The sequence below is a fragment of the Corvus kubaryi genome, unplaced genomic scaffold, assembly GCF_017639235.1.
Source record: "Corvus kubaryi isolate FWS band 111438036 unplaced genomic scaffold, C.kubaryi_AGA036_p1.0 65361, whole genome shotgun sequence".
Classification (NCBI taxonomy): domain Eukaryota; kingdom Metazoa; phylum Chordata; class Aves; order Passeriformes; family Corvidae; genus Corvus; species Corvus kubaryi.
The window spans coordinates 73,676-312,088 of record NW_024581942.1 but is presented as its reverse complement, the minus strand read 5'-3'; the positions used below and the strand labels follow the sequence as shown (position 1 = coordinate 312,088).

At 41.2% G+C, this 238,413-nt stretch overlaps 3 protein-coding genes and 1 long non-coding RNA gene across 11 annotated transcripts; 2 read left to right on the top strand and 2 right to left on the bottom strand.

Moving 5' to 3' along the window:
- Nucleotides 1–43,840: 43,840 nt before the first annotated feature.
- On the bottom strand, nucleotides 43,841–48,912 carry LOC121673343. Its single transcript, XR_006019184.1, has 2 exons — nucleotides 46,469–48,912; nucleotides 43,841–45,286 (listed from the first exon to the last, which is right to left on the bottom strand). It is a non-coding gene; the product is annotated as an uncharacterized LOC121673343 (long non-coding RNA).
- Nucleotides 48,913–53,151: 4,239 nt separating this feature from the next.
- LOC121673342 (USP6 N-terminal-like protein) lies at nucleotides 53,152–165,567 on the bottom strand. Of its 7 annotated transcripts, none has more exons than XM_042046568.1 (15): nucleotides 165,463–165,567; nucleotides 160,325–160,414; nucleotides 113,242–113,315; nucleotides 111,096–111,178; nucleotides 94,107–94,146; nucleotides 89,286–89,366; nucleotides 81,059–81,166; nucleotides 79,056–79,165; nucleotides 76,822–76,870; nucleotides 75,057–75,177; nucleotides 71,720–71,814; nucleotides 70,086–70,151; nucleotides 69,899–69,998; nucleotides 67,608–67,760; nucleotides 53,152–56,736 (listed from the first exon to the last, which is right to left on the bottom strand). In XM_042046568.1, exons 2-15 carry the CDS (start codon nucleotides 160,326–160,328, stop codon nucleotides 55,295–55,297), a joined length of 2,526 nt encoding a protein of 841 aa, XP_041902502.1. In that variant the 5' UTR covers nucleotides 160,329–160,414; nucleotides 165,463–165,567; the 3' UTR covers nucleotides 53,152–55,294. The 7 variants fall into 7 exon arrangements, with proteins under 7 accessions (XP_041902502.1, XP_041902504.1, XP_041902506.1 ...); XM_042046570.1 differs by lacking the exon at nucleotides 165,463–165,567 and adding an exon at nucleotides 165,178–165,198; XM_042046572.1 differs by lacking the exon at nucleotides 165,463–165,567 and adding an exon at nucleotides 164,758–164,781.
- A 19,804-nt stretch (nucleotides 165,568–185,371) lies between these two features.
- LOC121673347 (enoyl-CoA hydratase domain-containing protein 3, mitochondrial-like) lies at nucleotides 185,372–191,079 on the top strand. Its single transcript, XM_042046580.1, has 4 exons — nucleotides 185,372–185,737; nucleotides 187,924–188,021; nucleotides 188,876–189,076; nucleotides 190,586–191,079. Exons 1-4 carry the CDS (start codon nucleotides 185,401–185,403, stop codon nucleotides 190,910–190,912), a joined length of 963 nt encoding a protein of 320 aa, XP_041902514.1. The 5' UTR covers nucleotides 185,372–185,400; the 3' UTR covers nucleotides 190,913–191,079.
- An 18,554-nt stretch (nucleotides 191,080–209,633) lies between these two features.
- Nucleotides 209,634–234,056, top strand: LOC121673345 (proline and serine-rich protein 2-like). Of its 2 annotated transcripts, XM_042046577.1 has the most exons (4): nucleotides 209,634–209,771; nucleotides 218,940–219,155; nucleotides 229,144–229,396; nucleotides 230,285–234,056. In XM_042046577.1, the coding sequence occupies exons 2-4, from the start codon at nucleotides 218,976–218,978 to the stop codon at nucleotides 231,268–231,270; spliced, it is 1,419 nt and encodes a 472-aa protein (XP_041902511.1). In that variant the 5' UTR covers nucleotides 209,634–209,771; nucleotides 218,940–218,975; the 3' UTR covers nucleotides 231,271–234,056. The 2 variants fall into 2 exon arrangements, with proteins under 2 accessions (XP_041902511.1, XP_041902512.1); XM_042046578.1 differs by lacking the exons at nucleotides 209,634–209,771; nucleotides 218,940–219,155 and adding an exon at nucleotides 224,376–224,436.
- Nucleotides 234,057–238,413: the final 4,357 nt, after the last annotated feature.

The following is a 238,413-nucleotide window of genomic DNA, read 5'->3' as shown; positions in this document are numbered from 1 at the left end:
AGTAAGTCTTGACTTGCATGATGGATGAATCAGAATTGCTCTTTGGGTTTTTTTAGCTTGCTGTGGATATTTTCTTTTTTACTTTTCTCTTTTTTTTCCTCCAAACTTGGTCTTAGGAAAGAAACTAGAGCTTTGTGAAGGGTCTTTTCTTCCAAAAATACAGCTGAAAAAAAAAGACTTATACTGCAGTTAGGTTTCTTTTAAATACTCAGGGCTGAAAGATACAGGGTTTTCTTTCTTTCTTTTTTTTTTTTAATTTCAACAGTGGGGGAAAAATGAGTTCCTTAAAGCAATGCAGCTGAACAGTTTGTCCTGCTGAAACACATGCTTTTAATTTCAATTATGTAAGGCACCTTGCAGTGTTAGCAAAATGTCTCTTTGTTAGCTATATGTGTATCGCCATGGGAAATTACCAAACTGTCACAAGACTTGCTGATTAAAGAATAGCCTGCCAGAGTGTGTGTGCCTTTGCCCAGTGTGACTCTTAGGTATTAGGCTAAGGAAAACATTTTAACAAAATGTAGTGTGAATCATTCCTGATAAGTGAATAAAGCATTGTGACCAAGCAATCAGATTATTCACTTATCAGGAATCGACTGTACTGATAGTTTGCCTGATCGTTTTTGTTCCTCATCTCTGTTGTAGTTTCACTACTTTGCTGTGTTCTGTTTTTTCTCTCATGCTCTTAGCAAAATCACTGGGAATATCCCTTCGTGTGATCATGAAACGTGCTACTGAGTAACAAATAAAAAAAATTAAATATAAAAATGATATCTTAACAAAATCTATGCACTTGCTATCAGGAACACAATACTGGATGTGTCTTATATATATTGAACTATAATAGTATTCGATTTCTTAAATAAAGCTTAAGAAAGGATTCTGTTGTCTGTAAAATTTTATGAGCATTAAATGGAAAAAAGAAATGTTTCTAGGGTTGGGCACTTTTTGTTATATGAAATCTTCCTGGGTGCATGGTCTTTAACCATGCCCAGGCAAATGTTAACTAATTCGCTTGATATTTAATTAATAATGGAGACTTTGAAAATTAGGCTTTCTGAAATCTGTGGGGAGAAAAAGTCTTGCCATTCAGTGACTTGCAACAAAAGATTCTAAAATGCAGAAATTTTTATCTCTTTCTGTATTGCATAAGCAGATGAGTTTCGTTTTGCACTAAAATCAAAAAATAGCTATGTGAATCAGAAAATGCCATAAAACAATACAATACTGTACTTTTTGGTATTTGACTTTTTTTCCTCCTGATTCTAGATAGGTTTAGAGTAAAAAATTAAAACCCATATGCTCAAAATGCCACAGATTCCACACTGGAGGTCAAAGCATCTTTTTGGGGAAGATGTGTGGCTTACTGTACATTTCCTGTATCTGAGCCTTCTCTTAAAAAAATCGTTTTCACATCAAAACCCATGAACTAAATGGGAATCGAATAGGTAAAACTGTTGAGTATGCTGAAAAAAATTATTCCTTCAATGGCTGTACATTTGCCACAAAATTGTAGATTTTAAACAATCTGATTTTTATGGAAATGCCCATAATTCTTGTATTTATCAAACTTTCAATAATGTCAGCCTTTGGCAGAAAGATCCAGGAGAATGAGGGGAGGGGAGGGAGAGGGGTTGCTTTCTTTTTTTCTTTTGAACTGCATTACTGCCTCACTTTTCATATGCCATTATATTATCTGAAAAAAAAATTAAATTGTGGAAATCTATCTGCTGCTTGTATCATTCTATTCATGCATATTTAGTAAATGTTACTGAGCTCAACATCTAGTGGCCGGGTGCGTCAGCCTTGTAAGCCAAAAATACTGCTCCACCAGAGAGGTCACAGGGAAGATTGGCCTTGGTGGGCAGCAGGATGGTCTTGTCCATCCCACATCAGCACAGAGCTCAGGTGAGAACCCTGCCCTGGTTTTCGAGGGCTGCTGATGTAACACAAATATTAAGTAACCACAGTGATTAGCTCATATTTGTATTCCCTCTGATTTTCCTCATTAGCAGACTTCCTTTTTTTTTCCATTAAAGGGAACTGGAAAGTTGCAGTCATTTTCTGAATCATTTGCCCCTGTTGATAACCTAATTGTTTTACATGAATGCTAATATTTCCCTCTCACACATTTATATCTATCAGCTAAATCAGCAGTAAAGTAAACTCTTCTGGGATACATTCCTATATCAATTAGCAAGGATTTATGCTCCAAAGCACCATTAGCATTAATGGGAATGTGCTCTTTAGCATAAACAATTGGCAATAGGTCTGGTGGACTTTATTTCATAAACAAAGGAGCATTTGAATCTTAGAGATTTGTTTCCTCAAGACGGCACTTCAGGGAGTGATGTCCCAGCCTCCCCGGCTGCTCTGGGGACATCTCACTCACAGGACATGCATAAATTCCTGAGTTGCCAGCAAAAGGAGACAGTGTCAGTTTGAAAAGTGGGCTGACTTCTGGCACAAAGTTTTTCTGGCATTTTCCTTTCTGAAAACCTGCCTGAGAACACATCAGGCAAAATTTTCAGCATTATCTCCTGTCCCTCCGACCAACAACTTGAGAAATTTCACTCAGCGTTGCATAGTGCCTCAGGTTGGAGGCTACAGAGGGGACGGAGGGAGGGAATTTGGAAAGAGGCAGGAGGAAGAACAGAGATGAAGCCCTGTAGGAAAGAAACTGGTGGGTCTGTCATCTCCTTCAACTATCAGCCTCACAGCTCCATGGCTTTCAGTAGAGAGATAGAAGGGACCAGTAAATCACCAAATCTCACACATGTAGGTCAAAGTTCCTCCCTCACCCCATGTTTGATCAACAAATACACAACCAAAATATTTCAATTTTAATCTGAAGGCACTGGGACCTTGGGCAGAAGTCCACCACCTCCCAGAGGTGCACGATCTGCTGAATCCCTGCAGGTGCTTCTGCAGATGTTTTCTCTGTAGGTTTTTATTGAATGAGGGCTCCAGCAGATCAGTGCTGCATTTATTCCTATGGGGTCCCTCGTGGAGCCCTCAGGCGGCGCTGCCAGCACCCACGCGAGCACACGATCTCACCTTCACAGGTGGTCACGAACAGCCGCTCACACCCACCCACAGCCTGGGCACGAACCGGAGACACAGAGGTGAGAGGGGTTCTCTGCCTGCACTGCCGAGGCGCTCAATGGAACCAACACACCCGAAGGGAGCAGGGACAAAGAACCAAGAACAGAACCCACACGTGGTTTTATCCTGAGAGCTCCCAAAGGCAGGCAGAGCATCCAAAACCAATGGTCTGAGGGCTCAGGGGCAGAAGCAAGGATGAGAGACATAACAGGGGCCAATGGGAAAAGGGATGGGAGGAGGGAGAGGGCCAGTGACCAGTGGAATCTAGACAAAGGGAGAACTTTCTAGCACAGTGTTGTAGGGAGAGATCACTCTTAGGGTAACTTGGGGGGTGTAAAGCGGACTTAACCACCGCAGCAGGTTTTGACTCTGCTCAGTTCTGCTACATTAAAGAGCCCTTCTGCATCCGCCATTATGAGGCACTCATAAGCAGGTCTCAAGTTGCTTTTCATCCCTCGTTCATAAAATAAACATATCATGCTCTGGAAGCATCTACACACAATTGTGGTTTTTCACTCCCTGAATAATTCGTGTGCTCTATTTCTGCAACTTTTTCTTTTTTTTTCCAACAGTCTTTATAAATTTGGGTTGGTTACCAGAGCCAGATAACATTATTTCAACATCAAGAGGTGCAACATGCAGAAATTAAAAATTTCATCCCTACTCCACTGCTCTGAATGACACAGTCAGGGATTGCATCAGTCCCTGCAAAAATAACATGCAAAAGCCACAAAACACCATATTGGCAGAATTATTTGGGGCTGCTCCTTTAGGATGCTGAAATCCCTCTGGGATGCATTGCACTCCAGGTTCCTGTGTGTGTGGCCTGCTTGCCTGTTCTTCCACTCAAAAGCTCCCTTACAATCACACTGAGAGCACTTCTGTGCAACTTCTAGTCCTCTCCAACATTTTCCAATGCCATCAGCAGTTTTGATATTTACTTCCAAGTCATTAGTGAAAATACTCAATAGCATTCAGACCCCCTCCAAAAAAAAACACTCTCCTACAGTGAGTCTCCTTTGACAGCTTCTTTGTTGACATGTCAACCCATTCTCAATCCATTTTATGTGCCTTGTATTGATAGGGTAGGATGCTAATTTTTTAATCAGAATGTGTTGTGCTGTCAAATATACAAAAGTCAGAATATATTCCATCTTTGCAATTACTTTTATCAGCCAAAACCTACAATCACATCAAATAATGAAATCCAGTTTGACAACCCTTTCTCCCTTAAAAAACATGTTGATTGGCATTAATTGTTTACCTCATTTTTAATGTCTTTACACCCATATGAATATGTCCATTATTTTGCCAGAGTAATGTCAAACTAGCCAACCATGGGCTGGGCCATGCTTCTTGTCTTTTATCAGTGCATGAGAATGTCACATTTCCCAGCCCATCTGGGATTCTGCTGGTGTGCTTAAATATTCCTGAAGGTCCATGTCAGTGGATCAGAGCTCTCTGTCCTCTTCTCAGCCCCAGCTTTATAAAATGGTAGCTAAGTAGACTGTTACAGAGTTGGGTTACCAGAAACCCTTTTATCCTTCTCTTGGCATGTAGGTATGTGAAAAAGGAGAATTTTAGATATCACCTCTCTTTCTGCAGCATGACTAGAAGTTTTCCCATCTCCAAAAGCCTAAGTTCAATGATAAAATAAACATACCTAAAGAAATTTTTGCAGTTGTCCTGTCCTTCTCACTCAGGTAGAGCTGCCTATTTAGTGTGGAACCACAAGGCAGTGCATGTTTGTTTACATGTGATATATTATTTAAAGGTCAATAGGAAGCATGCGTGAAGGTAAAATACCCTTTCATTACCATCCTCCTCTGAATAGATACAGCTGCTTTCATTGTTGCACATGTGAGTTCAAGCCTTGTGGCTTTGAAGGAGACAGCAGAGAAGAGTCAGTGGCACCTGAGGAGTGGGGGATACCTGGGGCCTATTAGAGAAGACAGGTCATTTGGAAATCAGAATAAACCTTAATCAAACAGACCTGATGCTGCAGCAGCAATAACAGAGGAAGGTGCTGTGCTGAAACGTGCTACATGTTTCAGCCCATGGTGATGCCACATAGGTGTCTTTGACACAGGCCACAGAGCTGTTGAGATACCAATGCATCTGCTCAGGAACCTCAACCTCAGCCCAGGAGACAAGAGCTGCTGCTTTACCCTGTAGCCATCTCCACTACTCAGGGTAACAAAATGCATCCTGCAGAGAATTATTCCCACCTGAAGTAGTGTGCTAAAGACCAGGCAGTGAGGGAGCTGTCTGGAGGTGTTGCTGACATTCCAGTGGCTATAAGAGGACGAGGAGCAAAATGGAGTTTTCTCAGTAGAGATTTCAAGTATTGCCCCCAGTACCCAAGGATACCCTGCTGACTGCTTAGCTGCAGCCACTGCAAAGAAGGGCGGTGGTGGATTGATGGCTGGACTCAATGATCTTAAGGGTCTTTTCAAACCTAAACAATTCTATGATTCCAAGGGCTTGCAGACATGATGCAGGATGAATAGGGCATTTGTGATCTCCAGCTCTCCTAGGCCATTTCAAGGGCTCTAAATAGTACAGGCATAGGAGTCTGGTGCATCCAGATACTCAGCTAAGGATCCCTAAGCTTAGAGGGATGAGTCTGTGAGCTGAATCCCACTTTAAGGCCTATATTCACTTTCCTAAACCTGGGCCATGTTGGATACTCCAGGGGAACTCAAATGGCATTGATTCCTGCATTTATTAAAGAAAAATTGAGCTCTAGGGGTCTAATTTGTAGACAGCTGAAGGTGAAATTCAGTGAATCCTATTGTTAACAAATGAGCCCCAGGTGATGTCCCATAGGCCCTAAGTGGGAATTGTACCACACCAATAAAAACACCAGCTGCACTGCAACTGCTTTTTAGGGGATAGATGTATGCAGAATATCCCTCTGACAGGAAAGCCAGACCCCTGAGGACTTGTTCTTACGTGATCCATAGAGCACCTCTGGCATTAGTTTCATCCTATTCAGCTTTTGGCCTTGAGGATCCCTAGGAAGTGATCGCTTACATTTCTTTTGGATGTGGCAAAAGTATCACGTAATTAGTGATACTTGGGTCTCTGATCCTGGTGTAACCGTGCCACACACTTTAGCATCCCATACCCCCAGACCATGGATCCTTCTGTTCAAACGAATAACAAAATAAAAAGCAGGAAACTTCACAGACTCACTGGGCAAGCTGTTGCACTGTTTGACTGTCCTCATGGTGAACATGTCTTACCTGATATCCAGCCTGAACCTCTCTTGTTGCAACTCATGCCGCTTGCCTCTCACCCCTGCCAGATGCCACTGCAAAAAGCCCTGCTAAAACTTCTTGAGAAGTTCCCCAAAGATACCAGGGTAGTGTGCTGCTCTTAGGTGCCCCCAAGCTGTCTCTGCTCCAGGCTGAACAAGCTCAGCTCCCTCAGCCTCTGCTGGCAGGTGACAGCTTGAGCCTGCCCAGCCATGCTGGTGGCCCTCCCTTGAACTCCCTCCAGCTTGTCCATTATTTGTAGGCACTGGAGGCACCAGAAATTAGATGCAGTATCTAGATGTGGTATAGCACATGACTTAGTAGGTAGGTTTTTTGTGGGGTGGGAGGGTGATCATCACTTCCCTCACTGTCCTGGTTCTGCTGCTCTCCATGCAGCCCAGGATGTTGGCTTGGTTTGCTGCCAGGGCTCACTGCTGGCTTGTGGTGACCTCCCACCAGGACACACACTGACACCTCGTCCCTTCCAGCAGAGCTCCTCCCCAGCCTGCCCATTCACAGCCCCAGCCTGCCCCATTCACAGCCTTTACCACTGCAAGCCCCTCTTCGTTCCTGGGTGCAGGTCTCTGCATTTGTCCTTGAATTTCACACATTTCCTGCTGGCCCTCTCCTCCAGCCTGCTGAGCTTGCTCTGAGTGACAGCCCCATCCTTGGTCATCCCTCATCAATTTTGGGTCCTCTGCAAAATTCCTAGGATGGGACATGGAGTGGTGTGAAATGTGAATGTTGCACTTACCCTTGGTGCACTTCTCTTTCTACATGTGGGTGAATCTAAGGCCAGTCGAGGCTGAGGAGAGCACACTATGGTAGCTCACCCACTCCCCTCTCCCTTCACTTTAAAATGAAAATAAAATAAACAACAAACTCCACAAGGTGCTAATAAAGGAAACTGGTTATTCTCTAGCAGGCACATGTAACTAGTCACACAGGCCATTCTGAGTACCTGTGCATCAGAACTGTGATATCTGCTCACCACCCTGCTGTGAAACACTCTCAGGCAGTGCTTCACTGCTCCAAAGACCTACCAGTGCTTGTGTATGTCCACAATAATGACAAAGCTGTTGCTGCAGCTCTGCCAGGATGGCCAAGATCCTTGTGCTTTCAAGTAACAGGAATCCACACAACCATCCATTTCCTTGTCAGCCACTGTCAGTCTGCTGCAGGCAGCTAAAAACATTCTTCTTTTCCACAGGCATGAGCACAACATGTGGCACAAGGTTTTGGGCCTCCTGCTCTCCTGTCCTGAACCTGGCTTTTCTTGCAGTTCACCTTTCTCCCACACACTCTCAGCAAACCTCGGGTTTCCAGCAAACTTGTGGGTGGGGAAAGGGGGAATAACAGCACCACTCAGTCAGGGACTGAGATCCTGCTGGCTAGAAAGGTGCAAAGACCTTGACCAGTGTATGTGCAAGGAGACAGAGAGGTCATGGAGGACTCTTTCTCCTCCCGTTCCCACATCCCAGGTTCCTGTCCCAAACAGTGGCCATACAAGCCTAGAAAATTAGGTGGCATAGGCAAATCTGCTGATAGTTAATTTTTTTCTTTTTTTTTTTTTTTGCAAACACCATCTTCCCAGCCAGTGGATCCCATGGTCATCTTCATGGGCCTTACACAGTAAATACTATCACAAATTCCCATGTGAGATGTCCCACTTCTCTATCCCGTTCCAAGCACCTTCTTCATGACTGGGAATGCTTGCTTACTAGACATCTTTCCCTTATGCCAAAATATACTTTCCAATAAAAAGAAAACCCTAGCACAGTCCCATCCCAGCCCATGTGTCTCCCTTTTATTGTTCCTGCTTCCAGTTACAGCTGCAGCCAAATTCTGAACATCAGCAGTGGGGCTGGGGGGTGGGCTGGGCAGTGTAAGTGCTACCACAACTACTGAAATTGTATCCGTGATTGTGCCACAGCCTGACTGTTTATATCTTCAACATCTCAGCAAAATGGCTTGTCACTGGGTCAGAATGTAATTTCTTTGCCATGAATCACCTCCTGCGCCTCCTGCAGGAACAGATGCCAGCCATAAATTCGCTCTTGGTGGAACAGAGCTCCTGGATGAGAGGTCATGTTCCCAGGTGTGAATAAATAAAAAGTTCACAACTCATAGAAACATCATCAACCAGCTGGATCGTGGCTTTGCATGGAGAGCAAACAGGATTAGCAGGAGGGTTCAGAGTGCCCCCTTCTCCTCCAGACTCATTTTCTTCAGCTCCTTTAGCCTTACTGTGTTCTGTTAACAGTTGGCCATCCTGTTTGCTGACTGCTCTTCACGTCCTTGTCAAAGTACAGACATGTTCCTACCTACAGTCCCAGGGCTGTGGAGTTCAGCCTGGGTAATTGGTGCCAAAATGCCTACTGCAACATAAGAGCCCTAGCATGGCCAGCCCTCCAGATCAGTTAACTGAAGTTCTTGGTTGTTTGAGCATCCCTGTACACTGGGAATGTTGGAGAGGTATCACCACATGTAGGGCAGACCTCAGCCTGACCGATTATGCACTGGAAGAAACTGCTATTCTCTGCTGAAGGAGGATGAGGAAGGGATCCTGGTGCAGAGACATGGCTTTAGCATCCTGACTGGGATGGACACAGTGCTCTGGGCCATGCCTTCTGCAGATAAGGGGCCCTTGTGCCCTAGGAACGCACTCCAGCGCTTGCCTAGAAATTTGTGATCTTCAGCCTTCAAGGTATAAGGAAATAAATAAATTAAAAAATCAAAACACAACCCTTCAATCTGGATTTTGGGCAGCAAAATCTGCTTATGTCCTTGGGAAAGCAAGTTTGTGAGGAGCATTACCATCAGTGCTGGAAGTTCTCCTGAATTCTGCTTCAGCATAAATGTAGGACTGCATTAACCTGGGCAGTTTTCACTGCTGAAGGCTTTTCAGGCACCCAGATGGCTGCAGGGTTTATGTTCATGGTGCACTCACCACTGTTTCACATTCAGTTGCCCAGCCATGCCTGGGGAACTGCCTGTGCACTGCTGCTGTTTCAAACTGACAGGCATCAAAGGGTACCTTCTTCTGAGCACAGCACTTCAAGACCCCAGGAGGAACTGTGTTATGCCTTTCCAAATTAATATGCAAAAGTAAGCAGCATGAATCAGCCATGGGGCACTGCAGCTCTCCTGTATCCCTTTTACCAGCAGCTTGGATTTTATGCTTGGAGCATTGTTCTTTCTCCATTCCTTGCCTCTCAACTTGTCCTCTCTCATCTAGTTCCCATTCCTTTTCTTCCTACGAGTAATTCCTGGTCTCTGCTCTGTATTCAACAAGTGTTTGAAATGAATGAAGGAGGTGATTAATTATTTAGGATTGTACAAGGGAATATAACTAGGTGCAGTGGGAAGGAATTAAGCAAGTGAGACATAAAGGCTGAAGATCAGGAAAATATTTCCTTAAAGTGAAATGTAATAGAGGGCAAGCCTGCCTCTGAGGCAGCACAGGAAGTTTCTCCTCCCATAGGATTTAAGATTGCAAAGAGCAGAAAATGGTCTTTAAGAGGAATCCCTCTGGGACAAGGTTAGCCAACCCAAAAGACTACATTTGCCTATCCCTTCTAGGCACAATGGTTGGACACAGTGTGTGCAAAAGCACTGAAACGAGAACACAAAGAGATTTATTCATGCTGCAAACTTAAAATGCAGTGGGCAACTTCCTTTAGCACAAACAACTCCTTTTATGACCTGTTTGAAGAGATTTTTTTATATCTCCTTATTACTCGAGTAATTAATTTTCAACAACGAATGTGAGAGGACACTGCATTAACACAGCAGGTAAATTTGGGACAGAAAAGAAAGAGCACTAGCCCTTAAAATGAGATTTATTTGTGAAGACTACATCTAAGTTTCTAATGGCACTCTGAGCAAAATCAAGGTTTTCTGCTTTCATTTGCTGGGCTGTCTCCTTTCATTACAGAGTGTCCTGGCACAAACTGATCTGCCACACTCCTGAATCCTTTTATCTCTCATTAACTCTCCTTTTTTTTTTTCTCATTGATCACTTCCTTCTCATGCAAAGACTTGATATGTTTAACCTTCATAATCTTCCTACTATGCAGTTGTGGGTCTGTAATTACAGGCTGTTTGAGGGTTCAGCTAGCAATAAATCAAGTTGTGCTAATTGAACAAAAACTTGTACAAAAACCTTCTCACTGAAGTGGTCGTTTTGCCCTTTTCTTGGAAAATTTTACAGCTCAGGAATAGCATGCAAACTTATTGTTTATGTGTGTCAGGATTATTTTCATAGAATCATAGAATCATTAAGGTGGGAAAAGACCTCCAAGGTCAAGTCCAACCTTCAACTGAATACCACCTTGCCCACTAAAACATATTGTGAAGGGCACAACTACCCAGTTTTTTAACACTTCCAGGGATGGTGACTCCATCACTTCCCTGGAAAACCCGTTCCAATATTGAGGTGAAGACTTCCTGGTATCCCCAGGCACAGATTGTGTCTTTAAAACTCCAGTGCTCCAAAGAGCTGACAACAACTTCAGATTCCCACAACCACAGGCCAAGGAAGCAAGGAAGACAATTTTACATCAATTTTACAGTACAGAATCCTGATGCTTCAGAGCTGGAAAAGCCCCAAAGAGACCAGGGGGATGCAGAAGTGACACAGGGAGAAGGTTTCTCACCACTTCTACTTTGTCTCAGAGGGTAATGGCTGCATATTGATGCCAAACAATATTGTGTATGTTCTTTAGTTTGGCACAACACCTCCTGCCTTGCTCTTTGTCTCCTGGATAAATCAGTTGACTCCTCTTCCAGATCCTCAGCTGGAATTTCTCAGTGTACCAGCAAGCCACACAAAGCTTCTGTGCATCCCAGTAGTTTCAGAATCCTTCCCTCTCATTTAATTTGTTCTTCTAGTAGTTAATGGCCACCAAGTCTGGTCTCTGTTTTTCCCTGTGTGTTATGAAAGTCTTATTTGGAAATTATTTCAGGAGGCATCCTGTAGAAGCAGAAGGCTTTGCCACACTGACCCTCAAAATTTTATTTATACTTCTGCTGATCCTTCACTTCCAGGCTAAATGTTGCAGCAAAGTGACAGGATCCAGTAGGGGATAACTGAGCCAAAGTTCTTCTTGCACACTGCCATTTTTAGAGAAGCAGTTTGAGACTGCCAGAACACATCACCCAGGTTAACTTCACAAGCTGCCGTCACTAACAAGCTCCTCTTTGGCCATTGCACTGTGCAGCACAAGCTGTTCAATACAGAGGGGCTTGTGGCCAACCTGGGCTTGAACAAACAGCTGTAATCTTCAGCAGCTGCTTATATACCTCAGTGTCCCACGGATGTCTGAATGCCATTTTCCTTCACAGAATATCAAGAAATAACAGTGGGAGAAATTCTTTATCCCTGAAAAACTTCTTATTGGTGGCTGGTGAGTAAATTTCTGGAGAAATTTTTATGCACCCAGAATTAAAGAGAAGCTTTGGCAGGATCTTGGAATGCAGATATTTTGTCCATGTAACATTTCGGTGAGCAAAGTTGTGCCAGGGGAAAGAAGAAGGGGAAGATTAACAGTAAAAAGCAGTGGGTTTCAACTGAATTTTTTAAAAAAACAGAAAAAGTAGATTCTGTGAAAATATTTAATGTCTTTTTACAGTGAGAAACTTAAACTGAGTCTTTCCCATATTTTTTTTTTTGCATTTCTCAATAAGCATATGATTTTTTTTTAATGTTTTTCTCCGTAGGGTGTTAGTGTTAAGTGATGGCGGTTCCTGAGCCTCTATTTGCAAGACCCCACCATGAATGCTTTGCAGCAAAGATGTGCCAAGGCTTGCATTTGACTCTGTAGTGCTCAAAGACTTCAAGGTCTCATTATCACTATGGCAACTATTAATCATTCATTTGTTGTAACATAATAAATACATGCCCTCAACTAGAAGGCATGTTACAAATCACTGGAGTACCCTCAGAGCTGCTCTAGGTCACCCAAAGGAAGGCACAAGTACAGCTCTGAGTATGTCAAAATGTTGCATCAAACCTTGTGGTTTGGGTCATCAGAAGAACAAAGTAATCAAGTAGTCAGTGTGGGCTTACTGTGATTTCTCAAAACAATAAATGCTCATGATGTGGATTGCTCTAAAATGTGGAAGCTCACAGGTTTGGTAGTCACATGTGTCTGCCATGCCCTGAGAGATGGCAAGGTGACCCAGCACACCACCTCCGAGGAGCTGGATCTGTCACACAAGAACAAAATTTGAGGTCTTGGAGACAATATAGGCACATCTACAAGGATCTCCATTCTCCAAAGCAAGGCCGATAAGATTTTTCTTGGGCACAGAGCGACACTGACAGGGCTACACCCTGTCACATTGGAGGTACCGTGGAGGCATCTCTGCTGTGCAACACAGCATGAGCACGTTCCCTGTGTGGTCACAAACCAAGAGCCAGCACAAGGCATCCTCTGCTCTCCTGTCTCCTTTCCTAGCCCCAGCTGGCTCTTCCTAGTCACCAGTACCAATACCAAGAAAAGCTTGAGGACAACATTTGTAAAAACATTTGAGCAGCCACATTAATGAAAATTAAAAGTACCTCTCTTGGCCACTCTACTACACCAGTGCCCACAGCAAAGCCCATCCATTTCCCTTCCCCTTGCCAAGAGCAGCTGATGCAGACTGCTCCATATCCCAACTGCCTGAGCACAGAAGCCAGTGTGAGCATTGGTCAGCAACTTGATTCAGGTTTCCTATGGGATGCCTCATAGCCCTCAAACATTAGTGGGGCAAGGGCCCCCCATTCCTATTTCAGACTGTTCCTATTCTCTCTTTACAACATGATGCTGAGGGTGAGGTCAGAGCCCCAGACCAAGGGATAAGAAGATGCCTGAGGGTGCAAAGCCTGGTAGGAACATGTGGGAGAGCTGGTCCAATACTATTTCCAGAACCTACAGTGAGTCACCATTGCCCAAAAGCCAAGTGACTCTGTTGAGTTACCCTGGCAGCAGCCCCTGCAGCCAACGAGTATGGTCATAGTGACTGTCACCATAGCAGACCAAGAAGTGTCACTGGCAGCTGGAAACTCCCAGCTGCTGGGAGAAACCTTAGCCCTCATCCTGACAGTTCACAGTAAAGAGTAAAAGCCCCCAGATGGTATCACTTAGTCTTTGGATTCTTTTGAAACAATTAATGACTTTTTTTCCTGGATCAGCATGAACTTTATAAAGTGAGAACAGGCCTAAGGCCATCATCTATACAGGTCACTGGCACTGACAGCTGGCAGCAGCTTCAAAAGGCTCTGCAGTATCAGTAGCCCGGAGTATCTCCTTTGCGACATAAGCGGGTCAGGGGAATTGATTATTCACTTTTATTTGGTGCTTGTGAGATCACATCTGGAGCCCTGGGGACAATTGTGGGCCACCAAGAGAGTGATCAGCTGGTTGGAGTGAGTCCAGTTTGGTTACTGTCCGAGATGCTGAGGGAGCCAGAGCACATGATGTGCGTGGTGATACTGGGACAGAGAGTTTGTTCATCCTGGAGGAGAGACAGCTTCAGGGGAAGCAGGGGAAGGTGGGATCTTACAGCTTCATTCAACAGCCTAAAGTAGATAGAGACAGATGTTTCTCAGGAGCCTACAACAAAAGGACAGAAAGCTACATGGACAGGACAGGCATGAGAATTTGCAGGAAGGACAGTTCCAATTAGATACAAGGAAGGAAAAGTTCACTATGAAAGGAGTTAAGCTCTGGAACAGGAGTCATGAGAGGAGGTGAGATCCCTGTCCTTGGAGACTTTCAAAATTCAAGTACGCATGGCCCTGAAGCAAGCTGAGCTAACAGGGAAGCTGGCCCAGCCTTGAGCAGCAGGTTGAACTAGGACCTCACAAGGTCCTTTCCAGTCAGAATTGCACTGTGGTGCTGTGATCTTTTATTTAGGTGATTCCTGCCTCGCTAATCCCCAGCAGCACATCACTGCAAACAGCAGCACATCAGTGCAGAATACATGCTACTTAATCCACCACTCTTTGATCTTTAGGACTGAAGTCAGTGAGGGGATCACTAGATGAATCCAGCTCTGGAGAGATCTTGTCTCCAGAGATTTATGACAGCTAACTACATTCCTCTCTCATTCTACATGTCATTTTATTTTCTTTTATCCTGCCCCCCCCCCACCCAAATCCCTGCGCCCAGTGTAGGAATTCTCCTTTGTGTCGTATAGAATCTGAAATAAAGGATTCAAAGGTGTGTTAGGGCCACCAGGAAAGGCTTTAGAATTAGCTGGTTGCTGTACATCTTATATTCAGATTAATCAGGGAAATAATCACATACAATGTTCATAAATAGATGGATCCTGTGTTCCTAACAGAGGATAAACTTGCAAAAAAAAAAAAAGTCAAAGGGTGGTTTTCATCTGAGAACAGCAGGCTTAGCAGGTGGAGAAGGAAAATCTTCTCATGGTATTTCTATTCAAGTCCAGCCTTAGCATAAGGTGATCACGTTATGTATTTAAAAATTAAAAACTTCCATTTTTCTGAAGGAAGCTTTATCACAAGGATTATCTACAAAGGCTACACAGAAAGGTGTCACAGCAAGGAATAATGTGCCAAACTGGATAGGAGCAGCAGTAAAGGAGCTCCGTGATGCCCAGCACAGCCAAGATCTGGAGATAACAGCCTCTTTATTCCATAAATGTTTTTCCATAATGCTCATAGCTGAACTACCAGAGCACTTTCAAGTCATGAACCAGGCAATATGACTAACATCTGTCATGTTTTTCCTTTCATTCTGTCCCCAGGGGCAGAAGCTTGTGCAGTCGTGAGGACGGGAAGTTAATTCATACATACATCGGTACTCACGCATGTGACCCACACACACACACAAGCTAACAAAATCTTCTTCCTTTAATTTGCTTTTTGTCAGTAAGGTGAAGAGCTAGAAGACATACTTTCCACTAGAAGATGTACTTTCCACAACCATCAGGGTGGAGATTTGCCACACATTTAAAAGCAGAGATGCAATTCTTTGAAGTTCTGAAATCCCAAGGTAGCACACCCAAAATTACATCCTACAAGTAAAAGATGAACATTATCTTAAAAAACATAATCATCTCTCCCCCAGAAGTTCCAGCGCAGAATAACCTTCTCTGTTCTCAAAACAAAAAAAACAAACAAGTTTTGGCTGCAAAAAGCAGTGTGAGACATGGCAAGGCAAGAGATGTAATGGTGTTCTATTCCAAAGCAAACACTCAATGCTTTTATTACAGTGAAAAACAATAATGGGATACAGAGTGTACATGATGTAAACACCTTTAATGCAATTCTAATTTTATTGTTGCTTCAAGATCACAGATTGTTATGGCAACTAAAGAGGGAAGGGGGGGGGAACCTGATCGCAGCATTAATTTGATATCAGATTCATTTGTTCCACATATGTGCTTCAGTGCCTGCATAATAAACAATCCTGGTTAAAGAAAAATAATATTGTAGCTATAACAATGGAATAATGTAGTATCCACTTAACCCCCAAGTCTGGTTAAAAAATAAAAAATAAAAAAAATTTAAATCCATTATGAGTATATTACTGTTCCAGCTGCAATCCAACACATTATAATCAATAACACTTGTAGATCAGGAAGGCAAATTTTCAGAAATACAGTCTATTAAAGCACTGAAAACTGCTAAACTGAAAATTACAACAGTGTCCTGATATCACAACTGTAAACTCCAGGCACAAGACTCAGCAGCAGCAGTAGATCCCACCCCACTCCCTCAAATGGGATGTGGGCCCTGCAGCCCCAAACATTGGATGGATTCTGCAATGCTGATGTGCCTCCTCCCAAGGAAGGACTAGGCAGCTCCTGGGTGCGTGCCCTGCGGCATGCGGGGAGGGGGCATCCCACATGCTTTGTGACCCTGAGCCATGGTGGTTGAGCTGGGATTTGGTTTCTAAGATCAAACTGAGTGTGAGAGAACTCACTGCAGATCAGCAGCTCCCCAGTGCTGTTGGAGCGCTTACCAGGGATGCCATAAAACAGCTCAAAACCTTACACTGGCCATTAAAGCCAGGAACCCAAGCACACAAAGCTCCATCAGGGCTTGGAGCAACCTGGTCCAGCAGCAGGTGTCCCTGCCCGTGGCAGGGGGGTTAGAACTCGGTGATCTTTAAAGTCCGCTCCAACCCAAACCATTCTGTCATTCTATGATCCTTCCTGAGAGTAAAAACTGACTGCAAAACCCTAAAATTTTCCACTAACCAGAGTGCCCATCCTGCCCAGAAGATCAATAGGTGTAAAGTGGAAAAAAGATTGAAGCTACTTAAATGAGGATTCTTAAGGGAACCACATCCATCTCTGATAAAGGGAAAAAAAATAGGTTGCATCAGAGAAATGGAAGATACAAGCTATTGCCCTCCAAGGAATGTGATGTCTACAGTTTACCCAAACATAATTCTGGAGGCTTTGGGGCATGAAGCGTGGCTTCACTTTGAAAGGGACCCATTACTAACAATGTCATGGGTTTCTGGGATTACTGTGTCTCAGAGGTTTATTGTATGTTCATTTGCTCTGTTTACTAGCAAAATGTTTCTCCTCCAGATTCTCATCTTCCAGGGCTGTAAATGCAGCTTAGGATCTGAAAGTCAAGACGAGCTATTCCAGGGTCATCCATCAAGAGTAATAAAGTGTCTCCTGGAGGTTACACATGGGTAAGCAAGAGCACAGCCTGACAGCAGTGGGATTACACCGTGTGTACTACAATTAGAAATTAATGATCACTCCTTTCAGATAATGCAGAAGAGAGAAAAGGCTCCAGTTGCTGAGTTCTGTTAGTACACCAGGGCTGAGGGCAGGAAAAACAGCGTGTGCTTCCCCAGACACACAAAGCATCCAGGCTCACCGAGGTGGGAACTTGCCTTCTCTGTGTCCCCCATTTTCAGAGGAGAGGTAGATTTTACTAGTAACTCCTTTCTTTGAAGAGGTGAAAGTAGTAAGCCAAAATGTGGCCTGAGGGTCAGAAAGATGAACACCCTGCTAATGCAGAGTGAATTAAAACATGAAAAATGGTTTCACACAATTGGCTAATAAATGGCAAAATGAGAAATTAGTTTGTTCTGTTCCCAGAATAGAGTCTCATTCAAATGTGAGCCTGCAGTGCAACTTTCAGAAGCATCGTTCTGTGCGTGGGAGCCAGGTAAAACTGTTTTAGTCCAGCTGTTCAAAATCTATCTGTATTATTCTTTCAGTCACAAAAAAAGCAACAGGTCTCTTTACAAAGGACTCCCAGAGTCAGCAATATTTGCATTTACAAATCACAAATGACCAAACCCAGTTCAACAGAAGCAGTGCCACATAGCTACCAGCCTCTAGTTCAGTGTGATTTAATTATTCATAGCATCACTGCTTCATCTTTTTTTAAGCTATTTTCTGGGTATTCATATATGACAAAGAAAACCAATGTCATAAACTAAACATATGTTGTGTTCGCCCTCATTGGCACTTAGTGCATATGATGCAGCAGTAAATTCTTAATTAGGCAGAGACCCAGACAGATCTTTTTATCTCCTCTATTGACTTGTCATCAGGCACTCCAAAGCAAGGAGACAAAGACTTTCAAAGTTTTTGGTGATCAGGGCTGACTGACCTGCAGCCTTTGAAAAGGCTTCAGTCTTTACAGGACAGGCCACCTCCACCAAGCGGATGGCACAGATCCTGTGCTCAGGCTTACACCCTGCCACACATGATCTTCTAAGTTCTTCTGACCTGCCAGCATAATCTTTAATAACTGATATGTCATGCAGAGTTGTAGGAATTCATTTTCATGGTTGAACCAGCCATGATGGGAAGTGGAAACCTGACAAAACTTCAAGCAGGAAACAGGGTGGAAACAATAGGCTTCCTACAGAGGAGACCAAATTAGATAAGACAATGATCCTTTTGAGGATTGCAGGCCAGGAGTTGCCTTTCTTTTTCATAAATAAACATGAAATCGGTGTGCTTATCCAGGTACTTGGATAATGTGTTTTTCTTCTTTTTTTTTCTTTTTTTGCTCACAGACCATCATCTAGGGCTAGCAAGGACAGGTTGTTTGCGCAGGAATTGAAATATTTGTCCTTCATAGTTCATTTCTCATTTGACATTCTTTATTCCTGATTGTTCTGCTTTAAAAGATAGAAGCATCCAGCCATGGAGAAGCAATAATCCCCAGCAACAGAGGAAGCTGATGACACAGCACAAATGGTGCACTTTGTGCTTGGTGCCTGGCACTCAGCAACACCACGGGAGCTGAATCCAAGGGGGGGTTTTGCACAGGCCCATTTAGCAGATTCTTCCAAATAACAACATATTTAAGCAAGGGGCAGGAAATTAAAAAAAAAAAAAAAAAAGAAAAGGCCACCAAAAAACCACAAACATTGCCCAACTTCTCCCATTGGGATTTTGGCCATGGGGTCTTGAAAGGAGAGCCTCCAGATATTATCCTCAGTTTTCTTCTGGAAAAAGACCCTTCAGATCAGGAGATCCAGTGCTGCCTACAGCCTCCTGATTTCTTAGGAACAATCTGAAAATGACTCCTGTAATAAAAAAAGTCAATGTCCTGGTCAAGTAGATAAATAACAGGCATGACATGTCCCTCTCCTAGGGGCCTTGCAGCATAAAGGCTCTCTTTATGGGTGTTATAAAGGGTATAGTTCCTGTAGTGCTGTTTCCCATTCTCCTATGGCTGGTCTGTTTTCCTCACCATCTGTTGCTGTTCTGGAACTAGAAACCACATCCTGAAGGAGAAGTAAGACCAAGAAAGGATTCTTAGGTAATTTAAGCAAACTCAGATTTCCACCCCCGTTTTGTCTTCAATATGGAAGTGAAACCTCTAAAAGGTCTTTTCCAGACAAAAACTGAGCATCAGGAGGGATCTTCCAAGTCCCATCACCGTGATGTTTTACAGTATTGCTGCCCAGAGCTGAAATGTGAATTCAGATGTAATTTTTGAACTTGGATTTGGTCACTTTTGATTAGAATGCCCCTTTTGATGTCTTTTTGATGGTACATTTTAGATGACATTGGCTTGAGCTGAGAGAGCAATCAAGCAAATGCCATGAGCCCTCAGAGGCTGAGTCTGCTCTTCTTTCCATCCCTAAGTTCTCAGTTACAAGAAGTATAAAATAATTATAACTTTCAATTCTGAAGTTGATTTTTACAGTGATTTTGAGTTTTTCTTGTTGAAATTTGTGATGTTTAGATTGTTTTGCTCTTTCAAGCACTTTCCTGCTTATGATCTCTCAGCAGCTTACAGCGATTAATGAAAGCTCCAGCGCACTCTCATATGACAGAGGAGACACAGAATTACAGCAGTTTCTTCTTCAAGAAATTAAAATTGCACTCTCTAAGCCACTAGAATAAAGTAACTGGTGATGAACGTTGACTTTAATGGCTACTGGGGATCTCTCACTCCCTTACTAAAATCCAGCCACTTGTCAGATGAGAGCACATCTGCCACCCAGCCATCTGCAGCCACAGAGAAAAGCAGCTTGGAGATGGCTGTGCCAGGGTCACAGTGCTACAGAAATGGAAGTTTACATTAAAGAGAAGCAGCTTCCCTAATGTGAAAATTATTTACATGAAATTTTTAAGTAAAATAAAAAATAGACGTTTTAAAAGGACTGACCTCTTCCAGTTAGGAACAGTTCAAAGCAAAATGTTTTCACCAAGTTCAGATTAAATATTTGGAAATGTGGTTTGTTTCTAGATTCAATCCATTTCTGAAAATACTCTTGGACTTGCAGTATTTTCAGTGTAGTGGAAATGCTGCTTATAACACCAACAGCCCAGAGATGAGCCCCAAGACTCTCTGAAGATGGATGGGAAGAGATATCCCATGTGCCAAAGAACCTGAAACCCAAAGAGATGAGTCAGGCAAAGAGTGGAAACAGATGGCAAAGACCAACCAGCTAGTCCAGGTCTCACAAATCCCACTCTGGTGTGTCTCTTACGGAATCCCACCTTCTGATGTTTTTTCCTTGCTTTCAGTTGCAAAGGACTCTCAGCTGGTACCTTGCATGGCCAGGCATGAAGGTAAGGCTCTAATTCCTGATGCTTCATTCTTTTGTATGATTATAATTGGCTCAGACTTAGAATGAAAATAGAATCACAGAATGGTTTGGGTTGGAAGGGACCTTAAAGATCCTCCAGTTCCAACCCCCTGCCATGGGCAGAGACACCTTCCACTAGACCAGGCTGCTCAAAGCCTCATCCAACCTGGATTTGAACACTTCCAGAGATGAGCAAATGATTTGTATTTAATGTGTTTGGCATTCATTCCTTCACCTAAAAGGTAGCTCAGGTGAGTTTCCTGGCAAATACAGCCTATTTTCTTTAGAGAAGTAAAAGCCATTATGCAAGTCTGGGAGCTGGAGGACTTGTTTCTCCCTCAGCCTTGCAGATAGACCTGACTCCACTGAGTGCATGGTTCTGTGGGCTGCCCTGATATCATCCATTCATGCCCTGACAAAACAAAGCCCCGTGGCCATGGTTAACGTGGCACAGATTAAAGACATCCTTTGCTAGGCAGCTTTCAGCCAGCACAGCAGAGCTCCTGCTGCCTGAAAGCAGTTGGGCAAAAACACCTTTAGTGACCCAGGCAATACCCAACCACCCCATGCACCCATTGCCCAGGGAAGAGGCCTCTTATCTGTGAGAAAGTGCATGGCAGGATCAGTTTAAATATGTTAAGTTCCCTCTGAACATAATCAAACATCACAGCTTGAGCCCTTTGGCCAGGATTTCCTGGACCTTTGAACATCCTGCTCTGGGCTCACAAGGAGGTCAGCCAATCCTGAGCCTCTGTGTGTTGCACAAGGGAACCCTCTGGAGAAACAGCACATCACTCTTCAGTGATGAAAGCATCTCCTGCCCTTCCTCTAGCTGTTAATAGATATGCAAAAATTACCTGCTCTGCATAACCAACAAGTAGCAGTTGTTTGGAGGACAGGTCCAAGACGAGACCCCAAGATGCTGGTGGTGGCTGTGGGCTGCCCAGGGTGGCCCCCATCACTGGGAAAGGATGCTCTGTCTTGCCCAGGCTCTCTGCCACATCACCCAGCAAGGAAGCTCTCAGCTACAGAGTACATGAGTGGGAGATATGTTGGGAGGCATCAATTTTTATCCTCTGATGAAGCCTCATGTACAGAATCTCCTGCAAAAGGGAACTAGTCAGAGGTGAAAGAGACTCCTCAACATAAGGGAAAAATAACATTCCCCTCTCCCTCTCCAGCTGAGCCCAAGAAGGTCTGCAGGCACGTTGGGACACCCAGCCTGGCACAGGAGTCAGCCCCACAGTGGTGCAAGGGCCATGGTGAGTGAGACAAGGCACAGGGTGCTGGGCTGCCTGTGAGCCCAAGGTGGGGGGTTCATGCCTGGAAAAAATGCAAATGATTGTTAGAAGAGGTTTTCCATCATTTGCAGTAGACTTCCCCTCGTTGTGACGTTGCCCATTTCCTTTGTTTCAGAAGAGAGGTGGGCTCGGCCCCCAGTTCAGCAAGACTGGGAGAGGAGGACAGAGGGGGGCTTAGTTAAAGTCAAATCATGGATTTAGTTGGCTAAGGCTTTTATACCAGGCTGGCCTTGAGGTACAAAGAGTGGCCTTTAAGGATCTCAGAGGAGAGGCCATCCCGACTGATGGAGGCCAGGAGATGTTGGTTTGTCCTTGTAGCTGTATCAGAGTGAAAATGAAAGGCCAAGATGAACAGCTGGGATGGGTTTCAGCACAAACCAGCCTCCCGTGCCTGTGGGGAACCAGGGTGGCCTTCAGTGCCTGCCCACCCATCCCCAGCCACAATGGATGTAAGGATGGGACATGATTAGCCAGTAAAGATATAAAACATGGTTGTCTGGTGAAAGCTGAGTCAGGATTTGGCAATTCAGGGCTAACCAGGGCCAGTGAAACATCTCAGGAGAAAAGCAGCAGAGGCGGTGGGGGCTGAAAATAATGAATGTGATGACAAGCTGGAGAGGGGGAACTGATGGAGAAGGTGATCTGAAGAACAGCCAACCAACCAGTCAATCTAAAGACAAGAATCCACTGGGAGAAATAAAGGCAGGAGCAGTGGAGGCAGCAGGGCAGCCAGTGTGAGACAGTAGCTGACAGGTAGGGCAGGCGGTCAGAGTCCAACCAGTCAGAGGGAGGCAACTCCAGAGCACCAGTCTGTCATTCCCCTCGTATTTATTCCCCTCCACTTCCCCTTTGATTAAATAATTGCCTTTTCATCCAAAAACCCCTTTTGTCTCTGCTACTGGCAGCCTCACCGTTTATTATCTAACCCAGCCCTCCCTAAAGTCATCGTTCCCATCACTATCCACTCACAGCCTCTCCAGCGTGCCCTGCATTCAAATGTTCATGTCCTTTCTCATCCAAAGCCAGCCCAGTGATCCTGAAACTCAACATGCTCCCATGTTTTCCACTGCTGGGCAACCGAGACACCACTCATCACATCACCAACAAGCTGTGCAAATGTGCCCCTGAATAAGGGACACATTCCTGCAGCTCCCATGTGTTCAGGTAGTCTCAGGCTTTGGGAAAAACATGCCCAACCCTCACAGCTCATCTTGGGTCCCGGGCAATGTGGGTACAGCACCAGATCTTCCTTATCCCTATGCTTATCCTTACAACAGAAAACTGGTGGCAAAAAAAAAGAAAAACCAACAAAGCCTAAGAGCAATTACCTGTGGTATTTGGGATAATGTACTCCCTGACAGTTGAAAAATGTCACAACCAACTCTCTGTACATCGGTGACAGAAGAGCTGGCAACTGCTCCAGGTCACAACCAACCTTTGCTGAACTCACCATGGCCCCACAGAAATTAACCCCCTCCAGCCCCAGATTCCTGCCCACACATCCTCACACCTACCACAAGACCATGGGCTTGGAGAAGGGAACAGTTTGCACCCTCAAAAGGGCAAACAAGATATAACATTTTTGAGTAGAATCCAGTAAAGATTTTGGAATCAGAAGAAGGAGGGGGAAAAAAAAAATAAGAAAAAGAGCACCCCCAAAGCTCACAAGTGTTTAATGTTTCCTTCTCTGAGAGTTACTAATTTTCAGCTGTCATAAAAAATTTGAAGATTCCAAATAGAAGCAATACCATCAGAATGATAAAAAAGCTCCCATGTGATCAGAAACTACTTTTGAGCAGGGACTGAACTAAATAGGAAAGCTTGTTTGTTCTTGGCCAGGACAGTCCTAGAAGGAACATCATTTAGGATTGTTGTTAGCTTTGGCCCCATTAATGAAAACAGAATCATTTTCAGTGTGATTCACAACCAGCTTGTAAGTTTCTTGGAAAACAAGAAGGAAAAGATATGCAAAACTTTTCCTTCTGCCACAGCTGGCTCTTCAGGAGAGTAACCAAGACAAAGGCAGGAGAGAGAAAGAAAACTTTAAACAAACTGAATTTTAAAAAAGTTTTCAAAATCCCTGTTGGAGTTGTTCTTAATGGAAGATGTCATGGCTCCTTTTCCAAAGCGTGTTCTTGAAAATGCTCTAAAGCCACGTATTCAAACACTGGAAATTACTTTCCATGTACTATTTTCAAAATTCAAAAAGATGGAGGCAAAAACCACCCAGTTCAGCCATTTCAAAAGGAATTTTTTTTCATTTTTTGGCACAGAACTTCATGTTTGGGATATTTGCCACAAGACTCTGTGTTTGGAACATTTCACTTGTAGCTCCTGGCAGCTCTGGGAGCCACAAGGTGCTGCTCAGAACAAGATATTCCCATTTCTCAGCTGTGTGAAGATGCAACACCATGAGCCCCTTCTGTTACTGTGCTCCAGCATCTGGAGAAGGAGAGAGGAAAAAAAACTGATTTTGTATAATGATGCACAGGCTCAGCAAAAAGGAGAAGCCAGGACATACATCAGGACCAGGGAAGAAATAATCTTTCAGCTGATGGTTTTCATTGGATAAGGAATATTTTTAATTCTCAGCAACTGAAAAGTACAATTTTTTAATCCAAAGGGGTAAAAAACTCAGCCTTTCTCCTTTTTCTCAGTGAAATTTTTCTGAGAAGGAATATAGAAATTCCAGTGAATGTGTTGGAAATGTTCCATGTGACTTTTTGTTTTTTTAATTGTGGGGGGAGGTGTTGAAATGGAAGTTTAAAAAAATAAACTTACCACCTGTCTTTTCAGCTTGTGGGTGTCAAGCTTACAAAAAAATATTAACAGCAATGTCAAAATCATAGCCAAATTTAGAGCAAACATCACTTTTCATATGAACCAACCACATTATTATGCAACTTTTAAAAATGACAGATGATAGTTATTGAAAGTAAATGATAATGAGTGTTCAGATGGAAGTGCTAGGAAATGCATAGGCAAGCATACAACTTAAGCTTGCAATCTGTATGAGTTGAATGGAGTCTGTAAACTATATATTTTAAGTGAAATGAGAGTGAAATGTTCCCTAGAAGAGCTGAGCCCTACAAGTTAAATTAGCCTTTCACATGCTGAGTTCTTAAATAGATGTCAAATTTCATGTGTATGCACATATTATAGATAATTATAAAAAATTCATATTTAATTTCATTAAACATTTTATTTCACTAAATAATATGAAATATAAATAGATCAGTGTGTGTACATAAATATCTGCATACACACATATCTTTGGATTTATTTTTTTAACGTATTTTGTGGGTGAACATGCACACAAACATCTCTATATGTGTTGGTGGAGGCCTGCATCTTGTGCACATATGACTGATCCTATTTTGACATAATGGATTTGCAAAATAGAGTGGCAAAGACCTATAAAAATGAACTCTGCTGCAAGGACAAATTAGCATGTTGTGAGAGCCCTGCAGAGGATATCAAGCATCCAGACATTTCAGCCTATAGTGTCCTGCAACAAAGAGATTGCTCCAATTGCCTGCAGTCATATTTTTTAAAGATGAGAAACTAATTAGCAGTATTATCAGCATAACTTTATCAAAAAATTCTGTATTTTTCCCAAGTTGGAGAATGAAGCGCAGAGGGGAAACGTTGACTTTAACAACATAATAAGAGGGCCTCAGTGGGTTCTCAGTATAATAATAATAACAAAAGCAACAATAACAGATAAGGTAGGTTTTATCTTTTTCCAAAGTGGTTGGTGGCACATCTCAGGTACCTGTATCAGTCATTCTTCCTCTGGCCAGAAATAGGAAGAACTTAATTTAATCCCACCCCAATTTACTGAAAATATTCAAAATTACCTCAGGGTGCGTTATAGAGGGATGCAAGGGCAGAGAGGACCAATCTCGGTGGAGTCAAGAGAAAAAGTGAGAAGCAGTTCCTGGAGCAAACTACCCTCAGAGCTGTATGTAGGGGGAAACAAGCTGGGGAATGAACCTACACAAATGCAGCTGCACCCATGGGCACAGCACAGATGGCCCAGGGCAACTTGAAAATCAAACCATTGGTGTAGATGCACTTTCAGGCTGAAAAAAAAACCAAAAACAAACCAACAAAAAAAAAGGTGGCTTCTCCTGGTTTCATCTGGGATAGAGTTAATTTTCTTCCTAGTATCTGGTACGGTGCTGTGTTTGGGATTTAGGATGAGAATAATGTTGGTAAGACACTGATGCTCCAGTTGTTGCTAAGTAGAATTTACTCTAAGTCAAGGACTTTTCCGTTTCCCAGGCTCTGCCAGTGAGGAGGTGCACGGCCAGGACAGCTGGCCCAGGCTGGCCAAAGGGATATTCCATACCACAGGACACCATGCTCATTATATAAACTGGGGGAGAGTTGGCCAGGGGTGTCCAACAGCTGTTTGGGGACAGGCTGGACATCAGCCAGTGAGTGGTGAGCAATTGTGTTTTGCATCACTTTTTTATATTTTATTCCTCTCTCTCTCTCCTCTTCATTACTGTTATTATCACTGTCATTATAAATGTTGTTATTATTATGTTTTACTTTGTTTCAATTATTAAACTCTTCTTATTGCAATCCATGAGTTTTACTTTTTTTCCGATTTTTCTCCCCATTGGGGCAGGGGGTGGGAGTGGATGAGCAACTGTGAGGTACTTAGCTGGGGCTAAACCCCAAGAAGCTGGGGATAAACCATGACATCCCCTCTTTTCACCGTGATAAAGATGGAACAACTCCATGAACTGTCCATCGACAACCCTTCACTATAAACCAGGGTCATCAGAGACATCTAAAGTCCAGGGACAAGTAAACTTTCACAGCCAACCAGATATTTCTAAAACATGTCAATATTCAGTCCAGAGAAGTGCAAGCAGTGATAACTTACTCAGAAGAGCAGTTTGTTTTATCTAGCTTTTGTTTGCTGCTTGGTGTTGTCAACTGTCATGATTTTACCAAGAAACTCACAGTAAGTGGTGCTTTTCCCACTGGCCAGCATTCCAGTTTGTTTTTTGTTCCAGAATTGTTTTTGTACTTTGTGTATCACTGAAAGCTTGAAAATTTCAGTCCTGTATGTACCTCTACCCAAAATGAAGGCAAAAGCAGTTTTCATTTTCTTTTTAACCTTCATTTTCAAGCCATTGTTGGAATTCACAGGAATGAAAAGTTGTGCCAGACCTGGTGTCACTGAGCACCCAGTAGCACAGGTTTCCACTGTGGGTTTTAAGGTTTTACGTGAGAAACCCACTCCCAAACTGTGCATACCATGAGCTGCAGAAGTCAACGTAATTGCTGCTGAAGGACCAAATTATCCCTGCTGGCACCTTGTGCAGATTATCAAACCTGAGGCTCCAACAACTGGACTTGGGAAATGTCACAGAAGCCTGAAGAATAATAAAAACATGGAAATATCTCCTGAGGGAATACATGTCACTCAACACTCCTGTCAAGAAAATTGCAGAAAAATTTCAACTGACAAACACACACACCCCAGGAGCAGCACTACCCTGCGTGACAAACCCATCACACTGGGGAGCAATGATTGCTGCACCCCTTCAAACTGCGGCCTCACTGCTCCGGGCCAGAGCATTCATAGGAGACAAACAACCCCCAGGCTGTGCAAACTGCCACACTTCCTCCAAAAACACCCTTCCTCAAATCCCCAAATCAGAAATAGCCCTCACAGGAAAGGAACACCCCACTCTTGCCCTTCGCCTCCCACCCAGTTGCCACCAGGAGAGAAGAATTGGAGAGAGGAACCAAAGCTTCACAAGGAATTTTCCCATTCAGAGAGCAGAAGGCAGCAACATTTATTGGACAGTGCTCTGGACTTCTGGGTGTTGTGTCACCTCTGAATGGAGTCACACCCTGACTGTGCTGCTCTCTAGATCAGCTTCATCTCCACTGAAAATAATGAGAACTAAAGACTTCAGCATATACAGAGAGACCTAATGTAGGTGTCACTCCAAGCTGAAACCCACCCTAAGTTCCTGAACTAAAAGGACAACCCATCCTTTGTTACCCATCTGATTTGTATGAAGGATTTTCATTTGGTCCATCTACCAAGATGGGAGAGCAGCCACAGGATGAAGATGGACATCAGCTGGGATGGCCCCTGGCCAACAAACTGACAGGCATCACAGACAGATGGAAATAGTTCATGGTGATTACCAAACCAGCTCAGTGACTCCTGGGCCTGCCCAGACACTGTGGCCAAAGCTGGGACAAACCTGCAGACTTGCTGATCTAGAATATGACTTTTGGGAAGAGCAAAGGATGTCTGTGTTGTGAAGAACGGGCTCTATCAACCATGCAAGTGTTGTTCACATGGCCAGCAGGCTTTTTGCTAGAGCACTGTAGAGTGCAAGGGATTTAAACTTCACTCTTATCCCTCTACTCACCACAGAGCTCTGGTCTCATGAGCAACAAAGGACCTACCAGGCACCAGCTCGAGGGTTCAAATGCAGCCAGCTGCAGACCCTTCCCACTGGGTCTTTGTGTGAAGCACTTGAACAAAAGCAGAGATAGTGCCATTCCTCCTGGAAAGTCCAGTAGCATACTCCATGTGTCGTGGTCATCTGTGGATGATGCTTGAGAAAACATCTGTGAAAGAGCAGAAGGACAGACAGGCATAGTGTTGCTGAGCTTGAAGGGACAGCAGCAAGGGCTCTGCTGAAACTTCACACAAAATCTTCATCACTCCCAGGAAGGCTGGACCAGGTATAAAGAAGTGAGACACAGTTTTTTTAAAAGATAGACAGATTTTCAGAGGCTGTGTTGGGAAAGCTGGAAAGCCCCAAGAAGCAAGGACGAGCAAGAGGCGATGGCCTTCTGGTACATGAAAAGCATGCTGCAAAAAGGCAAGGGACAGACTGTTTTCCAGGTCCAGGGGATATAGGACAATTAATAGGATTAAGGTAAGAGGGAGATTCAGTTTAAATATGAGGAAAAAAATTTCCAGTGGCTGGGATAATAGAGAACTGGAATAAATTTTTCTAATGTTGAGAGGTTTATGGCCCTATAACTTTTTGGATTTAGAATAACATCATCTATTTACATTACTTACAGTATCATTGTATTTACATGGCTTTATGTATTCTAGTAGTGACTTACCAGCAAGCTGCCTGGTTCTTTTTGAAGCTGTGCAATACTGATACTTATTTATCAAAGTATAGTGAATAAAAATGATGCCCAAGTTTGGAAAAAAGTTTTTGCATGTCCCAAGTGGACAACATTCTGCAAAATTCAGCAAAAAAATTTGCAACTGCTTCTGCATTCCCTGTTCCAGCCCATCATAGCTATGAGTTATGGTAGCTTTGGGAATGTGGGATCTTTCAGCAACCTGCTCACCCTCTCTGATGTGGTTCTTCACCTTGATAAATCTCTTTTCTCTTATGCATACATATAGGCACACACATATGCACAGAGATCTTTAAAGGTCTTTAAAGTCAATCCCAGCAAGTGGAAACAAAGAATATTATTTGAGATGGGCCTAACAGATTGGATTAGAAAAAAATAAACCAGCAACAAACAGTGCTTGAGTGCCCGTGTGCCAACTTTAATCCCCTCGTTAATTAAAAACGGCCGAATTATAACCCCTAAAAAATTAGGTTTATAGTAGAAATGCCAACTGAACAGACCCTTCAGTGTAGCAGCCCTGCTGCCGCCTCCAGAACACAATCGCGGAACGGCAAAACATATTGGCACCTCCTGGATCGGCAATTGGAATATTTGCTCGGTGCGGTCTCTTCCTGTTAATTGCTGTGTGGAAAGCGGTCCCGGCACAACCTCTTTATCTCCGAGCCTCAGAAGCGCTGCCGGCGGCCGCGCACTCCGGGGGCACAGCTTGGCCAAGGCTGCCGGGCTCCGCTGCCAACCCGGCCAAGGCGCCCAGCCCCGCGTCCCCTCCCCGAAAGCGGCAGCTGGATCGCCACGCTTGGCTCCCGGGCTGGCGCTTGGCTCGCTCTGCTCTTGGCTGGCGAGGGGCTGTGCAACAGCTTGCGGCCTCGCTGGGCGGGATGGATGCTGGCTGCCCGGCTGCATCAGCAGCCGCTCCTCGTTTGTCAGGAGAGGAGCGCTCCCGAGCTCCTCGCTTCGACCGCTCTCCTTCGGATACCAGCAGCACAGCGCTGAAAACCTCACCTGCTTGCAAAACCAGACTGCTTTTCCCTTGCATCCTCTGATGTCCATTTGTTCTTGGCTTAAATTAAGAGCTTTATGAAGCAAGGCTGCTCTTAATTATGAGTTTCTACAATACCTTCTATGGTGCAACAGCACCCTGATATCAGCTATTAAAACCTGTCAGGCTGAAGGGAAAATGCAGTTTGTAAAATGGCTTCTGCCTTTGCAGATGGATTCCCTGTACGAATCCAGGACCAGGGGCCAGATCTCCACTGGAGCCGTGCCAGTCCACACCAGCTGTCAGCACAGCCACAGAGGATCAAGTATTTCTGTGCCACCCCATCTCTTCATCACAACTGTCAGCTCAGGCCCCACCACAGAATATTTATTAGTCATGACAACAGGAAAGAATAGAAATATCAACTCTTAGGTTGACTTTTGCAAAGTCAGTAAGTAAAAAATACACAACCTTGTCCTCATAAAGGGATTAAACTTGTTGGAAAAGATATAAGGGGAAAAAACAAATCCTTGGGGTTTAGGGGTAGGTTTGCTTTTTTTGCTTAATTGGCAAAGGACTTACACTACATGAAACCAGATATTGTTCTCGAATTCAGATGCTGAGAAATGAAGCAATCAGTGAAAGCACCGAACCACTGGCATATCCATGGGTCTGACCATGCAAAAGTTATAAACAACAAAGTGCTAAGGGTTGCTCTGTACTGAGAAACCGTCTGAAGTCTTTGCATTTACATACCAGCTGTCATCAAGGCTTAACCAAAGTGTTTCAAATTTCTTTTTATTGTATTTTGTGTTATGTTTATGTGTTGGAAATCAAGGCACAGAGCTTGCAAGTCAGGGTGAAAAAAAGGACAAAGACAAACTAAGTGGGGTGCCAGTGGAATTCAGGTGCTTAAATGCACAGAAAGCAATATTTAAATTCTCTGCTCTGCTGCTGTCTAAACTTAGAGATATCTAAATGCCCACAGTACAATTCTTCACTAATCAAAAATTCCTTTATTTCTCTCCTCTACAGTGAGTTAAATAATTCGCTATCCACACTGACAGCCCTCAGTCCAGGCCCCCCCATCCCACAGCCAAGCCTTGCCATGCTCCAGCACCTCCCCTCCCACCAAACTGGGACCAATCCCAGGGGAAAAGAGCAAAACTCCCTGTGTCCCTGGCTGTGGACTGTGTCTGGTTGGAGGAACTTCCCAGAGACCCCGTGTTTGGGACTAAGCAGGAGTTAAGGTTAATCTGCACAGTTTGCTCTCGGCAGCAACTGATATATGGCATCACCCTGCTCCCACCTGGAGGTCTGACTCCAACCCTCGTTTGGAGCCCCTAAACCCCAACCAGAAATGGAGGAGTAGAAATCTTTGGGTTTCCTGCTGGGGAGACACACTTGCAGGTGCCCCACAGGGACTCCAGCCCCGATCACTCTGCCTACAGCTGCAATGGCACTCGGTGTTGGGGGCTCCTGTCAAATGACTTCCCAGCTGGGCTGCTAATAAGAATTCCCTCGACAAGGAAGACATCACTGAAGAGAACAAAACCATCTCCTGCTGAACTGATTATATTTACTGCAAAACATGGAAGCAAATGAAATCTCTGATTGAGAGAGAAGGAGAAAGCTTTTAATCCTGCTCTGTGACGCTTGCCAGATTGACAAGTCTAGAAATACAAATGGAAGAGTAATTATACAAGGCTCACATTGCTGCTCAGATTTATTTTTCCAAATGTAAGAAAGAGAAAGAGACAGAAAAGGCCTGGCTTGTTATACTGGTTTCCATAGCTGTTAGCGCAAATTGATTAGAAATCAAAGTTCAAGATGTTCCAAACTACTCAAAAAAACTTCTCCTCTGAGCTGTGGCACAATCACAGTGTTATGGATGATACAAGACAAAGGAAAAAATAAAAGGAAGAAAACAGCAACCTGGGGCAAAGTCATGTTTTCATTGTTACAAGTCCTACAACTCTTTGTGGAAGAAGGGGGAAATGTCTGTGCTACCTGGTCCGAACAATTTTAGAGTTATGTGAGTAAACTCCAAAAATATCCATTAAATCTTTGAATTCAGCTGCTAAAGGAAAGTGATAGAGAGGACTAAACAGTGAACTGTCTGTCAAGTTATAGTCACTTAATACTGGGAAAAGATATATCAGGTCTTTGGGTCAGGGTTGAACTCAGAGCAAAGGCATTTCTTCGAGGGCCCTAGAGGACACTATGCTTTTTAATTGAACTTGTACTTCCAATTTGAGACCTGAGCATCCATCACACAAGGCATTTTTTAAAAATACAGCATAAGACAGGATTCATCTTGCCTAATTCAAAACATCCACACTGGAGACATCTGTGCCTCACTGAGCCTCCCATCCTTTGTAACCATGAAGGGAAACAGGCACTTTTACAGCGTGCTCAGCTGACTTATTTTAGATATCAGCTTCAGGGCAGGATGAATCATGCCTTGAATGTGCCAATTTCCCTGTGGTGCCAAAGCAAGACTAGACAACCAGTTTGTTTGCTCAGATGAATCCCACGTGGCTGGGACTGATAGATTTTTGTTATGATCTGGCTGAATGTGGGCTGTCTGTGGTTCCAAGTCTTACATCATCCTATGGAGAGCCCTGTGTAGCTGTGCCTCAGTGGATCCTTAGAGGTGAGTGGGAACACAGCAACTGCCTCCAGATATCATCAGTTCTGACAATTGCCATGCTCTGCTAATGAATCTGGATGGCTTCCCTGGAGAAACAAATCACCTTAAACATTTAAGTTGTCCCCAGAGATTTTAGAAAGTTTGAATCAAGCAGTGGTAGATTCAGACAAATTTCAGCAATGTTGGTATGGATCTGTAGTGGGAATAATTTGCATGCTCAGTTTTTGGTTTTTAGTGGATGTATATTAATGCTCCAGATAGCAATATCAGGACAACAATTTACATTCTAGTCTTTCCTCCTTTGGTGAAGAGCTTTATAGGTAAAGATTTACATTACATAGGGACATTGAATATTGAACAGGAGATTTCCTTCCAAATTTTGTTTCCAGAAGAGCTTAAGAAAGATAACCAGAGTTTTATGCATCTGATTAAAAAGCCAATGCTCCAAACTCTGTGCATGCAGGGTTTTGGCATTATTGCTGTTATGGTCATAATCAGCTGCTTGCCCATTCCAGCTGCTAAAGCACACTAGACAAGACTTGAATTCCAAATATTATTCTCATCACCATGGTATCCTGTGCACAGATCCCCAAAGGTAATTAAAGAAGTTTGAGGCTCTGACTCCAAAGGCCAGGTCCATAAATAATTTCAGCTCTCGCAATTAGGTGACATCGTGTTTTGTTTTGAGACTTTTGTACTTCAGGGAGCAAATCCAGAAGCTGCCTTGCCTCCAGCTGACAGGGAGGGATCAGGGCACCCCCACAAAAAAGCACACACACAGAGCAGAAAGGCAGGTCAGTGCAAGCTCACAGAGGATGCTGCACACTGGGACACATCTGCGAGCTCACCTCTCCTGGAGGCTCCTCACCCAGGCTTGCAGGGAAGCAGCTCCATCTCCTCAGGGCCTTTGGACAGAAACCTCCTTTTCTCCTGGATGTCAGTGTTAAAACCTATGTTAAACACAAACACAACTGGCACACCAACAACAGAAGACATTTTGGTCCCTCCCCCCTTCACCTGCCAAATCCACAGCAAGGGCTTTAACTGTGAGGTGACAAAGCAGAGACCCTTTGCTCTGCCAACTGTTTGGCCCAATATTCCCATGAACACCCCAAGTCCCACATTATTTTCTAGACAGCAGCACAAGCAAAACCAAGTCACTTTCCTGGGAGAGGGCAGTTCTGAACCTTTATCTTTAATCCTCCCTCCCATGATAAACAAAAATAACCAGGATTCAGAGTGTATCTTTTTCTGCTTTTATCTAACATAAAAAGCACAACTGCTGAAGCTGAGCAGCAGCAAACATGTTGATATAGAGGATTCACAAAGTGCAAGGAGAGACATAATCAGAGTCAGACCTTCCAGAACTGGGTGGTAGTTGGAGAAAGGTATTATGTGTTGTTATATTTACTTGAATCAGTGTAAGTTTTAACTGCCAGATCCCTTCTGGACACCACCCTTTCTACCCTGCATGCAAACATTTTCTTTTGGGAGTAGGAAGAGGAGAGAAATTTGTAGAGCTATTAAAAGTGATTAAAAGAAAAACAGCAGAGGGTTGTTTTAAGATAGGAATGGGAAGGACCAGTCCCTTGGAAAGATCCCATCTTCTGCATAAGGGGTAAAGGACTGGCTTTGCCTGGGGAGAAGCAGTGTTTGTCCTGGATTTTCACCCTGCAAAAATTAGCAATTAATGGATTTTAATATGTAATTTTATGCACTTCCAAAGATGGTTCAGGAAGCACAGGATCAGTATTATTCAGTTGCATGTTTACTCCATTTTAGGTCCTGCACCTCCAGGTTTTTTCTTTTTGTCCGTTTTGTCCTTCTGCTCCTTTTCTTTTGCTTCAAAGATGAATTGCTGGCAGCCCACCTCAGGTGTGTTGTCAGACCTAAACACTGTCAATTAAGTGCCTTCTGAGGAAGATTTGGTCAAGCTGCCTTCTCAGTAATGAACATCTTTCTTGAAATTACAACTCTAAATTATACTATTTGCCATAATGTAAAAGCTACGAAGGAAAAGAGAATAAAACCCTTGGGAAGAGACATGTACTTTTCCCTCAAGTCCTGTTCCATCCTTGCCATCTTCCATCAGTCTGACAAAAAAGCTGTTTGTAAGAGCCTCTTGAAATGAGGAATCTAATATTCAATCATGAAAAGATTAGCCTTTGACTGTACTTCACTCCATGCTACACTAATACAATCAGCATGGGAAATGTTATCCAGGAAGAGGTTAGGGGAGAGGATGGAAGACCAGGTGGTGCTGGAGACCTAAATTATAAAGGTTTATTTTTCGTGAAGCATGACTTTTATTTGCTTCTAACTTTAGGAAGTAGCAGTGCTGGAGATGAAACAGCAGGAGCTGTTCAGTCACGTGTGTGAGGGCAGGTGTGCTGCTGAGTCACTGCTGAGCTTGGGCCGACCTGTGGAAAGGAGACAGGAAAACTGGGATTACTTTGGAGAAGTTAATTCAGAACTAAAGCAGCCTGCACACACCATGCCCAAGGTGTCACTGACAGCACGAGGAACCCCAGGATGCCTGGACAAAGTGTGGGCACTCAAATGTGAGAGTGCAATCCACAGAACATTTATCCCCTGAGGCTCCTAAAGGGCCACTAACATATAATTTTTGCCACTGTAATTACCCAGCTATCTGGAGTTTTGCTGCTGCACTCAGAAATGTTGTCATCTCAGCAGGACTGCACAGGTTTGCATCTATGTCATGTACATGCCTGTTGGGATCTGCAAATTAGGTCTTTCTGTGCTTAAGTTCCCTGATCAATCTCAGCTTTTCCTTAGGTATGAAGCACAGGGGAGGATGCTTTGCACAGATTTTCTGTCATGACCCAGGAGCTCAGACACCTCTTTCAGAGCAGGAGATGGGACACATCACCTCCCCTCCCAAAACTGCTGCAGCACAGGAGGAAATCTAAAGCTGGAGAGAGAGAGTGTGAGCACACGATTGTGCAGCCCTGATAAAAGCTCTGCCCCTGCACAAAGGCTTGGGATTTCCAATCTCTGTACAGGCACCACGTCTACATTTTTCATTATTTTCAGTAAGGCATGTACCAATTCTGCACATTTGCTGCCTCAGCAGCAGAAGAGATGCCTGATCCTCACAGAATAAATACGTTGTGTTTCTGTGGCACGTGCTGTCAGATGCTCTGCCAGTGCTAGGATAAACCAGAGTTCATGGAAAACAGAACTGATGACAAGTATCACTAAATCTCCAAGTAACTTTTTTCTCCCCCTGAGATGTCCTTCCTGAAGCCACAGAGAAGGACATTCGATAAATACATGTGTCACCATCACTTACATCAGTAATCTAGCAGACAAGACTGTGGGATTGACATGATGGCCACAGGGGCTGAGTTTAGGTCACCTATGAAATGAATTAAAAGCTTCTTCTTATCTCATTGCCACATCTCCTCCTCACTCACACCCTTGTCAGGCACAAAGATGACGAAAACTAACCCACTGATTGCCAAGTGACTTCTAAACACCACAGCTCCTGAATCAGGGTGCCAGACCACATTAAACTGGTACAGCCACAACAGCAAAGCTCCAGATCGTGCTTGTCCCCATGTAGTTACTGCTACAGATCTCAGTGACCAAGATCTGTATGTGGGCTTGTCTTAAGAAAAAACAAAACCTAAACAAACCACAAACACAAAAATGAAAACAAAACAAAAACTCCAACAACCACAAAAAAACCACCCAACACATTCAAAATTTGGACACAGACTTGCATCAGATCAAATGCCCTTTGGTACCTCTGCTCCTTATTTCACCTCCACTTCTGCAGAGTGAGCTGTGAAGCAGAGATGGCTTTGGGCTGAACGACAGACTGAAGCACAGACTACCACTTAGAAGGGCCAGTCAAGTCCTCTGCTAGAAAAACAGCTCCCTTGTTCCCATTTTAAGTGATTTATGGTTTTATAAAGCACATTAAATGCCCCGCACTGCCCAGATTTGCATGCACTCATTACTGCCGTCCAAACAAACCTGCAGCCAACACAAAGGCATGCCCTCACCTGAAACCAAGGCATGTTTGAGTCTTCTTGAGGATGAAGAACAGCAGATGAAGGTGTTTTCTGGGTGTCTAGGAAGTATTTTTGCAGGACGAGGTGGATAAAACCTGAGCCTGGCAGCTAAGGGAGCCCAAATCCTTCATCACTCAACTCTCAGGTGTGGAAAGGAACCTAGTGTATGAGGTTGGGGTTGCAGTGCTGACAAGAGAGGTCTGGAGTTTTAATCAGGAACATTTCTTGTGTTTGGTTCTGCTTGGGCACCTAGGAACTGACCCTGTACACTTAATATGTAAATACATACTGTGCCAGCAATCTCCAGTGCTTTCTCTCCTGAGTCGGCTTTGCAAAATTCCATAGTTTTGGCTAATGATACTGATGAAAACCAGGAGCAACATGATTTGCTGCTGCTTCAGAAATAAAGTGTGATCCCTGTGTGAAACGTCCTGCTCTTCACAGTGCCCCCTCTTTAGGGGCTGGCCAGCTCAAACCAATGAGGCTTGGCAGAAATTGAACAGAGGTTAAAATTACTGTACAATGGTTTGTATTCGCTCTGATGTATAGTGAGGATGAGATTAAATGAGAGGAAGGGGGACTTCCCTGTTTAGGATTATCTCTTGTATTTTGGGGGTTTTGTCCTTGAAGAGCTTTGTGAAAGGTTGCCAAAAGAGGCAGCATCGTGTAGGTGTGTAGCCAGATTATAAGGCAGCATCCCGTGGGGAGACAGGAGGGTGGGATGTCCTGCCCAAAGCCATCTGCCTGCAAAGGGAGAGGCTGCACAAGAGAAGCAAGTGGGAATTGAAAAGTGTGTGTGTGTGTGTGTGGAGGCAGGAGCAGGTGCTGGACAGCCACAGATGCCAGGAAGGGCAGTGGGCCAAAGTCAAGCCGGAGGAAGAAGAGAATCCTGGGGATAAAAGTCAGGTCAGGGTGCTCATGACATGTGTGCAGATGACACCCAAAAGGATGATTTCTCCTTCCCCCATTCAGAGAGATATTTTAGAGTCTAATAGACCATGGATTAAGACAACCAATTTAGCCATGCCTTGCGTTGTATTTTAGCCTGTTCCATAATCGCTGCAAGATAGAATTTGGCTTTAATCATTTCTCATCCCAGGGACAAAGCCTGTTTTCACCCAGTGTGCCAAGACTTTCTATGAGATTAAAATTATGTCTCTTGCAAGATTGTCCAGATTCTGCCTTCAAGGGTCTCTTTCTAATTGTTTTCAGAAGCTGCCAGCCTTGCAGGGTGTAGCACTAACCTCAGAAGATATGGGGTGGAAAAGTCTTTTTAAAATGATTTTTTAAATCAGAGGAAGAGAGGAGGCTCTTTAATTCCATACAGAAAATCACTTCTTCCTGCCAAGCAGCAGTGGGAGCACAGGCCTTGGAGTTCACGGTTCAAGAGTGCAATCATTTGGCATGCAAGCACTGCCAGGAGGCAAAAGGAGGAGAGGCCAACCTAGGCTGAGACTCTGTGATTGACCTTCCAGGAGAAAATCACCATTTGCAGAACTATTCCTCAAGGACCTGGCTCCACAGACATACATTGCATTCACCTGGGCAATCAGAAAACAATAACAAAGGTATCAAGGTCAAAACGTTTGGATTTAAAATTACAAGGTTGGAAATGAAAAAGGGGTTATAGCCACCCAGCAATAACCCAAAAAGCCCTCATTGTGAATGGCACTTGGACTTTGGAAGAACGTTTAAAACTTTGATTTTTTTGTTCAGTCTCACTGTTTAATCAGGACACTTAAAAATGCAGTGTCAAATCAAAACAACAACAAGCCCAAACACACCCTGCACTGGGATAAGTCTGTCATCTGGCATTGAAAAAGCCACCAAATGACAAAATATACTGTGGTAATTCATATCTGTGACATTACAGTGATTGGCTTTAATGCACTCACCATAAATTACTGAGGGTCAAACAAAGCACTCTGAGGAGACAGACAGACAGAAAAGAACATTCAAGGTTCTTGATTATTTATCAGTTGGCTGAAACACTCAGAGACCAATGAGAGCATTACATATCCTACCAATGAATCACCTCACAGCAAATGATTTTTCATTCATATGAAAGTTTCCACTAAGGGCTGGAGGAAAAGGATGTGCAAACAGCTTGACTTCACCAAGGTAGCATTAAGATGGCATAAAGAGGCCAAAAGCTGTAGAAGCCAAGAATAAACTGCTGATTTCAGACAAGGTCTGTGTGACGCAAAGAGGTTTCAGCAATGTGGACAGTGAACTTGGATCCCCGGAAGCCACACCAAGGATGCTTCTTTAAAGGGAAGTTATCAGGTTAAATACATTTCCAATTTCACTGCTACCATCTTTAATTAAAATTAAGGACATTTAAACCACATAATTTATTCTTCCCTCCTTGCCCTGTGTTTTTTTCAAGACACTTCATACAGCCACCTAAGCAGCTTAAAGACTTTGCCTTTCATGAGTTCACTTTTTGGCTCTCCCACGCCTTACAAATGCTGCACCACGAAAATACCACACTGGAGAACAGCTGAACAGAACTTTGTCTCAGATGACATTTTAAACCATTCAGGAAACACTGATCACAAGCAGATTTTTTTCCAGTACTTTTTTATATAAATAACATTTAAGTTTCTGCCACATATCACTTGTGTTCCTCCATTAGTGGATAACAACTCCAAAGTGGAGCGATTAACTTGTGAGTGCAGTGTGATGGGAAGAACCAGGTTGGTAGCAAGAGGAGCAATAGGAGACAAAGTACTCCGGTAATGTTTCTACGAAACCAACATGAAAGGCTTGTAAACTGCTATCATACCTTTTTTTTCTCTATCATACTTAAATTTCCTTCGCATTACGAATTCATCACTGAAGAGCACTGCAGACTTGGCGCTGGCTTTTTAAAAAGCCATTCTTAAAAACATTTCAATCAAGGTGGAAAAAAACTTCACAAAAATCCTAAGGCCCTGCATGTGATGCCACCCTTCTTGCTGATGCATCCTCTCACACTGGAATCAGTCTGTTCGTGATGACAACATATGCAATAATTTCTGCATGAGCCATGGGAGATAAGGACCCCTGTGGTTCTGAATTGCCATTGTGCCGGACTGCATGTAAGTGATAACTTAGCATTTTGGGATAGAAAATACTGTGCATTTTACTCTCTTGTAACCTTCTCTTCATCTTAAACTGTCTTTCATGTGATAATTCGAAAGATTTTCCCCAGACCTTCTATCTTTAATAGAAGTTAGACAAAGCCTGAATCATCCTGTGTTTGGCAAATGTTTTGCTATGGATGCATTTTTAAATAAACATCTGATTCAAAGACCTGGGCACACAATGTAAGAGTGGGATGTGCTGCTGTAATTCCTCTACCCAAATATCTCAGCACATCTATGATGCCACTGCATCACCTAATGTTAGCATGTGCAATTTATAGGGAAGAAATGGAGAGAGAAAATGTGCTGAAATAACTTGCCTATAGCAATATGCTGAGAGATCTGGTGCCAGGGCTGGGAATTAGAGCTCAATTGATTTCTGGTATGCAGCCCCTTGCATAATTCACTAGGTCACAGTGACAAGATTTAAATATGGGACTAATTGAATGTTCATATAGGAATTGCTGCTCTTTTGGTCTGGCTCGATGCAAAGTTGGAGAGGGAGAAGGATACAGAGGAGACAGTGAAATCTCTGGAGGAAAATCCAGGGAGGGGGGGATAGTTGGAAGAGAAAGCTGCTCCATCCTCCTGTTATCTCAGTGGCAAGTTAATTCTGGATGACAATTTAAATGTCAAACATAGTCAATCTATTTCACCAGGGAAAAAACCCATCTCCTCAAATCCCTGCTGACAGAGCAGGAGCAGAAAGCACCTGGGCCCCCAGTGAGCTGCTCTAGAGATAGCTGAGCTCCCCAAGAACCATAAAGCTGCCTCCAAGAGCAGGAACATCTCCTGAGGGAAGTGACCACAGACCCAGGGGTCTCGCTGGAGTCACCCTTGAGCTGCTGTGAATAATCATAAGCAGAAACATGAGGTGACAGCAAATATAAACATTAGGATGAATGTCTTCAAAGGAAAATCCTCTCAAAGATCTGAAGATCAAATGGGTCAGGGGAATCACAGGTTCTCCCTTTCCTGGGCTGTCCATCACATCCAGTGCCAGATTCTTCCTTCTGTTTGTTGGGCAGGTGGTTTGACTGCTGCATGTCCTCCAGCTTTCCTCCAGCTCCTGGTGGAGTGGTTGTGCTTGCAGGGAAGATGTTTTCCCAAAGCAGCCTGCCTTGGGACCAGCCTGTGGCTCCCAACACGGCTCCACTGAGCCACTCCAGGTTTGCTGCATGCCTAAGCACACACACACTGCAAATACTCCTACTCCTCCTCCCCACTGGCAAGCCAGAACAGCCTTTTTCCTCCTCCTCCATCATTCTGCTGGCACAGGAGAGGACTCACATTGCTGTCCTGACTCTGTGGCTTGTCCTCAGGGACAGAGCCTGAAGAAACCATCCAGGTGTCTTCCCCTTGATGCCATGAAGAGTTTTTGCCTTTTCTTTTATACCCCTGTTATACCTTTTTACAGCTTCTGTATTCTTAGTGCTTTTTGCCTTCATTCTTGGACTTGTTTGTCAAGCTGAGAAATTAAACATTTTAGAAGCTTCGTAGCTAGGGATCAGTGTGCCCCAGACCCCAAGGTCCTCTCCAGAGCACATTCTGTAAACCAAGATAGAACCATCCAGGGGAAGGTTCCTTGGGGAGGGGGGCTCACTTGAGCCTCTCATTGGAGAATCTTTGATAGATCTGCTAATTAGTAAAACCTATAATGTTATACCCGATCTTTGGGGGCATATTCAGCGGGGTGCATTTCGATACACATGACCTGGACGTGTGTATCTAAGGATCCTTAAAATAAATACCAAGGTAAAATCCCTTTTTCCTCTTCTAACCGTGTATGACTCTTGATTTTAAGACCAGGAAAAGGCATCACCCTACCTTTGCAGAATTAAAGCATATTCTTCCCAGGACTTTCTCCTGCAAGACAACAAATACCAGGAGCTTGGGGTAGGAGGAAGCTTTAAATGTTCTGTAGCCTCCAAAGCAAACAATTCTTCCTCACCCACATGGTATTCTTCAACCCCCCATTAATTTATACAGGGTTTCCCTGGGATACTGGAGTACTCCAGGTATGTTTCCCACTCTAAGACCTGCAGCAACACCTGCTTTTCTTCTTATGCCACAAATGCCACAGATTCTCCATCTGCTCCAATCTTCAGGGCCTCTGGGAATGGGGCTGTCAGGTACTTCCAAAGGAGTGCAATGGTCAGCAGGTGATATGTGTGCAGAGGTCAAGTCAGGCAACCAAGTGTGTTCTCCAGAGGTGGGTGCTATCTGATCCTAAAGGTTTTGTATCCCAGTAGCTAAAACATCACCCAGTCTTCCTAAAAGAGCATCTAGACAATTTCTCTCCCCCCTCAAGAAGCCTTTTTTTTGGATTGCCCCATGGAAATATTTACTTTTCAGAGTTCATTTAGGAGCAGGAGCAAACCACAGCTGTTTCCATCAGCAAAGGTGAAGCCTGCTCAGCTGCAGGTCTACAAGCCCCATTTAAATTCTGCAATTCCCACTGAAAAGGTTTTATTGAACTTGGTAATATTTAAGGTTAGTGTTAAAAATTAAAATCCTCCAGCTGTGTGTCTGTGTCCATGTCCTCTGACCCTCCCTTGCCCAAAAAATAGAAAATCCAAAGCCTTCAGTGACTCAGAACAAAAGAAATTTTTAAAGTTCATATTAAAAAAAAAGAGAAAAGCATCTGGTTTGTTTTTTTCAGTTGTTTTTTTGGGCTCTTGTTTTGATTTGAATTCATCCAGTGAAATATATTCAATAATATTTCAGAAAAACTTCTGACCCAAACCCCACAACCTCTTTATAATGCATCACCTAATGCCAGCAGGAGAGAGAGATGTTCTGAAAGAAAGGGAATGCTCTGCGTCCTTTTTATATGTCACCACCCGGGGTGTCTTCCCAGTTCACAGACAGGCTGTACTGATTCCTGTGGTGGAAACTCTGGACACACTGATGGAACAGCCAGTCCTTCCAGATCCCTCATGCTCAGACAGTTTCTGCGGGTGGGATCTGTTTCTGGAAAGGTAAATCCCTTGGCTGGGCTCTGAAATTACTCAGAGCAGCTAAGAAGCCACTGACCAAAATCACTACGAATGTTGCTCATCTCCACAGGGTCATCTGGAGATGAGCAGATACAACTCCCCTTTGGACTGTCACCAAAGCAATATTAATAATTATGAAAAATAACTTGAGCTTTGCACGACATCACAAATCCAGAGTGTCACGTCTGGAATTGGCCTTTCCTCAGTGACAAATTCTAAACAACAAACATTCATAACACAAGTCCATGAAGTATTGGCTGTAAAGGATAATAAATCCTTTGGCAATATGATGAGGGTAGGAAAAGCTTCCTGGCACAACTATTGTTAGCACTGTCTGTGCACTCAAATGGCAACTGCAGGTGGATTCCCAGCTCTGAAGGAAGGTGTAAATAATTATTATGCAAAATGTTATGCAAGACATTCCTTCCAGACAAATGCTAGCTGAGCCATACACCTGAATATTGTCTTTAAAATATTTACACCTGTAATAGGTAAAGAAATAGACAATTTTTTCATGTATCTCATCTATAACATCTCTATATATCTCTACCAGCCAGAAAAGACACCTTCTACCCAGGTGCACAGGAAATGTATTTAATGCTGTTTTCCTCTCAAAATCATGATCAGGTTTTAATTCAGCTCCTCAGGGACAAGTGCCCACCCCATGGCTCAGTCCTCCAGGACATTCTGACTCAGACGCTGAAGTCTTTGAATACTCAGGGTTATAATCAGTAAAACACTGACATCTGAGCACACAACCAGATATGATGAGACAACAGAGTGAAGTACTCTACAAAAATCACTGTATGATGTAGAGAAAGGAAAGTTAATCTATCATGAGCCAGCACTGTGGACATAGCCTGTGGCTACCTAACAGAATACAGAGTTTCTGGGGAAAAAAATTAAGGTCTTTCACCTAACAGCAAAAAAAAAAAAAAAAAAAAAAACCAAACCCAGCAGGCATATGAAAAGTTGTGATCTGCAAAAAATCCATATAGTTAAAAGTACAAATACTTCAGTAAAAATAAAAAAGATTAAAAGCAGAGCAGGAAATGGCAAAGAGTTTCAGTCGGGTTGAAAATACAGACAATAATGGAGAGTACAAAATTCAATGAAAACTTTATAAACTTCAAGAATTCAGCATAATAAAGAAGGCAACTTGAAACAAAGAAATCCCAAGTGTCAGGCACAGCTTTATTGTTGGACATTAATGTTAAAATTGTAAACACTGATATCAAAAGGCAACTTCATGTAATCACATTAGTGGGAGATAGGAACTGGTGGGGCTTTTCCCAGCAGATTTCCCCAGGGATTAACTCTTAGCTCAATATTATTTAATATTTTATCTATGTTCTAGATGCTCATGTGAAAATTTCTGTAGATGACAAACAGATGGAATAGCAGTACATGATCAGAAATTAGTTTTACATAAGAAGCTGGGTTTGGGGATGGGTTTTTTTTGTTGTTGCTTTGGCTTTTGGATTTGGGTTTTTTTGAAAGATCACAATACAGACAAATTGATTCAAGCATAACTAAACACAAAGAAATCCTTCTGGGAACCAAGAAGACTTCAACAAAGAATTGGAAACCAAAGCATTACAAATTCTTGTCTGTCATAGAGGTCTCGATTCCACTGATCTTTGCTTGGGAGCAAAAGCTTAGTTTCATGGGTGCTTCATATTAACACACTTATTGAGCCAAAGTATTTGAATATGGCATTAAAAAATAATTTAAAAACCTGTAAAGACATGTGATATGTAGCATAGTGACCAATCAAACAGCATCAGTTAAATTTTCAATAGTTTGCAAAGACAAGACAGCAAATGCTCTTTGGAAGCCAGTGCCTTTGTAAATCCACTCTATACTGGAAATTTATTCTTCTAGACAATATTTAGGCTCTTCAGCTGTAAGTTTTAAGATTAATCTAGAAGTAGAGAACAGGAAGATGGCTAAGCTCCCTTTATTTGTTCCCATTTTTACAGTCAAATAATAGATGTATTCTTGAAAGTTTCTGTCACTCATAAAACCCACATCAAATACTGCTAAAAAACCCCAAACTCACAGGCAAGGCAGGTCAATAATGTCTCTCTATATATAATGGGCATTCACAGCCTGATCCTGCCTGTCTAGGGACAAGTGATGACCTGAGCCAGCAACCAAAGCCACAAACACAGATTCTACCTCATATGACAACTGTCCTTGACTATGTTTAATTACCTATTGAATAATCCTTTCAGTCTCACAGGACAGAGACTTGTTCAGCCTTTGTGTTCAGAGATGCTGCTGAGTGGCTTTTTATTATTGTTATTATTGTTATTTCTCTGAAAGAATCCCAGGAGAAGTTGTCTCACTTTCATAGGAGGTCTGGGTCCTCCATCTTCCACAAGCCTTTGTTGGCATCTTTGTCCTTGATTTCAGTGCTCCTTTATATCTGAGACCTCTGAACCAAAGATATGAATAACTTTCATAGATATAATAAGTTCCTTGAAGTTTGTTAGAATTAATACAATACACTTCCCTCCTGCTACATCTTTGCATTATGCTGCCACTTCAAACACAGCCCACTTAGCTTCTTCTGGAAGACTTCAGATGTCAAGGCTGTGAGGGTCCTCTTGGAGCAGCTACAATAAAAGCCTCATTTCAAATACATACTTTTAAACAACATCTTTACAGAAAAGACTCCCATAAAAATAATAACAAAAAAATAGGTTTTCATTGTGAATTAATAAATGTATTGCAGAGCGACAGGTTCATCTATATTGAAGAGAGGAAAATATTTGGTATCCTACACAGGAACTCAGAGAGAACCAACTTAGTTCAATACTTCTGAGAAGACATAAAAGCATCATCCCACATCTGTGTATGCAACAAAGAAAACAAACCTCTGAGTGAAATTAAAGATTAAAGAAATGTAATTTAAAAGAAAAATGGAAATCAGACACAGGAAGAGCTGTTTGTACAGTGCCAAGCCAGCATGAAATGTATCAGTAACAGTTATGAAGACCTGCCCAAAATTTTTAATCTCAGGCACCAAACATGCAAAGACTGACGGGTTTTTCACTTTGCTTATAGAAAATTCTCTCACATATAAACATCCCAGTTCTGCTGAGCTCAGTGGGCTTGTGCACTCTGTATTTACAGTCTTATAGGGCTGATCTGCTGTGGAAGGATTTCTTCCCCAGGATAGAAGGAACTCTCCAGCTGCAAGCAAGAAGCAGGGAAGGCTGGGCAGGTACCAGGCAAGACCCATCCTAATCTGCCCCAGCCTTTGCTGTGGTTCTGTGCCAGATGGTTTCTCAGTTCCCATGGTCAAGGAGAGAAAAACTGGGGTGGGCAGGGCTCAGTCAGCAGAGGGTGAAGGTTCCTGGCCTGGCTGTGCCCAAGCCTGCACAGGACAGAGCTCCACGGGCAGAAGGTAGGCTGGCAGCAGAAGGGGCCAAGAGCAGAAACTTGGCAATGAAAGACTCGTCAGAGATTAAAAACCTGCTGAGAGGGGCAGGGAGTGAACATCCCATGGGGACAACACTGTGGATGAGAGGGGCAGCTCAGAGCTTGCAATACTCCCCCCAAAAACATGGCTGGGTTGACTTAAGAATTGAAAGAAAAGATCTGCACACAGGAAGAGACTTAATGGACAAGGGCAGAGAGCGCTTAAATATTTAAGAATGCTCTTCATCGCTTTGAATTCTAATTAAGATAATTAAGTATTCTAGCTGACATTCTAATAAAGCTTTTTGAATTCAAAGAGCCATTCTCATTTTCTTTTGTTAGCTCTCTGCAGTGAGAGGTTCAGGTATACCCACCTCAAAGCACCACCAGCATCCTCCAGGTCTATTCAGCTCCTAGTTAGGAGAGAAAGGAAGCAGACAGTGACTGAAAAAACAATGCCTTGAGCCAAAAATAAGTCCGAAAGGTCAGACTACACTTATCACAAAATGATCAGATGGAAAATATTTGAGAAATTCTGTTCAGCACAACAAAGTGCAGTTACAAAGACACCTCAGGAATTAAATGTTGCAGAGCAGGGGAGGCACTTTAAATCTTGTTAGGCTGACAAGCATTTATTATTTTTTCACAGCAAAGGCGAAAAAGCAGGAGGAATTTCTCCCTAAGCATCCCCATCATTAACACAGGAGATAAAAATAAAAGGGCTGCAGGTTTTTCGTATAAACACCACTATCAATGAAGTGTCAGACAGAAGATGCAGGCTGGGGAGGTTTTATAAAGTAGCTCAGCTATGCTAACAGTAAAACTAAGCATCTGTTAGATGCCAAGGATATAAAGAGAGTTCTTTTCCTTTCTAAGTGACATGGACATTGGCTCCTCAAATTCTGTGAAGAATAGTGAGTACTAAGTCACTTGAGAGGTTGGACACAACTCTTTGGCCTGCTCCAGTAATTTAAAATAATTAAATGCAATTCCCTCACAGGAGCACCATCATGGAGAGTGCTCCTTCAGCACTGCATGAGCATTGTGGGTTTTTTTATGGCCAGAAACAATTCCAACCCCACAGCACTTAACTCCTACTCTATTGCTTAAAGAATTGCAAGACAGAAGTTCAGCCAGCTCACCTTCCTTTTCTGATGATAAACCCCTTAAAAATTACTGATAAACCCCAAATGACCTCCACAGGTTATGGGTTAGGCTCACAGATGGAAACACAGTCCTTGGTTTAGCTCCAGAGACACCTACTGAGGTGGTCAACTTGTCAGCTAAGATTTTGCTGAGCCCTTCCAGCAGACAGTTCACACAAGGGTGAATCCCTCTGCATACAGTACTCAGTGGATATACCCAAGTTATCTTTTAAAAAGGCAAATCCAGTTCAACTCCCTTGTTAGCAGCTGACAAGTCTTTTCAAAGGTACAGCTAACTCTCCATCTTTGGATGGGTAGTTAAGTAATTTTCCTTTATTAATCCGATCCGAGGATAATTAGCAGTCATGAAGTTTGGCTTCCCTCCTACAAGCCCCATTAGTCCAGCTGGAAAGGAAATTTGAGATCTCAGCTTAGGGTCATTTTAATATCAGAACATGATTCACTTCTAAAAGGGGAGGGAGACAAGGGAGTCTGGCCTTCCAGTTAATAATAAAGTAATTATCAGGGTTGCAGAGAACCTTATTCTGGAACTCAAAGCCCTCTGTAAGAAACCACTTAAATGAACAGGGAAAAACATCACCTGACCAACCCTATTGAGTGTTACATGAAGGTTGTAATAAAAGTGATCTGCTTATGTGCCCAAAATCACACGTTCTGAAAGCATTTCAAAGCCTTTCAGACATAACATTTACAATGATAAATGTGTGCCCAGCATGACACCCCACCCAGTCATGGAAATCATGGGGTTTTATAATGGCATTTAAAGAGCAGAACTATTTTGTTCCTTGCCTGAAGTTCGCTACCAGAACTCTTCTCTGTGTGAGGCAGACAGAGCTGCAGAACTTCCAGCAGGTCAAGTCCACAGATGTTTAAGTCCAGAATTCATGATTTTTGCCTCTCCTTTAGTATTTGGCATAATTTGGACAGAGCAGGGAGGACCAGGAGATGTGAAAACTGAATATATTCCTAAGCTTGGTCTCAAACCAAATAAACCCTGCAACCATCACCCAGGAGGGGCCACGAATACTTAAGAGCAGACAAGGGGTTCATTTCTTCCCCTGTCAGACTTGGTATGCCCAACAGAAACTGAGCACAGCAGGAAAGCAATGGGAGCAGGCAGAATGGATGCTCCCCACCTGGATGCACCGGCATGGCAAAGACCACAACAGAGGTAAATGCTGCAGTTTTACAAATTACACAGCAAAATCACAATGTGCAGCATCAAAAAAGTGGAGGTATAGCTCTGCACAACTCCAGCAGCCACAAATTACTTTCTATAGCTGTCAGTGTACTCATGCTATGGCAAGGAGAGACTGTTCCTTCTGTAGTCACTGTATGTGGTGAAATATTTACAAAGTTCTGTGCTCAGCCATCCAATAAAGGCTGGCTTGCTCCTTTGTGCTGACCAGCATCAAATTGTCAAATCATGGACACAACCTCCCACACAAGCCAGGTATCACTGGGGGAAAGAGCTCAGCACAGCCACTGATCATCCCAGCCCTTCCAATTAACGGGGTAATAAAAAAGCACCTCTATCACTTATGATGATACAGGTGCTGCTCACAGCACAACCACCAGACAGGCCTTTCTAAAGTGCTTGTGATTGGCTTTTACACTCGTAATTTCTGTTTTATGATCTCCAAATCATGTACTTGTCCCCTTTTCAGTGTTTTCTCCAAAGCAAAGTGACAGCACTGCAACTTGCAGCCAGCCTTTGAGATGGACTGGAGAATGCAATGAATTGACACAGAGCATGAAGCTCGTGACAGGCTGACATGAGAATTGAAAGAAAACTCATTCACTGGAGAAGCAAACAAGTGGACATCTCTACTGGAACTGAAAAAACTCTGATGGAAAAATCTGACACTGTAAAACCTAGGGAACAAAAAGGGACAGCACAGTGAAGGGTTTCGGGAGTTCCAGACACAAAGTCTGAACAAATGAAGGATATTCAACATCTTGAGCATTATTTGACATCAAAGAAAGATCTTCTAATGCAGTCACTCTGGAGACTGAAAGGTTGATAGGGTGAGTTGGTTCTAAGGAATACTGAGGCCAAGAGGGCTGTTTTAAAACCACTTTAATATAAACACAGTACCCAGTTTGTTTGAGTAACGAATTTCCTTCCATGATCCTGTGAAACTTCAGAAGAAAACCCAGGTGTTGCTAGAAACAGGCTTTGTACTGAACTCCACTCCCAAAGGTTTAAGGCAGTTAAGCATCACCATGTTTGAACTAGCCCTTCTGCTGCAGAGTTGTGTGAGTTTTACAATAAAACACACACTGCTGCTGAGTTCAAGGGGGGCCTTCCACCAGTAAAACTCTTCCACTTACCTGGGCTGCAAAACCCCAGTTTTCAGAGCTGGGTGCCAACATGCCTGAAAATACAGTCCAATCCACCTGATGGTAGGTAGCACTGGAGATGACTACCTAAGGTGTCATTCCCAGATCTGAGTTTTCCTTGGGGAAATATGGGAACAGGGAAGCTTAAAATGAAAGCAAAGATCAGATGAAGTAATCTAACAGACCTTTTGTTACTGAAAAAACCCAAGTGAGATCTGTTTTTTCCTAAGGGACAATAGCACAAATTATTCTAAAAGATACTGTTGAACTTGCAAATACAATTAAAGTGGATGGTTTGAACCAAAAACCAACTTAAGTTCTCCTAATTAAGGAGAGGTGCTCAGGCACCCCCCGTTCTCAGGCCAGGCTTCAATTCTTTGCCTCATTTCCAGCAGAAAAATCTGACAAAAGCAATGTATTGCCAGGAAACAAGGGGTTATTTACTTAACCAAATCAAACATTTTGGAGCTACAGCTGACCTCCTGCCAGTCTAAGCTGGCATGTTTCTGTGGCAGAACACAGCATTTTGCAAAAAAACGCTTCCTTGGCCTGTGTGTAATATGGCTTTTGGTGCTTGACTCCAAGCAGAAGCAACCTCAGCCTTCAGATTGTAGAGGCTTGTAGAAGAGCCTCCACCCTACAGCATCCTCCACCAATGGCCAAATTAAATTGCTTTCCGTCAGGAATAAACCTTACTGGAGAATTTCTGACCAACTGCAATACTGAGAATATAATTTTTTTTTCCCCTTAATTTGCACATAATCTAGAAAGGAAAAGCTGAAGAGGCAAGCAATAACCTCTGATATAAACAGCAGCAAAAAGGCATCACAAAGCCTCTGAAAAACACATTGGCACACTATCAGAGAAAGAAGACAGAAGAATCACATCATGCACAGCTCACCTTGACAAGGCTGACAATAAAATCAGCAAAACAAACAAAAAAAAGGAGGAAAAGTCAGAACAAGATATCTTTGTTTTCTGATTATTCACTCTAAAGGTACCATTGATTTTCTACTAACATATTAACTCCATAAGCACGAAGAAAAGCAGTTGGTGTGAGCAGAGAGAATCAAATCACTCAGGAGAGGGGCCTACGTGTTCCCTGCTGTAGTAAGAAGTTCTCTTGGCATGAAGAACCCAGAAAATGGTGTCTTCCCCCAGATCTGGCAACCACTTACAGGCTAGTCTGAAATGACTGCAATTGTATTTCCAATTTCAATTGTTGGCCTAGGCATCTCCTCATTGCAACTCTGCCACTAAAAGCATTTGGACTGTCTTAATATTACCCAAAAGAAAAAAGAAACTGCAGAAAATTATGCAGTAGCTTCATGCCATCTAAAGAGGAGCCTGAATGATACTTGGTTAAGCAGCTGTTAAACTGTAACTATGCTACGTGTACAGAACTTTACAAAAATGCAGTATTTAAAGGACTACAAAAAAGATTATATTTTCCTCTCACTGAAGTATTGAAAGTGGAATGTTCTCTGTTGGAAATGAAGCGGTGGGCGTTTGATGGCATATTTTAAATAGTATTCTTCTTTGTGCATGCAGTGTAATGCTACCCAAGGGGGAGATTAAAAAAAAAGTCTGCAATTTGCAAGTCCATTTCAAAGTCATATTGAGGATGATGTGAAATTCAGGATAGGATTCTTGAGAGAAATCTCCCTGGAAAACGTGTATGTACCTCAGGGAAGCTTTGGATTTGCTTCCCCACACTGGAAGGCTGTTCTGTCTTTTGACATTTCAATGTTGTTTACTGTTTGCATCTAATTTTGGAATTATTCTGTGGTTTATTACAATGGTGTATCTTTGACTAGCAATAAGATACTTCTCTTCTGCATCCTCCATGATTTCTAAAAATCTTTCACTATTTGTCTTGAAACTTCTACTGGTAGTGAGAACAGAACAGTTACTTTTACAACAAGGGATTCATCCTGCTGACAGATATAACAGAGGTAACTGGCATTTACACATCTTGGCCCTGAGAAAAACAGGCATGTCCACACAAGTCTGATCATTTTGAAGCTTTAAGGCTTTAGGAAGTCGTCAGCAGGATTCGGAGGGAATACTCTCCTTAATAAACTTCTGGCTAAACAGGTTTTCTCTTTCCTCAGTGCTGCCTTCCCTAAAGCATTACAGACTGGCCACAGATGGATCTGGGGAGAAGGAAAGGTAATTTTCCTGAGGTCAGATTCTCTTCCTTAGGTCCCCAAGCAAGTGGGTGTTTAGATTCCGATTCATCACCAAATCTGATGCCAGAATCTTCCTCTGCATCAGCTGAGGAAGAAGGAGCAGGGATGGCTTCTGTCTTCACTTGCAGTGCATGAACATGTCCTGGTTATACAGGTAAGCAAGCAGCTGGATCATGCAATCACATCCCACTCACCAAAACGGTTAAGAGCACCATGATCCTTCCTGTCCTTCTTCCATGGCCACAACAATTTGCACTGCACAAGACTGAAACGCTTCAGTCCAGCACTGAGGTCATTAGATCCAATCTAGCACAGCATCTGAGTGAAAGGAAAAACAACCACAGAAGACCACAACATATACTCAAGGTCCTTTCTTTTCCTCTTAAATCCTAATTAGCTTAATTTCACTAAATTTTTGCCATACAGAAGTTAGACATGTCTCCTTACTTAGTCTTCTGTGTTCTTCTGTGTTAATTCTCCAAATCCCTATGCTGAATTTGTCTCACCAACCACAAGGAAAGCCGTGACAACTAACTTGGACAAGAAACCTACAGTTTATACACCTCAAAGCAGAGATCTTGGAAAATTATGAAACCATATGAAGAAAAAAAAGGTCTCAAGTATTTTATGTTGATACTTACCACTCCACTGTCTTCAGATCAAAGAAAACAGTGACAGCAAAGCTCTTACGAGGATATCTAATCCATGACACTGAGATGATTCCCTCCATCAGCAAGGCACTGGCAGAGCTGTGTCTCACTTCACTCTCCATCAAGTGGGTTTTGTTACTGGTATGAATGACAGACTCAAGTCTGGCTGTACCTTGAGCCTGGTTTGTCCAGTTAAATGAAAATAAAAATAAAAATGTATTTTGCACTACGAACAGATGACACATGGTTGGGCTGTCTTTTTTTAAAAAAAAAACTCAACAGCATCCTCCAAACACGTGAGAGATGGAAGCCACAGTCAGACTATTATTTTGCACCTTGATCAATGCAACTTTGCAAATTCCTCATGCCAGTAATTCTCTTTCAAACTGATATTGGGTGAGATTATTAGAACAAAAAAACCCAGTAAATTATGATCATAGTTTATGCTCCTAGCTTTTGCAAATGATAGGCTAAGGTTTAGCAGTGTAATAAACTACAATCAATGATCTTGCCGCTTCTGCAATAATGCAAAAGCACTATATAGATTGTATCCAGACTGCTCAGTATAAAAATAAACATGTACAAATTAAATAGGCTACATCATATATATACATGATTCATTTATGAAAAGCAATTATTTGTGCTGAGAATAGAAAAAGTCCAGTTTGGAGCTAATCAAATAATTAAGAATAAAGACAAAACAACATAAGCTTAATTATTATTATTTTAACATGTTAAAAATACAGTCACATCAAAATAGGGTACACAGTTATAAAACTGTTGCAGATGAAATAAGAAAATAGTGTGTATATATTTTATATATAAAAATCTACAGTATTTACTAATGCTGATACATATTTTGGAGCCTCATGTTGTTTGCACAAATAAATTGTACAGCCTCGTTATGAATTACAGAACCATCATTAAACACTGAGATTATTACACTTAGCCACAATATTATATACATACATTTCTAAGCTGCTGTAAGCAATCAGAACTAAAGTAAGCCCAAGTCATATTTATCTTCACAATTTTAGTTCAGGATTTCAGTGTAGTGCTTGGCTACAGTTACTTCACTGCCATTTGCAATTTTTAAACCATAAAATTGCCCAGTTATTAAAAATTACATCAGACACGTTATATACATAAAAAAAAAAGTTTTGAAACAAACTAAGTAAATGTTACTTCCACTTGTAAAAATTGTTTTACTTCTGTACCTTAAAACTTACAGAGCCAACCTGCAGCAATAATAGGCACTAAAGCTCATTCTTTAAAGGAAAAAAAAAATAATATCCATTTCTATGTTTTCAGTTAACAAACCTTACAAAACAAAAGGGAACAGGACAACCTTCCAAACCATACCAAACTGGTGTTGATACCAATGTTTAGTACTTCAGTATTAGAGAAATCTCTCAGTTCAGCACTCCAAGGACCTCTTCTGGAGAGACCCTCCTCTGCCTCAGCTCCCCGTGAGAGGTCAGAGCGTCCTGCAGCTCACAGGACTACATCCTACATGTGCCACTTCACCTGCTTTTAATTCCACCCCCAATTCACAGTCAAAGAAAGGACAACGCAAAGTAGAAAAGGCTGCAAACACTAATTAAAATTACTTATATTAGCAGGAGTTTAAGGTTCCTGTTAACAACAGTCAGCGTCATTTTAGTGTAAAACACCGCGCAGTGCGAGCAGCCCGACACCACAGCAGCACAGGGCCCAGCACAGACACGAACCCGCTAGCAATTTGGGGGGGAAAAGGGCAAAAACACAACAGAATCCACTCGACAAAGCTTAAGAGAGGGGACATTGCATACTCACACAGCTTGGGGAATATCAAGCCTGGAGCAAAGCTCAGACTCCTGCATGCACTTCACAGAGGTGCCAAGGAGCTGTGCAATTCTCTGATACCTGTGAGATTTGGCCCTGCAACCAGTTTTAGTCTGACAGCACAGCATGGCAAAAAGTGAAGGGCGCAGCACCATTTCTGTATCTGGCATTAGTCTCACTGTGCTCCAGTATTTTGCATATAGAATGACATTCTGAAGGTAGATTTGGGTGAGAAGGTACAAGTTCTCCACTTTCGATGCACCTAAAAAACCCCTAAACACTGCCCTGAATTTAAGCACCATTTCTTAGCCAGATTAGAGAGACATTTTTGGCTTTCTGCTTTTGCCTGCCTGCTCCTTCCTGCTGTGGAAAATGACAAACAGTAGTCAAAGGAGAGGAAATTAACTCTCACATATGATTAAATTAATAATCCCAAAGCATCTCTCCTGCCCAGAACAGATACTGGGATGCTGAGGCAGCTGTATAAAAATGACAGAAATTCCCATTCAAAATGAATGGCTTCTCAAATAAATTACAAAGAAAAATTAATATGAAATAAAAGTACTTCACGAGCTTTGCCCAAAGTTAAATGCATTTACATTTAAACTCTTTAGCTCTTTTCCATATGAGTTTGTGTACTGTAAGTGCACACTCACACAGGCGCACACACACAATCCATACAGTGCATTAACAATGTCAGTCAAAATAAAACTTTTCAGTGTGTTACAGATTTTAGGCAGAAGGATTGTAACACAAGTTATTTAAACGTAAGGAGCGATGACAGCATGAACCACATGACATATATGAGCTTATTGCTATGTCTATGTGCATTAGATCACTTCCAGTAGCTTCCATGCAAGTCCAAGAACTCCACCAGCCTTCAAGCAAAGTCTGAAACATCTCTGAAATAGTGTCATTATTTTTGAACTGACATGAACCATCCACATTTCAGAGAACTGAGGTGGTAACACAGTACTGTTCAACTGGTTTTGGTTCTTGCCATTTTACTAAGCTCAGCCAGATTCTCAGAGAAGCACAGATTCATGCATAGACAATCCATCAGTTCTGTTCCGATAGTGTTGGGCTTGAGCTGACGGGCTGGAATATTGGTACTGTGGGGAACCATTCTCTTCAAAGGCTGGGGAAGTCCTGTATCTTACTGGACTATCCACAGAAACAGCAGGAAGACTGTGGTCTTGTAAAGGTGTTGACTGAAAATGCTGGTATTTCTGGAAATTATCCAAGTGGCCTTTGTTAAGGTCTTGGCTCCAGGGCTGCCTGTAGAGTTCGTGTCTGTAGACAAAGGTGGCGTCTGGCCACTTTCTCTCCTCTGGTAAATAATCTGCTGGAGGGATTATGAACTTGACACCTGGGGAGGACCTCGAGTTGCTGGTATAAGCATCGACAGGAGCAACTTCTGTCTGAGCAGGGGCTGGTGAAAGAGGATTTTGGCGACTGGCAGGATAGGAATTCATTTGCAGTTTATTTGGGGAATAATCGACTGATATAAAAGGAGGGTATGGCCTTCCAGAGGGGCTGGGTCGATTCCCGTGGTAATGCAGAGGTGCAGAACTTGTACTGCCTATATTGGAAACATGCTTTGGAGAATTCCCATAGTAAGTAGGGGGATTACTATAACCTGGCAGTGGCTGTTTTACATTCAGTCCATGAGGTGGGCCATCAGACTGAGATGCGTATTTTGGAGATCTGGGTTGTGAAGTGAAGGTGTAATTATTGGGTATTTTTAAAGGAGCTGGTATTTTTTCTATTTGCTTTCTTGGACTGTTAGAAAATGCTACCTGCCTAGGACTCTGTGGATGAACTCTCTCAAGCATCTCTTCAACAACATTCTCATTCTCAGTTTCATCATCTGAAACATTGTCGTACTGAGATGCATTAGACCCTCGCTTACCTTCATCAGCATCCAAAACCCTCACCTTTTGCTTTACATTCAAAGGCTGCATTTCTCCAGGACTTGGTGGTGGGCCCAAAACCAAATGGTTTACTGGCTTCCCTTTCACCTCTGCAGTAAGTTGCATTGTCTTTTCCATTATTTTGATATCAGACGGTTTATTCCACTTAGGTACAAACTCCCTTCTTGTATTGGAAGTAGCATTAGAATTTTGATTAGCAGCTGCATTATTGTATAGACTCGAATTGTCTGGCTCTGTTGGTGGAGGCTTTTTTCTGGTATCTACCTCACTCTTAGGCAAACTGTTTTGTGTCTCTATTGGTTGAATCTTTTGCTGTTTTAAGGAAGGTTTCTTTTCCACAGAAATGTTTCTTTTTCGGTCATTTGGTGAACTTTCTGGTGGTTCTTCTGTGGATGGTCTTCTCTCTGTCCTTCTTGCTGCTTGTGTACCAGTACTGTTCTGTCCATTAAGCACTGGAGTGGAGTTAAGCACAGAAGGCTGAGGTCCTGATGGAATCTGCCCCAATGGCTTCTTTGGAAATTCATCTTCTTTACCTAAAACAAGAACAATAATAACATAAATTCACCTTTGCGCAGAAGCCTTCTTTGACCTTTTGGTCATGTAAGCAAAAATAACTACAACTTAACTGGGCCTCTCTCTGGGTCACCATTCTGCTGGACACCTCAAAGGTTCTTCTGTACACTGACATCAAACAGAGATTTTCTTTAACCTCTTATCCCAACCAGTTTTTCCTCCCTACAGCTCATGCAATCTTACCAAGCTTTTGCTCTGTCATGACACTGCTGAAAAAACCCCCATTTTTCTAGATGACATGCTGGTTACAATACCTACTCTGTATGGAAGCCTCCTCACACTGTCACATTAAGCAAACTACTTTGTCCACTTTAAAAATCCTTCCCAATATCCCTCTCCCAACTGACTGTTCTCCATTCATTCATCTTTTCATGTTCACCTCTAGCAAGCTACACTATCAGCTCCTCCCTCACATGCACAAAGCTCCCAGATGACATCTTTGAACTGTCTCTCACTTCCGTTTTTAGGTGGAGCTCCTCATTAACATCTGCACAATTAAGACCTTATTCCTCCTAAAACCCTCCCTGCCTAAAAATTTCATCCTCAGTATTAAAAACCTCCAGTAAAAGGCTCTAGACACAGAATTTTTTTTTCAGTTCAGCTTTTTATCAATACAGAACAACTGAAGCAGCTGACACCAATACCAGCTACGTCATGGTTTCAATTGAGTGTTCCGTGGCCGGGTTTTGCCAAACACAAGGACATCATTTACAGGACAAGGACATGAATGGAAAGTTCTCCCAGACTGGAGCTCAATACATTGTAACAGCCAGTGGTAAACATCAACTGTGTGGGGACCCATAGCAACCCACACTGACATACAGAAACAATAAAGAAGCGTTTCACGGCACTCGATGCTGCTCACAGAACAACTCCCATCAAATCTTCTACTGCAGTCCTTCTCCTTAGCAGTCAACGCCCTTCATAATTGCAGCCAAAGTCTTTTGTCATATCTACTTGCATATAACTTATTTAATTGTGTAATCCATTACTTTCCCATTATAAGAAGAAAAGGTCATGCACTTCCCATTAAATGTATTAATCTAGATTTAATTCATTTGATGTTCAGCATTTAAAAAAAAAAAAAAAAGTTTTAAAGTCAGCATTACCAAACAAATCCTACTTACTGTGTACCTATTTGTACAGCAGAAGCTCTGCTGTAAGGAGGAAAACAGAATGGCTACCCTTACTTAAGTGCTATGCAAAATAAATTACATAAAATGGCTGTTGGTAAAATAATCAGAGTTAGCACCTCACTTTGTAGCTATTTGTAATTTAAATTCTTTTTGTTTGTCTACAAGGGTTCACAGGAGTGAATACACACAAATGTCTCTCCCTGACAAGTGCTGTGGTTACAAGTGAGCTATGTTCATTTATACAGGCATGAGCAGGAGCTCAATCTTTGATGAGTGGCTCATGATACAGATACACTGAGGAAAGCCAGCAGCCAAGGTCACTGTTATTTATTATAACAGCATAACAAACTACCAGCACAGATCAGTTGCTGTATAAACTAAATGAAAACTCAGAGTTTGAGCCAGCCAGGCCATAGCAGGAAGACAGCAGAGAGGAACACAACAGTGCTGTGTGTCACGACAAGGTAACTAAATAAAAGCACTTAATAGAAATAGTCTGGCTTTGCCAAACAATTAAACTATTCTTTTCTTGATTTTTCTGCCTAAGAGCCAAAGATCATATGGAAACCTACCCTTTGCTTCAGAAATAACTTCAGAAACCTCACTTCACATATAGCACATGGTGGGGCCTAACCTCAGCATTAGGCTCCAATGAGCAGCTCTGAAATTTTAAGTCTGATGTTTGGCCTCTTTCCATATGGGCCCCCCCACTATTCCCAGATGAGGCTAAAATCTGGAACAGGGCTCTCAGATCCGCACTCCCCAGCAAGGGAGTGCTCCACCAGTGGAAGAACAGACGAGGGGACAAAGGAAAGAGTTGCATGGATGCTGTAAAAAAGGGTGATTTAACAGCTCCTCAATACACTGACTGCTGCACCAGCCTCTCCAAAATTGTCCTTTAGTCTTTATGAATAGGAGTTCACTTTCTGAACTTGATTCTGTTTGGCAAGAGGCATTTGTATCACTTAATTCCATCTGCATCCTCAAATACAGGGTTAGGCAAAGCTGAAGATCTTGTCTCCTAAATAAAAGTGCATTTTGCACATAATAAATATTCCTGATATTCAAACCATAGATTGCAGTGCTTTCAGTCTTACTAATCTTGAATGTGAAAATAGCATGAAGTCTGAATTAAGAAAAAATACTCTGGTATGTACAAAATATATACCAAAAACCTGCCACCTAAATCATACAAAACTAATCTTTATAGGCTGCTAATCCGTTTATAGCCTCCAGGAGATCCAAAGCAGTTACGCAATAGCACAAGAAAATGGCTCTGCAACATCTCTAAATTATTTAATTTCTGTCCTTGTATGCAAGACATGTTTTAGAAAAAGTGTTTACTTTCTTCCACACTTGAAGTTAAAATATTCTAATCATATATATAAAAATCTGAAGACCAGTTCCTCTGGTAGCTGCAATGCTTCCTTCATTTGCCCAGGGTCATCAAAAGCATGAACTGATTTCTTTTCTCCCAGCTTTTACTCTAAGAAATGCCCACAGAGCAATAGGAGATCCTCTAAATACACTTGGTTGCACAATAAAGGTGGGGTTTGTGTGAGTTTTTGGTTTTTAATTTCACACACTTAAGGTTTCCTAATTACAATTAAGCTCTAATAAACCCAAGTGAGAATACTGCAGCCATTTTTATTGAATTCTACCAAGGCTGCTTTGCACCACCTTTCCTTCTCATTTCAGGGTAAAGGAACACCCTACAAGCAGGCATATGTGGGCTGCATGGTCCAGATGATGTATCCTGTAACACAAATTACAGCTGTAAAATTACCAGAGAAATCTTGCCATGTCTGTAGTGAAATTGTTAGAATTCAACACTAATTCAAATCCTGAGCAACAAGGAAAGTGGTGCAAGACAACAGCTCATTTAGAAGAAAGCCTCTGCATTTTAACAGCATGATACCATGTTTATAGGCTGGTAACACCAGAGCTTAGTGCTTTCAGGGAAAACAAAATACAGAACAATGAGAACGTGTGGAAGGAGGCTCAGTGGGGAAAAGAAGAAATACAGGTTGAACCTTAGCCACAGGGCTACCACAGAACTCGGTTTAACTTGACCTTGGACACAAACAAGTGGCACTGGTTGCTCAGTCACCCACATCTGCTTGTGGAACTAAGCAAGGCCACATTGCTGGAGGTATCAACTTAGGAATTAAGGCTACCAGAACAGGCCTTGTTCTGGTTCAAAGGTGCTCCAGCACTGATCACCTTCTGCCATAAAAAGTGCTGGGAGGGAAAGAATTGTGTAAGGATCTATTACGCTCCACCAAAAAGACATCCTGCAAACCAGTCGCCTTTTAAAGGAAATTTTTTTGAAACTGAAAAATGGCTACTTAATTCTAATTTAAATGTACAAATCATACCTAAATGCCCATACACACACACATGCAAACAGTTGCCAATTCCAGTGAAACTAATAAATACTTAAAAAAAAAATAAGAAGTTCAAAAAAGTTCACAAAATAAACAAGTAGAGGATAACCAAAATTACCACGATGCACATGACTACAATGGGACACTCTTCCAATGCACAAATAGCATGCCAACTGTGTTGGGAATACTTTAAGCCATCCACTATCAGCAGTAACAGCAAGAAACCCATGATGCTGCATGCTGGCAAGAAAGAAAGAAAAAAGGTGGTAAAAGCAAAAAGCTGAGGAAAAGAAACCATAATGCAAATGCAAACAAAAGAAACCAAGTCACAACAAACATCTCTACCTGAAGAGGTGCACAAACAGCTTGCCAGACAAGCATGCAAAAGCACCAATTCCTTCAAGCCACATTTCTTTTATCTACCATTTTTCCACTCCAAATCTGCCTAAAGCCTCACATACAATTCTCAACCATCTCCTTTACTACTTCAACTAAACTCACGGTTCCAACTCCTCAGATCTGAACACGGAGAAATTTTATTTGGGTGTTTTCAAGGAAATTCAATTGAATACCTGTTTGTGTTGTTGATCCAAGATCTGAGTTAATTCACTGTCTGGATATATCTGTCTGACAGAATAATGGAGAAACTGCTGATTTCTACAAGAAGTACTTTTGGGACAAGTGCTTTTCTATACGATCTGTGATGTTTACATACAAGAATCGAAAGCTTTTTAAAACTAGTTGTTAAGACACAGCTGTCTAGTTCAGCTGTGACTGTTTTGACCTCTACAATCACCCAAATGTCCCTTTGTCCTCTGAAGTGATCTGGGCAATGAGATTTTTCCCAAGTTGCCAGTATTCCTGTGAGATATGGATATCTCTACTCTCATCTTCTCTCCTTCCTTCCTTCAACGGAGTAGGTTTCTAGACAGTTTAGTTACTGGCTTTTCCCAAAGACAAGCAATATAATAGCTTGTATCAGAATTTACAGAGCAGGAACTATAGATTTTCTATTTTTCCTTTAAAAGAAAGGCAGTGGTTTAGTTGGCTTCTATGCAGTATAGCATAAAATAAGCAAACAACAAAGGAAATAGGGTGAAAAATGAATGAGGAAGGAGAGTAATGGAAGTGGAGAAAGACAATTTAAGCAAAACAAGAACAATCAAATGCTTGTTTGTTGTTGGCAAACATATTCCCTGACATGAAAAGGAGCAAAGCAAATATGAGCAGATCTGACTGTTCCCCAAAAGGTAAGAAATACAAGTCATATAAAAGAAAGTTTGCCTCCTGACTTCCTCCTGCTCAAACAAGCCTTGGCCACCACCCAGTGGAAGTCGAACTCCACTACAAGACTTTTACAGATAATTGCTTCAGGAGGCACTAACAGCCTCATGCATCGAGTAGCAGACGTGTAATTGGAGTAAAGTGCTTTAAGTGCTCTCTCCGGTGAATAACAGTCTAGTCCTTAATTTCAGCACCAGAATACATGCACTTTGACTGTTCTAACACAATTTTCAAGGATGGTAATGGTCATAAAAACAACTCTTAAAATGACATCTTGAAATTTTGTGTTTATTTTCCACCAGTGACATCCCATCTTCTTCGGTTTACAAGTCCAGGAGAATTTTAAAGAAATTTAAGTGCCTGCACTAGAAGCTCAAGCTGCTGTCTGAAAGTCAACCTCCGGTCCTCCTCTATCACTGGCAAAGGAGTTGCTAAATGAAATACTGCTGGACAACTTGAAGGGAGAACAAAAAGCACTCTTTGCCCCTCTGATGCTGTGTCACTTTTGTAGTACTGACAGTAAGGAGAACTTATTTTATGAACATCTGCATTCAGATAAACAACAGAAATTTCAACAGATTTAGTCATCAGCCAGAAGATATAGGTGACCAGCTGCATGTCTGTAAGGTGCCCTTGCAAAAAAAGAAATTTGTAAAATTAGCCACTGTGCTTTACATTCCTAATTCCACATTTCTTCCAGAAAATATACTTCCTTGAAAAGTCAGTTTTAAACAGCAATACTAGAAATGACCACCAACACAACCATCTGGATCACGTGTTTAAAGATCATGCACGTTTTAAACAGTAAAGATTTTTAAATGATGCAAAGCCAACACCTAAAACTGCTGAGGATACATACAAACTATATTAGTATAATTCCACGTATTATTTTAGTTCACAGTCTTGTAAAATAGCTGCATCACACAAGAAACAAGGCAGAAAAAATAGTTTAGTTGATTAAAACATGAAGTGCATTGTCTGAAATAGCTACTTGTGTATTCTTGAAGTACAAGAGAAAAATCCAAAATTCCTCTGAAACAAAACACAACCAAAAGAAAGACACCATCAGAAACAGGAAAGTCAAGCTGAACTACGTATTTCTATTGTTTTGGCTGTCAAAAGGCTCATTAACAGGAGAGACCAGACGATATTTAATAGATTACTAAGGTAGTATAATACATTTCTCCACTATCACCGAAGACTATGTAAAATAGGTAAGTAAATAAAAGATACTGATAATAAATTTAATAACATTTAACTTCAAAGATAAATATCAGATAAACATTTAAAAATTTATGGCAAATGCAAGATTCAAACTTTACTAGTTTTCCCTGAATACAGAAAAGATTGGGAAAACTACAAGAACTGCAGTTTAAAGCTGGTGTTAATCACAAGGACACACGCAGATTCCAAATTTGCCAATATTGCTTTAAAATTAAGGTACAAGACCTTTATCTCTGTTTTAAGGCTTTCAGCTGCTGTAAAGTCTATTAAACTTCCAGTGCTAAAAATCCAACTCAGGACCCCTCTGCCCTTCCCTTTTCAGGACACCTTATATTAAAACACAGGTGAGAAATTGTCTCAAGAACATACCTGAGGGGCTTCAAGACTTGAAGGTGGCCCTGGCTGTCTTGTTTACAAAGCACTGGATTAATAAACTGTTTTCAGCAACATATTTTTAATATGGAACTTTCACTGGTAAGCACTTCTGTTTATTAAAGTCAGACACTATAAAAATCTATCCATATATAAATATTGTTTATTAAGCATTGCATTATTCATGTAGTCCTACAGGAAAAAATTACAGCAAAGCTGGAAATTCTATCCATATCTTGTGAGCATTTATAGAATTTAGCTGCTGTTTTAAATAACAGACAAGGAAAGAATCTGCATCGAGGAATTTTGGAAATCAGTGGTGTATACCAAGAAAGTTCTTCTCATTATGGTCTTAACATCATCCTTGAATTAAGGAAGAGACTGTTGAATCTACACTGGATCTGGCTCCAGAAGAATATGTAAAGTCACACAGATTTAGGTGAGAGAGCTGTTCAAGAACCAGCCATGATGTGGACACCTTTCATCATGTTCCAGGCAACCCAGAAAATACCAAATGCCTTTTCTTCTTTTTGAGGGTGTGTCAGAGAAGTACCTTCAAGGACAGTTTCTATGTACAGCTGTCACAGCCTCCCTTCTCCAAGGTCTCAACAACCACAGCCTCCCAGTAAGAGGTGTGCTTATCACACAGCCCCCCATCTCCAGAATCACAGGAAGAGAGGGAACCCACCTTGGGTTCCTGTAGGAAAAGCACTGGAGTTCCAAGCCATCCTCTGGAGGTTACAGTTGCGAAGTATGGGCTACCCTACACTGGTCAGCACTCAACTAGAAATCAGCACAGAAAGCAGGAAAAATCCATGGTTTTCTTTATGCTAAACAACCCTGGTATTGACAAAAGCAGCTCACTGACATCCAAAATTAGCAAGATCCCCTTAACACCCATGTTTTCTGGCTGAGCATTTTAGGGGCTTTATCGGTGAGAAAATGTTAAACAAGTCCCTTCCTTCTCTGCTCTGAAGGGAACAAGGAGCTCCTTAATTCAGTGAGAGAAGCCATGGAGGAAGTGAGCCAGAGAAAGCTACATCAGACATAAACAGACATCCACTTTAAAGTAACACGAAAGTTATTACCTCTTTTAATATCCTACTGCAGCTTACCCTACTAGGGCAGGAAAATCTATACAGCCTAACAAAGGATGCCAGATGGAAAATTCCACTGAGCTTAATTAGCTCACTGCTATTCCTGGATGACTGATACTGATGCAATTGCAAGATGAAGATTTTTTTTCTTTTTTCCTAACATGCATTTTTACTTTAGTTCTTAAAGGTATAATTCTTGCTCAGTGAAAAAAATAAAAAACGTACAAGACAGGAAGCAGTGCTTTGATTTTAGCTGAGAAAACTAAAATAAACATTATTTTCTCAGGCTATTAAATGAGCAGGCTAGTGTTTTTTGTGTCTGTACCACATATAATAGTTTCATATGTTTTAGATTAAATTAGGAGAAAAACAGTAAGACTCAAGGTAGTAAAGACAGTAGAGCCAGACATCTCTATGGAGTTTACATGGCCAGGTTTTGGCAGCCTGTGGGAGGGACCCCAAGCTGGAGAAAGGGAAGTGTGAGGGAGTCCTCACCTCGGGAGAAAGAAGCAGCAGAAACGATGAACTGATCACAACTCTAATTCCCTGCCCCTCCCTGTGCTGCTGGGGAGGAGGAGGTAGAAAAAAAAATGGGAGTGAAGTTGAACCCATGAAGAAGGGAAGAGTGGGGGAAGGTTTTTTTAAAGATTTTATTTCTCACTATCCTACTTTGATTTAATTCATGATAAATTCAATTCATTTCCTCAAGTCAAGTCTGTTCTGCCCAGGATGGTAAGTGCTGAGTGATCGATCCCTCCCTATTCTTATCTTGATCCAGAAGTCTTGTTTTGTTTTGTCTCCTCTGCCCAGCTGAGGACAGCACACGGTATCCTACCAGGATCAACCTGCCACAACACATGAGCAAAGCTGAATGTCTAGAGAATGTTCAGAACCTGTAAAAGAATATTGCTTGAAGACAGTGATTAATAAAACCAAGATTAAGAGAGTGCAGAAAATTCTAAAAAATAAAATAAAACCAAAGGCTTATGAAGTTCCTATGAAGAACGAATGAGGCAGCCTCACTCAAGCAGAGATAAGAGCAGACAAATCAGCTAGATTCCCAAGGATTAGGATGAAGGCATTTTATTTTTATTCTGTGTAAGGTTAAGTAATGTTCCCTTCTACCCCTAGCAAAAACATACCACACAGAAAGGCTTGTCCAGGCTAGTTTGAAACCAAAAAGGAAAAAGCTCAATTCCAGCATCAAAATACACTTTATTTTGGCTTTCGTCTTCCTGTTTTTTAAAATTAAACTTCCCTCATTCATGCTGAGGGGAAAAAAAACCAACACACAAAGACATTTTGTTACCAATGTTGCTTTAGCTACCAAAATTAAGAACCAATGTGGCTCAAAACAATTAGCATCCTGTCAGCTCACCATATCAGAAGTTACACCTAAGTGTGCACAGTATGAAATCAAACAACTGTATCCCACTGCCAAAGTGTCTTGGCAAGAAGACACAGTCACCATTCCTTGCTGTTGGTAGCCACAAGAAGACTCCTTGAGTCTCACATTTTCTGTCACAAGGTGGGTGACTTACGTCACCTCAATTGTCCTTGAATTTTCTGTGATAATCCACAGTATTCTCAAACAAACTTCCATCTGAAGGCATTTTATGTTCTACCAAAACAAAGGCCTTAAAACATAAATAAGTTAGGAACACACTTTCTGCCTTCTGAATCAAGAAAATTTCCAGTAAATTCTGTATTTTCCACAGAGAAGCTCAACACAACCTACATGCACATGATTTTCTAGGCTGGAAGATAAACTAACTCTATCAAGTAGCAAACTACAAAAATCTTTCCCAATTCTTCCCCTACCACAGTTTCAAGTGGAACTTTTCACTGATGAACTTTACTTTAAAACATCCATAAAAAAGTCTACGCATCGACAAACAACTGAAGTTGTTGGGATAACCCCCTCACTGCTGAAACACAACCATGGAGAACTCTGTATTTAAGATTTAAGAGACAGGACTCCTGTGATCTATGTAACGTGGTGGTGTGGAGCTGATGTTAAAGGACACAGCTGCTCATATTTGTCACCACTGTGACAAGATGCCTGAGACAGCACGTGGCTGAAGAGCAGTGACAAAGAGCAACTTCTTCTGAAGAGAAAGTCAAGATTGAAACTTAGCTTGGGGAAAAAAAGATGGAGAGAAGGTAGAACAGGAATGCTGTGGTGAGAAAGGGGAAGCAACTGATTAAAAGGTGAAAGACTTACACCTACTGTGGCTGGAAGAAATTCTGCTGGACAGATTGTACAGAAATTCAGGAAGAGGGTAAAACACAGGAATATGGAGCAAGAGAAATGGAAACGCTGACAAGAACCAAAAGAAGAAACAAATATACGGAAAGTGTTTGTACTCCATAGGAACAGATCTGCTAAGAACCAGATGAAACAGGTATTTACTTGTGATGAGTAGTTCTGACACAGGCCAATACTGTGTGCAATAAATAATATCTACAGAAACAGAAAAATTAAGTTCATTAATGAAAGAATAAATTATCACAACAATGCTACACAGGCAATCTTTATTCTGACACTTCTTAACTTCTGAAAGCTAACCATAGCAGCTTTATTAAGTTAATTCAAGGTAAATTCTGCCATGTTTGTAATTTTTAAAAAAACATTTTGTCACATACTTTCCTACAGTTAGCAAGGATAAAGTAAAAGGGCTCTGAGTAATCACAAGAAAAATTCTAATTAAAGACTATGGAGATAGGGATAGAAAAGAGAATAGAATCTTAAGAGGAAGAAGAGATCCCATACACTTCATAAGCAGGGCCACATGAAACAACCATCTCTTATCTGTAACCAAAAAGTACAAACACTAAGAAGAAACAAAGAAAACTATTCAATTAAACACCCAGAAGGTCTATCTCTTACAAGAAATTAAAAATCTGGATTTGACTAACAGAAGAAGCTATTTGACCTGAAGTTTGGTCCATATCTAATCAATCTACAAAACAGTCTGGATTCTCAGGCAATGTAGTGTTTCAGACACTTTGAAACCTTGGTATGTAATCCTGTATCTGAAAGGTTTTATAAATTCAAGTTAATAAAATTACCAGTACATGGTATTTTTCAAAGTGCTTTGCTATTAGCTTAAAACCAGTAAACAAAACACCAAAAGAAGAGGAAATTCATGAAAGGAAAAGTGCTGATTTTACACTGTAAAATATTTTTGGGTAAAAACTCCCCAAATTTATGCAGTGATGGAGAGGAAAATATTTGCGCAGTTTTCAACAGCATGAATTAACATTTAAAAAACTAACAATGTGTGAACAGTTGCAAATATCTAACTCTGCATATGTGCAAGTTTCTTACCAGCTACTGGTAAATCCAGCTTTGCTCGTTTCAATTCTGATATAGAATTTTGGAGCTGCTCTATTACAAAGTCATCTTCATAGAAGAAATCCTTGGCTAAAGACTCCTGCAGAAATTCTACAAGCTCTTCCATTTGTAATTTCATCAGATGCTCTATATAAGGAGAAAATAGTACATAATACATTAAGATATCTTGATAATGAACACTCAAAAATGTACTTTAGTCATTAGGTGCTTTTGTTTTCAAAGCAGAATGAAAAACACTTGTTAATTAGGCAGATAACAGATTTCTACAACCAGAGATCTAAAAATACATTAAAAATTCACTTGCAAGTCACCATGGAAATCCTTTCTACACGTTATTCTCTACTTAGAACAGTGCTTTCCAAAACGGGGCATCTGCAGAAAACTAACTACAAGTCATCCTCCTTCAGCCTTCTCATCTCCAGCAGCTTCAGGTCTTTATTTGTCAGCCTGCATCCTCAACTTACAAACACTGCTGTAGATCAGTACAATATACATCATCTCCCTTATTAGGAGCTCTGAAAAGCAGAAAAACATTTTAAAAATCACTGTTTACAGTACCCTCATTCAGAACTGAATTAACTCCCAATGAAATGATGATGGCAGCTCACTTCAGAACTGTTGCTTCAGGCTCTCTGAAAATTCAGGTCACATTTTGAAAGTCATTTTACAGTTATCAGACTATTTTTCTTTCTCTTACAGCAGTAAGGTCATGTGGATTGCAAGGCTGTAACTGCATACCTATGTCACTTTTTTCATCATTTGTATGTCATCCAAAGTTTCAGAATGTATGATTTTAATATGGAAATCACAAAAAAATGTTTTGGTGCTGTAATAAAAATGCTCTTGGCATGTATTCCACAATGACACTTTGACTGGATAGCTATACCATCCACATTTTTGAGGGTAGACAAGAAACTGGAAAACAAATCAGAATCTGTCTTCTACCAGCTTCTCATCTCCTCTGTTGCCGTGAGGTTCTCTGTGTTTGATCATGGAGGAAGTTGCTGTGTACTTGCTAAGCAAGCAAATCCACACTCAGACTTTTTCCTCAGGCCTTCCCATTAAAAGAGTGGAGAATAACAAAAAACTTCCAGGTAGACGTCTATTTGCAAATAAAGAAAAACCAAAATGCTAAGCCTAATGATTTGCTTCTAAATGTTTAGCTTTCTCAAGGGCAGTAATGTAAAAAGTAACCTTTTCCATTTTTCAAAGCAGTTTGTAAACAAGCTCATGGGAACACCCCAGTGAGACAGTGAGGTAGCATCACCACAGTTCAAGAAGGATAAACTAGCAAGGAAATTACAACATTGATTCTGCAGGCCCCATGAAGACCTCTCTGCATTTACAGAGAGTCAAATGACTTCACTCAGAAAACCAAAATCCCACAGGAAGAGTGTCTCAAACTCGAGCTACAAGTTATCATCCATAGAAATGCTCAAGTCTATTTAGAAGCCAACATCCACCTTCAAAAGCTTTTTGGGTCCTTTGGAACTTAGGATGCTAAGTCACTTTGGTGAACCAAGCATAGATGCTTTAGACAGTTCTATCCAAAATCTCGATTTTTACCTCACCTGAAGTCAAGAGATGAAGGAGAAGGTCACACAGGCAGACTAGAGAAATTCTGGATTTTAATTACATTCTTGGACGAACAATGGTATCACCACATAGACTGGTGATTCCTCGTTGCTGAGGTATTTGCTGGTAGATTTTCAGCATTTAGTGGCACACTCTGGATTCTTTGTGTGCTTTTTTAATTAATTTAAATCCTGTGAGGGCTAACAAGCCATTTCCAGACCATGGAACTACCACACTTCACGCCACTCTTTAGTCAGCAGTACAACTCACTTCAGGTCCAAATAACTTTTTGACACTAATAAATACTTTTCTTTGACAATCACACTGCATTGGACCCAGCTGAGATGGAATTAATTTTCCCCACAGCTGCCCTCACAGTACTGTGCTGCACACTGGTGTCTAGAAAGGTCCATCTTGCTTTCTCCTTACCCCAGTCCTGCTGGAGGAGGGGAGGGATAGAGCAGCTTGGTGGGCACCTGGATCCAGCCAAGGCCAATCCACAACATACATACATTAATAAAGCAAAGATTTTTAACTTTTTGTGCGTAAGGAATGAAAAATATCCCTCAGAAGCAGCATAAGGCAAATGGGAAACTAAGATGTTCACACATTAAGGTCAAACTACACAAAATCAGATCAAAACTAGCTGAACGTCTGTTTAGGTTTCAAATGTTTGAGGAATTTCTTACTTCTGTGCAGTTTCAGAATTGTGTAAGACATAGCAGTGAGAATCCGCTCTCCTTCAAGTATGTAGATATCCCATATCCTGAGGCTTAATGTAAAGGGAGTCTGCAATGACAGAATCAGGCAATGCTGTGAAAACAGTCTGCCCCAAGTCACAATTAAAAACTGCAACACAAGGAAAAACATACTCACACGATCAAGAAAACACTGGAAAAACCACTTGGTTGTGTAAAAGCTGGTGGGCATATCCTGGGAGTCCTGCAAACAACACAACAAAGAAGTTGAAAAATATTTTCAAAAATTCAAGTAATGAATTGAACTGACCATGAAAAAACATTTTCCCCGTGAGGCCAATGTAGGCAATAGTCAATAAAGAATTAATTAAACTATATAAGACATTGTTACTTCAATCCAACAGATGCAATTCTGGTTTTTATAGCTTTTCTTCATCAATTTCACCACCTGAAGAACATGCACTTGGAAATGCAGAAGTATTAATACATCCTAGACTTTTATCATGTTCTTGGGACAGAGGTAGCAGAGGATAAAATCCTCTCTCAAGAAAATAAATCAATATTCTGGAGCAACCCAAGTTCAGGCACTAGGTCCATTAAGTCTTTCACCTCTCTGTAGCAAGGCTGCCAATTTATGCCAAAGGCTGAAAGAACTTTGTTACAAAAATATATATATGCACCAGAAATGATTGTAAAACAACCAAATTCTTTGACCACTGGGCCTCAAAAACAGGACGTAGGCTGATATGGAATTTTATTTCTGAATTAAGGGGCCTAATTTCCCCTAGAGCACTGATAATCCACGTGGTATGACACCCATTCAAAGATTGGTAAAGCTTCTCTGCAGCTTCATGGAGCTCTTCAAAGTCCTTTGCACAGTTAGAGGAAAAGTTGAAGGAAAAGCTGAGAAATTAAGAAATCCTGAATTTAACTGTGGGATAACATCATATTCTATGCTTGCCAGATTCAGCTTTTCCAAAAATTATGGACCAAATTTAAGAACTTAGTTATACAAACACTGAATAAGCAACGGGCCAAATCCCTTTGGTTTATGTGCAGGCTTTACTTTTGTCTTTCAGGAGTTAACACTGACTCATTTTAGTGACACACAAAGAGATGAGGAAAAAGATGTTGCAAGTGAGCATCTCTAACACTACCTTTTAAGAACTGGAGATGAATTCTGGCAGTACCAATGTAGTGTGAAAGGAAATTCTTAATGACTACTGGAAGGACATTTTTCTCCCATGAGAAAAATAATTTACATCTTAGAATAAATATAGCCAATATTAGGAAAAAAAAATGCATATTATTTTCTATTTAACAGTATTAGAAAAGATAAAACTCTACATTTAGCTTCATGAAAATAGAAGTATTTTAAAAGAACCACTAACCCCTCTTATAAAGGCTCTTTTTTAAACAGAGATTAAAACTGGTTGTTCATAAAAGTCACCTCTGTCCAGAGATGAACCACAAAGCTAAACACACAAAAAGCCCTTGATAAAATGTTCTAGCATCAGCTCGCTTACAGCAGCTCACACAAGGCCAAATAGAAGAACCACACACTGTCCTTAACTCAGAGGTCCAGAGTGAGACAGACATCCAAACTACTCACTCTTAGGATCCAGTTTTACCATAATTCTGCCAAGGTGCACCATAACTTTGTCTATAATGAAAACAACAGCATATCTGCTTCTTAAAGCTTTTCATTTTTTCCTGAGGTTTGAGTATTCTTGATCTAGTGGGTTCACCTGAACTGAAACAAGGCAGAAAGCTGTAAAGCAGCGTTGCTTGTATAGTGAAATAAGTACTTACCAAATGCTGCTTAAGTTTGGACAAAAACTTCTTCAGTATTTTGTCATGATGTTCCTGAAACCTCAACAGTTTTGGAAAACCAGGAATAAAAAAACCTAAGAAAAGAAGTTGACCATTTAACAAGCATTTGTACTATAAAAATTACATTAAAAAAGGCATTAAGACTCCAAGAACATTATCCTTCTATAAGACCACTAAATCTGAACAGATATTCATAACAATATTTTGATGTTTCCATACAGATATGCACATCCTCCTGCCTAAATAGCTACAATCAATAGTGGTAACTATTACTAGATGTGTGACTTAGTGACTATTATCAGATCAGAATGACAAGTGACAGCAGATCCATCAGTGCTACATTAGCCAACCCAACATAAGATCATGTGAAAACCGTATTTATAATTATTCTTTAAAAGAAAACAAAACAAAGAATCACAACCCACACCCACTAAAATTGAAATTATAGGCCAGAAAATTCATGATAGAAGGGCAAACAGCATAGGTATCTAGTAGAACTGTCTGCATTGAAGAAAAGACCACAAAAAAAAGACAAGAGGGATATTCCAGCAAGACATCATGATTATGTAAGTAAAGACTGTAAACTCATACAACTGAAACAATGGGCATAAAAAACCCTATCTAATAGGTTTAGTGATCATACATGGAAAAGGAAAGCTCTAAGATCCCCTTCCAACTGAGGTATCAGCAGAGTTAAAAAATGGCCCAGAGCAAACACATAACACAAGGCAAGAATCACAGACAGACACTGGGTTATATAGATCTAGTATGGCAGTTCCCTATTCTTAGGATGAAAAAGGCTATTAAAAAAACCCAAATATCTTTTAAGCAGTATGAAAACTGGAAGAACAAGTATAGATCCATAGCAGCCATGCCACTTAAAAAAAAAAAAATGACTAAAGAAGTTCCAAACCCAAAAGCAAAGTCTTTCTAGTTACCAATTGTGTAACTCAGTGCATAGTCACTAAAACACAAGATTTACTACCTCAGAATCACACAGGTTTAGTATTTTATAGATACAAATGCAAATTCTACAATACTTAAATGTCAGGTTGCATGTTAGGAAATTTCAATAACACAGGCAAGGCATTTGGTTTCTTTCTTACTGTAAACAGTGAATGACTACATCAAAGCTAATTAGCCATCAACAGTAACAATAAAGGTTCTTTTTCCATGGAAGGTTGCTCTTTCACGTTTATATACACCAACTCGTTATGCTGAATTTCTAAGACTGTAGAAAAGATCAATGGAAAGAGCTTCCAAAAAAACCAGGTAATTTTCAGGGTCAGGTGTCTGTATTTTTATCATTTAGAGACTTCACATACAATATGAAATACCCCAGAGACCAAATTCATCTCTTGATTTCAAGTGGTGTTATATTAGAAATTAGTCTGGCTAATGGGCTGCACCCAAAAAGTATTCCAGGTTGCCATATCACAGGTAAAAGTGAAAAACACATGAAAAACCTTGTCTGTGGGGAGGAGCTTTCAACCATCCTAATCTTGCCAATATGATTCTAATTGAATTACTCAGCCCACTCCCATGATTTCCATAGGGAGATGCCCATTTCAAAGAACCATCTGATGGTCTGTGGCATCAAGTGCAATTAGAAAAGTTTTTCTTCACAGATATTGGCAAATTGGAATTGAAATTACTTAAGCTTTAAAGAGTTGACCAACAGTGCTTTAAGCTAGTTTCTCCAAAGAACACAGAAAGCGCAAACTGTAATATGACATCAGTTAACTCAGTTTTAAAGTTTTCTTTCCACAATCTGCAGTGATATTTACAGCTGCACAGTGACATAAACTGATTTAAAACAGATACATTCTAAGAATCACAGGAAATCCAGGTTGCATGGGACTTCTGGAGATTATCTGGTCCAACATGTTGAAGGCAGAACCTTAGACTACTTGGCAACATTTAATAAATGATAAATTGGCAACACATGAGTTATAATTAAAGTTTTATCAGCATATCTATAAATGCAAACTTGCCTAACAGGAGCTGCCAAGACAGTTTCAATGTGTATAATAAAGCTGTGGCATGATGGTTCATATGCCCTGTGGAGGAGCTCATCAAGCCTTGGGCTAACTCAAAGCTCCCTCCTTCCCTCTCAAGTCACTTGGCAGGTGTGTGATAGGAATGAAGGAGGGAAAGAGAGAGGTTTGCAATATCTCAAGCAACAAATCTGCCTGTGTTCACCCTCTTGTTCATCACATCTTTGTTTACCATGCACACGATTTGGTAAATAGGGAGCTGATTTTGACTTACTTCCCCCAAAACACCTAGAATTTTCTGTGAGCTTTGAGAAGCTCAATATTCTACACTGTTGCAGTTGCACAGGTTTGGATTATTATGAAATCTATAGATTTTTTGCAAGATGCTTTTAGTCTGTGTTTATTGTGTAAAGCTCTAAGAAAATATTTTGACATTTGACGAATTCAAAATTTCATTTATGACACTCCCATCAGATAACACTTTTTTTCCTTCCCCAGTGCTCATAGCTTTGCAGAACTGTAAACAGCAAACTAACAAACCATCCCTTTGTTTTGGGGGTGGAGAACATTCAGGAACACTGAAAAGCCTGGGAAGGAAGATATCACAGAATGAGAAATTCTTCAGCAGGGAAAAGCAGCTAGAGCTTGCTGGAAATTTGCTAAAACCCCAAGTTCTGGATGGCATTTACTTTTGCAGCCTTCCAAGAACCACAGCTTTTGTGAATCACCACAACTGTAACATCACAAAGGTTTTGGAATTCCTGGGCTTGCTCCATACCAACAGCCATGTAATATGCATAGATCATAATAAATCTGGCATGGAAAGAGAGAACTACCAATAACATAAGAACAACATTACCAAGAGAGCAGGAAATTCTGTGTGAGGCAGAGATAAAACTGAGAAGCCTGAAGTTCATGCCTAGACACAAGTCCATTTTTTACTGCAGATTCCTGTCCTGCCAAATGATAGCACAGCTGCAATATTATTTAACACATTCTCTATTAGGTTTCCACTACTATTTTATTACTATATAGATGTCTACATAACCAGCTTTCAATTGGTTACATTCCCTGAGAGAATAAGAGAAGAGGAAACCATCTGATTTTCATTAAGAACTATTTGAAAGATATCACATATAAAAACCATTACTTACTCTTACGGATGAGAGCTCCAGTAACATGCAATACCTCCCTCAAGTATAAAACTCCCATTATGTCTTATTTTTGACCAATCAGAACAGCATAGTTCCATTTTCAAATAATTTACAGCTTAAATAGGACAGGCTGAAACCTAAATATACTGACATGAAACTCCATACCATGCATAGCGTGCTTTGGACCAGAGAGAAGTTTCACCAAGGCCCAGAAGGCATCTTCTTCATTCATGTACATCAGGAGCAAAGCTGTGATCTGGCTCATTCCCTGACAGTATCCAACTTCCTGAAAACCATACAGTGGAAATATTAAAATGCTGGAAACAAAAGCCTCATAGCCATAAGCTTTTAGCTTTTCCTTGGGGTACTGGAGGAAAGATGATGCCTGTCCTGATGGCAAAGCTTCCCACCAAACACACTTCATATTTAAACATTAAAACTATTGGCAGGTAGAAGGGATGATGCACAACCCTCCAACTGAAAAATAACTTGGAAGTATTGATTGCTCATTAGAACTCACTACTGATGAACAAAATCCTTTGTCAATACTAATATTTTCAAGTTACTGTATCATCTTATTGTCCAATGGATGCGTTTCTCATTTAGCTGTGATTTGGGGGGTTCTGTGGAGGGTGAGAGTATCTGGCTTTGTTCTGGTTTACAGTCAGGGCACCATCTGATAACCGCAGGATTTTTCAAGAGTGACCTGTAATTATAAACTCGCTCAAGTTTAGCAGCCCAATAGCAAGCAACTCTAATAAACCCAAAGAAAAAATTTATTGTCCAAAACTGAACTTGAGTACTTCCTCCGCTATTAATTTTGAATTTTATGGCAGGAACCAGCTGTCACTATCATTCAGCTGTTCAGATAACCCCATCAATAAAGTATATGTATGGAAAATTACTTAATTGTTGAGTAAGTTTTTTCAGGTTTCCAAATTCTTAGCACAACTTTGCTCTAGGGATAAAACCAAAGCATTAGAACTGCTACACATTAAGAGGAAAAATACAACAACAGAAGTGCGAAATAAAAACTTCACTATAATATTCTCATCATTACAGTTTAATGATTGATTTTAAACATAATTATTCATGCAACTTGAAAATACAAGCCCAGTGTTTTATAGAAGGCATAAAAGGCCAGACAGAAAGGTTTGGATTTTGAAAAAATCCAAACAAACCAGTATTTAATTCAAATAACTGCTTAATTTCTCTTTCCTCTTCTAAAGCTAATATATTTTATATTGACTTCTAGAGAGTTGCTAATGGATACAAAATGGAAGATACACAGAAATGCTCAAAATGGGCCCAAGGAATGAGGGGACAGTGCATTAAAACCACAGTTAAACGTGGACACGATGGCGTTTCTTTTTCTTCTATTTTTAGCATACAGCCAAAAGACATTGCAAAATACATAAGCTTCTAACCCTTATGAAATAGTCTGGAAAGCCCACTCTAATAAATCCCCATCCAGGACTGCAGCCAAGACAAAGGGCTTATGTAAAGAAGATGCAACCTTTTAAACTAATTTCAAATTTTTAGAACCTTTCAGGTTATGAAACACACCTGTGGACTCCAACATGCATCTTTCTGCAGTATTTTTCTCCCCATCATTCAAATGAAAGGGAGGCAGATAAAATAATGGGGGGAAATATCAGTCACATAACACTCCAGCACAACACAAATTCATTATTTTAATTAGACACAATCCTTGGCTTCAGCCAAATTGTAAGCACAGTTCAGTCTGTCCAATAAAACTCCTGAGATGCTTCATTTTAACTTCAGCTCAAAACACATCAACAAATCATTTATTTCTGTGTACCTCCAAAGGTCTCTGAAATGTCTGTTGGTTTTTTAGGGAAAAAGCAATGCAAGTTATCTTACAGCACATTCAGAGAACCAGATTTAACTGTGAAGGAACACAACTTACCGTATTATATATGGAATATGCAGCTAAAACATGGAACAAAGATTGTTGCCTGAAGAAATAAGAGCAGAAAATGAAAAAAATTATAGTATTATCTTTTGTAAAAACAGAAAAACATAGAAGTAGTGAACTGGATTTTGGAAACACGTTTTCCCAATTTAACCTGTCTAGTACTAAAGACCAGGATAAACCACACTTCACAATGATAAGTGCTTCTGATTTCAAGCCAATTTCATAATTAGCACCTTTAAGATGTTTTACATGTTGAAATGTTTCAAAAAGTATCAATAATACTTTAGAAGAGAGTGATGGCACATCATCATTTTTACAGACAGGTAAAGTGAATCATTGCATGGGTGACATTTCAAACACTGATTTATTGTGAATGCCAAAATTTAAACGCCCTAAACCTGATTTCTGTGCTTGCAGAACACTAACAGCTGTTACTGATTCCAAACAGAGATGTAGAAGTGAAGATGTGAAATACACAAAGCAGCCACAAAGGTGTCTTAATCTTGGCACCAAAATTAGAGTCTGCTCTAGTGACTGCTACTGTCGAACTGAAGACAAACAATATTAACTCTGGCTCAGCATCTTGTGCTCAGCCCTCTGTTGATCTCTGGATACTTCAGAATTACCAAGAGCTTTGTAGAGGTCCTTCGCTTTCTGTAAAACAGTCTAACCTGTGAAGGTAGCCAGACAAAAAACCCCAAACAACAACAAACCAACCAGCACAACTCTGATCTTTCCAAGTGGTATATGAAAGTAATGGTGGAGAGCTCTCATAATCAACTTTTAAACTCACAGCTACTTTTTGTCACCTGTTCAGGAGAGAATCTGGATACCTGAACACCTACTTTCATCTACAAGCTGAGTTTTTCACATTGTCCTTTTTCTATCCAGAGAAATTTTCTTCCTGTTACTAATCAATGAATGGAAAGATGTACTAGCAGGCTAAAAAACAGCATAAACCAGAAGCTGCTTATTTTCTTTTGGGAAGAGGATTTATACTTGGAGAATTTTACCAAACATCTACATTATGGCATTTTGGTTTACCCTCTTGCAGAATTGAAGTTTAGCCATTCTTCAGTAACCAAAGAAGGTACTAGCCATTAAGCTGAGCCTCATTTTACAAGGACAAACTAACAGGTCCCCAATGTACATAGGAACCTCCTGTACCCTCAGATGACCATATGAAACTGAGCATAGGAGCTCTATCTCATTCACAGTTACATACACAGAGTAATGGTGATTTTAGTATTATTTACACTTGATGGTAGCACTAAAGACCTGTAAAAGAACGACCCTTCAAAGACATACAGTCTGCTTAAAAGTCAAACAAGCTATTGACTTACCCAGGGGACTTTATTTCACTGCTATGTGAAATGATTTCTGAATTTTTCATTGAGGCATTGCTGGAAATGCATAATATATGTACAGTAATTCTGAGATCTATTCCAAGTGTGAAATTGCTTTAGGCAGCCAAAGGCTTTCCTGTGGACTCTGAGGGCATGGTTACAACAGCCACAGGGACGGGAGATGGCTCTGTTTGTGTTAACCCCAAACTGATGAGGCAACGAGCTTCTGCTGACATCTAAAATGTGTGCACAGAACAAAGAGAGGCCTGAGCAGCACAGGCACTGACAGCCCTGCACAAATGGATCTGAACTGCACTGGCTGCATGAATAGTCTCAGCTTGGGAATCTCCGCTCTGTGCTCCTTCCTTACAGCCATCACAGAAATTCCCCGATTTAGAATTTTTCCACAAAACATCTAGAATAACAATGGAAGAAAATGTTACTTTTATTATCACATCGAAGTCCACAGCTCTGAGTACTGCTTTTTGAGAACAGCAGACTACCATAAAATCTGCCTTGGCAAGAAAAGGAGATTAAAACCTGAACTAATACAGAAACAGAAGGGGAAAAATACCCTCTTCTTCTCAGCAGGGTGCTGATGCTGCAAACAAGCAACAATACTGATGTTTGTATCCCCACTTTTTTCACTATTAAGCATTTTTAAAGATGACAGCTGCCTAATATTCCTCATCTAGTGGCAGCAAAAAATAACAAAACATTCTGAAGAAATTCAAAAGCATTACGGCCTACAGTTCTAAATAATTAAATGCTCACATACAAAAATACTGCTTTATTTGGTTCTGAATCAGACACTGGGAGAAGAAGAACACGAAATCCAAAGAAAGTCTAAAATCTCTGGGAAGGTGAAAGTTTACTTACTTTACACCGTATCTGTCCCGAAACATGATGTGGTCTCTGTACGTCCGGTTTACATCAAGGTCAATTTGCCGGATATCTGGCGACGACCCTCGTGCTTGACACTTCAATTTCTGGGAACACGGTAAAGAACAGAATTTAAGTTTAAAGTTGTGAACTCTAAAATAGCAGAAATCTGCTTGACTGTACAGCTATATTAAAGTAATTGCCATCACGCGATTTAAAACAATACAGAATAGCAACTCATGAGATTAACGGTTTTAACTCCCAAAATAAGCTTATACATGTACAAATTCTGTGACTCAGAAGCAGCCACAGAGAAAAGATGTAGAAAGACCAATCCCATAACACAATTTTTCACTGCCCATATTTAAGGTTGTTTCAGCATTTCGAATTTCTTATTGCCATTTCTCAAGCAGGCACAGCACTAGAGAAAGACAGAAAATTAATTTTGCTACTCAGGAACAAGAACTTGAGATGCCAAGTGCTCTAGACTAGACTTTAAGCAAGTGATTTAGTGTGGTTTTCATACTTTTCCTGTCATTTTCTCTAGCAGAAGTAACAGCTACATAGCTGCCATTTATTACCTAAGTACAGATAATGGACATTTCTATAGTAATTTCCTCTGTTTTTCTGTTCTAATCTAATTTAGCTGTAGAGTACGTCTACTTTAGCACTTGCTTTAGTGTTTTATAATTAAATCCATTTTTGTAACTGAATACTTATGAAGCCTGCACAGGTTTAGACTGACACCTTATTTTTTGCACTTAAAATGATTTTCTCTTGACACTCATTCATTTATTCTCACTTCTGTCCGTAAAAGTTGAGTTTGCAAGCCTCTGGATTCAATATGGTATTTTCAGAACATTACTTCTGACTATCAGAGAATACCACAAAAGGCAAAACTCTACAGACTCTGGTTGCAAAAAAAGAAGAGTAAAGACAAAAAGAGTAATAACAAAGGGATCAAACAGGGAACAGTAACATGCATCAAGTCTGTTTGAACACAACCAGAAGCTTTAGGCACATGAGGAATTACTTGTAAGTCACTGAACCAACACTAACCACATCTCAGCTATGTGCACCTTTCAATATAATTTAAACTAAACACCCAGAATGATCTGTCCCCCCCAGACAGACCAGAAAGGCAGCAAAAGGAAAATTTCTGTTTTTTAAACACCTATGGTTTGATGGAATATAGGAAAAGAAGCACCCTGAGCCCTTGCAGTCGTGGCAGCTTCACGTGTGAGAGAACAGAAAGGTACCGAAAATTTGAGAAACAGGAAGGACAGAAGGTTAAGAACTTGTCTTTCCCCTGCAAAGAGAACTGAAAGAAGGTATTTGACCTACAACAAATGTGTATTATTCTTCTAAATTTAGGGTGTGCAGTTTGTGACATTTGCAGTGAGCAGTGTTAATATAATTTCAGGAAACAGGAAAATAGAGAGCAGCAAGATGAGTATATCGCAAATAAATCAGATAATGATGGAAGAAACTCTTTCTACTTCTGTATCTGAACTACAAACACGTCTTTGTTTTGTATTGAGCATTAGATGACACTAATAATTTCTGAAGATTATTTCACCTATTTTTAAATGCTTCTAGTTTTACTTGGCATTCTTCCCTGCAACGACATTAATCAGCATTAACTCTGTTTTACTTTGGATCTCCCACTACTCTTACTGAGGAATTTACAAAAAATATAATAGTCTGAAAGAGCAGCCTGTTAGACTAAAGAGTGAGAAATATGAGGAAGGTAACAGACACCAAAATTTAGATAACACCAATCCCAACACCAATCTTCTTCCATAAGATTCCTCATCTATTCACACTCAGTCTCAGCTCAGCTTTTGAATACACAGCCTTTTTCCTAGCTGAAACAAGCAATAGAGTGCAATGTAATTTCTAATTTATTTTTTTAACACTGCATAACAGCAAAGTCTTAATAAAGCCTGTAGTTTTAGTATCTGGTATTTTTTAATTAAGTAGAAATTCTACAAACTCACATTATAGAAGTCTTTCATTTCTTCTTTCATCTTAGGAACATCAAGCAGCAAAGACCAGACTTGCCCTCTGAACTGCAGTGGGATCCCTTTATAAATTCTCCTATGAAACTGCAAAAAGAGAAAAGAAGATGAAAATGCAGCACAATTCACAATGCTCTGAATAAAAGGAATAGTGATGCACAACATGCTAAAGAGAAAAATGCAATTACACCAACTGCCCTAAGAAAGGGATGACCTGCTGGTGACGAAGTGTTCCAATGTGTTTTGAGGAACATGTCCAGCAATGCCATTTGGGACCTCTTGACGGAATCCAGAGGCACAGGGACAAAATGGATACACAGGCCAAACCTTCCCAGGTGGCGTTTTCAAGTCAGGACTTTTGCATGTAGGAAGGTCTGTCAAAATTGTATCACCTTTGCCGAGCAAATTTTGTGATTTAGATCCCAAAAATCAGATTCCTAGCAACACTATTTCAGGGTAAGCCACAAATAACTCACTGTAATTATGGTCTATAAATAGAAATAGCAAAAGGCAAGCAGCAAAATCACAAAGCTTTAAAAATTATCAGTAAAAAACCAAATGCAGAACTGATTTTTGAATTCTTGTAAAACTGCAACAGAGTGCTGAAATGTATGTTATGCAAGGAGACAAACTGTGAGATCACAAAAAATCAGAATGTGCCATTTCTAAAGCTAACAGATCTCAGACTCTATTTCTAAACTAATAATCAGTCTCCTACATGCATATTAAAACATTTCCAAAAAAAACCAACAAAAAACACAAAAAGGTGTTACCATCTTTTGGAGACATACCTAAGACAAGGGAAATAAAAAAGGCAACCCTGGCAAAGAAAATGAATCCTTCTGAAGTTATGTTTTTACCATTATTTTAATGATTACACAGGGAGACAATTAGATTCAAAAGAGAACAAACCACACACAATTGCTCTCCAATTTTTCCTTCATGTTTATCCTACAATGAAAGTCAGACCTTAAAAATCTCAGTTGAAAAAGCTACCACTTCCTTTAAACATTTTTATAAAAAAGTTATGCTTGCAGTAAGAAATATTTCAAAAGCAATGTCCTCCTCAAAGACAGGATTTTTCTTCTTTTCACGTATTTCACATCTCCAGTTTTGGAAAATTAATGAACCCCTCTTTGCAGTATATTTCCAAACCTCCTGCCATTTGGAATATATTGGCTCTTTAAAGGTGTCTTTAATTCCAGCAAGGATTTGTGTCTGGATTGCAGAATCTGTAACTCTTGCACAAGTAAGGTTATGAGTTTCTTCCCTTGCTCCTTTTTCAAATGAAAATTATAAACTTGTATAAAATACAGCAGCCATCCTGAAGACTGTCCACAAAAAAAATGTTGTGTTTCATAAAGAAAAATTTGCTGCCTTAATACTAAGAATGCTAAATCAGCAACACTTGTAGTGCGAGCACAGCTGGGCCAGTGCAGTTTCTTCTGTGAAGGTGAAGAAGAACATACAGAGCTCCAAAGCAGCCTTCTCTACAGATGGATACCCTGAGCTCAGGTCACAGAATTCCAGTGTGTGTCAACCCAGACACAAAGGTAACTGTTTGTGGGAAATAATTCAAGTCTTTTGAAAGCCAGACATCCCCAACTGCAGTGGAGTCATCCTAGGAAGAGATTAGCCTGTCTACTGGAAAGCAAAATGAGCCAAATTTGCAGGATCTTTTCTGGAAATCTGGAGGAAAACTAGGGGAAAAAAACGCAGTGATCTATGTCCTCAGTGATGGGTAGTACTATTTATTCCTCAGACCCATGTACAGCAACAGAGCACCTTCACAACAAACACTTTTTCAGCTAATTATAATTTTTTAACTCATTTGCAAATGTCTCCAAGAGCAAAAGATTATTAATGAAGACAACTGGTTGAAGAATAAACTCTCAAGACTACTGTTGAATAAATTAGTATTTTGAGAGAAGGTCAGGTGGATACAAAAGGCCAGAAATAAGCTTTTATAATAATAGCTTCTTATTCAAACAGAATTAAAACAATTCAAACCATCCATCCAAAGTGTGAAGATGTTCAGGGGCTTTTTGGAAAATAAAACTGAAGGAGAAGAACCTCCAGTTTCAGAGGAGTCCTTGGCATTTACAATTTTCCCATCTCCTGCACTGCCTAGATTGAAACAGCCAAATGCTAGAAGAGCCCTTAAAGGAGGAAGTAAAAACTGAGACACAGAACTATGGAAGTGCTTTTCACAGAAAAGTTTGAAAAATGAGTTGCAAATATAACTTTTAAAAGAGCAGAAAGGACAGAGAGGCACCACCTGACAGAATAAACCCAAATAACATTCACAGCTTCTTGCAAACTATTTTAGATCTGTGTTCAGCTGACTCTGCTGTTCCAACTATTCTTTTATTGAGGCAGAGGAAAGCTCTCAGTCATCCCAAGTCATTACTAGATCCTGCCTACAGACTCAGCAGAACACTAGACCGAAAACTTTCACTATCTGATACAGAGGAGAGAAATGTCACTCAGTCATGGCACAGGTTCCACTGCACAAAGAAGAACATGGAAACAAGTGTGAAAAATTTCATACACAATGGAAAACTAAGAGGAGTGGCTGATACACCAAGAGGGTTGTGCTGCCATCCAGAGTGATGTCAACAAGCTGAAGAAATGGGCTGCCAGGAGCCTCACAGAGTTCAACAAGGAGAGGTTCAAAGTCCTGCACCTGGGAAGGAACAGCCCCAGACACCAGAACATTCTAGGGGTCGCCAGCTGGAAAGCAGCTCAGAAGAAAAGGACCTGGGAGTCCTGGTGGACACCAAGTTGAGCAGCAGCCAGTGCAGTGCCCTTGAAGCAAAGATGACCAATGGTATCCTGGGCTGCATCAGACAAAAGTATTCCCAGCATGTTGAGGGAGGTGATCCTTTCCCTGTACTCAGCACTGGTGAGTCCAGTTGTGGGCTCCTCAACACGAGACGGACATGGACACACTGCAAAGGGCTACAGAGATGATGAGACCATCTCTGCCATGAGGAGAGGCTGAGAGGGCTGGGACTGTTCAGCCAGGAGCAGAGAAGGCTCAGGGGGATCTTATCAATTTGTCTTTTGCATAACGATGAAGGAAGGGTGTAAAAAGGACAGAGCCAGGCTCTGTTCAGTGGTACCCAGTGACACAACCAGAGGGAACGGGCATAAACTGAAACACTGGAGATTCCCTCTGAACTTCAGGAAAGATTTTTTCACTCTGAGGGTGATGGAGCACTGGCACAGGTCATCCCGTCAGGCTGTGGTGTCTCCAACCTTGGACATACTCAAAAGCCATCAGGACATGGTCCTGGGCAGCTGGAGGTGGCCCTGCTCGAGCAGGAGGCTGGACCAGGTGACCTCAGAGGCCCCTTCCAACCCCAACCTTTCAGTGACCCTGTGCAATGCTGCAGCTTTGCGAAAACGACACGGCTGTGCTGCATCTTGGGGACTGTGGGAGGGAACCCACACACACTTCACTGCAAAATTAATTTCTGATAATCATTCAGTCACCAAACAGTTAAAGAAAAGATAAATGAACAAACTGATTATTAGCTAGCTGAATGTCTTTACCATAAGTACCATTCTAGTGCCCTCTGCTGTCTTTTATATCCTTATGTAATACCAGGTTAAAAATCTGCTGAGAAATGCTGGTTGGGTCTATACACTTGCAGAGCTCTCATCTACTTTTCTGCTATCTCTGGATTAATAATTAAAACAGAAAATAGAAAATTCAGGAGGTTACTTTTTTCATCTGCTTCAGGGAAGATGAAATACTGAGTTAATTTTTAACGAATTATTTAAAATTAAAGCTTCCTTAAGGTAATAGCTCAAAACAAAATATATAAATATACATAAAAATACAGGTTTAAGTTCTGTATCACATCTAAGCTGATATTCAGCCAAGGACAGCAGTCAAACTCTTGCAATTATTAGTAATATTGTTGATCCTGAAGTAGGTAGGAGAAACTGACACTAAATGAGGCCCTATCACCCAGGAATTCAAAGGAGCTTCTCATGCAAAAACAAATTGGACCTCTAAATACACTGAATATACAGAATTAACTAAAACCCTTGTAAAGCAAGAAGACAAAAAGAAATTAGTATAGTCTCAATGAGGTCCATAATGTCCAACATGCAAAAAACACCTGGAAAACATACAGCCTCCCCTCCCTTTGTCCAGCCCCAATATCTCCACCTCATAACCCAACTGGTTTCTGGACAAGAAATGAGGCCACTGTCACACAGCACTGGCCTGAAGAGTGGCAACTGGCATCATTGCTCCTGCAAGATATAAAGCTGGTTTTCTTGAAAATAAAACTTTCTCAGCTGCGTCAGGAAGAGCTGCACAAGTAGCAGAGGGACTCTGCCACCTCAAAAAGAATCAGTGATGAGAAGCATAAGAATTAAAATCTGAAGTCTCACAAGAAAGTATATTTATAATGAAAAGAAAATCTGTTTATAAAGCCTGCTGCCTTTAGAGGTTCTTCCGCTTCTGTGGGTTGCATAAAACAAGAAAAAGTGCAAATAGAGGAGTTGTTCCATCTCATTCAAAAATCTCAGGAATGCAAAGAGGGTTCTTCATTAAGGCTCTGTGTTCAGATTCCAAACGACCTGGAGACTTGATTATTATACTGTGTGTGAACACAGCCAGAACAGCTGGAAATGGCAGCCACCCTGATTGTTTCTCTTCTTCCTTTCCCCTTCAATTTAGGCAACTTCAATCACAGATAGATGAAGGCAAACAGGGAAAGACAGAAATACTTTGGTGGAAATACTCAAATGGGAATACAGCATGTAACAGTTTTATTTAATCTTTCCTGAAAGTTATGATCATACTAAGCCAGGAAAGATTTACTATCTGTGGATGGTTGATTGTACCCTGAACCACTAAGCAGTAGAATACAAATAGGAAATAAAAGCATAAACTAGAGAAGGACCACACTGAAACACAAACTTTGCTGCTCTGTGCCACTTCCTGCATAAGAAATAACTGATGGGGAGATGAAAGCTTTGTTTTGACAAGTATCAATCATGCAAAGACACAAGGGCAGTTACACACTTCAGAGTGGTATCTATAAGAACCATGACAACTCCACTGAAAGAGATGCCTAAATAACCACACAGGAATCAAGGAGTTTTATACACAAAGAGCAAGTCAGACAAAAGCATCAGGAGGCCTTTATGAATGAACAGCAGCTCCTGGACAATCTCAAACAGAAAAAGGAAGCCTACGGGGGGGAAGCAAGGACAGGCAGTTTGGAGGAATACAGAGAGACCGTTCAAGCCGCCAGGAAGCAGGTTAGAGAGCTAAAACCCTGGTGAGACTCAATCTGGCCAGGGACATCAAGGGCATCCTATGTAAGGAAGAAATTCTTCCCTGTGAGGGTGGTGAGACCCTGGCACAGGTTGCCCAGAGAAGCTGTGGCTGCCCCATCCCTGGAAGTGTTCAAGGCCAGGCTGGATGGGGCTCTGAGGAACAGAGTCTAGTGGAAGGTGTCCTTTGTGTATGGCAGGTGGCTGGAACTCAATGATCATTAAGGTCCCTTCCACCTCAGACCATTCTATCATTCTGTGATTCTACATTGTTATAGAGCTGTACATGGGCTCACTTTATTATGGCGTGTTTCACTACCTCTAAACTATTACTCAAACATGGCAGAGCCTGGCATATTTCTGGTCTCAATATGACAATTCTTCCATCTTTTCCCAGTTCCTCATGGTATACATTCCTAATCTCTATTCCCCACCCCCTCTTTTTTAGAAGGTTTAAGCACAAGCATTCTAACCGGAAAACAGTGTGAAGTTCCCAGAGGCTTCATCTCTTTCTTGAGATATTCTTCAACAGTGAAGATCAGGAGAAGATGTAAACTGAAGCATCTCAAATGCACACACACACCACCAGTGTGTTAATGTTTTCTCATTAATTCTCTTTGTGAAGTTATGACAGAAGAAAAAAGTTGAGAAGCAGCCTATAGGCAGGCCTGCAAGAGTACTGAATGAAAACTGTAGTTTTCAATTAAACATTTGACAGTTTGGGATAATGGAATCAAATATATGGATTCATTTACAATATGTGTACAGTATGAACAGATTCCTTCAAGGCAAAGTTCCCTTAGCTGTATATTATGAAGGCTCACACAAACAGCCTGTCCAAAGCCCTGTATTTTGTACATACCTGTTGTATACCTGAGACCATCACTTTCTCTGAGTCTCCCTTCCTATCTAAGAGCACAAGCGTATCTCAAATATGCCATTTTCCAAAACCAAGCCATCACTACAATTATAATCTATAATCCTACAACATTATTACTGTTGTTGTTGCTGCAATGTTCCCTTCAGTGCTGTTTCTAAAGAATACTGATTTCAGGAGCAGCCTGACTGCACAGAAATCATGGCAGTGTCAGGTGAAGTGAGTCTTGTAACACACAGACTGTTCATTTTCTTTAGCCATTTGTTCTTCTAGCATTAACCACTTTATCCAGTCAAGTGAAGACAGAACACAAGAGTCATGAACTATTCCTGCAACTACTCCTTCCATGCTTCAAGAATGTGAGCATGGAAAGCTGGTGCATTCTTCCAACACACTTCCAGATAAAAACTGTCTTTAAGAACATGGGCAGGTTTTCCATAAAGAGAAGTGACAAATAATGTCTGCATTCCACTGGATGCTCAGGAGGAGGAGGCAGCTGATTCTTTACTCTGTATGTTCTGGTTCACTTACCACATAAGATGTGAGAGAGAATAAGGAAAACACCCTTGTTTTTTAAATCTCATGTGCTCCACCAGAGTTCAACAATGAGTGAAAATTTTTCCTAGCCTCAAGCAAAGTTCATCCCTTTATGAACATATTGAATTATTTCAGCCACTATTTATAGTTCAGCGTATAATTTGTTACATGAACTGAAACTCTTTCTGCTCAGCTGATCTGCTACATCTTCCGCATGCCTGGTGAAGGGAGGCTTATTTATTTAAGTCAGTGTCTCATGGACTGATGTCACCAATGGCTGAAGAGTACAACCACTGCTGCTTAGATGACACGTGGTTATTGTGTTACCTGAAAGGTCATATTTAACACTCTCTTTGCAAAGTAGCTGTTACAGAGGTTTTTTTATTGTCCCTTTGACTTGGGAACATATTTGATCTTAAAATCTCCTTACTGCCACATTAAGAAAACAAAGTCACAAGTGTTAAGACCCCTGGTTTCTCCTCCCAGAGAAAATGGCAGGACAGAAAGTAGGATAGTAAGAAAAACTTTGAGAACAAATAATTATTTTTCATGCATTCACATCATATTTCGAGGAAGTGGACTTTCTAGATTCTGAGCTATACCCTGAAAGAGATCAACCACTGGCTTTGGTTTTTAACAAAAGCAAAGTGCAAGATACAGCCACCAGTCTAAAAAATGCAGGTAGTGAGCAGACAGGATGAGCAGGGGACATGCCAAGTAAATTTCTCCCTCTACTTTCCTTGTAGCATCTCAGCTCTCTGCTCATCAGGCTAACAAGTATTCTGGTCTCAATATCTCTCTTCAAAGGTCTCAACTTTACACAGATCATTTACTTAAGCAGAAGGCCAGTAAGGTGACATTCCAGGCCAGTCATCCAGGCAGGAACCTGGGATGTGTAACAGCTGTCCTTGCTCCTCTGCACAGTACAGGTGGATCAGCAGCATCAAAAGTACCCGCAAAAGAAAATGCAAGTCTTAAGCTGTGTTGAAGAGAAGAAGGAATCTGAATTTGGGATTCTGTGCATTATCCACCGATCAGCCACAAGACCAGCTATGAAACCCCCCCCAGAACCCAGTGTTGGGAATACAGCCTCTCCAGAAAGGTTTTTCCAGCCAAAATTCTTCCGTAATTTTAAGATGACCAAGACTACAATTCCAGCAAATAAACTGTTCACATGGAAGTCCCTACCTAGCTTTTAAAACAAGTAAAAGTACTTAGCACTTAATGGCACACCTGACATAACCCACTCTGTCTACAGATTACTTTGCACACATGAACACACTGAACAAAATTCCTCTCTTTTGAGCACCAATTTTTTTGGGTAATTCCTCTTGGGTTATTAGGTATTATTGCATTTTGGAAGAACAAAAAACCTTATTCTTTCAGTGTGGGGTTTGGGTTTCTTTCAGCTATCAAACACAGGCAATCTAATTTCAGGGTATACATTCTTTCAGAAGTGACAGCCAATGACAAAGGCATGCAGAATTTTACCTTTTCACTATTCTTGTATTTTTCCCAGCTTTTCAACATCTTAAGCCATTTTGTAGTCCTTTCAATTTCAAGGTGCTTTTGCTGAAAAGAAATTAGAAAATTTTAATATCTCCAAAATGAATGCATTTAAAGTTATTTATGTTTTTCTCAAAATAACAAGAAAAAGTTTAACAGAGCATTATGAACTTTTTATTCAGTCATCTGAGAACAGCAAAGAGTAACACCAGTTCATTTAAGACATCCAAAAAACCAGCCAACCAAAAACCAAGCAGAAACTCTTATTTTCAGCACTATGGAAGAAATGTATTTCGTAGGAGGAAGTTAAGAGGACAAGATTTCTAGAAGTTTCTTCTTTATACATTGGGCGGGTTAAAAAAAAAAAAAAAAAAACTTCAATTTGTCTTCATACTCAGTAATCAGGCAAATAATTTCTGCTGCAAGCTACTTAAAAGTTAGTTGTCTCTGAAATTATCTTCTTTACCCAGACTTGCCCTAAACATAATTAGCTTCTGTTTGCTGATGATCACACAAAACATCCCTTCTTAAAAGGCACAAAGTTAAAAAGGAACAAAAAGAAGTGCATGCAAGAGTGACACTGCAGGAGCAGAAATGGGAATAAGCTTTAATTCTAGACATTAAAAGCTAGAAATCCTTGCCACAATTCTCCTCCTTGGCATATTTTCACCTGAATTACCAGGTAATTTAACATCAGGATTTCTTCTGAAGATCTATTTGCTCAAATTTTATTACTGACAAGAATATTTCAGTAACAAGGTGATAGAATGAGAATCAAACCAAAACAAACCCCATCTTCTCAAAATAAGTAGTTACATTAAGTAGTCTAGCAAGTACAGCTACTACCTTAGAGATTGCCCTTCTGTCTATAAAAATATGCAACAGTTGCTATCAACTTCTCAAATTTGGGAACCAAACAACAACTTGGAATCAGCCATCTTAGTGCACAGAATTTCAAGGTGCTTTGGCACGACATGGTAAAAAATCTGTATTTTGTTAGCTCCAATGATGACTTTTTGCAATTATTTTTACAGCTCAGTTTTACATTTTGGAAAGTGTCTCTGATTATACTGCAAAGTTAATAGTTAGCTGTGTGTTTTTAAATTTTTTAATGAGACTACTTCAACTCTCTCATAAAGCTTTGGAGTGGAAGATCCAGACTGGAAAGGTTAAAGCAGAAAAATGTACGTGCGTGGCTATTGCTTTCTCTTCAAAGCTGAATACAAGGAAGAATTTAGTTTTATTGTAAAGGACAGCCCCCTTACCTCCAACTTCAAATCCAGGGATTAATAAAGACAGGAAGGATATTCACATGGCTAGTGATTCAATCTCGTAACAATGTAAAAGTTTAATTTTAAAGCTCCGCAGGATACTGAAAAGTTATTAATACTTTCATTAAGTATTTATAAAGTCAATTGCATCCAAAATGTTGGGGGAAAATATAAAAGAAAATTACTACTTACTGTCCCAACAGAATCCTAATTTTAGTTCTAGCTTTTCCCCATCAGAATTTGTTCATTCTTTCTCAGCTATCAATGTAACAAAGTGGGCTTCTTTAACTTCCTGAACCTCTTTAATCCAGGATCCCAAAGCCTTGCATTAGCAGAAGTATAACTTCATGATGTTTAGGTCCACCCCAACTATGATAGGTCCACAAAACATCCAGGAAATAAGTTGGTTTGGGCTTTCAAGTTATTTTTGTTTAAATTCAAATGATATAAGCCTGACACAAGTATAAAAATGTTACGGGGAAAAGAAGTGCCTCTACTCTTTCAACCTTATCTAACTACTCATGTTGCAATCAACTGCCCACATTCCTGTTCAGGTTCTGGCTGTACTGAGGTATTATCTCAAATACTTGCCTTTTAAAAAAAAATTTAAAAGATGTCTCTTAGGAGTTATGTTAGAGGGGAAGACTAGAAAAACTATTGCTTCCCAGATATCACAACACTGTTTCTGATTCTCCTTCACACTTGCAACCCCTTTAAGGAATCAGCATTTTCAACATCTCTTAAAGCAGCTGTTCGTCTAGGCACAGTTTAGACTGCAGGAATAACAGGAAGTCAGGAAAGGTCTCTGCCCTCAACAAGTTCTTCAGATAATTGGTAAGAAAAATAAAACCCTTTCTGTTTCCATAGTCTTTTTGTTTGTATGTTTGATCTGCTTTCACGATTTTTGGTCTTTTGAGTCAGAAGCTCACTTCAATTGTATGTTTGTTCAAGCTTTTATGTCTTTGTGTCAATTTATCCCCGTTCTCAAGTGATGCTACTGTAGTCAAAATAGCAATTATTTCTGTGTTCAGTTGTTGAAAACTTTTAGCTACTTCTTTCCCTGCCTGAATTATGTTCACTTTCATGTCTAACAGGTACAACACTGAAAACACAGACAGATCTGAGGCAGCTCATTGCAGAGCAGATGTACGCTGCTGCTGCTCCTTCAGACAAGTTCCATGTAGATGTCACCAAAAAAAAAAAAAAAAAATCCATTTATCTGTCTTCTGAGTACATTTTACACTTTGAAGCATTTTTGCCATTGAGAGTAACAGAATCCCTAATTGAAGCAGAGTTGGTTTCCTACTCATGTCAGTAAACAATGCACTAGTGAAAGCAAAAATAGTTGGCAAGCATCCCTCTCGTGTGCAGCACTCCACCTTCCCAGAGAGCACGTGTGCCAGGGGCTGAGGCTTAAAGCGTGCTTCAGCAGAAGCTTCAGAAAAAACCAGAACATGCTACACTGTCCCCCAGAGAATTTATGATCAAGTAAACCAAATCAAATCAAATTACAAAACTTAACAAACTGAAAATGACTTAGAGACATTTCATAGACCTTCAAAATCAGAGTCAGACACAGACTCCAGATTTCCTGAGGTCAGTTCTCTGACTCCTTTCCTCCAGAAAATCTTTCCTCCCCTTGTTTTAGCTGAGATGTGCTGTATGATTCATCTAAAGGTTAAGTAGTTCATAACGAAGGACACTGATTTGATACATTTAAGGCATCAAATGTGCAGCAAAGTAATGAAGCACCAAAATCCTTAATTATAACTATTAATGCACAGTAAAGGTATTATGACCAAAAATACACACACACAAAAACACACAGAAATCCCAGCCAATTCCAGCATAAGTTTGTTTTTATCTGAAGACCAGACTCCAAATTCACAAGGATATCAACCTTCTACATAAGTTGCAAATGAAATGAAAACTTGAGTTAGGAATATTTTTTAAAATTCACAAGGCAAAAGGAAAGCATAAATACTTCTGCCAAGTAAGCGACTTCAAAAGCCATTGTACCAAAAGCTCATAATCTTAGCCTGCATTAACATAACACAGTAATCCTTATGAATGGTAATCTCGAAAACTGCAAAGATTCAAACCCTGCTGACAGAAGCCAGATAAAGCCCAGACCAGCAGAGGTCAGGATACCATCAGGAGTGTAACCAGGAGTCTCATGCAGGAGCATCACTGGATGATTATAAAAACACACTAGACTTGTAATTTAACACTGACTCCATAAATACAGTTTCTATGCTGACACTTTGAGACAGCACAAACAAAATTTGGGACAGAGAACTGAGACACTATTTCCACCAATAATTTAAGGCTAACTACAAAGCCACAGTGAATCAGAGCTTCAAAATACATTTACCATAGTAGCTGCAAGCTGCCTAATATTTCTGCTGAGAGACTCACCCCCCTGCTGTGTCCTTCTGATGGAAATGAAATTATACATACACTCACTGTGTTATTAAATGTAATGAAACATGGCAGGAAAATGCAACTATTTCAGGCTGTGTATGCAAAACCACACATGAACCAAGGCAAAACAAAAGAGACTTACAAGTTCTATTCTTTTAGAGTAAGCATCTCTTACTAGCTTCAGTATATAAATGAAGCTCAAAATAATTAATTTTCCAAAGCACTGCTGCTCTTAACACTCAAGGAGCTGAGCTGCCTTGGAATAAGTCATTCCATCCTTTTTCCATGTATTCTACTGATTTATGCACCCAAGAGGGCTAACTTAAACTTACAGCTTTAAATATTTTATCTTGAGTTTTCTGATCTGATTTGGTCTTGGAGAAAGCAACAGACCCAACTGACCAAGGGGAAATACCAACAGTAACTAGGCCCAGACAGGCAGAAATTCAGTTCCCCATTATTTTTATTGCTTTCCACATTCCCAACACATCAGTTGTCAAACTACTTCTCCAGTACCCTCCAGCAGCAGCAGGATTTTTGGACTAGGACATGCTCCAGCTGCCAGCAGGACCTGCATGTCCAGAACACACCCTGCTCAGCAACTCAGCATTACAAGGGAGGTCACCACACTGTAGTGGCAGCAGGATACTTGTCACCATTTCCCAAAGCAGCAAAGCACCCCACGCTCCTCAGGACAGCAGTGCACACCTCAGTGCCAGTGCCACCACCTCGCTCACATCATCCATCCATCCCCCAGCACAGCTGATGGCAGCTCCTGGCACAGGACCACAGCTCTCACTCTTTCAGGGCAGAGCCGGCTGTGAGCTCTTAAGTAGCTCCATTTCCTTCACTAGGTCATATGATGGGCAAGGAATATTCACATCTCATTGACAGGAGCAAATGTAAGAATGAGTGGGCCCCAAGGGATCTGTGGGCGAGTTACTGTGGCCTCAAGGATACAGCTCTTAGGGGACTTAGAATGTGCTTCTTTGGAAATGCAAATCACTAAAACGATTCACCAACTCATTTCACAATGATTTATATTGTTAAAAGCTGTAAATCTGTAAATGTTTACTTCCCAGTAACAAAAGCCGGAGGACAGTGGACTTACCTTTTCTATCACCGCATCATGGACAGGAAGCTCCTCTGGACTGAAAACAAAGATAAAGTTTATATTAGTCTTGGTTAATCTTGGCACAAAATCATTTCTGCATAGGTTCTTACAAGTCACCATTTACAGCAGCAATTTGTACTAACAAGTGAACAAGAATTTTGAACTGTAAAGAAGAACTAATATTTTTAAGTACAGAACTAGGATTTTAAATCAAAGTAGTTGCATAACTTACAAAAAACATTGCATAGCTTAAGAAAACTTTTTTTTTCTTCTGTAAAAGCACCTCTGCTGTATTACTGAACTGAAATCCAAACGATTTTTGTTTTATTTGACCATACTATTGTTAGCTGATTTACAAATTTAAAAAAAAAAAAAAGTACTTCCTCCTTTACCACTGTGCTCAAGGAAAGGCTCCGAGACTTTGCTTGACTTAGGAGAGCTAACTCACATTTTCTCAAAACTACAAAACTCACTCTAAGTAACCAGGAAGAAGTAGCAGAAAAAAAAACAAAAATCTGTTTTGTTACTAGGTACCTAATTAATACTAAAATTTAAAGTCTTTTTACTTCTTACCCTAAGCCTAAAAGGCAGTTTAGGAACTGAAAGCTTGAAAAGCAACCTTTGACCAGATAGATCATCAGACTTTCCATTACCTTCGTTTCATTCTGCGACCTCTGTTTTTCTTATCAAAGAAATTTGTGTTTTTCCTCTCAAAAGTAACTGGACCATCTTGATGCCAAGTGAGCCTGCCTTCCCCTGCAGCTTCTGAAAACACAGCAGCTCGACTGTAAGAAGCAACTCCCTTCTGCTACAGAGGTCTGCTAAAATAACACACCCAATAAAACCATGTTTAAAAGGGACTACAACACAGGAAACACTGGAAATGCTTTTTAAAATTCCTACTGAGTCTTGGTATTATGAAAAAAACCCTCATACCTACATCATTACAGCTTTTTATAGCGAGGCCATTAAACCCCAGTATTTTAGACCTGCATCCACTCTGTGCAAGGGTGACCTTGGGGAAGGCTACAGAAGTTAATGCTTCAGTCAGTGTAACAACACTCTGATGCAAAGTGCTTGAATTGTATTCAATCTCATTTCATTTATAAGATGCTGTTTCAGATTCAGAAGTTATATTTGAATAAAAAATACAGAATAAAGAAATACATTTGAACCACCTAATCCAATGGAAAAACTTGCTCCCATCAACACCTTCACAGAGACCAAACACAAGTCAAAGTTTCCAGTCCACAGCCCAGAAATTAATTTTAAAACCAAAAGACTGTTGCTTTTGAGCAGCACTGCAAAAACCGTAATTCCTTCATTTAGAAGCACTTAACTAATACCTGAAAGTTCTCTTGGTGAACAACATCAAAATCAAAAAAACTCCTGATCAACATCTAACACACTAGAAATGACCTCTAGTCAGTGCTATTTGTAAATGTTAACAAAATTACAGTATTGTGCACAGTCTCATATAACTAAATCAAGTAACTGAAAGCAGGCTCTTTGTATGCCAAATGTCACCTAGAAATTCAGCTTATTTGAAGCGGAAAGAAAAAGCAAAGGGGAAGAAAAAATTCAGTTTAATACAATCTGCTTGGGGTGGTTGCTGTCTGGTTTGATGTACAAAGACTGCTAGGCCTTCTCACATCACTTAAAATTTCCAATTCTTTAGTGACAGTTGCAGGCCCTGCCTACCCTCCACGAGCCTCCCACAGCAGCCTCATTCTTCACAGCCCTACGAGGTCACACCAGCAGCTGGCTGTGCACACAACAAACCCTTTTTCCTCCAGTGCTGCCTGCAGCGTGAAAGGCAAGGATCTGACAGCTCCGCATCCCTGCAGACTCATACTGGCCACAGCAGCTCCTCTGCTGAACTGGTACCACTTGACAGCTTATCTGCACACTGGCATGGAAGCTGATCACATGAAAGATTAATCAAATCCTATTTTTCACAAAGGGAGAAGGAGTTTTAGTGATTTATTAAGCAATTGCTCACTGCTAATTTTGGGAGTTACCATCAATGCACAAAGAAAAGGCAGGCTGAACCTCCTGAGCAGGAAAAGGCAGCCCTCACGTCCTGGGAAGCAGACACTAAATTAATCCAACATCAAATTTATGCCCACATTGCTCGTTATTTTTTGAGCTGTACAGCTCTGCTCTAATACGACAGAGCTACACTGAAATTCCACAGCAGCACATTAAGGCAGCCCCATGTTTTTATTCCCCAAGATGATGCTGAGCACCAGGCAAACAGCTCAGAAGCCAAATGAATGGCCCTGGGCTGCTCAGTAACTCGCTGGACACGCAGTTGTTCCTGGAGATCTCCCTCTCCACTAACGAGATGGCACCAACTATGCCCATATACTCATATGTGTAAATATTAAAATCTACCCTGCAAGGATTGAAGAAGAGGAAGAGCAGGCACACAAACTCTCTCAAGCCCCTAAGGTATTTTAAATAAATACAGCTCCATTTAGTGTACGTGTTTTCTATGCAGAAGAATCTTAAGAGGCTTTTTTATTATTAGGTAGGAACAGACACAAAATCAATTGATGTCTACGAATCTGTTACTTTATTGTACCTTCTATTTTTTCTTTATAATGATGCATCTTCCCCTTCCTTTCCCAGCCCAGCCAATCTAATATTGTTACACCTTAATTATTTCTTTTAAAAATTAATCTTCTCCAACCATTCCCAGTATATGTAAACTTGCATTTCTCCATGGTGTTTATCTGCATACTTCACCAAATAATAATGGGAAGTAGTAAACAATATTAACATAATATAGCCATATCCTGCCCTAAGACGACTGTTTTCCTTTAATAGCTCAAGTAATATGCATTTAGGGGATACAGAGAGAACAGAAGTGATTAACATCATTAGCTTGGAACCATACAATCCTGGATATCCAAAAGAGGAGTCACAGGGATGCTTTTAACTGAAGTCATGAATATAAGGTCTCACTTAGCAGAAAAAAGATCTTAACACTCTGCTGTCTGCACTAAAGTAAAATCTGAACTAGGTAAAGTCAGCTGTTGAATGAGCCAGGAATTAAGAATCACCACACCTGGCCTGTGCCTTGCCATCAAGACAAGAGCTCCCAGCTGCAGCCATACAGGATCCCAACAGCAGCTCAGGGCTCTGCCTGTCACTGCCAAGCGGCTCTGGAGATCGAGCACTAAGAGAGAGGACTGAAGATACTGTCCACACGTCTAGGAGCTGCAAAACACTGCAAGATCAAATCACAACTGCGGTAAGCTGCCTGATAGTCATTCTACTAGGAGGCTCCTCAAAGATCTCTCACTAGAAGAAAGTGAATACTGGATTCCAAGGTTTGACTGGAACTTGATATCCACCCTTGGTCCTCATTGGTGGTGATCTGCAGCACCAGCCCAAAGCCATCTTCCCATCTTTCAGGCTGAACTACTTCCACTTTCTGGTGAAAAGGTCTCCAAGTTCAAAGACACAAGAGTTCATTTATTGGACTTGATTGAAAATGCCTTTTTTTATTGCATTGTAAGGGATGAATGGATCTTACATCTTTAAACCTACTACAATGACTAACACAGGTTTTTGTGAATGTTTCAAGAAAACTTAAAAAAAGAAACTATGTCAAATGCATAAATATCTGTCACTTCAGAACATTAAATATGCAGATCTATGGCTTTGACCATTACAGTATGTGTTGTAATTAGCCTCCCAGAGTAACAGTGGTAGTTGAAATAAATTGAAAAGTCTAAGACTTAACAAGCTTACAGTCCCCTACCCACTGCTGCTGTTTAAATCAGTCATCTTTAAACAGCACTTCGATGTATTTTTTCAATACAAACACAAGGAAAGACTTTCTTGTATTAGACACTCTTATTCCTTTCCTACATTTGTATTTAAATCCCAAGTATGTTCCCTGCTGATTCAAATCACCGAATTTTCCTGTTTCTAGTTCGGCTTAAGTTTAAGAAATGTAAAGCCTCCTCTGTCCTTTGCAGCTTCAGTTGAGGGTGGAAGGTATTTAGTGCAATGATCAGTAACCTTGGTATACCAATCACCCCAGAATTCTGAATTCCAGAGGATCGATTAATTTCTTCATAGTCACAAGCTGGACAAGGCCTGACAACCAAATTTTCACTGGGAAAAAAATAAGTGACAAAAATTGACCACAAGAAGACCAGAAATACTACAAAGCTTAATTACCCAAAGAATTGTAATGTTCAAAATCTTTTGCTACACGGTACTTTTATTTCTCAATTTCTATTTCAGAACACAGCACTTGCTTAAAAATCCTCTCTACTTGGCTCTAGTCTGTCTAACCCAGACACAACTGGCCAGAGCACTGTGAAGAACTTTGAGGCTCATTATTAGGAAACATTTGTGGGAATAACTGTGATATACACAAGTCATCTAGTAAAAAAGTCAATTACATTCAATATTTCTGTATTACTGAACTCAGTGTAAAACAACCACTAAAAAAGTTTAATCTTCATAAAACCTGTAAAGCAGTGCCTATGCAAAAAGTTTTCTCACACTATCCTCAGTAATTTTCTCATGCTCTCCTCAAAGTACTCTAAGTGCAATAGCATCACCTTGTACCACTGCACAGAGTTTCATTTTAAATGAAAAGTATTTTGAAATCATATCTGGTGTCACATTTTAAATATAACATAGGATAAGTTTTTTGCAGAACACTGATCTTCATGGTCTCACTGAGTTAACCATAAAGAAACAAATGCTGTGCATTCAGCTTGTCATTTGTGATGCACTGTTTTTTAATCCATGAGGAAAACATACTTGCTATTACCCAGGAGACTTACTTTAAAGGCAATATAAAAAAAAAAAATTAAGAACCAGTCATTTGTATCATTTTGAAGCTTTCATGATCAAGAAATTTTTGAGTGAAACATCCACAGACATTAGTAAGGTATAAAAGTCAAAACCAAAACTGATGTGAAATAAATTCTTAAGAGTGATCATGCACAGGTAAGGTATGAGGGGAAGAATTCACTTGACAGGTCTGAACACAAAGAGCTTTAGTAAAAATGGAGTTGTCTTGCTGTACAACATGAAACTCAAGAAACTCAGATTGCTGAGTAACAACTTCCACCATTACAGTATTCAGATGTATTAGGAAAAAGTAAAATCTTCCCAAATAGGTACAGTTTTAAGTTGTGTGATTTGTCAGGAGTGAGTTGTAGGAATCTATGGCTTTACTAGACACAAAAAAATGAGTATATTCACACTGGGAAACCAATTCTACAGCAATAAACACACAACAAGGCGTTGTATTAGGTCTGCCTCCCCCTCAGTGTCTGATACATGGCACATAAAGCTGTCTGGGCAATATGTGGTATTATGGATGTGTACAACAACGCTTTGCAACAGAATCACACCTTCAACATAATTTTCAGAGGAATCCTGACTATGAATATTGCTTTAATTTTCCAGTTTTTGAAAGGAAATTAAAGCAAAAGTGTTATTTTCAAAGCCAATAATATATGAGAAAGATTTCTGAAAATATTAAGGAGAAGGTAAGAAAGCTGTTGGTTTTCACATACAAAATTCTGTGGCTCGCTTCCTTCTTTGTACTTCACAATTTACTTACAAACTCACAAATTTCATTGAGTCTCTCTCTCAAAATAATTGGAGCTCTGCTACTGTAATCATCCACTTGGAATTTTCACCAAACAACCTCTGCACAGTATGGGGGTAGTGACTACAGCAGATTAAAAAACAGCTTTCAGAAGTTTTATTAAAATTCATAAGCAAGCCAAAGCAATTAATTAACATATGGGATAAGCCAATGTGATATTCCACAATATAATTACCAGGAAACATGCTGCAAGAAAGAATTTAATGCTGGCAAAAGGTTGGACCACATGTGATTTTGTGACTAGGTTTTATTTGCAATTATTATTTGTGGATTCTGTGGATGTCGCTGCCAATTTGCACAGCACAGTGCTATGAACATGTAGCTCCTGTCCAGAGAGTCTCAAGCAATGCACACTCAGAGATGAGATAAAATAAAATCAAAAGTTTTATCAAAATCAACTAAATCTCAAAATGGTGACTTTTTAGTAAAGTACTCTGCTGCATGGGAGAAGATGACTTTGCTGTAAAATTTTTACTGCCACTATGAAAAATTATCAAGAAATTCATAGAAAAAAAACATAGAACTGTGTTTTCACTGTCAAATGCTAAAAATATGTGTTTTCCTGTGTTTTTAGTGAAAAGGTATGTTCTATACGCAAAGTTTCCCCAGCTTGGAATTAGAAAACCTTTGAGAAAATCTATAATATGCTTAATTGAGCACATCAGCATTTCTAGTGATTTTTGATATCACTTTAATTGTACATAAATGAACACTGAGGTTAAAAATGTCTTCTCAGAATCTCGTTTTTATAAAGAAAAAAATTAGTCTAAGCTACCTTAAAATTCTCTAGAGTCTAAAAGGCAAAATGAAAGAGAATGCCTTGCTTCTAATTTACATTTGATAAATGTCTAAAACACCTAGGATTTTCTCCTTAAACACATATCTCCTGCTTTGAAGTACCGCTTGAAGGTTACTTCCCGTGCAGATCACTTACGCCATAAATTAACAGCGATCCATGGTTTGCATGTTGGCAGCTTCATCTGCATTAAAATTCCTGCACTATGCAAAGCTTATTCCAACATAAATTAACTAAAATGGTATTGTTCCAGCAATACATACTTGCTCACTGCTGAAGCTCACAGCATTATGTACCTACACTTGCTTCTTTCAGGAAATAAACGTCAGTGGTCTCGAATCCCATTTTGGTGGGTCCTTCATTGGGTCTAGAGTAGCAGCATCTTTGCACTTCTACAAACTGTCCCCCCTTTTAGCATCCTTAATCTGTGCCAGTGAAACACACTCTGGCCATTTCCTACATTCAGTTACTTTAATCTTCTATAAATGCAAAATTTAGTAGGAAATATACGAGGTAATAATGATTATGCTAAATATGTATGTTTTAAAGCTTAAGCAGTAACTCAAAACCACTGCATATCGCTTTATGAACGTTGTATAAATTAAACTATATTAACGTACTCAATCATTTCTTTCAGTTCTGCTACCTAATAGCTCTTTTCATAAAAGGAAGTACTTTATGAATTCCTAGTACACAGTGGGTGATCTTTTACTCAAATCAAGTAGCAGCAGCTGTTAACAAAAAAACACATTATTTGTCCTCAGTTGGCAGAACTATCCTGCAGCTTATTTTTGTGTTTGCCATCAAATCTGCAGGATTGCATTCACCTCATTTCCTTCTGTATCTGCAGAGGATTGCTGAACTGACAGCCTGGACTACCTCAGCTGAAAGAATGGATATAAAATTCAAATTTCAACTCCAGTCCTAAGAATAAGCTTAGAATAAAGCCAAGCCAAAGAAATGGGTTAACACTGTGATACAGTTTTAGGAAGGAAAAACAAGACCATACCATTCTGAGTTACAGAAAATAACAACAGAACACTTCTTCCTTCCACAGGAAGGACCTGCATGAAGGGAATATAAGAGAAGAACCACACACTAGATCACCACGATAAGACAAGGGGAAAGGGAAGACAAAAAATAAAAGAGAACATCATCTTAAATACAGTTGCAAAAAAAATTAAATTCACAGTCCAAGTCACAGAAAAATTCATTGGTAACTTCTAGACACGTAACTTCAAGGCACTTCCTCCTCCTGGTGAAGTCCTACCACTAAATACACAAGTGATGTGCAAATATATACAGCTGTAAAGCTCACAGGTGACTAGCTGAGAGAAGCTGATTCCTCTCCCTTTGCTAGGTCTGGTTTAGACAATTTTCCTGAAACAGCTTTGAATAAACAGCCGATCTTCACCATCAGGCTGACAAAGAATACTTGTGAAAGTAGCAAGCCTGAGAAAAAGTGAACAACAAAGGCACTGAAGAGTTCCTGGTGGTAACCAAAACACCTTCTAAAGCAACACTTCTGACCACATGCTCTTGCAAAATAAGACCTCGCTTTAAGGAAGAAAATACTGCAAATTTCCACGGACAGCTCATGCTTTTGAACACAAGTTCAAATGCATTAATGCAAAGAGAAGAGTCACAACACAACCACTACCACGAGCGCAGACAGATTCAGAGAAAAATGTTCATTGTCCATCAAGGAAGCAGAGCTGTTAACTCAGTCAGAATGGACAGGACTAAGGAAATTTTACAGCAGGTCCAATGTATTCTTCCACTGTCAGGGATGTTTAAATACAATTACCCATCTACCCTGGTCTCTGACACAGCCTCACCACTTCACAACGGCATAGCAAGCAGGGATTCATTTCAACTTATCAGGAATTCCATAACTGGAAAACAGTGGGTTTGCTGTGTTTTCAAAACAGGTTTTGTCAGACAGAAATACAATTAAAATATTATTTTAGAAGTAGTTCCTGTGGAAGCATGCAAAAGAAAAAAAAAAAAAAAGAAAGGATTTGTCTAATGCTAGGAAGATGGACCTAAAAAAAGCATTCTGAATCTCAATTACTAACCCAAGAAAACTACCACTTCTCTCCTTAAATAAAGATAATATCCTCAGGGTATATTAGGGCAAAAGGAAAGAATGTTAAATAGAGCTGAGATTTGTGGTTGGGGGTTTTTTTAACAGCAGTTCCTCAGTATGATTAGCAATGAATATTTTGCAGCAAAATCAGTCAAGGCAAGTGTTATCACATATTTGAAGGCAGAATCCATGACACATAAAGCAAAACTCCAGTGAAGAGAAGAGAATTCAGTGGAGTTCCCATGGTAAATCTTCATAATGCCACATAAAATTTCTAGGCAGTCAAAATGAGGCAGATTCATATATTTAGGAGAAAGAGAAGAGAAACACAACTTTTCTTTAAAAAGAGAGATCTGAACTTTTTTTTTAATAAGTATTTGACTTTGGCAGCTGAAAGAGGCTGAACTTGGCACACTTCTTCCCGAGGGAGGGAAGAGTTTAGCCACTCTCCCGACAAGAGGGTCTGACCCTGTCTCACAAAGCTGAGAAGAGGAAAATGACAGCAAGTCCCTGCTGAATGACCAGGATAAATAAAATGCAGTAAGATTCACATTTATAATTGAACTCTTAAGAATAAACATTTCATTGCCATTTTAGCACATCACCACATCACTTAACATGTTTGGCAATATTTACTGTGCCTAGAAAATTACGAATTGTGGCTCCATGTCACTGTGAACAGTAACTTTGCAACTCTTCCAGCAGCCTTGGAGCTCCTTCCTTAAACTCCGATGCAGACTTAATGGCCTTAAAAGGAAATGGCCTTAAGCTGAGACAGAGGAGATTAGATCAGGTATTAGAAAAAAATTTTTCACTCTTAGGGTGGTCAGGCATTGGAAAAGGTTGCCCAGGGAGGCAGTGGAGTCACCATCCCTGGAGGTGTTTAAGAGGCTTCTGGATCTGGCACTGGCTGATGTGGTTTAGTGGTTATGGGGTTACAGTGATGGTGCTGGGTGTACTGATGGACTTAATGAGCTTGTTTCTTCCAACCCTGATGATTCTATGTCTCTCCTACTAAAAACTTGAAACTAAAATTATATAAAATCCCTATTTTTTGAATGCTACTTTGATTATTACCAAATTACATTAACCATGCTTCTTTTTTTAACTGCTATTACCCAAAATCTCAGCATAACTTCTGCTGCTGCCAAGAACCCTCAGAGACCTGTCCTTACAGCTCTTATCTGGAGAGAACTCACTCGTGTACCCACCCAAATCAGCAGGGAGTGCTGTGCAAGAGTTATTGCTTATGGACATGTGGTTCAACAGGCACATGGAAAAAAATATTAAGGAATGCACACAGAATACTTCAGAGATAAAGACTATTTTCCAGCAAGGCTACATACAAATTACCAAGAAATAGAATCCAAGAGGGGATAAGCGGTTGCTCATCATATTGCTCCCTATCAAAAAGTTCAGGGTAAAATAATAACACTGGAGGAAAAAAGTAATCAATAGTTTTATTTGGAGGCATTTAATGGAGTAGCTCAATCCTTGACTGAGCTCTCCCTTTCCTTGCTCCCCTAATTTGTTTCTGGAGCATGCTGTAGAAATGCATTAGAGCTAATAAAAATGCAGGTTTTTTTAAAGAGTGAAGTTTGATGGAGAAGAGCAGGTAGGTCTCTATCTCAGCAAAAGAAATAATAAATTCTGGTATTTGAAAAGCGCCTCTGGCAATGTGATAATCTCCATCATTAGCAAACTATTCTCAAAACATGTTCACTGCTTTAACAGGCTCATGGGATAAAGACTAAGGGTATGAGTCACATTCTCAGCTGCTGTGAACTGGTACAATTCCATCAGAATCAGAACAGAGCTACACTGCAAGAGTAGCACAAGAATCTAACCTAAATTTTGGAGAGAGCCTCATGAATGGGGTGAGAGGCAGAACACATCTGTATTTTCTACCACAAGTACTTCTATTGTACCACTCTTTATTCCCTAGGGGATAAAAACCCACATAAACAACCTTGCAAAATAAACCTCCAATCTGCCCAATCTCACTATGCTGATCCTGGAATATTTATCACCATAAGAGCATCTGCCACAGTAAATATACATCCCCAGTTTCCATTTACTGAGCAGGCAGTAAAAGGAAAAACATGTTTAAACTGAATCACCCAAGTCAGAACACAAAATCTGACAATACTGGTTACTGCTATAAGATAACAATTATTACTGTAAGTTAACACAAACCTTGATAATAACAAAGTCTGAAAAGAACTCCTACAGTGCAGGCTGAAGAAATAAAAGTACTTTTTAATTTTTTGAATCATGTCATGGCTGCATTGATTTTCACAGCTCATCAACAAAGTTACCAGAACAATTCCGTGACTGGCATTCATCAGGGAACAATGGAAAGGAAAAAGTTCTTGTAAAGTTGCAGTAAATAAATTGCAGTTTCTTCTGCCATTTTTATTTCATAACTGTTAAGGTGTGAACACTTAAAACACTTTCCACAATCCATTATTCAGAGTATTTAAGTCAGAATCCAGATTTCCCAATGAGGACTTGAGCTGTACCTGCCCCAAATTCCAAAAACCAGTATTATTTTTATTTTACTTAGAAAAACAAAACTGTGGCCTTGAACAGTTCTGTTATAAAAGAAAACTGAACACCTCCCTCACAGATGGGTGATTGTACAGAGAGAGAAATATAAAAGAATCACCAAGAATATACACACACAAAGATGCTTATATAAGACCACATAATGTAAATTCTAATTGCCAGCTAAAAATGAAAAGTGTGGGACATTTTATTTTTTTTAAATACTTTTGCGTGGCCACCATCTGATTGAAGGACTGAAATCAGTAGTTCCAACAGGTACCAAACAAATGAACCTTGCCGATGTTTCTTCCTCGGGGGGATGTTGTTTAATGCGTTACGGGTTTCAGTACAAAGCCTCTCAGGACCTGGAGTGCATTGACCATTAGTGTGGTGACCTAAGTGCAGGAAGATGCTGTTCAGATTGGCTCAAATGTTAGCTTTCTGTGCCATCCTAGGAAGACACCGAGGCCGTCTGGCTTATCCTGCTCTGACTTTTGGCCTGGTGTTGAAAGGCTCCAAAGAGGATCAGCTCTTTAAACTGGTGTTGACCTTCACAATTGCAAAATGCTGTTCTCAGCTTCTACCCTACTTCAGGATCACGCACAAAGTTTGGGCTGTTTTGCAAACTTCAATCAGACAATGCTCAACCTTAACATTATGTGGGGCAGGGAGGAAAGGGAGGGAATAAAGCTGTTTTGCCCTTGTAGATAACTGGAGAGTTTCACAAAAAATAAATACAAGGATATATTCAAGAAAAATACATCTTTAAGTACGTGCTTTGATGACAGTCAGTTAAAGCTTAAATTCTTACTTACTTATAAAAATATTGACTGTCATTTGAATTTCTTGCTTTCTTTTACTGTCTTAAGACCTTTAATAACTTTTTAGCTATAAAAATAACTCATAAAATTGTCACTTCTAAATAGACAAATCAATATAGATATTACATAAACTGTCAGTTTGAAAAAATAAAATACCTTTTAAAACATTCTTAGTTGTGTAGTAGGGAACTTGTCACCACCCAAGGAATAAGGTATTTATTCTAGTAGCTTTTTTAACCATTCCAAAGCAGCACCAAAATCAACTAAAGAATTCAAGGAAGGGGAAGGGGGAAATCCCAGATCCCGAGGCATTACTGGAATGCCTGCTATGAGCTTCAAGACACTCAGAAACTCCTTTAGCTTTTTTTCCCTGAAATTATTCCCTTATCAATGACTGCTGGAAAAAATGCAAGTAGAAGTATCTACAAGGTAAAGAAAAGGGCTGACAAGAGAAGAGTCCACAGTAAAAATACTGACGACATTTGCTTTAAAATTTAGCCAGGTTCCAAGATAGGACAGAGAGGAACTGCTTTTTTGGGGGGTGCAGGGTCAAAATTCACATAATGCTGACCAAAAAGATACAACATATCCAAGAAGAAGAAAAAAAAGAAACAATAAAAAACTGAGCAAACAAACCGCTTGTTTTTTATGAATATCAAACACATTCTGCCTTTTTCATTTCCAAAAACAGCCAAAACAGGGGTTTTTTATGACTATCTGTGAAGAGATCTTCGGCATTTCTCCCATTCCTAAAATGCTTGATTGCAAAAGTCATCTATTACAGGCTAAGGCTTATCTGAGCCCGCCAGGAGTCCCCCGAGATGGTTTGCTAGACTTCCATCAGCTACAGGCACAGCACGAAGCACCCATCTCCTGCACTTTCTAGAAAAGAATATCTAATCTTATCAAAACAGTGGCAGATTGTATATACAGACACTGGTGCTAGACTTCAGAGGAAAAAATGTTCCTTTTAAAACTGAATGGCACTTTTCATACCAGCCTGACTATTCAGCATTCCTGCACTGTCACATGAAATCAGCAGCAGGATTTTTACTGCAAAATAAATTGCACGGAATAAGGACCATGACTGAGGTTTTCTGGGGAAGGGATATTAGTGACTTTTTTTTCCCTTTAAATATTTTTAGGTTTATTGGTAACCACACTGCACTTGTATAAAATATGCTGGTCTGCTCTGTCAATACTTGTGGTCATGACTAAGACAAGCTCCCTGACATGGGATTCTCTGAAAGAAATATTACAAAAGTGAAGAGTGAAGTTTTAATAGGCTATTCCATGTAATAGGAATATTTAATTTACTTAATTGATGTATTAATTAAATATACTATTCCATGTATACCAGGTGTCACTGAGGAAGACCAACAGCACTTGGCAGAAAAAAGTCTGTATTAATTAAGAGGAACAATACTAACTGGAGAGACAGAAGAGACATGTGGAAGGGGATGCTGAGAGCATGACTGGAGATGTACTCCCAGTGGGGAGGCACACCATGCCCGGGTGGGGAAAGACATGTAAGACAAGGAGCAGTAGGTGAAAATAAGTAAGAAGCCAGGAGCAGCAGAAAGAAATTGTGTGCAGGAGCTCCTGCACTGCCTGCCACCTCACCGAAGGAACTGGGGTGATCCAAGGGTAACCATGACAAAAAGCAAGGGAAATTTGTCCTGGAGGCAGAGGGGAGACAGGTGTTTCCTCCAGGTGCCTGTTAGAGTGTTATGGTTTGGAGTGTTCCTACCCAGCATCCAAATCAGCAAGCAGAATGTCATGTTATTTGGCAGTAAGTTATGAAAAAAAAATCCCCAAGTTGAGTCTGCTTTGCCTGCAACACCACATGGCTTAAATAAACAACCCACCAGTTCCTTATAGCCTTGCAACAACAGTAGTTGGTAAAGGCCAAATTTTCTACGTTTTAGCCAGTAACGAGAGTTTCACTCTTCCTGGTTCCTGCATGCCTCTACTGTACAATTTATGTTTTCAGCAGAGTAGCTCATAGCTCCTACAATTTAGTCAGTGCCACTGAACAAACTCCTCATGACTGTATTTTTTTTTGTACACTTTGGTGTTAAACATTTCAGGAGACAGTCCCCTTGGGCTCCCCACAGGTTATTTCACAGCTTAGCTTTGCTGAAAACCTTTGTCCCACATCCAACTTCCCCCTAAAACTTCCCTTAATTCATTTCAAATAAGTCTCGTTATTATAATGCTCTGGTACTTCTCACTGAACATACTTTCTTGTTCCCTAAATTCATTAGGTATTAACTCAGCTATTTTTTGTTGTTGTTTTAAATAGCTGTCTTAATAACTTGTCCACACCAATTTCTTTTTAATATCCAAAGTTAACTACAACATTCACATTCATTTGCAGAACTGCAAAATAAAGTACTGCAACAAATTGTGTTCTGAAGGCAGCAGCTACTATAAATTTAAGACAGTATTGGGTAAAGATGATTCTAACTATTGTAAACAATAAATACTACAACACTTAGAACCACTCAAAGATGCCAGATACATCAACGGAGAGTCTTATAAGAAGGTTAAAGTGACCTATTTTACTTGAAGGCAAATGTCAAATCTGTTTCCAATCACAATCCCATTTCTCCACTGTTAAATAAAAAGGTACTTTCCCTCCACTTCTCAGTCTGTTCTCTGAAGAGAACCTGAGCCCACTTCTACAGGTATGGCAGGAAGACAATAGAAGTGTTAAGTCTTCAGGTTCCTCAAGTTTACAAATTCCCACTTTAACACACAAACAAGGACACTGGGACACCAGAAAAATTGCAGATCTAGACCAAAACTACTCTTTTAATGGCTCTAGTCTTTACATTCTCCCATCTTCTACCCAGTAGCAAGTTACACAGGCAGCCTGAGTGTTTCATTCCCTCAAAATTATCTTTTCTGCCCTATCAGCAATCAACTGAACTTTGAATGCCCCTTCACAAAGCCAAGGAAAGCTGCAAACAGGACACAGACAAGGAGAAAGAGAAAACTACTGATAGTAATCAAAGCCTACTGTACTTGAGAAAACAAGCCCTAATTTTCTGTCTGGTTCCTCACACCCAGCACCCTTCTGACATAAAAGACATCTCTCAGCTACTTAGTTATCTTATTTTAAGATGTCAATACAAGCAAGATTACAAATCTCTGCAGACATTAACTAGGGCACTATATATTTGGTACTGCCCCCAGATTTTGTTTTCAATGTGCATCAGCCTGTTTGCTAATTTATACTGTAAACACCTGATAGGTCGTAAGGAATTGTGGCTCTCAGGGATGATAACCTTTTGAGGCTTTTGGTACGTCCTGCTGCATGTCAAACTCTCATAGAACAGACGTTTCTTTCAGACACAGCAGGCCCAGTATGACAGCACAGATGACCCAGACCATAGTTAAAATCTATAGTGCAGTATAAATTGTCATTTCAGGGCAAGACAGTTGATATGTTTATTCTAATGATATTTCTTCTATTAGGAGAAACTTTGCTTCTCAGGAAAATAAAAATATCATTTGCAATGAATTTATCTTAATCATAAAGCAGCCCTGAGAACACTCCCAGGTGAAATCTGCCCTGTAACAAGACATGGACAAGCTACAAATAGGCACAATTAGTGAACAGATTATCTGCATACACTGCTAACATGTGCAGTCTTTATGTAATTTAAATCTTTCGGCTTTCATCCCTTGAAGTTGACTATTATAAAGAGAATTAATTCTGCATTGGTGCATAAAGATGTTCCTGGGGAAGAGGTCTGGGGTAATGACTGACAGCAGCAGCAACTGGAGAGGACTTGAGTAACAATCTTTTATGGCTTACACATAAAAATTCAAGTATCACAATACAAGTAACAGGGAAAGTTCAGGAGTTCTCAAGGATACCAAAGTCTGAGGTGAACCCCGCAGTGGCTTCCATTACTTCTGCCCAAGAAATAAAAGTAACTCTGACATCCATTCTCCATTAGGAGTGCTACAACTGCAGCTACACCACCAGGCAGTTGTGCTGCAGCTGTGGTTTACCAACACAAGGACCTCTGTGTGTAAAACACATCTCTCTGAATGTCACACATCAGATTAACTCACCCCAATGAAGCACAAGCAGGTGAAGATGACTTTTTAACTGACAGCTTGTAAAAACACTAACATTGCAAAAAGGAAAGAAGAGAGGGGGAAAAAGCCGCAAAAACCAGAACATACACATCCCCCCTTCCCAGTACTATAAATTACATGGGTATTTCTGAGTCTTCCACTTATCACTGATTTTTCTGGATTTAAACTGCATTTCATGTATTCAAACAAAATGTCAAACATCAAGAACATCAGAGAGCCCTAATATTATCAAAAGCAGCAAGTCAGCTTGTGTTCAGTTTGTGCAAGCTGGATATTTACATCTGCCGAACACAAAAACCCTAATACAATTTAATGCCTAATCTTCTATTTGCCAAAAAGGCACAGATTATGTTACAATGGAGGCACCTATAGGGGAACTGCATCTGGACTCTGGCATTTTCTGACTTAAAGCTGAGATTCAACATTAGGTCCCAAATCAGCAGAGATTTCAGTAAGGTTAAAAAATATATACAGCTAAAAGATCTTTGAAGGACTGAGATAAACTGTTGCTTGTATACAACCATTGAGTAACCGTAATATGTTAGGATCTTTTTAAAAATAAAAATTTTAACAAAAGTTTTATAAATCCAAGAACTTCAAGTTTGTTTACATCCAACTAAGTTATTCACAACCAAAATTTATCTGCAATTCAGCTTGAAATATCTTTTTTGTAGACTTATCAATTTTCATTCCCGAGTATTTTAAAACTATTTTAAACTATTCCTGTTTTAAAAATAGGAATTCCATTCCCTATGCAGGATCAAATTACAGAAATAAAAAAACAGATAGAAACTGAACTGAAAAGCACAGTGAAAGATTAGCCAGTAGTAACACTTACACAGCATTTGCCAAAATACCTATTAAAAGGCATAATAATACTTTCACCAAATAGGTAATACAATAAAGAGCCTGAATATTAATAGTAGCAAACTTTTAATCTTATTTTCTTTCCAAGCTTGCTACTTACTGTAGAAACCCAAATCTGTCTGTGACTTTGTAAAGACGGTAGTCAGCATCTTCCCACGGTTCAATCTGAGCACCCTCACGTCCCTAAAGGCAAAGGAAAAAATAAAAAGCCAAATGATGTTTTATGACACAATAAATTAATACAATTAAGACAGCATTTAACCACTCAAAGCATAACCTTTGGGACATGGTGGCAGGAAGTTAGAGGAGGGGGAGGAGAACACCAGTCCTAAACTGACCAGCCAGGAAAAAGGAGAGCAGCACACCTCTCCCAGCCCTTATGAACAGTATTTTCATCACAGGAAATCTCTTTTGGTCACTGCTGTACACAGAATACATTTCAACCAGAGTCATAGTAATCCCACACCTGTTGTTAAACTCCACAATAATCCATCAAGGTCCCCACAGAGTGCCTTCTACTTGTTCCATTTTCCAAGTCCATCTTTCCTGAACAATCACTTGCAAGAGCACATCCTGCAGACAGTCCTGAATTAACGTCCATGCTGACTTGCAGCAGCAGTCAAACAATGCAGCACTGAGTTTTCTCTCAGTGATGCCTTCATTCATGTCCCACTCTTCTATTCCAATTGCCAATCTTGCAAAAGGTTTGCAGAAGTTTAACTCCATTTCAGCCCTATCTACATCTGGTATGGGCTATACACAGGTTACTGGATACGAAATCAGGCCACCACTCAGAACAAAAAGTGTATTGGGTTTGTGGGGCCAGGTATTAGTAGCAGGGGGCTCCAGGGGTTTCTCTGAGAAGCCGCTGGATACCTCCCCCACATCCAACAGAGACAAAGTCAGCCAGCTCCAAAATGGACCTGCTGCTGCTCACAGCCCAGCCCATCACTGGAGCAGGTTTGGTGGCAGGACTTGTGACCCCATGGGGAACTCGCACTGGAGCACCTGTGCCTGAAGGACTGACCTTGTGGGAGGGACCAGTGCTGGAACAGCTCATGAGGAACTGCAACCCATGGGAAGGACCCACACTGGAGAAGTTCATGGAGAACTTCAGCCTGTGGGAAGGACCCCACACTGGAAAAAGGCAAGAGTTTAAGGAGACAAACCCCCAAGCAGGAGGGAGCCACAGAAACAACGTGGGATGAACTGACCACAGCCCCCGTTCCCCATCCTCCTGAGCTGCTCGGGTGGAGGAGGTAGAGAAAATTGGGAACAAAGTTAAGCCCAGGAAGAAGGGAGGGGAAGAGATAAAATGTTTTAGATTCAGTTTTTGTTTTCTTATTATCCTATTCTGATTTGATTGGTAATAAATTAAACAGATTTCCTCAGGTCAGGTCTGCTTTGCCCATGACAGTCATTGGTGAAGGATCCCTCCCCTAACCTTATCCCAACTCACAAGCCTTTTGTTCTATTTTCTCTCCCCTGCCCAGCTGAGGATGGCAGTGACAGAGCAGCTTTGAGGGGCGTGTGGTGTCAGCTAGCCAGACAGGAGCATGTTTTCTTTATTCCAAGGTGATCCACTCACTCACCTGCACACACTGTGCAAACACCAGCAAGTCTGGCAAATAAAACATTTCATGATCTCTACAAACACAAGTATTGCTCAGTTCTCCAATGACACTTAAAAGTCTGTAAGTGGTACAAAAATACCTGACTACAGTGTAAGCAATCTAGGTATACTCTGTGCCAGGCTTGTCCTGACAAGGGGTCCAAGATCAAACATGACATGACTAAGGCATTTCATTAGTTCTCCATAACAATATTAGAAACCATACAACTCACTCATCTTTTACTTTTTCTGCAATGATTTCAGTGTTTCTACTACTATAACCAAATACTAAATAAATAAAAAGTAAAATGAGAGTCTTTCTGATCTAATAGATACACTGAGCATCCTCAAACACCCCACTTTCACTATTTCTCATACAATACACTCCCTGAAATAGTCCCAAAGTAACTTGCTATGCACCTGAAAAATTAGTTGATTGAGTCATTACCCAGAATATCCCCCATGGAGGGAGAATTTAATTCACCCAGAGGCCAGTGTGTCATTAAACATCAGATTAGTACCCGACAGAGTATTTTGAACAACAGCTAGCTGGAATAATGATTCAGTTTTTAAACAGACATATTACTAAAATTCATTATAAAATGTCTTTTAAATTATTAACAAGTTCACTTACTCTGTCATACTTGGCAACTATTTCTGCTCGTTCCTGGGCAAGTTTGATAGCAGCATCCTGCTCAGCATCTGCACCTGTAGAGGAATTAAAATAATGCTGTTCAGATTTTCTCCCTTGTGAACAAAGAACTGCAGCCAAATACTTGGAAAATAAACTTCAACGTCAGGGAGACTACTTCAGTGGAGAAATGCCAAAACTATTGTGTCAAAGCAAAATATGACCTTGGTGCATGTCTTGAATACTGCTCAAAGCAAAGTACAGTTACTGCACAGCATCTTAATTGCTGGTTGAGAATATTTCTGATTTTCCACCAATGCAGATATTAAATACAGTAAAAAAATAATTCTGCACAACCCACTAAATGAAGGACTGAAGAAAGTACTGAAAGCCACTAGAACTGGGAATTCCACATTCTAATAGTCAGAGAAAGCTGAAACATTCACTGCTGGCTTAAAACAAATGTGTGAACTATTTACAGGATTTGTAGAGGTATTAGAATGCTGAAGAAATATTGCATGGCTTCTTCTTAGAAATTGCCTAAAACTTATTTCTCAGAAAACAGGGAAGGGGAGTGTTACAGTGTCAGAACTGTACCTTGGGCAACCCCAAGCTGGAAGAAGTGTAAGGATATGACAACAGGAAGGCTGACAGGCAAGAAGAAAAACAATGTGTGAGTAAGCATTAGACATGAGGACACTGCAGATGCAGCACTTAGTACATGAGTGGAGTTCAAGTTTTGGTAAGTCCTGTTCCCTGAGCAGAGACTATCTCTAGAAAATGGACAGGACCAGAGAGCACCAAGAAAGGAAAAGTTGTTTGTTTGAATACCCAACAACAGAATGTACTTCAGTATCCCAAATGTAATTATATCAAACCAATGAGGTAAATCAGCCTTAATTAGTAAGTTTGTGAAAGATTCAAGAGTTGATTTCTTTTGATTATTAAAAAGCAATGAACTTCAGATAAAGCAAGGATTTTAAAAGGTTTAAAATACATTTCAACCTAACACTGTTACAAAAATAACTCCAAGCATGTGTTTTTCTTCACTGTCTAGTTCATGGCAACATAACGAACTTCAAGAATTGTACATACCAACCATCTGGGCCATGAAATAGAAAAACAGATCAGATATTACAGTTTTCTACCGTATGACATTAACACAATTATTTGTTCAAACCTAGTGTTCCTTTAATAAAGTTTGCCTACATATTTCTCAACATTTAGACAAGAAGTTGTGCCAAGGTGGCCTTCTAAGACATCTGTTAGAGATTTAGCATGGTCTCTGCTTGCTTTCACTCCAAGTTTCTCCAGGGGAACGCAAAGAGAACCTCAGTGTGACCCACCACAGACACAAGACCCACCACAGACAAGCACCAGCATTCAGACAACAGCACTGCTTGTCCCAAGCTTCCCCTAGGGGAAAATCTGGCTGCTTCTATAAATCTTTCATTTATGATCCCCAGAAGTCACACTTTGTTACCCTCACCTGGTCCCCTTTTCCTGGCCAGCATCATTTCCCAATCATATTACCCCTGTTTATTAGCAAGGACACAGAGCTCTGTCATTTCTTCCAGTGTGTGGCAGAACCAGCACACATGTACTTACACAGTTATTTGAGGGAGGGGGGAAAAAAATAAATAAATAATTCAATCTGCTATATTTGGAAGCTTTACATCTCTGAGCCACCACACGGATAAATAATTTCCTCCCTGTAAGGTAAGAGGTAAGTAGAATCATTTCACATTGCTCATATTTTGGTTCGTCCAAGCAGAACACTGCTCCTCCCCTGCTTTCAGGTGCCAAATCCACATTTATTCCTAAGCCTGAAGAGGACTCAAGACACAAAGCAGTTTGGGCGCAGGTGCGCTTTCCCTGACCCAGCTTTACAGCCACTGCAGGGCTCTGTGACCCCGGCTGCCCACGGGAGCTCTGATCAAGGCACAGCTCCCACACCCCCCCGCAGCCCTCCAGAGCCCCTCCCCAGCCTCGTCACACAAAAGGGCACAGACACAACTTCACACCACTGCCAGGACATTTCAGCACTATCTCCTCCTCCAGCACAACTACAACAATCTGGCTCCTAATCTTTACTAGCTGGCATAGCGTGTCTACTAAACTGACAATGTCCACTAAAGCTACCAAATCAACAGTGACAAAAAGCAGTGGATGAACCCTGGTTTTACTTTCAAAGTGAGAAGATAAAGGAACTGTAACCAAAATTAAATTGTGTTTTCTTTTGTAAGACAGATCTGTGCTTATAACAAGTCTTTACAGAAGACCAATTACGGGTTTTTAAAAAGTAAACTTTTAACTTCCTTAGAAACCTGACATTCCTTCAGCAAATTTAAGTACTACTTGACCCTAATCTCCACTTCTCCAATGGACAGATGTGGGGGAAAAGCTCCCTTGTTTGAAGTACACCTGCTGCTGAGCTTCAAGAAATAGGGAAGAAGTCCTATCACTAATTTTCAGGCAAAAGAGAGATTAGATTTAATTTGAGAAAGAGTGAAAGAGTGGCTGAATGTAAGTGGACAATACTGTAATACACAATAGTCAGTACATTCACATAGTATGTAGTCAATACATTTTTTTAACTAAAAATGGCTTATATTTTTATTTTAAAATGTGCTCAAAAGGACATGCACAGATCTTCAACAACGCAGATAGAATAACAGTGTAAGCTCAAAAATAGTTCGAACTTTTGCTTAAAAGAATGCCAAACTGTATTTGCACCAGAAAGCAAGTTCCTGATTTATGCTGAAAACGTGGCCATGGCTTACCATCCCTTCCTCTGCATAAGCAATGTGTGAATCAAAATTTGGCATGTTCTGTGTCTCATGACAATTCAATTACATTTAGTGTGTAAATTATCATATTCATTGCCTTTAAAGTAATCCTCTTTGCTTTCTGCCAGAATCATCTTAACCTTCCAGCTGCACTGAGATAGTTCAATACTTCACTAATCCATCAATACTGAAACCCCAGAAAACAGCCTGAGATAGGGACAAGAGGTTATATTTTGGGAGATAAGCATTAAACATGATTTTTCTTATAAGAGGAAATATTTAAATATCTCCAACTTAGAAATTACACAGTGATTCCTGATAAAGTAAAAGCTAAATATGGGAACAAGAAAAAGTCTTCAGCACGAAAATACATCACTATGAAATTGAAGACAAGTAACTGCTATCCTGAAGTCTTATCAGTTTTATTCTGTGTTATCTCAGTGAAAGCAGTTAAAGATACAACACAAGTATGATTAAATTTACTAATTAAAAGTTAGCATTACAGATTATACAGGAAACAATGCCATCTAAGTTGAAGTTGACATTAATATATAGTCAATTAAGTAGTATGGAGAACTGATTTGAACTAAAAAATAGGGAAATATATTAGCAATGACCTGATGATAAAATCTCTCAATGATGGGATGCTGAACAGCACTTTCAAGTCCCCCCAAAAATCAGTCAGGCTTACAAGGCATAAGCAGTATGGTTAAAACTCTGCCCAGCAGCAATCATAGAATGACAGGTTGGAAGGGACCTCAAGGACCATCTAAGTCCAAGCTTTCTTGGCAAAAGCAGAGTCTAGACAAGATGGTCCAGGCACCCTGTTCAGCTGAATTTAAAGTGTCCAATCTTTGGGGATTCACCACTTCCCTGGGGAGATTATTCCAATGGCTGCTCTCATCGTGAAGATTTCCAAGTGTCCTGAATCTCCTCAGGAACAACAGACATAATGCAAACTAAAAACACGTAACACTATGCTCTGTTAATGCTAGACTACCTGGAAGAGACCAACTGCTATAAGTGACATTTAACAGCAAAACAATGGATTCAAGTAAAAATAAACACTACTAAAGAAAAAACAAGGTTGTGGCCTACAAATAGATGTAGTTAAATTCTGACTATTAGCAAAACTTCTGAAGGATCCTGCCCCTTACTCTTGCTTTCGTGCCATCTCCCTTCTGTTCCCCAGGGAGGAACAGCAGGTGTCTATGTAGGCACCCACAGACACCAGAGAATCTCGACCCAAAGACCCCCTATAATCCACCTAAAATCTGTAGGTCGGGGTAGGGAGAAAGTAAGGGGAAAAAAATTGACAATAATGTAATTTAGTATTCACTTAAATCACTGAGCTAAACACTGAGGATCCCTCTTGCAGTCCCTGCAGTAATTCAGTTTTCCAAAATAAAGGAGCACGAACTGGCAGCACTATCCCTTGTGTTTCCAGCAGTCAAAGAGGAGCTGAACAGCCTGTGACAGCCTGGCAGCACCTTGGCTACTCCTGGCTGGGGTGGCTAACACAGAGCCCGTAGTTACACCTGGCTTTTATCACAGCCTGGCAGAACTGAGCTGCTGCCAAGGGAGAAACAGCCAGAAGACAGTAAAACACTGGTCTTTCCCACAAAAAGAAAAGCCGCTGCTCTACAAGGTTTACTAAGTATCTGTATTTTGAATTGTTTGTCTAATCCTACATGGCTCCTAATCCTGTTCAGATACAGAACTGCAAACCAGTACGGCACAGCTTTTTTTAAAGTGATCACCATGTGCAATCCACTGAGCACATTATCTCCAGTCCCTGCAAAAGTAGTCATATGACTTACAGAAATGGTCTTTGGGGTTACTCACACTCACTAGAGATAGTCTCTCCAAAACAGTCTAAAAAATGACTAGACAGTATCTCACCTGGAAAAGGTAACAACAGCCAAGGACTAGCTCCCTCATCGAGGTAGTATGAAATGAGTACCACCAAGAGCCTCAGCGAGTTCCTTACGTTCGAGGAAGGTACGAGATACACTGCAGTGCTCATGTATCAGCAGCAGCATAATAAACTGCCTCTTACAGATGTGCCATAAATTTAAGAAGAATCATAGATTTGTTTAGGTTGGAAAAGACTTTTAAGATCATTGAGTCCAACCACTACCCCATCGCTGCCAAGCCCACCACAAAACAATGCCCCCAAGTGCCACATCTACCTATCTTTTAAATACCTCCAGGGATGGTGAATCCACCACTTCCCTGTGCAGCCTGTTCCAGTGCTTGACAACCCTTTTGGGAAATAAATCTTTCCTAATGTCCAGTCTAAACCAACCCGATACAATTTGAAGTTATTTCATCTCATTCTGTCATTTGTTACCTGGGAGAGGAGCCTGACCCCCACCTGGCTACAGCCTCCTGTCAGGGACTTGTAGAGAGCAATAAGTTTACCCCTTGAGCCTCCTTTTTCCCAGGATAAACATCCCCAGCTCCCTCAGTCACTCTTCATAGGACTTGAGCTCCAGCCCGTGTCACAGCTCCATTCCCTTCTCTGGACATGCTCCAACACCAAAATGTCCTTCTTGTCATAAAGGGGCCAAAACTGATTCCAGGATTCAAGGTGTGGCCTCATCAGTGTTGAGTACAGAGGGGCTATCACAGCCCTGGTCCTGTTGGCCACACTATTGCTGGTACAGCCCAGGATGCCATCGGCCTTCCTGGCTGACTGGGCCCACACTGGCTCATGTTCAGACACTGTGGACCAGCACCCCCAGAAGCAATGCCTCTTTCCATGGGGCTGAGGCTCAATATACTAAGAGCATCCTGTGCAACCTTATCCCAAATTCTGAAAAGAGATTTCTCCCCGTTTTTCTCCTTTCACCCACCATCGCTGTCTCTCCAACTGCAGAGCACTCTAAAAACCACCCAAAAATTTAAAGATGTTAATTTGTTTCCCATTACTTTACTAAAATTCTTGCTTGTTTGCACATTACACGTTCCATTGCACAAAGAAATGCACTGGCACAAACTCCTGTCTGCAGGCACTACCACCAGCTGCTACGCATCTACACATTCAAAGCACACATCAGAGCAATAAACAAAGTCTCTGGTCATAGCAGAAAGTCCCTTAAATACTCAGGCTGTTTATTTTCCTTCCAGTTCATTCCCATAAACAACGAAATAAAAGCCATGACGTACACCTAATAGTATTTTGTTCTGGGTACACGATGTTCAAAAGGAAGAATCTTGGTAAATGCCTGCCCATCAATACTAAACCTGCTCTGAACAAAAGGCATTAAGCATCATTTATTATACTTTCTCTTTCTCTTCATGCAGAGAACTTCTAAAACAGAGAACTTCTAACAACAAGTGAACTAGTTAGTTAGAAAAGCAATCCCTTTTACACAGCAACACTTCCTCAGAAGTACGTATTTCCAGAAGTTAACTGAGCTACATTTCTTCCCCCTTACACATAATTATATACTTTAAACAGTATGAAGTATTTAAAACTTATCACTAATTTGAAATAAGATAGAAGTAAAACAGCACAATATAAACAATTAAAGACCAGTACATAAAATTTTACACAACACTTTACCAGTCTTTAGACTGTCATTTTCTTCCCAGTCCTTGTAGAGCTCTGTTTTAGTCTTCATGAAGACTAAATATGGTCTCTTTGCTTCTAGACCATATTCTAAATCAGTTTATCAAAAATGACCAGGGGAAAAGTTCTCCTCCTCCACTTGCTGCATTTGTTCCACACAACTGAGCCACTTGACACGTGCTCCTTTCTCCAGACACAGCCCCTCTACAGCTCCATGAGCTGCAGGGACTCAAAGATGCCATTTGTTAATGCCAAGTGTCACGAAGGCACCACGCTGGTGTTCTCCAGCCCAGCCCACAGCCCTGCATTCCAGCTCATAATAAACAAAAGGATTTGAACAAACAGCCTCAGAGGCCAGGGCTCCTGTAACACATCACTGTTATACTCTTGGGCAAGAATTCTTAATGGTGTTTTCCAAGTGCTGCAGGAAAAGCATCTTACTGAAAGGACTTACTTGAAATGGGGCTTGAAGTACCCTCTTTCTGACTTATTACCTAAGAAACCATGAAATTAGGTAACTCTAAAAATACAGTTTAGATTTCTGTAACTGGCATTCCCTACATGCAGGATGGAGATTTTACATTATTTTCTTATCAAAACTCCTTTATTGCTCAAGATATATTGGGGACCTGAAACATCCAGGACATCAGGAATTGGCAAGAACGCTTTTGACGGTAAAAGTGCAAAAATTCAGGAGTAAAATTGGTAGAAATCATCTGCATCCTGAAAACCAGATCCCCATACCAAATATTCCAGGACAAACACACGAAGCCATTCTCCTGAACAGACTTTAGCCCTCACACATGCTCTCTCACACAGACATTCTGCTGCTGATGCCTGCAGCCAGAACCAGCCAGCTCCATATCCTAACCTAAGCAAGTCAGGGCACATACACTACCAGACACTTTGTGAAGCCAGCTGAAAGACGACCAGTGGCACTGGCACAGGTTACCCAGGGAAGCTGTGGAATCTCCATCCTTGGAGATATTCATAAGCTGGGCATGGTCTTGGGCAACCAGCTCTGCACAGCCCTGCTTGAGCAGGGGGTTGGACCAGATGACTTCCAGAGGTCTCTTCCAGCCTCAACCCTTTTGTTCTTGCACTCAGAGAAGTGTTAAAATGCCAGGAACAGGAGATCTGATCAAGTGTGTCAGACAATTCTTTTTTCCCCAGAGACTGAAAAAGGAACAGTTCCTTCAATTGTTTTAACCTTCCTCCCCATATCGTCCGGCAAAGCACCAAGCCTGGAAATGAGCAGCAGCTCCTTTGTCTTTACCACTGATTACTGCTCATGGATCCCACCCAAGCCCAGGTGTCAATAGTTTGGTCTCTGGAATCAGTATGAGTTTAGACTAAGCCAGTGCCATGTCCACCACCAGGTACATTTCCCTCAAAGGCAGCATTTTCTGACTGCTGACACACACAACAGCAATCCTCTTGCTACACAGAAATAATCTTCCACTTTGCTCATAACAGAACTACTGAACTGGTTTTGTAAAACCAACTACTTTCTGTTTCCTTATCTGTGAGCGTATTTGTGGTGAGGATGAAAAGAACTCACATAGAGTGAACACAAGCACTTTTTACAGGTTAACTCTCTCACCCCTTCACCACTTGAAAACAACCTGCTTTTTAATATCACTGCTGTTCTTCTACCACACACTACACCCAGGCAGCAATAAGCCATATTACTGACAGGTGTAGATAGATAGATAGATAGATAGATACACACACTATAGCTATACTAGAGATATCTATACTGGTATTTCTCTTATAGCTCTCAAGTTTAGCATGTCTGTTTTTGCGAGTGTTTTCAAATAGACTTACACAGAGAAAAGGTGTTTTGGCTTAACTGAAATTTCTCTCTATTTCAAAGAAAAGACAAAAGCTAAAAGATAGAGTAAAACTCTTTGAAAAACAATATATTGCACTATGCATATGAAAATCGATATATTGCACCAAAAAAGCCCATTGCAACAGCAACACACATGCACTCTCCCCCTAATACTAGCATTCAAAGTAGACCCAATTGTAGTTTTACATGAGAAATGGGTAAAAAATAGGAAAGTAAAGATTTAACTTCCCTGAAGAAATGTGACGGAACTCTCATCTTAATGAAAAATCAAGTTTCACTATGGCAGAACTCTTGCAGTTTTGCAACATCCCCTATGAGACACTGCACAGTCACCAATGGAAAATGGTCACTTCAGAAATTAGTATAATTAACTGCTACTAAAACCCCACTCAAATCAATTTTAAAGTGATCCCCAAAGGACTCAAAGCAAGAGCAGGGAAAACCAGGCAGCCCTGCTAAGTGATATTCCACGGAGGAAGCCTGTGTCAAAACATGAAATGGGAATTTAGGAGTCTATGTATTGCATAGAATTTAAATCAAATACTCTGTCTTGCTTTTAAGCAATGATGGACTAAAGGACTTACAGAAAGTCTACCAATATTAATCAATTATTGCAATATGTCTATCATTTTATTTTTAATAACATAGCCTTACTAACACCTTTAATCAATGGAGCAATGAAAGCAGAAAACTCAGAACAAACCAGCAATAAAACAGAAGAAGAACATATTCCAATAAAATACAGCTTGGCCATTTACTTAGTCCTAATTTGCAATTTGTTTTTCTGTGTGTTTCATGTAAGTAAGTACACCTTAAAATTAGATCACTCCATCAGCAATGCCTACACCTAACCAGCTGGAAGCTGCAGTTGGAATGCTCATGTCATCACCTCACTACTGAGCCTTATGCAAGCTCCCACAAGGGTTACAAAGTGGAGTGACAAGAGCTGGCAGGGTTCTACTGTAATTCCATTTTACTAAGTGTTGTGTGTGCAGTCATGGGCCAGAAGATAATTAATTTAATGAAGGTTAACATAATCAGCTGCAAAGCCAGAAGAAACCATAATTGCCAATTTGCAGCAAGCTACACTGAAAAGAGTAAGCCCAATTTTGAACAATACTCCTTTCTTGAAAGGAAAAGAGGACAAAACCAACGCACAACCCACCCTCCTGGCCAGAACTCTGTCAACACAACCTGAAACATTTATGGCAGCTCTTAGTAGACTTAAATGTAAAAACTCAGGCTGGGTATAATTTGGGGCTTGCCAGTATGTAAAGACTGGTCTGACTTGTGCCACAACTAGCTAATGTCTTATGTCTAAGCTTAAGTCATCCTTTGTTCTCCTCTTCCCAAGGGTGTAGCTGGTGTCTGGCCTTTTCATTACAATTTTTCTGTTTTCTCCCTGTTATGAAAGAGCAGCATTGTGGCCACAATGAAGTGGTCGCTCACCTACACGTTTGTCTTTCAGGAGATGCAAACACTGCGCTGAGCTCAGTCATGTCAGCCCTCCAAGCAGCTGTTCCATGGGTGATGGGAGCAGATCTGCATCCTGCTGTTCCAGGGGACACAGCAAGCCTTGTGTCTGTAACACGTTATAAGCCAGCAGCCATGGAACAGCAGAGACACAGCCTTCATGGAAAAACACAGGAGGTTTTCTACTACATGGAAATCATTTTATGGTCTTCCACCAAAAGATTACATTTCTCAGAACTCCTACTGTGGCTAGAACTGATCCCGCTGTAACATATAATCTGTTTCTTCTATGGCTCATGAGTATTACTCCCACACTTCTCCTGAAATCCATGACCTTTCCCAGCACCAACCCTAGCCTTTACAATTATGTCTTAATAAAATATGCTGCAAATCAGCTGCTGCAGTAAATGGTAAGATCAGACACTTGACCTCAGAAGCAGTATTGACAGATAAAAAGCAGGAGTATTTCAGGAATTTGACCCTCAACCTAACATTAAGTCAAGGCATCCTTTCACATCAATGGCTTTTCAGGTACTGGTTATGATTTTATAAGCAAATTTAGCTGGAAATGTCTTTTTTTTGATCCCTTGTACTTTAAAAGTATATTATGCTTGCAGTTCCCAGAGGCTTTTGAAAACCAAAATATCCCTTCTGTGCACTGACGCTGCTCATACTTCTTTTAACCATGACAGGCTACTAAACACAACAAGCAAAACGATCCTTCAGTAAGATTGAACATAGCAGTTCTCTGCAATAAATTTCTTCTTCGTTTTCCCAATGCCGTATATCAGGATGACATATAAAAATCTTTTTTTTCCCCCAGCAACATAAATCAAAAGACCATTAAAAAATTCTCTGAAATTCTGACATTATTTCCGACATAATTTCAGATTTCCTGTTTTGAACATCATAAGTAGTGCTGGAATATGAATGTTTTCACAGCAGTAAGATTTGCAGTATCAATTTGAAGAGTAAAATGGTTCTAATATTTTAGATTCTGACACAAAGCAGAACATTTCATAACAAGAGCTATTCTTCCCACGTTAACAGGCTTATATTTAAATAGTTGCCACACTGCACTAATTATGTTAAGTCTCCTGATTAATCATTTTTCTCTCTGCATTAGTCAAAACTAATGAAGCAAACAATACTTATATTTTAAAATTCAGCATTAATGATGTGAAGTCTATTCCCAGTTTAAAACATCACCAAGACAACACTCATACAGACTCCAGATAAAGTTTTTTAAAAGGAGGCAGCTCTTTTAATTTTTGAGGAACCAGTTCATTTCTTCTGTAGGGCTAGAGAAGCTACAACAGTTCTCTAGTTATAAAATTTCATCTATATTGGTATCATTTTATACCAGCTAAAATAAAAAGGTTTGTTCTTCTACACAGATGACCTTTGAATACACTGACATACCCACAGTCCAGCTCATCATTTAATTACACAGCCGATTTAACTGATTACAACAGGAAGAAAAGGAGGGTTTGTTTTTGTAATAGATGCTATTCTGCCACTTAACAAGACTCAAGAGCTCCAAGCCAGCTCAGAAAAACACCAGCTCTGACTCAAGGTGGCAGGAGTAGAACTTGAACAGCATCATGGGGACGGAGCAGCAGCTCCCCCGACCTGCCCAGTGCTCACAGCCTCAGGGCTGGCACCGAGTTGTTGCTCAGCTGAACAGGCACTACCCAAACCTCGCTGGCCCATGCATGAGATGGAAAAGGAAGCGTTCACAAACAAGCAACTGATGAGCAGCTGCTGAAACCACCAGCTTCTACTCCCCAGCTGCACATGTACTACCAGTCTACTTTTCTGCCTTCTCCTGGAAGACACAGCATGAAGCACACAGGGATGAGTCCTTGCCCACAAGCGTAAGAAAACCTCCCTGCTGCCTCTGTTCACACCTGAACCTGAGCCTCCCAGGTGCTGAGCTACTGCTCTGCCTTTCTGGGCACAGCGTCTGCACGGGGAGACCTCGGGATTCATTTTCACACTTTAAGTTCAGTTTCACCCCCATACACAGCAAGAAAATAAAACCTTGAATATTGTGAAAGTTGTGGCAGGATGAAAAAGCATTTATTGCTTTATTCCAGCAACAGCATGTTACATGAGTTACACTACTTACTACAGGCTGTTGGACAGACTGTTGTGATCCATACCTAAGAGTGTGGATCTCAGGCATCCCTCCCTCTACCACTGGGATACACTGAAGGAACCATCAAAATTCACAGTAACAGTGAGAGGAGCTGCAAGGCCTTTCTCTGTTTGACTTTAATTATCATCTTAACATACTTAAAGCATTTCACAAAAAAAAAAAAAAAAAAACTGAGTTACACACTACAGCTCAGTTCACCGTAGCTGAATAGCTTTCTTCAATTACTCTGTCTCTGAGCTATTCATCTTTAAGAAAATAAACATTTTAACTGCAGTAATACCTTAAGTACAAATAGGATCCTCTAAAGGAATCCTCTGAAAAGCCTGAATGGCACCAAGAAGCTCATATGACACTAAACCTTCTCTTGGTGGCTCTGTGGTAAGTTTGAGTAAGTCCACAGAAAGACATCAAGGTAAATTCAGATACCTGCCTGCTTGTATCAGTCATGTCTACACAGCACAGAGCTGCTTTGAAAAAAAAACCTGAATAACTGACTAGTTACAATATCTGTCATTCATTTAATTAAAAACGAAAATGACATTTAAGAGGGGAAAAATGCTGAAATCCCCTCTGAACATTTGAAATCATCTTAAGTGTCAGGCAGCAATAGATCCATGTTTTTTATATTTATAAAGCAGTAATAGGAAAGGCTGGAAGAGTAAGAGACAACCAGATGAAGGGTAAACAAGTTTGTCGAAGGGCAGCAGAAACAGGGGAAGTTTCTTCATCTTTGCTGCGAGAAAAGGAAGTTAGTGGTAGACAAAAAGGTTCTGTTGTTTTCAGTTTCGCTGATTGAGGGCTGGTAAACAAAACAAAGTAAACAGCCATGGCATTTCCCATGCAAAACAGGAATTAGGGCTTCCAAGGCTGTCCTGTGTGCCTGGTCCCAGCCCCAAGCTGAGGGAAAACCCAGCAGAGTGGCTGCAGTAAATCCCAGTGCCATACCCACCAAATCACAATCAGGTCACGTTCATACTGCTAATTAGCAATACCAGTATGAATTTGTTTGCTTCCATCTAGTTTGCATCAGTTAAAACCTTTGTCAATATAAAACAACTTCAGAGATTGGATAAAACACCCCAAAGCAGAGGAAAAGGAGGGAAGAAAAAAGATCAGCAACTTTCTGGCTGTTTATCTACAGAACACTGCACCAGTCAGAAAAACCTTCTGCCTTCGTTATATCCATCACCTTTATTTTTTTTGCTAGAGGAAACACTGAAGTAGATTTTAGATGTAATCTATCCCTAAAACTTAGGGCATTGTGACAAGAAAGGTCAGGGTTTTCTTTTTCCCCAACCTCTGACACCAGTTAAGTACAGACAACACTGAGATGTCAGCACCACTGAGAGGCAGGCACAAAGCCATAGCAGAAAAGGACCACAAAAGAAAAATGAAAAGGCATTTGTTTGAATAGTTGATTTTAAAGGACAGTACAGGCTAATCAGAATTTTCCAAAGAGATTATAAATGTCCTTCAAGTAAGAGAGCACAGCAAGAGACACCATTTGGCTCATTCTGTGGATACTCTGAAAACGTTTTACAAATATCCAGTGTTGACATAAGATGACAGTTATTAATTTATACTGCTGTTGCACAGAAACAGTAACTTTAATAATCAGTGCATTAACAGGCCTATCAGTAACACTTTCTTTTTATTGGCTTAGAGGAAGATGAACACTGAGGTACTTCAGTGACACAAACCCACCATCAAGTTTTCAATGCTACTTCTCTCAAAGTCAGTACTTTTATTTCAGTACCAATGCAAAAGGAAGAACTACAGACACATGCTGTGAATGCCTTAACAAGTTCCTACTGCAAAACAAACATGAGGTTAATTCTAGTCTAAGCCTTATACACAGGCATCAAGCAAAAAATCCATTTGTTTATGCTGAAGTCAATAATGCACTGAACCTACTAATGAAGATCTGCTTTATAACCACTACACTCTGTTAAAGAAAAAAGCCAAACCAAACGAAAACCACCCGTAACCCAGAAAAATCTATTTGTCACAGATTCTCATATCTCAGCAGAAAATTACCTGAAATTAAAAAAAGCAGTTTTAAACGAAGTACACTGAGAAAATCTACTTCATCTACACTGATGCAATACTTTGGAAATCCCTATTCCAGGTTACAAGCATTAGCTCTAGGACAATACACAAATAAAGCCTTTTATGGATTCCAGTCAGCCCATATAACCTATTTCACTCCCAGTAGATCACTTTCAACCTCTGCGAATTTCATATCCCTCACAGAAACAAAATCCACAGGAAGAGTCACGACTTGGTTGAGCTTGTAGAGCTGCACCTGGCAAACAGGGTCCTGTTCCCTGGGAAAAGCAGACCCACTGCAGAACCCTCCCCTAGCGCAGACATGACCCTCCATCAGAGAGAAGGAGGAACAGCACCAGCTGGGATTTAAACACAGATCCACCCACTGTCTGCTGTGCCTGTAGACAAGCAATGAAGATACTCAGCACTTTGGGGAGGGTTCAAGTTCTCCTTTGTGCAGCTTGAACAGACCAGGAGCAACCGGGCTGACTGGTTACCCAGGCATGAACCAAACATCACAACCTTCACAAGCCAACAGCTTGGAGCTCTAACTAAAACCAGCAGCTGCAGAGAGAAAACGTAGAGGTCAAAGCTCTACATATGCTTACATGGCCTTTAAATCCTCTTTTTGACTTGGGAGAGATAGACACAGTGGTCAGGCAGGAAACCTTCCCATGAGGTGTAATGCTCATTCTGAAATCCATTGACCTCACATGAAAGTTCAGCAAATTCATCAGTGAAATTTTAATCAGTGAAGTTAAACCCAAAATTACTTGCAAGGGAGAAAACATATTTTGGTTATGAATTGTGATTCCCTCTTACCACTGAAGACATTTCTTCAGCACGTGTTAAAATGACAACTTTGCATTTCTGATGTTACTACAAACACAGACAAAGCCTCTTCCTGAAGCAAGGAACTGTTATGCAGTAAACCAAAACCACCTCTGCAAAGGTATTCCCAAAAGGTCTAGCAATGGGATGGGAAATGAAGAGGATGAACATAATGAATGTTCCTTCAATTACAGAACTTTGGAAGGATAAGGAGCTATCACTCCAAGGGCTTCAAACTGGATGAAAATTCAACAGCCTCTCATCAACGCTTACCTCATCAGCAGAAGTAAAGCTGTCATCTGCTGTCACACAAGTCTGAAAGTGAATGAAAGTACCAAATATTTCTCCTGTTTTAGAGTTTTCTGCAACTGTTTAACGACAAACTTGTTATGACAGCAAGTTCTTGAAAGAATTTACAAACAACTCAGTCTCCCTTAAGGCTGGGGAAAAAAAAGAAGTATCATTTTCAACTTAAGTTTGTTTTACTATAATCCACACTAAAGACAGCAGCTTTTAGGGTGCATTAGTCATCAGTACAAACTTTACTCCACGTAAACAGTGAGCAGAATTTCTACAATTTCTTCTTCTCTAGCTCACTTTATTCCCTGGCAGAGAAAACTCCAGGGGTGTAACTATTGAACACTATATAATTACTCACACGTACTCTATTTCCAACACCCACTGTTTTGGAAGAGCTCACAAAACCTAAGCATTGACAACAGGAACAGTGGTTCACATTACTGTGGTAACATGTGCCATAAATGTAGAAAAACAAAAGCATCAAAGAGTACTTTGTTCATGAGGTACAAGAGGCTGCTTAATCCCAGGGTAACAGTCAGGCCACCTCAGACACGTTGTTGACAGGTTTCCCTGAAAAATGAGTCAGCTGCATGCCCTGGGGAAGTTCTCTCTCAATTAAAACAGTACCACAAACAGTCATTATTCTTCAGGTGCTATTGAGCCCAGGTGATGTTTCACTGAATCACCAGCTCCAACCCAAACTACGTCACTTTTTTTTCAGATAAGCAAACAGGATTTTAAGCAAAGGCACAAGACAAAAAACACAGATTTGCAACTCAGCTGATCAGGCTTTGCTAAATAAATAAAAAAAACCTTTGAGTGAAATACAATGAGAGGCTCCCCCTGCTTGAGAGGTCCAAATCTATTCCGATGCTATGGATGCAGGTGAAGGCTGCAGCACTCAGAGCTCCAGGGCTGATAGAAGTACAGCCCAAGCACTGCTTGGACACTGCAACCTTCACCCTGACACACAGCGAGGCAGTGACCTGTGTAATTGTTTTCCGGTAATGTAACACCTTCTGAGACCTGAGAAGCAGAGCAGCGACAATTCAGAAGTCACACCTAATGACAGTACAAATGCAAACAACAAGAAAAGAGGATACAGAAAGCAGGGGTGGAGGTGGGGAGGAAGTGTGATGTTTTAGGTAAGGAACGACATTCTAAGAGGGTGATGTATAAAATTGCTAGAATACATCTAGCTGTCAAGTTAAAGCATGCAGGGATGATCATCAGTAAAGGGTATGGGATTACAACATTCCATCAAATCTGAGTACCAATTTTCCCACCATCTTGCACCTGTTTTCCTCCTTCACACCTGTATATTACATCAGCACTATTTGGTATCTCTCTGCTTACACAAGCAATGCTGAAATGAAAGAAAAAAAAAAAGTTTAAAAAGAAAAACCTAAAGGAAAATTCATGGAGGCAGAATATGGATGCAAATCAACTGCACATTCTTGGAAAGACAAAGAAGAAACAGAAGAAGTTGGAGAGGAACAGGCTGTGGCACAAGTTAGTGTGAAGGGTCTATGAACTCCAAGTAACTTTGAACAGCAGTTATTCTCCAACACAGAACTGAGAGTTGTGAAAAACTTATCAGCACAAAAGGAATACAAATACAGTATAAATTAGCTTATTTTTAAAAACTTCATAGTCCCCTTTTAGGTAGTTCCAAGTTATAAGGATATGAGGATATGACACAGGGAGCTGCCATATTTATAAGCTACTGGGACGGTGTGACTGCCTGATACAGCTGCTACACGGCCCCTTCAGGGCAAGCAAGGCAAATTTCTTACTTCTTACACCACAAACTCAGTGAAATGGTATGTCATTACTAGTCCAATATCAGGCAGTTCCCTGATAAATCATTCAGCCATCAGTATTTTAAGTTCAAGCTTCTTAGCTCATATAAATACAATATCAAATATTTACAGCCTTTCACGTAAGACTGAAGGATTTAGCCCAAATTTTAATTGAAGGACTTTTCACATTTGGCTCAGAATGAAGAATGCTTGGGAAAAAAGCTCATCTGCAGGATTTTTAATTGTGGAGGAAAAAAATAATTTAAAGTTATAAAAGGCCTGAAATAGTGTTCATGTTACAGCAATTCTGTAATGTCTTTGTATTAATATAAATTATTCCCAACTATGAAGCTCTAAGACTTCTTTTTTTTTTTAGTTTTTAATTGGAAACAAATGTTTTCCTACTAATCAGAAATCTGAGCTCAACTAATAAAAGCTGCATAACAGATAAAAGGCTGGTAAAAATAGGTTTGAGAGGAAAAATAAAAGATATTGCAGAAAAGTTGCTTTAAGTTAAAAAGGAATCAGAAATTTCCAGGGCAGCTTAGTCAAATAAACAAAGCCCAGACCAAACTATTAAATGACAATTCTACAGAAGCAGGAGTGATTCAGATACGTCAAATAAATGTTGTTTCTCCTTGTCCACCTGCCCCCTGCAATCACCTCACATTCAAGTGTATTATTAGTTCTAATTCGATTATCTCTTCTCCAAGCTCCTTAGATCTTGAAATTATATCATAGCTAGGATGCAAGGGATTATTTGTTGAGGTTTCCTAATGGTAGCAATTACTTTAGAATTTCTAACACAAGTCAAAATTGCTCAAAAAAAGTCCACTGGCATACCAATAAATACTGTTTCAAAACCAATTGCTACACACCAGTATCTGGAAATGCTACAAAGCTTATTAATTTTTTAAATTTTTTTTAACACGGACAGATTTTACCTAGGAGTGCATTAAGGGGGCATAAAGGAAAATGCAGGAGGACATCAATCAGACACCCAGTCCTGGATTTACAGTGCTTGTTGACCACAACTTTGCTCTTTGTCTCCAGCCCTGCTGGAAGTTACTGCTCTGGGCAGAGCTGATAAACAACATCATGTGAGTGCACTGCACCCCACGGCAGAAAAACCCAGCTGCTGAGTTTGCTCAGGCTGCCATCACCAGCAGCTTCAGGGAACCTGGACTGGGGAGAACTCGCAGGAACTGAGGCCTGTAAAGTTTAAGTCTGTCCACATCTTCCATGTTGCTGTAGTGGGTTGACCCTTGGCTGGCTGCCGGGTGCCCACTGACCAGCTCTCACTCCTCCTACTCAACAGGAGAGGGGGAGAAGAAAAGAAGAAAAAGCTGATGGATCAAGATAAACAGGGAGGTCACTCACAAATTACCCTCATGAGAAAAACCTACTTGGCATGGGGAAACCAATTTACTGGCAATTAAAAATAGTACAGGTCAGTCCGTAACACTTGTTTTTTGCTGCTCCTTAATCCTGACACTTGTTCTCATTCTCCAGCATGGGGTCCCCCTCTGAAGGGATACAGTCCTTCACAAACTGTTCCAGGGTGGGCCTTTCCCATGAGCTGCTGTTCCTGCCAGAAAACCTGCTCCTGGCGTGGGCTCTTCTTCCAGGGCTGTAGTTTCTGCTCCAGCATGGGCTCTCCACAGGCTGCAGCTTCCTTCAGGGCACATCCTCATGCTCAGTGTGGGGACTCCAGGGGCTGCAGGTAGGTCTCTGCTCCCTCCGTGGACCTCCATGGGCTGCAGGGGCACAGCTGCCTCACCATGGTGTTCTCCAGAAGCTGCCAATGAAATCTCTGCTCTGGTGCTTAAACACCTCCTCCTGCTCCTCCACTGACCTTGGGGTCTGCAGAGTTGATTCCCCACATATTTTTCTCTCTCTCCTCTCTCACAACTGCTGCACTGTGGTTTTTAGCATCTCTTAACTATCCTATCTCAGAGGTGCCAGCAGCTTCACTGATGAGCTCAGCTTTGGCCAAGGATGGGGCTGTTTCGGAGCAAGCTGGGTCTGGCTGTGTCCAACTCAGGGGGCAGTCCCTGGCCTCTTCTCACACAGGCCACCTCTGCAGCCCCAGCTACCAAAACCTTGCTCTGTAAGCCCAATACAGAAACTCTGCCTTTAACTTAGCACTTAATCTCAAGATGCAGAGCACATAAAAACCCAAGTCATAAATGTCAGTCTTCAATGCTTTGGTACACAATCTCTTGATCCCCTTTCTGCCCCTGAAATACCAAGCCTACCAGAAATTCCAGTTATTTCCAAGAAAAACCTCATTAGGCTATTCTATCCAATGCCAAGATCATAAATCTGGGATAAAAGACTCCTGATGTTCCACGCAATCCTATAAATAGCATTTTAGTCTAAATTGGAAGAGCGCTTTGGCGCAAAGCTCCAGATCATCTCTATTTACTGTTCTCCAGTTTGTGCTGGGAAGCAACTTAGAAGTATGCAAAGCTGGATTCCTTCCAGGTTCTACTATCTGGGAGATGCACTCCTACCTCCAAGTTACAGTCTACCCAAAGGATAAGGTCAAGGTTTGATCTACTTTGGAAAAAACTGCCAAATGCAGAGGAATGCTGAATTCCCAGCTTTCCTCTCTCCATCTCTGCCTCCAATGCCACGCTCCCTGCCAGCATGGACATAGTCCATGAGCCACTGCTATGTTAAATGCCCAGCCCGGGCCTCAGCACAATTGTCCTTTGATTTGCCTAAGTATATTTGCTCATTCCTCCTATAAGAGCTTATCTGCACTATTTATAGAATGGCTTTACATTCTTATTAGTTGCCAGACAATGATTTTTAATACATGTTCCATCACTACAAATACTCCTCTGCAAAGTTTTACACATTATGTAAAACAGGCAATTATCACTGCACAGATTAGAAGGTCATTCCAACGCCTATAAACTAAACAGTAAGTGGGAACTGGAGTCTGCATAGCTTATTTTTTTTTCACCTATAGATTTGGCAAGCTCCAGACTAGCATTCATCCCACGTACTTCAAAACCTAGCCAGGGTACTAATTCACAGCACAGAATTGACAAAAACATATCTTTGATTTGTGCAATGTGTGATCCACACTACAGTCTGCGAACACAACATTTTCTTTTACCCAGTGATGTGACACGGTGGCTTCAAGACTTGATGCAGCTGCAGCATAGATGGGAAAATTTTTCAAAACATTTAAAAGTCTTTTCAATGTACAGCTGTCATCAGAAAAAGGAAAGGATTAGTCAGGTTTTTCCTTTATAGAAGGAGAAAAATTAGGACACAGAGCAATGGTGCAGCCATTTATATATCATACAGCAAAGTGCAACGCCTGAAATCAACAGTATATTGCACACTGGGGAGCCCTGGAAGCATCCCAGAAACACCCAGCACTTGAAAGTGATGAAGAATTGTTCCACCAATCCAAACAATGTGACTTTAAATGAAACAGAAAATATTTCTCCAGGCGAGATCACAGCATATTCAAGTTACCAAAGTCCCTTCATTAGCACAAACAGTATTTCCTTTTCTGTCAGCAAGAGGAAGTCTCAGATCAAGTCTCAGATCAAGGCATTCCAGTTGAGACCTATGAATTGCACTATAACCTTTCCCACTCAAAAATGAGGTTTAGCAACAAAAGCTTCACTTCCATTCTAAATGTGACAGGAATCAGTAAACCAAAATTACTAATTAAAACTCTGAAGGATCTATTTCTAAAAAATAAGCCTGAAACTCAGCCTTAACCTCTGTAAGATACTTCTGACTAACTGCAGATAAAAAAGGGCTTGGCGAGTCCCCCGTAGTCAAAATACTGTGGGGAAAAAATTCACACATAGTGATATGGTGAAACTTGCCTATTCACATTCATATTCCCCTCCAAATGCTTATTCATCTTGCTTGGTATATTAGGTAAATCTCAAAAAAAAAGTCTCATCGAAAAACTAGGAAAAGAAAAAACAACTGATTTCCCCTTCAGTTTCCAGGTAATAAAAATATTTTCCAGTCAATAAATGCAGAAAGTTTTGTGCAATCTGATTTGCCCACAAGATTTACAGGACTCTGCTATTTGCTTTTGGAAAAATAATAAGCAGAAAGGTTACATTTGAACACTTCATGTTCAGATGTAACTGGTGCTTGCAGCCATCACACCACTATAACATGAATGCTAAGAAAGAGATATTTGATTTTTAAATCCTTTAATAGAAACCTATTTTTCAATGATGAATTAAAGCACAGGGAAATAAGGAGATTGCTTTTCCTAGTATTCCACTTACATTTCATTACTATCTGCATTAGGCTGTAATAGTCCTATGGCTAATGTGCCATAGGAGTGGAGCATCCAGATTGTGATAATGTGCTGTTCAGAAAGCACAACAGTGCCAGACAAAAAAAATCACTGTTAAAAAAAGAAAAAACAACACACCAAACAAACAACAAAACCAATTACCACACACACAGTGGGAAGGGAGGGAAAAATATCAACTGCAGCACACAACTTTCACTCCCCAAGGATGTACGGTTTCAACCGTGTGCGTCAGGATGATACCTGGCTTAAAAGCTACAAACCCCTCAAGGTCTTCAGAACACCCTGAGACTAAAGGAACAGTTAAATCCTATCTTTCAGAGTTATTGCTCAAACTGGCAATTCCATGTGAAGCGTGCACTTGAGCTGTTCCCAGTGGCGGTAGAGAACACCTTCAATGCAGCAGTGGTATCAGGCAAACAAGAGTATCCAAAGTCCACGAGCTGAATACCGATGAGATTTCCCACATGGACAGAACCTGCTCACAGGAGCTGTGGCCAGTCAGCCCAGACTCATTTTACACCAAAGCCCACTTGCACACATGGAGCCCTCATGGCTGGCAGGTCCCAAGATTTATTTTTGGGGGGCGGAGTAAAGTGACCGTGACACCTGACACAGGGGTCGTGCTCTTCTCCTGGAGAGAAGTGTGCACAATCAAGTGCCTGCACATCTACTTCCTTTCATTTGTTTGAGTGTGTTGATATGTAATAATGCTATAGAAAATAACAGCAGGGGGAAAAACCTGCATCACCTGGGACATGATGCAGAAGGGAGTAGAATCTGTTCCTTGAGGAAGTAATTTTCACCAAGGACCTGCCCCCTCCAGGTACTGCTAAAAATGCTTTGTTAGCTTCTTTATTAGCAAGGAGACAGCAGCAGTCTTGGGCATCTGTGTACTTATTTTCTCATTTCCACCAAGAATTTAATTAACTGACATGAATTAAGTTTTCTGTTTGATCTGGAAATTCAGTTCAAATTAACATTTTTATGGATAGTTTAATACTAATGCTGAAAGATAATTTCCTTTAGAAGAAACTGCTTGGACTTACAACCAGAAGGACGAAATAGTGGAAACTAATCCACTGAAAAACCAATATTTTTATTTGCTGTTAGACAAGATTAACTAAAAAAAAAATTGCTTTGATAGCTTATTAGAGAAAGCTGGATGCTTTCCCTACAAGCTGTACCAAAAGATCTAAAAGCTCAACAGGACAAAAATACTTTGAAGAAGCCAGATAAGATGTCCAGGGAAGTTGTGAAATGTCAATATACACCAAAGCACTGTCTAAGCCACCCAACTGCTATAATTATCTGTTGTAGAAAATGTCCAGCTGGGACCCTGTCACTTTGAAATATTCACCACATTTTAAGTTACTGAAAACAAACGGGCAAAGTTATTAGCATTTATCTCTGCACCATTGCTTAATCGTATCCACTGCAATTTAACAAACAAAACTGTAACCTTTTTAAGCTTTTTAAATAAATTCTGTGCAAGCTTCCTAACTAACAAACATGGACATTAGCATTCATATTTAAGATTGGATTCCAAATTCCATAAGCATGAGGATAAAAAACTGAAAACTTAAGAATTTAATGCATTAAAAAAAATTAGATGATCCCTCATTGCTTGAAGTGTGCACATCTCAACAGCACATGATGTGTTACTACTTGCTCATGTAAAATAACATCAGCATTACCCTTTGACAGTCAATAATAAGAAAAAAGTTGTACATGCTTGAAACAGCATATGCACAATTGCCATCCTACCAAAAATCAAGATCAGAAAAATACGTTTGCCTGAATTATGAAAATGGAAAACAGAGAATGAAGCTTGTTTTTCTAGATCCTTCAGGCAGAACTTCCCGACCTTCTCTCAGAAGTCTCCAAATGAAAACTAAAATGTCTTATTTGTAAAATTCACACATTGATAGAAGCACAAGAGCCAGTAGAGAAGGAAAGGCACAGGACACAAACACCTTTTTGCCATGTTCAGATCCAGGCTTGAGATCTTGGCTCTACTGCAAACATAGTGGACAAACGCCTCAGGCAACACAGCATCATTGTCACAGCTGGAGTATCACTGAAACCAGAAAGCCAAATACACTCACCCTACCAGCTCGAGCTCAAAACCATGCAACCCATTAATCTTCCCAAACGTTAAGCAAAAACTTGAATGAATCATTAACTGTCCTCTTCTTTCAAGGAACCTAACAGATTCACTTTGTTTACAGTTGCCCCTTCCACCCAGCTGCCAGGTCCCTCCTGCTGCAGTGAAACCAGGCCAGAGTTTGCAGATCCCCGCACACCACACACAGCAAGTCAGATCAGTTTCAGTGATGCCAGAACAGCTGTGCTGATGTACACAGAACTGAATTTCTGTCCCATCTAGCAGAAACATCACTGCAAACCTGTTGTGCTCTTCCCTATTGCTCTAACTGCACTGTTCCCTACTTTTCCTCCTTTTTCAAACCTACTTGTATAGGAATATTTTATGTTAAGCTCCCACATTTCCCATGTGCTACAAATAAGAATGCTAAAATTTACTTCAGGAATATTGAGAATATTACGGTTGAGAATTCATGGGTTTAGGGCCACACCTTCCCAAAAATAACCCCAAGACACAGTGGAATAACAAGTCATGGTAGGAAGCTGAAGATGAGTTGCCTCTTCTGTGCTTACCTGCTTGTAAATTAGCTCACTTCAGGTGACTAACATTACTGCACAAATAGAGAACAAGCAGTGCTTCTTATCTCTGTAGTTCCTCCATAGGTAAATGAATTCTAGCTATCTGTATTAATTTTGTTATGCCACAGACCAATTCCCAAGATCCAACATCTACAGACTTTGTTTAATGATGCTACCTACCTAATAACCAAATACGCAGACACTAAAGTAAGCCATTAACAGCTACATATGGTGAAGCAGTACCAGGACCTTTCTTAATCACTGCAACGGGCATCACACAAAGGAGAAAAATAAAATTTCAAACAAAGTACAAAGGCAATAAAATGTCAGGATAATAAATTCAACAGAAAAAGCCACAATGTATGTGTATCCCATGCAAGTTACGACTACTTAAAGTGAGACATAGCAAATGCCAGCCACAGAAAGAGAGTCTTTTAGGTAAAAACACTCTAGATGAGTCACTGTGTCCAGCTGTGCAGTGATCCAACTGTATTATTATTTGCTTGTGTCTGTATCATCCTGAGGTGAATTCCTCACATTCCAGCAGAACGAAGTCCCACCAGCATTTTGCACTAGCCTCACCCAGTGGGAACACTGAAAGAAGGTTGTCCCCATGGATTCAGTCACACCCCACTGCTGGCTCCTCCTTGGAGCTCACAAGCACCTCTGTGCAACTGCACCAGCAGCTGGATTAGTTAAACTGATCAAGGTTACAGGAACTCAACAAGAACAAAAAGTACCATTTCCCACTCCAAACCACTGCATGGCTACACAAATGCAGGTGAAGCACTGTGGGGATTTGAACTGGGATGAAGACGAGAAGTGAGCAGCAGAGACAAGGCAGGAGCAGTCATTTGTGTTGGCACTAATTATTTGTGAAACCACGGCTGAAACTTTAACACAAATAATGTGAGAAGAACTGCTGAAATACAGTTACATTTTGTCACACTGGTAGAAACTTAGCCACGGTAAATTATGAATTGAAGCTGTGTACATGTACTGATGAGCTGCAGACTACAATACATTATCTTGACTGCTGCGGGCAGAATTTCATATTTAATGACAAAAAAAAAAAAAAAAAGACATTTAACTCCCTGCTTGCAGCTCACTGAAGAGCTCGTTAACTTTTATTAACTTGGCTCTTCCAGCCAGTCTCCTTTAAAAACTGAAGTAATTCAAGGACAGGTCTATGAGTCTAGAGAAACCTTTACTTCAAATCCAGCACTTACCAGTTAAAATACTCAACCTGGATTATAACAGTATTATATGAAGAAATAAAATAAGAAATTCGGGTAACCCTGGAGCCTCCCATAAGGGGTAAAACTCTCAGCCTTCCATGCAAAGTTGTTACAACAAACAGAAAAACCAAGGGATTGAAGAAAGTTTCCCATATTTCCCTAGATGCCTCAAGGGAATGCATTTGATTTGAGCACACTTTTCCCCTACTATCACCAAAGGTAAAGAGAAAACATCACAACTACTTTAGGTGGGACCTTTATTTTATTTTCTCCATCTTGCAACTAATCATCTTAGTCCATGCCCAGAGAAACAAACCGAAAAAACACTGCCCATTTTTTGTCAAGTCTAAGTCTGAAATACAAGGTACCACCACAGTACTGTCTGCAGTGAATCCAGGCAGTAACTTCCCAAGTGTCATTTACTGCTGGAGAATTTAAATGTAGTTATCCTTGACTGGTCCAAAATTTACACATCTTGTAGGCCCAAACAGTGCAGTGACCAAACATATGCCTCCTCTTGCATTCCATTAAAAAAAAAAAAAAAAGTAATATCAAACCAAAGTTTTCTCTCAGATTTCTCTCTCTCACACTGAAATACTGCATTCCTTTTTAATTCTGTGATTTCAATTTAGTTGTCCCATCTGCTAGAAGTGTTTTAATACAACATCTCTTTTTATATCCTAACATCAAGGTGATGTTGCCAATTAAGTTCTGCTGTAGCCATCTGTAAGAGGAAGAAGGGAGGAAAGAAGTAAACATGAGTATTTCTTCATTAATTTTAAACAACTTGGATTTCAACCACGATCTTAGTGATGGAAAAAAAGAAAATAATTAGTACATTTATATTCTACATGGATTTCTCTAGGAAAAGTAACATTTGAACTATTTTTAAAATTCAGGAAGGTTTCACATCTCATTAAATGTTTGGCTTCGAATTAGAATGCCTGTCAAGAGAATTTTATACTGGCATGATTTATCATTTTATTCAACACAGACTTTCAATTTCACAAATAAAATAATGGCAACTTTTAAAATTTCTTCACAACTTCACATTCACCTTCAAACTTACAGAGCACATGAAGTGTTACCCTCTGACAATAAATGACTAATGGTAATTTTTTCCTCTAACGAATCGGATATTATCTAAATATGGTAAGGGTCTGGAGTTTCCTTTAGTTTCCCAAAAATTCAAACAATAAACTCTACACACTCAGCTTCACTGCAATTAGAAGACTATGGAAAACAATCATAGAACATTTTTCCTAAAAAAATTGAGTAATTCAATTTTTAAACAGCACAAGATTAAAAAAAGTATGGAAATGTGAGACATTATAAATCAAAACACACTGTTCAGCTCACTTCATGTGGTCACTAAGCAAGCCTCCCAGGCCTACTGGAGGATTTTCTGATGTTAGCCTCAACAGTCAGACTGAAGACAAAACCAGAACCGCAGGTCTTGCACTGGGAGACAAGGTGGATACCCATGCTCACACTGCCTAACTCTTTGAAGGATTTAGTCTTGTAAAACACCTATTTATCAACCTCTTATGATACAGAAAATTAAATTTAATTTAACTTGTGGCATAGGTCACAGCCACAATGAAAACAGACTAGCCCATGAAAAAGCAAAATTAAATTCCACAATTCTGTCAGACTGTTGAGCTACCCCATTAAATCCACATTTCAACCCATGAAGCATTAGTAATGGGGTTCTTTTAAATGGCATTCTGCAGGAATTTCTTCTGCAGGGATTGAATTTTCATCTCCATAGTAGCTGTGCTTACTGCAGGCCTTATAACAAGCTTCTGATGTAGAATGATGGATGCAAAAAGACACTCTCTTGGCTATTAACTGTGCTTCTAAGCCTCAGTCTGAAAATAAATCTTGGGAAAATTGGAGGGCAGAAGAATCCTTTCCCCCCCCAACCTTATGTACTACTTATAAAAAGTTACATGGTTAGGACCTTCAGTCTTAAAGAAGTTTTTAACTTGATACTATATATGAAAATGCAATTAATACACTGTGCTCCTTTGTAACATTTACCCCCCAAGAAATTATATTCTAACTAAAACACTTTTTCAAGGGAAAGAGGAGGATGCACTTGAGGAGTGGGATTTAAAATCTTTACAGTTTAGTAACACCAATTTGAAAACACTTTGGTAAACATAAACACTTCACACATCATCCCCCAAGTCTCAATGGATTCACCTCACATTCACAGTGGGCTTCCTAGTCTTTTACAAGTCCATTTTTCTCTTTACTGAAAACAATACTGAGAATTAGTCATTTCTGCAGAATACAGCCCTTCACGTACACCAGATGCCTAATGTTGCATGGTGTGAAGAAAAAAACCTAATGTCTACTCAAATTACTGTATTTATCACCAAAATCTGTCAGCATTTTGCAGCTTTTGTAAATGTTTTCTTCAGAATACTTGAATGGTTTTTAATGTTAAGATCTTAATATTGCTTGTCAAAATGCAATACCAGCTTCTAGAAGAGCTAGCAGCTAATTAGCTCAGTTAGTAGCAGCTTGAGATACCACCCAAACAATGACCAAAATTAATGCTTTTTAACAAGGGAGTAAAAAAAAACAGGAAAAAAACCCTCAAAGCTTTAGAACTGAGAAAGAGCACTTCCTCATGTTTTTCAAAGCTTTCCCTTTCAATTCCATTGAATCTGTTCCTAAAAATAAGTATTTTTAAGGGTTTTGGTGTTACATCTTTTTGAACAGTTCTTACAGTAGTTCTATAAAAGTCCTGCCTGGCTAGTGAGGTACGTGCAAAACAGACAAGCAGAACTTCTGCCCCTTCGTCCTTCTCTGGGAGCAGCACAAATCAAAAATGAACAGTGAGCAGCGCTGAGGTCAAGTAATTCACTGGGATGAAATTATACAACTCTTGGAGAGGATGTTCAACCAATCACTGCAGAATCTAAGGAAGTAATTAGGAAGCTTGCCTTTTTTTCTTTCAGTATAAAAGGGTAACAGCTGAGCCCAGTTCTACCTTCACTCCTTTTGTTTACTTACAGAGGTGTTTCATTAACTGACTTGTTACAATTAGAGCAGCCTCGTGTTATTGATGAGTAGTTGGAAATAAAGGTACTTGCCTATAGCCACACATTACACATAAGGGCAGAAAAATGACACAGTAACGGGCAAATGCCGTAAATCTTAAATTATTCATAACCTATTCAATACAAAATAAACTGGTCCTAGAAAATTACTTCTAATAAGAAAGGAATTAAATTTTTAAGTTATCCCCACAAATTATTTAGTTCTTCTACAAACCCAGTATTTAGCAGTTGCAAATAATTAAGATGTGAAAGACAAAATAAGTGTTTAATCAGTTCCTAATTAGATACATGTGCCAGATACCACAAAGGATGGCACTACTTTAGCAAAGAAAAAACAAATGTTCAACACACTGAAGTAAACAAGAACAGCATTTAACATCAATAATTTCAAACAATCATTGATTATCTCAAGCCGTTTTTTGTAAACTTGCAAGAGGCATTTTGGATTTTGAAGTTAATTGTAATCTAGAAATAATCTAATTGTAAAACCTAACCAGCAGTGCAGCTGTGTACTTCCAGTCTCGTTATTTCCACAAGCCTATTTTTGCTCTTATTCTCATTTAGAGCATTAAGACTCTAAAAACTATTTTGATGGGATTACACAGAATACAGCTGCTACTTTCACAACCTGAGCTCTCCTGACAACAAAAATGCTTTTACCACAAAAACAGAAAAAAGGGGCAATCTTTAGTACAACAGTAACAGTCACAGATGCCGACAAACTCAGTTATCACCATAATAAACGTCACTGGGGCTCTCTTTGGGAAAGCTGCAGTTGCAAAAACGATAATAATTAGGCTTAATATAGTTCTACGCCAAATTATGGCAGCTGTACATGCTACAACAAAGAACATTTTTAAGTATCAAGTATGCAATTTAAGTACAACCAAACTCCAAAATATTTCTGATTCACAGCAAGTTACTGAGAACACTGAATATACCCCAGAGCTGCTCTTACCTTTCCTGGCAGCATCTGTTCTCCGTCTTGCTGGCGACACCAGATCCTTTACAATCTGTAGCACTTGAATCATTGCTCGTTAGCAAGATCAAAGGAACAAGGTGCTCCTCTAAAATTCCAACAGGTTTCATTACTACACCTTATTACATTGCTGTCTTCAGTATGCTCAAGCAAAACTGATGCAGGAAGAACTCATCTACCTTCACAGGAAGATTTCTGCCGGATGACTCTACAGGCTGAGGTGATGGATTTAAAGTGACTTCAGCACAAGGAGGCAAAAAAACACAAGCAGTCCTAAATGTATTTCTGCAGAACATTTTAGAGTTATTTACTGCAGAGAACGCATACCGATTTCTCTAAATAAAGTTTAAAGGAAATGTTCACAAAGTAGCTAAAGAAAAAAAATTCCCCTTGAAATGACTGCTGACAGATGCAGCATGCTCCCCTCGGCTCAGTAACTAAGAAGTGTGGCTTGCATCCTCTTTTCAAGTCGGTTTCAATTCATGAAATTTCACATAATGCTTAAAGAAAGACTCCGGTGCAGTGCAGAGCCAGCGTCAGACCCACCGACAGAACTAAAATTAAACCCACCCTGCAAAAACTCCATCAGGCACAAGCAAGCTCCTGCTAAAGACAGTCACTGGGTTCCTTTCACCCCCCTCGAACAGAAACCTCTGACACCCTTGTACGTGACAGGAATTCTCACACACTGGGAGGCACGCTGAAAATCCTGGGAGTATTTCAGGCATTCTCTCACCCACCACCAGAGGCCCAGAGAACTATTTCAGCAAAGGTATTGTCATTACTTCTGCCAGGTAATTTTAGGCAGACAGATTGCTGTATGTGCCCTGCAAAATTTTTAATGGTATTTGGAAAATGTACAAAGGCCCTTCAGAAGTGCCTTTTGTCAAAGCCTCTGCAGAGCTAACCCCCAAAAAAATAAACATGAGGAATCATGTTTTATGTGATCACTTTAAATAACTGTCAGGCCTGAAGAGGCTCAGTGAACACTTCAGAAAACCAAATTCCTACGCAGCCCTGCAAGGCCTTGCACACACCAAGATCAATTTAGGAAGCCAACTACATGTTCTGAAAACCATAACATTAAAACAAACCACAGGCCACATGTTCCGGCCTTTAGACCTTCTGTTCCCATTGCTTAAGTGCTAGATTGGGAGGGGGGGGGAAGAGGTCATCTCTTTCCATTCTTCCATTTCCAGCTGCTCATCACAAGCATTTCAGATTTTAAGATTAACTGGCGTATTTATCCACATCCATGTCAGTCTCTTGACTCACACAGAGCACAGGAAAGACAAACTATGTCTGTTATGTCAGTCTCATTCACAGCCTGCCCATTAATCTCTGCCAGAAGGAAGAGCAACTCAAAGTTCTATCATAGTTGGTTAGGCAAAACAAAGACAAGTAAAATTCTTCTCCCTGCCAAGCTGTCCGATTTCTTCTCCCATTCTGCAAACATTCAAGCGTCCACCCAAGAGGAAGCTTGTAGACACACTGTGCAACTATGACTTACCCCTCCCTGAAAAAGGATTCTTCAAAATGCTACAGACAGAATCCTCAACTTTTCTATATTAAGAGTAATTTCTAACTCCTGGACCTAAAGTTAAATTCCAGGTTTAAGACTAATGACTTTATACCTAGAGAGGTTTGGAGAAGATTACTACAAGCAGCCCCTTCCAGAACAACTATAATTTCAGAACATTTAAATAAGATGTAAAATGCAGCGTTGTGCAGTAAGGTTTACCTGGAGGTCCGTTATTTAATAATCCAGTGCTCAAAACTGCTGTTGGAAGAACTTTTTCCGTGATTATCTTACCATGATGTGTTTGTTCTTTATTTAGTTGGGTAATCAAACAACTTTCAAGTCAGAGGTATAAAACTAAAGGAGTATCATTACTTGCAACTATACTACATTGCAAATTTTCTCTAAAAAACTGACTTCTAAAATCATGGTGAACAAAACACAACTACTACAGAACTACTAAACTTTCAATGGTCCTTATATAAACATATTATGGGCAGGAGGAAAAAGGAAGGAAAAAAAAGAGAGTAAGGTTGAATAACATATTCACTAATGACATCCACTTGGCCTTCCAAAGCAAGAATATACCTTGCAGATCCTACAACAGATTTTTAAATGAACTTGATTATCTAATTTCTACAGCAACATTCTCAAGTGCTGGAACAAAGAGAGGATGGTGGACTGACAAAGATTAACAGTTGAGCAGAGGCAGCAAAGAAGAAAGGACTAGAAGGCATGACTTGTACTTACTTTTGTCAAAAATTATTTTAAAATTAAGAAATTAAGCACTTCAGTACCTATTCCCTACTGCAAAAAGGAAGTCATTCCTTTTTCTTCCCAACTGTCCCTTATCCTGCTGGTACAGGTCCCTGTCCTCCCTTTTAAAGAGAGACACAGAAGAACTTCAGGATGGAAAGTCATTTTCACCCACACCTGCCTTCCTCAACATGAAACAGTTTCCAAAGTTGGTATGCACAGTAGTTTCCCCTCTCTTCTTTGTTGTGACAATTGGCATGTAGAAAAAAAAACTGAAAAAACAAGTAAAGCCTTAAAATTAATTCAGGAAAATGTAAACAAAATTCCACATGGAATGTAAAGAAAATGGTGCAAGTCTGAAGCAGGCATGATAAACAAGAAATTTCAACAAATCACTGAAACCTTGAAGAATTAACAATAAGCTTGGTGGCTGCTATTTGTCTTTCCTCAAATCAATTCATACACCCAGACAGTAACACTAAACGTGCTTTAGGATAGAGGCAATACCAAAAAGACTTCTAGAAATAAACCACACTAACTAGTTAAATTGTGTAATTTCATATCTTATTCATGAGTCAGAACTTGGTTATAGTTCACTCTTATCTTTGACTGATACTGAACCAACTGATACTTCCATACAATCTGTCACTGCAACTGCCACCACTCAGACCACACATCCTGACACAACACCCACTGTGGGCAAGGATACACCAGATGGAAGTTCACTGCAATTCTGACACAGATACACAAGGTGAACCACAAAGAAACCATGTCATAAATTTAGTGTAACAATTTGAGAAGATTCTGTTTGAGGAAAAAAAAAAGTAATGCTACATATTCAATGCATACAACATGGATCTCTGCCAAGCGTTTTTCCTCTTCAACAGCAAGCTTGCTAAGCAATATGTGCTTGATGATGTTCTTGGATTTTGCTTTTCTTCCTTGACTTCAAAATTGTAGGGAATACAGAAATCATGCACATGTTATCAACCTGATGAAATACACTGGTATTGGAAGGAGCAGTTAACAGGATGGGATGGATCACTGTGTACAGCCCTTGATCTCTCCTAAGCATAATAAAAAAAATGACCTGCATCCTGGTTAGTCAGCTATCATAATTCAGAATAAAAATGCTTCTGTTAACATAATTATAATTAACTGATCTTTGGAAGCAGTTCTTTTTCATGAACCATATTGCCAGGAGATAACACATTTACAGCACAAATGATGCTGCAGAAGGATGGCTCAGTGGGTATTTGTCAAAGGTATTTGACAGGAGGTGGGGAAGATCAGAATTTAAGTCTGAGGAAGACTTAATATTTTCTCTTTCACTCTCTTCTTCTAATCTGTAATGTTTATACATTCACAGCATTCTGTCTAGGCTATTAAAAAACCATCAAGAACCCTCGGGGTTTTCCCAGGCAGCACTGCAGCTACCCCAAAAAGTGCCTGCTTGTTGTGTCCTCATTTACAGAAAGATTTACAAGCTACTAACAGAAAAAAACCCCAACCCACTGCAATGGCTTGAGGGCTTTCATTCATAGGAACAATAGCCCCACACACATTTGAGCTGAAATATAGTTACTGTCACTGTTCTTTTTCCATCTCATACCAACCTGAACTGTCCAGAATTCTGCACACAGATTATTGCCCACATCTCTGCAGAAAACTGTGCAGGTCTGGCTTCATTACTCTACCCTGTGTTCCCCATAGCCAGAACTATGTCCTTTTCCCTACTGCTAGACTCCACACGTGGTTAAGATGCCAAGCTTTCAGGCCTGACACCCCAGGGAATGGAGAGCCCACAACAAAATGGCCAGGAAGGTCCCAGCCCAGGGCAGTGCTGTCACTAATGTTTCAATGGGAGCAGGATCAAGCCGTTAAGTCCTCTAGAAAGCAAATAAATACACGAAACACTTCTTCTGGTGTCTCCAGTTCTGCGATAGAGCAAAGACATTAGAGGAAGAAGAAAAGGATTCACAAAAGAGCAGGGTGCATTTGCACTTTGGACCCTCCTTTCTAGGCTGTAACACCCGGAAGGTGTTCCAGCACGGTAGGAGTCAGCAGGGCTGTCCCAGCCGGGCTGTCTGTAACAGGGGCTGTAAAAACTCCAGTGCCATCCAAAGGGAGGGCAGCTGCTCTTAATGACTCATTGGAATGTTTGCTTTAAAAGCTGCAGTTTCAGAAATCACACATGGCACAACTGCTTCATCGTCCCTCCCATCTTAGCAAAGGGGCTCAGAAAATGAAGATGACTTTCCCATCAGGATTAACTACCTCACATGCAGGACAAAAGTTTTCAAGAATAGACAAAAGGATTAAGGAGATACACATCAAGCATATTAGCTGGGAAAAGATTCTTTAAATATCGAATAGAAGGAAGAGTATATTATAAGAACATTTATATAGTCCCTTACAAAAAAAACAGCTTATTTTTTGCAAAAACAATAAATTCAGATAAAGTCTATCCAGTAGCTAAGGCAAATACCTCAACTATCCACAGAAACATTGTTTTATGATACTCTGACTTTTCCTGTCACAACAGGTCTTCAAATTATTTTCTGAAAACAATTAGGTATTGAGCTCTAAGACAGGCAATATATCATAATACAAATTATTACTACAGCTGCTATAAAGTAGGTTATCTATTGTTTCTCACTAATATTTTGAATTAATTTTCCAATCTCTGAACTGAAGCCTACAGTTTTCATTAAGTTTTAAATAATCTATTGTAGTTGGAAGAGACTTCTAGAGTTCCAGATCAATAATTAACTGTCCCCATAAATCTCTGAAACTTTAAATTCTTAATCTTCATTATTTTCTACAGATCATTCATTGAAGCACGAAAGAGGCAAAAAAAAAAAAGAAAATCTAAAAATTCTCAACAACTCTTAACAATTCCTATGTGAAATTGTGATAGCCTCTCTTGTAAAAATGTTTGCACCAGTGATACAACTCCATTTATTGTTCAGGGGTTCATTTTTCAAAAATAACTGCTTTTGGCTATGCATTTTGCAAAGCATCCATAAAAATAAATAAACATCCTCACCATCTTCTCAATGGTCCTTTAGAGTCAGTAACTGCTTAATCCAACAGAATTTGCATCCACTTAGGAATATTTTTTTCTTCATTTCTAGCAGGTTTGCTACCAATTTTAAAGCATGAAACTATGGCTGCAGTTTTTAAAAGAAACTGATGCAGATTTATGAGCTTTATTTAGAAGGCATCTTCTTGGGAGCAGAAAGTAGCTTGATCTAAAGGCTGGAAAAGTAAAGTTTTATTTTTGAAGTCTGTTTTTCTTTACACTTTAAACATACAAGAAAGCTGTTCATTAAATTCAGATGATGGAAAACTTCAATAAATGGTCAATGAAATTAATTCTACCTATTCCAGGAAAAAAAACCTATAAACCCAAAATAGAAAAACAAATTCTGTAACTGGGAAATAGAGAAGACAGAAAAACACAGGGCCACATTCTACAGACCTTACTGCACACAGTGAAGGAAAACTACACATTGCACAATCCCATCCCTGCTCAATTGCTCTCAGTTACCCTTCTTGCATCAGTTTTCATCCCCTCAGCTCTTGCTACAACACATTCTGCAAGCAGATCTAGACTGTAACAAGATAGACAGCAAGTTTCCCAGAGAGCCACAATGAAGGCAAGGGAACTGCCCATGTAGATCACTTTTATCACCCTGATAACAGACACCAGACACTAATGGAGATCAGTATCAGAAATTTGTGTTCACATAAGTCTTGATGCACTCTCTCCCCCCCCCAAAAAAAAAATCTACAAAAAGGAAAAAAGCATGTATAGATGTACAATTTGTTTTTTTCTTCCCAATAAATGTGTTTTATACCTGTCACTTCCATGAGAAAAGTAAGGGTACTGCTTTGTCTTTGCTCACATATTTTCTGTAGAACTGTACCACCAGATTTAGACATACAAGTGCATCTAAACTACACAGCTTAGCAACAGTTCAAAGGGTTCCAGAAGCTCTTAGATATTTAACCCATAAAGATGTGGCAAAAGGAATAGCTCAGGCTGCAGTGCAGAATTCCTTACATATAGAGGAACAGACTCATGTCTTTTGGGTCTATGTGATTAGGATTGTGTTAAGCAAGCTACAACTCATGAAAATGAGTAAGAATAGAATCACAGATTCTTATTATGAATCTTCAAAGTAATTCCATTGCTTTCTCCTCCCCCTCACACCATGCCCTTCAAAGGCCAAATGGTCACTTAAGGCTCATGAACCAGTCAAGAAAGCACCAACAAAGCATATGGAATTCCACCACCAACCAAAAAAGGTTGTAGCTAAGTAGTCAATTTCAAATAATTGATAAAATAAGGTTTGGTCGGGTTTTTTTAAACAGGAGGAAGAAAGAGGATGGTAGTACAAGATCTCATCTCAGTGAATGCACACACCCCACAGAATTTCTTCGTCTTCCTCAGATGACAAGTTTTCATACAGCTTTAGGTGCAAATGAAGATTTTTCTGCAAAAAAAAGTTCCATACTAGAAGTCTCAAAAAGAAATCAGACATTAATGAAGTTGCAATTACATAACAAAAACTATTTTAAATATATATTCATCAATAATATGCAGGATTTCCTGCACTTGCAGCATTTCAAACAGAATATGCAGCAATTTTACATTGCCTGGATTTGGGTCATGGCTGTAGTGCTAATCAACTAATTTATCTTAAGATAAAGGATATTATTAAATGTTCTGTCAAACCTAAGCACACAGAAAGAAGCCACACTAAAGACTTTTTTTCAGTTTTGCAATATGAAACAAAAATCAAAACTATTACTATCCTACATGTGCTAATACTGAAGTCAAAGTACATTCATTAGTTTAATCAGGCAAAGACTGATAAAAGTGAATGTGTGTTCAATTCAAAGAAAGAAGAAAAATAAAAACTTTGCTTTTAATTTAAATCCTTACTTGGCTTCCTTTTGAAGAGGATATAAATGGGACTAATAATCTTGTACCTCCCTGAGGCAAAGAAAAACTAGAAAATTGTATGCACTGCTATTTTTTAGTGTGATTAAATCCTTCACTGCATGTATACTTCTACACTGATATTTAATCTAAGTAATAAAATGCAGCTGTACAGAGGCACCAGGAAGAACATCAAACCTTATTAGTCCACTGCAAAATACACACTACTTTTACTAAGCCCATGTATTTGCAGGCATAGTTTGTGCAGCAAAGAGTACACGGTGTGGCTTTCTGTCACTGCAAGAAAAATCAACACTTTTAAAACAAGTTCTTGAATACTCTGCAATAGGCTAATCTAACACTAAGGTAGCATCTAATCCCACAAATGCAGCCTACCTTAGTAATGAAAAAACTATTATGAAGAGACACATTCAAAGGAAGAACAAATTCAACATTTCAAAAGTAGCCAATGGACATTAACCCAAAGGTCACACAGAGCAGAAGGGACCCACCCTCCTTTAAAAGGAAGCGTACCTGGGTCTGTTTGCTTCATGCAGTTGTGTTCTAATGGGAAACACCATTATCTGTTCACTTTTAGACTTCTGCCTCCTGCTCTCCTTCTACATTCACTCAGAAAATGCAGTCTTTCAAAGCAGATTTTAAATAACGTATTTTGAAAATTCAAGCTTAGCACTTGAATACGACAATCATGTTAACTGTGACTACTTAAGGTTAATGCTAGAGCTGTATTTGAGATGTTTTCTAAGTGGCTGGTTGTGGCTACCTTTATCTCTGTTTTGCCTCTGTTCTTACAACTGGATTTATTTAGTGCAAATTTGTAACAAGCAGGTCCCACTTCCTTCATATGCAATCCTATTTCCCATAAAAACATACACATGTTTCCACTATTGAAGAGTTCTCCTATTTCCTCGTCAATGAAAAAATGGTGGAAACACCTGGGCATCTGAGACTTCTTTTGTCAGCTTCACTTTAAGACAATCACTTTATCCAAATGAAGAATGCCTTACCTACTTATTCCATGAGCAAGAACAGAGGAACCTATGAACATTGTACCAGTTTTGGCAGATGGAAAACTGTAGTGTATTAACTGTTCTCTATGTTCTCTGTAGCTGTAGAGAATTTAAAATCATGCAAAGTTTCAGCTGACAACTGCCATGGTCCAGAGAAGAAGGGTCATCACTCTACCCAGTATTACATTCAGGCACTGTAGCCCAGCATTTTAACTCCCACTGGCACTACACCAATGCTAAAGGAACAGAAGTAGTGCCATCATCCCCCCTTTGCAGTGGATTTATCCTTGAACTTGACCAGTTAAGTGTCACATAATGACACCCAGGTAACCTGGCCTTGCTAAATCATCCTGTAAGTCCACTGAATGTACAGTGTTAAACAAAAATACAGATTGTGTTAGTTCTCCTAAATGGATGTTCCACTTAATGATTGATTGCATTAAGAAGAGGGGAAAAAACCACTCAAGAGCCTTATAGTGAGTTTCACATAAATATTATTTCTTTCAATTTGTGTTAATGCATGAGGAATAAATAAATATTGAAATGTCACTAAAAGTGACTCATTAGCCTTTGCTCTAAAAAAGAAAACTTTCCTACCACATACTTAAAGCAATACCTACAAATATTTTTGTCACTGCTTCTGACATAGGAAAGGGGGGGGGGCGCAGGGGAGGAAGAGGAAATAAAAAGCAGAATTGTCACTTTTCAATTTGTGCCTCATCTTTTTACATCTAGCAATAGACCAGCTTTCTTTTCTCCTGTCCTCCAAGACCAACCCTGACATCCTTCAAACATTCTTACAGTAATTTGCTGCAACTGGGGAGGAGAGGAAGCTAAAAGCTGGTCTATTTTGCAACCAAATATAAAATAATATGAACTGTAACTGCTCTGAAGCTCACAAGGCAAGCAGGGTCTGTCAAACAGCCTGAACACAAGCATAGCTGTAGCACAGCATCATTTCAAGAACTCAGACCTGCAGCCCTCAAGTGTCACCTCCAAACCTAAATTTGGGGGAGTGCAGGGAAGGAAGGTTATGCCATTGTACTGTTGGTACAACTTGGACACAGTAGCATCACAAAATAAAACTCCTCATATAATGCTGTACAAAAGTCTACTAAAAAAAAAGAAAAAAGAGAAGGAAAAAGCTTTATGTTGAACCCAAGAGAACATTCTGGTGAGAGACTTACTTCCCTATGTCCCTAAAAATTCTGGCAAGTCTGACTTGTGCTCAAAAGAGCTCTGAGTAAGGCTTTCAGCACTCCACCACAGAATTAGGCAGGTTTTCAAAGAGCTTTTCAAGGCTAAAACAGAAAGACCACATTCAAGAATCCTCTCCTATGGCAAACCAAAGTGCTTTATTAAAACAAAGTGCCCTTTTACATTAGTGAGCTGTTAGATTAATGAGTGCCCTGGCCAAAAGCACTGAGGTTCTACAGCATGTTGGTATGCCTTCCATTCTGGAGACCATTATTTTACACAAAATAAAACTGGGAAACAAAGGAAGAAAAATAAAGAACACATCACACCAAATTCCCAAACCAGAAGAACTTGGGAGTACTACACAGCTTTGTGCTTGCTTCAGAAATTTTGAGCAGGATACGTCTAGGTTTACCAATAGCCTTGAAAAAATTCCAGTGCTATCTTGCCAGTCCCCCGCATAATTTTAGGAATTAAAGTATCTTAATTATAGGGGAGAGGGTCCTTTGCAATGAGAGCTAACACAAGCCTTGAAATCAGCTGATTGATAGGGTATCACCTAAGTGCAGCTGCTTTGTTACCACAAACATCTGCAACCATCCTTGTAAACAGTGAAAGGATAACAGGCTGGATAGTTTAAGTAAAGAAAAGATCATAAACTTAAACAAATATGGAGCCAATAATCTTGCTGACATTATTTGCATAACCCCACTTCTGGCAACAACCCCAAATATTTTCCAACTGTGTTACAAAACAAAGAAGTTGTTTCCTATCAGAAGTTGGGTAAAGCATGTCAGAATAGTTTTTCTAGAAACCCTGTCAATTTAGCTTAAAATAACCACACATCTTCTAAATCAGATGTTTTGTTTCTTGAATATAAACATGAATAACAACATAAAATGAGACTACAGCTCAATTATTTTTCTTATCTGTGATAAAGTTACACCAATGTGCAGCAGTGCTCCACTTTTCCTATGCAGTGGTGCATATTATTCAATCATTTGTATGGAAAGTGAGAATCAACGTTACTCACGACAGGCAAGGAAAGTCCTGTGAACACCTCACCTAACACTGCTGTTGGGAAAGTTCTTCTTGTAGTCCATTTCTAATCCTTCCTCTGATTCAGCTGTTTTGTGAATTCTTTGATTCAACAGGAAATAACACCACCATTAGGGAGCTTAAAGCTGCAGCCTCTCTAAGTCCTCCTGCAGTAACTGCAACATTGTTCTGTGACTACTCAGCGCCTTATGCAGAGAAGGGGGTGCCCACCCAAACATCTACATTTGTAACTGTTGCTTTTCATCTCTGTTTTAGTTGGGAATTTCTGCATTCTTCCCCGTTTGGAATGTACTTGAATACCACCCTCAACTTATCAGAGGATGAATAGGATCCCAGAAATATGAATTGCTTACATAGTGGCAGATACTTGATACTCACTGCAGAGAACAAGGTTACAGTGTTCTTGTGCTACTCACTCCTTCTGCTGCAGGAGCACCAAAGACCCACGATAAAGGCATCATTGTGCAATGTTCTAATAAGGGAGCACAGAGAGAGGCCCAAAGACTAAGGTTTAAATAAAAAACTATGTAATGGGAGAATATTATCATGCCAAAGGCATGTACTCCTGTGTATGCCAATTAGTCATAATAATTCAGCACTCCTTACTGGCCATCAATCAAAACACTGAGGCAGACAAATGTTAAAAGATGACTCTCTTTTATTTATAAACACATAAATAAAAGAATTTTTAATATATTTTATGTAGATCTATAATTTATAATATAAAGAGAAAATAATTACATAAAATATATATCACAAACAAAACATGTAATGCATGTTTAAATATACATAAATTATTATCATAACCATCTTTCTATCATCCTTGTTGTTCTGGACACACACAGCTAGCATATCATAAAGTAAATAATCCAACCTTAATTTCCAGTACAAACGTGGCAGAATAAATGTGAAGTGCCTAAAAAGGACACATTTGGGAAACTGTGTGTGTATACAAAAAGACTGGAATTCCAACAACATTAATGATAGCAATTTTCCTGCCACAGTTCTCCTGTCAGCTCAAAATTAACAATAGTTTCTGGCCAGTGCCAACATCTTGGTCTACAAACAGAAATTACATCTCTTTAAAAGTAGGTGTCATGTTGCACTAACTTATTTAGAGAAGCCACATCAACCTGCCAGGAAAAAGCCCAAATGAAAGAAGATAGATTTGAAGTTCCCTTTATGGAAAAATAAATTAAAAAATAACACCTTTTAAAAAACGTTCAGTAAATGTATCTGAAATGTATGCAAAGAATTTTACAAATTTAGCTCTACTATACATTAACTAATTTAAACAGTAAATATTATACAATACCTCTTCGTTAGCAAGGCCCTATAAAAAGGGACACTACTGAACTTGACTCTAAAACCTGCAAACACAGCTTCTGGATGTGATTAATGTATTTTTTGGTAAATGCAACCTCCTGCAAAGATGCAGCTTTACTTCTGACTATAAAAATTGAAGACTTACTTCATTCAAGTAAATACATGACAGAATAAAATTCAAAAACTGCTTATCTGCCTCTTTGATCAAAAAATAAATTTTAAGTGCACGGGAAGCAACAACTTACCAGCCCTAAATATCCTAAAAAGTGACCAAAAATAAAGGAAGGATTAGAAAACAAATTTAAAAATTAATTTAAAATCTGTTTAAATACAGATGAATTTCAAGAACCTTTCATTTGTGTTCTGATATATTTAAATAGCTGTACTATGAGCAAAAAAAAAAAATCCACAGGGTCTGAGAAGCTGCATCATTACGTCAATTGAATAAATAAGAAATCCGACATAATAAAATGTGAATATTAAAACAACAAGTAAGTTTCTACTAACATGCCTGCATTTCCCCCATGTGATGCATCAGTTCTGTGCAAAGTATTTGGGTTTAGATTTTATTGCTATTCATGCACCCTGTGTATTCAGAGGAGCAGTTTAATTACAGTATTGGTGAGAAACTGGGTCATCCAAGATCTGATTAGTCCTCTGGAGATGCCTCTCCTTGCTTAGCATAGAGGAAGCCCAAGATTACTACATTCCTGAACAACTTAAGCTATAGTTCCATACACACTTCCTGCAAGGGAAAAACAGCATTTACCAGAGTCTCACCCACGGATCACTGACCCCCACTCCTGCACTGCTCTCCCTGCATGGCAGCAGTGCACCCATGGACACAGCTACCTAGGCAAGAGCTTAGGGACCCCACCTAATTCCATTCAGCCCCATGAATGCTCCTGTAGCAAGGAAGAATGCAGGAATTCAGGCAGGCAAAGGACACCGCCCCCATTACCGGCATGGGCAACATTTTAAAGAGGTCATGAAGTTTTAAGACCCTGAGTTCAGCCTTGGCTCCTACAGCCCAGATCTTTCTAATGAGACTTCATTCAAAACTTCCTTGTCGAACCATACAAGTTTCTGTAACCCATTAATTCTAACCTCTGAATCTCTATTTTGAGTCAGAAAATTATCTCCAGCTCAGTTGCTGACAGTCTCACCCTGTACAAGCTGCACTACATAAAGAAGAGATAGAGCAGCAAAGGGGCAGTACCCCAAGAAAACAGATCTGAAAAGTTAAGAAAACACAGAGGAGGAACAGTGAAACAAGACTGAGTGGCAAGTTCTACTACAAGATTCTAGAGCCAAACAACAACATGTATTTTTCATGTTTCAACATCCCACTATAAAAAAGTTAATAGTGTACTACTACTGATCCAAATTCTCATCTGTCACTACAGTTACAGTGGTAAATTCCCTTGACAGCTTCAATAAAAAAAGAGAAAACATTAAATAAATACTGATACTATCAATGAAGCAATTTTTAGGGGGTCACTAATATACAGTAGTTTTACTATTTAAGAGTCTTGTGGGTTTCCTTCTTTTTCACATAGCTGAGTTGCAGGGGGGTTACTATTATTTATCTGTTAAAAATTTTTTATGAACATATCAGAAGTCTTCAAAGCAACCTTTTTCAAATATGTATTATGGCTCTTTATCCCCTGTATTCTACAATTCTTTATTATTCAGAGCTTCGGTTTTTCATAGAGAATTACTACTTCAAGTTTCAGGAAAGATAACCCAGGAGACACAATAGCTTCTTCTCTATTTCTCAAGTCACAGTATTTATAAAGATTAGAAGACAATTGTGCTGTGAAATCACAACAACAATTGTGAAAACACTTCACAAACTGTAGCTTCAAACTTGCATTTTATAAATGGCTTTCAGGGTTCATGATTCAAAAATAAAACAAAAACTTAGCGTGTAACATAATCTGACACCCTTTACCTATTCATTATTATATATTGTAGAAGTATTTTGGTTTACTTCTAAGCTTTCCTTCCCCAGCATGCAGTTGTCTCGGTGAACCAGAATCTAGACTTCTTCCTTTCTTTCCTTCAATCTCAGCTCACTGCAAAGAAGTGATGACTACAAAGCCTCTTAAACCAAATCATTCAGCTTTAAAATGATTTGCAACACTTCACCCACAACACATAAAGTGCACAGCCACCTACACTTCAGGTAAAACAAACAAAAAGTCTATTTCCCAGTATTTATGAACAGTTTGACTTGGTCCTCAGTTTACTACAGATTCCTTCTGACACACCAGGAGGGGAGATCAGGGTTGAGGGGGGAAAACTGAGCCAGCTTTAACTCACAGACTTTCCTTAGCACAGGAAGCTTTACAGATGCCTAGAACACTTTCCTCAGCTGCAAGCACAGAAATAATAATATGTAGAATGGTTTGGGTTGGAAGGGACCTTAAGATCATCCAGTTCCAACTCCCTGCCATGGACAGGGACACCTTTCAGTAGACCAGGTTGCTCCAAGCCCCATCCAACCTGGCCTTGAGGCAGTCACTACAGCACTGCATCTTTATCTGTTATGGCTGACCTTAACATTTGTTCTAATTCCCAAGTTCATGGTTCATTAACAGGGAAATCGACAGCCAAAAATATTTCTTTACATACACTACAAGAACACAGAAGGAAAGAAAAAAAAATCTATTTTTTTAGAAATCTCAAAGCCATAAGGTTCCTCTGTGAACACGAACTAGAAAGTCAGAGCTGTAATGAGAGGTCAAGGTATGTAACCAACCATCAAAGAGAAGCAGCCTTTAATCACACCATTGTGGGCTTGATTTGAACTGGTGAAGCAAAAACTTCCCCCATCATTACCAAGCCACACCAACCATTTGCAGAATGTAAGATTACATTGCACAGCATCTCTCAAAACACACAAAATGAGTTCCTACACTCAAGTCGAACAGAAAGCAAACCTGAATTGATGAGAGTGAAGCACAGAGAAGCAGGTGACCTTCCAACCGCAGCCAGCATTAAGTTTTTTGTGTGTATAAAACAAAAAAAAAGCAGAAAGACAAAGTCAAGGAAAAAATACTCTGTATTATAAGTTGGCACTGCATCTTACACATTTAAAGGGAAAAAAATTAAGATGTCAGCAGCTTGTTGCAATAGTGTGCACTAACATTTAGTTTCACTGCAGCAGTTCAAATAATTTCACTGTACTGACCTCTCCTCAAAGGAGAAAAGCACAGGAAAATTCCCAAAAATAAAGAGCTGAGTTTATAATATTAAGAACTTATCACGACACTATACATTTTCTGGCCACTAAATGTTAATATCTGGAGAAAATGCAAATTAAACCAACTCTTTCTGTGGTGGGACATTCTAGGCAGGTTGCATCCACCAGGATTTCTCTGAAAAGTTATCTTTAAATACATAACAAATCAATAATCAACTTCACTTAGCTACACTTAATACTATTACAAACCCTTTAAGGATATTACCTCAGTGTCCTGTAAGACACACAATCAAAAAGCACAATTTCAAATACAAATCTGTCTTACACTTATTTATGAAAACAGACATTTATAAAGCCATTCCACAGAAATAAAAGCCTCCGTTTTAACAGATTTTTTTGTACTGGCCTACAACAAACTATCACCACGAACAGTGAACTCTGAAATTCTGTCAATGCTCTTCCCCAACACAGGGGAAGATCCAGTACAACAAGGTCCAAACCATGCACTTACACACCTGGTAACTATTTAAAAAGTTAAACAAAAAAAGTAGTTCTTTCATTCACTTTCAAAAAAAACCAAACCAAAACTGATCATTGGCTTAAAAATAAGCATGTGTGTGCTTCATAAGTATTAGGATATTAACAGACTTACTTCTACGAGCTATATCAATAAAATAATAAGCTTTATGTAACTAAATTTATATGGTAAACGACAAATATTACATGGTAAAAATTACTTAAGCTAGTGAATAAAGTTGGCAAAAAGCCCAAATAGATATGATCTGCCTGTGAATAAATTTAGGACCGATATTAGAAAACACATTTTTAATCATTTTAAGACTTAAGAGTCTAGCACAGCCCTTCACAAAGAGCAATGAAATATATATTGCATCAAGTACATCACAAGAAAATAATGAGTAGGATTTGATAATGTAGCCTGCACATAACAGCATTCTGGAGTTTTTACTGGCCTTCTGAAGGCTGAGATTACCTCATTTTAGATAGGTTTTTGGTTTGAATAATACTAGGTGATGCACAAGTTAGGAATACTAGAGACTCCCACCATTTTTAATACATCTAGCTATTCCAGGTGCCCACAGATTTTATGGATAAGCTCACATGTACAGAACTATGCAAATAAATGCAGCTTTGTAAGACATGATACATACCTTATTGACTGAGCTATTTAGAAAAGAGAAGCATAAAACTAAGGACTGTGCTTATAGTTCAAGTTTCTCTCAAGTAAACCATAAACTAAGAAATTCAACATCAGCCAAATATAAAACATCTAATCTTCTCTAAACCATATTTTTTTTTAAGTGGCACTTTGTGTTGTGCCCTTGAAGCCCATCACTTAGCACAGCCTTAAGCATCCACTCTACCACAGGAATGCAGCGTCCTGCATTGAAGAACATCGTTTCTCACCACCACAAAAAGTACTGCCAAAACGTTGTCTTGCATTTGAATAAGGGTCTTCATTCTTCCTAATGAACAGCTGAGCCCTCCAGTCTGGAATCAGCTCAAAATCTGACCAAAACCAAGAGTGTTTTGCTCTGCCTGTAAAACCAACATCACCACAGCAGCATCCTGAAGTCACACCTAACAAAGCAACTATGAGTCAGTTATTTGTTATGTTTAAGACTCTACATAAAGTAATGACATCACATGAAAAACTCTGTAAAACAAATGAAGATTCATAAACAGTGTTTGACAAATCAGGATATTCCGGTATTTGAATAACTGCCTGGAAAATTGTCCTCTACGCAATACAGCGAATAGGTTTAAACATCAGAAAGTAAACAAGTGTGAGCAGCAATATGAAAGAAAGTAGAGACACATCTGTATAAAAACTAAAATAGTTCTATCTACACTAGCATGAACCCTATAGTTCAGCAATTCTTTCAGTCCTTTTTTTGGTGTAATTTTTCCTCTGCGGCATTTAGCAAGCATGTCCTTCATCATTCTTTTTTATTTCCAGCTGTCAAGAACAATCATTTTTCATTTAGTTTGACAAGAAATTTAACCAACAATTTTCTTTACTCACTTCCTCCCAGAAACTCAAATGGTCTTATTTTACTAACACAGGATATAATTATCCTGCAAACAAGATGCTTTTTCTTCAGCACATTCAGTACAATTGTGTTGAAGTTGAGCTACATTATAAATACAGTTCCTGTGCAAATGAAGTTTTATCCTTATTTCTACATGAGGCAAGGCCAAGTAACACTGCTGACAAAAGGTGCATTAGGAAGTCTCACATTTGCAAAACTTATGAGACCTTTAAATACTCAAAAGAGCTCACTAAAAAGAGGTTATCTTACCCATCAGATATGACCTAAATCAAAACTTCCGGTGTCTTTCATCTGGTTTTTTCCACCGTAACAGATACTAAGTCACACTTTTCTATGGCTCAGATCATTCCAATACATGCCAAAATTCCTTTGGGATCAAATCTCTATACTGGAATTTGAGTAAGATATTTATTTTTTTCCTATAAAATGAAGTCCATTCATTTTATGTTGGATTTTTACCAGTTATTTTAATTCACCAGGCAGTCACAAATTTTGGAGTTCTTAGCAAACCCAAGGCATTTTCCCCTCAGAGTTACATGTTTTATTTATACTGAATAAAACAAACATCAGCTTGTTACAGAACTCAACTTCTTGAAAATGAGACCAGACTACAAACAGAGAAGTCTTACAGAGCACACATCGATCGAAAGATTGCAGATTACAAATGGCATCTGCCAAATCTCAGTTTTATTCGCTTATTTTTACAGGACTGAAGACATAAAACTCAGTATGAATGTTTTTGAGGAAAAACCACCTCCCAAAACCTTCTACAGAAGTACAGTTCTTTTAAACTGCAAACTAAGGGGGGGAGAGGGGGGGCTTCTGAAAGAAAGATATCTACTTACTCATGACTGGAAACTTCTTTGTATATAATCCAAGACAGGTCTTGAAGCAAGGTATTTTGTTGGAGAAGGTTTCTCAGAGGTATACATGTCCTGAAGGTGGGAGAAAAATAAAAATACAAATAATTTTTTCAACTTCAAATCACTGGAATATATGTTTACATATAAACAGTCTTTCCTACTGTTTTTTCATCCTCTTTGTTAAAAAAAAGAAGGAACACAAAGATATGTTTGCTATGACTGAGGAGCTTTACTGCTTATGGATATATTTTGCAGTTTATTGACTCAAAATGTGCATCTTCTTCTAACGATCACATTATAAACTTGTGCGTTTATGTGCCACAAAAAATGTGCAATAAAAAATAATGTTTGTTATCTCTTGGGAACAGTTAAAAACTTAGTAAGTACAAGACTACAATATGTGTATAGTAACTGAAAATTCCAAAGTAGTATTTTCCTTCAGCAATCTCAGCTAGCAACAGGATGCAGAAAAACACTCTTTGAAATGCAATTGAGATTACTAAACAAGCACAGGTTGGCATGGACATCCAACACTTCCTCCTCAGAAAAAAAACTTGAAAAAGTTACCCTTTCCAGCAACTATAAACCTACAGTTCCATCAGTTCCTCATAGATTTCAAAAAAGGATACCCAAGTAGGGCAGATATGGATTCACTAACAATATGCCTGGCCCTCCCTAAAGACAAATACAGAGGACTTAATCTCCAACAATGACAGCACAGCAAGTACATTTTGAAAAATTTATTATATAATCTCCCTCCTGCTGCTAAAAGCAAGTTTATACAAGTCTGATAGAACAGTTAAGCGAAAGCAACTTCATCTCACAGCTGAGATGAAAAGAAGAAATCCAACATATCTACTAAGCTATGAACAGTTTTCATCTAATACCTGCACAAATAGAGACTATCTGTAAATTAAGGAATATTATGTGATAAATTTCCATTTTTCAAAACCAATTAGAACCTGCTGAACCACACCACCTGTGCTAGTCCAGCCAGATAATATCTTGTGCTGACTCAGATTTCAAGTCTCAACTCTCCTGATCTCTTCATGCTTAAAAAAAAGCAAAGCAAAATGCAAAAACACATGAGAAGAGATGCAACTTTTCCTAAATTATTACTTCACATAACATTCACAGATCTACAGCACGCAGCAAAGTAGTACAGGAACAACCACAGGACAGCCCAAAAAGGTTCCTTTATCAACTGCTAAAACAATTTTAAAAAAACATAAAATAAACATCAAAACCACACACACCACAAAAAAAAAAGAAATCCAGCTGCCAAAAGGAAGCCTTTGGTAAAGCTGTGGACTGAAAATTACAACCAACTTTTTTGCACTGAAAAAGTAAAACAGGGAAGCGACTCAGTAGAGGAAGAAAACAGCTGAAAAAATCCACACACAAACATTCTAAATGAGCAGAGATGAACACAAAGCCATGAGCTGCAATAATCAGTGAAGAAGAACAGTTTAACTGCAGGTCCTGTCAACTTTCCAGGAACGTCTGCTAAATTAAATATTTAAGCACACACAGCCAAATCAAAAATGAAGTGTCTGTTAAAACATATCATTAGAACTGCAGCCTTGTCAGCTTCCTCTTGATTACTGGTGTCAAAATTAGCACGTATAACTTTCATGATATTTAATTATTTACTGGGCTAATAACACCTATTATATGTTAAGAATATCAACTGGATCAAACAGAGAGACCTCAAACCAGGCCCAAAGCACTTTTGACCACAGCTTCACACTACCTTTGGGCCCAAATTCTTCTGGAATCTTATGCATCATCAACTGGAAGACCAGAGTCTCCCATTCAACTTGATTTTCCAAAGGCATTATCTCACCTTAGTTTTGTAAATATGAACTAACAATACTTTACCCCTGAGACATCGTGTTACATGACATTTTGTGTCTATGTACAGGAAAAGGCTGTTCATTAGGAAAAAACAAAACAGCAGCTCTGAAAACCACTTAAGGCTAATAATAGCTTAATTATGCACCCTCATCGCTTATAAAAACCTTGTCACGTAACACTGAGGAAATGAGATGGGGATGATACAGAGGCTCTGTTCCACCTAAACGTGTGAAAAGTGAATGTCCCAGCGCACGACAGCAACCTGCCCTCCAACTCCCAGCCATAAAGTGCTACTCCTGTAGTGCCTTCAGTGTCCAAATACTTTGTTTAGCCATTGCTAGCATCTTTTACCAAACAATGCAGACTTCTGGTAAATTCAGTCGATTGTTCTTTGAAATAACACTACGTGTGTGTTTTATGTCATTTCCCTTGTAAATAACTTTTTTAAGAAGTGCAAAGTTTTGTCTTTCATCTGTAATTTTGATTATAGCAATAGCAAGCAGTATTGAAAGTCAACACTACCAAATACCAGACAGTCCCTGCGTTCTATTGCATTGCAATACCAACACTTTTTCCTAGGGATGTGTGTTAGGAACCAAACTGTTTCCACTTTGTTTTCTCAGCCAGCCTGGTTTATTTCAAAGCTTGCAGGGTTCTCTCCTGTACAGAAACGCTACCAACTACTACAAAACAGAAAGAGTAAATTACTTGTTGAGCGTCTTTCTGAAAGACACCATCTTGGAAAAACTTTTAATTCAAAACAGTGCCTGACACCCTCTCTGCTTTCCCTTGCAATCAACAAGGCTATAATTAAAAAAAACCCCAACCACCAACCCACCCACACATACCTTTGATCTTTGTCTTTTCCTGAAGAGCTAAACCCTTGTATTCCATCCCATGTTTCCTCTACTGACACACATCTACTCACTCTTGGGTGTATCACCTTCAGTAGCTATGAAACTATTGGCATTTTAGCTGAGACTTGAAAGGAATACCTGCAGCGAGTGAAGCTCTTTGCAACTCCGAATTCACACACACTCATAATATATTCAATTACCTGTTTCCATAGCTGGTGCCAGGTCTCTTTTTTTACCCAATACTCTGTTTCAGGATAATGAGCAGGAGCCAGATTGCAAGCAAATTACAGCATATTGTAACTCTATGCAGTATGACTCTACCCGCAGAAAAGATTTTCCTTTAAGTTGGCAATTAAAGGTTCACGTCTAGCCTCTGTGTGTGTAATTGTAGTATCTGTTTAACTTAGATGCTAAGGAGTTAACATTAAGAATTTATACCCTCAGTTCCCAAGAACCAGGAATCACAGGAGCAGCATGCAACTGCACTGCTTAAATACACAAAGATAAAACAGTCTAAAGACAGCCTGCCTTGCACAAATCAGTATTTTAGTGTCATTTACCGTCTTCTTTAAACCAAACGTTACGGCCCCTCACAGAAAACAGAGATTTCAGAAGCACTGTGTTTTAGAGTTGCACAGATAGCTGGCTGGCAAAACACTAAGTCCGAAATTGGTGGTTTCTGTGCTGTATAATCAGAGGGCAGAGGAACAGCTGGTTAAAAGGCAGTTCTACTAAATACTTATTTTACACTGCATCTCAGCTGAATTAACTTTAAAGTTATAATCAGAAACAACAAAAGTTAAAAAGGAGCAAAACTAAGTCACTTCAGAGCACAGCTATTAAAAAGAACATAACAAAACCCCCTAATATAGCACCAAGCTTCTGAGCATCCCAGCTCAGCAAAAGGCCCAAGACAGCACAAATGCACAATTCACAACAAAGTGAAATTGCCACTGTTTCAGAACCTACACAGAACCACTGACTGGCCACAGATGAGGAAGCACATGGAAGTACAAATGAAACAAGCTCAACGACACACCCTCCTTTGTTCATAGCAGGAATATTTACACTACAAAGCGTTGAGGCAAATCGCCTTTAGTTTCAGGCACTGCTGATTGGCCGCTGCGTTTAATACACACACGCCTGGCAGAGTTGGAGTTTCGACTGTTACACAGCAGCTCTAGATTGCACGGCACGCAGCAAGCTAGAAAACCATAGAAAACAATTATTTAATATAATTATCCTAGCTGAAATGATCCTCCACAAGATACATTTGTTGTGAACAGGGCAGATGTGCATTTGTTTTCACTCCACTGTAATTCAGGGAAAGCTGAGAACCAGCTCCCCTCACAGCCAGCTTTCAGTGCAGCTGCCTCCTCCAAGCAGCAAATGGCACAAAGAAAGTTATTCTAGAGCATATGCGGGTGAACAACTGGTAAAGGAGTTTGGAGACAGAGACTTTTAAGTCACCACTTGACTCTCGTTCAGCTGGCAGTTCAGTGGCTTCTGTGATTCTCTACAGGCAGCCATCCACGCCACAGAAAGAACCTGAAACACCTGATAATAACTGGCTCTTTGCTGGCAGTCCCAGCGGAGATGGAGGACTGGGAGAGGGCCATGGAGACCCAGGGCTGAGCACAGCCTGGAGGACGCCCTCTGCCCCAGCCCACCGCTGCCAGCCTGGCACTTCCTACCACATACCTGCAGTATTACCAAAAGCAGAGGAGGGAGCAGGTACAGAGAGAGCAGCGATGCCAAAAAGTCACATTAAAGGGTTCAGCCATCGAAATCCTCCCTACTCCCGACTAGGGCGGCACTGCCGCCTCCCACGTGGACAGAAAAGGGGGGCCTCAAGGAGGCCCCAAGTGTCCGACCTACAGCCGTGACTCCCTCAAGCACACACCCACACACACAGGCCCCCCCCCAGCCTCACTCTGACTGCGGCCCCTCACGCCGCCAGACCTCACTGCAACCATACAATGGCACCAAGGGCATCTCCACAGGGCTTCCCCCGGGGTCCCCCAGCACTCCCGGCTCCGCCGCGTCCCGCACCCTCCGCAGCCCCCACGCGCCGACCCCTCCCCAGCAGAAAGAGCAGGGGACCTCCAAAAACGCACACACCCCTCCGCTGGGAATGGAACAATCCAAGCACCCCAGCACCCTGCGGGAGCCGGCTCCCGCCACTTCCACCTCCCCGGCCCAGCGAGGGGTGCGCACCCCCCCCCGGGGGAGGATGGTAGTGCCCGCCTCCCCGCAGCCCGGAGGCACCCGCCCGCTTCAGTGGAGGCTCCGGCACGGCACCTCCACACACACCCGCGACCCCCCGCGCACCCCCGCAATGGACGGGTCCAGCCGGCCACCCCGGGGCCACACAATGGCCGGAGCAAAGTCCCGGCGTGCCCCTACCTTTGCTCGGCTTCCTCCTCTTCCCGGGGCCTCCCTCCCTCCCTCCGCCGCCTTCCCCAGCGGCGCGTCCCTACTCGCTGCCCCGGGACTGGCGGCCTCCGACCAGGAAGTGCCCCGATGTGACACCGCCGCTATGGAAACCCTCCCCGTCCCCGCCCCTCCCACAGGGCTGACCCATCGCGGCCGCCATCTTGGGCTCGGGACGGGGTGGCTGGTCGGGGCTGCGAGCTCCTGTGGGGAAAAACGGAGGGAAAACACCAAACAGGCCTTGTGTCGCTGAGAAACTCCTTGGCTGTGCTGCATGAGCCACCAAGGTCCTCAGTATGGACACCCATTCTCCTGTGTCCAGTTCTGGGCTCCTCAGAATGACACCAAAAACATCGGGAGCAATCAAACTCGCAAACTTTTACTTTATAGCACTGGGGGGCAGGCATTACTTTATTTCCAGCTGGAGTGCATAGCAGATAACTCCAGCCACATGCACTCCATTTCCAAAACTTTTCACTCACACATTTTTAGCAAACAAGTTAACATTTGTTGGTTCTAAATTGCATAATTCTCTCCATTAATTGCTACTCTATTAGTTATTGGTTTCTTGCTTCTTGTGCTAATTAGTCCACGTTTTTCGGCCCTTTTATCAGTTTTTCCCCAGTAGAATCAACAGTGCTCAGACTGTCATGTCTTTGTTAGTGTCTTCTGGTTACTCCAGTGTGTCCTTGGACGGCCATAAATTTTGGATCCTGGGTGTCCTTTGGATCCTTTCCTTTGTTCATTGAAGGTTATCAGGGTTAGTTTAGCAAAACGTAAAGTTTTGGCGATCTAACAATAAGTCTGTCAAAAGAAACTTAGTGACGTGCTGGCTAAAGCGGAAAATGACACTGCTTAAGACTAATACACTGCTTTTGATTGATTAAAACAATTACTTAGAAAAAATTAATTAAGAAAGTGATATAATTTCCAAAACTTCCTCCCTTTGGAAGGGATTTTAATTATTTCTTTCAAGATTATTTCCACTTAAATCCTTGAGTATTTGGCAAGACTTATCGCGGTCGACAGTGTGGCACTGGATGGTAATGAAGTCAAGTAACTGGGATCCCTGTCCTGGGATGCAGATATTGGCCAGAGGATCAGGAAAAGAACAGGAACTCTCAGCCTCTGGAGGCAATTCTTGTCAAGTGTGAGGGAAAGATACCTTTGCAAGGAAGACTTTTCAGTGCACCAAGACAAGTGGAACACTATGGAGGAATGTACCCAGTGCCTGAGAGAATTAGCTGTGCTGGAGATAATCTTTTCAGATAACAAGTGATTCCCTAATAATCCAGACAGCGTCCAGTGCAGACAAAACATGTGGTCATGTGCCAAGTCATTAGGAATGTTGGCATGGAAGAAGGGAGAAAAAAAAGTGGGCATTCTGGTTTGGCAGACTCCAGATATACGAAGAAACTATCTCCGCCCCATTGTGGGCCTACATCTCATCCATGGAAAGACTGAAAGAGGATTTCTGGAATTTAAAAAAGGAAATTAAAGAGGGCCACCAGAAACTTTTAGAAGAGCTTAAAAAGGAAATTTTCCTTGCCCTATCCGGTACAGACCAGAGTCTCTGCTATTAGGAGCAGGCTCCTGCTCGAGAGAGAGGGGACACTCTGTGAGGTAAGCTGTGGTTTTACCTGCATGGAGAAGACATGAGGAGCTGGGACAGAAAACTCACCTCTGGCCTAGCTGCATGGGTATGTGAGTTGAGAGGAGGAATGACTACCACAGGGAGCTCTTAGAGGATAAATGCCACTCCAGTTTCCTGTGAGCAAGCCCCCAGGCACAAGAGAAGGGATGATGTTATGTCCAAACCTCTCCAGGCCAGGAGGGACAGGGATCATTCACGTAGCCAACAGATTGTCCTCAATGTCCAACATGTAGCCGTTGTCTAAGAACATCAGGAACCTGGAAAACAAGCAGGATTTAGAAATGGAGTTGAACAGAACACAGCTTCACATCACAGAATGGAAATGGAGAACCTCCCCTGTTCCTCCTGGAGTAGGGGACATCCCAGTCCTGAATGAGGACAGGATGATGATCCCAAACTCTCTCTGTGCTCCCCAAGACAAGAGAGAGGCTGCCCAAATGCTTCCCAGCAGCATGGTCCCAGACAGGCCCTTTCCCTATGCTCCAAATTCCCTCCGTGCCCCAGCCAAGGGAAGTAAAGTAAAACATTTAATTGTTCCTTCTTTCTACAAGAAAAGTTATTTTTGGAGTCTTTGGGACAACACAGCAGGACAACTTCAAGACTTGAACATGTAGAGCTGCACACAACTCCAGGGCAACACCCGCAGCCAAGTGAGAGGAGGAGAGTCCCTGGTGCCTGTGGGGAACAGAGAGCTCCAAGGGGCACCAGGAGCTCTGAGGTGGTGTCCCACAAGCTGGATAAGACACCCACTTAGTGCCATGTGCCTCTGAGTAACAACTCCAGGCCCTGGAGCTGTACAAAAGGTGCAGAACAAGGGATCAACATTACAACCAGGAGTAAATTTGCAATATGAGTAGTAAATTCCTCCCATTTTCATTCATTAAACACAGATCAGATAGCACAATTTACAGCTGATCCAGAGTGATTAAATCCTTTATCAGTCTCTAGGAAGACCACAAGCCTTTATTTTAATAGACCAGAGCAGCTCTGCGACTTCTTTATTCCCAAAAAAGCTGTTCCAAAACTTCAGTATTTTATAAGCTTGAATGCACTTATCTGCTATACCACCTGCTGGGTTTGCTTTCGTTTATTTTCCCCAAAATGAAAGTGGTGGGTTTCAGGTGTTACTTCCAGCCCATCCCTTGCCCTGATAGTGTCATTGACATTTCCAGGAGCTTTGCAGAACTGATGATTTAGGCAGAGGTTTGCCTGCACTTACGTGGGAACATCAGCCCCATGGAGACACTGCATTACATAGGAAGGGCTGTGTTAAAAGCAGGAGTCGGGTGGGACTTGGAGCAGGAGGGTTTGCCCTTTGCTTCACTATTTCTGGCTGCCTAAAGGACTGTTTTCCTTTCGGTTGGGATTGTTCGCTTGCCCTCAGCCAGTCCCATTGTCCACAAGCTCTGTTGGTTTGTTGAGGTTCAGGTTTCACCCATTCAGGCCTCTCTTCCTGCTTTTGGTGGCTCCTGCCATGGGAATCAGACTTGAATGTGTGCAGTGCTTGCTGCCTGATGAAAGGGGCTATTTCTGTCCCCTCTGTCTGTCAAGACAGATTTTCTTAATTCTCCTTCCTTTTTTCCCAAATTTTCTGTCTCCTCTAGCATTTTCTTGCCTTTTCCCATTCACCTCCTTCTGTCTTATTCTGTTATTTCAATATTCTCTCATTTCTTTCTCTCTCTCCTTTTATATGTTGATTTATCTTTCAGTGTTCTTTATCTATGAAAACTACACACAGAGCAACATTTAATACACAGTACAAAACTTCTTTTTTTAAAGGTCTTAATACCAAGCAGTTTTTCAGTGAACTGAAAAATATCACAACACCAAAAATGTGTCACTTACCTGTATATCCCACGTCATAGAACTTCCCAGATATCCTTTTCTACGTTGAGTACACAAACAATGCACGATTGGCTGTCCACAGCAAATGCAAAATCCAGAAAGCCTGGCTGAAGAAGGCACGTGTGGCTGTATCTAAACTGAAGCACGGGATGGGCTTTAGAACATGAATCGGGATATTTTTCTGAACCTGAGTTTTAGATTCTTGTTAACAGGATTTCATCCTGCTCCCGCAGGAGGATGCAAAGGGATTTGGTGAAAGAGAGGGAAAAGCTATAATCAAATCATACAGCTTTCAAATCAAGGAAAAGTAGAACATAAAACAGGAGAAGAAAAAGAAGAGATAAGACAGACGATTAGGTCTTATTGGCAATGATGCTCAACAAAACAAAACATCAGCTTCATCTTTTGTGTGCCTTATTGTGATTTTCCAGGAGAGCAGCTGAAAGATACATTTTTGTAAAGTGCAGATCTGATGTAGAGTTACAGTAAGACAAGGAACCAGGAATCTCATGACAGTATTTAGAGAGTCAGCGCTCAGAGCACAGTCACAATTAAAGTTTATTATCACTCACTCATAACCACCAGAATGTCAAAAGCAGCTCAGAGTTAACAGAAATAGAATAATTTTTTAGACACAAACAAATCTAAAAGCCTCAAAGGGAATTATTTTCATGAAGTTACAAGCGAATGAAAATGGAAGGCTGTAATAAAATGTGTTGATACTCTGTGCTGTGATAGTATATCCTGCAAAAGGTGTCATTACTTGTCTAATGTAGTGCAAAAGTTAAATCTTTATGACCTTTTCCATTTGCTGCTGAAACCAGCAGAAAGAGAAGTGTGAATGACTGATGGAGCAGAAATATATTCAGTTCGTTCAGGTAAAGCTGCTTGTGAAAGAACAAAATAATTTTTTTCCAGCAATGTGATATTTAGGGTCTTTTCCCAGCTCCGCTTCATGTAGAATTTATGTAGCACAACATGAAGTGGGGGATGCAACTTGGACTTTGCATTCAAGCACGTTCTTCCCCCTCTGCCTTGAGCCATCTGTGTTCGGTCAGCCTCCTGTTCAGGGTAAAGTAGCGTGAAGGTTTCCTATGAAGCCTTAACTGCAGGAATAGCTTGCCAGGGACATGGTAGTCCTATCGTGCTTATCTTTTCCCTAACCAAGCCCATATGGCAACCGTAGAGTGAAACAAGACAACGAGAGGGTGGCCAGGCTCCCTCAAGCTGTTTCACACCCATAAGGAACAGAGTTCATTTCTCAGGGAAGGGCCATTGCTGCGTTTCCCAGGGCCAGGCTCCCCAAACACAGGGACACGAGGTTACTCACATTCCTGGCCGGTGAAGAAGGTGTGCTCATAGATCCTGCTGAGGCTGGTGTTTACACCAGGTGCCCCGTTTCATCCTGTAGGGAAGCCAAGGTCCCTGTACACAGCCACCAGCACTAATAAGGGCACCCCTCAGCTTTGGCAAAGAAAGCCAGCTTGAGGCTGTAAAGCAGGATGAAGCTTCCCAAACTTTCAGCAAACACCTTTGAAGTGTAAACATGCTTTATCCTTTTCATGCAAGGAAGAGCTTTCTGAAAGGTGAGGCACCAACTACCAAATAACAGGCTGTTTTCCTCAAAGTTTCCTTACAGTCCAGTAATTTACTATCACATCCAGAGATACTTCTCCTTTTGTAACCTCAAGATAATAAGCAGGATTCAATCTGACCACACTTCATCTCGATCAACATCATGAAAGGTGGATTTTCTTAAATACTGGGTTGAGGGGAAAGTGAATTTGTGCAAGGACACACATACCTTGAGATATATGAGCCAGTCGGCTTAAAATGTTGTTTTGCCCTGACCTGACAAGCCTTGCTGTCTGGCAATGCATAATCTCTTTTAATGTACTCCCAGGAAGGTGATGGCTGTTTGAAAACCCTTCTGAACTGCAGTTTATCTCGATGGCTGACACCTGAATAGAAGCTACACAGCTCTGTGGAAGCCCCAAGACAAGCAGGTATTAATAGGAGTCTGTGTTGATTCGGGAGACAAATGGATAAGGGGAGACTCTGAATCAACTTGTTACAGGTTTTGTGAAGAAGTTTAAAAAATTGTGTGTTGAGGATTTTGAAGCAGACACTGCCAATGGAGACACCTACTTCACTGAATAAAGCCACAAGGCTTTGTCCTGCACATCAGGATGTTTTCCTAAGAGCATGCTGCTCTCATTCATCTCCGTCAGAGTGATTTCAAGTTGTGCATTTAAGACTCAAGTAAGCTCCTTTGCAAACACTCTTGAGAATAGGATCAAAATGGGAAGAGATTACATGTAATCTAATTATGTTAGGTTCCATTTGAAATCCTTCAGTCTAAAAATTAAAAGAATACGGCACAGCTTTGCAATATGCTGTAGTTCACATGGAAGTGACATGAGCATGTGGAACTGAGGCAACATGTGAGAAAATATCATGTGTTGGGTATACAGTAGTGTTTGCTTTAAATAATCTAAACCTCAGGACTAGAATGGTTTGGTGAACTAAAAATAAATTCTAAGAACTTTATGCCCTCTGTCATTAATGTGACACTGGCCTTTGCCTTTTATTGTCTGGCCACAGCTTATATGAAAAAGCTGGTGATCAAGAGATCTATATCAAAAAGGCAACATCAATCATGATGCTGGTTAGCCAGGTTGTGCCTGGGGCAGCACTGACCCTGAAGATTGGCAGCTGCTCATGGGACAGACAGTGAATCTGTCTGCTGAGTGCTCTGTACATTTACACCATAATCACCTTCTGGTAAGGGCTGTAAGAACATTCATAGTCACTAGAGATTGCTTTGAGTAATTCATTTTCACATTCTTTCAAAATTACACAAGTGAATTAAATGAGCAGCTGTCAGATAAGAAGCAGTAGTTTCACGGAAATTGCACCACCTTGTGATCCACACTGAATCAAGCCTCAAATTATGTATTGAAAGTCTGATACTCACAAGTGCTCCAAATGTGCTTGGAGGGAGGACCAAGAAACCCTGAGGTCTCACTCCCCTCATTCACTGAGTGCTTGCAGGTGATCTGGGGGCAGGCTCTACTTCCCCTCTGTATCACCACTAATGCTCCCAACCCATGTGTGATCAAATTTAGAGCTGAAATATGTTTCATTTGTCAGTTAGGTTTTGGGATGGAGGCTGTCCTTCCTAAACTTGAACTTGAGCACTACCCAACTTCATAAACTGTTCTGTGAGATTCCTCAAAACTGGGATTGTAGAAAGTTCTTCAAAATGTCTTGTCCAGTTCTATTTCCGTTATTCTGAGTTATGTCTAAACTGGATTCATAAAACAGGTTATTTTCTCCTTTTGAATTCAATCTATGAGTTTAAGAATTTTCTACAAAATCCCCCTAAGAAGGGGAAGGTCAGATTTCTCTTCAGATTTTCCTGTGATTTTAGAAAATGGATCAACCTGGAAAATGCAGACCTGCATTTTGCCCTCCACCACAGGATTCACGTTCTAATTCCATGTAAGTCTATAGATCATTTGCCAAGGATATTTCTTGCCCAATTCCAGACATTTGGGCACGTCTTGATCTCATATTGTACTCTGGGTCTGATCACAGAACAGTAGCAGGGGAAACCTTGTGTTATGGGCTCCACAACCAAAAGAAACAAATACAGTTTAAAAAATGAAATAAGTTCTGTAGCAGTTGCTGGCCAGATGGTATTGTGAATTGTTATAATCTATCAGCAAAACAGAGGAAGGAAGTGTTTTAAAGCAAGATTATATTATTTTCCTTAAGTTCTTATTATGAAATCTTCCTGAAGTGAACTTTCAAAACTTGAAAACCCTTCCAGAGGGAATGAATGGAACAGGGCAAACCGGAGACTTGCTGGGGAGTAGTTAAATACAAGGGAGAAGAATAGTATGCCAGTGAAATAAAAGAAGAATTCATTACCAAGTTTTCAGTTTGGGAAGACAAATGAAGAAAAATACAAGTAACAAAAAGAAAGGGGAAAAAAAAGTACATAAAAATATATGCTGTTTCTGTCCTCTTAATAATTCTAGATTGGAAAGCACCCAGGGTCTTCCCTCCCACTGGAGGGAAATAAGCCTGAAAGCTGAGAAAGCAGATAAGGCCAGCAGTGACATATTCACTCTGTAGGGAAGCTGCAATATGTAGCAACTTACTGCCAGCAAAGTGCCTTGAGATCCTTAAGAAAAAATGCTGGGAAAAATGCATTTTATTCTTGCTGTCATTTAAGAAACAAAATACATTTGAAAACCATGAGAAAAAATGTGTCTTAAATGAAAACGACCCCTGACCATTAAGTACACTCCAGTCAAATAAAACACATCCTGTTTTTGTAACTTTTTTATACACAGCAGATCCTGGTCTGTATAGGCTCTTTCCAGCCAAGGATTTGACCCATAGTTGAATTTTTATTAGAAGCAGGGGAGGAGGTAATGGAAAATACATGGTGCTGCTGCTGCCTCAGTTAAGATAAAGGGTGAAATCTGAATTTGGGAAAATGCAGAAAAAGGAGTAAGTCCATTGTATTGTATCTCAACTAAAGTTAGTTGGTACAAAGAGTTTAGAAATCCTCTGGCAGGGCAAACATAGCTACAGTATCAGTTAATTAAATGACACAAAATGCATCACCTAAAATACATCCTGGACTTCCCATGTAGTCAAGAAAATGTGTCACACAACCTGCATCAGCCTTTTCTTGATAATTTTGTTCTGGAACATCTGCAATGAGATAGAGAAGCACAGTCATGTTGTGTCCTGCATCAGTCACCCCCAGCTCTTTTCCATGGGAAGAAGGAATCATTGGTCACCCCCCTGCCCCATACCCTTATTGTCCATAAAGAAATCATTTTTAATTCTTGTCTAGATTTTCTGGGAGAGCTGGGAAAAGCCTGGTATGTGCAGAGGCTCCAGGCAAGCCTTAGATGAACGGGGCCACAGGTGTAATCTAACCACTGGTTTTGTGAGACTGCTTATCCAGAGCTCTGAGCTCTGTTCTATGGCCCAACTCCTGCAAGAAGTCAGCAGAGAGGATCCCTTCCTCTGGCATCCCCTTTGGGTGGGATGGATCTCACTTAACCTTAGGTTAAGGTCCCTGTGTCAACAGTTGGGACCAACAACAAGGTCCCAACAACACAGGGACCTTGTTGTTGTGTGTAAACCAGGTGTCAGGGCTCCCATTCTGGGGGCTGGAGGGCACTCAAAGGGCTGGAGGGCACAAGACAGCTCATTATACAACACTTAAAGGTGACTGGATTGATGCCACCCTAAGCCCCACTGTCCAGACTTTCATTGATTACACTGGAAAATTGCTCCATAAGTCCTTGCTCAGATCTGATCACCAGTGAGTTAGTCTGGAGCCCTCTCAAGCTAACAAGCCCCGGTGCCTCCTGGCCGCGCCAGAGCTTCCACAGCCACCTCACAGGTCAGCACCTACGTGCAGACACCTAAATTTAGGTGTCTTAATCTGCGTGCTGAGTCTAACCTTTACATTAGGTAAATGAATCTGCTTCCAGACAACTTGCTAGAAACACAGGTTTAAAATCCAGATTTGAATGACTTTGATGAAGTAAATGGAGAGAAGTGTTTGGAAAATATAATCTCAAGTGCACTGAGAACTGAATATAAACCAGTACAAAAACCAAACAGGAATCTGCTCTGTCTGTGTGGTATTGAGTCTTTAAATATATACTTACCTCCTACTCAGCTGATCAGGTGCCGGAACAGGATCTGCATTTGTAGAAAAAGATCAGACTCATTAGTCCTTTTCAGGATTATAAAGTTGTTATCTATTTTTGAGTAGAAAAAACACACTTTGTTCATCCATACTCATAAGAAAGTGTTTACATTAAAGATTCTTAAAGAATCTTTAAACTGAAAGATTCTTGGTATTTCTGTTGCAAATAAGAATCGAGGATTTACAGATTGTAGTGTTTTCAGGTGGTAGCATTGTGTGTCCATGTGTTAAACACTTGGCATTTATACAGTGCACAAAACATTAGACAGTCTATTTTTGCCAGAGATGGGCCATGTAACTGCATGTTTTCAATGCTTATTAAAGCATTGTCATACAATGACAATGAGTGTCAGACAAATACCTTGCAATCAGGCAGCACTCCAAATCTGCTCCTGTGTTCACACTAGATATTGCTGATAATTATCCTCTTCCCAATCATATTATCATAGGAAACATAACTGGAAGGGACACTGAGATGGGCTCATCTACTCCTACCTATGCATTCTCCTACCCTCAGCTGGATCAGCTGCACCTAAAGTTTTTAAGTTAGTACACTTTTTAAAACTGTATTAAAATAATACCTTGTTCTTTATGGGTTTTGTTGCAGGATTGGACATTGCTTGATTTCCTTTTGGGGGATGGGAATTGGATCAAAGAAATAGGTCAAAAAAACCTCCACATTTTTTGGTATAGTTGTAATCTTGGACAGAATGCAGCTACAAATTACCTGCATATACAAAGAAAGGAGACTGGTTTTTTTGTTCCAGCTGTCATGTTTGAACATAACTGGAAAGGGAACAGTAGAACTTGAGGATATGGAGAGGAGAATTATTCTTCATCTAAAGCCTGCCTCTTCCTACAAAGAGTAATAAAGTCTTCTAATGATAATAACAGGTGTCCAAAAGCCTGAATCTATTTCTATGACTTGACAGAGTAATGTCAAGTCATGCAGGTCTAATAACAGGAACAGAACCAAATTACCCCCTTGGATGCATGTTAGTCTTTTTTTTACAAATGAGTGGAAGCTGTAGGTGTGCAGCTGAGCAGGATGTAGTTCAGAGCCTGCAACATTCCTCATAACTGAACCCCTTCGCATGGTGAATCAGTGTGAAGCTATAAAAAGAAAATGGGGTTTCCTCGAGACAAATTCTAATCCCTGCTCGAGCAGATGGAAGAAACTGACAGAGAGCTCAGTGTGTTACAGGAGAACTCCCTCAGCACAGGTCAGATCCTGAGGTGGCCTAGAGCTGATATAGTGAAGAAACAAGAGGGCATCAAAACATCTCATCAATGAGGCTGTGAGCAGCATTAAAACCAGCATTAGACTTGCTCCAGTTTAGCATGTGGATACCTACCTTTAGTTCCTAAACTTGAGATCTGGGGCAATATTTTCAACATAATATTGCAAATGTCCCTCTGTGTACTCTGTCTGTTTTACTCCTTAAATCTGCTTTAAAAGGAAGTTCAGAAAAAAGAAATTAACTATAGATGCTCTGGCTCACACCTATACTGAGAGCAATCCCCATTTCTTGGGGAACCAGGTCTCAGATGGGGAAGAAGCAAGCCATGAAAGCAGCTGCCAAGGCAGGAGTGACAGCCACCCCCACTCTGCAGTGCTGGCTCAACAGTCACCCATGTTCACTGGTTGGTTGTTCCAGCCCCTGTGCTCAGAATCTCTTACATCAGCTTCATTCCACTCCTGGGACTGTTACTCCAACAATCCTCTTTTCAGTGTCTCTTCTCATTTCTCTCTTCTTTCTGTTTTTGTTCTCAAACTGACTCTTACATGACCAAGGTACTGCATAGCCTACGTGCTTGCTCTCAAATTGCAACCTGCACTTTACAAACACATTCAGCTGCTTTTCTCCAGCTCTGAGCTTTTTTTGGAGCAGGGAGTACAGTGTCTTCTGGGGAGAGCCTTGTACTTTCTCAGCCTTAGGCACTAGTGTAATAAACATGATTTACTTTCTTACTGTCTCTGTAATTTCACTTCTATAGATTGGTCCAGATCTAGACAACTGATTAGTGCTAATGTGCACTGAAGAAAAGTAGTTGGTCTTCCAGTATCAAAAAGCTGTGCAATTATGTACCTCTGTAATTTTGGGAGCATTGGGGATCCAACATGCTGTCTGAATTCCTTTTTGTACTTCCATGGCTCTGAGATTGCACAGATGATATTATCACAGAATCACAGAATGAGTTGGTTGGAAAGGACCTTAAAGATCATCTAGTTCCAACCCAGTTTGGATGGCACTGCATATCCCAAAGCTGAAAGTAGGTCTTCATGAACTGTCATGAGTTGCCACTAGCGTCAGTGCTGGAGAATTGCTGTGCCAGGTCCAGCAAACCGGCAGATGGAATCCTGATGACAGTGAAATCCATAAGAACCCAGCCACCAGCTTCAAATAGAACTGGGATTCAGCTGTGTCTTGGGGTGCCTTGCAAAGTCAGAAACTCTTCCATCCTCAGCAATTCAAATGAAACATTGTGCCACTGTCAACAACCAAATCTGTATGTTCATGAAAAACGTGAAGAACTTGAAAAACTTCACAGCCACAATTAATTCATATAATCATATTTCATTTGTCTCAGATGTCCAAATACATGCTGTTCATCTCCCTGAAGGTTTCCTGCTGGGAATAGTAGTGCCAGCTGAGGCACCCAGGTTCCTAGAGCTTAACATGCCAAGCACAAAAGGTACTCCTGAAACAAGAAGAAATTTAAAAAAAAATCATAGCATATCCTGAGTTCAAAGGGACCCACAAGGACCACTGAAGTCCAAATTTAAATGAATTTACTACTTAGGAATGGCCTTCTTTTGCCTCCTCCAAAACTACACATATAAACACTGATGAAGGAGAAATGCAGGTGGCCATGTTTAAAAATAAGTGATAAATTAAACTACATTATTTTAAAGAGACCTAACCAAACCCTCGTATTTTGCATACTGTTCAGATCTAATTGAACAAATCATGTACCCAGATTTAAGTAAATTAATGTCAGAGGGATTAAGCAGGATGTAAATTGAGGAAGCATTTGATTTCCTTGCCTCTGATGAGAAGAGAGGGGAAAATCAGCATGCACGTCTCTCCTGCTGTCTTGTGAAGCCCAAGCCTAAATTTCTCATACAAGTGGAGTGAAAAACTGAAAATAAAAACAAAGATAATCGAGTCAGTCAGCTGTTTAAAATAAATGAAACTCTAAAAATTCACTAATGGGATTAGTTCATTGAAATATTCATTGATAATTGGTAAGTCCGTTGCCATATTAAGAACCTTTCCAGTACTAATTGGTTCAGCTCTCAATAAAACAGATGGATAATGATGAAAATCTCTAGTTCACTGTAGTGTTGCTGTTGTGCAGGAGGCTGTTCATGAAAACAATGGTGTAATTTTAAATGTAGGAGTTTAACATGATCGTGAAGGTTATTTTAGCCTGGTTTCCTGTGGAAATGTGAACAGACTGTCTGTCTCCTGCTACATTTAACAGCAGGCTGGGGTTCTCAGTGATCTTAAGTATCCACCTCTCCTAAACTCAGCGATGGCTGGACAGCGACTGGAGACACAAATTACCACCTCAAATTAGAGAAGAGGCACAGAGTTCACTGGGCACTGCTTTGTCTGTGCCAAGACTGCCAAAAGCCCGCACTCTTCCCACAGCAGTACATCTGCTTAGGGAACGGTCAAGAGGACTAAAGGAACAGAGGCGAAGTGGGAGGGCAGGCAACATGGAGTGTTAGGGATTTTTATCCAGTCAACTCGGTTCTTTCTTCAACTACAGGACTAGTAAACACTGTTGACAGCTAATTTTAATTCTGTCATGTACTGTCACAGTAACCTGAAGTTCCCCACATATGTAAATCCTGTCTCTCAGTGTCTCTGTGTGGCACAAACACCCCATGTCTCAGCTCCCTTCCACAGCCCATAGCTCCTGGCTGGGTGAGAACAGGGCTGGCTCTGAGCGCCGTGTATCGATTGGCACACGCGTGCCCACGGATTGGTCAGGAGGTCACACCAGAGAGAGCATCGCTGAGCCTGTGCTGCAGCCTCTTCCTCAGGGCAAGCACTCATTTCTGTCTTTTTGTTCTGCTCAGCAATAATTTTCCTGCAACTTTTAACATCTCTTCCAATCTCTTTGACAGATCCAGGGGACTGGCAGACATAATTTCCTGAAGCTTTTTCTTTTTCCTTCAAAACTAAAATAATTCTTTATTATAAAAATGCCCCTTTCAATTTGTGCGTATTTCCTAAACACAGAATAATTTTCTGTGCTCATTATGTATTACTGCTTCCTCTGCTTGGAAACAGGAACCACGAGCACTTTGACACAGAGAGTTACAGGATGTTTCTCCACTGTATCAGACAGCTGTGTTGGATCAGGCCATCGCCCTTTCCTTTGTGCCAACACACTGTGAATTTAACATGTGTGGCCTTGATAAGATGAAAGTGCATGGTGAGAGTATCGGGGCCAGCTGGATGGTCTGAGCCCAACCTGCTGCCTGGCATTTCCTTCCATAAAGAAAATGCACATGAGCAGTTGGCAGCTTTCCTGATGACTCCTTGTCCTGCCTCCTGGCTGCCATGTCTGACACAGCACAGGGGAGACAAGATGTAAGATAAGGTAAAATATACACCATTAAGATATGTAAGTCACCACCAACCCGGTAATGAGCAGCATTCTGTGCCAAGCCCCTTGCAAGAAATGTTGCAAGGACACATAAAAGCCTCCTCCTCCTCCTCCTCCTCCTCTTCCTCCTGCGCCAATCTGGTGTGGACATGACTGGCTTCAGCTTCTGACTGAACTAATTTTTTCTGGGACTTTGTAAACTTTTCTTCCCAAGGTGGATGTTATTGTCTGTGTCATCCCTGTGCACCTCTGATGTTGGTGGTGCCAAGGAACAACTATTAGGATTCTGTCATTCTTGTGCTCATTTGTAAGATTCTGGTTTTCTTATTGGATAAAAATCCAGTTTAACTGGAAAATGAGCATTTTCCCTGGTTCTAATATGGTGGTTGTAATGAGATGAAAAGGATTAAAAGAAAATGAAACAAGCTGAAACTTGGTCAGGGGGCAGGAAACAGGTGAAGCAGAAGAGTCCAGAAAATTCAGTGTATTTTGCTACAGTAAAGTAGTAACCGGCAGAGGCAGGGACAAGCTGGGTAGAGGGTGCAATTTTGTGGTGTGGTCATTTGCAGAAGGGACTTGGAGCAAAGCCAGGCCACAATAGTGTCTGTTCCCAAGTATGGACAACTTTAGGCAAACTTTTGCTCTTGGCCCCAAACAGCAGACACAAGTTACCTCACCATTCGCAGCAACGATTTTGTCTGCAACCATAGCAGAGAGACACTGACATCTGGAAGTGCATCCTAAGATGCAGTTAGAGAATCATCAGGGTGAGAACATTCTGGTACTCCCTTCTTCCAACGAGGTCCTTGGGCTGAGGTCAGTATTGTACCTTTCCATGTGAGTGAGGGCAAAGTTCACATCCCCCGCAAGAGGCATCAGACCAGTTTGCCTTGGTTCCCTACTGAGATCATTTGGGCTGGGACAGAGTTGGTTTTCTTCACAGTATCCTGCATGGGGCTGGTTTGGATTTGTATTGGAATCAGTGTTGATAGATCAGGGATGTTTTTGTTATTGCTGGGCAGGGCTTACACACAGTCAAGGCCTTTCATGCTCTTCGCCCCACCCCACCAGTGAGGAGGCTGGGGTGCACAAGAAGTTGGGAGGGGACACAGCCAGGACAGCTGACCCCAAGTGACCCCAGAGATACCCCAGACCATTCTGGGCCATGATCAGCATATAAATCTGGGGGAAGGAAGGGGGGGACATTTTGGGTGGTGGCTTTTGTCTTCCCAACTCACCGTTACATTTGACAGAGCCCTGCAGTCCTGGGGATGGCTGAACACCCAACTGTCCATGGGAAGTAGGGAATGAATTCCTTGTTTGGCTTTGCCTGTGTGCACCATTTTTGCTTTACCAGATGAAGTGTCTTTATGTCAACCCATGAGTTTCCTCACTTTTACTCTTCTGACTCTCTCCCTGATCCTGTTGGGGGAAGTGAATGAGCGGGGCTGAGTCGCCAGTTGGGGTTAAACCCCAACACTGGTGCAATGAATGGAGGGCAGGAGGAGCCTGGAGAGACACTGGGAGCAGGCAGCTAATTTAGATACTGACCAGCCCTGCAGGGGATACAGTGTCTCTATTGATTGTGTAGGGAGCCTTGCAGACTTAAGTATCTAAACTGGGGACCTAAGGTTAGATCCTCTGAGGGAAGGAAAGAATATCACCTTGTTTCCAAGCCTGCTGGAATGCAGGGGATGCCTGTCTCACATATTTTATAATTCTGGTCATTGTTCACATCTTAAGAATCTCACATACAAAAAAAATCTAATGTTAACGCTGGGGAAATAGAAATCACTTTAAAAGTGAGGACAGTGCAAGACAAAAGATGAGTGTGGGTAGGGTAAGAGAAAGCAAATGAAGAGGAGCAGGAATGGGTGTAGTGACAAAAGGGCTTTGGTCAATCACCTGGTTCACAAGCAGAAGGGAAAATAAACAGCACCCATTACACGGAGCAGTGCTGCCACACAGTGTCTGGGAAACAGCTCTGAGCAGTAACTGCAAAACATTGCAGCAGAAGTGACACGGGAGCTTTCTGTTTAATGTCAAGAGCAAACAGGACACTGGATTGTTTGCTGAAGGAATGCTAAATGTAAAGGCAGGAGGCAGCAGTACTGCCAGGTAAGGACCTGATCTGGGCCTGACTGGCAGGGGACTAGCCCGGTTCACAGGCTGATGCAAATTCTCAGTAGTAATCATGGAGTGAAAACTGGATTCAAATCCTTTCTCTTAGCAGAATAATCAATATTTTTTTAAAAAATGTAACTTTCTCTTAAAGTACACGCTAAAAATTCTGATAGTCTCCTATACATTAATTCTGTAACTGATTTTTAATTACTACTTCAAGTAATTAGAGCCTCTATAAAGAGAAGACATATATAACTTACTTTTCTCTGACTTTTCAAAGAAAAAAACCCCAGGGCTAGGACTCAAAGGAGGTTTGGTTGCAAAGTCATGGGAATTCCAGGTTTGGACAGAGTAGAGAGGCTTCATGCCCTTAGAAAATCCCAGCACAATAACACATTGTCCTGAAGTTTCTTTGCTATTTCTATCTTAATAGCAATATAGAAAACATAAATTGTCTAAGGACACAGAAAAAATGTTACACAGACAGCACCCATCCTGTGGTGCTGGAACTCAGCTCAGAATCCTGGCTAAATGGGGACAAAAATGCAAAATCTTTTCTCATCTTTTCTTTAGTCAGTACTGGAGGGTTCCACATCAGAGAAACCATGATGCACTAGGCTATCTCTTTGCTAGCAGAATTTACAAAGCAGGGAAATAAATTATTTTCCTTGGCCTGGGTGCAAGAACAGGACCCTGCTCTCCCTGTTATCCTGGAACTACTACACACCTGACCAGAATTAAGCAGTCTTTGAGTTCTAAAGGTGCCAAAGCCTCCTGGCTCCCTGTGGGATTTGAATGCCTTCAGCGGTGTTGAAAATCAGGTCACAAGATCCTCTGGGAGTGTCAATGTTTGACAAGAGATAATTTGCATGAAACTCTGCTAAGGATATGTCTACCTCATGTTCCATAAAATAGTCCCAAGTTTTCATCATAGCATTCCAATTAATAGAAATGTCTTTATGGATATATTTACTAATTTACATATGTGTATGTGGATATGTTTTCAGCTGCATCCCAACAAGGTCTGCCTTTGCCCTGGGCTGACCTGCTATTTATAGCAGCAGGTGCTCCTGGAAGATGCATATCCCATCTGGGCTTGCTGAAAGCCAAGGAAATAAAGACCCAAATAAATACCTGTGCTTCATAAAGGAAGGGATCCTGTATCTTTATTGTCCATGCATGGTATCTAGCAACATCACAATGGAGAGCACAGAGGGCTTTACAGCACCTAAGCACACCTGAATCTCAAAACATCTTTTCCTGCACAGTGTGATAACCTGATAGTTTCTGGAATGATCTAAGGATGAAGTTGCGTCATGTTCTTTGTCACTTCCCTTTTTATATTTTATGAGGATCAATACAGCTAAGGATTAGAAAAGCCCTGTCTGGTACCTGCAATCCTGGCTTCTGGCTGGCTCCAGTTGAAAGTGTGAGCTCAGCCGTAACCACAATGCTGCTGCTGGCAAATGCTATAAAAAGGAAATCTGCCTGAAATCAGAAAGTTTGTTCCGTACTTTTTCAGAGAAGGCAGCAGCAGGTCTGCTAAATGCATTGGGGAAGCTGCAGCCAAAAAACAATCTGTAATGGGGGTGGGTGTGAAAGGAAACATGAGGTTGTCAATCAAAGTTAAAAAGAGCTGAATTTCCAGGGAGCTGGAAACACTATATAAAAAATAAGCTTTTTGGAGAAGACCACAAAAAAATTCTTTCCTCGGAGATGGACAGAAAAAGGACAAGCAGATGGAGAAGGAGAAGGAACTGGAAGAAAAATAATCAGGTTGTATTCACAAGTTTGAAAGAGGTAAGTGGTCAAAGTTTCAGGGGATTGGGAACTCCTCCCAGAGCAAGCACACAAGTTGTGTTCTTGGTGTGCTGGCCTTTGCCACACCAACCAGGGACTTTGAAAACTGCTGAGATCTATATAAGATGATCTCATTTGCTTCTAAATGTTTCTTTTTTTCCTTGCTACAAATTCCTACCACTTACTAAATTTTGGAAGAATTTTTTAGTGAATTGACCATGAGGTACAAACAACCATGAGAAAAAGAAAATGGTCAGGTGGGGAAAGCCCAGAGCAGAATTAGCTCTCAGGTCTAACAGTGACCTTCAACACTGAAAAGTGTACATAAATGTACATAAATCCACAGTTGCTCTTACAGCAGAGCCACAAAGCCCAGGAATCCGAGGGGTCATTGTGCTAGGCAACATAAAATCGGTAAACAGAAAGTAACAGCTTGGTGTGGGAATGCACTATCTGTGTAAGTAAATATGTTATTAATCACAAAACTCAAGTGGTTCATGAGGCTGATGATCACAACTGAAAAGCCTCAATTGTCACTACAGTCAAAAAAGCTGTAGAGGTTCAACAGACACTGATGAAAACTGGAGACACATCTGGGAACCTACAAGTACTTTGCAACAACTCACAAGAACAGGGGGATCAGGAAGCAAGAGCACAGATTTACATTTACAAGAGTGTATGCTGGATTTAAATCTATTCCACTTTAGGGTACCTGTATCTTGTGGAACAAGGCTGCTTGGTCCTTGGGCTTGTGAGCATCTCCTGGCAGATGAGATTGTTCATCAGCTGCCTCATCCACATGGCTGCCCCTCTTCTAGCTTGATTTTTGGAACACAGGTGACCAGAAGCATAAGCAATAATTCAAGATGAGCTGTGAATGTACCTGTATGCCCCTAAAATACTCTGAATTCTAAAATCACATTTGAAGTTTAAAATCACCAAATCACCTCCTAAAATCACATTTGCCTTTTTTTTTTCTTTTTGAATGCATCATATGGACTACAGACTGACTCTGCAGAACCAATTAGAACAAAGAAGGCCTTTCCCATAACAATTTCCATATTATGAGCTCCCAGTGAATAAACTATCAATTTATTAGTTCCCAAGTAGACTCCAAGCCCTGTAGAACTGAATTTCATCTCATGCTAGTTACTCTCAGCCTGAAAGTGATGTCATTTTCTCTGCATGACACTGCTGTCCTGTCATGATAGATCCCACCCCAGTGCCACTGACAAGTTCACTCAGCACAGTCCTAATCTCCATCCTATGGTCATAGATGAAAATGCTTGGTGGAATCTGAAGAAATTATCACAAAAGTCAACATTTTCGAGTGCTCTCCAACACCCCAGCTACTCATTAATGATACCACTGCCCACCCAGGCCTTCCAGCACAGGAGTCAGGTCTGAGAGCGGGACCGAGGGAGGCTCTGTGTGGATGGTCTGTACCAGGAACAGTGTGTCCAGCAGCACCAGGGAAGTGATTCTTCCCCTGTACTGGGCACTGCTGAGGCCACACCTCGAGTGCTGTGTCCAGTTCTGGCCCCTCAATTCAGGAAGGACATTGAGGTACTGGAGTGTGTCCAGAGAAGGGAAATGGAGCTGGGGAAGGGTTTGGAGCACAAGTCTGATGAGGAGCAGCTGAGGGAGCTGGGGGGGCTCAGCCTGGAGAAAAGGAGGCTCAGAGGGACCTTTTCACTCTCTACAACTCCCTGACAGGAGGGTGCAGCCAGGTGGGGGTCGGGCTCTGCTCCCAGGAAACCAGCGACAGAGAGAATACGGTCTTAAGCTGTGACAGAAGAGGTTTGGGTCGCACATTGGGAAGAATTTCTTCACAGAAAGTGTGATTAGACGTTGGAATGGGCTGCCCGGGGAGGTGGTGGAGTCACTGTCCTTGGAGGTATTTAAGGAAAGTCTGGACGTGGCACTCAGTGCCATGGTCTGGTTGACAAACTGGTGTTCGGTCATAAATCAGACTCGACGATCTCAGCGGTCTTTTCCGACCAAATCCATTCTGTGAGCCGGCAGCACCGGCGGCTCAGGGTCAGGCCCGGGCCGCGTCGCCAGCCCCGGTTCCGCGGAGCTCCGCCCCCGCCCGGCGCGTCCGGACCCTGCAGCGATGGCGGCGGGGCTGTGCCGGCTGCGGAGGCACCTCACGGCCGCCTTCAGCAGCGCCGCGACCGCGGGAGCCGGGCAGGCCCCGCCGGCGGAGCCGCTGACGGAGCTGCGGCAGGCGGGGGGGCGTGCGGTGAGCGGGGGCGCCGGGGGCTCCGGGACGCGGCCGCGTTCGGAGCTCGGTGACCGTAACCCCGCTGTGTCTCACGGGTTTTGCAGCACCATCGTCCTGAACAACCCGCGGCGGCGGAACGCGCTGTCGCTGCCCATGCTGCAGAGCCTGCGGCGGGACCTGCTGCACGACGTCAAGAGCCGGGAGCTCCGCGTCATCGTCATCGCGGGTAGGGCGGCACCCGGCCGGGCGGGCGCGGGGCACACACCGGGGAACGCGGAGCTGAAACCCCAGCCTCGGTCCGAATTACAGGAAACGGGGCGGAAAGGGAGCTGCGTGTTTCCCTAATGCTCCCGTGGTCTCCTGGGGCTGCCGGCCCCCGGCAGACCTCCCTGTCACGCTGATCCTGTGTACTCACCCCAGCTTCCCCGCTCCTGTACTTAGTTCCTCATTCGTAACACAGCATTAGCGACTGACTTGGGGTTTGTTATGCTTTTGATTTTGGCCGACATGTCTAAGTATTAACACGTTTCAAAATGTCAGCATTTCAGTTGGGCTATGGGGGTGTTTACACTCGGTGAGTTGCTTCCCTTTGTAAAAACAATCGGCAGGTTAGGGTTGAGTGGTTTAAAACTGTACTTAAAGAATACTTTAAACAGAAAAAAGTCAAACAAAAGTTCTAAAAGTTAGCGAAGTAAAGCATTTAACATTCCCAGAAAGGGGTTTTGTGCAGGAACGGGCAGAGCTAGGATGACATTTGTTGCCTTCGTTCACAGGTATAGGCTGTAGTAAAAACCAGGGTTTCTGCCAGTCGGGTGCTCTGTTTCCCTACTCTGAGCCAGGATCAGCCTCGTTGTCGTTGCCAATGGTTTGTCAGAACTATTTTTAAAACACTCCAGTGAAGGAGAGACCGTAGTATCAATACCACAGACACCCATAACCCACGGATGTAAAACAGCCTCTCTCAGAGCCTGTTAGTTTCCTTCCATTTATGTATTAACCTGTAGAGTCCTTAAAGATCATGAAACTTGAGCTGTACTTAAACCATCTTTTTTTCATCTGCTATTTTAAGATAATCTTCCTCTGCCTCCCTCCCAAACATCTCAGAGGAATTGGTTTGTTAATTTAGGATGATGCTGTTTCCTATACATAGGGAAAAACTGTGTGTGTAAGGGCACACACACACGAGTGGAAGTGAGCTGATTTCACAGGGGTGAGTTTAAATATACATATTCCTCATTTCAAACAGCAGTGACAAATTTTGCGAAACACTGAAGGTTCTCCTTTGGGAAGACAGTGCTCTGGGAGTTTGTGAGCACAATTGTGTTTGGTTTTTTAGAAATTGCATGTTCTTGTTTATTTCTAATTCCCCTGCTGAATAAAGTGCAAAAGAAGAAATTTCAAGAAAATAAAAGATTCCTCAGCGAACACTTTGGGCCTTTAACACAGACTTTGCCCTGAATTCTTCAATGAGGTTCAAATGCAGATGTAGTTAATCTCCAGATATATATTGCCAACCCCATGAGCTGACTGATGTTAATTGTGTGGTTATTTCTGGATAGGTTGTGTCTCAATAATCTGATCCATAAGAAATCCATAGGTGAGGTTTGGTCTGCATAGGTGTAGCTGGAAATGTCACATCCATACAAATATCTGAGAAGTTCTGAGGGATTGAAAAGCATCACATTGGTTCATTCTAATGGCAGCTATTCTCAGGACAAAGGAAAACTGTTGTAAAGATTGTGTACCTGTATAGAGTGTTCTGATCTTAGCAAATCCAAAGCTTAGTTCCACAGAAACCTCCTCTATTGCTGCCCAAACCCTGGACATACTTTTGGGGGGTTCTCTGGATGTCAGTTTAGCAGTGGAGAAAACACCCAACAACCCTTCTGGTTCTCCTGTAGCAGAATAGCCTTTTTTCTTTCTTTTTCCATTGTGACCTACAACACCATGGCAGAAAAAATATTGATGCTTATTTAGCAAAAGTTAATAATTAATTCTGGGTACAATAAATAGGGACTAAGTGTATTTATCAGTCTGAGAGCAGAGCCCTCCAACCTTGCTCCAGCTGACAAGTTATCGTTGTAGCGAGGAGCTGTTTTGAATGTCCTTACACAAAACTGGGCTCAAAGGTGTGAAGTGCATTATTTCTAACTGAGTTAAGTGGAATGGAAGTAAAATGAGATCTTGAAAAGTGATAATGGGTGTTATTGTGCTTAAATGTTGCACTGCAGCAATTTAAAGTTACCAGAAAACCCAGAAGGTAATCTTTTGGAATTTTGTTTACAACTCCCTCCCCAAACTTCTTTTTGAACATTGACATGTCATTGACATCCCTTTAGCTGGGATGTTGATACACTGCTACCCCTGGTTTCTTCATTAATTCAGACTGACTTTTCCTGAAATTCTTTGCAGCTGAAGGACCTGTATTTTGTTCGGGCCATGATTTAAAGGAACTGTCAAGTGAAGATGATGTGAAGCATCATTCTCAAGTATTTGAATTATGTGCAGAGGTAAGCAGTTCTTCTTGAGTGCCTCTGCCTTTGCCTGGTGTTAAGAGCAAGCATTGGTTTAAGGAGGGACAGCATTGGTCCTCTGCTTGCTAAAGCAGAGACTGTTCCTACAGATTCCTTCAGATTCCTTGATTTTTACTGCCCTGCTATTTTAGTGCCTGATTCTGGTGAAATTAATGTTTTCCCTGGATTTCTTTACATGTAAATAGAAGGGCTAGAACACAAATGTGCATATCTCCAACAATGTGCAGAGTCAGGGTATGTTCCTAATTGAGTCAGTGTTCCTTGCAGCTGAGTATTTGGGCAATGTCTTTCCTAGAAGTCTAGGGATAACCACCTTCAAATCACTTGTGATCAAATGTTCCTTCCCAGCATTTAGTTAAAAGCTCAGGATCAGCCTATACATCAAGTAGACAATGTGAAAGTAAGATCTGATTCATTGGTTCTCCAAGTTCTTGTTAAAGACTCAGGTCAGGGAGGTGGGGAAGTTAAAGTGAACCCTGGAGCATTTGGAGAGAATGGCAAAATCCCTTTTGATTGTGGTGGTGCTAGAATTTGACCCCTGATCCCGCTCAGTGTGACAACAGAAAGTCCTTTGAAGCCTTTAGTTCTAGTTCCTCCAGTACTAATGATCTCTAAGACATTGCCAAGCCCATATTTAAGGAATGCTGTAAATGCCATGTGTGAAAGCTACAGCTGAAGGGCCCTTCGTCATCTGTTCATCAGAAAGGAGCCAAGATCCAACAGTTTGGGGGGTTTTTGATGAATAGAGAGGAAGGTACTTCTGATGGCTTCCCAAACAGGATCGGGTCTTCCTGAATTTCCGTACTGACCACTGTCTTTTGTGCATGCAGGTTATGACTTTAATCCAGAAACTTCCAGTGCCAGTGATTGCCAAAGTAAACGGCTTGGCTACAGCAGCAGGCTGCCAGCTCGTGGCAAGCTGTGACATCGCGGTGGCAAGTGAGAAATCTCAGTTTGCTACTCCTGGAGTAAACATTGGGCTGTTCTGCTCCACACCAGCTGTGGCCTTGGGCAGATCTCTTCCAAGGAAGGTAGGCTTCCTTCCCAGATACTCTTTGTAATTTTGCAAGAAGTAGATTCCCTTGTTGGAAGTTTTAGTTCCATTTCCTGAACTTTATTTTCCTGCGGTACAACATTCAAAGTACTTTATTTCAAAAGGCATCTCCATAACTCTTTGGACTGGGAAAAATAATAAAGGGTGAATTCTGTTTAGGAAAGGCAGCTTCCTACTGATGTGATTCCAAGCAGCACGAGCTCGTCCCAGCTGCCCACCAGCTCAGCAGTCCCTTTCCTTTCCAACAGACAGCTTGGGGCTTTAGCCAATGATGTTCTCCCCTGAGGAGGAAACCCCTGCAAGTTCAGGATAACAGTCCCACCGAGGCATCAATTCTTGCCAGGCAGTGACATTTCACTGCCAGCAGGATCTGCCTGGCTGTAGATCAAGATGCTTTAAATAGCACCTAAAACCCTCCTATACTGTCTTCCTGTTTTATGTCCTACTGATTGTGGCTGCACATCTCTCTGTACATAAAAAACAGTACAATCTGTAAAGCTTCCATAACTGAGAAAAGAAATTTTAAGTTCTGATCCAATTGGATTCATGCAGACAGACAGCCCAAGCCCAGCAGGGCTTTGCTGAGATGCAGTGACTGAACTGCCCAGATCCCATTGCTGGATAAGAGCTTCAGCTTGAAATTTCCCATCTGCAGGGACATCCTGTTCAAATAGAGCCCATGGGGGATTTCTCCAAGTGTGCTCTTGTGTGCAGTTGTAGCTGCTTCTGAATTAGTATTTCTGGGCTGTAGGATCACCTTTCTAAAATGTGTGGGATATACTTTTCTCTGTGCCACTTTTCAAAGCAGTAAGAACATTCCCTACAGTTCCCAGGACTGATGATTTTTACCTTTTAACAAAAGAAGTGTTGCCATTGTTTGTAGCAGAGCAAAGATGCTAATGAGGATAATCAGCTCTTACGATTCAGGCATTGGTCAATTGCATCATGAGTCTTAGAAAACCATCTTTATTGATACATAACATTGAATAGTCACTGAGTATTTGGGGGATTTTTTAGTTTCAAACCTCAAGCACCAGATGCTGAAAGCAGCAGGAGACTGAAATAATGTGGCTATAAAAAGTACATATTTAAAACCACTCATACTAAACTTAAAACTAGGACAGGTGTTTTCAAAAACCGCACATACGCCCAGCTTAAAATACCAAGTTCAGTCATTTGACATTGCAGATGATCCACCTCTCTCTTAATTTGTACAGCAATCACCAGAGATCGTGGGCTTTTGAAGAGAAACCCAGAGGTGTCAGCCTAGGACAGCTGGAATCAGCAGGCAGGCTTGAAGAGATCAGCTTTAGACCAGTCCTTCTCTTTGCTGAGACCTCTTAACAGGTCCTTGGCAGTTCAAAAGACCAAAAGATTTAAATCATTTGTGAAAAGACTGACTTGAAGGAGGAGGCTGAAATACCCCAAACAAAGCAAAGCACTAAGGCAGTTAGGTTGATTTAACACAGTATTCTTTCTTGTTCAGGTGGCACTGGAGATGCTTTTCACTGGTGAACCTCTTTCTGCCCAAGAAGCATTAATGCACGGGCTCGTCAGCAAGGTGGTACCAGAAGACAAGCTGGAAGAGGAGACCATGAAAATCTCTCAGAAGATATGTGAAAGCAGCAAATCTGTCCTGGCCTTGGGGAAAGCCACCTTTTACAGACAGATAACCCAGGACCTCGACACTGCCTACAAAATGACTACTAAGGTCATGGTAGATAATTTGACTTTGAGAGATGGGCAGGAAGGTATCGAAGCCTTTGTTCAGAAGCGTAAGCCTGTCTGGTCACACTCTCAGGAGAAGAAATGAGCCCTGTCTCTAAACAAACCTTAGCTATGCTTTATGATTCTTCACGTAGTTGCCTTTGGGAACCATATTTTTGTTCTTACTGAAAGTTAAATTTCTCTTCTTATATATGCCAGACACAATAAATTTACTCTAAGTATGTAATAAATGTTAAGAAAATTCAAAGACAATGGTTTTTCTGAGCAGTGAATTTAATCTGTGGTTTTAGAAGTAACTGTGCTGCAAAAATCAGTTTAAGGTGTCTCAGGTTGCATAGGGAGTCACAGGGACTGAGAGAGAGCTCAGATCACCCTGTTCAGAACCTCCCCCCTGTAGTTCTGGATGGGAATTGCTATGTATTGTTATTAATAGAGAATTGAAGGGCTTGGACACATTCCAGAGATGATGGTAGTACGTATCATAATGGATATGTTAGTTGGGAAGTCCATCCTTGTTCTCATAGCTGGGCTTTTACCAGCACTGGAGCAATTCAGCCACGGATTTACAGACTTGACAACCTCCAACAAAAGGGATTCAGCTGCTCCCCTGGGTAATCAGTTACAACCCTCCAGGTTAATTTTTTATTAATGTCCAATCTGAGCCTTGAAGCAGCACTTTCTGGCCATTACCCCTTGTTACATTATTTGGCATTATTGAGAAAGTTTAGCTCCATTATCTCTGTAACTCTATTCAAGCAGTCACAGGCTACAGTTTCACCATACTTAGACTTCTCTGTGCCAGACTGCACAGGCCCTGCTTCCTCCACCCTCCCTGTAGGTCATGTTCTCTGGGTAACCAGTTTGGCACCCCTCCAGTGGACCAATTCCAGTTTATCCACATCCCTTTTGTACTGGTTGTGCCAAAACTGGACTGTATCCTAAATATGGCCTCACCAGAGCTGAGCAGAGAAGAGCAAAATAGCCTTCCATGTGCTGGTCTGTGAGTAGTGCTCAGTGTGTGTTTGGTCTGCTCTGTGACAAGAGTGCACTGCTGGTTTGGATTCAGCCAGGCATCCCCTGTGAGCCCATTTCCAGCAGGAATGTGCCCTGCCAGTCCACTCCTTCCTGTACTGGTATCTTGTACTGGTTATTCTTCCCAGGTGAAGAAACTTGCATTTCTCCTTAGATCATGGTTGGTTTGGATTGAAGCCAGGCCATTTGGGGTGTCAGCCATGGCCCCAGTTTTGCAGAACCTGCAGATTTGCTGAGGATGTGTTATTGATGACAATACAAAGGAGCCTTAGTATCAATCCATGGTGATCAACATGGGATGACCTCCCAGCAAACACGTTTTTTCTGAAGTTCCACATAGCCAAATCATGAGGGCTCATCCATCTCATCCTTAAATAGACACCTAAGCCAGACCATGTGAATCACAGTATGGATGGGCCTTTTTTCTTTGTTGACAGTAGAAGCAGCCTAAAGTGCTTGATGCAGACTCAAATGTCTTAAGTTAGATCAAATTAATCCTACCTATGGCTACTAAAACTCCAAATGTAGAAGTATCATTTATACATACACAGCCCCACAAAGCAAGTCCCTTTTCCATCTACAGGTTCAAAAGAACGAAATTTTCATTTCTGCTGCAAGTTTTAATTTTAAGAATGGAAACTTAAATTCACCATTAAACTGTTTCCATAGAAATGTGAAAAATGTGTATCCTTGGCACTAGTTGCTTTAAAAATACAAACTTTAATTGTCACCACCAGGAAAGGTGGGTAAGTTTTTTACAAACTCACGTAGTTTATATAGGTTAGAAACTGTTCTGCACAATTAAGAGATGGAAGAGTTAAATCTGGAGCCCAGTAACCTTCATCATGTCCTTTCCAATGCAGTAAGATGCTGCACTTAGACTCTGTTCCCACACGCTGCTCTAAAAGCATTAGGAAGAGTAAATTGTTTTAAAAAATATTTATATTTAATGGCTGTCTTGAAACTACTCAGCAAATCTCAACTGGCTCTTTTGTTCCAGGCTTTTAGAAATGAGTACATTATCTGATTGTTGCAGAACAGTGCCCTTTTCAGCTAACTGCACTAATAAAATGGTTTCACTGGCCATCTAAAACCATGAGTGACAGTTTAGATGAGCACATTCTTTCAGATATTTAGAAATTCTGCAGTTGATTGCCATCTACACAAGATAGGGTTTGGCATTATTATTAATTCCATTCAGATCTTAAAGAGAAAAAATATTTTTGTTTTAACTCAGTTTTCACAGTATTTAAATAATTATGCAATTATAAAATCGTAGGATTATCCTAGAATGGTTTGGGTTGAAAGGGACCTTAAAGACCATCTAATTCCAATCTCATGGCAGAGACACCTTCCACTAGACCAGGTTGCTCAGAGCCCCATCCAGCCTGGCCTTGAACACTTCCAGTGATGGGGCAGGCACAGCTTCTCTGGGCAACCTGTGCCAGTGCCTCACCACCCTCAAATTAAAGAATTTCTTCATAATAGAATAGAATAGAATAGAATAGAATATAAACCTATCCTCTCTTTCAGTTTCAAACCACTCTGCCTTGTCCTGTCACTAGTGCTTTTGTAATTAGCAATCATCGGTTCTAAAAATGTTGGCATCCCCAGGAACATTTCCCTCTTGCTTGAACCACTAGACAGAAAAGGTTCAGAAGGTTTTAAAACATCCTCACACTGGCCTCTGAAGACTGAAAAAACAACTTAATTTTTCATTTCTGTCTTGCATGGGCTTTTTATTTTTGCCCACATCTGCCCTTATTGTTTCATTTAATGGATTTACAGGCTATTCCTGGGAAACAGAGCAGTTCCAGAGTTGTTAATTAAGTACTACAGTCAAGAAACAGCAAACCAAATGATAGATGGGGAGCCTTACCACCATGGTTATCTGCTGCCTGAGGGAAGAGTTTATCCCAAGATAGCAAGGAGCCTATCCCTTGTCACCCCCTCCATTTTTATTAAAGAATCTCTCTGCAGCAAAGTCTGCCAGGTAATTAGCCTAGTTTCAAGCCATCCTAACAGCATGTGGCTCTGGAAACTAAGTACAACTCCAACTGCATACAGCCTCTAGGATACAGCTTATCCTTGGAAATGACCAACATTTTCCATCCATATATACAGGAACAGCTGGAAAGGAAACCAGTCATGATATGCAAGGAAGGAATTGCCAGTTTGAATAGAATGAAGGGGACTGCCTCAGAGTCCATGGAGGCCTTAGAGGAATGGCTTTGAGCCTCTACCTGGAAATTTTAGAAAAGATACATAAGCAAAATCTAGAGGATATGATCATATCACTTGTGATATAGCTTCAGGCTCCCCTCATGAACAGGGCAAATGAAAAGCCAGTGAGCAGTGACAAATAACACATGGCACAAGGTGATTCCGAGTTCATGGACCAGGCAATGACCTGCCTCACCACAGCACTTGGGGAATATGTACTGAAGGTAGAGTTAAACAGAGGATTTGGGTAATGGGCAAGGTATTTATACCCTCTGTGCTCCACAGAGCCCAAGAACAGTTTGTATAAGCTTTTATATAAACTGCATGCAGTTTCCTTGAGGCCACCCAACCCAGAATTCAGCAGCCTGCATAAGAATTAGTTTTGGGTTGGTTTGAAGTAATCTCCTGTAGCTGTGGAAGAGAGAGCTTGAAAATACGTCCTACAAAGGCCCAAAAAGCTGGACATAGTTAACATTAAAAATGCATGACTACCTCATTGGCAGGAGTCAGCACCAGAGTTTTTACCATCTAGCTCATGATTTCTGAGCATTTGGATGGCAGCACCGTGTCCTTCACAGAATTGCCTCTGGGTAATTCCTGTATTGCCATTCCTGTATTGCAGATGGGGAAATTGAGGCCAAATGTGCTGTGCCTGAGGTCTCACAGTGAGCCCGTGGCCCTGTAGCAGTGGCACTCGGAATGCTGACACCTGCTCCTTGTATTTCTTCAGCAACAAAGTTTTCAGTAAAATCAGCAGAAATGCAGGATGACGGCATGCCCTGAAGTGACTGCAAAGGCTTCTGAACAGGAATTACGAGCTACTGCATCAAAGGCCTCTTGCTTGACATTTATTGGCTTTTTGATGAATGTTGGGGTAATTCTACTGTCAACAGTTTCTCATTAGGAGCCTGGCAATGTACTTTCTGACCATTATCTTTCTCAATATCACACTGGGTTGCTACAAAGAGCAGAGATTTTATGTAAAACCCATCTATCTCTGTAGCTGCAAACTTTTCTAATAATTCTACATTTAAATAATCTCATGGAAATGCTGGCTGCCTTATCTGAGAAATAAGGAGACTAGACAAATGGTTAAATTTCCATGAAGACCTAAAGCTATCGGACAAATCTCATACTGCAACAAGTAGGATTATTTGTCTTGATTCCACTGGCATTGCACCTCAATTATACTAATTCTGAATTTCACTGCTGAATAATGCATTCCCATCCTGCTTTACACTTGCAAAGGAAGGAGGAAACCTTCAGAGCTGCACCTTACACTCTCCGCAGTATGATGTACCATCTCCTTGCTGCTTATGGTCAATATTAGGAATTATTTTTGTCAAAACCATAGATTTTCTGAAAAGAAAATAGTAGAAATATACTACTAATACCACTGTGTATTTGGAAAGGGGAAAAGAGTTCATTCAACTTTGATGTGCCCAAGTGTAGTAATTTTCATACAATGAGTTTTAAAACTTATTTTAAATATTGGTATCCTGGAGTCATGATAGTGGGAACATCACAGGGCTATTGTATATTTTATTGATTATGGTTGTTATAGACAAAGAAATTAAAACAGAACCAGATATTAAAATAACTAATGGAATTTGTACTACTAAAATGGGTTTGATTCATGACTAATGTTTACAGCTACTTAATATGAGATACTAACTTTCCCTCCTTGAGGTAGGATGATATTTTCAGCCTGCCAAAACCAAGACTTGTAATGCTCTGGAGTTAACTGAAAATAAACTTTCCCACCAACTCTTTAACCTCACTTCCATGGCAGTGCAGACTAACCTGTTGGATTGAACATGGATTTAGGTATTGATCTCATCCACCATTTCTGCTGTGGGAACATCCCCTCCCAGGAAGGCAGCACAGGTATGGATGGCAGTGTCTGAGTCTGTCACTTGGCCCGTTAGAGCCCTGTCAGGAGCTCTGATGTAATAGGCCATGTCTGGGGGAGCAGAAGCAGCTCTGCTTCCTGAAGGAGTTTTTAAGGACACATTCCCTGCAATAAGGGAATGTTGACATTCAGGCTGCCTCAGCTGCTGATGACAGAGAAGGTGTGAGGTTTTCCAAAGTGGCGCTCAGGTTTTATTCCAGACCTGTCCTCCTATAAACAATTACAGTGGATGAAATCATGTTTGGAAAGATGGGTGATGTTTTCCCTGTCAACTCTGCCCTGCCAGCATCAAGGATAATGTGATATATATACCTGCTTTGGTCTTCTCCACTTCCTGGCCCAAAATCATTCTCAGCGTAGACAGGGAGTGATGCTTCTGGAAAGAAACAATAAAGAATTAGTAAATCATATATAGAACACAGGGGAAAGGAAAAAGGAAATGAATATATGAAGTAATTCTCCTAATGTGGTCTTCAGTCTAGATAAGAATATTTTGTTTCTTGTACCTGTTTAATGAAATACACCCTTCATGCCAATAGAACTTTATCATCTGTTGTTTAAGGGAGGTAATCCTATAACAAAAATCCCTATTCTGAGGGTTAGGATATTGTATAAATATAGACATGGTGAATAATTCTGAGTTAATCTCCCTTCTCTTTCAAGACCTCACTAGTGTGCTTTTTCTTTTTTTGTTTGTTGATTTGGTTTTGAGACCTCAGTGTGAAGTCAGAACTCTTATTCTGGTTTTCTCTCTCCCTCATTGGGGGTTAATTTTGTTTTAATGAATGCTGAGATTCTTACATGACTGAAGTACTCATTCTTACATGGGTCCACAAATCTGAGACATAACAGATGAAAGAGCAGTGTAATGAAAGAATTTAGCTCTCTGAAAGAAGGCCCTGCAGGAGAAACACTGAGGTGCTCTCCAGAGCACCCACACAGAGGACTGGAAAACTGACCTAATTTACCCCTTTTTCATTGGGAACATGCAAGGATGATCAGCCTCTTATTCATTAGCCTGAGATTATTATTAATTATCAATATTATTACTTATTTTTATAGTTGCTATAATTCATGCTATAGTCTGTTAAATAAAATGACAGCACTAAAGTTCAGGAATTTAGATTTTGATATCTCCTCCCCACAAATGGACTTGGAAACTGGTCCGAATCACTGAAATCAGAAGCCTTTGATGCTTGAAATGGGGAATAGCATTTGTCTGGCAGCAAGAGAAAACTTTATCCTTTTACAGAGCCTATGAAAAAACACTTAGTCCCTACCATGTACTCATCACAGTAAAGTGGAAGTTGTCAAAGATAAAAGTCCTTTTTCTTTGCTGTCTGTGGATGTTCCTGTAAGCTTTTAGTCTTTTTCCACATGAGCATTTATTCAGAGCAAGCAGCCCAAGAATATTTCCATTGACAGCCTGAAATCTTTATGAGGTACTGGATGGTTGAAATACAACATCAATTTATTCAGCACTCACAACGAACCCAAACAGTGAATTTACCACAGGAAAAGTCGGTAAAGAGCTCAGTAGCAGTTCATAGGCTAAAAAAAACCTGTTAAAATGTCCTAGACCTTTCTGTCCCATTCACTATAATATTTAAATATATTTCTATAAGTAATTTTTTAGATAATTCTGAAACATAAATAAAAAGAATAAAAGATTTTAAATCCCTGGACTAAAAAAAACCCCCAACAACAATAAAACAGACAAAACAAAACCAAAACAAATAAACCCTGATTCACTTCCTGGCTTTCTCACAAAACTCCACTATGACCTTGGGCAAACTGGCAGAGGCAGAAATGTGACTGTTCAGTCCAACCTTCTGTTTATCACAGGTCATTGCTTCTGCCTGCTTTACCCCCAAACAACATAAGAATTGCAGCTTTGGTTGAGCTAAGGAGTTGTCTAACCTTGTGATGAAAAAAAGTTCAAAATAAAAAAAAGAAGATGCTAACAGTGTGATCCATTCTCCTTGCAGTCAGGACTTGTGGTTTATTTCTGCTTTGAATTAATCTGACTTCCAGGCGGAGTACCAGAGCTTCATTTTGTGGGCTCAGGTAGACCTTTTAGTATCTCAGTGACTTACAGGTAAAATGGGACTGATCATTGAATTTTTTTCACTATGTTTTATTTGAGTTGTCCCTGTACACCACAAACTCTACAGGGGAAATTTAGCTCTCACTCCCTGTACACGTCATGCCTTGCACAACAGCTTATAGTGGACTTGGCTTTGATGCAGAGTGATTGATATGTGATTGATTGATTGACTGATGTGTAGCATCTAAATTACAACAGTGAGAAAAGACAAAAGAAAAATCAACCAATAAATACTAAAAATCTCTGTGTGAGGGAGGATCCCTTCAGTTTTCCGCAGATCCCCGGAACCCCTCGTTCGCCGTGGAGCAGAGAACCCTCCCTCTGCAGTGAGGGCACCGAACTGTCGGCAGAGGGCAGTGGCAGCTCACAGCTTGAAGCGGCTCCCGGGACCCGCGCCAGGCCGGTGCTGCCAGCCTTGTTTTTCTCCTGGACTGCTCCCAGGGAATGAGCCCCTGCTTTATTCCGAACAGCACGTGTGAAAAAGTACCCCCGGAGCCCCGCAAGTCAGGGGTCTAAGCTTTCTTCTTCTACTTTCCCTGCCCTTGCATCCTCACTGATTACAGTGGAGGACCAGTTGCAATCTGATTCAAGATAGACAACTCGGTACCAAATTCCAGGGAGATCTTTGGAAGCAAGAGGAGACCCTGTTCTGCTTTAAGGAATACACCTGTGAGAAATACAGCTGTGTCTCAGGAGCTGGACCATTCAGCTGAGCACAGTTTGGGAAAGCCTGGCTGTTCTGGCTTTCCTGGGGAGTCTTAATTTTAGATCCAAATGGGTCTGTGTAGATTGGTAAGAGGTTCTGGAGGGACCACGTGATTCGGAAAGGCCTTCCAAGGAGGCTGTGTCAGCAAGCAAGGTGGAAGAGGTGAGTGAACTGTGACAATCCTTCATGCCTCAGGCTTTCAGGAAGAGGATCCAGAGGATGGGCCTCCCATCCAGAACTCAGCCAGCCAGAATGTCAGTGCTGTCTCCCTCACCCACCTTAACAGGTGAACTAAGTGGCACCATCTCTTCTCGCCGTGATTCAGTTTCCCCAGATGTAAAGGAAGTTTTAAAGTTCTGTGTGACACACTAAAAGCAGTGAATGATAAGAATTAATCAACTGTGCTACTCACTAGCTAGTTCATCATTAGTTATGAACTAATGTGCTTGTCACTGCTGGCCCAGAGTCTGCTGGCCAGAGAAAAAACTGCTGCAGGTGTTAGTCCAGATGGACTGTAAATGCCAAGGCACAGCAGGAGCTGTTGAAAGATAAAAATATTCTCTCAAGTCTTCTCCCAGCAGGAACAATATTCCAATTGTAATGCAGATACCCTACTGAGTCATTCCATCCCTTAGGCCAGGTGAGCACCCTGCAAGAGTCTGTGAAGGTAATCATTACACTGTTGTGAATATGAAGGAGTACAAATGCCAGGTGTCTCTATCTGAGCCTCAGTTTTACTCCTGGCTTCATGAAAAGTAAGAGAGCATGACCGCCTATCATGATACTCTCATTAATTGGAATTTCAGAGAACACTGGTTTATCAGCTGATTCTCCCCAAATTCCCATACAGTAGAAGAAGGATAGAGAGCACATGCACTGTTCAAAGCCACCACAGTGAGGGAAATCTACAACTTCAGACACCAAAAGAGCCGGTACAGTGGGCTGTGCTGGAGCAGCAGAGGAATTCAAATAAACAACATTGAACGACCAGCTGTGGAATGCAGTGAACCCAGCCAGGTCAACAAGAACACCGATAAGGTGGCAAGTGGGGTCCAGCCCAGGCCAAACCTGCAGGAGCCCTTGGCAATGGGGTACAGGTTATGCCAGCTTTGTGCCCAGCAGCTTCTGGACGACTCTCACCAGTGGACTGAGTGGAAGATGTAATTTAATTGCTTTGCCAGTTTTCACTACAAAGGCTCCACTCAGACTAGTCAGTCGTGATTCAACACCTTTTCCATCAGACAGCCTCAGCCCTGCTGTGCAGGTGTGCTCCCACAGAGCCAGGACAGAGGTGACCTGTGCTCTTGGCTTTGTTTTCCTCTCTGCCGCTTTTGAGCTTTCCCTGACTGGGAGAAGCTGGTTCAGGCAGGAGCCATTTCAGACTGTGGCCATCTGTAGCCACAGATATTGAACCACCACCAGTAACATCCCTAAAAGCAAACAACTGAAACTTTGGAACAAAAAGCAAATGTTACCTCAGAGTGATAAGTAGCAATAACAACAGACCTGGCAAGACAGTATTTTAAGCCAAAAATGTGCTAAATAAATACTTTTGCAGCCTGTTTTGAATCTTTTCTTCAAAGAAGTTAAAGTGATTGTTTTAGGAAAAAAGGTACAAAACATCCGTTTTAAGCAAAGGGGGTTTTTTCTTCTTAATTACAAACAAATTTTAAAAGGTTTAAATGAAAGTTTATGCAAGCATTTCCATATAAATAAAAAAAAAAAAAACCACCACTCTTTCATGTGGACAGAGAGTTCCTGTTAAGGCAGTGGTTGGTTGCATGGAGGATGCAAAAATAGCTGGTAATGTAAGTGTATATGGGATGCCATTAAGAAATCAAGTGCTAATGAGACTGCTTGGGACTGAATCACGACTGCCTGTGGCTATTCCATGACAGCTCTTCCAGGAGGTGTCTCCAGCAGCCATGAGTCAGATCCCTGCCTCTGCAGGAAACTCCCTACAGAGAAGCTGCCAGGTATGTCCTTAAAGGCAAAGGAACCAGGGTCTTCCCAGGTTTGAGCTCTCCCAACTGCAAGAACAGGTCACAGAGGCAGCTTGGAGTGAGCATGGATAACAGCAGCCTGAGAAATCTCTGTGCACTGGCATGAACAGGAACCAGCAGCATTGTAAAGGTACAACAGATGGCTGTGAGCCAGGTGTGTTCCTGTTGGTCCTTGAATTGATGTTGGCTCTGACACTCTTGTGATCTTGAACACAGGCCTAGAGGACAGACTCTTCACTGCCTGAATTAAAATCTTGCCCTCGGTTACCCTAGGCAAAGTTAACGACTATAATTTATTAAAAGGTCTATAATGACTAGTTAAATGATGTTGAAAATGGTAGTTGCATGCACACAAGTTACAAAATGTCCTGACAAACAAAATGTTTGCACTGTACTTGCTTTCAAATGGAGCATAGCAGTTAAAAGTCATCCATTTGTCACCTTTGGGGGGCCAAGAACAATATATTAACTATATACATTTGCATCTACCGTACACATCCAGGTGCCCTATACTGTTCTGTTTGTTGGTACCTCAAATGCAACTGTGTGATGGTTTCCTTCCCATGATCTGCATTCCACAGACTTCACAAGGACAGCACCTACAGTGGAGTCTGCATGGTAAGCACCAAGTGAACCCACTGTGAACAACCTCTCTCACAGCTGTGTCTCTCTAGCAATGTGCTCTCAGTGAAGCAGCACCCTTCCTTGTGAGAACCAGGAAAGTATCCATAGGCAGTACCTCCCAAGAGGCAGGGCTGGTGAGAGAGGAAGGGATTCATGCACAGGTGACCTCACCTCTTCTGTGTGTACTGATGTTATTCATAAAACACTTTCATAGCTACTAAAGAAAAGCTTGGTATTACAGACCGGCAATGTTTCTTTGGTATTTAGCACTTGCAAGGGACCCTGCATGGCTGAAACTCAAAAAAGCCTCCAACATTCAAATTATTTTCTCCTGTTCCCAGGGTCATTCTCTCTCACTACCCTGTTGCAAATCTCCTGATATCCTGTCTCTGAAGCTCAGGTCACCAGCCAAAAATGATATCCAAGCCCAAAGCTAATTGTCTAAGCTCCTTCTATAGTTATAAAGAGGAAGAAAAGCTTCAAAAGATGAAAACACCTGAAATGATGAGGGGTACAGAGCTGCCTGCCCACAGCTTGTAGGGAACGGATGTCTCAGAGCCCTTGACCCTCATCAGGGAACTACTCAGGAGCTGGAGCCTGACATGTTGTCCTGAGCATAGGAATATTTTCAAGAGTAGAAACAGACTGATGAAATCCATAGAAGTTTTTAGAATATTTTTTTCATGTTATTTGCACTTATATGTATGACTTTGCATTTATTTAAGGGCTTGAATATTGCTCTTATCTTGATATAAGGCTTATTTGGTTACTTCTTTTTTTCCTAGGCTGGGGAGGCCTCTCCCATTCCAGTTTGAGAGGTACACATGGTAGCAGTGTCCTGACCTCAGAACAGACCTGTTAGTGCAAGATGTGGTACTGGTTGTCCCACTGCTTCTTCCATCTGTCTTTGCACAGCATCAAGGAGGAAAAGGGAAAAAAACAGCAGTAACAGATGTGCTTTCATTCCTCACTTTCAAGGGTGAGATTTCCTTTTTATGGAGAGATGTCTCAAATTATTTACTATTGGAGCCTGATATTTTTAATAGCACCTTCTTCCACCAAAGAGCAAGTTATTCTGTAAAAAAGCCAGTTCTTTGCCTCTGCCAGCTGCATGCAAGTACAAAATTACAAAGCACTCACTTAGATGAAGTGAATACTTCATTAAACAATTAAGCAATAAGGCAGAACAAAGGCTGTGGTTTCCAGGCCTTGTTCTGTAATTGTATCCTAGAGCATTAGGAGAACCAGTGCTCAAACACAGGGGTGCAATTTAGGTTAGGATTATCCTCTAATAGCCTTGTCCTGTGGGATTAAGGGATTGCCACAATGGGGAATTATTTTATCCATCAATGGCAATGTAAAATGCATGATTTGTCCCTGAAGATCTGGAGGTGAGGATTCCCATCCCTCTTTCCTCCTTTCATCTTCTTGTAATGCCTTGAGTAGAAGCTTTTATCTCTGATTTCACTTTCTGAACCATGAAGGGTATTCCCCAGTCCAGTTTTTATGGAGGTACAGTCTCAGAACCCAAGTTCACAAGTAAATATCCCAAACACACTGTGGACACTCTGAGCTTGAGGGACGCTGAGGATGGAAAATGTGTGAGCCAGTCTGTTGGACAAGGTTAAGTTTGTGCTGAAGTTTTCTATTCACCTCATATGCAGCCACTGGACTTCCATGGAAAACTGAGAGGCTCCTGAAGAGATAAGGCATAAGCGGGTTTCGATGGCTGATAAACAGAGACTGTTTGGATTGCAGATGGAATTTAAATGTCTAAAGTCCATCCACATTCTGCTACAGAAGTCTAAACCCCTTTCCTGGTCTAGTAAAGGCCTGATTCAGCTCATAATTAAATTACTGGGATTTGTTCTACTGACTTGAAGTTGACCCTGGGCAGAGGCCACAGCCCCACTAGAATCCCTTTCCAGAATATCCTGGATGACAGTGGCAAGTCCTTCCCTCAAACATGATCTACAGGGAACCCCTCAATCCTGCTCTCCTCCTCCATAAACCATTCAGTCCTGCTGAAACAGAGCTCAAATGCAAAATACAGCTCGCTGTATCACAGGACACCCTGTCCTTGGGAACTGGAATTAAGATCATCCAGGCACATATCACGGGCCAATGGAATACCATTAGAAGAATTAACTTTCAGTTCTAAGAGAAATCAAACCAGAAATTAAAAAATAAAAAAGAAAAAGAAAGTGTAAATAAAAGAAAAAGAAAAAAGCACAAACCACAAAACCCCACAGCAATTTAAAAAGGTTATTAATTAAAAACAGGTTTATTTCCAAGTATATGTATTTTATGTTCTCTTGGAATAAATAATTTTCTATATTTCTTTGATTCTAGTTGCACTTCTCCCCTTTGGAAATAATAGGATTGATATTTAATTCAATTCAGTGACATATGTCTCCATTCCCCACAGGAAAATAAGTTACATTAATTTTAAACTCACTGACACTGGAAAATAACCAGTTGTTTATACTCATTGGGAGTATGGGAGAACAAACTTATCATTAAATGTCAGAAAACATATGTTTTAAATAGCAGAAGCCAAAGAACAGCTATTAAAATCAAGCCACTTTTAACCAGATACTGCAACACCATTAGAAAGCTGTCCCACCCCCCTCTAAACAAAACACAGGAAAAGGGAAGTATTTGCTCTCAGAGTAGGATCTGCTGAAGGAAAAGATGAAAGATTAGATCTGACAGAGGATTTAGGAGCCGAAACTAGAATTTAAATGAAAGTGAGGTACTAAGTGCCAAAAATACACCCCAGCTTCCCTTTCTCTCCCCCCAGGTGAACTGCAGACAAAGCCTGAAGGCAGCACAACTCATTAGGGAACAACTTCTTCCTCTGCAGCCTTCTCCTAGTACCTGCAAATCTTGTCTCACCAGTGAGGTGCACTAACACGAGAGGAGAGGAGAGGAGAGGAGAGGAGAGGAGAGGAGAGGAGAGGAGAGGAGAGGAGAGGAATCAGGTCCGACTTCCTAGGCAACTCTCTAGTATGCCTATGAGATCAAGCAAGGAAGAGGAACATGGCTTCATGGAGAGAAGGCAGTAGGAAACCACAAAGGCAACAGAGAGAGTTCTGCGGAACAAGGGTAGGTCCCAAGGCATGGGTGGGGTGGGGGTGATGGTGGGAGAGGCAGAAGGGATTGGGGACAGTGAGCTGGCCTCTGCAGTGCCGGGAGGAGATAAGGTACCAAAGAGGGAGGGGGCAGCTGGGAATCTGGGTATCCAGAAGGGAGAAGGAAGACTGTGAAGGTTGGTTGGAGAGATGTTAATAACCACAGCTCGTGATGCCTCCAGCTCTGCTTCTGTACAGGGAAAGAACCGCACTGCCCACAGCAGCCTCAGGGCCATTTCTCAATTAATTTATAACACAAGCTGGAAATTAGATATTCTTCTGGCTTAATCACAAACAGGGCTAAATGCTACAGGCGTTCCTAAAGAGTACATAATAAAGACTGTCTCTGCTCTCCACAGATCCTATCTCGACTATTTTTCACAGCAAGTGACGGTATCTCAAGTGCTTGTCTAGGAAGTGCCCACCTAGAAGACTCCATTGTCTCTGAACTGCCAGGCTGTTCAAACTCAACACACACATACCCTGATTACCCAGGGGAGGGATGGAAGTTGCCCTATGCAGCTCAGAAATATTCCTGTCCCTACAGCAGTGGATCTGCTTTCAGAGCTGTCTCCCTCAGCCTAAAGTTTTTGTCCCACAGCAGTTCAAACCAAATGCAAAAACATCTGGGTAAAAAAAAAGAGATACAAGCACCTCCCAAAATGATCACTGAATCATAGAACAGCCCAGGCTGGAAGCGACCTCAAAACATCATCAAGTCCAGTCTCTCATGGAGAAGGGAGCCTTAATGAGATTATGTAGCACCCTGTCCAGTCACATACTGAAAACCTCCAGTTCTACCTGGTTCCTTGGGGAGTTTGTTCCAGTGAGTGACTGTTCTCACCATAGAAGATGTTTGTCATATGAAGATGAAACCTCTCCTTGAGCAATTTGTACTCATTGCCACTTGTCTTCTCCATGTGGCTCCTTGAGGAGAGCCTCCACTCCCCTTGTCGTAACCCTTTAAGTGCTGGAATACTGTGATAAGGTCCCCCAAAGTCTTCTCCAAGGAGAGAAGACCTAACTCGTTCTTTTTTCACAGGGCAGGCTCTCCAGCCTTTTGATCATCTTGGTGACCCTTCTTTGGAACCTCTCCAGACTGACTGTGCCTTGAATTGCATAGACCAGGACCAAACAGAGTACTCCAGGTGTGGCCTGGCCTCTAATGGGTTTTTGGGTTATGTTGTCCCAGGTGCAGGATCTTGCCTCTTGTCTAGTTAAATAAACCTCATACAGTTCTTACTAGTGCACTCTTCCAGCCCATCCAGGTGTCTCTGCAAGATCGCTGTCATTTCTCACATGTCCACCTCACCACCCAGTTTAGTGTCATCAGCAAACCTGGGGAGTGAGCATTCAATCTTGCCCTGTTTGTTTTCAGCTGTTTCACTAGGCCAACCTGCCTGACCACAAAACAAAAGCCACAGAGTTGGCAGGAGGGAGACAGCAAGTGACATCTGGGCTGGGATATCTGACTGCTACTGAGTCACAGGCAAAGCCCCAAGTTTTGGTTACTGTAAGTTTATCTCATTGCTTGGAAATGCATTCTGCCAGCTAGGCACTGAAAAGCAAGGAGTGCTGTGACACTGAAGCTTTCCTTTGGCTCTGGCTGGAAGTGCCCTGCCAAAAAAAGGAAGTGGTCAATCACGGGGAAGAGCTGTATGAATCAGTCCTGGAACACATTTCGTGTGGGATTACTGATTGTAAACAATAATAGTGACCTGCTGTTGGTACAGTACTTTGTACAACAAGCCATGCTCTTGTCTGGAGGTTTCCTATGGCCACTCTTATGCAAATAACAAGTCATGATAATACCATGTTTATCACAACACTAAGTCAACCATAATGACTGTAAACGTAACCTGACCTTCACTTTGGCTAAACCCTATTTCTTTCATGGTTATCTCATATCTCAGTGCATATTTATTTCCCTACTTTGTCTATCTGTTGCCTGTTCTTTTACTTTACATACACTGCCTCGCACAAGGGGCTCTGAACTTTAACTGTAGAGCTTTCTAAGCCTACTGAAATTCAAGTAAATTACAGATAGCTTCCCATCAGTCTATGTTTTCTTTCTGACTGCTCAGTTCTACCAATTCTTATCAAATCCAGGCCACATACAGAGAAAAAGAAAAGACAGACCCAAAATGAAAACTATTTGTGAAAAAGTCCAAAACAGGTGAATAAAATCCTCTTTGATCACAGTTGTTTAGTTCAGTTTGTCTACTCTCAGCTATTTGCAGTAGCAAATACAGGGAGCACATTCTGTGAGAAGAAACATGAATTTTGGCCTGTAACACAAGGCAGAGGAGTCAGATTGGCAAGAGGAGTTTTATAAACATGGGCTTGTTCTCGCAGCTCTGTTTTGGGCAGCATTACCAGTGTACTGACACTGACAGCTGGATGTGTCACCCTCCACTGATGCTGGAGTATGATAGAAGAAATTAGAAACGCGCATAAAATACCGTTTTTGCTACATTAAGTAGCAACCAGAAATGTCAGTATCACATGTTAATTAATGATTAATGCTGGAGGAAGGAGATGCATACCTCACATATTTTTAAACTGGTATAACAAGTTTTCACCGAGCAGAGGAGGGAAGTTCTCTATAATACACAGTAATGGGCTGTGTACTTGGAACTGTGCTCCATAAATTTCCCCACCTTCAGGACAGAATGTGTCAACACACAGTGTCAACACAGTCCTAGAATAAACTCGGTGCCAGGATTAGCAATCAGTAATGTTGAAGAACGAGGAAAGAGGGAAAAAACATACAAATGATGATCAAAAGGAAAAAAATTATTTTGGACACACCTGGGGTAGAAAAACGTTGATAGGGCACATTTTTAATGTGAGACTACATCTGATATTACAAGGTGATGAGAGTATATCGAGAAATAAAGAAAATAACACTGTGGAGCTGATAAAGCCCTGGAACTGTAAAATCTTCCTCAGTGTGATGTCCTACTTATTAAGGAGAATTTTAGCTCAGGCAGGTTGAATTAGCATATAATACATTGAAGTTATCTAACATTCCACCTTGTTGAATCTCAAAGCACTCTCCATCTGTGTATTGATGTTCCCACACTGGAAATTGGTAAAGTACACATTTGCCTTTAATTCTTGAATTAAATGTTCCCAGAACAGAGATGCACTCCTTAGCTGGGGTGTCCATGCTATATGCTGTAGACACCACTCCCACTTTGCTCTTTGATGAAATAAGGAAATTTCCTCTCCTGTGCTGTTGTGTAACAGTTGTTACACAGGACAGGCATGTGATCCTGTATCAAGTTGTTGCCAGAGCCAAGAATAAAAGAGAAAGGTGGGATTCATTTAGCCTAACATCAGCAAACTCAAAACTTGTCCCCCAGTCAAGAGAGACACATAGGACTCTGGTCAGGCTTCACCGCTACAACAACTAGAGACATGTTTCCTCACAATGTGATTTGTCCAACCTGACCTAGTGGAAAGTGGAAATTCGCTTTCTCTCTTGGCTGTAGAATGACCAAACAGCTTAGATTAGGCACCAGCTTTAACATAACCAAAAATTACATAAGGTAAATATCTTCTTAGAGTCTCAATCATTTGCTTTCCTCCTGGACACTGCTCCTGTAGCTTTGGAGAATACTTGAAAAAAAAGTTATAGACTAGGATTGGCCTTACCTTGTTGACCCTCACTGATCCACCTTGCACAGCTCCCCCTTCCCTGTTCTGTTACACCATTTATTTGGGTAGGGTCACATCTTTTTGAAACATTTCCATCTTCCATACTTTGAGGAACTTCTTGCTTTAGGAATATTTCAGCCACCACAGCATGGGTGAAAAATAATGATTTCTGAGAGCAGCTTGAAATTTTTATAGCATAATATAAGTCAAACTGTCAATTTGCTGGCTGCCGTGGCCTTGCACAATGAAGGAGGGAGAGGACACGATCACCTGATAAATACTTGTGAGTATGACGATATATTAGTAATAAATAAGAGTACAAATAAGCAATATTTGTTATTGAGCTGTTAAATATATGGGTGGCACAGATTAACAAGGCATGCAAACCTTTTCTCCACTGAGGAAGCAGACTCAGGCAGTTGTGACAGTAGCTTTTTCTCTTCTTTTACCTTCACCATTTCTCAGTAGTTTAGTGGAGGGACAAGCCCCTCAGATACCAGATCCAACATAATTTATGCCCCATAGAACAGTTTGGGTTATAAGAAGGCCTTGAAGACCATCCGATTCCAACCCCCTGCGACAGGCAAGGGCACCTTCAACTAGCCCAGGTTGCTCAGAGCCCCATCCAGCCTGGCCTTGAACACTTCCACGGATGGGGCATTCACAACTTCCCTGGGCATTATTAGGGCAGGTTTTACCTCCAGATTCTGCGGCAGTCAAAGGTGTCACTGTCCCCTCTCCCAGTGTGCCCACCATGGCACCCAGCCCTCTGCCCTCACAGGGTGGCTGTGGAGACCCATATCCCTGACACAGAATTACAGAATCAGTCAGGTTGGAAGGGACCACAGTGGTCAAGCAGGGACATCCCAGAGCACATAGCACAGGATTTTGTCCAGACAGTTCTGGAATATCTCTGGTGAAGGAGACTGCACCCTCTCTGGGCAACCTGTTTCAATGCTTGGTCACTGCACAAGACAGAAGTTCTTCCTCATGTTCAGGTGGAAGTTCCTGAGCATCAGTTTCTGCCTCTTGTCCTACTGGATGGCACCACCGAGCAGAGCCTGGTCCATCCTCTGATACCCTCCCTTTAGATACTGATAGACACTGATGAGGTCCCCTCTCAGTCACCTCTTCCCAAGGCTGATCAGGCCCATCTCCCTCTTTCCTCACGAGTGAGATTTTCCAGACCCCTGACGAACTTCGTAGCTCCAACACACCGGGGTCCGCTCCTGGGGCGGGGCAGAGGGGCAGAGCGGCAGAGAAGCCCCTCAGCCCCGACCGCACCACAGCCGCCCCTCGGGAGGGACGACTCACGCCCTGCCCCGAGCGCCGGGACAAAGGCGACGGTCCCGCCCGGGCGAGGCGGAGCCGGGCCGCCGCCCGGCCGCTTTATCCGCCCGCCGTGGGTGGCGGCCGGCGCAGTGCGCATGAGTTCGGGGCGGCTGCTCGGCGGAGCCAGCGGCGCTGCTCCGGCCACCTGCCCGCCCTTCGCTCGGGCTCGTTCCGCCCTCGGCCGGGAGAGGCGCGGACCCCAAAGATGGTGAGTGCCGCCGCCTCCTCGGGGGCTCCCCTCGCCCTGCGCGGGCCCCCGGCCGAGGGGGTCTTCGCTCCCACCCGGCTCCCGGACTCGTCTCCGCCGGGGGTCGGGTCCGCTGGCGTGAGGGGATGAGCTCGCACCGCTCCGCCTGCCCCCGGCTCGGTCTGGCTGCGGGGAGAGGCCGCGGAGCTGCGCGCCCCTGTCAGCCCGCCACGGGAATGCTTCGGCGTTGCTCTTATTACTCAGTAATGGATTTTTAATTATTCTTCCCTCCTGTTCCAAGAGCAGCGGCGGCCAGGACGGCGGGCGCTCCGTGCGCTGCGCGGGCTCCGGGCGGGACCGGGGACAGGGACCGGCACAGCCCCGCAGAGCGCCTTTGGGCTTGGGTTAGTTTGGATACACAGGCGGGGAGCAGAAAAACTGTCAGCAAACTGCTGCCCTGCCGTGTGTGAGGCTTGGCTTCCCACTACTGAGTATTAAGAATTTTTTTCCCCCTGTGGATTTCTTGTTCTTCCCTATCATAACCTAAAATTTGCTTCTGCTAATCCGCAACTTTAAGAAAATATATTTAAGTAAAGGTTTGATACCCGTAAAACTTCGATGTATGCTGTTCCTGCCCGACTAAGGGTGATGGGGAACAGCTGCCTTGTGCCTCCTCTTTGCTTTCCGACTGTCTGCAATTTAAGGTTCCAGTGGAAAAACTGTTGGTGTAAACAGTAGAAGATTCTAGTTCAGGATACTTTTCCCCCTTCCCCCGTCAGGTGCCTTTTCCATCTGGAGAGGGTGAGCGTGCGATGGCTGGTACTTCTTAAGATCTTAATCTTAGGTGGTTCTGGGAAGGTTTAGTGCGTGTAAAGAGAAAGCACAGCCTTAAAAACACTCTCGGGATTTTCAGTAATCCGGGATCTCAAGGGCATGTTTCCTGAATAGTTTTTGTTTTAGTGTGGCAGCGAGAGGCGGTTGCTGGAAGTGGAGCTCTGTAGTGCTTGGTCCTGTGCATGGGTGTAGCAAGAGATGATTCCTGTGGTAATAAGCATACAGATGAAATAGGAAAGAGATAAGACAGCCTCGTCCGAATCTTTCTAAACATTTTGCAAGGATTTTATAACAAGTATCTGAAATGTAACAGTTATTTCCTTTCCCCTCCCTTTTATGAAGGGCACACAAGGAAAAACTTCTTTGCAAACCCTAAAGCATTAAGTCTTAGCTTTAAAAGCTTTTGCAATTTCTGGCTTATGCTAATAAAAAGGTATTCTTTTAAGACTTTACCACAGATCCTTGACTAATGCAGTATTGCAGATGGCCTTCCTTGTACAGGTACTACTTTAAAGAATTATGATTGTGGCTTTTTTCGTGCCTTTGCAGGAATTACTGTTGTATAAGGGAGGAGCTGATGTTTAAACAATAAAAGGGGGGGGGGTAGTTGCTTGGTTGGGTCTCTAAGAAATGAAGATGTTACTTATTTCTCATAAATTGAATAGATTTTCCCAGCAGTGTCTTTCTTATCAAGGATTTGTTTGGGGGTTTTACTACAGAGAGTAATGAGTAAAATGAGGTTTTGTGACTGGAAGTGCAAGTAACGCCTGGCATTAGAAAGGAGCAGGGAGATTCTTTATTGCATCTCTGTTTTGTCAGTAGTAAAACTCTTCTGTTAGACATAGCTGCTTTTTCTCTGCATGCCTCTGAGAGAAATATTAACCAAGAATGTTGGCAGACAGATTGCTGGTTGGATATAGTAACTGGAACAACTTAACTCCTGAGCAGTTGACAAGTCTCAGGCTGACTGACCTTCTGAAATACTGGAGCATGAAAATAAATGAGCATATGAATGTGGCTTTCAAAGCCAGCCAGACAGGCTGTTACTAAGTCCTCCCTCCTCCTTTTTTTTAATTAAAAAATAAAACCAAGTAATTTTAATTTCCAGTATAACTAACTGCTTAAATATATTCTTTTCAATTGGATGTGTATGGATTATCCCTGTACCAAGTAAAGTCCAGGGCCAAGACGCTATTGCTCTGTTTTGCCAGTGCTGTTTTCAGCTTTGCTTACTTGGGCAGGCAGACCTTTATGTACTTACATAGGAATGAAATGTCCATAAATAAGTTAATTTTTAAAGTAAACACCCCTGCATTGTGCTTCAGATGTCCTCTGCTTTCTTCCCTACAGCAGCACAGCAGTCACAAAAGGAAACATAGGAAAGCAGCCTAAAATCCAGTTTTGAGACTGTGACACAGCTTTACTGGGGCTGAAAATTGTCTTGCTATCCTAAATACTCTGTAAAACAGGATTTGGCTCACCATTGCTATGACTGTAGCAGTAGTTACATAATGAAACCCTAAACCCCAGCAATGCTGCACCTGTAACAAGACAGAAGTTGACTAATTACAGAGGCGTCTGTGCCTGAAATTGTTTATGTACACTTCATGGTTCTAAAGTGTTGGCTGTCACAGATAGCACCACCCTGATGTTAACAGGGGAGATTTAAAAAGAGTAACTTGAAAAGAATGGGACATTTTCCTTGTTGAAATTTGCGTAAGGACGTTTGAAGTCGGAGAAGAGCTCAGCCGTCACCTGGATGTGTTTAAAGCCCCATATAGGACTGGACTAAGCAGCCCTGGGTATCACTCATAATTCTCCCACTGAGCAGCTACTGGTCATCAAATCTCAACTAGAGAGTCCCACTGAGAGCCTTATCATTATCCTTAGGTATGACCCTAATCTAAAGAAAAGTAACTACTTGTCACTGGCTGTAGTTTTATTTTTAGTTGGGGCAGGAAGGGATTCTGCCACTGTAAACATGTGGGGAATGTGAGCACTTCAGGGATCTTTGGTGGTTTATTCCACAATGTTGCCTAGGAGCCTTTGCCACTGGCCTTCATTTTGGGCATCGAGATTCAGCTGATGCTGTTGCTGTTGTAGTGCACTGGGAACAGAGTTTATTTGCAAGGGAAAAGACAAAGATGTGTGGGCATATGCCTTTTCTTACCCCAATAAATTCTGTCTTGAGGGTGGATCAATGTGCTTAGCATCATCAAAACTTGCATTGGTATTCCACTGCCTTAAAAGAAGGATCATTTCCCAAACACTGCAGAGAGGAGTATGTGTGAGTACTGATGAGCTATGCCCTTGGGTTGGCTTGGTTGTAGGTAACAAAGTGTCTAATGTATAGGGTCTCAAAACAGTAAAAAGGCTGTTGTTGAAAATCTAGAAAGACCAGTTAAGAATGAAGCACACAGTATGGAATCCTCATTTTCTGGTGTCTTCAGGCTTGGATTAACATGGTGTGACCTTAGGCATTGTTTCTGGGCAAAGCATGATGTGGAGAATTCAGTGTAGTAATTGAGTTATTACTTAGGTGATGAAAATGTTGGTTTGTGATTGTTTCCTTTCTTTTTAAGTGGTTCCTACATTTAATTTGAGATCCAATTCACCCAACCATTTAAGCATGTGATGGAATGTCCTGGTGAAGTCAGACAGATTTAAGTTCTACTGAATGGGTGCCTTTCCCATCTAGTTCTTTCAGAAATGTATGTACACAGGATTAGTTATTTCACTGTTGGCAGCTCTCACAAATTCTAGTGTGAGTTGTATGAATGACATTCAGTGTGTTTCTTGAGGCTCCAGATTTAGAGGACTGAGAGAATCTTTGTTTTTAACTTTAAAACTAACGGATTTTGTAGCTCCCCAGCCTCTAGAGGAAAGTTTGAACTGTCACAAGTGTGCCACAGAAACCAGAAAATTTAAGACAAAATATCGGGGTTACATACATTGAATTCTGGGACTCTTGCATGATTGTTGTCACTCTATAATTACTTTGATGTAGTTGCATCTCTGTGATGGGCTGCCATGAGAGCCCCCTGAGTTCACACTTGGCTAAAGTGTGAACTTTGTCACCTGTTCTGCAAATCAATATTGATGTCCAAGGAAGTGTCTATAAAAATGCTGTTGGCCTGGCTCTCATTTAGCTGACCTTACTATCATGGATTCTGTGTCTGTGTATTTTTTTGTTCTGTTAATGGTCAGCATTTCTATTTGTCTGGCCATACTGTGGTGACAGTCCCTCTCTAAACAAGGGCAGGAACATTTCCAGGTTGCTGGATGTTAAATAGCCATGACTGTTCCGAACACAAAGGATTTTTCATGAGCAGATAAAGACTGTGAATCATACTAAATGTTATCATAAGCTTCTATGCTTACGATGTGGAGAAGAAAAGTCAGAATTTAACCATGTTGGCCAGTTTTGGTTTGCCTTGGTTCCTAAACATCAGCTGTTGTCTGTTGTTACTTCAGTTCTGTTTTGTTTCTTTCTGTAAAAACAACTTATAAATTTACTGTCTGATTCTGTGGGGATTTTATGTGTTCAGCAAAACCTCATCAGTTTATCCTGTGTACTCCTAGAATTAGTCAAGTTGCCTGTGAGGTTTGGCCTCTGTAGGCAGTACTGTTACTTAGTCTATTCGTCTACCAGAAACCTTCAATCTTACTGTGTATCACAAGAGTAGGGTTACCCCTAAAGCTCAAGGATTTACTCAGTATTTAACATACTGAAGGAGGTAGAAGAATTCAGTTGCTGCTAGCCCTGTTCAGAAGGAGGAAATGTGTCCACCATAACTAACCATCAGTTTTGAGGAGTTCGGAACAGCAGTGGCTCAGTAAAGACATGTCATGGGCCAGCTGGTTTTGTTCAGCTCTGGTCTTGTACAGCTGGTTCAAAGGTATGTTGCAGGAGCACTTAATACAAGGAAAAATTCATGAGGTTATTAGACACGAATACCTGACTTGTTTTGGGAAGCCCTGTGGTCTCCTGACCACAGCACGCAGGAATCTGAACGAATTCCTACTCTCCTTTGCCTTGTTTTACTGCTTTGCTGCCAACTGACAGAGGCTGATAGAGATACAGGTCTCCAGTCTGCCCCTGTACCATCATTTTTATAGAACCCATCCCACAGGAACACTTCTAATGACCACAGAATATTTCCAGATGTTTTTTCCAGATGCTTAACTCTCCAAACTCAACCATTGCCATGGAGTGCAAGGTGACTGACAGTGTGTGCAGAGCTGAGTGTGTGCATTGCTGTGTCTGTACACAGCTGACAGATTAAACCAACCTTGAAGTTCACTGACCACTTCTTCTGTTTCAGTTGAATCACTGAGAAAAGAGCTGGTTAAGAACAAAGTGTGTGTGATGCTCAGTACACTCAAGGCTTAGAAATCTATCTTGAGAAATGTTTCGTGCAATTAGTGTTCTAGAAATTGTATGTATAGTGAAAGGGACAGACTGATCTTGTGCCCTTTTAAAAATGTATGATAATTTTCTAAAAATTGTCAACTCACCTTAAGTATGTTGTGCAGTTAATGGCGTGGTGCTGTCTGCTGTCTTTTGGCTTCTGGCTTACGTAGCAGTTGATTTTTAGCATTTAAATGTCTTGCACTTTTGTGGGATTGATCCTTTTGCCTATTAAGCTAGTCTTCAAACAGGATTGTTAATAAAAAATTCTTCCAATCTCCTGCTACTATAGAAACAGTAAATGCTAACATTGAGCTTCAGTGAAGAAGCAACCTTAGTCAGCAAAATTATAAAAATATCCTTTTTGAAAGGACAGACCGCACCTTATCTTTGATGGGAACTTAATACAATCTCTCTGAATTATTTGCCTCTGTCAAAGCAAAATTAAATCTTTGGAGGTGAAATTCAGTGCTAACTTTAGAATCTTTCAATTTCCTCCTTCTGCCATCTGAAAAACATGCATGATATGTGACTTGTATTGTTTTAAATATCTCACGAAGGCTATCTCTAGTGTAACCAAGTGATTGCCTCAGATGATAGAATCATAGCTGCTCTAGGATGCCTTTCTGGTTTAATATCTGGGATCTTCTCTCCAAATAGTACTGCTCCTGTCACACTTCTGCGCTCCTGTGTCATGGTCTGATATTTTTTTATTATTAATCCCTAATGGTACAGGCACACATCTCTTAAGCCAAGCTGAAAAATACCCAGCTACAATGACTGAACAACAAATCCCATTGCAAGCAACTTTCATATTTAATGCGTCTCTGAAGGTCAGGAGGAACAGCCGCCTGTTGTCCTGCTGCTCCTGCTTTCTCTGAGCTACGTTACCTTATTTTTGAACCCTGCTTGTTACCGTGGCAATCCTACTGAAACAGACAGTGGGGCCTGGAAATTCATTAGATTCTTGACTATTTCTATTTTAAATCCATAAAGTCTTTCACTTAATAGTGATGACATAAAAAGGGTGAAGGGACTTCAGTGTTAACCATGGTGAGAAGGGGAATTTGTAAAACATGTTCTACCTATTGTAGCAGTGCCAGGCAGCCTCACATCGGCTCTTGCTGCTCTAGGCACTGTACAAAGGTGTAGGAGTTTCTCAAAGCATAAAAAACAGAGTGAAGGGGAGAAAAAATAATGTATATGAATGGATTATGATTTTATTGACATATACCTTTGATGTGTTAAAGATGATGTAAAAGAAGGGGAAAAAAAAAATCTTCCCCCACACCTTTTCTGCAGGCTCACAGGTTATTGCACAGCTCTCAAGCTTTTCTGAAATGAGTAAAACTCCCAAAGAAGCCACAGCTTCCAGCACAAAAGCAGGACCAGTGCTGTAATGTTTGATACTGGCTCTTGTGTGGGTGGCTCTCTGAACCAGTCGCACTCACTGCCTTTAGTCATTGTTCAGGAGCTTTGTGAAACATCTGAACTGGAGCTCCAGAATGAGTAATGGGAGCTTGCTGGGACCAGAGCTACTTGTTATTTAGAATTCATGGCTTTAATGTTTATTGCTGCTGAATCTGGGTGTTCCTGCTCTCCTGAATGCAGATAGCCCACCATGAAACTTAGTCCTGGTTAAACTAAGGTATTGCTGTTGGACAAAGCAGAACAGTACTCTTAAATACTTCTCTCTCAAAATTTGGGCCTCTTGATTGGTTTCTTGGTAACTTGGATTAGTATCTTCTTCTGGTTAGTCTTTAAATGTGGGTCTCATTTGTGCTATCTATTGTAATCTGTAGCTGTGACCTCTCAAAATATAGTCCATAAAATGTTCATAGTATAGAGTGTAATTCTAGAAATCTCTTATATGTAGTTGTCTATAGCATCACTGAAGGACTGAACAAACATGGGATGTTCCGTTTATATTTGGGACACCTGGATAAAAATTTGATGCTGCAACTTAAAAAGTGCTGATGAGAAATAATATTTGCCTTTTGTTGGATTAGTAGTAGTACTCACCTCTTGCTGGTCTCTCTTTTCCATCTGAACGTCACCTTGACAGTTATAGGATGAAATCTGAAGTCAGTGGGAGTTTTCTGTGAATTTCAGAGGTGTCAAGATTTTCACTGATAATATTGGTTTCCAAAAATTGCATAGATTTTCTTGTGTGGGTGTGTTTGTGTGCGGCTTTTCAGCACCACAGGGTTTGTTGTAGATGAAGCTGCTGTTGCAGGATATGTTCCATGCTCAGGCTGCTCTTTTCCTGTTTAGCTTTCTGCAGCACCCAGCAGTACAGCAGCTGCCTCAGTGCTCTTGCGTCTGCCTGTCCTGCGAGTCTGAAAACCAGGACCACAAGCATGTTTCTACCTCTGGGCATCACTTAGCCCATTATCCTGAGGATGCATTGTATCATTGGTAGCTAAAGTTATTAATAGAAAAAAGGAAAAATGTTTTTTGTGTAAAAGCAAGGCTAAATTTGATCGTTAGACCTAATGTTCATAAGAAGGGCTATGAGATGTTTTTGTTGTGGCATGCCAGTGTTCTGGATTATGGGTGTGCTTCCAAGACTTGCTGGACTGCAGCCTAGCTACATTGTGTGGGAGCTTTCCCACAGGACACGTTGGTGCTGCGGCGCAGGCAGTGCACCTCTGGTAATGTCATAGCCCTCTCCTGGGAGGAGGGCTCAGCGGGATGGAATTGTTGCTCAGTATTGGCAGATGTTATCTCACTGCTATGAAACACTAATCAGCTTACCAGAAGGCTCTGGTTTCTCAGCCCACAGCCATGGGGAGCAAGGAGAAGTAATCCGATTGAATTGGAAATGCAGGCTTGACTTTGCTTCTCGTGTCGCCTCTTGAACCGTAATAAAGGGAGAAGCACTTGGGAAGCAGGACCATCTCATTTAATTTGTGCAGTGTCAGGGGAATGGTGTCCAGTTCCCAGCTGGTTGCATATGACATGGTACCTCAGAACCAGCTGTTTGGAGGAATGTGTCACTGCTGTTCACGGGTCACAGGCAGGGTGGGTGAAAAGATGGACTCTTAGCAAGCAAGGCAATTTCTCATTGCAGAGAGTGGTTTAATGTATTGGAGTGAGAAATGAGCTAGGTTCTACTTTTCGCTTACCCCCGTTCATGCTGTTAGTGCACTGAGATGACTTTTGCGTTTGTGTCCTTGAAAAGAAAAGTTCCGCCAGAGTGCTTGGGGAGATGACAATAATTCAGAGAGGTTTTACAGAACTGGACATTGGGAAAGCTTAAAAAACTGGGGGATTTTGCTCCAGTGAGTGCTGGTGCATGCGTCTGTTCAGTAAGTGTCTTCCAAATGTACAAGTACTGTTTCTTCATGGCTGAGTGAAATAAAAGCTCTTGAAGCTTTAAAATGTAATTTGTTATGCGCTGGTGCAAAAGTGGCACCGAGTTCTGCTCACGGATCTTTCACCAGAAGCAGGCGGCATAGAGCTGCTTCAGTAACACAAGTTAACTGCAGCAGTGTTAGGAAATGAACAGGGTTCTGTTTCCCTCATGTGATCCCATAAATAGAATTCTTGTTTAAAACCAAATAAAGGTACTTGAGCTGGGCCAGTTGGTATCTCAGCCAGTGGGATTTTATTACTGTTAATGATGTGTCATAATGGAAAACACAAACTGAATTTGTAGGACAAGGATTTATGCAGGGTCCTTGCTTCTAACTGACCATAGACATCTGGTTTAGAAGCATGAGAGATGGGGTACAGAACCTTTCTGTGTTGGATTTTTAGTCATCTTTTTGAATAAAACCAGTTTTTTAAAAGGTGTCCATAAAGTGGTAGATGTGTTCCAGGGCATAAAGATATGCCTTTTATTAACTTGTGTGGGATCTTTTTTTGCCACTTATTTTCAATTCCTTTTCAAGTGTTTTAACAAGCAGATCTAACCAGACCACGTTGTTCTCTGTTTCCAGTCATGAAGAAAGCAAGCAGCCCCACGTAACACACTGATGGCATTCTGTGCTGCATCGGGATCAATCAGTCAAGAAAGTGTGATGCCTAGGAATCTCCTGGCAGATTCTCCTGAAATGGCATCTGAAATCTCTCCAGAGCACATGCATGGGAGCATGGAGAGGGCTGGCAGCGTGGAGAATCGTGGCAGCCAAGCTAGGTGCAGAAATCTTGCCTTGGTAAGTGTTTAATGAGCCTTGTGCTTAGTGATACAGATTACATTAATAGCTCTGTCCACATCACGCAATTTTTGTTTTATTAAGATTGATTTTTGCCATTTCTAATCCCAAGTAGTTGCTGGTGTTGTCTCAGTTGTTAAACTCAAAGGCCAGAAATAACTTCTGAGCTTTGGTACAACAGCTTGTTATTCTGGTCTGATTGTCTCTGAGAGCTTGGAGAGTGCTACTCTCCAGCCCTTCCTCCCAGAGAGCCGGGAATGGCAGTAAGGGCTGCTCTGCCCTTGCTTTTTTAAATAGCTCATGAAGGAATTTAAGGATAGTGGTTGTTCTACATGCTGCTTTTTGCTTAATCTCTTTGTTGACACTCCTGAATAAAGGTCTCAGCTTATTCTACCTTAATTAGATGAGTAACAAATATGTCACCATAAACAAAGCCATCCTCGCATTAGTGAGTATGAGTGTGTGGCCATTTAAATCGTGAGTGAGTAACTGAGGGAGTAGGATGCACTTCTGTGTTTTTCCCAATTAGCAGGGTGAATCAGGCAGTGAACTCAACAGTACACTTTGTACTGTGACAGACTAAGCCTAGAAAGCAGGTATGGTTCCTTCCATATTTTTTTTATCATCACGACCATTTGAAAAGCATCCATTTTTAATTGAGGAAAGAACACTCTGGTAAACATGCTTGCTCTAAGTGGAAATCTAAATCTCTGTCTTGCCTTAAACATAGAATTAGGCTTTCTGTCTCTTTCCTTCTGCCCTCCCTGATAGTTTCCTTTTTAATGTGGTAGTTTTCTGTGAAAGAGTAAGTGGCAAAACCTGTATTTATCTGTATACCTCAGACACACTCGTGCTTTTGTGCTACTTTCTGAGCTTTCTGACGCCTGGAGGCAATTCTAAAGCTGTTCCCTTTTTTTGTTGTTTCTACTGAAAATACTTACTGTTAATATGACGCTGTATCCTTCAGCTTGTGTTGCTAGTTAAAACACAAAACAAGTATTATGGAATTCAGTTCCTTAACTGTTTCCGATCTGTTCTAGAAAAAAGTTGTGAAGGATCAGGAGGAGGTTAAATACACCATTTGGACTCGGGAAGTTAGTGTATATTGTTTATTTTATGAAAGCTGCTTGAATTTTAGAGAATTACAGTGGAAGTAGTACTTCTAGAGAATTACAACTTAATTTTAAACAGAATTGCAAGTTAATTTTGCTCATTACCACTAGTTGCCCAGGTTATCACAGTAGTAGTCAATCATGTTCCCCCTTGGGTTTTATTCTTATCTGCAGTAGCAGGCATGAGACTAGACATTTGGAAAAACCAGTATTGAATAACAAAGCAATGTGTAAATCAGTCTGTTTGTACAGTCTTATCCTGGGTCTGCTGTGTCAGAAAATGAAAACTAGATCCTGCCATGTGATAACCCATATGATGATGCATCAGCTAGAATTGGAATCCCTTCCTACCCTGTAATGCAGTAATTTATAGATTTGGCTGCAGGCTTAGGCAATTCCCACCAGACCTGTGAATTAGCAGTTCACAGAGCCTTTCATTTCTCTTGTTAGAGTTTGTGCATGAACACAGTGAAGTGTGTACCAACGAGTTTTAACTGTGATGCCACAGATCCCCTTTCATGATTTTTCTTCCAGCAGTGTAGTAGGTGGCATGTCCAATAAGGCTGACAGCTCACATGTGTGGAGTAAAGGGTTGGACAATATAAACTCTTCTCAATACAGGCATAATTTCAGTTTCTGAATTTGAGAAGGGGTCTGTGTTAAACTGAACATGAAGGAAATTCTGCCTAATATATATAATATATATATAATATATAGAGAAATATTATATATATAATATGTATATATTATATATAATACTATATATATAAAAAAAATATATTTTATATATATATATAATATGCTCCTAGAGACTTCATCTTCTGGCTTCAGTAGTTCTATTATAAAAGTTCAGAAGATGCAGAAGCTTTGATGGCCTAATGAGAAGAAAGGAATAGGCAACTTTGTTTAGACAAAGAATTTCTTATTATACCAATTCTGAGAAAGGAGGGGATCTATTTTCAGGCACACTGCACCTTCACAGCCCCAAAACAGAAGCAACTAAAGACTTAACTGCCTCTTCATTTAGCCCTTTCCTGGGTCTGTTCACCTAGAGAGACATGGCAAGGAAGGTCAGGGTTGGCTTTGATTATTTTGGGTTTTTGTAATGGCCTTGCAAACTAAAGAAGTGTAACAGTGCTTCTTATGACAGGCCTGTACTGCTGCAGGTTTCTTCCTATCTGATTGTAAAAAAACCAGGCTCTTAAGTTTCTCAGTGTCAAACTGCATTAGTCACTAAATATAACCTTTGTATTGCATCTGTGGAATTCAAACAAAACCAGGGTTGTGATAATAGGGACAAATACTTGGATTGGCTTCAGCCTTCGCTGACTGCTCACAGCTGGTTTGGCTGACTTCTGGCTGGTCCTGCATCCTGTGTGTCTGTGCTGGCATCACTTGCTGGGGAACTGGTTGTCAGTTTAGGAATGACTAGGAGATGGACATTAATTGCCATGTGCTAAAAAAGTCTTAAAATTCTGTATGTGGGCCCCTTCCCAGTCAGCTGTTGTCACTTCAGTTTAGTTTTGCCAGATTCCTCAGCTTCTCTTACCTAGACAAGGGTGCTTTCAGTTAATCTTTGACAACTATAGGCCTTCAAGACAGATTTTTTTTTTTTTTTTTTTTAATGGAAAGCAAGGTGATGCCTTGATTTTTAGGAGAATTTCCATAGAAATGATAGATATTCAGGTCTGGATTTATGCTGCCAAATCTATCACAGCAGGCTGAGTTGAGATGGGAGGAATGTATGCCTTGATATCTTCATGTCACACGAATGTTTGTAACCTTAAAAACTGTTACATATGAGGACATGAATTTGCACATATATTTTGGTTTCTTTGTTAAAGAGAGGTATCCATACATCTACTTGAGAAAAGTGTATTTTCTCGATGCATGGAATCAGTTGCACTAACCCAAGGGTGAGGGCAAACAAAAACACTCTGTTCTTGGCAATTCTAGCTTCCAAAACCCAGTCTGGAATGACACTCCCTGACATGTGGTATAAGAATTAACTTGCCATGAAATACAGTTGCAGCAATTTAAGGACACTTAATTCAAAGATAAAACTAGGTCTTGGGGGTTTTTTTGAAGCAATTTGTCTTGTTCCACTGACTGAATAGGCACAGACCAGCTTCTTAAAGCCAATCCTTCTTTCAGTGCTTCTCTCTGGTAATTGGACTGGGTATCTATTCTCAGCCATGAGTAACTTCTTTAGTTTCTGTGTGTGAATAATGTGCTAGGACAATCGTGCTACCTATGAAAACCATGGCAGAGGTGCTGGTTGTACCTGAAGTGAGCTGTGCTAATTGGAACTGCACTGATAATAAGCTATGTCAGTGCCTTGGATCTGTTGCTATAACTTCAGTACTTTACCATCTGTATCTGAACATGTCTCACTGAGTGATAGCTTTGAGGGATAGTGAGTTCTTGTTATTCTTGGTGGATCATACTGTGTTTTTTATTTCATTTTTTGCCTTTGGATCAGACAGATCCTTGGTTAATACCACAGTTCACCACCACTCTCTTTGGGGCAGTGGTGACCTCCAGAATTTGTTCAAGTGACTATTTCATTTGAACACTAATCAGATGGCTTAAACTGGGAGAGGCCATGACTCTAAAAAAAGAGATTTTGCTAGTTCTGATTTGTTATTTTTTCAAACAGGCTTTCTCTCTGGCTCTAACAAGACTTGATAGCCAGTCACTGAAGATAATTTGTCACTCCTGGATCCCTTGTATAGTACAGGTGACATTCTGAATATTGGTTACATAGACATGAGGAGCAAGTATGCTGTGAGTAGTCTGAGGTGGCTCAGTGTTTTGTTTCACACACTCAGCCATTTAACTCAGGGGTGACCTGGTTGTTTTGTAGTTATGGTGTCTCTCGTAGCCTAACAAATCATTATTATGATCCTTATCCCTTTTGCATCAGTACAGATAATTCAGATGCAATAGATCTGGCATTCTAAGTGCACCATACTAGTGTCTCTTTACCCCAACCTCTCTGATGAGAATCCAGTGTAGATTTAGGGGTTTTGGAAAAGGACAGATCATGTGTCTGTTAGCCCACTGCCACCTTTTTTCCTCACAGTTTGAATGAGTCTTGTGATGCCGAGTTGCATTTCAGGTACATTCAAGGGAAAGTCCTGAGAAAGACTCCTTTCATAAAATTAATGTGTTTTTCCCCCTTGACACTGACACTCCACAGGCTTTACTGTACTGCAAGACCTTTCACTCTGTCCAAGGACTTTGCCAAATAACAATACACAAAAAAATGAGAAGAATTTTTAACTGTTTGCTTTGTATGGATAGAGCTGCCTTGGGGCAGGTGGAAGCCATTCCGTACAGGGTGTGGAGAGAGCTCTGCTATGCTTCATCTGCTTTAAACTGATGTTAGTATGACCTGGAAGCATATGCCTTGGAAAAATAAGAGCCTGACTTCTAGCAAGGAATGATCTTGTTGTAAAATGTGCTAGTAGTGAGAATATGGATCCTGAAGGCAGTTTGGGCTCTATGCACAAACTGCATCATTCTGCATCAAAGCAGGATCTGGTGGATAGGTTATTCTAGCAGGTGGGCAAGTCTGCTCTTTAAACCACACTGATAAGCATTCCTGAACTTCCAGAGTGGTGTTTTTTTTTGTGTACTCCATTACTTTTCACAGGATACTTGTATTAGAGTTTCTGTAATGTGAAAGCCAACTTCTGTCTCACCTTCAGTGCATGTAGAGAAGATTTGTTGTGATTATATGGGTGGTTAACTTCTTATAAATTAAAATACACACAGGGCTGCATCTGCCCACCACCCTTTCATTCTCTCCTGTTTTAAATATAACATGCTCCATTATTTGAGCCTTCCTGTGCAGCTAAACTCGCAGCATTCCATGCGTTGTTCTGGACCCTGTCCAGCTTGGCTGCATCCTTTCCAAAGTTCAGCAACTGACTCTGAACTCTGTGTTCTGAATGAGGATGTGCTGTCATGTCATCACCCTGGTTAATATATCCCAGAATGAGATCTGCATCCCTGAATAGCAGATTTTTTCCCTCTTTATGGCACTTAAACTGACAGAGTCACAGATCGTGCAGGTACCTTGCAGTAACTTCATCTCAGCATCATTTTTTAGTTCATCTGTGAGTGCATTTTTGGGGGCCACGTCATAAAGGCTTCAAATCAAGGTATGTGACATTTTGTGTTTGTACCTATTGGTCAAGTCAACAACCCTCTCATGAGAAATTAGCTTGGTGTGAAATTACTTGATTTTTTTATGGAAACTATTTAGTGTCTTTCGCCTGAAATGTATCCTCAATTTTCTCAATGTTGTTCTAACACAATTTCTTTTTCCCTTTAATGTCTATGAGCTGATCAGCCTTATTTTGTTTATCAAAGAGATGTCTTTGGGGTTTAAGTAGATACTCAGCTTGCTTTCTTTAAAAGTAGGTTAGGAGTAATTTAGTCCGTTTATGACTTCAGCTCATCTAGTTTATCTTTTAAGTACTTGTAGATAATTTGTTTCATCACTTAGGATCTATTGATTATATGCTTTGCTACCTATTATGAAGCACACGGGTACAATTATGCTCGTGAACTGAAGAAAACAACACTCAATATTATAGTCTTCTTCACCAAATGAAATGGTATTATCAAAACCATCAGATAGTGGGTTGTAGAGGAAGCACTTTTTGACACAGCACACAATTACACTCTGGAACTCCCTGCCACAGAATGCTGTGAATGCCAGTCATTTCCATGGCTCAAACAATAAGATGAATTCATGCTAGAAAAGCTCATTAAGGGCTGTTAAATATGCAGATGCATCTGGGAAGTCCTTAAGACATGTATTGCTGGGAACTGGAAGGATTTAGGGGAGAAAAAGATATATCCATCCAATATACAGCAACACCCCCACCAACCTCTCTCCCTTGTCCTGTGTGTTCATAGTTGCTGAGGGCTACTGAGCTAAATGGGCTTTTTGGTCTGCTCCTGTATAGTAGTTCCTGTTCTCAGCTGTAATTCACTTGCTTTCAGCTTCAGTAACACAGCAGTACAATCCATTCCGTCTCCCTTTTCTGTAAATCCTGTCAGAGGTACTTGACTTCTTCTGTGCTAAAGCTTTTATGCCTGTTCTGATACAGTTCCTGCATGTAGGGCTTTCCTTTTCACCCCTTCTAACAAGTAAAACTGCCTTGTTATTAACAGACTGTGGCCCAAGTGGTGCTACACTGGCCTTTGTACTTCATATTGGAATAGTTTGCTCCCTTCATTTGAGAAGCATCCAGTCACTTCTCTCTCATGGAATTGTGCCTATTAATTCTTTGTCACTGTCAAGTGATTGATAAATCAGTTGAACCTGGCATTCTCCTGGTGTTTTGCTAATTGAGGTTTGGTTCCTTAGCAGTTTTTAGAAGGTTGTTTGGTTTTGGATTTTTTTTAAGCACTGCAGATGTCTTGGGATTTCCTGTGCTGGTCTGTTTCTGTCAAAGCTGTGCTGGTCTTAGGATTTTAGACCTGGATGTGATGTTCAGAATTTCTTAAGATGTATATGAAAAATTGTGGGCCTCTGGATATTAAGTCATTGTTTTAAACAGGTAGGAAAGGAATCAAGGAATCTTTTCTGTGAAACAGATTGTATTCTTCTTTTCTTTCTCTTCTTTTTTTTTTTCCTCTTTTATACCAAACACTGTTATAACAGACTCTTTCCTGTTTGGCGTAAGCAGGAAATGTTTGGCTGCACAGAGATCTAAAATATTAATGCCAGCTGAGCATACTCAGCTATTTCAGCTGTTTGCATCCCAAATTTCTTCTGTCCAAACAGTCTTTTTAATCCTCCTAATTTAATGTAATTTTAAGCTGAGGCACAGTTACCAAGTTTCAAATTCAGGCTGTCTTTTTAGTAAGTAAAACAGTAGTTTTAAAGTTTGCAGTGTTAGGTGTATGTGAGATTTAGTTTAGGGAGGTGTGTTTGTGTGTCAAGAGTAGGGAATAGATGGAAACTTTGAGGTGAGTAACTCAAGTAGCTGAAAAGACTTTTCTTTGACTATTAAAAAACACAGATTCATCAAGAAGAAAGGAAGCCTGGAAAACCAGCCTGGAAAGAATATGAGCTGTTCCAGTACTTGGAATATATGGCAAATGAATTAATTGCAAATAGACTTGGTAACTTAGCTAAAACTGGTACCTGTTAAGTTACAAAAGTTCCTCCCATCTTTCTGAAGGCTTTACTATAATACAAGTAATACAGGTGGGAATAAAGCAAGTCACTGCTTGCTTCACATCTCTGAGCTCCTTTGGTTTGACCAGCCTGAGTAGGTTTTTTTTCCACTGTGATTGTGTGTCTAAAATGGGATTGTTTCCTTGGCTGGCAAACTGAAACATGCCTTGCCTGAGGGAGTTTCTATCCAGACTGGATGCCTTGCATCTCAGTACAGTGCCCTGACCTAACACTGCCTGTTCTCCAGAGATGTTGGTTTTGGGGTTTGTTTGGTTTTTTTTTTTTCCTGATGAAATGTGACATTGATCATCGTGAAGGGAAACTGCACGAGGAAACAGATCGAAGTACTAACAGAGATGAGGTTGGCCTTTCACATCTTGGTATGCCATTTATAACAAATGTGTTTACAAAGGGATGATTACTCAATTTGGATTCTTCACCTAAAGGGACACTGCTCATTTCAGCAAGATCCATGAGGGATGGTTAAATCAGGCAAAGCTCTCCTGCAGATCTTACCTGGCATGGAAAAATGCTCAGTCTTACAGCACAGAAAAGGATGGAAGGAAGTGTTTCTGGAAGTCTTTGCTTCCTTGCTTTATTCTTTGCTCTGCTCTTGATTAAACAAGTTAAGCTCAGGTGGGAGCAGTTTTTTTAGGTGCACAGTGTGGTGCAGTAATTCCTGTACCACACTCTGGATTTGTTGCCACTATGCACTTCTTAAACACCACCCCCTCTTCTTTTCCTTTGCCTGTGTAAGTCTGGCTCTTGCAGTGAGCTCACCCTCTACAAAAGGTTCTTGGAGTCTTGTTCAGTTCCAGCTCAGGGCTACCTAACAAGGGCTCTTTTCCTGTCATTCTCTCGCCTACTACACATAGCAGCCCTATGAGTATTTGGGTGGGGAAGGAAGGAGATTGCAACATCCATTAAGGAAAAAAAAAACAACCAAAAAACAAAAAAGGAAGGCTTGTCTGTCTCTTGCTTTTCAAGTGCAGCTGTAAAACTTTCCTTGGCCTTTGAAAACTGACATGTGGTGGGTGCGAGCTGTGGAATACGTCAGCCTTTGAAGTTCATCTTTTAAAGAGGCAGTGGCAAATGGCATCCAAATTTCAGCCTTTGTAGCAGTTTTTCTACAAGCTGGAATAAGTTACTTATTCTGACAGTACACTGTGGATAGTAAGATAAGTTAGAAATAACCACACCTCTGTACATCTTTCCCACCCACCAAATGTTCTATTGGCCACACAGGAGAAGGCAGTTAAGAGCCCCAAAGCTTTTCTTTTCTGATCTGTAGTGTTCTAGGTGCTTGGAGACCAGCTGCCACTGTGTACAATGCAGCACGTTATATTTCTTAATCTATAGGCATTACTTTCCTACAGAGCTGTGTTGTTCTTATTTTTAATGCTGAGAATGGGGATAAAAGCTTTGTTTGTGCAAGGAGTAAACAGGTAAAGCTGTGCGAAGGTTTTTTTAGTCTAATCTAATGTAAGATGATCTGAACAGGCACAATGAGTTTGAAGCAAGTCGTGCTGCCCTAGCAAGAACATGGCTACCTCTTGAATATTTGGACTGCATACCTTTATGTATTTACCTAAATTCTCCCAGCCCTCCACTGAGAAGTAGCCTTTTTACCCTGTCTGCACATACAATGAGGTGTCCTTGGTGCTTTTTGTTAAGTTACTGACAGCAAAGTTTCCAGTATATGCTTGGCAGGGGAGAAATTCAATCCAGAAAAGGGAAAGCCTCTCTTGCTTTTCAACAATATATACTTACATTCCAGACCTTACACAGTTCTCTTGGGAAATGTCTTTCCTGTGTCCATTGTCTTAATGCAGTACCTTTCTTAATCATTCTTTGTCATCTCCAAGCTTCTGGAAAAGTGAGTGTTTCCCAGGGTGTCAGGAAAAGAGCTAATGCATTACTGCCCAGCATTCTCATAGTGATAATGTGTTAATCGAGTTAATCAAGAGCAGTGACTCAGAGAAAATGAAGACTGGATAGGCCAAGTGATTATTTATCACTTCTGTGGTCTACAGGATTGTTTCCTGCTGAAGAAAATAGCCTAAGGCAGTATACTGCTGCGGAGCATATCTTCATATTTATTCTTGGGTTTTCCTTTCTGTAACTCAAAGGTAAAATCTTTAGAAACCTGCTCCCTCCTAACTATTACTTCTTTGTAATCTGTCATGTAACTGGATAATTTATACTCTGTGGGGGTAGAGACACTTCTTAGCTCCAGCTTTGCTTTCAGAAGCCAAGTCCCACTTTGGACTAGACCAAAAAAGGAAATCAATCTGTTTCTGGGACTGTCCTGAGTGCACCCTTTCCCTCCCATGTTGTTCCCCAAGCCTTGTCCCTGAATCTGACACAGAACACAGTTTAGCCTAGTTTGGAACCAGAAGAAGCCATCCTAACCCTTGCAAAGGCACCAGTGGGTGCAGGGCTTTTCTTTTGCCTTTTTTTTTTTTTAGTAGCTTTTATGGCTTTTATGATCTTTTAGCAGTTTGTTCTATACAACTCAAACGAAGACTTCTTTGCCAAACTAAAGGATGTAGTATACCAGTTACTGCTCTTGGGATTTTTAAAAAAATTTTTTTGTCCTCTAGCACTGTAATATCTAAATGTCTCTTTGGGAAGGTGTTCATCTTTCTGGTTTTTTTTCTTTTTTTCCTCACAGGATGATGAAAGTTTGAAATACTTAACTCATGAAGAACAGGATGTTCTCATGTTCTTTGAGGAAACCATAGATGCCTTAGAAGATGACTTGGAGGAGATGGCCCTACGTGACAGTGGCATCCACTGTCAGTCCCCAAGGTCGACAGAAGAAAATGTGTCCAGTCATTCAGAGACTGAAGATATCATTGATTTAGTACAGTCAACACCTGAGAGCAGTGACCATGAAGGCCCTTCCAGCAGAGATACAGAACCAGGTAGTTGTGTTTCTTGCAAGAGTGGGTTTTCCCTTTGATCAAGCCCTGACCTATTCCAGTTCTCCTTAGAAACAGCTAAAGAAATTCTGTACCTTCCTTACTACCTCAAGATAAATTTGTTACACATCAGGAGCTCTAAGGACTGTGATTTTAATTTGCCTTGGGGTTTTTGAAATTCTTGCTGCTACTGTAAGTTTTTTTTCTAATTTTTCCATGTCCCTCATGGGGCTCGTGCGTCTGATGAAGCTTTTGGTCTGCTCTCTGTCCTCTGCCTGGAGACTGACTTGTCACTGTTGTGCACAGTCATTACAAGGCAGACAGTATTCACCAGCCTGTTCACACTCTGCTTTTCTCTAAGACTTCTTAAGATTTTCTCCAAGAGTTTTAAGATAGCAGATTGTTTTCAGTGTTACTTTTTGTGGGACTGAAAGGCACACTTTCCTATCAGTGAGTTTGTGACAAGATAGCATATGGCATGTTGTTTTTGTCACCCTGTAGAGTGTGTTCTCTCTGTGTTTGGAGAATGAATCTATCAGCTAGTACACACAGTGGGATGTAATGTGTCCTCTCCTGGCTGTTTTAATAAAAAATAAGAACTGCAAAACTCTTATGAAAGAGCAGCCATTGAAGCACAGTGGAGCAACACACAGACTTTGAATGAGAGGCAGAGAGAGGGCTGAGGTAGTGACACAGTGTAAATGTGGTGATTTGAGCTATGGCACTGCCTATGAGATGCCATTGCTGGGAGCTCAGTTATAGTTTCTTCTGGCTATGTGGGCTGAGGTTGAGTTGGAAAGGTAGGGAGAGGGGAGAAATGATGCTAAAAGAAGGTTTTGCATTCTGCTCTGTGTGAAGACTTAATGACATCTCTGCTGTTTTGCCTTTTAGTGTTGGATACTACCCGGAGAGCCGAGAGCCCTCAGCCAGCTGTACCTGCTGACCTTCCCCCAAACCCCCCCGCACCACCACCAACGGTGTCAGAGACACTTCCTCCTCCACCCCCTCCTCCAGTGCAGCACCCAAAGCTGCTCCGTTCCATCCCCACTCCTCTCATCATGGCCCAGAAGATCTGTGAGCAGCAGGCGGAGAGCCGGGCGCGCTTCCCTGGTGCCCTCAAGGAAGGGAATTCCGAAAGGAAGAAAGTCCCCGTAGCCAACGGTGATTATTTCACGGCACCCAAGCACCCTCCTGCCCCTGCCCCCAAACTGCACCGGTTCCCAAGCAACATCAACATAACAAATGTCAGTGGCAAGGAATTCAGCGAGACGATTTCCAAAGCAGCGGTTAACGTCCAGGAGCGGCGGGCTCAGGTGCTGGCCAACATCAATGGGGGAGCCCTTCTGGCAGCTGAACTGGAGGAAAAGCTGCACAAAAACGATTTCTTGTCACGTAACAGAAGTTCTTCTTTACGGGATCTCTCCTCAGAGCAAACACGCTATGAAGCCCTGACAAAACTTGGCCTAGTTAAGGGAAAGCCAGCTCAGGACCAAGTGGACCATGCCCCAAGCACTCAGCAGCGTGATGTGCAGCCCAAGCAGGCAGAGGCTGTTACCAATGGATATCAAAACATCCATGAGATTTTAAAAAGCGAGCCCAGCCCTTTCCTTCCTATGGGCAAAACTGTAACAATCAAACCAGAGGTGGCTCTTGCCACTAACAAAGTCAGCAGCACACAGCAGAACACAGAAGAGAGTTGTAATGATTATAAACAACCTGGTGTAAGCCTGGACATGCGGAGGAGGTCGGGTTCGCTGCCTAGACCTTCAGGATTTCGATCCCAAGGGATAACGGTGAAGTTTTCCGGCCGTGGCTCAACTGAAGAAGCCAGGAGAGAGGCACTCCGGAAACTGGGACTGCTGAAAGAGACTGCTTAACTTGGATGGAAATGTTGTGGCAGTGAGGGGAAAGTCATAGCACGGCTTTGTGCTAGAACAGTCCCAACAGGATTGGGATCAAGTGGTTTGGAAGAAAAAAGGGAAAGTTCTCTGCTTCAGGCAAGCCAGGGTGGTACTAGACACTGTGGAATGGCCACTTGTGTTTATCCCAGAAGGACTGGCTCCATGTAGGGTCCTGTACAGCAGTGGGTTTTGGCTCTCCTTCCTACAGAGATACTCATCTGTTGCTCTTTGTGACTAAGAGGAATTTTATTTAATTAATGCTGGACTGTAGCAGGCAGCATCTCATTAATGAAGTGTACAGTGCAGTATTGTTGTACATAGCAAACTGAATGGCAAATCTTGCTTTCGCTCTTTCTGAAGCCAAAACCAAGAGCTCTGTCTGTCCTGTCCACATGTGTCTGTCTGTGGGAGCTCGAAATAATGTCACAGCTGAAATTTCTGACAGGGTGACACCCTTCTGTGACTTTTTGTTGTCTGTGTTATCTGGCTTGGCTTCTTTCCCTGCCAGTGGTGGGGTCTTCTGCTCCCTCTCTCTGCACTTGACTCCGAACTGTGCACAGGGTGGCTTCTGCTTCGACCTTCTCCTGGACAGAGCAGCCCAGGCTTTGAATGGGTGACTGCCTCACTCTGCTGCTGCACCTGGAGTCTCCCCTCCCTTCCCAGCCACCTGCTTCTTGGTCATGCCTGAGCAGCCCACGTGTCCAGGGAAAGGCACCAGGAAAGCCTCAAGGATATGCACCGAGCACCAGATTTCGCACTGACAGCCAAAGAGTCTCCCGACAATCTGTGACCCCAACTGCTCTGTCCCAGGGAGGATCTCACAGCAGAAAAGCCATAGGAACAAGTTAACTTTGTACCAAAAGCAAGACCTGTATGTCAAAAGTCTTGTCTTTTACATTGGGGTTCCTGGGAAGGAGCTGTTACTTTTTGAACAGTAACTGTACTACCAAATTATAAGTTTCTGTTACTTCTAAAACTGTCATTGGTCTTCCTGTAGTTTGACAGCCCTAATAATCCTCTGTTCACAGCCTTATTTGATTCTGCCCTGCCAATGCATAACAGAAGTTACAGCCAAAATTTGTGCAGGCTAAGTGGAGTTTCAGGAGAGCTGCATGTAAGAGCACATCATTCCTGAATGGTCCAAGTTGGTGGTATTTTGCCTTTTTTCAATAGACAAGCTGGTAAAGATCGTCCCAAAGTATATTTGTGTGTTGGTATGATTTTTTTTTTTTTTTTTTATATGGCAAAGCTGCCCTTCCACATTGAAACTCCTTCCCTTTTTGTATTACCTGAAAACATCAAGAATAGCCACTTTAAAATCAAATGCCAAACTCACAATTTTTTTGTTGTTATTCCTTCATGTTTGATTTCTCGGTGTTTTGGATTTTTTTCTAAAGGGAAAAACTGACTTATTCTCTGCACTTTCTAAAGCCTCGACCAACCCACTCCTTCTCCCAAGCAGCTGAGCGATAAACCTTGGAGAAGAGGAGGGGTGGCTACAGCAGAAACTGACACACCCTTTGACGAGGAGCTCTGACATAACTGTGATAAACAAGTTTTTAGTGCTTGTGATAAAGTATTTCAAACTTGCTGAGCTGTACTGGTAAATGAAGCTGTCACAAAGGGAAAAAACCTTTGTGTCATTCTCAACCTGCCTCATAAGTTAAGGGGGTTTTTGGTTTTGTTTTGGTTTTTTTTTAAATTATCTGCTTGCTGCTTAAATTTTTAATTGTGTTGTTACGGTATCTGGCTGGTTCTGTTATGTAGTTATTCTTTTCAGCCTTTTCACTGGGTAAGTGATCATGTTCCTCATTGTGACAGGCTTTCTATACATAAGCAATCAGTAATTAAAATATGTGGCCATTCCTGGGCTGGCAGAGCACTTGGGCATGCATAATCAAACGTGAGAGGTGCTGCTGAAACAAAAAAGGCTGCTTGTGTGCTGCAAGTAAAGCACAGGCTTGTTCTGCTGGGCTCTGAGTCTGTAGTCCTAAATCAGAAAGACAAGGGGTCACATAAAATACACCCAAGCACGTGCTGCAGTGCAGGCTGGAATAGAGGCCAACATGTGGATGATGCATCATCATTTATTAACATAACCTGATAAGTAAATTTAAATGTTTCATGGCCTTTGTGCTTTTAAATCCTGGTAAAGCAAATTCTTCATTATGAATGTGAAGTGCGTACAAAGCAATCTCCACATCTAATCATTTCTTGCCAGCTCTTCTTTGAGTTGTTTACAGCTGAGAGCCCATGCTAAGCAAACGGGGGGAAAATACCCTGACACTGTTTCATTGAAATTCAGTCCAGTTCAATAATTCTGTAAAGTCACCCTACTTAAAAATACCCCAGATGTTTAATATCTAAAGTTGCTGTATGCTGAATTAGCTGGATCATGTTCTCTCATCCTTTGTGCTGGGCTGTGTCCTCAACTGGTGGGAAGTGAGAGTTAGATCTTCATTAGGTAAAGCAGTTTCTGCCCAGGGAGGACTTGGAACGAGGTATTCATTGTGGCCCTTCATCATAGCAGATAAATCCTTCTCTGTGCCTAAAACTGTAGTCAGTAAAGCCATGTACTAAATGAAGTTAAGTCTAGCTGCTAATAACCTGTATATAAATTTAGCTCTATTTTGTGTATCTTGTTTTGTGTGTATATGTTGCTGTGATTTTACTTTCTTCCCCTTTGTGCTAGAGGTAACTGTCTTGCACAAACCTGATAATCATCTATTAAACTAGAATAAACCCAATGAAATGATGTCTGATGAGAGGTGCCATTGTGTTCTTTGCCACCCAGTAGTATGACTCTTTCTTGGATGAGGGAGGTGACTTCTTCTTAATGGCTAATATTGATTTAATAACCTTTCATTTTGCAACTGTGGATGTGTGTGAGCCAGAGCCCAACCCTGTCATGTCAAGTGGTGGAGGAGGGACAAAAATAAAAGGTTATGTCTGACAAGAGATGTGTATTCTCACTGCTGGGCTTCGGCAGCTGTGATCAGGGTCCTTGCAGGAATGAAATTCATCCTGAACAGTGAATTAGACAAAAGCCCCTCTCTCACAATGTTCTGCATTATTAAAATGACCTTTCCAAGAGGAACATTTTACATGTGAAAGAAAAATAACATCTTTGTTTCCAAGGCTGTAACCATGAGTGAGGGTGGTCCTGCTGAGTGTGGAAGTCTCCCTTGTGGCACAGGGCAAAGTTCCCTGTCAGAGAACATTCCTACCCATCCCTTCTGAGCATGTGCATCTGTGTTTGCTGCCTTTCTGTCTTTTGAAGAAGGATTTCGTGGTAAGTATTCAGGTGCTGTTGAGCATTTGTCCAAACATCATGTGTCACGAAAGAGAGAACAGAAATCACTCTAGCAAAAAGAAATATTTCCCATTTGCTTGAGCTACTTTTTTATCCCTGAGGCTGGATGTGCTGGTAGCCAGAAAGCATCAGCAGATGCAGCAGCCTTGTCTCCAAGCCTTCCGGGACTGCCTCAGGGCTCAGCTACGAGTCTCAGCCACGGCAGGGCAGGTGCCCTTTTGTAATTGTGTCCAGCTCCAGCCTGGAGCCAGAGGGAGACAATTTAACCTGGCTCAATCTGTAATGAAACTTAAAGGAGGTTCCAGTGCCTCACCTGTGCTGGAGGTGAAACTTCACAGCTGCCCAGCACCTGCAGCCTTTCAAGTGGCTGCAGCGTGGGGATGAAGCTTTTGATGTTTTTACTCCTCTTTTATACACACAGACACGGAATTTGGTTTCTCCCTTTAGAACAGACAACTTCAGAGAGTGTTATCCATAGAGCGATCAGGGAAGGCTGGAGGCTGAAGGGAGGTGGTAGTTTTAACCCAGCAACTTGGGCAGGTTTTCAGTCCTGTTTGGGCCTGAGCAGGAGTAACTTACAGCTCTGCTGCACAAGCTCAAAGTGTTGTGTAGGTCAACCCAAAAACTCACAGCCCTTCCTTAGCTGGCAGAGTGGGAGCCAGGGAGGCACAGCAACACCTGCTCCAGTGGGATTGCTCTGGAGGCAGCTACAAACAAATGGCCTTGGAGTAGGGAGGCAGTGATGCCTTAGGTTTTAACCTTTGTATTGTCATCAGCGCTCCACCTGCTCTTGCTTTCAGACAATTCCTGCATCCCATAGAGGCAAAGGGAGACAAGTCTTCATCCTGATGTTGACTCCCAAACTATAAATATCTTTTCCTCTGAGGTAAGGAAGGTCCTTAGACTGGATGGAGCCAAACCCTTCCAAAGGAACACGCCCTTGTCTTGTCTGTTTTGGTTTTGTTTTGTATTTTTTCTTCCCCCAGAACGGGGCTTCTCCTCCCATGTGAGGTGACTCCTCCCTGATGAGGAAATGCCTTCCCTAAAAAGTCCTCAGTGCATCCCTGACTACATCACCAAATGATCAGATGTGTTCTTACCTCAAGGGAGCTGCTAGGAAAGATTATTTTCCATTGGGCCATAAGTACCTGCTGCTACTTCCAACTGGCCGAAGAAAGAACACCAGGAGAGGCTTCAGTAACTTTGGGATTAAACTGAGCAGGCACGAGGAGTGGTAGATAAACCAGCTGGCAGGCTTGAAGGTGCGGCTTCAATTTCTCTTTTGTTCATGGGTCTTTGCACCTGCCCCCGAGCTTTAATGAATGTTTCACAGAGCCCCAGGAATCACAAACTAATTTTGAGTGGCTCCCAAAGCTGCTGAGGCACTCTTACCCAGGGCATTATTTTCTTCTCAGAGGGGTGTCTCTGTATCACAAACAAATGCAGCTGCTACAGTCTCCTCACCTGAAGGGCAAAGTTTTATTTGGGGGGGGGGGGGGGTCCCTATCATTTTTTTTAAAAAAGGTATGTTAAAGGTTTGAATTTAAAAGAAAAGAAATACATAAAATCCTTGGCTTGACCACTGTGTCAGGGAGCAGCTCCAATTCCCAAAGCCTGTGCTACAGCCAGCCAGGGACTCTGCTGAGCTGCTGCTCAAGGTCCCTCAGAGATTTTGGCTTTAGTCCTCCCCTGGTGATTGCTGCACCCAGTTCAGCGTCCACACCGATCCCACAGCAGCGTGACCCTGCCCACCCTCTAAACTCGCCCTTCCCACCAGCTCAGCCCCTGCCACGTGCCCCAGCAGCCACCTGAGCACTGAACACTGCACTGGGCAGAAGGAAAGGGTTGTCTCACCTTATCTATTGCAGAGTTCTCCTGATTTGTTTGCTATCAGCCCCGTGTGGAGTTCAGAGGCACCTGGAGCAGGTGGGGGTGGGAAGTGCAGCTCAGCAGTGCCTTTCATCCCACTGAACAGTGAGTCTGCCTTCCCAGGGCACTGCTGTAGCAGAGGAGCCAGGACATCCCTCCTCTCCCTTTCCTGTTTTGCAAATGGAAAATCACAGGAGTTACTGGAAAAGCCTCTGACTGACAGACCAAGAGCCCAGGGCTGGGGCTGCCGAGGGATGTTTCACCCAGACACCAGCCAGAGCTGGGGCATGACTGGTTCAGGGGTTACTGCTGAACATCACACTTCTCTGTGAGGTGATGCACAAAACCACATCCCTGCTCTCCCAGTAAGTGCACACCTCCCTCCCAGTGTCTCCACGTTCCCTGCCAAAGCCCCACACAGACCCTTGAGAGGTCCCATGTCCTTAAGCCAGGCCTTGTTCAGCCCAGGAGGGCTCAGCAGCTCAGTGCAGCTGTGTCAGCATCCCATGAGCGTCCTCCCTGAGCCTGGAGAGCCAGCATGGAACTACAGAGCCCTGGAGCCCCCATTCCTTGCTGGGCACAGCCCAACTCGTGCCCAGGGCAGCTGTCACAGCATCCTCCTCTCACTGCTGGCTGGGGCTTCCCATGCAAGTCCCTTCCCTCTCTGATTCAGCCTTGGAGCTCTCTGTTAGGACAGGATTGCTCATTTCCTCACAGGGCTGGGGAGGGCAACTTCACCCTCAACTGTTCATGATGTATTTTTTCCCATAATTTCAAAGGAAGCTCTTAACTCCCTGAGCTTCTGTTACTGTCAGCATCAGAAAATTGTATAATTTTTTTATCTCTGCTTGCTTTCCATTCCCACAAGGAAGGGCAAGGGCTGCATTTCCCAGCTGGGAAACAAGGGCAATGACATTAAGCCAAGGAAAAAGAGCAGAGATGAGCTTGACCTTCTGGTTTCCAGGCTTATGGAGTAATCCTGAATCACCCTTCCTCTCCCACCACCACACCTGCCCCTTTGGTAGCATTTCCTTGCCAACCTAGGAGAAAATCCAGCAGCCTGGAAGCTCAGACTCATGTGTGCCAGTTGTTGTTCATACTCTGATTAATGAAGATAAGCCTCCCATTGTACTGATGCTCAGAGGGTGGAATGACACCAGAAGGAAAACAGTATTCCTACAAGCTGTTGTGGCAGGAGGGGAGATTATTTCTTCATACTTAAACATCTATTAGGAAACGGCTGTCAGCACATTTCTACTTCCAATATCCAGCCCTGCACAACAGCAGAGGATCCACAGGGTCTTCAGGCTTCACAACACAAACTTCATTACCGTGGAACATTTCCTGCCTCCTAAATGGATTTTGGTTTGCCTGATCAGGTTTAATTTTTATTTATGGCATGAGTTTTCCAGCAAGCTTGAGCTCAGGAAATGGGCACTGTGTGCCCAGCATCGCAATTCCTGGTGCATCCTGTAACAAACTCCTCAGCTCTGTGCCGGCCTCTGCAGTTTGTCACCCTGCAGCAACAGTGAGGCCTTCTCTGAACCCAAAAGCTGCTCTGATTTTACATTAGCTAAGACTCACAGCCAGTAATAAACCTCTGGTTTTCATGGGTGTGGGATTTGGGACCAACCTGAATAATAAACTTGGTTTATTTACCCCTCTTGGGCATTTCAGTAGGAAAGGGGGTGTTAGACTAAGTCCTGCTGCTGTGTCCATCTTTCTACTGGAAAAGAGTCTGCCACAGGAGGGATGAGGAACCGGCGTCTGCCTGGAACAGCTCAGCTGAATTCCCGGAGAGAAGTGGATTGAAGCTGTGTCTTCCTCCCAGGAAAAGGCTCTTCCTGCCCTGAGCCCAAGGAGGCAGCCAGAGCTTCCATCACCACTTGAAAAGCTGCTCAGAGCACAGATAAGAACAGCCAAAGCTGCCTCTGAGC

What these genes read in the sequence shown, in the direction of transcription:
- LOC121673342 (XM_042046566.1), bottom strand. Translation starts at nt 142,412, where the DNA reads ATGATTCAAGTGCTACAGATTGTAAAGGATCTGGTGTCGCCAGCAAGA. An exon ending in TAGTTGCCAAGTATGACAGA is followed by an intron (nt 111,179 to 113,241) that starts GTAAGTGAACTT and finishes CTTTGCCTTTAG; the next exon opens with GGACGTGAGGGTGCTCAGAT. An exon ending in AATACAAGAATAGTGAAAAG is followed by an intron (nt 81,167 to 89,285) that starts GTAAAATTCTGC and finishes CTCTTTTTGCAG; the next exon opens with TTTCATAGGAGAATTTATAA.
- LOC121673347 (XM_042046580.1), top strand. Translation starts at nt 185,401, where the DNA reads ATGGCGGCGGGGCTGTGCCGGCTGCGGAGGCACCTCACGGCCGCCTTC. An exon ending in CCGCGTCATCGTCATCGCGG is followed by an intron (nt 185,738 to 187,923) that starts GTAGGGCGGCAC and finishes AATTCTTTGCAG; the next exon opens with CTGAAGGACCTGTATTTTGT. An exon ending in GCAGATCTCTTCCAAGGAAG is followed by an intron (nt 189,077 to 190,585) that starts GTAGGCTTCCTT and finishes TTTCTTGTTCAG; the next exon opens with GTGGCACTGGAGATGCTTTT.
- LOC121673345 (XM_042046577.1), top strand. Translation starts at nt 218,976, where the DNA reads ATGGCATTCTGTGCTGCATCGGGATCAATCAGTCAAGAAAGTGTGATG. An exon ending in GGTGCAGAAATCTTGCCTTG is followed by an intron (nt 219,156 to 229,143) that starts GTAAGTGTTTAA and finishes TTTTCCTCACAG; the next exon opens with GATGATGAAAGTTTGAAATA. An exon ending in CAGCAGAGATACAGAACCAG is followed by an intron (nt 229,397 to 230,284) that starts GTAGTTGTGTTT and finishes TTTGCCTTTTAG; the next exon opens with TGTTGGATACTACCCGGAGA.